The following is a 250,386-nucleotide window of genomic DNA, read 5'->3' on the forward strand; positions in this document are numbered from 1 at the left end:
CTACTTTAAGAAATACAGAAATTAGTATTTCAAAGCCCATGGCTAAAGGTTAAACTGTTTATATTTAATTTAAATCTGGTCTACAAATAGCTTTTTTATACTGCACAACACAGAAACAATTCCAAGCTTACAGTGCAGACTAGTCAAATTCCTTCCAGATAAAATCCCTTTAAAGGTCTTGTTTTTAATTAAATTTTGTGCCTTTTCAAACTTAGGCTCCTCAGTTCCCTAGGGATAATTAAAGAACCAAACAAACATTTCCTGTATTACCCTTCTATGTAGCAGATGAGTAAGTAGTGAAACAAACTGTATTTACGGCTCTAAGGCAAATTGTTCTGATAGGTACTTAATGATTATCATTCACTTTTAAAAGAAATACCTTTCCAACAAGAAACTGAAACTGTGATCTTAATAATGCCTATAGCTTTGTTAAGAAAAGTGTTATTTCATAGGTAATAAGTAGTAAGATTTCAAAACTTTGAAAACAGCATGTAACAGACGTATCACAAATGACACTTTCCCAACTCATTACAGATCAATGCAGTTTTCATGTTGCAAAATTGCATTTAAACTTACAAAATGGCAATACAAATGGTATGGAAACTGTCTATCCTGAAAGCAAGCAAGCTATAGTTCCTTAGTCTGTTGAGATATAGCTCTGCAAACCATATTGCGAACTTAGATCCTCTTTTATTTGAAAGATGCATGCATGGACAATAATGAAAAAAAGACTCTGAACAGATCACTAACTTTTTTTTTTTAATAATTCCTCACCCAGAAGATGGATTTTTTTTTTTTAAAAGATTTATTTATCCACACAAGCACTGGGTACAGTCAGAAGCGCGGGAGGGTGAGAGAATTCACCAGGGCCAGAGCAGGGAGCAGAGCAGGCAGAAGGACCGAAGGACACTGCTGAGGGGAGCAGCGGGCGGCAGGAGAGGTCTGTGCACCATGTAGGACCCTCCTCCGGTGGCCGGGGAGCAGGTGGGGATCGAGGTCTGTGCACCATGTAGGACCCTCCTCCGGTGGCCGGGGAGCAGGTGGGGATCGAACCGGTGCTAAAGAGGCTGCGGGCAGCTTCGCAACCCAGTGCTCAACCGCTGCGCCACTGGGGAGGCCCTGAACAGATCACTAACTCTTAAGCTACTCTTCACTTTTGTAAAACCTAAAGCATCTGGGATTTTATGTCCCCTGAGGGCAGTCTTTAACCAATGACTGCTGATGGTGGCTTTGCTGGCTGTCGGGTGAGGACACCCCAAGGAGTAAGACTACACTGGTTCAGAGTTCTGTGGGATTGAGCCACCTCAAGGGGAAGAGGGTTGAGACTACAGTTTGCACAACCTCCTGATATTATGCACTGAGAAGAATACAACAAAGTGGGGAGCGAGGCTTTGAACTCAGGTGTGTCTCATTCTAGAATTTGAGCTCTTAACTGCCATACACTCTACTGCCTTAATCCCTACCTTACAGTGATGTATTGATCTCTTGCAAAATACATAGCATATATACATATAGTACACAATATAACTTTGTCCACTGATATCATAGTCAAACTATATACCATTTGTGTATTAACATAAAATATACCCTCATCATCATATATTAATGCAGTATTTCTTAACAGTGTCATACAGTTATTCCTCACTCAAAATATAAGGTAAATGAGAATAATGGATAATTTGACTATAAAAAAACTCCCAGTCCTCTGGAAGATAAATTTGCTGTTGTTAATTAAATTAATTCCAACAAGAAGAAATGCCTGCAGTAGTCTTGCTGGTGGAAACAGCAGAATTGAAAGAGGCTTTTAAGTTGTCTTCCTAAACTCCTTACTTACTAGTTTGAGTAGCTTTAGGCATATCCCTTTGGGCTTCATTAGAACAAAGATTAAACAACGCTCATGCTCTGGGAGTATTCTGAAAACACAGTAAACAGGCGGTATGGCCCTGTTATTGTCTTCTGGGGTTGCCAGAAGAAAAAAACAAACAGGAGACCCCGTTAAATTTCAGGCAAGTAACAATGAATAATTTCATTTTATACTGGAAACACGGTAAAAAAAATTTTTTTTATCTGAAATTTAAATTTAACTAGAGTCCTGTATTTTATTGCTAAATTCGTCAACCCTATTCTTGCTTCCCGTGGCGGGAGGAGCCTGGGAGATAGTAGGCCTAGCTACATTCCTCCTACCTCCTAAACGAAGAAATCAAGGCAAATGGTGGGCTCAAGGCCATACACAGGGGTGTGGAGAGAGGAAAGCACCGGGTGTAGGAGGGCTCCCTACACCAGACGGGCCTGAAAGCAGAATCCCCTGACCAGCAGATTCTTTGCTCTGATCCTCTTCCTCTCCCTTCAAACCTGTCCCCCTGTACCCCTCAGGGCTCGGACCCGCCAAACAGCTCAACACCCCATACGTCTCCGGCCCTGGGCAGGAACGCAACTGCCCCTCCGGCCCCCTCCCCGTTACCTGGGCGGGTTTGGGAGATGCGGCCACCGGTTCCTCGCAGTCATCACCAGCATCACCAACCCCGCAGAGGCCGCGGCCATGTCCCTGAAGCACCTCGGCGTGCAGACGTGCGGTAGCGCCTCAGAGGTCACCCGAATCATCCTTCCATTCCGAGGAGAAATCTCTTGTCCTCCCCTGGCCACCGTCCAGGTCTGAACCAATAAATAAGCCAATCCGAGCGAGGCATTCGGGAGGAGGCATCACGGCTAACACCAGTCAAAGAGCAGAGCAGGGCGTCAGCAGCGGCGATTAGCCAATCGGGCCCCGTCCCCCGAAGGTGTGGTCCCTGATTTCACCCCCCTCTATCCTCAGCCTCCTTAGGCTCCCCCCGGGAGCCGATCATTGTTGCGTCCTGTGATCCGTGGATTTCTTTGTCCAAAGGGCGCCAGGGAGAGGAACCCTCTGACTTTTGATCTTTAGAGCCTCCCGTGGGAAGAAAAGAGGGTGTGAGCAGAAAAAATGCACAATTTTATCATGTTTTCGAGAATTCTATTTAAAATACCACGTATTAAAAAATTCCTTCTCTAAATTACCTTAAAACCGAAATCATTGAATTTTATTTTTATTTATTTATTTATTTTTTGAAATCATTGAATTTTAAGACTAAATATTTTCTATAATACTGGTAGGGGGAAAAGGATGTCCTAAAGCTAACCCGTTCAATATCGGGGCTGCCCTATAACAATACTATTAAAAAACACACTTGATATATAACATTGTGTATGTTTAAGGAGTAGAACAGTGTTGAGTCGATAAATTTATGTATTGCAATATGATAACCACCAATAATTATCACTTATTTTTTGTGGTGATCTAGTCTCTTAGCAACTTCGAGGTATTTGTGTGGACAAACGTTTTTTAGACTCTTTTGGATAAATACCAAGCAGCGTAATTGCTGGAGTGTACAGTAAGAGTATGATTAATTTTGTAAAAATCCACCAAACTACCCAAGGTAATTGTACCATTTTGCACTGAAAGAGTTCCTGTTGTTCCAGAGCCTTGCTAGAACTTGGTGTTGTCAGTATTTGGGGGTTTTGATCATCTGTATAGGTGTGTAGTGGTATGTCATTGTCCTTTTAGTTTGCATTCCCCTGATGACATAGGATGTGGAGCATTTTTTTCACATGTGTGTTTGCCATCTATAGTTCTTCTTTGGTGAGGCATCTGTTAAGATCTTTGGCCCATTTTTAAAATAAGTTCATTTATTTTCTTACTGTTGAGTTTTTAATGTTCTTTCTATACCTTAGATAATAATTTTCTAGCTCATGTCTTTTGTAAATATTTTCTCCCCATCTATAGCTTCTCTTTTTATTCTCTTGATTGTCTTTCACCTAGCAGAAAATATAAATTTAATATCACCTTATCACTTTTTTTTTGAGGGATGGTGTCTTTAGTGTTGTACCTAAAAAGTTTTCACCAAACCCTAGGTCATTGGGATTTTCTCCTATGTTATGTTTTAGGAATTTTGACTTCTTTTTTGTGAAGGACATAAAATCTATGTCTAGCTTGCTTGGGGTGTGGGTGTCCAGTTGTTCCAGCGCCTGTTGAGAAAACTAACTTTCCCCTGTTGTTTTGCCTTTGTTCTTTCTCAAAGATTAGTTGCCTATATTTATGTGGGCCTAATTCTGGTCCTTCTATTCTGTTCAGTTTCTCTGTTTGTCTGTCTCGTTGCTGTTTTGATTACTGTGGCTTTATAGTAAGTCATGACATGAAGTAGTGTCAGTCTACTTACTTTCTTCTCCTTCAGTTTCTTGTGTATTGGCTATTCTAGCTTTTGTCTCTCCATATAAACTTCAGAATCAGTTTTACAGGATCCACAAAATAAGTTGCTAGGATTTTTATTGGGATTGCATTGAATCTATTGAACAAAGGTAGGAAGATCTGGTAGAGCTTTTAGAGGTAAAACTCAGAGTCTGACCATTCCCATGACAGGGTCTTCCTGGTCAGAGATTTTTACAAACTGAGCCTCCAGCAGCCCATCAGTTACAGTTCAGGTTTCCTTTCCAGGTATTGGTTCCTACAGAGGTTGCAGCTTATGGTTTCTGTAAGTTGTGAGTATCAGTATTTGCCTCCAATATTGGAGCAGTGGTTTGCTCTGTGACTTCATGTCTCTTGTGGACCTAGGAATTGTCGATATTTTAGTTTGTTCAGTTTTCTACTTGTTGTTTGGATGGAGTTGTAACTTTTTTAAAAAATGATTTATTTATTTATTTATGCATAAAAGAACTGGGGTACAGGCCAGAGGCGTGGGATGGGGATGAGAGGATTCATCAGAGACAGTGGGGAGCAGAACAGGAGGACTGACTCAAATACACTGCTGAGGGAGCAATGGGTGAGACAGGAGAGATCTGCTGCACCATGTGGGTTGCTCCCTGGGCAGGGCTCGAACTCGTGCTGCAGTGGCTGTGGATAGCTTCATAGGTTGTATCTTAACCCCTTGCACCACCAGGGAGACCCCTGGAGTTGTAACTTCTGTCATGCTGAATTGAAACTAGAAGTCCCAAAATATTTTAAAATAAAAATAGGCCAAACGGGGGGGGGGGGGCTAAAAAAAATAGACAAAACACTGCATGTTAGTCCCTATGAGATACGCAAAATCAGTGTTCAAAAGAAGATACAAAGTAAAAGCAGCAAGAATGGATTAAAAAGGATAAAAGAAGAAAATCATAAAATAGAAAGTAGAAATAAGAATACAAATAAACACAAGATTTGAAAAAAGCAACAATAAATAGTTGGCTAACCTATTTAAGAAACAAAGATACACAATGAAAATTTGAGATATGCATGTCATTATGCCTTAGTGAAAACTCAAAGTACTGTACAACACAAAGAGTGAAACTTAAAGTAAATCATAGACTTTAGTTAATAATGATGTATCTGCATTGTTTTGTCAATTATAACACATGTACTACACTAATGAAAGATGTTAATAATACGAGAAACTGCAGGGAGAGTGGGTGCTGGGTTTCTCTGTACTTTGCTGCTCAATTCTTCTGCAAACCTAAAACTGCTCTAAAGATAATCTATTAATGAAAATAACACATCAAGTGAGCTTTTTGAATCCCAATGGTTTTGTCTTGGGTGATGGACTTATGATCGATTTTCCATCCCTTCTTTTCTTAACTCTCTCTTTTTTTAGTTCTATAAAGAAAATGAACTTTTGTGACAAGGGTAAAACTGAGAAAGGAAATATACGGAGGAGAGGAGTGGAAGTATAAGAGGGAAACACAGCTGCTCTCCCCCTCGTCACGTATGCCCTGCGCACTCACATACACCCATGTACCATGGAATAGGCTGATTCCACAACAGAAGATAACAGTGGAATATCAGAATGGTGTGAGCTGCTCAGTGACTTTTTCACTTCTTGCGAGTATGCAGTAGGTAGCACGTGGTGTGACCTCCTTAGTCTGATTTTGCCTGTTAGAACAGCTGGGCGTCCCCTGTGGCTGGGTTGCGAGGCTGCCCGCAGCCTCTGCAGCACCGGTTCGATCCCCGGCTGCTCCCCGGCCACCAGAGGAGGGTCCCATATGGAGCGCAGACCTCTCCTGCCGCCCGCTGCTCCCCTCAGCAGTGTACTTCGGTCCTTCTGCCTGCTCTGCTCCCTGCTCTGGCTCTGGTGAATTCTCTCACCCTCCCACGCTTCTGACTGTACCCAGTGCTTGTATGAATGAGTGAATGAATGAATGAATAAATTAATAAATGAATCTTTAAAAAAAAAAAAAAAGAACAGCTGGGCTCCCGACTCAGAGACTGGTCCTACAGAGTGGCACTGGGGGTTGAGGGAGGCAAGTCCAAGAGCTTCCTAAAGTTAGAGGCTTTGACTCAGGCGGCCTCTCTTTCTGGGCTTTGCCCAGGGGCTATAAGATCTACAGAGGTGAATAAGGTATCTTCCCTTTCTTCTGTGGGGAGAAAGGCAGAATGTGCTGTGTAGAAGAGGTCCTTTAGAGAGGCATTCTCTTCTTGCGGTGACCAGTACATCTCTGCCTGCTCTCTGCTCTATCTCTCTTCTTGTTCATGCCTTCCTTTATGCTCCACCATCTCTCTTAACTTACTCTCTTTTCTTTCTTTGCTCTGCTCTGCCTTAGCACTGTGTTTTTCAAACTGCTCTGAGAAAGCCCTTAGTGGGTTGTAAAATCAATTCAATGGATTCAATCATTCTTAAAAATATTTTTAGGAAAAAATTTAACATACAGAAAAACAGCAAAGAGAATAGTAAAATAGCCCATACTGCCTCAATTTAACAATTACTAACATCTCCAGGCACTTATCTCATTTATTATCTTTGCCAGGATAGTTTACATTACAGTAAATGATGTTTCTTCCCTAAAAACTTATTGATAGTATACATCTCAAAAAGAATGAGGACATTTTCTTATTTTACTATAGTGCTAAACTTTCTGAATGCAAACATACCCATTTTGACCCTCATTTTAAAAGTAAAATAGAAAGTGTTTCAAGACTTTATATTGTACTAAGGGAAAAATTGTTCTGTATTTTTGTTTTAATTATATGTATCTGCATCATGATGTAAAATTTATATCACACTGGGGTTTCCAGATTAAGGAGTTTGAAGAGTCCTGCCCTTGGCCAATGGTGGTCAAAGTATGGTCCCAGGACCAGCAGTATTGGTATTCCTGGGGGACTTGTTAGAAATGCGAGTTCTTGGGTCCTATCTCACAATAGGCAGGGACCAGGAATCTGTAATTTAAAAAGAGCACCTGTATTTTCAGGTGATTCTGCAAGTTTGAGAACCAGTGATCTAGACTAAACTGGATGGCCCCCTGGTAAGCCCAGACATCCCTTACCCTTACCTGTGGCTAAGGTTTGATAAAATGTCATTGTCTATAATTTAAACTACCTTAGCAAAGAGATCTCATTGAGATCTATGCTGGAAATGTCAATACTTGTTAAATCAAGGTGCAATATGAATTATTTTACCATTCTGCTTTTCTGTATCTTCAAAATCTTTTCACAATAAAGAACCCCAGTGTGGGGTTCTTTTGTCTTTCTCCTTACTGTCAGAGGCAGTGCTGATAGTCCACCAACAGAGAGGTGAAAACCTCCTTGGCAGTGCTTGGAGGATGTACCTCTTTCCAGTTCATGCAAGTCCATACAGAAAGGCTGCTACATTCATAAACTAGTGGCTTCAGTAAAATGAGACTAATGCCCTTAAAGGGCTGTTGTGAGGCTTAAGTAGTGTTTGTGAATTGCCTGCCATCACACCAGGCTCAGAGCAGTCACTTACTGTATAGAGATGTTACTGCCTATCACAACCCTGGGCATATAATCAATCCCATTGACATGACTGTTCACTGATTCATTGGAGACGGAGGCTGGCTCTTTCAGCTTATTCCTTGATTTTGTCAAGCTTTAGAGCAATGTGATTTTTTCAGAGACAGGAAATAGATCATAACTAGGAAGGAGAAAAAGATGCTTGGAAAGAAGTAAGGAGGAGAGAAAGAAAACAGAATAAATGACCATATTCATAAGAGCAATGGAGACGATCACCATATTTTTGGCAGAACAAGGAAGGAAAGCTCTTGAACACTATGTGGTCATTTCTTCTTAATAACAGTTCAGAATGGGAAATTTGGAGCTCACAGACCCACCCCTCATGGTCCAGGCAAGGTACTCGAAGCCATGGGTGCATTTGTTACAGATTGGGGGAGACAGAATTGGCTTTTGAGGACAGGTACTGCCTATTACATTTTGCCAGAAATTCAGCCAACTCATCACCATGGAAACCTTTGAAGATTGTAAAGATACAGATGTGGGAAAGGAGAGCAGGGCTCTGAGCATTATATATTTCCTTCCTTTTCTCTCATTCCTAGTCATTAGCTTCTCTTGCCTCCTGTTCCTCTCCACTCCCTCCTTTTCATGTTTCTCAAACATAAGGATCTGGCGGCCTAATCCAGGAGGGAATTACGGTCACTGGATCCACAAAACTCTGAGTCTGTATACTTCAGCAATTTGCTGATTTCTAGTGACCGAAAGTCATAATTGGCATGTACTGGGCACCAGGGTTCTGATTACTGTCAATAGAAAACATCTCATTTGGTTCCTCAAAAAGATTTGTCACCCTTGAATAACCAGAATTGAATTGAAATCACTAAGTTTCAATTCAAAGCCCTCTGGCTCCCTTGGGTCTTTAACCCTTTTCTGAATTTCTTGCAGTAAGATATGAAATTGGTTTCTCTGCCTGTATAGGCCAAGTGCCCAAACCTCACAGGAGGGGGAAAGTTCTGCAGAAATCTCACTTCACAGCTGGACTAACAATCTCTCTTAACCACAGCCCACAATTGTTACAGAAAGTATTGAAATATATCCTGAGCCACTTGGAATGGGTGGATACCAACAGAAATTGGATCCAGGGTGTTTAGTGCTTGACTTTTTAGAGGAAAGCTGAGATTTCTGGCATTGATTCAGAACATGTGGACAGTCCTGATATTCTCCAAACTGAATATTCAGTAATTGTAACAGGGTGGTCCCCAGGAAAAGGGGAAGTTTCAGTTTCCCTACCCCACCCAAAGAAGGGTGGAGCTGAGGAGGGAGGAGAAGATGGAAAGAGGAGACTGAAGAAGGAAGGCAGCAGGAAGGAGAGCAAGAAGGAGACCTGAAGGAGGCCCATGGAGCAGAGACATGTGAAGAAACTGTGCTGGCTTCTTGGTCCTGGACTAGCTGAAACAGATGTGGGTGAGAGACTCTTGGGGAGGTTAACAATGGCAGTTTTATCTTGGTTTTGATTTTGCTTTTTTCCTCCCAGACTTGTCTGGCTGTTTCTGACCCCTTTTCTACTGGGCCTTCCTGGAAGTTGCTTTAGACTTGAGTCAGGCTTATGGGACTTGCTTTGGGCCCATCCTGTTTGGCTGGACTTTTACCCACTAGGGGATGGGTAACTTCGGCTGCTAGATTTGGAAACTGTACTCTTTGTCTTGTCTGTATTGCACACTAATTGTGTTACAGTTCCTTTCCATTAAGGTCTTATATGTTTTGTCTTGATGCTGCGGATGGTAGAACCTATTTAGAGCAGGCAGGTTTGGGGGTTTTGGTGTACCCCTCTCCCTGTCCTGTAACATAATCACCTCTTTCACATCCCGCCCCCTTTTCTCAGGTTTCCCCCTTTGCGCTTGGTTGAATGGGGTTAGTCTTTTGCTCTCTGTTAGGTAATATCTGGATTAATTTAAGGAACCTGGGGTACAGTACCTACTGCGAGGTAAGTGCGGGTGTGTGCTATAGACGCTGAGAGTTGCGCGAAGCAACCCCCAAAGGGGATGGAGATACATTCAAAATGCCCGATCTTTCCACAACGGCTCCTCCCCCGCCCTGTCCGGAGTCAGGTGGTGAGGGCTTGCAGTCGGGCATCATCTTACCCTCCCGAACCCTGGCAGGATGGCTACACCCCCACCAGTCTGCTTCCTTCTAGCCTAGGCTTCTCCGCAGACACCTGGCTGGCAGGGAGCGGGCGGAGTCAGGATAACGCACTTAGGGTGATCTGGATCCGGGTGCTGGGTCGGGGAGTGCCTAAGTCGCTGTCTCCTCCTCTTTGCCCCCAAGGCTCCTAGAACAGCTCGGAAGTTGCCCCGCGGGCCGGAGCCCGGGTATCCCGGCTGGGGAAGGGGCGCGGCTTCACTCCAGAAAACCAGCGGCGCTCGGGCGCGTGCGCGCCTCTCCCGGCGCCCCCTGTTCCGCCCCGAGCCGGGGGAGGTGGGCGCGGAGGCTGGAGGCGCGCGGCCGGCGGCGGGCGTGGGCTGGGCGGCGCGCAGGATCCCCGGCCGCCGGCCGCGCTGCTCCTCGCCCCCAGCAGACGCCCCGTCAGCTCCCCCGCGCGTGGGCAGGACATGGCTTCATCCTGACGCTCCCAGGACTCGGCGCTGGTGACCCCACGGTCCAAGACCGCAAATGCAGAAACCCGCGCGCCCCTCGGCGAGGGAAGCCAGATGCGTGGTTCCCTGATATTGGTTCACACCTCCAGGACTGTCCTTTCCCGGTCAAAGCCAGATGTTCCTCGGGGAAACTCCTTATTTAATCTTTAAAATAATCCTCTTCAGGGCGTGGCCGGCGTCCTCGAGTCCAGGAGTCCCGGAGAATTGGCCGTGAATGGGCGGGACTATCTCTGGTCCCCGACGAGCGTGAGGAAGTGTCAGAGCAGAGCATCATCGGAAGGAGATGTCTGTTAAACATCATCCGTAGCTGCAGTAGAAACAGTTTGGTTGACACTGAGTGTTTGGGTTTTCGGAGAAATGCTATTTTGGTTAAAAGAAGAAATGGCCTCCCATGAGCTCACCCGGCGACTGGCCACAGTGATCACTCATGTCGGTAAATGAAACCTATTTTTCCCCCTTGCGCCTTATTGATGGAGGGTCGGGGCGTAGCCTCTGTGCGAATAGGTCTCCCCCTGGCCTCCACTCGCTGTGTAGGGGCAGAGCCCTCCTCGGGAATACGTGGGGGTGCGGTGGGGGGGCTAGTGTCTCGGTGTTGCTTGGGGCGATTTTGTGGTCTTCCCACACCGGGCCTGGGCAGGCAGTGGAGCAGGTGCTGTCACCAGGAGGTTGCCAGGTCTGTTGGGCCCTAAATCCGTGGTTTGCAAGTGCTACAATCTGTTACCTCCTCTGACCGCGGGAGAGGGCCCGGGGCAGCGGGCAGAGTTGTGTGGTGGTTTACGTGATAACGAGAAAGGAGAGGAACCAGAAGAAGGACTGCTGGGGGCTTTCCAGCAGAAACTACTGCCAGAGCGCTTTGGCTTGTTCAGGAGCTTGCCTGAAACGCGGGATGCGTAGAGGACCTCTTGGCAGACTGGCCCCTGGCCTGTTAGAAGCACTGCTTGGGAGCTATCGCCACCCCCCTGGTGAACCTAGTGAGAAACCTTTGCAAGCCCCAGCAGACTAAGCAATTTTAATCCTCTTGCGTTAGTTTAAAAAGGGGAGCAGAATAGACATGCCTTCCATGGGGTGGAAAAGACAGGCCCTATGTAATAAAGAGGACATTGAGACAGCTATCGGTTAATTTGCTCTTGGCATTTTCTCTCCTCATCTCTTCCTTGGACCTCCCCAAATAAAAGCCACTTTCAGATGGAGAGACTTTGGGTGTAGATGACTAGAATGATCAGCCTCCTTTTCTCTGTTGCTCACTCTGCTTTGAGACCTTTCCATGGATGCAAATCTGTTTCATACATACGGCCAGGAAGTTTTCACCTCAGTTTTGTTGGAACTGTCTTCTTGGTGGTTACGTGTTAAATATTTACTGCTCTTTGATCATCATAGTCAAATGTGCTCTGTGCAAAGGTGAGGGATATCTTCGGTGACAAACATGTAGGGATGTACTTTGTGAAGATGGTTTTTATGGGAAGGCCCAGTTTTGAGGATTTAGTTTCTTTTTTTTTTTTTTTCCTAGCACCATCTTTTTTTTTTTTTAAGATTTATTTATTTATTTATACATGCACTGGGTACAGTCAGAAGTGCGGGAGGGTGAGAGAATTCACCAGAGCCAGAGCGGGGAGCAGAACAGGCAGAAGGACCGAAGTACACTGCTGAGGGGAGCAGTGGACGGCTGAGAGGTCTGCGCACATGTGGGACCCTCCTCTGCTATGTGGGACCCTCCTCTGGTGGCCGGGGATCGAACAGGCGCTGCAGAGGCTGCGGGCAGCTTCGCAGCCCAGCGCTCAACCGCTGTGCCATGGGGGAGGCCCTGAGGATTTAGTTTTAAAAAATGTGTTGCTAAATGTGACCACTGAACTATATATATATAGATATATATGTATGTATTTTTTTTTTCTTTAAAACAAATGTCAGTAGAATCCTACCAGGGAAGACTGAATGTGAAATACTGCTGAAGGCAAGATGAAATAAAAACAAAAATATTTTCCAATAAAGTAGAATTTGGAGTTTGAAATATATTGAGTGCCAAAGTGTTTATGTTAAATACCAGCCCATGCATGAACTTGTGGTGTAGGAAAAGAGCAGTGCACTGGGGGGTCTGACCATCTGGATTTGAATCCTTTCCTGCACAAGCCTTTTAACCCTGGGCTGAAAATGAGAATTTTATGATCCTTGCCTACCCCACTCAAAGGCTACTTGTAATATAATGTGGGTGAAAACATCACTGAAAATGCACATACATTTTTGTTCAGATCCCTGGGCCCTCAGGATCTTGGGCAGATCACTGGGCCTCTCTCTGGTTGAAACTTACCATCTCTTAAATGAGGGGTCAATTTGGAGGATTTTATTCTCTTTCTTTACATGTGTGATCTTCTTGACAATGTGGTGGGCAGCGTGTGGTGGGCAGTATTCCTGGCTAATACTGGCAACCTGTGGGGCCCACCTTGTTCCCTCCCTCCTTCCATACTCAGCTCCATGCAGGATACAAACATGAATTTGTTGTAGTTTTTGCCCTCAAAGTATTTCTAATGACTCCTGGCAGGATGTTTGTGTGCTTTGCTGCTTGCAGTCTCCTCCTGTGTGATCTCACAAACCTGTGAAATTAGGTGGGGGATACATTATTACCTCCAACTTACAAATGAAGGAGTTGAGGCTTACGAGGTCATCTTTATTTATTTATTTATTTATTTTTAAAAAGATGTATTTATTTATGCATACAAGAGCTGGGCACAGAGACAGAGTGGGGAACAGAACAGGCAGATCGACTGAAATACACTGCTGAGGGGAGCAGCAGGTGAGTCAGGAGAGGTCTACTGTGCCATGTGGGTTGCTCCCTGGCGGGGGATTGAACTCGTGCTGCAGTGGCTGTGGACAGCTTCATAGGTTGCGTCTTAACCCCTTGCGCCACCAGGGAGGCCAAGAGGTCATCTTTAAAGGTTTCAGGGATAACTAGTGGCAGGCTCCAGACCAGAAAGTAGCTCTTCAGATGCTCTGCTTGAGGATCTCACTGAGGGGTCTCTAACCATACAACATCCTTTGCCTTCATGGAGTGCTGTTTTGAGCAGAGTGGAGAGTCTTTTAGGGTGGCTTGGCTCTGCCCTTCTTTTCAGGTGTTTCCTTGATGAGCAGCCTCAGTGGGGTGTGATCATGATCTGGGAAAGGGTTGAGCAGGACTTGGAGAAAGGCAGTGGGTTAGAACCTTCTCCCTCCAGCGATTCTAGCCATCCACCTGCATTACAGCACTGTGCTTCTGTGTTCACTCTGCCTTCTTTGTTTCTCAGCCAGTTCCTCTTTCAACTGGGGTTCTACTCTTTCCATGGCCCTTTGGATTTGACAGTTTAGGTCTGGGGTCACTGCTACCTGCCTGTGACCTGTGTCAGAACTTCACCTCTGCCTGACTAAGCATTGTATAAAAGCCTCCTGCCTCTGCTATGGCTGCATATAACCTGTACCAGGAACAGACACCACCACCACCACCAGCAACAACAACAGTAACACAGTCCCAGTGTATCCACCTTTGTCTCAGCAGCCTGGAGATAAAGTCTTCACTGTTTGGCACCCTTTAGTCTTATCCCCCATATTCAATATTTCCGCACCTGTGGTCGGACAACTTGGACTATTTTTTTTTTTCTTCTAAAGATTTATTTATTTATTTATACAAGAACCAGGGTATAGGCCAGATATGTGGCGTGTGAGAGGATTCACTAGAGACAGAGTGGGAAACAGAACAGGCAGACTGATGAAATACACTGCTGAGGGGAACAGAGGGTGTGACAGGAGAGGTCTGCTGCACCATGTGGGAACCTTGCTGGCCAGCCGGGTTCGAACCAGCGCTGCAGGGGCTGAGGACAGCTTCAAAGCGTGGCACTCAACTGCCTGCGCCACCAGGGGAGGCCCCAACTTGGACTATTTCATTTTCAGCTTTGTCCCACTATATTGCCCAACTTTTCCCCCACTGTTGAACTTTTGCTTCTGCTTTGCCTCCACTGGAAATACCCTCAGTATACTTATTGTCACAGAAATAGTACGCGCCTTACAAGCCCAATTCGGTGCCTCCTCCTCCAGCTGCTTGTTCTGATCCTGCCGGTTGGACATCATGACTTCCAAAGTAGATTTTGTTTTGTTCATGTGGTGACACCTCTCGCATGCTCCTTTGTATTATGGTTATTTGATTATTCATGTCCTTATCTCTACTTCTAGACTCTTCATTACTCATATGTGTGTCTTAGAGGATGACCAAATACAGGGCCTCCTTCTAAGGAGAAGCTGAATAAATGAATGAGTTGTTATTCCTTGGAGTGGAGCTTGCATGCCAGGCAGCTTTCACATTACTAGGACAGCTCTAAAGGATTTATGGATAACTCCTAAATCTAATTTTCCAAACCCCATTTTCTAAATAATCATTAAATTCTGTGGTTTCCCTTCTTTGGATTGTGCTAGTTTGTCAGGGATACACATAAAATATATTGTTTATATTAAACAGTGTCCAATGTATTTTTATTCATACAGGACATGTAGGACCATTCCTTCCTATTATTCTGGACTATCTAGTCACATTGGTTCAATAAGAGGATTTCAGCATCAGACAAGAGTTGTTTGATTGCCCCCACACATTCCTTTCAATTCTGAATCCTCTCTGCAAGTTTTGCTGTACTGCTATTTATACACAGAGGTGCTGCCTAAGTGAACATGGATTTTCTACTAATGCATCTCAGATTGCTCTAAGATTTTGATAGACAGGGCACATTTGGTGCTTCCAGTCAGTGGAAACCCTTAGTCATCCAGCTGGATGTCAATAGTCCCCCAAACAGGTTTCACATTTCTAGTCCAGCTCACTTTTCACATTGGGATCTCATATTAAAAGTAATTCTTTTGTTTTTTATTATTGTTCTAAAAGAGTTTCATATATTTGGGCTATGCCCAATTTAGCTATGATGCCGAAAGGAATATTCTTGGAAACGTTCCTTACATAACTGGAGATTGAATAAGTGGTGGTTCTGGTGATAAAACCTATAGGATTTTGGCTTGTAACACAGGTTACTATTTTTCAGACACTGCTAGCATTGGCAAAATGCAACCAGAAGAATACTAAATGGAGAAATTCAGCCTGTGACTTATTATTCTAGAGTGGAGCAGTGGCTGAAATGCCTAGGATCCTTGCCACAGCTGTTGATACTGACGGAGGATCTAATTAGAGTATGTGCTTCTCAGATGGGAATGTGCCCATTGGGGACAACTAGCTACTGGATTAGTGACTTTATCTACCCCAGAAATGAATTACTGCATCTGAATGATCTTTCTGTTAGGCTCTTTAGACACTGTACTTGGGGCCCATGAGCTACTAAAAATATTTGAACCCTACCATGGTGATGGTTCATGGGTGCTGTGGTGGAAAATTATGGGGACTACACTTGAGGGGAGAAATCAAATGGTCAACAATGTAAGGAAATAAAAGTAAATAAAAAAAATTTGAACTGTAGAAAAAAAAAGGCAACTAAGTTGAAAGGACAAAATGAAATTTAAGAAATGTTTAGATATCTATAAAAACTCTCTGACCCACACAAAATAATATTCATTACATAAAAAAAGCGTAAGTGGAGTTTCACTTCAGGAATGCCATTGTGAGGAGACTTATGGATCATTTATTTCACAGTGAAACAACCAGAACTGGTGAAAATTATAAAGAATGACATTTAAAGTCTCTGGAAATTGTACCAAGGATATACACAAATGAAGAAATATTCAAGAAAATTTCTACTTATTTTGGTAAGAACAGAGTCTGTGGTTGAGTCATGGCCTGTTCCCTCTCAACTCTGTGTGAAGGAAGACCCATGTGGCCAAGAAGACAGGAGTTCTTTTCTCCTGATGAGACTCAGGACACAACACTTTGTCTCTGAGCCTTGGTTCCCTCATGAGAATAAGAAAATAATACACATTCTACAGGACTGATAGAAGGTGACGGTCTACAGAGTGTCTTGTGGGTGCCCAGTATCCATTACTGGGGAGAAACTTGAGAAGCAGAGATGGTGAGACTGGCTTTCACTGCAAGGACTGCATCATTTCTCAAGTTGAATCATAAGTACTGTCAGTGCTGTTACTATTCTTCTTGCTTCTCCCCCGCTTTGTCCCATGAGGTTCTGCTCTGACGAAGATGCAGGCCAATCCTGACATAAATTGCTGCTTTGGAGAATAGTCCGAGTCCTCATTACCTGGATCCACACCTTTGCTTTCTCCTTTGCAGTGCCAAAATCAAAAATTCAGAAGTGAAATCCAACTGCTTGAGGGTTACTTTACTCTTAGCACTTGCAGCCACTCTCACACCCTTCCACGAGTGGTGACTGGTTCAAGAAGTAGAGGCTGTCACACTCTAGATCCACTCATATTGTTGCATATGGCAGGATTTCATCTTTTTGCATGTCAGATGGAGAAAGACAAACACCAGATTGTTTCACTCATATGTGGTACATAAAGAAACAAAACAAATAAATGTACTAAATAAAGCAAAAACAAACTTTTAGACTAAAGGCCAGAATAGGGGTAGGCAAATTGGGTAAAGGTGTCACCTGTGTAGTGGTAAGTGGGAACTAGATACCTGTGGGTAAATCTAGTCTTTTTCCAAGGGGGGGAATAAAAAACACAACAATAAAAAACACAACAAAGCCAAATAACAATAAAAAGACAACTATAAATCAGAGACATTCTGCAGAGGACGGGGAGGGAAAGAGACCAGGGTGAGGGCAGGAAGAGCACAAGGGACTGTGGTGATGGGGCACGGTGATGGTGGTGGAAATCCTGTGGGGACTACACCTGAGAAAAGAAAGCAAACGTAAAAAATTAATTAATTAATTTTTAAAAATCTAGTCTTTTCATCCCCATTGATGACCCAGGAGCCTGATAAAGAAGATTTAATGTTTGATACCCAGCCTTGGCTTCTCAACAGTACATTGTTTAGAAGAGATTAAATCCTGGGCCAACCTGGTGGTGCACGGGGTTAAGCATTGCACCATGAAGCAATCCACAGCCTCGGCAGCAGGAGTTCAATACCAGCCTCTGCAGCAGGAGTTCAATCCCCAGCTGGCCAGGGAGCTACCCACATGGCGCAGCAGACCTCTCCTGTCTCACCTACTGCTCCCCTCAGCGGTGTATTTCAGTCAATCTGCCTGTTGTGCTCCCCCCTCTGTCTCTGGTGGCTCCTTTCACCCCCTGCATCTCTGGCCTGTACCCCAGCTCTTGTATGCATAAATAAATAAATCTTAAAAAAAATTAAAAAAACAGCGGAGATTAAATCCTGTATTACCTTCCTCTATACATAGATACTGTCAACGTATCTTTAGCAGGGATGACTTAGAACTAGAAATCTCCTGTCAGGAATAATTGCATTTTTAATGTCAAAGACACACAGCTCCTACTTAATAAACTAAACTCAAACTTGGTTTGTTGGAACAGTTCTCACAGACTAAACTTTGTAGGTTTGCTTCCAAGATTCAGATCCTCACTTTGATTATCTAATAAATTCTTTACTAGTTATCACTGAGACTTTATTTCCAGTTAGCACATATGCACTAATACACTTGCACATTCTTAAAGTTAAAATAAAATTAGACCTTAGACTGAGAATGGGAAGAGGAGGGTGGAGGAAGATGTAATAAGAGTAACTTCTCTGTTCTGTTTTGATTGGTCAGGGTGCTTTTGATTTACATTTGCCTTACTTAATGATGTTGAGCATTTTTTCATATGCCTGAGGATCATCTTTATATCTTCTTTGGAGAAGTATCAATTTAGGTCTTTTGTCCATTTTTTTTTTTTTTTAGTTTGTTTGTGTTGTTGTTGTTGAGTTGTATGAGTTCTTTATATATTTTGGTCATTAACCCCTTGTGAAATGTACGATGTATGATGAATTAAAGACTTTGATATCATAACTGAAAGCATGAATACAAAGAAGAAAACAGAGGCAATAGTCTCTTGCACATCAACCTCAGAGACCTATTTGAGTCCCCTATTTGGGGACTCAACTCCAGCAGCAAAGGGAACAAAAACAAAAGTAAAGAATTGTGACTCCATTACACCTAAAACCTTTTGTACAGTAAAAGAAATCACCACAAAAACAAAAAGACAACTTACTGACAGGGACAAGATGTTTCTTCTGTTTGGATGGGTTAGAAAGGGCCCTGGGCTGAGTCTACCTCTGCTCACCCGGGTCACTTTCCTGTCTCATTCCCGCTGTGGTTCCTCTAAGCAGCAACAGCAGCAACAGTGTCTGTCTGTCTGAATCTTTCAGGCTCCTCGCCAGCCTTCCCCTCCCCCACTCCCAGCATTTGTAAAATGGACAGAGCCAGCTCCAGACCCACTTCCTGTTTTGAGTACCTGGAGCAGTTGTTTTCACCTTAAGGATGGCTTGATTTTTCTTCTGTCTTCATTCCAAATATTGATACACATTTTGGTTGCTGAACATGTTCTAAGTCTTTTCTAATAAAATGACCATCTCTTATTAAAGAGTAGACATCCCCCCAATATTGTCTTGTGGGTAAATTAGCCACATAGTGGGAGATTAAGAATGATATATTTAATTGAATGGAAAGAATTTCTTTGTTTCCTGAATTTCCTCACCTAAAAAGGAGGGTGATAATTATGCAGGTCCCTCTGCTTATTTCACAAGTTGGAATGATACTATATAGTTGGAAGTGGCTAAAAATAAATTCTTTGAGGACGAATGAACTCTGTGAATATGAATTGGCTTTCATTGTTTGCTTTATGGACTAGGTGGAGAGACATGAAAGGGACGTTTTATTGTCCCTTCTGTCTAGTTAAGTGGAATCTTTACCAGTGTCCCCCGTGAATGGCCTGGCATGTGTAGCATGAGCTTGCTTTGGTGAGCACAGATTGAAAACAGGATGGCTGAATTGCCTCCAGGAGGAAGCAGTGGGATCAAGTGGGCAGAGGAAGGGAGGCAGGGATGGCAGAGATTCTGAGTCTTCTGGACTCCATAGCAGTGGGAATTGTGAGCCGCTGCCTTGAAGGAGTGTGAGATAATGTCTTCTGCTGAGAATCAGCCCAGCTCACTCCCACTCTTTCTTTGGAATTAGCTGGGGCTGACCAGGGGTTACAGGAGAGAGTAATTTGAATCCCTCTAAGAATACGTCTCCTGCACAGTGTGGCTTGGAGGTGATGACACCATCATGTGGTAGGGGCACGGGCCCACATCTTACCATTACTGTAGAGACAGGAAGCACTGGATCTGGGCTGTGTTTGCAAGTACTTTAAATCAGAATCTTTGGCAGATCTTCTTTGAGTTTTCTACACCTCCCCTAACAGTAGGGATTTATTTTATTTTGTTTTGCTTTATTTTTCTCTCAGCTACAGTGAGTTTTCACGTGTGCCCTGGGGTCTTGTTGCTCTCTCCCCAGCTGCTGAAGGCTTGCTCCTCAGGGAGAAATATGCTTTTCCTGGGCACCTGCCTCTTGGAAGTCTGACCCCTGCCCTGCCAGAGGCTATCTGCAATCTCCCCACCCTGTTTCAGATAGTGGGGGAAGAGCATGCAGATAGATTTGAACTCCCTTTGCATCCTGGCTTGTGGTATATTCTCAGCCCTTCATAATTTCTTTAAAACTTGTCAGTGATTTCTTCTGATTTGCTTGTATGGGGCCAAGATAGGTTGTAACTTTGTAGTTTATCTAGCTTTTTCTTCTTGTTAGGGTGAGAGTGAGCCTTTTCCCAGCATTTTGGGTTGGGGGTGGGGATGGTGATGAAGCAGAACATCACCTTGACTATTTACTTTGTGTGTATTTCACAGAAAAAATATGTGTCATCCACACAGCCTTCATCCAGCACAGTGTTGGTTCAGGCAACTAGGCTGCTACTAGGACTTTGCAACCTTACTGGTAAATTGGGTTTCAAATATTTCTCTGTGTTTTCAGGTGTTGGGGATCTTGAATGTTAAAGTATAGTTCATTTTCAAGGATGCTAAACTAGATGAAAATGCTTCTTCCTGTTACCTAGCAACCAAGTAAGTAAAGGGGTCTCATGTCAGGGAATCTGGGTGAAGTTAGTCACCAGATGCCTGGCCCCTTTCAGGGCCTCCCTTGCTATATGGCCAAGGGCCTCCACTTGTGCGCCAAAGGCTCATCTGTGTTCTCTATTTTATAAAAAGAATGCTTCAAGTAGCCTGACATTTCTGTTAAAGTATGCTTAATCAACATAACAAATAAAAAATCTTTGCCAGAATAGTTGAAATCATTGAGGATCAAAATTCCTGAAGGATGAGGCTGTTGACACATCTGCTTCCCTTTAGGTGTTAGTGAGAATTGCCTGGCACCAGGTACAAGTTCTTCCCAAATGGGCGTAGATTCTTTTCCTGCTTATTGCAAGAGATGGAAATTGACTGATTTTAATGAGTCTGAAAAGGAAGAATCTCTTATTATCATGAATTATTTATTTCCTACTAACAGGCAATAATGTCCATAATAAACTTAAGAAGTTTTGGAATTTAACGCATTCATATTACTAAAGGTATGTATTTTTAGTTTAAGTTAGCAAAGAGCGGTATTGTTTTATAGCATTCTGTTAGTAAGTGGCAGGACCAGGATTTGAACCAAGGCTGCCTTGGCACTAGAGTCTGAGTTCCTGACCACTGCTGCTCATTCTCCCATATCTCCAAGCTGTGGACCTCAGAGTAGGCGGTGCCACTGGATCTCATCAGCCACGTGTAGAGTCAGGAATGGAGTCGGCCCTTCTCACTGTTGTCACCTCGTCTCTGGTCTCTGCTTCTCTCTGTTGTGTGTACCATTCTTTTGCTTTGCTCTGCAGATCAGCTCTCTATTCATTTATCAGTGGGTGTGGACACCAGGTGGCCCCTCCTATCACTGTCCCCTTTAAAGACACAATCACCAATCAACTCTCAGTATCTAAGTCTTTCAGTACAAATTCTCTCTCCAGAGAATCCGATTAGTCCAGTTCAAATGAAGCATGATATTTCTGATCATATTAACTGTGGGTTTAGAAACTGGCTTGGTATTGGGGTGGGGGGTGAGCGTCCTCAGAGAAGAGTGCTTTAGACTGTGCAGCCACCTCAAAACAGGTGTAATAACTTGGAAAGCTCTGGTCTTGAGAGCCCAAGCTTTTTTGATTTAGAATCAATAAGACTTTATTGAACCAAAGTCAGCCCTTCAGAATCTAGAGGTGTGTGAAAGACTTGGGCAGCTTTATAGGCAAGTCCTGGGCAAAATAGAAATTCTGCTTTGTAGTCAGTTTGCTTCTTTTTTGGGGGGGAGGGGCTATATTCTAAGACCCACAGCCCTTATGTGGCCACCTAGTTGCTTAGAAATCAAGATAGTAACTGGTCAATGAATAGATTTTTAGAGAGCACCCATCAGGAGCAGGTACTGCTCTAGCTGTTGTAAGAAGAGTGTTAGATGGGAAACCCAAGGACTCTTAAAACCACTGAGTAACTTTCTGGCTCCTGCTGTACCAGTTTACAAAGGATCTGAGAGGCCTGGGGAGGTATATGAGCCCCTGGAATGGAGGAGAGTTGGAGGCCCAATCTGATAGCTGTATCAAGAAACAGTGTAAAAAAACTCAGAGGTTGAGTTTACTTGATTGCCAGTCCAGACAGTGCTATGAGCGTTTGGAAACTGAAGCTGTCATGAGTTTCAGTGGTTCAAGAAAGATTCGTGTTAGATGTGTGGTTGTGACTTGTGGAAAGGAGAGAGCTTTTTAACTGGAGTAGGGGAGAGGATGGCTACTTTTGGTAACTGCACTGGCCATCAGTACTGCATGTCGCAATTACTCTATTATATGTTCACACCTTCCTGGTCAGTGACCCTCCCTGGACAACTGAGAAGCTTTGAGCTTTACCTTAAAATAAGGAATGATCTCCTGTTGGATGGCAGCTTTATGGTGTGTCACTTTTCCCCGTGTTCATATATTCTTTTTCTAGAGGAGAGAGGACACAAAAATGCTATTAAAATAGTGCTATTACAGCTGGCACTTATATCTTGCTTCTTTAGTGTCAAATATTGTCTTTTATCAATATTAATCTAATTAAATTTAAGCTGGAGTACAGTCCATGTTTATGGAGGAGTAATTTGAGGCTAAACAGGTGAGGAAACTTGCCACGGTTATACCAAGGGAAGGGTCAGAATTAAAGATCCTTTGGCTTTAAAGTCTGTAAATGGTCATACTTTGTTTAATTTCTCATTACAGAATGAAAAAAAAACAATAAATGATAGATACATTATTAGTTTAAAAAAACTTTTGAAAACACCCAGTAGACATCTAGTCCCCATAATGTGGTATTTTATGAGCCACTTGAAATGTTCATTTACTAACAGTCACTTTCTTTTAGTGATCTATTGTCACTTTCTTTTTTTTCCCCTAAAGATTTATTTATTTATGCATACAAGAACTAGGGCGCCAGAATTTTGGGGAGTGAGAGGATTCACCAGAGACTGAGTGGGGATCAGAACAGGCTGATTGACTGAAACACACTGCTGAGGGGAGCAGTGGGTGAGTAAGGAGAGGTCTGCTGCACCATGTGGGTCACCTGCCTGGCCAGGGATTGAATTCATACTGCAGTGGCTGGAGATAGCTTCATAGGTTGTGTCTTAACTCCTCGCGCCACCAGGGATGTCCAGTTGTCACTTTCTTCCAAAGAAAAAGCTGTCATTTAGAACTTGAGGATTTGCCTTATAGTCTTTAAATATGCAAAGGTAGTAATTATATAGCACTTGAGAATAAGCTTTATTTTGGAAGAAATTTTAAGAATGCTTGATACTTGTACTTCCTGTGCTAAGTAAGCCTTGGAGTCTTCAGGAAAAAAAAATCAAAGTAATGACCCCAGTTATAATAGCGAGGTAACAGTGCTACTGTGTAATTTTATTTAGTATAGAAGAGTCTCTATGTTTGGATTACTTTGCCGCCCAGAAGATTCAAGCACAAAGTATGCCCAGGTAGATGCACCACAGGCCCAGACTGTCTGAGCATGATGGTCTCACTGACTTAGAAGAGATTTTTCTGGATTTCTTTGTCCAGTTTTCTGATCCCAGATCCTGGCCAGCCTGGGTATGGTGTTGGGGCTTTCTTTTGTTTTCCTCCTATGTATTACCAAATCAGTATAAATGCATTTTAGCTCTTCTCTCTTTCTGTAGCCAAGAAGCTAGAATTAATTCAATCACCTAGGGGACAGATGTCCTTTTGTCTGTTTCTTCTTAAGCTCCAAATTAGTAGCATCACATGGACTGATGGACTCCAGGGCTGGGCAGAGTGCTGGCAATGGGTGTGAAGAAGCAGCTGTGACCCCTGCAGTTGGCCACTGGCCCCCAGGATCCTGGCTGCAGTTCCTGCCCCTGTTGCCCCAGGGCTCTGTGCTGCTTCTCCAGTGTGCTGGGCCTTGTTCTCCTATACCTTACAGTTGCCGGTTCCTCCCCTATTTCACTGGGCTTCTCCTCTTGAGGTCTCTCACCCTCTCTGCCTCTCTGGCTTTCCCTCTGGCTGTCTGTTTTTTGTGCCTGGTTGACTCAGTTGTGAAACTTAACTTTTCCCCCCAACATCTCAGAACCCAGGTACACTTAAGATTGGAAGGTTCTGGGGAATTTTCTGAAGAGAAAAATGGAGACATTCATGGTCTAGACACACTGATAATTTGAAATATAGCTGGAAGCATCACTGCTTTTAAAAATGTCCTCTGGTCATCCCAGCTCCTGGAGATTTTGCAGGCCCTTCCCTTCATTTCATTGGTTTTCTTTACACTGTGTCTCCTTTCCCTCCCCCACTGATAGGAGGGACTGGCATAGGACGTAGGCTGGAAAGATGGGCCTTGTGAACTACCCCACTTACTCCCTTTTGTTTCCATTGCAGTATTTATCCTTCCAGTAACCCAAAGAAACTTTGCCTGCAAAAGAGGAAAAATTCCTCAGCCTGTGAAATGGGGTTTTAAACCTTGACATATGGTGCAGAGACGTGAAGGAAAATTCCACTACACAAACCTTGTTTGCCCTTCAGGTGTGGTGTGAACATTTTCTCCCTCGGTGCTTTGGGAAAACTAACCTAGATCTTAAAGAGAAAGATCATGTTCATCATTTCTATGGCTTTGTGGTATAATCTAAAATAGAAGAAGAAATGAGAAGGAAATGAGTGTTATGTGGTATTTTATGAGGACTTTAACAACTATAAAATGATACATGGTCTGTGTTTAATGTTTGAGAGAACCAATATTAAGAGATCAAATCTCCCCAAACTGATTTATAAATAAAAGGCAACTGCAGTCATAAATCTATCAACTCTTTTTTTTAGGTAGAAATTAACCAGCTGTCTACAGAATTTAAAACCAATTACTAAACCAATCTTATTTATTTTTTATAATATTTTTATTGAAGTAACATTAGGGTCCTCACCCCAGTCCACGACCATAGTCCATTGTGTTTCCTTCTCTCTTTGCTCTTATCCTTTTAAACCAATTTTCGAATCAGCTATAAAAAACTATACTAGGGGCCTCCCTGGTAGCGCAAGGGGTTAAGACACAACCTATGAAGCTATCTGCAGCCACTGCAGCACGAGTTCGATCCCCGACCAGGGTGTTACCCAAATGGTGCAACAGACCTCTTCTGACTTGCCCGCTGCTCCCCTCAGTAGTGTATTTCACTTAGTCTGCCTGTTCTGCTCCCCACTCTGTCTCTGGTGAATCCTCTTACCCCCCACACTTCCGGGCTATACCCAGTTCTTATATGCATAGATAAATAAATCTTTAAAAAAATACTATAATAGGCAAAAATGATTATAATAGCCAAAATCTTTTGAAAAGGAACAAAGTTGGAGGACTCACACTACCTAATTTCAAGACCTACTGTAAAGTAATCAAGAGAGTGTGCTATTGGTGAAATGATAGGCACATGGATCAATGGAACAGAACAGAGAATCCAGAAATAGTTCCACACAAAAATGGCCAATTGATTTTTGACAAAGTATAAAAGGCAATTTCAGCAAAAGGTGCTGAAACAATTGAACATCTGCACAAAAAAGGGAAAAATGAACCGTGACCTATACCATTCCCCATATATGACAAGTAACTCAAAGTGAATCATGGGCTTAAATGGAAAACTTATTCAAAAATCTATTAGAAAACATAGGAGAAAATTTGGGGCCCCCTGGTTGTGCAGGGGTTAAATTTCAAGGCTTACAAGCTATCCCCAGCCACTGTGGCAAGAGTTTCATCCCTGGCCAGGGGCCTAACTCACAGGACACAGCAGACCTCTCCTGTCTCGCCCGCTGCTCCCCTCAGCAGTGTATTTCAGTAGATCTGCCTGTTCTGCTCCCCACTCTGTCTCTGGAGAATCCTCTCACCTCCCCCAACCCTCCCCTCTCTTCCAGTTCTTGTATGCATAAGTAAGTAAAAATAAATATTTTTCAAAAATAGCAGAAAATCTTTGTGACCTTGGTTGGACAAAGTTTTTAGGTTGACACCAAAAGTATCTTTCATAAAAGAAAAATTTGATAAGCTAGACTTCATTGAAATTAAAAATGTTTGTTCTGCAAAAGCACTGTCAAGAGAATGAAAAGCCAAATTGAGGGGGGGTACTCAGAAATTCCATATTGGACAAAGGACTTGTATACAGAATATATAAGGAAATTTCAAAGTCAACAACAACTCAACAACTCAGTTTAAAAATGGGTAAAAAATATTGAATGAATACCAAAGAAGATAAAAAGATGGGAAATTAACCCATGAAAATATGCTGAACATCAGTAGTCATCAGGAAAATTGCAGACCTATTAGAGTGATTTCTAAAAATGGCAATAAAAAGTATTGGCAAGGATGAGGGGGATCTGGATTTCACATGCTGTTGGTGGGAGTGAAAAATGGTACAGCCACTTTGGAAAATATTTGCCAGTTTCTTATAAAGTTAAATATGCACTTACTGTGCAACACAATAATTCTACCCCACAAGAAATGAAAACTTCTGGTCACACAAAAATCTTTATGTTTACCCAAATGGTTATAGCAGCTTTATTCTTAATTGCTAAAAACTGGAAACCACCCAAATATCCTTCCCCTGGGAATGGTTAAACAACCTATGTTATTACATCGGTACAATTGAATATTCAATGGGAAAAAGACATGAATTATTGATACACATGACACCATAAATAAATCTGAAATGCATATGCCAAGGGGAAGTTGCCAGAATCAAAAGGCACAAAACTGAAGGAGTCCATTCATATGACATTCAGAAAAGGTAAAATTGTATTAGGGATGGAGTGGCTGCCGGGTGTTAAGGATTAGAAGGGCTAGTTTGACAGCAAAGGGATATTGGAATTTTTTTGAATCCTGATTGTGATGGTGGTTAAATGACTCATGCATTTGTCAAAACTTAAGGGTTTTGACACCCCAGTAAGGGTGACTTAGGCTGTGTGTGTTTAAAAATAGATTTAGGAAAACATTATCAAACAACAGTACATGCTCAACTTCCAATGTTTGTAAAAGAGGAAAGTACAAAGAAGAAAATCTGCAATTCCACCTCTTCATAATAATCAGTTATCCTTTGAGCATATGTTCTTCCAGCTTTTTTCCCTTGGCATTTTTACATAGTTAAAATGTTACGGTCTATCTTTCTTTATGTATACCACACATACTACATTTAACATTATATAAGTTATATTCTTCTTTTTAAAGCCATACTATAAATTAGGCTAAAATGTATTGTAAATAAATCCAAATATTATAAAATATCTCCACAAACAGTATTGTAATGGTTTTACTTTTTTTCACTACATGGTTATGCCATAGGTATTTCTAGTTTCCCAGTGTTATATTTTTAAAAAGGCAAGAGGGGAAAAATGCAAGGAACATCTTTGTTTTGAAATCTTTGCATACATTTCACATATTTCAGATTGTTTTATAAAGATAGAGTTCTGAAAAATATTACTGGATCAAGTATAATTATTGAGTATTAAGTTTTAAAATACGTTTTGGTCAAATTGTCTTCTGGGAAACTTATCACGCGTTTGTGACCCATCAACAGGATGTAGGAATTCTTGATTTCATCTGATCTCCTAGGCAGCATTTGTGATCATATGTTTTCTCATATGTCAAGTGGGAGAAATGACGGAACTGATCTTAGAGGTTTTGAAGCAATGCATGTTAAGTATGTGGTACAATACCTATTACATTGTTAACCCTCATTGGTGCTGTTATCTGACTCTATGTTTGTCTTGTAGAGAAAACAAAGTGTAGTATGCATAGTCAACTGTGTATACGCCACACAAGTACAATATGATACAGTATTCATTTTAACTGAACTTTAAAGATTGATAGTAAACTATAGTAACTTTTGAAAACTAGAATGATTTTTAATTAAGTTCATTTGCTATCTGAATTTTTGCTCAGTAACTTCTGTTCGTATGTGCTTTGGGTAAAAGTTATTTTTGTGTGGTTTGTCTAAATATGTTAAGCCATTGTTAAGTTCATAGCAGGTATTTTTCAGCGCTTTGTATTTTAGCATTTTGCTTTTGATGACTTAAATATTGAGGTTTTAAAATATTATGTAGTCAAATCTCTAGATCTTTCATTCTGTGATTTACTCTATTGTTCTTATATCCTTTCTCAAATTAAAACCAAATAATCATATTTTAGTCTAATTTTTTTTTTAATTTTTACATTTGACTTGACATCTCTATGTGTTTTTGGCCGTAATATGAGGCTAGATTCTAGATTTTCTCAGTAGCATTTATTAAATGTCCTTTGTCAACTAATGATACTCCTTCAGTAGCATTTATTAGATGCTCTTTGTCAACTAGTGATGCTCCTTTTTCACATATTTTTATTTTAGAATATATACCCTATTTATGGATCTTCCTGTTTATTCTTCTGTTTTTTTTTGTTTTAGCCCCATTTAGTTTATTAGTGCTTCATTATAACTTTATAAGTATTTTCTAGAAGAAATTCCCTTTCTATCAATCATTTAAAAAAATTCTTAATTCTTATAAACTTTTTCAGTTCTTTCAGATAAACTTTATAATTATTCTGTTAATCCCCCTCATCTCCACAAATTTACTGTAGACCTGAAACTAATACAATGTTATATGTCAACTATATCTCAATAAAACGTACAACCCTATCCCCCCTGCAAAGTAATAAGCTAAAGATGGTTTTCACATTCACAAAAGTAATACAATAAGAAAGCAAACCAATACTGCAAAAGAGTAAAAATGTCCCAGTATATTCCAGTATTCCTTTTTTATTTTTTTTTTTTTAGTGATGATCATTTTATTTATTTATTTTTTAAATAAATTTTATTGTTATATTCCCCATACAATTGCAGCCCCCACATTCTGACCCCAATCCCTCCCCTCCCACCCCCGCCCCCCTAAAAGTGTCTCTGGTTCATAGTTTTTTGTTGATTTTGATTTTCACTTTCTTATAGTTATTCATTTTCCTGGTCCCTTATTTAAGTTTTCTAGTATTCCTTTTTTAAACGAGGAGGAAAAATCCTGAAGTCCTTCATATGTCATTGAGCATATCTCATCACATCTTCAGTCCTGAATTAATCATAAGCAAAGTGGAATGCAGTTGCCTCAAATATTTAGAATAATCATAATTTTATCCACCACTCTTAGGATTTGGGTGGAATTTAGCTCCCCAATTTAGCTGTACCTGAGAAGGAAACAGAGCAAAACAAAGTGAATAGGAAGATGAACACTGGAGTAGGCAAGCAGTAGTGATTTGAATGTATGTAGACAGAGTTCATTAAATCAACTTAGAAATTACAAACAAACAAAAATTATAAACAGAAGATTTACAGACAAGGAATTACAAATCTCAAATAGTTATATGAGAAAATGCTCAGTTTTACTAAGTGGTCATGGAACAAAATGACAACCATTCCATATTAGATCAGGAGTTAGAAATTAAATATTTTAGGCTTTATGGGTTAAGGGGAAAAAATGGGGGATTTTTTTTTTTTAGGTATGTATAGAACAATTTAAAATATAGCCATTACAAAATTTTAGACCATTCTTAGCTTACAGGTTCATTAAAAAAAGGCAGAGGTGGGCCTCCCTGGTGGCGCAGCAGTTGAGTGCTGGCTTGTGAAGCTGCCTGCAGCCTTTGCAGTGCTGGTTTGATCCCTGGCCGCTGGCGAGGGTCCCACATGGCGCACAGACCTCTCCTGCCACCCGCTGCTCCCCTCAGCAGTGTATTTCGTCAGTCTGCCTGTTCTGTTCCCTGCTCTAACTCTGGTGAATTCTCTCACCCTCCCACGTTTCTGACTGTACCCAGTGCTTGTATAAATAAATAAATGTTAAAAAAAAGAAAGAAAACAAAAGTTTAAAAAAAAAAAAGGTAGAGGTTCAGATTTGGGCTGTGGGCCATAGTTGGTTAACTCCTCCATTAAATGGACAAAACTTTAAAAGCTTAATAATATTAAATAATAGTGAAATGTAAGTAAAAAAGTGCCCTGCAAGTAAGAAGGTTTATTGGTACAACCACTATGGAGAATGAGATGAGAATGAGATGATATTTTCTAGCAAAAATTTTAATATTCATATTCTGTGACCTAGTAATTTCATTTTTTGGTATTGTCCCCTAAAGAAACACTGCATATGTATATAAAAAAGCATGAATAAGATAAGTTTAATGTCTGTTCAGTTTATAGAAAAACCTAAATGCCCATCATCAGGAAAATGGCTGAATAGCCTAGTAATATATTTGTGTTTTTTTTTTAAATAAAGAAGTTCTATTTATACAAATATGGGTGGTGGTTCAAGACATATTGACAACTGTTGAAAGAAAATTGTAGAACAGTATACAAAGTGTAATATTTGCTAGAAACACAGACTAATATTACATATTTCTATAAGATAAATATAGTTTTAGGTATAAGGAATATGTTTAGAATCATAAACTAAATTCATAACTCTCTTACTTTCAAAGAGAAAGAAGGGAACCCAGCTTTGAAAATATCTTCAGATTTGCCGAAACCTCGTGTATTTCTGGAGTTTTTTAATGTCTTACACTGAAGAGGTATTCATACAGCACTTGTGTTAATTAAAAGTTGAAAAGCACATAGAAAACATTTTGCGAATTAACACAGAAGAGAGAATTAAGAAGAAAAAAGACTGGCATATAGCTATTAACTGTTAAAATAACATACCTAACTAATGACTTTGATTTGAGATTAAAATACATATGAATTCTGAGATATGATTTAAGGATAAAATTCACTACGCCTTTGGGAACCGAACTTGCTAACCCCTAATTTTATTTATTTATTTAAAAAATTTGTTTGTTTGTTTTGTTTATATATGTACTGGGTACAGTCAGAAGTGTGGGAGGGTGAGAGAATTCACCAGAGCCAGAGCGGGGAGCAGAGCAGGCAGAAGGACCGAAGTACACTGCTGAGGGGAGCAGCGGGCGGCAGGAGAGGTCTGCGCGCCATGTGGGACCCTCCTCTGGTGGCCGGGGAGCAGCCGGGGATCGAACCGGCGTTGCAGAGGCTGCGGGCAGCTTCGCAGCCCAGTGCTCAACCGCTGCGCCACTAGGGGAGGCCCCGAAATTTTTTATTCTTTTTATATAGCTGTCATGCATTCCTTTTCAATGTTACCCGTGGGCAATTTGTGGTATTTGTTACTGTGAAGCATGTGACTTTTTCTTTTTTTTTTTTTTTTTTACTCTATTTTCACTAGTTATTGTTGGCCTATAAGACACTCATTTTGAGAATACTGATTTGTAACAGGTGATTTTTATGGCAACAGTAAGTTTAGTAGTTTTACACCTTTATTTTTAAACACAGAGATATCTATAAATATTTGTTAAGTAACAGCTGATAATAATGTCCTCTCTGAATAGTGATAATCCCCTCTGGTCCCATTTTCCCTGTAATTACACCTTTTATTTTCACTTCTTACTTTCACTTGTGTTAATCAGAAGCTCCAAAACAATGCTGAATATGTAAGTATAATTAAAAATAATTATTTGCTTAGTTTTGGGATCTATATTACTTGGATGCCTTTATATTGTTTGTGCTCAGGTCCTCTGTTTTAGAGACCACACTTTAATATCATTTTAAATATTATCTTAACGAATAATTTAAAAAAATTGCAGTTTAGGAATTCTATCACACACATGTGACTTATGTACAGTAAAGGCACTAGGGACATTGTGTTAATGCACTTGGGTAGCTCACTCAGTTAATATTAACCTCTGGGAGTAGATTTAATTTAATTTAATTTAATTAAGGCTACTTAAGAATAGCCTTAGAAGCCTTACTCATCACTCAGCTTTAACAACCATCAACGTTTGCCATAGTGGTCAATAGAGTTTATAAACATTCTCAAAATATCTGTGAGAATCACATTAGAGCTGTGTATATGGAGTAAGTAACCCAGATAAAATAGTAAAAAAAAGAATCTTTAGCAGTGCATTCTTGGTTTACTAATACAAGTAATCTATACTGTTTGTATAAATTGCAAATAGCACAGAACGGTGTGCAGTTAAAAGAGTCTCCTGTCCCCCAGAACTCCAGCCCCACTCTCCAATGTAGGTTTCCCCCAAGTGCATATAATTGGATGTGTCCATCTCCAACTCTCTGAACTAAAGTGGGTGAGGTGCCCAGGCTCCTGAGAAGGGACTAGCGGGAGATGAGCGGGTGGAATGCTGTGGCCCACAGATGAACGGGTGGGAGTGTGGTGGCTCCCAGCTCCATGCCAGCAGAGCTCTGTTATTCCCTCTGTCCTGGCCTTAACTTTGGATCCGTTTAGCTGCCCCAGCAAAAATACCTGGTCATTCTGTTACGGCAATTTCCCAGAGGGATCAGACAGCACTCAGAGGTGGGAGAGGGATTTAATTGTCACACCAGCGGGCTCAGTTGTATAGCTCCCAAAAGACTGAGCACCCAAGAGCAGAAATGGCAAGGTTTATACAGGTTGTATGAGGAACCTTGTCACCCCGTCCATCATAGCATAAGCATTCTTTATTGTTTGGGAAGGGGGTCAAGGTAGCCATGGCTACTACTGTGGACAAGCAGCACATCTAGCAACTTCTCTGCTCCAGCAAGCAGCAGAATCCAAGCAGCAGACTCCCCCAAGCAGCAGACTTGGCAACTTCCTGCTTCAATTCAAGTGTTTTTTTTTTTTTTTTCTTTCTTTAAGAGAAAACAAAGTCTAGTCTATGTAAGGAAAAGTTATACCTCCCTTTAATGTGACTTTAATCCTGCTTCTGGTAAAATAATAAATCTGATGTGCTTGTGCTACAGATAATTCAAATTCTTCCTGAGCTTGCGAATTACTTCTTATGCTCTATTTTGCCCCTAGGTAGAAGGAGCAGGTGAATGGCATCAGTTCATTCTGCTACAAAATTACAAAACACACACCTTTAAAAAAAAATAGGGACAAATCTAGATGTGCTAAGAAAGCTTTTTTTCTTTTATGCCTGTACTGGTAGTTTCCTAGGGGAAAGTCGGGGGAAACATTCATCTCCCGTTACTGCTGAAATAACCAGCTTCTTTCTTTTCTTTTCTTCCTTTCTTGCTTCTCTCTCTCTCTCTCTCTCTCTCTCTCTCTTTCTTTTCCTTTCCTTTCTAGAACTGGGGTATAGGCCAGAACTCTGTGTGTGTGTGTGTGTGTGTGTGTGTGTGTGAGAGAGGATATACCAGAGACAGAGTGGGGAACAGAACAGGCAGACTGACTGAAATACACTGCTGAGGGGAGCAGTGGGCGAGGCAGGAGAGGTCTGCTGTGCCATGTGGGTAGCTCCCTGGCCGGGGATCGAACTCTTGCCACTTTGGCTGCGGATAGCTTCATAGGTTGAGTCTTAACCCCTTGCGCCACCAGGGAGGCCCAGCTCTTTTCTAAGGAGAGCTGCTTAGTGTGCAGTTATTTCAGAATCTTTTGTTAAACATAAAGAAAATGTAATCCTTTATTGGATATTTGATCTTGGTCAAATGAGAAAGGTTAGTGCATGGAATATAGGATTTATAAGAGCTGTACTGTTTGTTCATATAATGGAGAGATTCAAGTGTAATAAGGAAATTTTCCAAGATTTTTGGAAAATCTTGTGTGTGTCTTTCCCTAGAGTTCTGTAAACTGTAAAAAGATATAATTATGGTTGTCTCTGGGTGTGCAGTTGTATGTACGATGCAAATGTGGGTTCATGTGGTTAGCAAAGCAAGCTCTTCTGTTTGAGAGTGCTGTGATGCCAGCCAAGTATTTGTGGCTGTTCACATCTACATGAAAGTGCAAAAAAGAAAAAGAGCCCCACTTGGGGAATCAGGCATACATTCTGAAATCAGGTATTTTTATATTGCTGGTAGAAACTCAAATTGGCAAGATCATTTTGGAGGGAAGTGTGGCAATATCTAACAAGCTATTGTTTGAAAACTGCTTTATGTGTATTAGAAGACTTTCACACTTCACATTTGGTTGAACAGCATATTTGTAATACCTAATGATAGAGAAAAAAAGAGCTTTCATATGTTTTAGAGTGTCAAATTATATTAAATTTAGATATTACAGCAAACAAACCTCTATTAATTCACGTATTTTCTTAAAGTATTTCGCATGCAGTTAACACTAACAGAGAACTAGCTCTGAGGATTTCTAAACAGAGCAACTTATAACATTAAAGCCACCTTCTGGTATAACCAATTTGGGAAAAGGTTTGGCAGCTTCTTACAAGTTAAATATAAGCTCTCCGTTGACTCAGCAACACCATTCCCAGGTATTTATCCAAGAGAAATGAAAACACATGTCTCCACAAAGGCCTTTCAACAAATGTTCATAGCAAATTTATTCATAACAGCCCAAATTGAAAAAAAAAAAATACAAAAAAAAAAACAAACCATGAAATGTCTGTCAGCAGGAGAATGAACAAACCGATCACCCATACAATGGAATACAACTCAGCAGTAAAAGTAAGGTAATTAACTTACACCTTGGTGCAGACAAAGGAGGCAGGATGAGGATTTCCTATCATTTCCTAGGAAGTGGCATCAGGCTGGAATATGTGGCAAATACTCAATATGATGACTCTCAAAAACATTATCCTGAGAGGAAGATGCTAGGCACAAAAGAGTACATACTGCAGGAGTATTTGTATGTAGTTTTGGAACAGGCAAACTAGTTTCTACTGGAAAAAAATTGCAGCAGTGGTTCTTGGGAGTCAGGAGCAAAGGTCGATTGGACATGATGGTACTTTCAAGAGATGGACATGACGTGCATCTTGAAAGGGCTAGGGGTTACATGGATGTATCCATTTGTCCAAACTTATTCAGGTTTGACTATTTCAATATATGTAAATTTTACTCCCTCTTTAAAAATAAATTAGCTAATTTTTATTAAAAAAAAACTAGCAACAACAAATGCTGGCGAGGGTGTGGAGAAAAAGGAACTCTTCTGCACTGTTGGTGGGAGTGCAAACTGGTCCAACCACTATGGAGAGCTGTGTGGAGATTTCTGGACCTACTAAACATAGAGCTTCCATATGATCCAGCAATTCCACTCCTAAGTATTTACCCAAAGGACACAGAAACATCAATTCCAAAGAGCACCTGCACCCCTATGTTTATAGCAGCACTGTTTACAATAGCTAAGCTTTGGAAACAGCCCAGATGCCCAAAAATAGATGACTGGATCAAGAAGATGTGGTACATATATACCATGGAATATTACTCAGCATTTAAAAAAGATAAACACATGCAATTTGCAGCAACATGGATGGCGCTGGAAGGGATCATGCTCAGCGAAATAAGCCAGAAAGAAAAAGAAAAATACCGGATGGTCTCACTCATAGCAGGAATCTAGAAAACTTAAATAAGGGACCAGGAAAATGAATAACTATAAGAAAGTGAAAATCAAAATCAACAAAAAACTATGAACCAGAGACACTTTTTGGGGGGTGGGGGGCAGGAGGGGAGGGACTGGGGTCAGAATGGGGGGGTTGAAATTGTATGGGGAATATAAAAATAAAATTTATTATTAATTAAAAAAATTACCAACATTCTGAATATAAATCTTTCTATAAAATAATTATTTTCATGTGTCTAATCATAACCTAGTTTGTCTTATAAGTCTCTATTATCACACATTGAATTTGTTAAAGCAGAATTTGAAAATTTATTAGAAAACACTAAGATATGACCTTGTTAAAACTTGAGGTTCATAAGTGAGAATAACATTTCCAACATCACCTAGCAAAGGAGGCAAGAGTAGGAGCCAATCTTAGAAATAAAAAACACTAGACATCTGTTATATTCCCTTCAGGGACACAAGCATACCTTCCAAGCACACATACAAAAAAAAAAAAATTAGCTAAGACAAAATTGTCTTCCAGTTTCTCCTGACCAAGTGCAAGTTTTATTCTGATGCTTTAGCTCAGATCATGCAAACAAAAATTAGAAGTTTATGTATCAAAACTGTTTCTTTCTTATCTGACATTTTACATTCTTTAACATTCATAACAATTCAACATTCATAAACTATGCCATTAAGCATAAAGGACTAAAATAAACCACATTATGAAAAAGCAGCCTCTCTCTGAGGACACAACACTTTTACACAGCAGTTCTGTGAACTGACTCTTCACCCCTCTTCCCGCACTGGTGGGAGTGAATGGGTTGTTGGTCAGATGATGACGGGCAAAGAATACCCTTCACTTTAGAATCATTATATTGTACCTGCCCCTGATAATTTCTTCTTTTTAATTTATTTTCAACTGTGGCTAAAAATCCATAATCTAAAACTTAACCATTGTAACCATTTTCAAGGACACTGGTCAGTGACCTTAAGCACATTCATGTGGTAGAGTCTCCATCCCCACCTTCATCTCCAGAACTTGTCCATCTTCCCAAATGAACACTGCCCCAACAAACACTCACCCACCCCTCCCCAGCCCCCACCTCAGTGCCATTCTCCTGTCTTTATGAAGGGGACTCCAGGGACCTGACATGAGTGGAATCATACAGGATTTGCCCTTTGTGTGTCTGGCTTATTCTGCTGAGCACCATGTCCTCAGGGTTTATCCATGATGTCACTGGTTTCAGAATCTCCTTCCTTTTTAAGGCTGAGTAATATTCCACTGTATGGATGGACATGTTGTGTTTCTCATTTCTCTATGGACACTTGGGTTGCTTCAACCTCTTGGCTGTTGGACATGATGCTGCTTTTGAGAACTGCTTCCAGTTCTTCCGTGTGTACTCAGAGTGGGATATCTGGTTTACGTGGTCATGACTCTCAATCTTTTGAGGAATGTGGTTGCTGTTGGCTATAGTGGCTGCCCCACTTAACATTGCCCCCTACCCCTGAGGGCTCTTGGCACTCGCTGTTTTTTTTTTTTTTAAAGATTTATTTATTTATACAAGCACTGGGGTACAACCCAGAAGCACAGGAGGGTGAGAGAAGTCACCAGAGACAGAGCAGGGAGAGAACAGGCAGAAGGACCGAAATACACTGCTGAGGGGGAGCAGTGGGCGAGACAGGAGAGGTCTGCCGCACTATGTAGGAATCTCCCTGGCTGGCCAGGAATCGAACCAGCACTGCAGAGGCTGTGGACAGCTTCGCAGTGCTGCACTGAACCTGCTGAGCCACCAGGGAGGCCCTGTTCTCTGGTTTTGACATTAACCTTCCTGCTGTGTGTGTGGTGGCTTCTTGCTGCAATTTTGAGCTGCATTTCCCTGACGATGAGTGATGTGGAAAATCTTCTATGCTTCTGTGCCCGGGAAGGTATGCCCACCTACTTCCACCAGGAGCCACGTGCTTGTCTCTGATCTTTAGAAGTAGTTCAGGAGATGCTCTGCATCCCCTCTTAGGATTGCTTGACCACTTGTTGTCCCCCCCCCCCCGTCCCGCCCCCCCCCTCCCCCCCCGTGTGTTTCTGCTTAGTGAGTAACTTCACTGGGCTTCAGGGTTAATGTCTGGATCTTATTCCTGGCAGAGAGGGAGGGGAGCATTGTAGCCTGGGGAAATTTTAAGAGCATCATTTAAAAAATGTATCCCTGTCTATTATTTTAAATATCCAATAACTTGATGTATGTCCCTCTAAAAAAGGGGAAACATTCTGATTTTTGTCTACTGTAGGATTTCCCTTTCCACCAGGACATCCTTACCTATTTATTTTCCCTTTTGTTTAAAAATGAGGAAGCCTGGTAATCTAGTGGGCCTGTAATCCTGTGAGCACTCACCAACCCAAAGGATTAGCTCTCAGCAATGAAATGACCTTGGGTGGATTTGGGAGAGATTAGCCAGGAGAAAGGCTCAGACATTTTATGTGAGTGCAGTGCTGAGAGGAGAGACCAGGAATGGAGGGGGAGCAAAGTGGCACGGTTTCCTGGCCTCCCGTGGCCTCTGGGTGTACGTGTGGACAGCAGGACCCTAAATGTTTACCTGACTCCTCCGTGCGGATAACAGAGGCAGAGATGAGGGCCTACCACCATTTCCTAGCAAGTTGCACCAGGCTAGACTATATGGCCAAAAAAGGTACTGTGACAGCAGTGATGTCTTTCTTTTACATGTATTTTGCAATTCATCTTCATTCTTCATGGAATAATGGTTCAGCTAAAAAATTTTGCAGTAAAAATTTTTTTTACATTAAAATTTTACATTAAAATTATTTACTTGGGGCTTCCCTGGTGGCGCAGCGGTTGAGCAGTGGGTTGCGAAGCTGCCCGCAGCCTCTGCAGCACCGGTTCGATCCCCGGCTGCTCCCCGGCCACCAGAGGAGGGTCCCACATGGCGCGCAGACCTCTCCTGCCGCCCGCTGCTCCCCTCAGCAGTGTGCTTCAGTCCTTCTGCCTGCTCTGCTCCCCGCCCTGGCTCTGGTGAATTCTCTCACCCTCCCGTGCTTCTGACTGTACCCAGTGCTTGTATAAATAAACAAATAAATCAATCAATCAATCAATCAATCAATCAATCAATCTAAAAAAAAAGATTCATGAACTGGGCAGTATTTCTTAAAAAAAAAATTATTTTCTTGGCAATACTGCCTCAAGTTTGCTAAGGAACTTAGAAGATTTTTTTCCTTTAAGAACATTCATCCACTATTAACAATTCTATAGATGGTCATTTCATAATAGATGACCAAATATTCTGAAAAAAAAATCAGGTGGTTAGATGATATGTGTGAATATAGACCCATTTAAAAGCATCTCTATCTAAATATTCATGCATGCGTATTGACCATATCACCTCCAGGAGTCTTACTTTCTAGTTTTGATGAAAGAATGATAGTTTTACTTTTCTTATTTTTGTTGATTTGATTTGCATTTTTAATTTTTAAAATAAAAACACGTATTGCTTTTGTGAGACAAAAATAAGAATCCAGATTATGAAATTCATATTCCTAAAGCAAAATGTTGCTTGAAGAAAAGTGTTAAATCTGAACTGCTAAGACTTTGTATTAGACACATGAGCTGAGAACAGACTGGTGATTCTCCTATTAGAAAGGAGAATAACACATCCCTTTAATGGACTGGATGAGAAGGGAAACCATTTCTAAGCACACCTTACATCTGGAAGCTGGTAAGAAGAATGCTCGAAGAGCTGGAGCAGCTCCATATTTCTAAGGCTGCTTCTTTTTATGCCTGGGCTTATTGATATACTCCCCTCTCAGTCTTTGGCCTTGAAAATGTTTACATTTATTCCCCTTGGATCATAAACTAGGAAAGGTGATTAGAGTACATGTTTTTATCTATCATTAGTATTCATATTTGGAAACTATTTCTTCAGAAGAAGGCTATTACTTTATAGAGAAGTGTACCTTTAAAATAAATTCATCACTGTTGCTGTCTACTTTCTGGTTAAGGCATGTTTCATGCTTATACTATATTCCATTCCATATAATTATATAATATATAATATACTATATTCTCCAAGGCAATGACCACTATATATTTGCTACTTAAGAAATAACTTGTTACCCAAATTTTGCTTTTTATATTTAAAAAACATGTATATAATCCTTACATGGGCTTGAATTCAGGTGTAAATTATTGCCCTAGTTTTACTAAAGTTCAATCCTAAGAACATTATAGTCTTATTAATAGTTAGCAGAGGAAGTAATTCAAAATAAAAATATGAAAAATTTCTGAATCCTGAACTCACAATATTACATATACTATGCTGCTTTTCACTTTTTCCACAACTGTAACAGCTTACGAAAAGTTTACCTACATGCTTTGTCACTCAGCGTCTTATTCTACCTGTGACTTAAGACAACAACAAAAGTTCGACTATCTCAATGCAAGTTTTATGAATCTGACATTTTTGCAATCTTACATTCATGGGGTTCTGTCCATCAGCTTCTTGGTATAATACTGATTCCTTGGGATGAAGGGAGCGAAACTCAAGAGATGACTGAAATGTGTGTTCATCAAGACTTTTATTTAGTTGTTGGTATCAGGGAGAGTCAGCAGTTGGAGTTTTGCTTTTCCATCGACTAGCTCCTGCTTTTTTAAAAAAAGAAAAAAATGTATTTAAAATATTATATAAAATGAAAGCATGCCTACAAATCATACAACATCAACTGTTATCACAACCCCTGCATTTCTTCTTTTTTTACAGTTTGACTGCTAGTTTTGTCTTTTTCTTTTTTCCCTTGGTCCCTTGTATGGTTTCTCTATGTTCCTCCTTTAAGTGAAACCATCTGATATTTTTCTTTTTCCTTCTGACTTATTTCACTGAGCATAATCCCTTCCAGCTCCACCCATACAGCCCCCACATTCCAATGGATGGATACATGCCAGCACACTGTCCCTGGTCAGAGGGCCTTTTCTTTTCCCTCAGAGTGTTTCAGGGACCCTGTCTGCTTCTATCCTGTGTATCTGCTTTCCCCGGCATGGTGATGACCATGCAGGCTGCAGTTGGGAAAAGAGACAGTAACGTAGACACCCTTTTCTTTTTTTTTTTTTTTTTTTTTAGATTTGTTTTTTTTTATTATTTATTTATTTATTTATACAAGCACTGGGTACAGTCAGAAGCGCGGGAGGGTGAGAGAATTCACCAGAGCCAGAGCGGGGAGCAGAGCAGGCAGAAGGACCGAAGTACACTGCTGAGGGGAGCAGCGGGCGGCAGGAGAGGTCTGTGCGCCATGTGGGACCCTCCTCTGGTGGCGGGGGAGCAGCTGGGGATCGAACCGGCACAGCACAGGCTGCGGGCAGCTTCGCAAACCAGCGCTCAACCGCTGCGCCACCGGGGAGGCCAACACCCTTTTCTTAAATACCCTAGCTCAGAAGTAACACATCATTTTTGCTCATGTCTTGTTGGCATTTGCTAATTACTTAACCGTAAGGGGAATAAGTGGGTGAGTAGGAGATTGAATCCCTGGCCAAGCAGCTACTTTCTACAATAATGCTACTGTGTAGAAGAAAAAATGTGAATCTTTGGTGGGCAGTTAGCCATCTCTGCCTCGATTGCTCATTCATTGCAAAAACATTCAATAAATAGTCTCTCTTATTTTTACATTTATGTAAATGAAACATAAATGATAACATTCTGTTCTATATTTTGATTCTTTTTAAATAAAAGCTGTATTTTGAACTTCCTTTACTGTCAGTACATATAGCTTTATCTGATTTTATTTATTTATTCTACTCTGTGGCTATAAGATCATGTATTTGACCAATCCCCTATTAATGAACATTTGTACAGAAGAACAGTACAATAATAATCATTGCTACCCATTTGTATTACTGTTTTCTTGCTTTAAATTCCAAGATATGGAATTTCTTGACCAAAAACTGCATATTCAATACTGTGACAGATATTTTCAAATGAATCAACATTTAAAAAAATACCTATTTGTACTTTTACTTAAAGAGAATTTCCTACACTCTTGCCAACATTATCTATGTATTATTAGCTTTTAAAATAATTGTCAACCCATTAGGCAGTAATTGGCAAAGAATTAGGTAGAAAAGATCTTATTTTGCTTTAACTTACATTTATTTATTAGTTAAGCTAGATGTCTTTTATATATGTGTTCATTGGCTATATTTCTTCTGTGAATTCTCTCCTTAGTCTTAGTCTTTTGCCTAAGATCAGATGTAAAATATGTATCAATTTTGTCTAATGTGGAAAAAAGGAGAAAATAGCTTTTGGATAAGTAGTCCAAGACAGAATTGCTTATGCCTGGTGATGTCTTAGCAATTCTCAAAGCACTTTTTTTTTAAGACTTAAAAAATTATTTATTTATTTATGCATACAAAACTGGGGGGTATGCCAGAGGTGCAGGTGGTAAGAGGATTCACCAAAGACATAATGGGGAGCAGAGCAACAGGTAGGTCCACTGGAATACACTGCTGAGAGGGCCAGAGCAGTGGGCAGTCAAGACAGGAGAGGTCCGTTTTGCCATGTGGCTGTTGATATGATAGCCCTGAGACTTTAACCCCTGTACCACCAGGGAGGCCCTCAAAGCATTTTTAAATGGATATATTTGCAGAGTCTGGGGTAAGTACAAATAGAAGCCCATGTGCCACAGTTAAATAAAACACATTCTATCTACTATCTTAACAAATATACCTTCATAAAAACACATCAAAGATGACTAGATTAAATTACCACAATTCGGCTGATGGGACAGTATTTATTTAAAATAAAGATATATTATCTCTAATTTGTTATTTAATCTGTAATTTTTTTTTTTTGGCTTCCTGTCAGCAAAAGCACTATTGTCATAATGGAGATTTTCACATAATTTGAGATCTTTTAAGAGCAGTGATATGAAGTCAATCTGATCTAAGTAAAATGTTAATTATGGCAGTGAGCTCAAAACTTAAATACAATTTGCATTGTGAATTGAAGGAAAAAAAGAAATAAGAATGCTGATGCTTGGTAGTACTAGACAGGATGTTTCATTACATAAGATTCTACAGCACTTATACCATGTGAGAGGAAGGATTTGACAAGGTAATTAATTTGTCTTTTCTCTCACCAAGCACTTCCACGGCTCAAATCCTCCCAGCAATCTGAAGCTGCATTGGCCCCTGATGTCATCAGTGGCACAGCCCACAAAACATCGTAGCATTTGGATGTGGTCGTCTTTTCTTTTGAGGACATGGACCAGAGATTTCCTTGGGGCCTACATGGTATTAAGAGAATAGCTATTTAGGGCAACAGTGCCCCTGCCAGCATTGAGCTCTGATCAAAAGCCACATTTCTTTTAAAGATTTATTTATTTATGCATACAAGAGTTGGGGTATAGGCCAGAGATGTGGGGAGGGGGTGAGAAGATTCACCAGAGACAGAGCGGGGAGCAGAACAGGCAGATTGACTGAAATACACTGCTGAGGGAAGGAACAGGTAGACAGGAGAGGTCTGCTGGCCATGTGGGCTACCTTCCTGGCTGGGGATTGAACTCATGTACTGGCTGCTGATAGCTTCATAGTGCTGAGACTTAACCCCTTGCACTCCCAGGGAGGTCCTCCATATAGTTTTTAATATATGTATTTGTGGGAAGGGGATTGTGAAAAGTGTGAGGCCTGGGACAGGGGTCATAAGGAAACTTTCTGGAGTGATGGAAATGTTCCAATCTTGATGTGTTTCATGTTTATATCAATATATGTTTGTCAAAATTCATCAAACTGTATAATTAACATTTGTGCATAGTACATGTAAATTATACTTCAATAAAGTAATGTTGGTACTAAAAACAAAAGGTTACCAGAGCATACTTTTCTCTGTGTAAACTGAGGGATAACCACATATGACCCTATCACTCTAGCATAACCATCTCATATATTTGCACACATGTGCAAAAACACACCAGATGCTTTCTTTTTTTTTTAAAAAAAACTAGCTACAATCCCACCATACATATGATTTTGATGCCCTTAATGTTATATCTAAATCTTTCTCTATGGACATAATTTTTACAGTTTCATAATGATTACCTCCAATTTTTTCAGCCTTATAAATAATATTGCAGTCTTTATTTTTATGTATGAATCTTTTATGTTATTATTTTATTGGGATAAATTTCCAGATATAGGATGAGTAGGTGAAAGATTATGAGGATTTTAATGACTACATATTGAAGCTCTGTGTTAAGCTCTATTAATATGTTGGGCTTTGGAGATCTAGATGAGCTGGATTCAAATGCTGGCTCTGCAAAAACAGACATTATGAACCAGAGACATATTGTAGGGTTGGAGGAGGGAGAGGGATCGAAGGGAGGGAGGAGCATAGGGGACTGTGATGATGGTGCATGGGTGCCTTGGGGAAGGAAATTCTATGGGGAATACACCTGGGGGTGGGTGGGGAGAAGCAAATATTTAAAAATGAACAATGATGTAAAAAATTAAAAACAAAAACAATAACAAACGCTGTCTCTGTTTGACCTTGGACAAGCTACTGTATCTCTAGTTCAATATTACTCTTGAAGATTGAATGAAATAATATGTGAAGAGTGTTGTTATGTAATCCACCAACAATTTCACTGGGTAAAATATTGTGGAATTACTGTTTAAGAGGAGCCTAGTAGCTTCACTCCTTGAAGTTATGCAGAAGTACTAGTTTTCTGCCGGGGGGGGGTGCAGCATTTTCTAACATAACCCAACATTGTGTGTGAGAATTTCAATTATTTTGTGAATGAAATGGGAAATTCTATTTCTGTTTTAATTGCATTACTAGATTATAGGGAAGTTAACATTTTTCAATGTTCTTGATTTTAAAAAATCATCTGCTTTTCAAATGTCTTTTATACCTTGTCAGTTTGTGGGCAAGCCTTCAGTAAGAAGTCTTAAGCTTCAGGTTAAGCACAGACCCAATAAAAGAAGGAAATGTGGGTTTATTTAATTTCTGACCTGGTTAATAAGGAAGAGAAACAACACAGAGCATGACCCCACTGGGTGGCTTTCTGTACCAGCCCAACAAACTGATCACTTACAGCTTTTGAAGCATGGTGTTGTCCTAACTGTTGAGTTGGTCTAGTTGTGAGGGAGGGTGGGATGGGCTGGAAGTGGTTCACTTTAGTGCTCAGACTCATTCCTTCTCTGTCATGTCTAACTAAAGACATGAGTTAGTCTATAAAGTGCCACGTTGGGACAGGCTCTTGTTGTGCTCTCATTAGTGTTATTAACACTATTAACAGTGTAGAGATCCTGGTCCTATTCCAAGTTCCATTCTTTTTGTCCTTCAGATTTTCTGGCCAAGTAGACATGTGGCAGGCTTATAAAATGTGGGGTTGCCTTCCCTCTTTGGTCCAGAACATACTTTCCCTTACCTTTAGCATGGCATCTTGGGGTTCTTTGAATTGGGATAAAGGAGTTCTTACTATTAGTTTTGACGAGATTACCCCTTTTCCTCCATTAAAAAAAGAAAAAAGGAGAATTCATTGACAAGGGTCTTGGGGCTTAAGATGGCCCTGCTTTCTACATGACTTTCAGAAAGCAAGTATGGGAAAGGCTGGTCCAGAGCAATGCATATAAATAGATTGTCCAGACTATTCTATCCCTAAGTAGATAAAATGTAAATCTTAAGGCTTATATAAATCACTTGTTAGGGTTAGAGGACATTTATAGGTTTGTGCTTGAAAGCTGTGAATTTTTTTTTTTTTTAAAGATTTATTTTGTTTTATTTATTTATTTATTTATTTATTTATTTATTTATTTATTTATTTATTTATTTATACAAGCACTGGGTACAGTCAGAAGCGCGGGAGGGTGAGAGAATTCACCAGAGCCAGAGCGGGGAGCAGAGCAGGCAGAAGGACCGAAGCACACTGCCGAGGGGAGCAGCGGGCGGCAGGAGAGGTCTGCGCGCCATGCGGGACCCTCCTCCGGTGGCCGGGGAGCAGCCGGGGATCGAACCGGTGCTGCAGAGGCTGCGGGCAGCTTCGCAACCCAGCGCTCAACTGCTGCGCCACCGGGGAGGCCCGAAAGCTGTGAATTTTTGCCTTGGAAACCTGTAACCATTTCTTCAGTGTGGAGCATCTTTGTTTTTATTTATTTATTTTTATTATTTATTTTATACAAGAACCGGGGTACAGACCAGATGAGAAGGAGGGCGAGAGGATTCACAAGAGACAGAGCAGGGAACAGAACAGGCAGACTGACAAAATACACTGCTGAGGGGAGCAGCAGGCAGGACAGGAGAGGTCTGTCATGACATGTGGGACCCTCACCAGCCAGCCAGAATCGAACCAGCGCTGCAGAGGCTGTGGACAGCTTCACAGCGCAGCACTTAACTGCCTGAGCCACCAGGGGAGGCCCTCAGTATGGAGCATCTTTAAATTGCAAAATGGCGAAATGCCTCCTTAAATATGCTTGGCAGGGGGAAGAGGCTCCTTGCAGTAATCTGGAAGGAATGAAAAAGAGTGGAGGTGACTTAAGGAGGGAGGCAAAAGGAAAGAAGTGAGGGAGAGCAACAAAAATCAGAGAACTTTCATAAACCCTTGATTAATTAAAGCCAAGCTTGAGATGAACCCTGGTAGCTTATGTCCTCTGCCCACCCAAAAGAGTAGGCAGACGCCTAAGTGCCTGCTTTGGTAATAAGAGCAACCCAACAGGTTTACTTCAAAGCTACTGAAGCTTAAACATCAGGGCCCCTTCTTTGCATTGATCCCTCTCAGACCTTGAGAGAAGCTCAGGAATTGTGCCCCGCGCTCATGTGTATGGGCTTCACACTACACAAAACCTGCATCCATTCATGCATCTCAGGAATCAGGCTCTAAGGAGAGCAGTGTGTATCCATGACCGTTTTGACAGGACTCAGATTTCCCTAGTATGGAATTTTCTTTTCTGCCTTTTAATTCCTTTTTGTAATTTGCAAGGATTTAACCTAACTTATATTTTCTTTTGTGCAGATGAAATTATGCAGCAGGAAGTCAGACCCTTGGGGGCAGTGGATATAATTGAACAACTTCATAGACAATTTGCCATTCTTTCAGGTAAGGTGCAAATATTTTTACCTTTCCAGATTTTGTTGTGAGGTCCTGCTGAGACAGCCTAACTGCTTTTACCTTGATGAACATTATACTAAAGCTTGGTCACCCTGTAAGCCCCAACCAGGATAGAATGAACTGAGGAATGTTCCTCTGGAGGAGGGTGGGATCCTATAGGTGTCACTTGCTGTTGGGTGCAATTTAGTATTTTCTAAGTACATTTGAAGTGATAAAGAACGGAGCTGAAAAGATTTTGAGGAGTAAAAAGAAATAACTACTGACATCAACCACAGCCATGATGTTCTTTCAATGTTCTTGTTCAATGGTCTTCCAAGAGCCAACCTTTAGAAAGCCTTGTTTTTAAGTGTTCATGAACATTACTGTGGTTATTTGTTATCTCCAGATGAAGTTTCAGGAAAGAAGGCTTCTTTCTATTGTGACTCTCATTATTACCAAAACGCGGCCTTTTTATTACCTATGTTCAAGTAGCAGACAGGAAAAGAGATCATCTACTTCCTGAAAATCTCAGCTCATTGACAGCACATGCCACTTTCCTTTGACTTGAACCAGGATCAGTTAGATATTAAGATGCACTTAACAGAATGGAAATTGGGAAGTGTGGTTAGCTTGTGCCCACCCCCTAGTTATGCAGTAGGCTTAAAAAAATAAATGTGAAGAATGGAGTGGAAACCCCCACCTTCTATTTTGTTTATTTCCCTGACAACCAGACCCCAACCTCAGGCATTTCCCCAAATTTGCCTTCATTAACATAACAGAAGTTACCTTCCTCATTCCCTGTACTTAGAAAATTCCCCAGGGACTTTGAGAAAGGAATTTTGAATGAAGAGCAAAGATGGATGACAAATTTATTTTGGTCATCTTAAAAATTTTTTTCCTATTAATCACAAAGTCACAAATATGTATTTCTAGATATACTGGAAGGAATAATTATGTAGTTCGATGTTGGTCTCTATACCTGGGGTTGCCATGAACATGATGTGTGCAAAGGTTGAGGTGCCCCATGGGTAATCAGATTCCCCAAAGCCTAACTGTTGTGATTTTTTTAAAAATAGTAAACAATTGTTGGTTAAGTTCTGAACAAAGTGTTATCTTTCCTCAATAAATAGGGTTGTTGCATTCTTGAAAAATTTAGTCTATATTGAAATCATCTAAAAATACTTGGTGAATTTTGACAGTTTTGATGGACCTTGAGGTTGTTATGTTAAATGAAATAAGTCAGAGAAAGACAAATACTGTAGACTCAGATCAGATTAGTGGTTTCAAGAGGTGGGGGGGTGAGCAGTGGGAGGGTGGGGGAAATGGGTGAAGGTGTTCAAAACATACAAACTGCCAAGAAGAAGATAGATAATCTCTGGGTATATCATGTGACGTGTGGTAAGCAATTCACAATACTGTATTGTATATTTGAAGGTTGCTAAGAGAGTAAGTTGCAGAAGTTCTCACTACAAAAAAAAAGAAAACCAACTATGTGAACTGGTAGATGTTTACATTTATTGTGGTAATCATTTCTCAATAAATACATGTATCACATTGCTACTGTCACACACCTTAAAACAATACAATGTTATGGCAACTGTAGCTCAATAAAACTGATAAAGTACTTTATAGGTGAAAGTTAGTTAGAGTATGGGATTAAATCACCATAAATGGATTTTTTCATTTCTAGTAAGCCTCTGCTAAGATACTTGGAATCACACAGATAAGTAACAACGCAGGTCCCTGAGGTTTCCAAAATGCCCCCCACCCCAGGGAGTGTCATTCTCCTAGATAAAATCATCTTATGGGAAAGAAAAAGGGGTACTGGGAAGCAAATAGTAGTAGTTGCTTCACTATCTCTCCCACTGCTGGTCTTCACCATCTCCCTGTAAGATTTCCCAGGACCCCAGAAGTCTTCACCCAGACTCTTGCCGGAGTTTTAGGAACCCCAACATTTAATTGTGTTTTCTGTGACACAGTAACTAGTAAATCTAGTTCTCTTCCATTTAATGAAAAGGTAAAATTATACTAGCAGGAGTGATGTTTACTTTATTTAAGTCACCATGTTGCTTAGTTCCAATAATTTGGTTTTCTTTATCTTCCTTGAATGGGACGTTGGCATAATTTTTCTTTCTTTGATTTGCATTTCCACCTTTCTTCACAAGGTGGCACTGACTGCTGTGTTCTGGGTTGTCCATGGTTGTATGTGGATCCAGCTTTGTTTCATGGGTACTTCTGCCTCTTCAGACTGATTCAGCATCAGATAGTGTCCCCATTAATATCGGGGGTCTCTCTGTTGGTCAGTATTGGTATTAACCAAGGTACAAGAAAATATCACTTAGCTTTCTCCATTTAAATGTGAATAATTTTGGACCTCCCCGGTGGCGCAGCGGTTGAACGCTGGGTTGCGAAGCTGCCCGCGGCCTCTGCGGCGCCGGTTCGGTCCCCGGCTGCTCCCCGGCCACCGGAGGAGGATCCCACATGGCGCGCAGGCCTCTCCTGCCGCAGTGTACTTTGGTCCTTCTGCCTGCTCTGCTCCCCGCTCTGGCTCTGGTGAGTTCTCTCACCCTCCCGCGCTTCTGACTGTACCCAGTGCATGTATAAACAAAACAAACAAACAAATATAATAAATAAATAAATAAATAAATAAAACATGCCTCTATTAAAAAAAAATAAATGTGAATAATTTTAGTTTACAATTAATGATAACTGGCATGATCAGTTAATGATATAACATATACTAGTGAATTTTTTAAAAAAAGATTTATTTATGCATAAAATAACTGGGGTACAGGCCAGAGGTGTGGCAGGTGAGAGGATTCACCAGAGACAGAGTGGGGAACAGAGCAGGCAGATGGACTGAAATACACTGCTGAGGGGAGCAGTGGGCGAGACAGGAGAGGTCTGCTGCGCCATGAGGGTCACCTCCCTGGCCAGGGATTGAACTCATGCTGCAGTGGCTCTGGATAGCTTCATAGTGCTGCGTTTTAACCCCTTGTGCCATCAGGGAGGCCCTCCTAGTGAATGTTTTTGGGTGCTTTGATTATTTGAAATAACCATCTCTTGACAAATATTGGTTATACAATTAACACAGCATTATAATGCTTCTAAATTTAACTTTACCAGAGATGTAAGTTCTCTTAATTCACATGTCTCTGAAACTTCCTATATAGTTGTGAAACTGTAGAGAAGAAAAATATATATGAAAATTAATAGTATCCCGATTTTAATTGTTTTCAGTGAACATAATGAGGTGGATCAGTGTCCTGGTAAAGTTTGACAAGCACCTAATCCATAGTTTTTTTTTTTTTTTAATTGAAGATTATCACACAGGACTAATAAAGGGCACTTCCTGGAAAAACACTGGTCAGCCGTCAGGATAAATCTCACAGTTTTGTTCTATAGTAACTGGTCTCTGAGAGCCAACAACTCCCACGAACAATCCCTTACTCTTTTGTGATACAGATTCTCCTGCTTGCTCTGTGAGACGGTCTCTCCTTTGAAATAAATTTACATGGAAAGTCAGTGTGTGTGAGCAGAAGTTCATCAGGTGGGAAAGTAGAGGAGAGAGGCCTGGATGATCTCAGTGCTGGTGTCAGCAGGTAGCCTGGGGGCATTCTCTGGAGGGCCAGCACCCTCTCCTTAGCGCTGCCACCTTTGTTGCTCTGAGTATCTCTTTTTTGTAATTTCTTCACTGATCCCACACCCTCATTAATCTCACAGTCCTCGTTATACTATACCCCAAACTAGTGCCTCTCTATTTAAGAGAAATACATGTAATCATTTGTAGGTGGCCTGTGCCACAGATGGAATCTGGAAGGAAGCCCTTTGCAGCTCATATGCATCAGCTGGGGCACTGGTTCTGTTATAGGGCAGGGAGAGGGGCAGCCCAAACCCTGCAAACCTGCCTATTCTAAATGGGTTCTGCCATCCGCCGCATCAACACAAAACACATGAGACTTTAATGGGAAGGAACTTTAATTAGGAAACAATACAGGAAAGGCAAAGAGTCTAGTTTCTAAATGAAGCACCCAAAGTTACCCGTCGCCTCGTGAGTAAAAGTCCATCCATATGGGATCGGCCCAGAACAAGGCCCCAAAGCCTGCCCCAAGTCTAAAGCATCTTCCAGTGGGGACCCACAGAAAAGGGTCAGAAACAACCGGACAAGCCCAGAAGGAAAAGAGCAAAATCAACATCAAGATAAAAGCTGCCATTGTCACCTCCCCACGGGTCTCACCCACATCTGTGTCACTCAGTCCACGACCAAAAGACAAGCGCAGTTTCTTCACGTGTCTCTAGGCTCCATCCTGCTTCCTTCCTCAGTCTCTTCTGCCGCTTCTCTTCCTGCTCAGCTCCACCCTTCCTTGGGTGGGGCAGGGAACCTGGAACCTCCCCCTTTCCTGGGGACCACCCTGTTACAGTTCCATAGTTGTTTCAATTCCTGTATTTTTCCATGACCATTTTTGGTCAAAAGTTAAAACAATGAGGGGCCACCCTGGTGGCACAAGGGGTTAGGACGCAGCACTATGAAGCTGTCTGCAGCCACTGAAGCAAAAGTTCAACCCCCGGCCAGGGAGGTGACCCACATGGTGCAGCAGACCTCTCCTGGCTCGCCCGCTGCTCCCCTCAGCAGTATATTTCAGTCAATCCGCCTGTTCTGCTCCCCACTCTGTCTCTGGTGAATCCTCTCACTCCCCCACACCTCTGGCCTACACCCCAGTTCTTATAGCATAAATAAATAAATCTTTAAAAAAAAAGTTAAAACAATGAGTCTGTCCGTGCTAATGACTTAATAGCTGTTTGGAAAAGTAAATATTCAATAATTGAAAGACAAATTAATACTTTCATTTTATTCTAACTATAATTATTTTAGGCCTTGGAACCAAACTAGATATCACTTCCTGTTCCACTTGATTTGCATACTGTATTGCTTTTTACTCCAGCAGCCATCAAAAGCCCAGTTGCACAAAGATGCAAAGTCATTCAAAGGGTGTAATTTAACCTTGACTTCATGAACTCCCTCAAGCTAGCAGCATGCATAGCATCTGAGAGATGCCCATTATTGTTTCCATCAAAATTAAAAATATTCATTGTGCACACATTTGGGAATTGTGGTATAGAACTTAGTCATGTGTTGGGCCTCCCAGGTTGCACAGCGGGGTGAGTGCAACACTGTGAAGCTGTCTGCAGCCTCTTCAGCGTGGGTTCGATTCCCGGCCTGCCAGGGAGATTCCCACATGGTGTGGCAGGCCTCTCCTGTCTCGCCCGCTGCTCCCCTCAGCAGTGCTTTCAGTCCATCTGCCTTTTCTGCTCCCCATTCTGTCTCTGGTGAATCCTCTCACCCTCCCGCGCCTCTGGCCTGTACCCCTGCTATTGTATAAATAAAAAATCTTAAAAAAAAAGAACTTAGTCCTGTGGCTACAACTAACAAGGAGGCTTGGAAATAGAATGCATTTAATTTAATCTGGGTGACTTCTGCTCCAATGAATTAAAAAATACTAATTTTTATAGTTTTATTCTTATGGGGATATGTTATATTCCTATCTATAAATTCCCAAGGACAGCTGATTATTGCCTCCTTGTAATAATTATACTATTGTCATTTATGGAGCATGTATATTTACTAAGCACTCTGTTAAGGTGTTTTTCATATATGTTCTCACTTAATTCTTACAATACCTTTTGAGGTAGGTACAAGTGATATTCTTAATATCCTATTTCTGTAAATATCATGCCAAAAATCACATAGCAATTAACTGACAAAGCAGGATTTGAACCAACTTGTCTGATTTTAGGGTTAACTCTCTTAACCCCCCTGTTGTTGTTGTTTTTTTAAAAAGATTTATTTTATTTATTTATGCATATAAGAGCTGGGGTGTAGGCTAGAGGGGCAGGGGTTGGGATGAGAGGAATCACCAGAGTGGGGAGCAGGACAGGCAGATTGACTGAAATACACTGCTGAGGGGAGCAGCGGGTGAGACAGGAGAAGTCTGCTGTGCCATGTGGGTAGCTCCCTGGCCGGGGATACAACTCGTGCTGCAGTGACTGCTGATAGCTTCATAGTGTGAGATTTAACCCCTTGCGCCACCAGGGAGGCCCAAACCCCATGCTGTTTTACATTTGATACTTACTGGTTACAAAAGTGAAGTGCAACATTATTTATTTGTGTTGGCATTATTTACTATTCTCCTTATGCTAAAATAACTTAGTGACTATTATCTTTTATATAGTAACTATCTTCAAAGTTTTCAGAAATTGAATTCTCATAATACCACTGAACAGGCATGAAGAAAAGGAGAGGCTTGTTCAAAATAATTCACTGTCAACCTTCCAAAATTCTAGTCTAAAGTAATATAAAATAATACAGAAAAGGGGGAGGCCAATATACATCTTACAGCTTGATACCAAAGTCCCTTATATGCAGAGGTACGACATGAAAACATTTTGCTAACATCTTGACCACCATTTTGTTGTAGGAGGTCGGGGGAAGGATGGTGCTCCCATCATCACTTTTCCAGAGTTTGTGGGGTTCAAACATATCCAAGAAGAGGACTTCCTGAACGTCATGACCTACCTGACTAGCATCCCCAGGTGAGTTGAACACAGAATTCTGCTTCTTTCCTGGTCATTGGCTTTATTCCACATTTCCCACTGGCAGAGCTGGGTTAAGACACAGTCATGAATGAGCACAGTTCACACTGCTGTGTTAACTTGGCCAGTTTCTCTTATCTATTAGTTACACAGAAGGAATGTGGAAAGACTAGAATACAATGATAAACAATGAGTATTAGATTTGACTATTCTGTGCACATAAGAGCAATTAGTTAATGTTTGGCCAATGAAAAGTTGATTGAACAGCCAATGCTATCTTTGTCTCTTCAGGTTCACTGCTCTAGGCAAAGGTTGTCTGGTTTCTCTGAACCTGTGATCTAGAAATTGTGGCTGTACTCAAGGAGCTGCATGAGGAGTTATTTATTTCCTCTAAGTAGGAATTTTGGGACAGATTTTATAGTTGTCATTGTCAGATGGATAAACTAAGGCACAGAACAAGGAAACTTAAAGGCCAGGAGTACAAACTCTTCTTATAGTGGAGCCCACGACAAGCATGCCTGCAGGCACCTGTAAATTCAGCACTCTCTAGCCCAGCCCTTACATCTTTATGCCACTTAAGTTAATACCCAGCTCTCCAATACATTGGTTCCTCTCCAAATACCCAGACTCCTGAAACAAAATGAGTGGTCAAGATTTTAGCAAGGGGTTTCCACAGCTCACCTCTGCAGGTAAAGAACTTTGACTAATATAAGTTGTATGTGTAGTAGATGGTCTAGGCCAGAGTTCACATTGTTAGCAACCATTTCACAGACAGTGATAGAAATGAGAGCGGGGCCCAAACCCAATTCTCTGTCTACCTGACCTGGAAAGGGTCCACCCTCTATGGATTTGTATCACTTATGATTTCATCTCTTAATGAGTGTATGGTTAGAAATTTACACAACATAGTCATGGATGTGCTATTTTGCTTGTTTTCCACCTGTTTCAGGTGGTTTAGAGGTAAACACCAGCTTTGTGACTGAGAGGCCACCTGGGGCGTGATCCCATCTGTGGAGATTAGGATGTAAACACTTTGCTTTACCCAACACCATTCTAAAGAATTTTTTTTTGTTTCTGTTTTTATTTTTTACTGTTTACTTCTTCAGAGAAGAGGTCTTTGCATGTAGCAGTGCTCTGCAGGCCAGCGTGGCTTTGGAGCTTTGTTGGTTTGAGTGAGGGATGGTGCCGTCTCCTGGGCTTAGTTCCGGTGGTTGTCTGCACGAACACCTTCTTCAGCTTCTAGGCCTGGTTAACTCCTATATATTCATCAGCCCTTGGTTTGATCTTACTTCTTAAAAAAAACTTTCCTTTACCCCAATTCTGCTCTCACAGGCTCTTTTATTTCCAGACTCTTGAACTCATGCTTTATGTGACACTATAGGATGTGTAACACTGTAGAAAGTTATTTTTGCCTCTCCCATTAGACTAAATTACTCAAGAGTAGGAGCTAATGTCTTCTTCCCCGTTTTGCCCTTTTTTGGAATCCGAGCTCTAGCACAGCACCCAGCACTGTGTCTGGTCATTTCACTGCAGGCATCTTCACTGTCTTGCTGCAAATATTTTTACCACATAACTAATTGGTCAAAAGGCAATTTTACCATCAAGGGACATTCAAAAGGACATCTTGAAACATGAAAATTAATAACAAAATACTGAAATGTATTTAAAAGTTGTATAGATTCATGGCAATATTGTACAAAGAACTGACTTTCTTTTGTGGATTGTACCTAAGAACTTGTCTTCCAAGTCTTTTATTTGTTCATTCATTGTACTTTTCTCTTTTTCTTTTATTTTTTCAGTGATCAAATTTACTACAAATGTGATGTCAGAGAGTGGAAAGCCAGATTGCATACTTCTTACTACACCAAAAAAAATTGATCAATTTGCAAAGAGTTAGTGTCTTGTTTTGTTATTAGAGAAATGAAACCAAACTGTCAACCAGTGTCAATTCTCTTCTCTTTTATGGCAAAGTTTCTGTATAACCAACTAGTTATGGGATGAGACTGCTTGCTGCGGAATGACATATGGCGAAACTATTTACAAAAAAATTACCTAGAACCATTGTATATGTAGTAGGCTCTCAAAAAGTCATGTTGGTAGAATTTATGGTTCTTTTATGATTCATTACAGCAATAAGGTGGTTGTTGTAGAGTGTGAATAGGGTGTTGGCTAGGAGAGGGGAGCCCCTTCTTCCCTGCTTCCTCTACTTCCTGGGTTACAGGGAGTTGAACTTGGCCATTGTTGGTTCATTTGTATTCCAAGACAATGACCCATCATTTTAGTAACTTCTACGGGGAGCAGCAAGGAAGAGGGTGAGCAGGGAAGTGGGCAATAGGGGAAGTCTTCACCCCCCCAACCCCCTACCCCCGCTCCATTATGTTTACTTTATTTATTTTTTAAAGATTTATTTATTTGTGCATACAAGAACTGGGGTACAGGCCAGAGGTGTGGGGGTGAGAGGATTCACCAGAGACAGAGTGGGGCACAGAACAGACAGACTGAATGAAATACACTGCTGAGGCGAGCAGCGGGCAAGGCAGGAGAGGTCTGCTGTGCTATGTGGGTGGCTCCCTGGCTGGCCAGGGATAGAACTCGTGCTGCAGAGGCTGTGGTTAGCTTCATAGGTTGCGTCTTAAACCCTTGCACCTCCAGGGAGGACCCATTATATTTACTTTAAACTCACTTCTAATTTTACTTTGTCCCAGGACACAGATATATGCTCAATGAAATGGGTGATTTTCATCTTTGTACTTCAGCCTTTCCAAATCACACTGAGGACTGCACACTGAGTGCCACCTGAACCAGTGTGGAAAGAAGCAGCGAGGGGTGGGAGTCCTGTCACAGAGACACAAGAGAAGACAAAATAGGGGCTGCTGCTATTTTGGCCTGATTTCTCTTTTCTGCTTCATGTTCCTTTTGTGATTTTTTGTAAGCTAGAATGTATTTTTATTTCCTAGAATGCTGTCTGACCAGTTGTTTGCCTTTCTTCTTCCTGATATTTGCTAATACTTACTCGCTTTGTTCCTCATAGCCAACCCTTGTTCCTTTCAGCATAAAAGAGAGACAATGCATGGAGACCTGAAAGGGGAATTTGACCTGAACCTTGCATTTCAATTTCCAAAGAACACTTCCCTTATTCTTCCTTTTGTAATTTCTATTTATCACAGTTTGTTTATTCTTAAATCTTGTAATGGTTACCAAGCACTAGAGCCCTTCCCCGGTTACAAAATGTTTTGTAGGTGGTTGGTAGCATGACATAGAACAGGGAAGAATTGATGCAACAGAAGGGTATGGCAAGATACTCAGAGTAGAGTAAGGGTGTCTCCGTGTCCAAAATTAATAAGGATCTCTCATTGGACTAGGTTGTGTGAATGCAGAAAAATCCTCCCACTGCAGCTCATTCTTCACCAGGTCTTTGCTGAGTGTGGTCAGGGTGCAGTGTTGTTTGTCTTGAGCCTCAGGAAACTCATCACCTGAGTCTTGTCATACTGTTTTATAAAAAGTGCCGTAGGAGTTGGGGGTGGGGGGGGAGAGAGAGAGAGAGGCTGACTTTGCAGATGAGGGAGCAAGTGGTGTTGAGAACTTTGGACACACCCCAAACCTAATTGCAATCCACCTTCTCTTCTTCACTAACTGTGAGTTGTGATTTGGATTCTATTTCCATCCCCAAGGAGTCTGAGGTCCAGAATAAAGTATGTTTGGGGAATTATAGACCATTCAGTTTGATCAGAAGAAAGTGAGGCTCCTTTTTGAATAGTGGTGAGAAATAAGAGCTGGAAAGACAGTTGGGAGCAGACTGGGCAGAGCCTTGTCCACTAAGTTAAGCAGTGTGGGCTCAGTGAGCAGGGAGAGGCCAGAGAGATTAATTCAGTGGTGGTGGGCGGGTGGATCAGAGGGAGTAGGATAAAGGGGGCAGGGAGACCCAGTAGGCAGGGAAACTAGTAGGGGCACTCCACTGTGAAGCAGGAGGGTGTGACCTGGGATGGTGCTGGGAGGACTGGGTAGAAAGGGGTGGAGAGAAAGGTGGGCCCTGGGAACTCATTGAACTGAGGTTTCATTTTGGTTTTGATTGTCTCGTTTTTGTTGTATTTTGGTACATTTCCTGGTTCTCCCTTCCCCAAATCGTGCTAGGTCAAGGTTCTCAGTTCTAGCTGCACATTAGGATCACCTGGGAGTTTGAAAAAAAATCCTGATGATGCCCAGATTATAACTCAGACCAATGAAATCAAAATTTCTGGGGCTGGACCATGTTCTCAATAGTGCTGAAAGCTCCGGGTGACTGTGGTGTGAAGCCACATCTGGGAATGACTGCTAGGACCCTATAGGGAGAAGCTGTGGTGAAAGATTTGAGATGTGCGAGGGTGAGAATGTGGTGTCAGACTTAGTGTTTGGCTAAAAATGAGGTGCTGGGGAATGCGGGGAAGTTGAAACGCTGAGGGAGAGCTCTACCCAAATCTTTATTTTTGCCTTCACAGTTCAAGATTTCTTTTCTTTAAAAGTAACCTAAGCAAAAAAGTGAAATTCCTGAGTTCCCTTGAGTCTGGGAGATCTTTATGAATTATATGTAGTACACAAGGAGTGACTGAATTATAAATGTTCCACATGAATCTCACAGTATTAAAACACATGACGGTCATTACCATATTACCATTCTGTTTCCAGTAACAACTGAGGGCCCACTTTAGCCTGTTAGGTGCCATCTGCTGTGCAAATTACACGACAAAGAATTTTCAGAATTCATTTTCGAGCAACAGAATAATCCTAAGGGTCAGTTTCTCAGAGGTATTACTTATGCAAGGTATTTCATTTAAAGCACGTCTCCCGTGGCTACAGATTGCAGCCACATGGTTTAAAAAGGCACTAGGAAAACAATTTCAACCACAGAGCTGGCAAACTATTTTTAAATCACAGTTGTTTCCCCCAGATCATTATTTGTGTAACTAAGCGTGGATTTTTATTACTCTATTCCTGTAGTTTCTTTGTTTTTCTTCCAGTTCTGAGTTCCTTGTTAGAAAGGGGTTGGAAGAAAGAACTTTTATTAGGTGATAGGGCCTTCTCTGTAAGGAATCTGTTGAGAGATATATTTAAGTTAGAAGAATTTTCTTCCCATAAAGGATATGCTGTCTTACATTTCTCCTTTAGGAGGGGAGGGAAGAAGAACAGTGTTCCTCTTTGGCCTGTGAATTATAATGCGAACTTCTCCTTTGTATTGAAAGGCTGATGGGATTCGCACTACTCATCAGCTATAGAAGCCAGTCCCTTCAGAGAGGTGGGTTCAATATGGGCCTCTTACTAGAATGAAGGGGAAAGTCCCTGTGTCTGAGTGGCTTTGAACACCTTTAATGGGCAAAAGTGCTGCTTTAATGAATAGTTAGAGTGATATGTGTTATTGACTGGCCATGGAGTTGCCCCCCAGAGTGAGGAAAATGGAATCTTCATTGGACTTCTATGGGCAGAAATCCAGAACAGGCCATGGTGTTGGCGGAGGCTTTGTCCACTGTGAACAGATCTGATTATGAGCCCTCAGGAAGAGGCCTTCAGCGCTAGTCCTTAGACACCAACTGAGGCGCAAGTTAGAGAGCGCCCCAGGCTAGCATGACACTAACATGTCAGTCTGCTCAAAGAAGTTGAGTGAACTGTAGTAGAGGGCAGAAAAAAATTAATATGCCAGATTCCTGTCCTTCTCTATGTGAGACCAAGGGGTCAGGCATTATTTCTTCCCAATAGAACTACCTAGTGTATCTGTAAGGCCTTTTCTTTGTTAATTGCTTAGACAATGATTTTAGATCACCTCTACTACACCTTGCTGTGGGGCAGCTATACTGTTGAGCTGGGATTCCCTGCCCCTTTTCTGAAATGTTCAGTTTAGTTTTCCATAGACATTCAAATAAAACCTCTTGCTTGAATTTATGGGTGCGAATGGCCGTAAATATCTAGGATTTGGTCCAAAATAAAGAATTACAAAGATACCGCACCCACAAAAGCAGCCTCCTCTTCTATTTATTATATGAATATATTACATTATATACATTCTATCATTTTATATTGGGATTGTTTTAGTGATGAGATGGTTCAAAGAATTGAGATGAAATTAATGAAGATATGTGGTGGATACTAACTTTGAAACACGAAATTTAGTTTTTAAAAGTCAAGCTTTGGGTGGAGAGCCAGTCTCTACCAATCGTTAGGTGATCACTAAATTTTCCTCAGACTGAGTCAGAGGAAGGAATGACTTTTTATTCATTGTTTTTTTTATGTTATGGTCTGTATTTATTTACTAATTGTGACATGACTTTTAATATTTATTGTTTACTATTTTGAGGGATATTGAGATGAAAAAGAAGGAGGTGTCAGAGTTCACAGTATCTTATCTAAAGGACTTGAGGCACTAGCACAAATGCCTTTCTGACTGGTAATCTTTACAGCTTCACTGGATGATAAACATAGCATTAAATTCAGTAATCATGTGCATTCAGTAATATCAGCCTAAATATTCTAGGCTAAAAGCAATCAAACTTTTTTTTATTTTCAAAACATCAAAAAGTGAGTGTATTTAACTATACTCAGCTCATAACAGAGCAAACAGGGAGTAGAATAACAATTCGTGCTATAGCATGTTCAACGAACTGATGACAGAAAAAGTTGGTTAAAGGAAGCAGAGGACTTGTTCATGTAAGAATTAGAACCCAGGGGCTCCATAATCATCTGGCATCTGCTCAATGTTGTATCTGTGATTAGAAATGTACATGATAGGAACTCCAGGAATCTTCTGGATTCTTTGCTTAAGGTCCCGGTCAACGGTGGCCACAATGTAGCACTTATTCTGAGTCACTCTCTGTACTAAGCAGTCATCTGCGTAGGTTCCTTTGTGTGTACGTGGTAATCGTTCAAATCTTGGATCTTTGGCGATCCTGAGAGCCACTCGATACTTCTGTCCCAATTTCTCAATTTCAGCCATTACAGTCAGTTATACACTGGATACACTTGGCATGTAAACAGTCCATCATAGACTGCACTAAGTCCAATTTGGCTTTAATGGAAAAGTTGATAAAGTTGGTATAAACCAGGATGTGGTATGGTGGGCCCAGTTGTGTGTTATATTGGAAGAATAAGCAGGAAGGGTGTTGGGTGACTTCTCTTTCCTTGAGTGCACTGGGGTCTTTTCTTTCTTTTTTGGCTTCAATCTATCCTTTTCTTTAAACCTCTGATCTCTCAGACTAAGCATTCGCTTCATGGTCGCATACTTCCTTGTTTTCTTTTGCTTCCCCATGTTCACGCCGCACTCCTGTTTCTTCCAATCAAACTTTTTTCTGTAAATACCAGAGTAAATCTTTTAGACTTTGCAGGGCCTGTGGTCTCATCTCAGCTACTGAACTTTTCAACTAGCTGAAAAGCAACCACAGACAATATGTACACAAATGAGTGTGGCTGTATTCCAATACAGCTTTATTTATGGAATGCAAGTAGAGTGGGTTTGGCACATGAGCTGTATGTAATTTGCGGGCCCTGGTTGACAGCAGTGATCCTCAGACACTAGCATGTACCAGAATCGTTTGGGGGATTTGTTAAACCACAGATTGCTGGGTCCTCACCAGAGTTTCTGATTCAGTAGGTTTGAGATTGGGCTGGATACATTCCCAGGAGATGCTGATGCTGTTGGTCTGACGACCATACTTTGAGAACTGCTCACAAAAACAGAGATGGATATTAAGCCTAAGTAGAAGAAAGAATTAGTATAAATTCACAATTGGTGAAAGGCAGTGTATCTACTGAAATACACTGCTGAGGGGAGCAGAAGGCAAGACAGGAGAGGTCTGCTGCGCCATGTGGGTAGCTCCCTGGCTGGGGATGGAACTCCTGCTGCAGAGGCTGCGGATAGCTTCATAGGTTGTGTCTTAAGCCCTTGCGCCACCAGGGAGGCCCTAGTGCATAAGGCTTTCAGTGGAAAGGAACTTTACTACAACCAATGTGCAATATAGAAAAGGGGAAGACTATAGTTTCCCAAATCAAACATCTGACGTTACCCATCTCCTCGTGGATAAATGTCCAGCCAAACAGGATTGGCCCAAAGGAAGGCCACTGAGGCCCAAAATCTTGCCACAAGTGTAGGGTATATTCTCACAGGGCCCCATGGGAAAGGGTCAGACAGAAACAGCCAGATGTCTGGGAGGAAAAGAACAAAATCAAAATTAAGATAAAACTGCCATTGTCAGTCTCCCCACGGGTCTCTCACCCGCATCTGTTTCAACCAGTCCAGGACCAATAAGAAAGTGCAGTCTCTCTACATGTCTCTCTGCTCCATGTGCCTCCTCCAGATCCCCTGGCTCCCATTCTTCTTCTCCAGTCTCCTCTCTGGCTTCTTCTCTTCCCTGCTCAGCTCCACCCTCCTTGGGTGGGGTAGGGAACCTGGCACCTCCCCTTTCCCTGGGGACCACCCTGTTAGAGTTTCTTTGCCTTTATGCATATGAATGACTCAATGCCTTTAGATCATGCAATGGGGGTCCCTGGGTACTCCACAGTTGCACACTAACAGATTTGGTTCCCTGAGAAGGAGAAAGCCACCTGTGGTTAATCAGCCCTTATGGGGAAGCTTCTCCCTAGCACTGAGTGCCATAGCATGAACGTGCTTTGCTTTTGTGCACGCAGATGTCCAGTTCCCTTTAGAGATTGCATCCCTTAATAGTTTGGGGTCCCTAGCAACCCCTGTTTGTATGCTAACAGTTAAAGAAAAAAGCTATTTGTGTCAACAGGCTTAAGCTGTTCTTGGCTATACATAATTGGTTACTGATTCTCTAGAAAGGATGAAAAGGGAACTGATGGATGAAAAGGGATCTGTCCTCCTGCTAACAGTTCATAATCATCAGTTCTCATACACTTGTTTGCTCATTGCTAAAATGATTGCTTTTGACCCATTCCTAAGGTCTTTGGACCAATTCAAACCAGACAGGTAAAGCAATTTCTCTGTAATGGCTCCCCAGCTCCATTTCTAAATAGCCTCACAGATGTCCCTTTTCACAGTCGCTTGTTCTGTTTTTTTTTCACCTCAATTTTTATTTCAGTGTTTTGGTTTTTTTTTCATTTCAGAAGATTTGTGGTTGCCTTTCCATATTTATGAATGAAGAGTTGTATTTATTGTTAATATAATTTTCTGACTTGTGTTTCCTGTGCAGTTGCTTAAATCTGTTTAACCAAAGTCTGTGTACTTAAATGGAAGGAGAGTTCAGTCAGCAGAGACTTGAAACAATGGGTGGGTCCTATAAACAAATTTCCCTTTATGTTGCTTGACTAGGGAATTATTTATCATAATAAAAAAGGACTTGCCTTGGCGGCAGAGTTCTGTTCTGTTTTGGTCAATTTTACTTCTAGAAAGACCTCCTCTATCTGGAAGCTTATTTTTTTTAAACATTTATATATGCATACAAGAACTGGGGTACAGGCCAGAGGTATGGGGGATGAGAGCATTCACCAGAGACAGAGCGGGGAACAGAACAGGCAGATTGATAGAAATACACTGCCGAGGGGAGCAGTGGGCGAATCAGGAGAGGTCTGCTGAGCAATGTGGGTTACTCCCTGGTGGGGGATTGAACTCGTGCTACAGTGGCTGCGGATAGCTTCATAGGTTGTGTCTTAACCCCTTTTGCCACCAGGGAGGCCACCTGTAAGCTTATTAACTTGCACAACCTAGGGGACTCACTCCAGACTTCTGAGTCAGAATTGGTAGATTAACAAGATCTGCGGGTGATTGATGTCCACATTAAATTTAAATGACTTTGTAATTAATTTCTTCCCTTCCTGATCACTGTTCCCTTTTACTTCAAGACCCAGACTGTTGGAGTGCCAGCAAGAAACCCTCAAGCATTTTTTTCTTTTATGTTCTTTTTTCAGCATTATTTAAAAGTTGAATTAATTCATATCCACAAAAAAAAAAAAAAAAGATCTGATTCTTGTTTGTAGTGGAGAAAATATTGGAGTAAGGCTGGAGGTGTGGGAAAGAATTCATGCTGGGCCAGGAGTGAGGACTTAGTTTTTAATCTTATTAATTGTGCCTTAACATTGTGTGGTGACATTACCTTTCTTTGCTCCCCCCCTCCCCAGAATCCTCTAGATTTTTTCATATTGAAATATTTAATGTATATTCTAGAAATGAGCATCATTTAAAGAAAGTTATGATGGAGTATTTTTTGTGGAGAGGTAGACTTCATAAGATGACCTACAGGCATTTTATGCAAAACTTTTTAAACAACTGTATTTTATTTTATCCCACTATTCATGGTAGAAAAACCTGGCTGTGTACTTCATATATTTATTTACTCATGTTAGATTTTTTTCAGGCTTACAGAGCCTTTAACACTGATCAGTAACATACTTGCTTCCCTACTCATTAATAAAAGAGAGGTGGTGGGATTGTTATAGGGCAGCCCCGATGTTGAACGGGTTGCCTGGCTGTGGGTCCTTACCCGCGCGCTTAAAAGGGACTTATTAATACTCCACTACAGGCATACACAAAAGGTTAATAAAAGGTTTATTTACAAGGGAAAAGGAAATAAGGAAATATACAACTCAGGGAGAAAATAGGGAAATAAAGTCTTTAATGCTTCCTACCCGATCCGACGACCTGGAAACCCAAAGTCACTCTCCGAGCTGGCCGGACGCTGCGAGCTGGCGGAGAGCCAAAATGGGGGACCCCTCCAAAGCCCATGTGTCTGGCTTTATACCAACCTGGCTGCTTAACCCCACCCTCAGGTCCCAGCCACCTTCCCTTTGGTGGTGATGGGATTTGGAGTTCCCAGTGTCTTTGGCTTTGGCCTGGGGTGGGGGTGGAGTCCACAAAGCCTGTATGGAATTAGCTTTAGGACATCCTTTTCCCCCTAACAGGATGGAATTTGAAAGGTGGAAGGTAGATAGAAAGGAGTGTTTAAATTTAGGGACAGGGCCAGTCATTCTGTGCTCAGCCTGGCAGGGGATTGGCTAAACTTGTTAAACTTCAAGATTATCAGCAACTGTAGTAGGCAAGCTGAAATGCATTTATTTGAGAAGAACAGAGAATTACAAGTCAGGCTACACAAATCTGGGTAGAAACCTATAGGGAGGGACAAAAGTGTTTTGTTTTGTTTTTTCAAAGGGATAGAGGGGGATGAGGCAATGGAGGATGATGCCATGGATAAGATAATGGTCAGATGAAGGAATCACAAAGTAAAATGGTCAGGTGAAGGGGTCATGAAGTAAAAGTTCTTTCAAACAGGATATTCTTGTTGTCTTCCTGGAATGCGGGTGGCTCAGCTCAGTCCCGGGGGTCTGTTGTGTTATAAAGAGGACAATAAAGCAGTTTGTCTGCTTTGACCATCCTTGCCCCTTTTTAAAACTGTTGTAGAGCAACCCCGATACAAAACGGGGTGCCTGACTGTGGGTCCTCACCTGCGCGCTTAAAAGGACTTATCAATGCTCTACTGCAGGCACACGTGAAAGGTTAATAAAAGGTTTATTTACAAGGGAAGGGGAAATGAGGAAATGTACAGCTCTGGGAGAAAAGTGGGAGACAAAGTTTTAAATGAGTCCTACCCGATCCGCCGATTAGGAATCCCAAAATGGCGCTCTCAGAGTTGGCCGCCAGCCAGGAGCCGTGAAGCCAGGAGGCGAGCGATCACGAGCCAGAGAGCGAGCAAGGCCCACGTGTTTGGTTTTTATATCCAACCTGGCTGCCCAACTCCACCCTCAGGTCCCAGCCACCCTCCCCTTGGTGGTGATGGGATTTGTCTTTCCCAATGTCCTGATGGCTTTAGTCTGGAGTGGGGGTGGAGTCCACAAAGCCTGTATGAGATTATCTCAGGACATCCTTTCCCCCTAACAAGATGACTTCACTTATGTCATCTTTTCACATATATATTGTCTAGTAATTTTTTTTCAATAGTGTTGCACTGAAATAAAAAAAAATAGTTGATAATATTTATCCACATATTTACTGTTTACAGTGCTCTTCAGCTCTTCTTACAGATTCAGATTATCATGTGAGATTATTTTGTTTGGGAGTGTTCATTTGCCTGTTACCAGAATAGGCAACCACACTTCATAGGGACGTTTGCTTTGGTATTTTCTCATTACAGAAGATCTTAACTGGAATTTGTTTATCTAGAGTTCTGTCTTCAGAGTTCTTTAATGTCTTTAAGAACAATTATGAATTTTTCATTTAACCAGTTTCTTTCTTTTTTCTTTTGCATGGGAATAAAAGTTTTCCTAATCAACTGAACCTCATTATCCCTTTATTTATCCTTTTCAGTCTATTTTTCTCATACTTTCCTGCTTCCAATTTTATTCAGGCTGGAGAACAACCTTTAACATTTCTTAAAGTGTATGTCTACAGACAGTAAATTCTCTGAGTTCTGGTTATCTGGAGATGTCCTTATTTTATACTCATTTGCAATGGATATGGAATTCTAATTTCTTTTTTTGTCAGTGCTCCAAAGATGTCTTTCCATTGGATTATTGCTCTGTTGTTTCTGTTGAAAAATCAGTGATGGGCCTCCCTGGTGGTGCAAGGGGTTAAGTCACAACCTATGAAGCTATCCGCAGCCAGGGAGCAACCCACATGGCACAGCAGACCTCTCCTGTCTCACCCACTGCTCCCCTCAGCAGTGTATATCAGTAGATCTGCCTGTTCTGTTTCCCATTCTGTCTCTGGTGAATCCTCTCACCCCCCCACACCTCTGGCCTGTACCCCAGCTCTTGTATGCATAAATAAATAAATAAATAAATAAATAAATAAATAAATCTTTAACCAGTGATGACTTTGAATGCTTTTTCTGCAAGAAATGTGTCTCTTTTTCATTGGTTGCTATTCATATTTTCTCCTTATCTTTAATTTTCAGCCACTTGGCTCTGATACACCTAAGTGAAGTTTTCTTTGTATTTACCCTTCTTCATACTGGAATTGCTGCTTAAATCTGTGAGTTGATGTCTTTGATCAAATACGGAAATTTTTTTCACTATTTTAAAATGTTTCTGTAACATTCTTTTTCATGAGGTTTCTCTGGGACTTCTGTTCATGTCAACTATCTCTGTCACATTGTGTTCATTTCATTTCCCCCTTTTTTGTGTTTTAGTTTGAATATTTTCAACTGATCTTTTTTCAGTTCCATAGCCTGTCTTCAATCTGCTATTAATTTTTGATATTGCTGTTCTGTAATTCTTGAAGCTCCATTTGATTCTTTATTATAGATTCTAATTCTCTTGAAATAAATAATATTTTAATCCATTTTTTGACTTTCCCCCCATTTTTCTTTAACATATCAATAATAGTCATTTTGTGCTTTTTGTCTACCAAAAATAGGAACACTTTTGAGTTTATATCTATTGACTGTTTCTCTCTTGATTATGGTCACTTTATCCTGCTTCCTTGCATTTCTATTTATTTTATTTTTTATGCTGGATATTGTGGATTATATTTAAAAAGAGCATTGGGTTTTGATCTGGTAGGCAGTTAAATTACTGGTATTAACTTTGATCTTTTTGAGACTAGTTTTAGATTTTCTATGGCAAGTTCACTTATGTTTTGTCCTTACATGTGTGTTATGCTCCGACAACTCTTATGGTGTTTTATTTATCCTAGAGTATGACCTTTGTAGTTTTACCCGAGTGCCGATGGTTCTCATCGAATTCTGTCTATTCTGGCTCAGCCTAAAGACAGATTGTCTGTTCCCAGAATTATGTAAGTTTCATAATTTCTCATCATCCCTCACTCACACAGTTTCTGTTCTCTGCCAGGCTCCTGAAATCTCTTCTAAACTTGTGGGGCCTAGAAATTGGTCAAGCATTAGAGGAGAATTTCTTTGAAAATTTCTGGAGTTTACTTCCTGAGGCTTCCTTGACAGTCACTCCTACTAAATACTGGTCACTTTTGAACCCATAATCTCCCATCTTTGCCTTTTCCACCCAGTGAAACCACCTGTCCTTGCACCATAGTCTGGAAAATGTCCCAGTGAGAGAACCTGTGTCAATATGGGGTTGTGATAATGGGTTGTCCCAGTGACGCTTATTTCAGATCAGCTACTTATGTTTTCTTGTAGGTTTTGCTTAGATCTTGTGCTTTGTACACATGTCGATACTTTTTTAGACTAAAATTTACCTTTTTTAGAGTTATTAGATATTAGAGAGTTATTGAATGTTTACTGTTTGTCAGCTACTTTTCATGTACTTCATTTTTCTTAATCTCAATGACAAGCACATAGAATATAAAAATGGTACTAAGTTCCTAAGTGCTAGGCATTGTCTTGAACACTTTTACACTTTTTAAAATTTATTTTTATTTATTAATATTTTATTTTATATAATTCTTTCATCATTTTTCATTGTTGCGCAATGTATGCATTTTCATTTTGGTTATATTCCCCATACAATTGCACCCATCCCTTATTTTGACCCTAGTCCTTCCTCTACCCTTCTCTCCCCGCCCCGCCGTAGTGTGTCTCTGGTTTATAGTTGCTTGTTGATTTTGATTTTTACTTTGTATTACTTAGTCTTTTTCCTGGTCCATTATTTAGGTTTTCTAAATTCCTGCTATGAGTGAGACCATCCAGTATTTTCCTTTTTCTTTCTGACTTATTTTGCTGAGCATGATCCCTTCTAGCTCCATCCATGTTGCTGCAAACTGCATGTGTTTATCTTTTTTGATTGCTGAGTAATATTCCATTGTGTATATGTACCACATCTTCTTGATCGAGTCATCTATTTTTGGGCATTTGGGTTGTTTCCATAGCTTAGCTATTGTAAATAGTGCTGGTATAAACACAGGGATGCAGGTGCCCTTTGTCTTGAACACTTTATTCGTCTATACTATACTTACTCTTTTAATTCTCACGTCAACTTTGTAGATAGGTACTATTCTTGTTCCTACTTTACAGATGAGGAGTCTGAAAAACAGAGTACTTGATAGGGTTAGAGACCCAAATTTTCTGATTTATTAAGGCTGCTAGACTGAGATGAAAAGAGGGTGTTGGTTCCTTTGACGGGGAAGTAAGACCCAGTAAAACCTTGTGCAGGGTATTTACACAGCGAGCCTGGAGTGCCACAGGGACAGTGGGAATGTTCTGCAGAGTGAACTGCAGAGAACCCATGTGTCTCAGCTGGTCTCTGATACTCACTATCCTTTTTTGCAGTGTGGAGGCTGCCAGCATCGGATTCATCATTGTTATCGACAGACGAAGGGACAAGTGGAGCTCCATAAAAGCATCCTTGACACGGATAGCTGTAAATATTTACTTTTGTGCTATTATTACAAAAGTAATTTAAACTGGTTATTAAATTTGATGATCTCAAATCATGGGCTTAAAGCAATTATGTCAGTTTTGGGGAAGGTCTTTATAGCAGAGGCAATGCCATGTCTCTATTCCTTCTGCTTTCTGTCCATATTCCTTCTGATCACTTGCAGAGAATTCCTGAGCATATCAAAGATTTCCTAAGTCTCTCTACTACTTGGAATTCTCTCCTCTTGGGAGAGAGGCAGGTGCTGGAAGTTAATGCTCTCAAAGTGACCTGTAACAATTGAGTTATGGGAGTTGGTATATGAATACCACAATTTCTACACCCCTCAGTGGGACTATTCCAAGGTATGTCCCACACAGTATCTCAGAGGATCTTGGCCTTTCTTGTCCATAGCAGTCCCCTCTCATTGGGACATTGGCCATCACCCTCTCAGAACCCAACCCCCCTCCCTCAAGGTGTTTTCTGGGTTCACTTTCTCAATAAATTCTTTACACCCAATCCTTATCTTAGGTGTGCCTGGGGGGAGTGGAGTCACCCAATTTAAAATAGTCTTCATTCAACACTCAATTTATTATTTTATATACTGGCAAGACACTGGCAAAACCAGATAAAATGATGTTAGTGGCTTGAATTCAGGTGTGTTGCATTTGGCATTAAGCTATGTAGCCTTTTATGATTTTCCTTTTCCATCTTATTAGTTTGATCTCAATCTCCGTTTGTTGCCTTTCAATAGTTAGATGTGTCCTTTCTGTGCAGAGGCCTCAGACCAGAGAACTCAGCCATGTGGGCAGGCAGAGACCCCTCAGGGTCACTTGCACTGGCCTTTTCACCAGTATCGTCTCCCTGGGACAGTTGGGACTGATTGTAAAAGGACGGGCTGTGGGAGGTGGTAATGTGTGTGTACAGGCTAGGAACAGAAAAGGAGACTTGCAGCCTGACTTCTGCCTAATTAGAAGCAGTCACACATACAGACCTGTACATATGCAGAGGCTCCCTCCGATCATTTTACAGCTTCATTCAGATACACAAATGGCGTCTCCACTCATTTATCCTGTCATGACATAACAAATGCAAGGCTCTTTTGTTCAAGAGCTTGCGTTTCAAAAATGAGGGAAGGGAAACTCCTTTCTTTTGTGCATGAATTTGTTTCATCCCTTTGGTTTGGTTTGGTTTGGTTTGGTTATAGAATTTATTTTGGGGGTTACTATAATGATGTTGGGGTTTAGACACTTGACAATGCCCGTGACTATTCTAGAGGATGGCTTCTAAGTAAGAGTCTTGGTTTCCTATGGCCCATACGCAATCATCTAATACTTGAACCTAATTTATCCAAGAATTACATCAGTTACTATGTACATAAAAAACTATACTGTACATCACTTTGTGCAGGGATTCCAAAACCTCACCATCAGTCAGAATGTCTTCAGGTGCTTGTTGAAGAAAATATACCAGAAATTCATTCCCATCTTAATGAATCAGAATATTCTAGGATAAAGACCAGATTTTTTCTGGGGCGGGGGCCCTCTCTGGTGGTGCAAGGGGTTAAGATGCAACCTATAAAGCTATCCGCAGCCACTGCAGCACGAGTTCAATCCCTGGCCAGGGAGCTGGCCCACATGGCACAGCAGACCTCTCCTGTCTCACCCGCTGCTCCCCTCAGCAGTGCACTTCCATCTTCCTGTTCTGTTCCCCTCTCTGTCTCTGGTGAATCCTCTCACCCCCAATCGACACCTCTAGCCTGTACCTCAGTTCTTTTATGCATAAATAAATCTTTAAAAAAAAAAGACCAGATTTTTTTTTCCTTTTTAATATAACAAGCACCTTAGGAGGTTACTTTGGCGAACAATTGGAAAAATACAAAGTCATGAGCAATGGGATGACTTAGCCACTAAGTTGTTACATGAATCTGAGTTAGCTCATTTCGCAGGACCTCATCTCAAGATGAGAGCAATGTTCCTCAGAGCAATTTTATGAATCCTTAAAATATTAAGCCTTTGGCTAAGTAACTTTTCTAGGAAACTATTAAGAAATGTTCCAAAACATGCATTGAACCTACAGGTTTCATTGTAGTGAACAATGACTTACAGCAGTAAAAATATGGGAAAGCTTAAATCACTACCAATAAGAGTTAAATTGGTTAAATAAATGGTGCACCCCTGAACAAGAACATTTCCAAAGAATGTTTAATAATGGGAATAAAACTCATGGCATAATATTAAATTATATATTGGCGCCAATATATTCTTACAATATGTGTTTAATCATGATAAGGATTTTTAAGCAGAGAAAATAGAGAACAAGTAATTAGATTGAAATAATGAAAAATAGCTAATACATCATGGATTTTTTTTCTTATGCATACTTTCATTGATTTCCCAATGTTTCTATAAAGAGTATGGAATATTTTAATAGCCAGAAGTTTTGCTTGTTTGTTTAGTGTGGTTATTAAGAAGTTTGGATTAGCTGATCTCTAAAATCTCTTTCAGTTCTGAAATCCTGTGAGGTATATTCTAATTCTTTGGCGTCCATGGTGTCTTCTTCAACTTGTCATCTGTGATCTTGGGCAAGAGGAGGCCAATGCATGTGACATTTTCCCTGACACTTTTCATGATCTTTCCAGGTAGCATTTCCAGGAAATTTGCAACTCATATTTATCCTTCGACCATCTCGCTTTCTCCAGAGGACATTTACTGACATTGGCATTAAATACTATCGAGATGAATTTAAAATGAAAGTTCCGGTAAGCATGACCTTTCATTTTGTCTCCGTTTGGTTAGGGCATGTGGAGAAGATGACATTGGAGCTGGGTTTCTAAAGCAGGTGGCTCACAGGTAAAGGAGGAGAGGAAGCATTCTGGGTAAAGGGAACAGCATGTGGAAGGACATGGACAGAGAAAGTACACACTTTATGTGAAGTCTATCAGGAAACCTCATTCTTGTTGGAGTACATATAGGATAATCTCTTGGAAGAAAAGGTAGTGTCTGAGACCATAGAAAGAGATTTAAGGGGGAAGAGAAGTTATAATAGTATGTGTGAAAGAAAATAAGAATCTAACATATGGGAGGATGAAAATATAGGCAACTGTAGGGTGAAAGTAAAAACCAGTTTTGTGATACAAAAGGAAAACTAATTAAAATGACAAGGTTAAAATTTTTACTATTAACTTTGGCAGCTATGTAGGGGAAACAGGTACTATCATGCTTTTCTTATAGGAATGAATTTAGTAATGGCCAATAGGAAGGACTAATTCACTATCAAAAATTAGAATCTATACATTTTTGACCTCCCTATAAAAGTAATTCTACAGATATGGTCACACTTGTGCCCAAAGTATTCATCACCGAAGTACTTTACAATCAGTGAAAGTGGTAATGTATGGTACAACCTTAGTGAAAAGAGTTGAGTTTCTTGGAAAGTTAAACATACACCTAACCTATGACCCACCTATGAGAAATGAAAGCATGTGTTCACACACAAAAAAATTTATAGGAATGTACATCAGCAGGTGAAGAGATAAAGCTATTGTGGCAGAGTCATATAACGGAGTAATACTAAGCAATGAAAAGGAGTGAGGCACCAATACATGCAACAACATAGACACATCTCAAGAGTATTTCTCTTGAGAAACAGTAGCTAGACACTAAGGAGTATATACTCTGTGACTCTTTTTAGAATCAAGAAGAGGCAAAACTAAACTATGGGGCCAGAAGGTTAAAACAGTGACTGCTATTAGTGGGGAAGAATAGTGGAGATTGATTGAAAGAGAAACAAGGAACTTCCTGGGGAAATGTTCTGTATCTTGTTTGGATGGTGTTTCATGTGTATACATTTGTCAAAACTAATTGAACTAGCCTGTTAAAATCCATGCATTGTATTGATGTGAATTGTATTTTAATTAAACATGAAAAAATGGATAAGATAAATCTGTGGTGATACAGAAAAGTTTCTAACATAATTTTGGTTTTTTTTTTTTTGTTTGTTTAGTTGGAAAGAATTTCAAGAATAAGAATAGGTCAAAGAACATTCCATACCCTTTATCCAGATTCATTTACCTATTGTTAATACTTTATTCCCATTTACTTTGTTACTTTTTATTTGCTTCTATATATACCTTACTATATATCTTTATAGATGTATACAACTCTTTATTGTATACTATATGTTACATGTAATTATATTCTATATTACACATAATAAATATATAATTAATGTATAAATATGTATATTTATCTCTAGTATATATACTAATATATAGGGAGATAAATATACTAGTAAAGATATAGGTACACTTAGAAATACATATTATATATACATTATAACTGAATATATATGTACAGAATACCGTCTAGGATCGGGTAGTGCATTTAGCTGTCATGTCTTTTTAATCTCCTTTAACCCAAAACATTTCCACAGCCTTTCTTTGTCTTTTATGATATTAGTGTCTTTTCAGAACACAGTCCCTTAAAAAATAAAACTTATCTTATTTGCATCTCTTGTGATAGTTTTCAAGATTGGATTTCAGTTACGTGTTTCCAACTGGGATATTACTTAAGTGATATCATGTCCTTCTCTAATAATTTTGAGGCCCTAGTCAAGACATTGTCCCATCTCTCAAATGTATTATGTTTCCCCTTGCAGTTTTTGAGGAATCTTTGGAGAGACCATACAGATATCTTGCTTCTCAAAAAAATCCCTCTCTATTTAATATCCATTAAGGATGCTTGTCTGAAAACACCTTAATTATATTGGTTGCATGATATTTCAGTTAACACTCTCAACATTTACTAATCAGAAATTGGTATCCTATTGTAAGCTAGAACTTACTTGTTTATCACCACTATGGATTCTTTTTTTTCCAATGATTGAAAATTAATACCTTTTCATAATTATTTTGGTGTTTAAAATCATCCCCAACTTCAAGAGCAGGAGCTCTTTCAAGCTGGCCGCAATGTCCTTGTGACATGCCCCCATCATTTTTTCGTTTTGTATTGTTTTTAGTATTTCCTTACTTTTTGGCATAATATGAATTTCCAGACTCAAACATAGTCTAACAGCCAATATCCATTCTTGTAGTTTGCCATTTCTCTGAGGAGCCTTGTTTCCTTTGGTAAGATCTGGATGCTTGCTGTGCTATTTTGACTCAGGTGTCTACTTCTAGGTCCTTTTAGCAGAGTCAGTACAAATATGCACATAGACTTGCAAATATTTGTAACTGCATGTATACACTTTAAACAACCTGTGGGTTTTTTTTTTTTTTTTCATTCATCTAACAGTGTCTTCTGTACAAATGTTCTTAATTTGGATGAAGTCCTATTTGCCATTATTTCTTTTATGGGTTGTACTTTTGTTGCTGTATCTCAGAACTCTTAGCTTAAAGCAAAGACTTTTTCCTAAGGTTTTTCTCTAATGTTTTGTTTTCCAATTTTTATGTTTTACATATAAATCTATGGTTCATTTTGAAGATGACATGTCTCCCAGAGGACATTTCAGTGTCTTTATACCCACACATTATAACAAATCAAATCCCTGGTTTTGATATTAATTATGTAAGATGTAGCTTAGGGGAGTAAAAGATATATGTGATATGTGACCCCTTACTGTCTCTGCAACTTCCTGTGAAGCTATATTTACTTCAAAATAAGTTAAATCCATCAGCATATTTGTGACAGTCTATTTTGGAACACTCTATTTGGTTCCATTTATCTGTTTGTCCTTTACCATGACCACACTCTTGATTGCTGTAATATATAATAAGCCTTAAAATCAGGTAGTGTGAGTCGTACAACTTCATTTTTTTTCAAAATTATGTGTTTCGCATTTCTGTATAAATTTTAGGACCAGGTTGTGAGTTTCTACAATAAGTCTGTTGGAAGTGCTTTGAATCTATAGAGCAACACTTAACAGTAGTGAGTCTTCTATTATCTTACTTTTAGCTTTAATATTCACCTTCAGTTTTCAATTAAAAATACCTCCTGGTCCTCTAAAACCAAAAAGGAGAAGATACAGTGCTGGGAAGTGAGGGAAAGCACACCTCCCTCCCTGTTCAGTGAAGTGAAAATGAAGACCTGTGTCCTGGCAGGGGAGGGGATCCAACTGAACTTAAATTAAGCATTTTTAAAAGTCCAAGTGGTACTGTGCCACTAATTTTCAAGAAGCAAAACATATTTTTGACTAAATAATTTCTTGTTATGTGTATAGTTTCTGGATATATATCTATATAATTTCTAATTTTCGAAAGACTAACAATCTTTTGAAACTCTGAAAGTGGTTTAACAACTTTCGGAGAAAAAGGCATAGGTGAATTTGGGCGTTTTCTCTTTCACTTATGTTATAAAAATAATTAAAAAAAAAACCCCACCAAACTCTTTCTCAGAAGTGAAATGGTGTCTAGTAATCGAATCCCACTAAGGCTAAGTTCTTTGAAGGCAGGTCTGTCATGCATACCATTTTATCCTTTCGAGTCTTCTAGCAAGTTAAATACCTACTTGCTGAATGAGTACATCAATTTTGCTTTCACCTATAGACTTTGTTTTTTTTTTTTTTATAAAGAGGCATGTGTTTTTATTTATTTATTCGTTTGTTTTTTTGTTTATATATGCACTGGGTACAGTCAGAAGCGCGGGAGGGTGAGAGAATTCACCAGAGCCAGAGCAGGGAGCAGAGCAGGTAGAAGGACCGAAGGACACTGCTGAGGGGAGCAGCGGGCTGCAGGAGAGGTCTGCGCGCCATGTGGGACCCTCCTCCAGTGGCCGGGGAGCAGCCGGGGATCGAACCGGCGCCTCAGAGGCTGCGGGCAGCTTCGCAACCCAGCGCTCAACCGCTGCGCCACCGGGGAGGCCCTCACCTATAGACTTTGGGTCCTAATTTACAATCATAACATTCTTGAACATCCAGTTCCCTATTATCTCCAAATCTCTTCCATACAAAATAAATTGGGGGCATAGCAACAATCTTTACAGAATCTGCATTAGGATAGTGAATACATTTAATATACACTTCTCAGTAGGTGTCTGTATTCTAATTTAATTTTATATTCATCAGCCTACCTTTTATTGTACATGTTATTGCAGGATTTTAGATCTCAGCACAACACTTGAATTTAGTAATGAAAAGTATACCTTTCCCAGGGAAATTTTGCCAAACATGCTCTAGAGCAAGACCTGATGTCTAGGTAGCTTAGAGCTGAAGTCCCTGATCCCCGTCTCCATTTTGTGGCAGACTATTCCACACTTTGGTATTCCTTGCTCAGAGGGGGGCTACAGAAAGGAACTTGAAAATGTTTCTCTTCTAGATATTGTAACCCTGGTGATATAAGTGTCTGATCAGGCAAAGTTGATGCTGTTGAAACATCAGTAGACTCTAGATGAGTAATTAATCATCTGTGAGGAATATATTAGATTTTTTCTCTTACAGATTGTTATGTTAAACTCTGTCTCTGACCTTCATGGCTACATTGACAAAAGCCAACTGACAGAAGACTTAGGGGGAACTTTGGACTATCGCCACAGTCAGTGGATAAATCATAGAACTGTGAGTATCAGCAGATGGACCCTTTCCAATGTCTCTTCTTCTTTTTACAAGACAAGGAAGTTACAGATCAGTGGTTCGGTGACCAATACCCATGACTTTCTAACCCCTGGAAGGTTGTTTTTTTTAAAGCCACAGGCTGGGGTAGAAGGGTAAAGATTTCAGTTCCTTCACCTCACCTAATCCTCTGGCCTGGGGATTTGGGGAGATTTAAGTGTACCTGCTTTTTTTGTTTGTTTGTTTGTTTTTGTTCTTAAATACCAATACACTGCTGTACCTCAGAGAAAGTAATTTACTTGATCTGGGATGGATCTCAGGCATCAGTGTGTCACAAAGCTCCCCAGAGGATTCTAATGTACAGGCAAATTGAAACCCAGCAAGCCAGAGGAACCTGCATGTATATATTGTCACCATACTTACTATCTGACCTTGACCCAGTCTTGAACCTCTCAGAGCCTGTTAAAATGTTAAAATGGGACTAACACAGTGGTTCTTTGCTGGGACAAGTTTTGTCTCCTAGAGGAGACAAATATTTGTCCTTAGACAAATATTTTTTTGTAGTCATGACTTGTGGGCGGAATGGATGAGTGTTACTGGCATCTAGTGGGTAGGGACAGGGTTGCTACTAAACATCTTATAATGCACAGGGCAGTCTCTTCACAACAATTATCTGACCCTAAATGTCAGAGGTGATGATGGTGAGTAATCCTGGACTAACTAGGCTACCTGAAAGTTCCATGTGGGGAATAAGTGATAGAAAGTTTGTGAAAGCAACTGACATATAATATTTCACTTTTTCCTACTTATTCCTATTGGTGGTTATTATGCTAAAATATTAGAATCAGTAATTTGAGGAAAAAGTAAGATTGAAGCTCATCAAATAGTTTTTCTTTTTATGCAATTGTCATCTCCCTTCCTGGCTTTCCCGGCTCCTATGCCCTTGAAAAGATTTGGTTTCCTGGGGCCTTCCTGGTGGCGCAGGGGTTAAAGACAGTGCTATCAAGCCATCACCAGCCAATGCAGCATGAGTTTGATCCCGGCCAGCCAGAGAGCAACCCACATGGTGCAGCAGACCTCTCCTGTCTCACTCGCTGCTCCCCTCAGCAGTGTATTTCGGTAGATCTACCTGTTCTGCTTCCCACTGCCTCTGGTGAATCCTCTCACCTCCTCCCCTGCACCTCTGGCTTACATCCAAGTTCTTGTATACACAAATAAATAAATCTTTAGAAAAGATTAGCTTTCCTAAGTGGAAGCAGGAGGTCCCTTTACCCTGCTACAGCTTGTGATGTCAACACACCTCTCAGTAGCTGCTCACTTTGGCAACATGTTACCCAACATTTACTAATGAACACCTGAACTGTATTTAATTGGGTAAGAAAATTCATGCTATGTTAGAGTGTAATGATGTTTTGTGATTTTTTTAGAAGTAAATTTAAGAGTTAACCAAAAATAGATTTCTAGTAACAGTACATTTACTTTAAAGCTACAGCTTCTAAAATTAATAACCCAAGGATGACAACAACAAGAAAGCTACTCCAATCTTCCCTCACTTCTTTGTATACCATGTCATTCCAAGGAAGACACATTCCTTCCCAAACCAAGAGGGAAACCTATGAGCTGGGTGAGAAACTTTAAATTTCCTTTTAAAGAACCTTTTGAAGACAAAAGGAATTAAGTTTTCATAAGCATTTAATTCTCTTTTTTTAAACATTTATTTTATTTATGTATGCATACAAGAGCTGGGGTGTGGGCCAGAAGTGTGGGGACTGTGTGTGTGTGTGTGTGTGTGTGTGTGTGTGTGAGAGAGAGAGAGAGAGAGGATTCACCAGAGAATGGGGAGCAGAATAGGCAGACTGACTAAAATACACTGCTGAGGGGAGTAGCAGGTGAGAAAAGAGAGGTCTGCTGCACCATGTGGGTCAGCTCCTTGGCTGAGGATTGAACTCATGCTGCAGTGGCTGCTAATAGCTTGACAGTGCTGAGACTTAACCCCTTGTGCCACCAGGGAGGTCCCACGAGCATGTAATTCTTTTTTTTTTAAAGATTTATTTATTTATGCATGCAAGAGCTGGGGTACAGGCCAGAGATGTGGGGGGTGAGAGGATTCACCAGAGACAGTGGGGAACAGAACAGGCAGACTGACCAAAGTACACTGCTGAGGGGAGCAGCGGGTGAGGCAGGAGAGGTCTGGTTCGCCATGTGTGTTTCTCTCTGGCCGGTGGGGGGGGGGGTGTCAAACTCGTGCTGCAGAGGCTGCAGATTGCTTTATAGTTCGGTGATTAACCCCTTGAGCCACCAGGGAGGCCCCGTGAGCATTTAATTTTTTTTTTTAAATAAATTTTATTGTTATATTCCCCATACAATTGCAGCCCCCCCAATCTGACCCCAATCCCTCCCCTCCCGCCCCCCTAAAAGTGTCTCTGGTTCATAGTTTTTTGTTGATTTTGATTTTCACTATCTTATAGTTATTCATTTTCCTGGTCCCTTATTTAAGTTTTCTAGATTCCTGCTATGAGTGAGACCATCCGGTATTTTTCTTTTTCTTTTTGGCTTATTTCGCTGAGCATGATCCCTTCCAGCGCCATCCATGTTGCTGCAAATTGCATGTGTTTATCTTTTTTGAATGCTGAGTAATATTCCATGGTATATATGTACCACATCTTCTTGATCCAGTCATCTATTTTTGGGCATTTGGGTTGTTTCCAAAGCTTAGCTATTGTAAACAGTGCTGCTATAAACATAGGGGTGCAGGTGTTCTTTGGAATTGATGTTTCTGTGTCCTTTGGGTAAATACCTAGGAGTGGAATTGCTGGATCATATGGAAGCTCTATGTTTAGTAGGTCCAGAAATCTCCACACAGCTTTCCACAGTGGTTGGACCAGTTTGCACTCCCACCAACAGTGCAGAAGAGTTCCTTTTTCTCCACACCCTCGCCAACATTTGTTGTTGCTAGTTTTTTTAATATGTGCCATTCTCACTGGTGTAAGATGGTATCTCATGGTAGTTTTGATTTGCATTTCCCTGATGACAAGTGATGTTGAACATTTTTTCATATGCCTGTTGGCCATTTGCATTTCCTCTTCAGAGAAGTTTCTTTTAAGCTCTTCTGCCCATTTTTTGACTGGATTATTTTCTTTGTTGTTGTTGAGTCTCATCAGCTCTTTGCAGATTTTTGTGATCAGTCCTTTATCATTAGTGTTGGGTGCAAAAATGTTCTCCCAGTTGGTGGGGTTTCTCTTTGTTTTTGTTATTGTCTCTTTTGCTGTGCAAAAGCTCTTTAATTTGATGTAGTCCCAGCTGTTTATCTTTGCCTTCACTATCACTGCTTTGGGTGATGTGTCTGTAAAGATGTCTTTGATGTGCAAATCACGTAGTGTTTCGCCTATATTTCCTTCTATATATTTTATGTTTTCAGGTCTTATGTCTAGTTCTTTAATCCATTTTGAGTTGATTTTTGTGTATGGTGTGAGGTGGTGGTCAAGCTTCATTCTTTTGCATGTAGCGACCCAGTTTTCCCAGCACCATTTATTGAACAAACTTTCTTTGCCCGTGAGCATTTAATTTTAAGTCTAAATGTGAAAGATATGGAGGGAAACTGATGCAGAATATCATACATGGGGGTGATGAGCATTGTCACAAAATATATTTTCATGAAATCATATAAAACCTGGTTCCTGGAGTGCTTCTAGGCTCTCTTCATTGCTAGAATTTTATACATCACTTAAATAATTAAAAGCATTAACTGTTCCACCAACCTTATTGGACTAGCCACCTCTCCTTTTGGCTCTGATTTCTCTACCAGTCCTTTACTTTATTATATTGTGCATCTTCTTGCCAAGATTCCTCAGATCTATTTTGAAATAATACAAATTCATAACAAATAATGAAAAAAAAAGAATGCATCTTGACATCAAAGACAAAAATGGTTCTGCAAGTAGTCAGAGAGGCAAAGAAGACTGAGGTCATGAAGACATTATTTAATGATGGGGCATGAATGGACATGTGCACACCTCTCTTCTCTCCCCAGGCCTGCTCTGTGTTTGTGCCTGTGTTAAATATAGTGAACTTTGAAGAGTACAACTAGTATTGAGACATCAGAGATATATTTTACCTACCTTTTGGATGTTTAATGTATATATTTTTATGTATACACATACATATAATTAACAACATAATTATATATATACATACATGTCTGTATTTATAGCTTATGAATGTAGATCTTTTTTTGATAGTGGTATGCTTTCTGGATCTCAAATATTTGAGTCTCATAAAAAGCTAAAATGGAAAAGAGCCTTAAAGATCATTTATTTCAATCATGTTATTTTATAGAAAATGAAACTTACCTTGAGTGTAAAGATAGGACTTTGTCCAGGTCAAATGGTCAAGTAATGGCAGTGCCAAGTTGAAGGCCACACTCCTTTTCATCACCCTAAAAGAATCATATCCACTGTATCTTTTCCAAGGTAATTCTTCACCAACTAGACATGTTGAATTAAGTTAATTTATTAACAGGACCCTCCACAGGAAACCTCTGCTGTTTTGTTTTTTTTTTCCCCCTATTTCCTGGATGGCATTGCAGCCCTCACACCTGACTCTCTGGAATTGTGACTATCGATTATTATACCTCTAAGGTACTCTACTGGGCCCAGGACCCTTTCACATTGTTGTTCACTTTGGTCCTCAAAAAAATCTCTGTAAGAACAGAGCAAGCAGGCCTCCTTGGTGGTGCAAGAGGTTAAGCTCAGCACTATGAAGCAATCCGCAGCCTCTGCAGCACGAGTTAGATCCCTAGCCAGCCAGGGAGCAACCCACATCTGGCAGCAGGCCTCTCCTGCCTCGCCTGCTACTCCCCTCAGCAGTGTATTTCAGTCAGTCTGCCTGTTCTGCTCCCCACTCTGTCTCTGGTGAATCCTCTCACCCTTGTACCTCTGGCTTGTACCCCAGTTCATGTAGGCACAAGTAAATAATTTTTTTTTTTAAAGGAATAGAGCAAGCATTATCCTTATTTTTCAGATAAGGACACTGGGCTCTTATCTGAAAGACAAGACATAGCTTTCCGTGGATCATCTAAGATTACACAGTTAGAGGACCAGAATCTGAATGTTAATTCAAGTCTTTAGCTCCTGGGATAAAAATATTTTATTGATTTTGGTTTTAAATCGAGTTTTGTTAAGTCTAGTTTTGATTAATTTTGGTGGATACACAGTGATGGTATAGCATAGTGTTTATGAGTGTCAGACCAGATTATCTAGTTTCATTCCAGTTTTGCCACTTAATTTTAATATCACTTTTGGGAAATTAGTTAACCTCAATATGCTCTGGTTTCCTCATTGAGGGGTGGTGATAACAATAACACCTACTGGCATGCTTTATAAGAGATCGCACAAACAAAATTCTTAAAAATACTTTATTGTCTTATAATTCTCCTGATACGTTAGATTTTTTTTTTTAGATTTTTTTTATTTGTTTGTTTGTTTATTTATTTATTTATACAAGCACTGGGTACAGTCAGAAGCGCGGGAGGGTGAGAGGATTCACCAGAGACAGAGCGGGGAGCAGAGCAGGCAGAAGGACCGAAGTACACTGCTGAGGGGAGCAGCGGGCGGCAGGAGAGGTCTGCACGCCATGTGGGACCCTCCTCCGGTGGCCGGGGAGCAGCCGGGGATCGAACCGGCGCTGCAGAGGCTGCGGGGAGCCTCGCAACCCAGCGCTCAACCGCTGCACCACCGGGGAGGCCCATGATACGTTAGATTTTTAAAACATGTTGTTCCTCATAAGCTATTAGTGAATATATCTTAACAGATGTTAGATTATGTGAAAGTAATAACAGTTTCATATACTTGAAAGATTTTTATAAAAGTTAGTGTTTGTCTCAGTTTCCAGGCCAAAGCTACTATAAAGTTCAAGATTGGGGCTGTATTAATACTTGTGCTAGTCAGGGAGAGTCCGCCTATAGCAATAATTCAAGTATGAAAATGGTTGATGCAGACAAGACTTTGATGTCCAGGCAGAGGGGGAGATGTGCTGTGCTCTGGAAGCCTGGCCTGTGGCATAGAGAAGGGCCACATTAGCTCTCTCCCCTTCTTTCTGATGTGGGTTTGGTTTTCAAAAATGTTCTCTGATGAAGAAGCAGCAGAGGTAAGTTTTTTCCCACGTGAAAATTAGGTTGGGCCTCTTTTCTCCTGCCATTCGTCCAAATCAACAGTCGTGTGTGGGTTCCCGACTGTGTGACAGGCTCAGGACTATGCACTGGGTCAACAGAGGTGAATGTGACATTGTTCTTGCCCTTCACACACAGAATGGGCTCAAGAGAAGAGGGACATAGACATGGCAGCACTAGTCTGGCTGAGTAGGATGACTTGTGGGGCTCAGGGCTGCTCCCCTTCAACTAACTCTTCTGAATGCTCAGTGTCAATTTTTCTAGATGAGGCCATGTGTTTTCTAGAGCGCTCTGCTAAAATGAGACGTCTCTCTTGGGATATTCACTTTGAAGAGCTTTGCCAAATCACAAGTTTCAGTTGATGGCAGCATCCCTTCCTTAGTGGAAGAGACACAAGAACAGATACATTTTATAAAGGAGAATAAGAAATTCATAACACCTCCCTTCCAGTGACAAAAATGACTCTCCGAAATGTCACTAGTGATGTAATCACCACGTTTATCTACCCCCGGTGTCTTATCATCTATGGGCATCTGACAGGCTTCTTGGAGGTGTCAAGCAGACAGGCTGTGTGAGTGAGGCAAGAGGGAGGACAGAGGATGATGTAGGGGCTGGGCAGGAAGGAAGGGATTATTGGGGTGGGGTAGGTGGGTGGCCCTGCCCTTTTCAGCACTTCACCTTGTATAAATCCCCAGTCAGATATAATGGCATGTGTTCATGGGTAATGAGCTGAGCCCTAAACTTGAAACACCTGAGCTTGGTTAAGTCCTTTCCTTTCCTTTTTATTGCCCACCTAATATGATCTTGGGCAATTCCCTTGACCTGTTGGAGCCTCAATTCCCTCTTTATAAAATGCGGGAAAATACCTTCCTCTCTGGATAGGCGAGATGATAGATAAATGTATAAGATTGGGTGCAATGCATGGTCCATTGCAACTATTCAGGAAATGGCAGCTAGTTCTCCCATTGAGGTAGCAGATCTGTATGTGTTATCGTTCATGTTGTTATTATTGCCTGACTTGCTAGGCCCTTGAAAATTTTGCCTTGACATTGAAGACCACTGCCCAAATGCTCCAGATGTTTGGGGCCTGTCTGGCCAAGACAGAGCTGCCCAGAGGTGTACCATCCACTGAAGACCTTCTCACATCCCACATGAGGCAGTGGGACAAGCTGCAGGTGAGTGGTCAGTGGCCTCTCGCAGACCAGCTGCTGTACTGGCAGATGGTCCAGCCTCCTGGAGAAAACCAGGAGCAGAACTGAAAGTTAAACCCTCAGCTGTGGCATAGATACACAATGGAATACTACTCAGAGATGAAAAAAGACAAACCCATGTCACTTGTGGCAACATGGAGTTGAAAGGGATTGCACTAAGCAAAATAAGTCAAAAGAAAAAGATAAAAATTGCATGGTGTCACTTATATGTGGAGTACAGACACACTGAACAAAAGTCAAGAAAAAAAGCAAAACTTACAAGCTAACCATAGATCTGAGTCATACAGCAGGGGAGGAGAAGGTAGAAGTTTTGAAACCAGGAAGGGAAGAGCATAAGCAACTGTGGTAATGGTTTATGGGTGATGTGGTGGTGGGAGAACTTTGAGGACTGTATCTGAGGAGAGAAACCAATTACTGTATAAAATTGAACAGCGATAAAAGAAAAAATAGTTAAACCCTCGTCTTCCCTCTTCTCCAGTGACTTGGCAGCCATGCATAATGTGAAGAGAAGGTATCTTAAGACTGGATAGTGCGTGTAAAACACATCCCAGCTTTGTGCTGGCAAGCAGAGGTGTGTGAGTCTCTATTCAAGGGCAACGCTTCTATGATCTACTCAGGACAGAGCAAGACATAATAGGCTGAAAGTACAGTGAGGGAGGGAGAGGAGTCGGCTTTTGAAGCACAAGCTTTCCTGTGGCTGTTGTGAAGTTTTAGGGCAGACTAATAGCTGACTTACTGCTTCATGTTCTCATGGATGTGTCTTTTCTTTGTGGACTAATTTGAGAAAGAGGACTATGAAAGGTGCTCTGAGCTGGGTCTAAGGAGAGGCACCCATTAAATGATTCATAAAAGCCAGTCAGAACCTGCTGAGAAGGGAGCTGGTTGGGTACTTTCAGGTCTTGCAGTAAAGGGAAGTCTCCCTGGAATTTATCAATGGGTGTCTGTCCCTTTCTGCTTCCGGAATTACAAACAGACCGGTTCCATTATTTTACAGAAGACCAGAACTCAACAGAGTAGAAAATAGAGGATTGGAAGGACACATCTCACATCTCAGCATTACATGTATTCTTGCTGCATAAAGCTTGAGAAGAAGAGTTGGGCTCTTTTATCTATGACCCAAAATTTTCAAAAATGCTTTGCTAAGTGGTTTATTTGTTCCCTTATTCAACATTTATTGATTACCCTCCATTACATGCTAGGAAAGCAAACAAACAGAATGTGAACTCAAGGAACACAGGGTGTAGTGAGGGCAACCTCAGAGTCTAGTATTTGGGGTAAGTTCATCCTTCCATAACAGGGAGCACTGTTCAATTCTCTTTATGGGGCTTGGTATCCAGATTTCACAGTATATTCTCAAGGTTACTCTGAGCAATGAAAAGATTTAGTATGAAACTGAAACCCTGAACCAGTTCCAACATGGGTATGTCTGAGGTTTATGCACATCATCAAGCAATACTGAAGCCCCAGTGGGGTATCTGAGAATTCAAGTCAATGCTGGCATTATCTACACAAGAGAGCGTCAGGTCCTACAAATTAAGGGCTAAGTTTCCCGAGGCTTCACTTCTCTTGGACTCCAACCTAGAAGCTTGCCAGAGCCCCTTCGTTGGGGGTTTTTATGAAGGCTTCCTAACATAGGCATGCTAAGGTAAATCATTGGCAGTGGCAATAGAATTCAATCTCCTGCTGCTCTCTCTTCCCTTCCCTGGAGGTCCAGAGGCATCCTTAGGTGCTTTCAAAACACGTTCACATAATATATGACACCTTTATCACTCTCCACACTTAAACATTCCAAGGGTTTGGGGAGCCGAGAGCCAGACACTGAAGACCAAATATATATGAGAACATATTTTCTTATAAATTACAATATCACACCTGAAAATACCTTTGAGAAGCTTGACCTTTTTCTTTGCCAATCATAATGGCCAAATTCATCTCCCATGATTCTTGGAAGAGACAGCACAGGGTGTAGAGTGCTGGGTCTAGGATACCCTGCCAGCCTGGCAGTTGACCATCTCAGGCCCACAGGCCCACAGTCATAGGCCAGGAGCTTGCAGAGCTGTCAGCACCAGGGGGTGAGGCTGACAGTGCTGAGAGTGGCAGGCAGGTACTATGCCTGGAATCCAGCTCATGAGTGATTGTATGGAGAGGCTACAGAACAGAAGCAACATGATGACAACAGGTAAATCAGAGAAATCTCTGGGGAATAGGGAAAAATTTTGGAATTTAGAGAACACATCTGAAGGGTGAATCTAGTATGTCAGGTCCAGCTGTCTATGTAGTGAGGGTTCCTGTGAAAGGCAGGTGAGTGGACCGTCTACCATTTCTGCACAGGCAGAGGCCACAGAGGTGAAGTAAAGGGAAAGAAACCGTTTCTTTCTTGTGTGTGATTACCAGCTATTGTCAGAATTGAACTGTGCAACTGTGCGCAAAAGAGGCTAAAACATCACTCAGGTGATATGGACTAACTCTGTAGCTCCATATAATTTGCAGTATTGTCTGACATAAGAAATAACTCTGTGTTCTCAGGCTTAGCTTTGATGACACAAGAAAGGACATGTTGGACATCACTGGCCTGTCTTCAAACCGTGTTGACCAGTCTTCCAGTCGCGATCTTGACATTCTCATTGTCTCAGCATCTCATGCCGTAGGGGTCCCCAACAGATTAGATTTACCCTGGAAGAATTAATCTTTCCATATGAAACTGAAATTGCTGCCCATTTCTGCAAAACTTCAAAAATTGAAAAAGTTCCATTTTTGTGGCACATGGAAAGAGATGCAGATGGCTATTGATGAGACCAGATGATCAACCAGCATTTTTTTTCATGATCAGCCAGCACTTTTGACATTATCATCGCATTGCAGTTTCTAGCACTGAACATTCAATATCTGTCATTTTGTTAACTAATTTACCACATTTTGTTAATTAATTTCACTTTCAATTTGTAACAGCCACCTGAGATGCACACACACACACACACACACAGTTGTAACTTTTAGAAAGGGAATGTGGATGGGCTGGCGCAAAAGACAGACTTTTTCCAGATACATCTTCCTGTGTATTTGGAATTTTGTATCATGTATATATATTACTTGTTAAAAACTAGTTAATTTTTTTAAGCTGCAGCTTGTCTTCATTAGTATTTAATTTTTAGGTGAAAAAAAATACCCATCTATTCTCCTCACCTCAGATCTACCAAGAAATTGTTTTTGTTAATGCCTTATAGAAGAGCCTCTATTTCTCTTTCTCTAGGATGAGCTTCAATTACTTGAAAAGCAGGGAGCCACATTGCTGTCTTGCATTCAAGAACCAGTGACCAGATATCCCATCAACAAACTCAATCCCAATGAACTTGAGAATGCAATCACCATGGAGAGGTGAGTGGGAAGGGGAATCTGCTTTTTCAGGAAAAAAGTGTAGAACTAAATGTTCTGAAATAACCAGAATGGATTGGGACAGCTATTGTTGGCCCATGGTAGGGTCAAGAAGGAAAATTACTTGAGACAACAAAGGAAAAAAGATAATATCCATCTGGCATGCATCTACCTAGATCTTTCTATGAGAATGTCATTTTCTCCTCTTAGGACTTACTGTCATTTTAGGTTTCAAGGGGGGTAATAGTACTAAGTGAGCTTCATTTCCAAGTAACGGTTTGGTTAGGTGCTGTGCTTTACACACCTGCCACTGGAGGTAGAAAAAGAAGGTGCAAAGGGAAGGTTACCTGGGGCTGGTTTTAAAGCCTAGCAGCTAAGTATTGGAAGGGAAGTTTCTATCTCGCATTGAGGGTGTCCTGATTGAACGACGGCAAATGTGGAAAACATCTGAAAACATGAGAAAATCCTAGGCAACAGCCTTCCATAAGATCACTGCAATAACACCATTGAAAACAGGTGCCATTTTCTGTGGTAATCAGTGCTAACCATAGTGTGCCTCTTCTCCTTTCTTGACAGGTTATTGGTTCAATTGAAAGAAACTGAGAAAGCTTTTAGTCAGTTTTGGTCTGAGCATCACCTGAAGCTTAACCAGTGCCTACAGCTACAGCATTTTGAGCACAACTTTTGTGAGGTGTTATTTTCCTGTTTAATAGAACTTTCTTTTATAACTTAGTGTCTTCTGATTTTCTCTTTCCCTTTGAATTCTGGATATTGACTTCCTCCCTCTCCCACCCACCCCAGTGCCGCTCTCCCCATGTATCCTTGCTTCCCCACAGATGCCCACCTCTCACATTTTAGGGAAGTAATAATCTTCTTGAATCCCATTTTCCTGACATATATTGGCATATATGGCATTTCAGTGGTTTATCTTCCTTTTTGATTGATAATCTATTCTTGTAGTTTTAATATTCCATCTGCATTCCATTTCAGCACCTGCCACCCCCTCTCAGCTTAATCAAAAATCTAATGAACTTTAAAAAAAATTATGGATAGATATATACAAGTCCTGAGTCCTTTTTTGGATATTTTAGTTTAGGTTGTTTTTTTTAATTTTTTTTATTTTTAAGAGTATAGCAAACTTATAACTCCAGATAGGTGCTCATTGGCTTACTCTGGACTGTTCTAATGTGTCTTGTAGGTTAAGCGTGCCCTGGAAAATTTGTTGGCAGAGCAAGCAGAGTTTACAGACATTGGAGACTGTGCAATGCATGTGGAGCAACTTCTTCAGGAGCACAAAACTCTGGAAGAGAAAGGCCAGGTTAGTTTTTTGCCATTTTTATGGACTAGGAAGGAAGTTGCTGTGGACAGTAACAGATTATGCCCATGCATTATTGTTGGAAGGTTCCTAAAGGACACAGGAATGCCCAATTCCTGACCTTTAGCCACCCCCTCTCACTGCAGGTCCCCAAAGAGATAGGCACTTTAAAAACTATGGTGAGTAACGCCAGCAGTGCAAGTTCTGTTAAGGCTTCTGGAAGCACTTGTTCGAGGCTGCGGCTTAGGTAGGGTGAGAGCTCAGGTTGGCCTTGCTAGCTCATGGGGTCAGCAGTGTTGAGTGGAGCAACAACCTGGGGGGAGGGAGAGTCACAAAGAGCTGATCACATCAGGAATCTCACCCTGGTGGCTGGATGTGTGAGTGGGGTGGGTATAAAGAGACAAAATTTTGAAAGCGGAAACCAAAAAAAAAAAAGACAGTGTAAAGGGAGAAATTGTCCCACATTAGTTGTGTTTCTACACAGTTATAATGTTTTTTCTTCTTTCTTTGAGAATTGTGAATATCAAACCTAAAAAGGCATATGCATTTCACAATTTTCATACCAGAAGTAAACAATTTCCCAGATCTACATACAAGTCAGTGCTTAGGAATCATACTGTTAGGGGGAAATGATGTCCTGAGCTAATTCCATGCAGGCTTTGTGGACTCCACCCCCACTCCAAACCAAAGCCATCAAGACATTGGGAAAGACAAATCCCGTCACCACCAAAGGGAAGGTGGCTGGGACCTGAGGGTGGAGTTAAGCAGCCAGCGGTGGTATAAAACCAGACATGTGGGCCTTGGGGGCTCTCTTCTAGGCTTCACGGCTCTTGGCTTACCGCCAGCTCTCAGAGTGCCATTTGGGATTTCATGTCAGTGGAACGGGTAGGACGCATTTAAGACTTTATCTCCCACTTTTCTCCCTGAGTTGTACATTTTCTCATTTCCCCTTCCCTTGTAAATAAATCTTTTATTAACCTTTTGTGTGTACCTGCAGTGGAGTATTAAGTCCCTTTTAAGTGCGCAGGTGAGGACCCACAGTCAGGCAACCCGTTTTATATCAGGCTGCCCTGTAACAATACTATTTTAAGTCTTTATAAATTTGGATGATTACAAATTAAGAGAATCAAGCCTTTTTCTAGAGAAGTTCCTTTCTGTCCTTCTTTAATAAGCTTCTCTATATTTTTGTCTCTTGGGAATCAAGTCTTTTAGTGCTTCCTTTCTGAACTGATCTAGAAGCATGTTTCCCAGATGATGATCTATAGTACTAGATATTTGCCTTTCAAAGTGTAATCCAGCAGCATGGATGTCACCAGAGTGAGTACTTCTTAAAATTGCACACTATCAGGCCCCTCCTCAGAATCAAAATCTGCATTTCAGTAAGATCTCTTGATGATTGACAAGCTTGTTATCATTAGACACAGCTGCTGCCCCCCAAATGGTAGTAAGAAATATAATCCAAGTTACACTGATGGAGCTAGAACACACAGATCAATAAGCATTAGCCAAACACTTTCATGCTGAAGAAATGAGTCATCAGAAATATTTATCAAGCAGTGATAAAACTGAATTTCATGTATATGTCTCAGATTCTTCAAGACAAATCCACTTTTGTCATTTTAGCTTTTCTCAAGAGAACTTATTAAATGTAGATGCTGTATCTTTACTTACACACTTTCATATATTACTAAAGAATGGGTCATCACATCTAGCCTTATCTCATTTGAAAAATATGGTTGTGGCATATATCTGTGTGCATACTAACCAATCGGAAATGTGTTCATTCGTCACCAGGTATTCCTTGCTCTTGATTCCATGGATATAGTAGGGAGCCAAACAGTCAAACCCTGCTTTAATGGGACTTACATTCTTCTGGGGGAGATATAGCTAAGTGAAAATAAGTAATAAATAAGTGTATCAGATAATGACAAGCAACCAGTTATCTTATCATAATTGGGACCTTTTAAAAAGGCCTTTGTGCAGATTTCTAAGAAGTGTTGTTTCTTTAGATGATAAGGGTTGGTTAACCTTTCCATTCATCCTCTGAAGGGTTATAGGAACAATGCGATGTTCTAGGAACAAGGACCCTGTTTGTGGTTTATCCTTTACTCAACACTCAGGTATCAGTGTCTCCCTCAGTATAGCCACACACTGATTTCTGGGATGTGCTGACTTTCTTATTCTGCCATATCCTCATGGGTAACCTTGAACCAACTCACTAACCAAACTCTGGTTGCATGCTAATCAAATCTGTTCTTTTATCTTGTTGTGGTTTAAGAGTTTAGAATCTTTTGAATGCTTATTTCTGCATCTGAAAAACAATGGTTTCAGGCATTCTTTTCTTTAGAAGCAGAATTTGTTCTAGGTTTTGACTGTGAGGCTTGCTGGGGCCATCTGGTGATGGGCCAGCCGAGATCAGTCAAGAGAGGGAAGGAAAGACCAATGAGATTCCAGCCCTGACCTCTCCCCACAAGGTCTGGGGCCAGCACTTGTGCTACTGTGTACAAGAAGGCAGGGACCCATGAACTCCTAGTGATGTAAAGGCTTGGGCTTTTATTTTTTTACTTTTACTGTCAAAACTCAAGTTATTATAAGGGGCATGCAATTGTATGGGGAATCTAACCAAGATGAAAATGCATACATTGTGCAAAAAATGAAAAATGATGTAAGAAATATATTTAAAAAATAAAGGTAAAACAACTTTTGGAAACAAAAAAAAAAGCTCAAGTTATTTTATTTTAATTTTAATTCTTTTTTTTTTTTTTTTTTTTTTTTTTTACTGTGGTCATAGTGGTTATATACTATATATGATTTAGGGGAATAAGTTCACAACTCTTCAGATGTATGTCAACACATCACACCCACCATGACAGCACCCAATAAGTTTCTTTTCTTTTTTTTAACATTTATCATTTTTTACATTTTTTAGACAATATTTGCTTCCCCCACCCCCTCAGATTGAGTCCCCATAGAGTTTCCTTCCCCAAGGCACCCGTGCACCATCACCTCAGTCCCCTGTGCTCCTCCCTCCCTCCCTCCCTCTCACCCCTCTGCCTCCTCCTCCCCTACAGTATGTCTCTGGTTTACAATTGTCTGTTTTTGCTTTGTTGTGTTTTGTACTGTTATTATTATTATTTTTACACCAATGTCTTATTTGGTTCTCCTATATACAACCCAAATGCCCAAAAATAGATGACTGGATCAAGAAGATGTGGTACATATACATCATGGAATATTATTCAGCAATCAAAAAAGATAAACTCATGCCATTCACAGCAATGTGGATGGAGCTAGAAGGAATTATACTCAGTGAAATAAGCCAGAAGGAAAATGAAAAATATCGGATGATTTCACTTAAAACAAGTTTGTTTTCTTTTTTTTTTAATAGAGGCATGCTTTATTTATTATTTATTTTATTTTATTTGTTTTTTTGTTTGTTTGGTTGGTTGTTTATACATGCACTGGGTACAGTCAGAAGCGCGGGAGGGTGAGAGAATTCACCAGAGCCAGAGCGGGGAGCAGAGCAGGCAGAAGGACCGAAGTACACTGCTGAGGGGAGCAGCGGGCGGCAGGAGAGGTCTGCGCGCCATGTGGGACCCTCCTCCGGTGGCCAGGGAGCAGCCAGGGATCAAACTGGCGCCGCAGAGGCTGCGGGCAGCTTCGCAACCCAGCGCTCAACCGCTGCGCCACCGGGGAGGCCCAGTTTGTTTTCTTTTTGATGGAAATCTTCAGTTACACAGATATATGCCACAACCATATTTTTCAAATGAGATAAGGCTAGATGTGATGACCCATTCTTTAGTAATATATGAAAGGATGTAAGTAAAGATACAGTATCTACATTTAATAAGTTCTCTTGAGAAAAGTTAAAATGACAAGAGATAGATGAACTCATGTATCTATCGATCAGTTTCAGCACCTGCTGCTTTTCTTGTTTCATCTGACTCACCTCCCCATTCTTTTTTTGTTTGTTTGTTTAGAGAAAGAAAAAGTTTACTGAAGAGAAAAGGAACAGAAATAAAGTGGGACTCCCAGGCCAGTGGAACCAGGCCAGGGAGGGGCAAAGAAGCCCTCACTTCCCCATTCTTACGCTGTCCGTGGTTTCACTTAGGGTTCACTGATAGAGCAACATTGTTACAGAACAACCCTGATATGAAATGGGTTGGCCTGATGGTGGGTCCTCACCCATGTGCTTAAAAGGGAAAGGGACTTATAATAATACTCAACAGCAGGGCACACACAAAAAGTTTAATGAAGAGTTTATTTACAAAAGAAGGGGAAATGAAGAAATGAATAACTCAGGGGGAAAGAGAGGGAGATAAATTCGTGAATGTGTCCCACAGTTCCGCTGAGCTGGAATCCCAACAGCACGCTGAGAGCTGGCGAAAAACTGAGACCCCCCACGGCCCACATGGTTTATCCCAAAACCGGCTGCTTACCTCCACCCTCAGGCTCCAGCAGCTCTCCCTTCAGTGATGATGACAGTATGGGATTTGTAGTTCTTGGTGTCTTGGATATCTTTGGTCTGGAGTGGGGGTGGAGTCTATACCACCTACTTGTGGAGTTTGTTCAGGACATCCTTTCCCTCTAACAGTATCACTCTTTCTCACCGTTTTCTTCCACAGCAGATACTCTCAGCTTTCATCTTTCATAACATAGAGTCCTTAGGGGTGGGGAGGGGGGGATAGGCTATCCTTACAACAAAGATTTCTGAATTACATGTTGTAACTTTACCATCCAGCCTTCTGGAATTTATAGCATCTGAAAGATGTTAGACAGGCTTGTGATCAGAACACCAGATTTCAGCTGTTTCTTTCTCACTTTGCAAGTTTGTTGTCTATTTACCTTGAGTTTAAGTTGTATAGATTACAAAATAAACTGTGATTTGGAGACCTTACTGTGAAGTTCTGCTGGATTTAATCATCATGGGTCATGGTTGTATAGCCGTCATTCACAGCATTCACAGTGAGGAGACCATCTGGGCTAGAAGGTGACAAGACACAAGCTTTGGGGTCAGACAGAACTGGATTTAAATCTTGGCTCTAATAACTACCCACTGTGTGGCCCTAGTTAAGTGCCTTAGCTTTTCTGCACACATCCCCTCATCTGTAAGACAGATAGGATAGCTCCTACCTCAGAGTCCCTTAAAGCTGTAATGAGTGAGAAGTGTAGTAGGGACTTAGTGAGTGCCTGAAAACATGGTAGGTGATCAGAACTCGGAAGCTATTATTATTATCCATTCATTTCACTAGGGTGGTCTTCCAGCCAACCAGTGGTGGCTCTTGTTATGGATCTTTTTCCAAGATGCATTTGAATATGTTACTCACATCTTTCCCCAGAAATCTCAAGTGTTTGAAGAAGAGTTCTGAAGGAAGAGATACCACATGCTTGTGAGGGCACTTGGAAATCTTCTGTGAAGTTCCCTATACCTAGAAAACTCACGTTGTACTTAATAAATTAGACATCTGGGTTAAAAAATATAACAACACAGATATCCTTGCCAGATTTCATGCTTCTCTATTTGACTAAAATCAGATCAGTTTTGTTACAGAGCAGCCCTGATATAAAACGGGTTGCCTGGCTGTGGGTCCTCACCCTCATGCTTAAAAGGGACTTATTAATACTCCACTGCCGGCACACACAAAAGGTTAATAAAAGTTTTATTTACAAGGGAAGGGGAAATGAGGAAATATACAACTCAGGGAGAAAATAGGGAAATAAAATCTTAAATGCGTCCTACCTGATCCACCGATCTGGAAACCCAGTGGCACTCTGAGAGCTGGCCAAGTGCTGCGAGCTGGTGGAGAGCCAAAAGGAAATCCCCCAAAGCCCACGTGTCTGGTTTTATACCAAACCTGGCTGCTTAACTCCACCCTCAGGTCCCAGCAACCTTCCCTTTAGTGGTGATGGGATTTGTGTTTCCCAATGTTCTGATGGCTTTGGTCTGGAGTGGGGGTGGAGTCCACAATGCCTGCATGGAATTAGCTCAGAACATCCTTTCCCCCTAACAATTTGACCAGCCAAAGGATGTCACCAACCAAGAGAGATATAGGCCATTTTTCTTCATGAAAAAAGGGGATTCTAGAGCCAGATCATCTGAATTGGAAGCCCAGCTCTTCTCTTTCTTATTTGGACCACCTTGGGGCATTGTGGCTCTCACTCTTTTTAAAAAATATTTGTATCTTTTATAAAAAATATATTCAAGGGTTTATGATTAGGAGTAAAAAAAATGATCACTATAAGCACCAGAACAGCGCCTGGCATGTAGAAAGCTCACAGTGAATGTTTGCTGCTATTGTGAACATCTTAGAGGGAGTGGGGTACATTCTATGCTACAGAATGTTTCCTAGCTTGAATCTGCAGTAGCTGAGTCCCTCTGGGAAGAGTATCTCATTTATTCTTCATTCATTGTGCAAGTATTTATTGTTCTCCTACCATGCCTAGCACTTGTCTAAGTTTTGAGGACACAGCACTAAAATAGTAAAAAATCTGAGCTCAAGAAATAGCATTCTAATCTCCTTTCAGGAATGGTGACCAGTGTGCCTGGGGCGTTGCTGTTCAGAACCAGAGCACTAGGTGTTTGTCCCTGAGTTCTTTTAAATAGTGCTATTTGCGCCCCTAGAATTACTCCTTTTGTGCAACAATTATTTATTCTTAAGTAATATGTGCCCTTTATCATCTTATGAGTTAGTGCATGCAATAGGGTATATGGCATAGCTTAGGTGATAGAAAAGTGTTTCCCACACAATGAAGTATTAGGAAAGTCACAGATTGTTGCGGGAGCCTGCAGGAGAGGCATTAAAAAATGGTTGATCCAGAGAAATTTTCCTAGAGAAGATTGACTCGGAGGGGTAACTTAGAGTTAGTTCCAGAGCAGTGGGGCTGCATGGGGGATGGGAGGTGGAAGGTGGAGGGTGAGAGAGGATGGGGCTTTCTAGGCAGGAAAGAGCAAGTAGAGAAAGCAGGAGACCTGAAGTTCCCTAAAAATTTCAGAAATAACAAAAGGGTCATTAGTTCGATTACAGCAAGTGGAGAAGGAGAGCCACAGGTATCAGGGAGATAAAGAAAGACCTTTTGTGCTTTGCTCAGGAGTTTGAACTTTCTCCTGAAGACCACAGGGGGCCGTGAAAAGATTTGAGACTTGGGAATGAGGGAATATTGATAAGACATTGCAATGGAATTGCTGCTTTATCAGCAGAGTAGCACATGCTTTGAAGGAGAGCCTGAGGAAAGCAAAGAGACTTGCTGTTCTAGTCAGAGAGCAGGAAGGCCTGAAAAGAGAGTGACAAGGAGGTGGCAGAGAAGGGCTCAGAATCAAAAAGGTAATAAGAAACATGTGAGCTCTGCAGGGCTTGAAGAGGGGACAGGGGTCTTGAGATTATTGAAACCATAAACCATTGTAAGTGAAGCGAGGGGAAGCTATCATTACTTGGAATCATCATGACTCCTTACTGTAGAAAGTTAAATCAGGGCAAATGTGGGGCACTGGATGCCCCACATGGTCAGCAAGGGTGCGTGTGGGCTCCCTGCTCCTGGAGACCTGTGGGAACAGGGTGGTCATGTGTTGACTCACACATCAGTATTGTTTCACATAGATCCAGCCAGGAGAATCACTGCATCATCCAGTTCATTGGCTCATTCATTCATTCATTTTACTGGTCAAATATTTATGCGATACCTACTAAGCACTGTCATAGAGCTTTTGTATTGGTGGAAGTGGGTGGAGGAGGGAGGAGTCACACATTAAAGTAAATACAGAAGGTACTTTTAGACAGACACAGTGCTGGTAAATCAATGAAAACAAAGTGAGAGAGCAACTCAGTGTGGGCGTGTTTCAGGGTGTGACTAGATGTACCGGCAGGCAAGGGCTATGAGCTGGGGCCTGAGAAGAGTTTCACAGGGAGTGCCCTGAGGCAGGGTGAGTTTGCCTGCTTTGTTAAAGGCATATCTCTTCACTGGGTAACTGCTGTAGCCCGGCAAATGGTCTCCCTGCTTGGCCTCTTCTCAGCCATTCTTCCTACCGCAGCTGGAGCATTTCTTCTAAAAATATAATTGAGATCCTCACCTCAAAACCCTGCAAAGGGCCTCCCTGGTGGCGCAAGGGGTTGAGACTCAACCTATGAATCAATCTGTGGCCTCTGCAGCAAGAGTTCGATCCCTGGCCAGGAAGCTACCAACATGGCGCAGCAGACCTCTCCTGACTCACCCACTGTTCCCCTCAGCTGCTGCTGTCGTGAGCAACTAGCATTTACTCATTGTGACATGTGAATCTGCAGGGTTTTGTTTTTTGTTTTTTTTGTTTTTTTTTAAACTAGCCTGCATTTTATTTTATTTTTTAAAGATTTATTTATTCATGCATATAAGAACTGAGGTACAGGCCAGAGGCATGGGGGTGAGAGGGTTCACCAGAGACAGAGTGGGGAGCAGAACAGGAAGATCTACTGAAATACACTGCTGGTAGGGAGCAGTGGGTGAGACAGGAGAAGTCTGCTGTGCCATGTGGTCAGCTCCCTGGCTGGGGATCGAACTCGTGCTGCAGTGGCTGGAGATAGCTTGGTAGCACTGTGCCTTTAACGTCTGCACCACCAGGGAGGCCCACAAATTAGAGGTTTTATATTCTCTGGATAAATACCCAGAAGTGGAATAGTTGGATCATAGGACATTCCTGTTTTTACTTTTTGAGGAATCTCTATACTGTTTTCCACAGTGGTTGTGTTATAGAGCAACCCCGATATTAAACGGGTTCCTGGCTGTGGGTCCTCACCCGCGCGCTTTAAAGGGACTTATGAATACTCTACTACAGACACACACAAAAAGGTTAATAAAAAGTTTATTTACAAGAGGAAAGGAAATAAGGAAAATGTACAACTCAGGGAGAAAATAGGGAAATAAAGTCTTTAATGCGTCCTACCCGATCCGACGACCTGGAAACCCAAAGTTACTCTCAGAGCTGGCCGGACGCTGCGAGCTGGTGGAGAGCCAAAATGGGGTCCCCCAAAGCCCACGTGTCTGCCTTTTATATCCACCTGGCTGCTTAACCCCACCCTCAGGTCCCAGCCACCTTCCCTTTGGTGGTGATGGGATTTGGAGTTCCCAGTGTCTTTGGCTTTGACCTGGGGTGGGGGTGGAGTCCACAAAGCCTATATGGAATTTGCTTTGGGACATCCTTTTCCCCCTAACAGTTGTACCACTTTGCATTCCCACCAACACTGTATAAAATGTATCAGGCTTCTCTTTTCTACAATTCCTTGCCAACACTTGTTGTTTCCTGACTTTTTGGTATAAGCTGTCTCACAAGTGTGAGGTGATGGCTCATTATTGTTTTGATTTGCATCTCCCTGATAGTAAGAGATACTGAACATCTTTTCTTGTGCCTATTGACCATCTGTGTGTCTTGGAGAAGTGTCAACTTAGATTCCCCAAATTCTTTCTAAGGACTGCAGTCTCAGACCTGGTCTATTATCTCTTCTGCACAGGTCGATCAGGACCTTCTTCTCGAGATCTTCCCTCATCATCATATTTAAGATAGCAGCTCCTGCACCCATACTTCCTGTACTTCTCTCGGTTTTATTTTTCTCCATATCATTCATCACTATCTAAGACAATACATAATCTACATATTTAATTGCTTATTGCCTGTGTCTCCTATTGAAATGTAAGTTTCATGTGGGCAGGGATCTTTGTCTGCCTTGTTTGCCATCAACCCCTAGCACCTAAGACAGTATTTGGCACATGTTAGGACCTCAATAATATGTAATGAATGAGTTAAAAACAGAAAAACATGGCATTTATGGTTAGGACAAAGCAAGTTACACAGAGAGAGGTAGGAGATGCAGTGGCTGGATAGACAAGATGAGAGCAGTTAGAGATCTTGTCGGTTGCAGGAAGCAGTTTAGGTAAACATATTTCTTAAGTCTCATGACCACTGACCCCCCCAACCCCTGCCCATAGAGTTGTCCAAACCAGATCTTTACCAGATTCTCAACTTCAGTTCACTACTGACTCTCTTTACTGTCATGTGTCTGTCCCTTTCCCTTTTCTGTTTAGTTGAAAGGGATTTAGAGTCTCCTGTTCTGTGCAGTGTAACACTTCTGCTTACCTAGCTTAGAATTTATCAGTGTTGTAATCATCTAATTATTTGTACAATTTATTTCCTATCTGAGTTCTTCATTAGGCTGAAAACTCCTAGCTTGTTAACACTGTATCTTCAGTGCTTACCCTAAAATTCAACAGGTATTCGAATGAATGACTTGATATCCTTCTGAGTGCAGATGACCTTGAACTAGATTAGATTTCCAGGAGACCTTGAATGGCCACAGGGCTCTCCCAGATTCCCCAGTTTCAGACTTTCAGTCAAGACCTGAATCAACAGCTCCGCAACCTCCCTCCACGCTTGAAACACAGTGTCAGGCAAATATCAGCCTTCCTATGACCTGGCTTCTGATGCTTGGCTCTGCATGTTTGTTTTGGAGGAGCCCTTGGAAAAGGCCCAGCTCCTGGCACTCATTGGAGACCAGCTCATCCAAAGCCATCACTATGCAGCAGACTCCATCAGACCCAGGTGTGTGGAACTCAGGCACCTCTGTGATGACTTCATCAATGAAAACAAGAAAAAAGATGACATTCTAGCAAAGTCCTTGGAGTTGCATAGACAACTGGACAAGGTGAGCAAAACCAAGCAGTGACCATGATATCTGCAAGATTTTCTATTAAACAGTTTTCCTGGGGGGCCTTCCTGGTGGCGCAGGGGTTAAAGTCTCAGTGCTGTCAAGCTATCACCAGCCATGGCGGCATGAGTTTGATCCTTGGCCAGGGAGCTAACCCACATGGCTCAGCAGACCTCGCCTGTCTTGCTTGCTTCTCTCCTCAGTAGTGTATTTCAGTAGATCTGCCTGTTTTGCTTCCCACTCTGTCTGGTGAATTCCCCCCTCCCCCCACACCTCTGGCCCTTACCCCAGTTCTTGTATGCATAAATAAATAAATCTTTAAAAAACAAAACAAAACAGTTTTCCTGCCCCACAGTTGTCAAGAGGATAAGTGCCTCATGTGAACAGATTTCATAAGGATTTAACTGCAGCTCGTAGAGGTATTGAAGTTAAAAATGCTCCAACAATCTCACCACATCCCACTAGACTGAACTAAAGTCCATTTTACTCTCGGGGGACCCAGATTTAAAGAATGTGTGTTGCCTGACCATATAGCACATTTCTTGTTTTCCCTTCAGGTGTACAAAGAACAAAACTATATTTGCAAAGTGTTCCCTCATATAAGACATCAGACTGTGATTCCTTTGGGTTTTTATTGCAGGCTGCTCATGGAAAACAGGGACACATAATGACCACTTCCTGGACATCTACTGTGTTCCTGCCAGGAGCATAATATGTCATCTATTTAATCCTCAAGACAACCTGTGGGGAAAGTATTAATGGCCTCATTTTATGGAGGCAGAGACTGATATTCCACTAAGTCAATGGGTCTCAACATTGACTTCATGAGGCTCCCCTGATAGGCTTGCTGTGGCTGCAGATGCCCTGAGGTGCCCTGCCCCAGAGTCAAGATTCAGGAGGCCTGGGGTGATGCCCACGAATCAGGATTTTAGTCAAGTGTACAGATCACGCTGATGCAGGTGGCACAAAGACAACACTGAGAAACTCTGGGGTGAGTGATTGCTTAGCACCCCACTCAGGGTGAACAGAGGATGCTGGACTTGAAGTCAGTCCTGCTAAAGTCCTAGGCCCAGTCCCATTTGGCTAGACAGCAATGCCACAGCCTCCTATGCCCTTCAGTGAGGACCGCTGGGGCAAGTGCCCAGTCAGCAATAATAGTGACTTCTGGAGCCTTCCCTGTCAGCCGTTCCCAGACAGCACACAGCTCAGGGCTGTGAATCAGCATCCCTCTTCCCACAGGTATTTCTCTCTCCATTGACCCAGGGCACCCATCCAGGCTATTTTACATCATCCCACTGCCAAAGGGATTTTAATGTCAATGAAACACAGCTGTTTCAGAAGCAAGTGATTCAGAATGGCCTCTTGCACAGCTTGCTCTGTGCACTGGGCTCTCTGCAGGATCAGCTGCTGTTTTCCTCATTCTATTTCTGCTCCAGAAATTAAAACCTATGCTGGTGTGTATGTGTGTGAGTTTGTGTGTGTGCGCACGCACGCGTGCATGTGTGCAAGCATGCCTAAGTAACTGCTGTGACTCTGTAGAAGACCCCGGTTTAATGCTTTCTGCAGATGCAGGCATTATGATTAAAGAGAATATTTTCATCTTTGAAAATATGATTTCATATTACTTTGAAAGTCTAAAAATGTAAAAAGGAGAAGGAAAAAGTCACTCATGGACACCTATATAGCTCACTCCCCTTCTCATCCACACACCAGTGATAGTCATCAATTATTAAATATCTTTATTGCTTTTTATAATTCTAAAAGTAGTATTATTCTATCTACATCATTTAAGGAAAAAAATGAAGACCACAATGTAAGTGCCTATTAATTTTCCTAAATATCACCACTTTGGAGTGCTCCCTTCTGATCTTGTTTCTACTCTGTAGTTACTTCTGATCTGTATTTTACATAGCTCTTCAGGTCACATGGTAAAGGAAAATGCAAGTGTACCTGCACTGGAAGCTTCTTTTCATGTAGATTTTCGGCAGTAAAAGGGCTCCTGTCTTTCTGTTCTAGTCTTTAAAAACATTGATTTGTTAGAATCATCACCTATCTGATTTCATTCCAGCATTCCGCAAAGTTAGAATATTGCTGTTCTGAGTTACAAAATTTTGCATTCTTGGAAGTTTCCTTAGGAAAGAAAAATGCCAATAAATGCAAATGTGGGCAGAGGAAAGTGGTGTTTTTGTTAAAAAGGAACATTCCCTCCTCCAGGAAGGCATATAGGAGGCCAGACCTCATGCCTCATCGGCCACTTTGTGCTCATGTAATCAATTAGGGTGCAAGACAAGTAGCTACCAAATAAACCTCAAAGCCACTAGTTACATTTTTTTATGGTTAAGCCAAATATAGCAGTACTTAACTCTCTTCTCCTGGAGATGTAACACTTATTGTAGGTGGAGAAGGGAGGAATATTTATGTGACTGGGTGACATCCCTGAGAAGTGGACAGACATGAAATTTTTGAACTCATCCTCCTTCTAGTGTATTTACAGTGGTCACACCTCTAAACTTTATGCTGTCCCCCAACAATCTCCCATGGTTTCAGATTCCTTGTTGATCCCATAGAAGCTCAGACCTCCTGAGGACTGTGATCAAGCTAGCCCCCAACGGCACTTTATTTCTTTCCCAAAGGTCAGCCAGTGGTGTGAAGAAGGAATCTACCTCTTGGCTTCCCAAGCTGTAGACAAGTGCCAGTCACGAGAAGGGGTTGACACTGCCTTGAATGACATCGAGACTTTCCTGAGCGCAGCGAAGGATTACCAGTTACCCAACCCCAGGGACTTCTACAACCAGTTTGAGCTGATGCTCACCGTTGAAGTAAAGGTAATATTTCTGGGATATGTTAATCCTGTGGTTGGGAGCAAGACGTGGGAAGACTTTGCTTATTGCCTAAAAAAATCCAGGTAGAATGTAGTGAGTAGGTTAACCAGTTCCTGAGCCCTCAAGTGACCTCTTAGACTTCTGGTCTGTGCTTCTGGCAAACCAACCCTTCATAGTTTGACTAAGTCATCACCTTCTGCCACTCATTTCTCTACAAATGCTATGAGCATCTCTGATGTATCATGCACTGTGCTGTGCGCTGAGGACACTACCATGAGCAGAAATAGACGTGCTTCCATCCCTCATGGAATTTATATGTAAAATAGATCCAGGGCCTCCCTGGTGGCACAGGCGATTGAGCGCAGGGCTGTGAAGCTGTCTGCAGCCTCTGCAGCGTGGATTTGATCCCGGCCGCCCAGGGAGATGCCCACATGAGCGGCAGACCTCTACTGTCTCGCCCACTGCTCCCCTCAGCAGTGTGTTTCAGTCAGTCTGCCTGTTCTGCTCCCTGCTCTGTCTCTGGTGAGTCCTCTCACCTCCTGCTCATCTGGCCTGTACCCTGGTTCTTGTATGCATAAATAAATAAATCTTTAAAAAAATAAAAAATAAAATAAAATAGATCTAAAAATCCCCAAAGCCCATCTCTTCTTTAGGTTTGAAATAAAATTCTAAGTTATAGATTTAATTAACCTGTTGTTTGGAGAGTTTTGTACAATGAGAACTTACAACATTATCCGAACTGATACTCTACCCCTATAGACGCCTTCTTAGATATATGTATATGCAGAGTTTAATATAGACACCTCTATCTTCAGACTTTGAAAGGACCTAGAAGCAGTGAAATGCCCAATATGATAAGCACACCTAACACCAAGATTTTGGTTTCTAATACCATTTTTCAGTAAAAGAGACCTGGGCTTCTTGGAGAAGTGGCTGATTCTAGAACTGGGGTGGGAAATTCGTGTACGATACTAGTGCATCTTATAGTGCCAGAAAGCCTAAAATCAAAACAACAAACCATAATGCTGGGACACAGGAAACAACTGAAAGAGCACCCCATGACCAATACTGGAACAATTTGAACTACAAAATTAATAAAGTATATTGGATTACAAACCAAAGTATAAAATAGATATCCATGAATCCATTCTCACAAAATTAATGGTGGACTAAATATATTAATGGGGGAGAGGAAACTAATCTCCCATGGAGAATAATTCTAAATTGTTCATGTAGAGATTTTGGCCTCGAGGAGGTGGGGGATTTTCCTTAGTTACGACTTTGCGATATGACATCTTTCCAAAGAGTGCAGTATGTGACTTTATAGTAGAGAAACCTAGCAAATACTACCTCAACAGGTGATCAAGGTCAACAGTCATTTATAGAGAATGTACCCTTGAAAGGATGAGATGAAAATGGTACTTTACTTCTGTGGTCTTCCCCCTAAAAACCCGTAACTCCAGGCTAATCATAAGAAAAACATCAGATAAATCCCATTTGGGGGCACTCTATAAAATACTTGATCTATAGTCCTTTAAAAAGTCAAGGTCGTCAAAATCCGGGAAAAGCTAAGAAACCATCATAGCCAAGAGGAACCTAGGAAGTCATGGTAACTAAATGTAATGTGGTGCCCTAGATAGAACCTTAGGGAAAAAAGATAAATTAAGCAAAATTAGGAAAATGTAAATAAAGTAGGGAACTTATTTATTATTTATTATAATAATAAAAAGAATGAATCAATGTTATTGAGTTGTTAGAAAAGTCATGATGTGTTTTTTTCTGTTTTCTATGCAAAAATGTGTCATGACTTTTCTGACCACCCAATAATTCATTAACTATAACAAATGTACCATACTAATATGTTAATAGTGGGGGAAACTGGATATGGTGTATATGGCAACCCTGTACTATTTTGTAATTTTTCTGTAAATCTAAAACTATTATAAAAAGTAACATATTTCTAAAAAGCTGATATGTCTCAATAACATTTAAGACACAGTGATTATCAAAACTATACCAGCAATAGACTCTTGTTCTTAAGAACTGTCTGTTTGAGGCTCTTCAAATACCTTTTCCTAATATACTGTCATCGTGTTACCCTCTTAGTGCTACTGTTTAGATTTTTCTCCCTTGTTCACTTTCCTTACCCAGACTAGAAAATGAACAATCTCAGTAGCAAATAACAAATTTTTTTAATAAATTTTATTTTTATATTCCCCATACAATTGCAACCCCCTTATTTTGACCCCAATCCCTCCCCTCCCCGCCCCCAACCCCCATAGAGTGTCTCTGGTTCATAGTTTAGCAAATAACAAAATTTAATTTTGCAAACATTCATTGGGTTCCCAGTCTGGGCTTTATTTTAGGAAGACAATATGAAAAACAGCCCCGTAGTCACAGGGCTGCCAGGTTAGTGGAAGACAAACATGTGCCCACTAAGTGCTCCTTGGCTAAGAGATATAGAATGCAAGAGACACGATGTGAGGGCGATCTGGCTGCGACATCTCTCACCATGTTGATCACCAAGGTTGATCAGGCTGATCTGGCTGACTAGGAACATGTCCCCTTCCTCCCTCACTGTTCCATGTGCATCCCTCCCAAATCTTCATGCTAGGTGGAAGAAGACGGCCTTCCCAGGGCAGAATGACCCGTTCTTTGGTCATGGGTATACAAGTAGCCACGCTCCCTGCTAGATTGTCCAAATAAGATCTCAAGAGACAGTCGGGCACACAGGGGAGGCAGTCTTCAGCTCAGCCTGGGCACCTAGGGTGTCCATACGAGACACCTAAATCCAGTTGGGAAAATTGGGTAGCATTTTTCAAAGGAGACAAAATGGAGGGAGGGAACATAGAAGAAATAGAAGGCCCAAAGGCAAAAGAGCATTTAGGGGAACTGTGACAACTAGAGGTTGAGGTGTTAGGGGGTGGGTTCTGGCAGGAGTTAAGTCTCTAGGGAAATTAGGCTCAACTGCTTAGTACTCCAGAATGAGCTGTCTGGCCTTTATTCTCACACTGTGGGAAAAAATAGAGTAGTTATAGGAACAGATTGATATTTTAGAAAGATAATTCAGAGTGTGATATAGCTTAGGAGTTTAGGGTCTCTTATGACTGCTTCGTTTTCCAGGACTCATGCTAGGATTATAAGGGAGAAAGGCAAAGAGGCCAAGGTGATGTGAGCTGGTTCTAGTCCTGGTGGTAAGGGACCAGCCTGTGGCCTGTGAGATGGAGCTGACCCAGGGCCATACACCTCCCGTTCAATAGTCATTTGTTCAATCAGCTGTCTTGATCTATGTGCAGCCAATAACATCTATGTCTCCATTTCCTGAAGCTCATCACTGGGCCAGAAAGGCATGTCATGGTGGCTGATCACCAAATCTCATCACCATCTCATCACTATCTCCCCATAAATGCAAATGACATTGCCATCACCCTCAATGCAGTTGCTTTTGGTACGTGGCCTCATAGCTATGTTACCAGAACCTCCAGTCCATTGTACTGCTGAGCTTCCTGAGGCCAGAGACACATTCTCTAAGACATTTTAAACAAAAGCAAAAGTGTAGAGCTCAGTCGAGACTGGGGGTGGACCCACTACAGTGGGTGGACCCAAACTACGTATCACCTATTGGGCAAGCCACACTCCTGTCTTATCTATTACCTGACACTGCTTTTGTGCAGCAAATGCAACAGATGGTCTGAAATGGCTAAAATATTTATCATTTGTCCTTTGCAGAAAAGTTTGCTGAACCCTGATCTAGACCAACACTGCCCAATAGGACTACAATGCCAATCATTTGTGCCATGTAAGATTTCCTAGTAGCCATATTTTAAAAAGTGAAAAGAAACAAATGAAGTCAATTCTAATGTTTTATTTAGCTTGTGTTCAAAATGTTAGTTTTAAGGGCCTCCCTGGTGGCACAAGGGGTTAAGTGTCAGCACTATGAAGCTATCCGCAGCCACTGCAGGGAGCTGACCCACATGGCACAGCAGACCTCTCCTGACTCGCCTGCTGCTCCCCTCAGCAGTGTATTTCAGTCGATCTGCCTGCTCTGTTCCCCTCTCTGTCTCTGGTGAATCCTCTCATCCCCCGACACCTCTGGCCTATACCCCAGCTCGTGTATGCATAAATAAATCTTTAAAAAAAATAACATTAGTTTTACATAAAATCAATAGCAAAAATTATTAACAAAATATTTTATATTCTTTTTTAATATGACATCTTCAAAACTCAGTGTGTTTTCTACACTCATAGCACAGCCCAATTTGGACTAACCACGTGCCAGGTACTCAGTAGCCACATGTGACTAGAGGACATTTCTGCACTCAGAAATCCAGAGGGAGACCAGCCCCAGATCCTCTGTGATCTCCACAGAGGTCAGCCTTGACAGGGCCCTCCAGCTGTAAGGCAACATTTGTTCCATAGCTGACATTCCAGCCCTGCCTCAGGGTCCTGGCTCTTTCCCTCAGAAGATGCCCAAGCATAAAAAAGACAAATTTGCTTTCCCAGTTGCAGAATGTGGGAACCTTCCGGGTGTGTGCTGAGCCTGCACTTTGGGAATTGGGCAGCCTTACAATACTCTGCATGGCTTATGGTAGTTCAGCTCTTCTCATTTTGGGTTTCTTCTTTGGTCCATCCAAATCATCTAGGACATGGATGTCAGTGTCGGCATGGCAAAGAAAAGTCTACCCCTCCCGTTGTCTGACCAGAGCTAGAGGATGTCATGCTGGTAGCAAGGCCGCAGGCACTCATCCTAGCTCAGACGTTGGTGTTAATCAAAGGCTTCCAGGTCTCCTTTCCCTGGCCCTCTGCCACAGGGCTTACATCAGATAAGGGAAATATGTGCGCTTCATCTTTCCCCTGGTGATTCTTCAGTTTATTTCTTCCTTATTTATGTACAAAGAGGAGGTCTCACAGGATAAAATTTAAGTGTACATTTTTTTACAGGTGGTCCCCTTGATTCAGTTAATTCTTTTCCTTTGAACATTTAAATTCTTTTGTCCATCAGGGCCTTTATTCAGGGTACTTTTTTTTATTGTGAAGTCCTCCTGTTTTGTAAGTTGGCAAAATGCCCTTCATTCATGGTCTGTGGCATCATTTTCTATCATCAGTGGACATGACCTAGAGAGCCTTTACCTACTAACAAGTGTTTTCAGAGCACTGCTCGGCTGCGCAGTGTTCCAGCAGAGGCAGAAGTGAAAGGATAAAATCATTGATCTCAAAGTTCTCTAAGATGCTTAGAGATCCTTAGAAGCACAATCCCGGTGCAAGGGAGATATGCAGTAACTTGCATATGGATGTCCAGAGGCAGTTGGACTGGGGAAAAGAGAGGATGATGTGAGAAAGAGAAGCTTTATCTCCTCATGCTCAGTGTAGAGTGGTCTGCTTGTGATTTGCTTTTGTTCCTGCAGGCCAAGGCTCAGAAAGTCCTGCAGAAGCTGGATAATGTGCAAGATATATTTCACAAGAGGCAAATGAGTTTGATGAAACTCGCAGCCAGACAGACGCGCCCCGTGCAACCTGTGGCTCCCCATCCTGAGTCCTCCCCAAAATGGGTGCCAGCGAAAGCCAGCCAGCCCTCCACTTTGGGTAGGTAATTTGGGGAAGGAAACTTTGTCGCTTTATGTCTTGTTAGTTCCCACATCAACTTGATAATATTGTGGCTATTTGGGGCACATAATAGGGCTATTTAGGGCACATGACATCCTCTAGCTCTGGTCATTGTTTTGACAGATGTGCTTTAAAACAAATTACAGATATGGAATAGTGTAGGTTTGGATGTTAAAAAGTTATGTAAAATTGAAAGTTATATATGAGCTTTATATATTCAGTGCCTGAATGCAAGGAGAAACTGAGTCTAGTAGAGGAATAACATAATTGCACAAATAACATTAGCATGAAATATACTCCATTAAGGACTTTTAAAAAGCCCATAAGATTCTACTAGTAATGAAGCAGTAAAGTGGGCTCTTTGAAAAGATATGTATGTAAGTTCTTGCATCAATCAGGTCTTGATTATTACAGCTCATTAGGTAAATCTTCCAACATTGCTTTTTTCAAGATTGTTTTAGCTATTTTAAGTTCTTTTTGTTTTCATATACATTTTTAATTTCATTGGGACTATGATTGAGATTACACTGGGTATATAAATTAATTTGAGGAGAACTATTATCCTACCAATGTTGAGTGATCCAATTCATAAACATTATGACTCTCCATTTATTTAGGTCTTCTTTAACTTCACTTGGCAAGATAGTAGTTTTGAATGTAAAGGTGTTAGGTGCTTTGTGGTATTTCACCCTTTAGAAAATATATAATGATTTATGACTGTCAGTGAGAATGTATTTCTCTGTAGAAATATACACACATCATCAGTGCATGGAGACACTTAGACTTCTGTTTTTATTTTAATGGTTTTTCTGGTTGTTGTTCCCTGCCTTATTATAGTGACTGGAACCTCCAGTACAATGCTGAATAGAAGTGGTGAAAGCAGACATTTTTATCTTTCCCCAGTATTAAGGGAAAGAGTTCATTCCTCATTTTGAAGAATGATGTTAGTAGAAAGTTTTTCACAGATAACTGCTAATCAAATTAAGGAAGTTTCTTTCTATTAATAGTTTGATGAGAATTTTCATCATTGACAATTGTTGAATTTCTAGATGCTGTTTTTGGTACATAAATTAATACTACACTTGATCTTAGCCAAAAGGCCGAGAAGCGATTGGTACATAAATTGAGATAATCAAATGATTTTCCCCCTTATTTGTTAATATGGTAGATTGCAATGATTTATTTTCAAGTGTTAAAACAATTTATGTTCTAGGGATAAACTTGTCTTGAACTTGATGTATGCTATTTGTTGCCTTTATGTATCTTGAAGCAGTTATTAAGCAATAATGTTCCTTATTGTTATGTCTTCCAGATTATATTGGCTCTTGTATAATTATGAAATATATCTCCCTTGCTCCTTACATTTAGTAACCCCTTGTTTTGAAGTCTGTCTGATATTAATATAGCTATTCCAGCTTTCATATGCTTGTTGTTTTTGATGTATTTTTTACATTCCTCTGTTTCTACCTTTATTTTTAAAGTATATTTCTATAGGCAGCATATAGTTGGAGCTTGCCTTTTTAATACATGTTAACCTCTGCCTTCTAATTGGAGTATTTAGTCCATTTATATACAATGTAATTTGTTGACATAATTGGATTTAGAATTACTATTTTGGTTTTTACTATCAATTTGTCTCATATTTATTTCTCTACTCAGTTTTAATTACACTCCTTTTTAGCATACTCTTTACATTGTTTTTCCCAGATGTTTCTCCTAGGGATTATTATATGCCTTCTTAATTTATCACACTGTGCACTGAGTTAATATTGTAGTACTTTATGTGAAATATAGAAAATTTATAACAGTATAGTTGCAAGATAGGAGGTTGTATATCTGTGTCTCCCATCCATCCTCTGCGCTATTATTATAAATAGTACATCTACATATGTTAAATCCTCCTAAATTTTTTGTAACTATTGCTTTAAGCAATCATATATCTTTTAAAGAACTTAAGAGAAAAGAAGAAATAGATACATGTATATATATATATATATATATATATATATACTCTTATATTCAACCTTGTATTCAACCATTTCTGCTGTTCTTTACTCTTTTTTATAGATCTGAATTACCATCTTGTGTCATTTCTTTTCAGTCTGGAAAACTTTCTTTAACATTTACTGTTGTGCAGGTCTATTGGCAACAAGTTTTTTCCCAATTTTTATCTGAAAATTATGGGATCTTTTGGTAATTCTCCTTTTAGTACGATCAATAACCCCCCGACTCCCATGACATGTATGTTCCACTTTTTAGAATTAATCTTTGATAACAGTTTAGTACATTTTTTTCTGGAATTGTCTATTCTTTTGCTTCTCACACATGCACACACACAAATGAGTGTGCACACACAGATGCACTTATACATACATACCGCAGACACACACACGGAGACACCTTCTCCAATGGCTGGAAATGGAACTTGGTTCTCCTGACCTCTTACCCAGGGCTCTTTTCCAAAATTAAATGTGTTCCTTCTATGATTTTGCTCCTCTCACTGTTTTAAAGGGCAGGTGTTTGTTACAAGTAACTAAAGCCTGTTGTTTCTCAGATTTTCAAACACAAGGTTTCCTAACAGTTAATGGCCCTCCTAGGGTAAGCAGTCATGTCTGAACAGGTATTGTTGACCTTGATCAGGTAGCCTGGTCATTTGGCAGAACGATCCTGTGCTTTTGTTTTGGAGTATAACCACTGTGGACTTAAGCAGGTCCATTAATAGGATTTTCAAACACATTTTCTAATTCCTTTGTAAATGAATCTGTGCCAAAATAAACTGCCAAGCAATATGGGCAGGTTGCTTAGATATGGGAGTTGGGATCTCAGCTTTACCTCTGTTAGCTGCATACCTTGGGTAAACTGTCACCTCTCTGTAGCCCATAAGGAATATGAAAAAATTCCTTTATGACTAATAAGAACTAAAATGTACTGACTGCTTACCATGATCTAAACAATGTGTGCATATTAACTCAATAAGACCTCATAACAGCCCTGTATTCTAGGCTTTCTCATTATTTTCCACTTTACAGATGAAGAAGCTAAGGCACAAAGATGACTGATAATGTGTACCTCATATGTGGAAGAGCAGAAGTTGAACCCTCACAGTAAGGCTCCCACATCTCAGCCTTTAACGTCATTGCTGTACTTAACAATTTTACGGGCAGGTGCTTCTCAGTCATGGGTATCTCCAATTACAGTGTATGCACTTCTTGCATACAGTTATTAAGCCTGAAATCGCCTAGTTCACAGAGATCCTGCAGGCAGTGAGGAACCCAAAAGATTGTCCATCGTTAGTGAACAGGATTGCTCTGGTGGTCATATAAGCTTGCGCAGTAGCGTACTTCAGTACAGATTCAACATAACATCTATGAATCACCCAAGGAAAGCCTAGCTCTATCCAGTTGGCTCACAGAATCTGTGGGTTGGGAGGAGCCTCTGGAAGTCTGATGGTCAACCTCTATCAAGTGCAGCAAAGATGAGGATCGAAGTGATATACTGGTGATAAGGGCTGAGTGGCATTTTGGCCATGGGACCTAAAAATGCTCAAATTTTATTTTGGGTTAATCACATGTAGTCTGTGAGTTTTGGGATGAACTGTAAACATGAAAATGGCAATGGTGACATAAGAATTCAAAGTACCACTTATTTATTAGCTGTGTTGCCATCACCCCAATATAGTGCTCTGGCAAAGCTGGCTTATAAAGCCTCAAGACATAATAAGGACTTTTACTCCTCAAGTTCCAATCTCACTTCCAAATCCCATGGAACCTGAAGAAAGGCTATCACCCAGCTATCCGAGAATCCTGTGAGAGGCAGAAGTGGGAGATACAGAGACTGAAAGAGGAGATAAGAGTAGGACAGCCCAGATCCACACTGACTCAGCGAATTGATCTTCACATAGTCATCCACCTCGCCCACTAATAAATGCGATTTTATCACACAAGAGGATATGAGATATCCCCTTACATAATCATACTCTGCTTGTGTGTGTGTATAAAGAAAGCTTTTTGAAGACTATGGAAATATATCAAATGATTGTGTTTAAGGGGTAAAACTTGAGTCCTGGACCTCCCTGGTGGCACAGGGATTAAAGAGCCTATTAAGCTTTCACCAGCCATTGCAGCACGAGTTCGATCCCACCTGACCAGAGAACTAACCCACATGGCGCAGCAGACCTCTCCTGTTTTGCCCCTTAGCAGTGTATTTCAGTAAATTGGCCTGTTCTGCTCCCCACTCTCTGGTGAATCCTCTTACCTCCCCACCACCCTGCACCTCTGGCTTACACCCCAGCTCTTCTATGCATAAATAAACAAATCTTTAAAAAAAACTTTAGTCCCTTTCAATTTCTTTATAATAAGCACAAATTACCTCTATAGTATAAATAGGCATTCAGTAGAATGTGGTATCTGAAAGTGAATCAGGTCCTCAGTCCAAGAACAATATCAAGTGCAGTACTATAAGTACAAATGAGAGATACTAAAGAGTAGTGTGTAAAAGAATCCCTGGCTTGAAATTGTCAAGAAAGTCTTCATGAAACTGAGTCTTAAAAATGGTAATGATGGAAACTATCATTTTTGCTGCATTCTGTTTACTGATGTGTTGTGGTTTGATGTTTCAGGTGGTGTTGGGTATGAATCTTTTCTCTTTGGATTAAAGGTCAAGGGGTCTGGGGTCAAGGACTCATTTCTTTTCAGCCTCTCTCCTTCACCTCCAATTTCTTCTGCCAGCTTGGCCATCACTGCTATGGCTCAGTTCAGCTTTATTAATCAACTGTATCGACATGGTCCACTTGCTTGTCCAAGCCTGGCTAAGCGCTCTGAGTTATTGGTAATGTCAGGATTTCTTTGTCCCTCTAGCTCTTCTTCAGAAAACATCTGAGGAACCTTTTGTGGAGACAGATTTGAACTCCCTGGAGAAGGAATGTGATGAGACAAAAGGTGAACTCAAGGTAAGATCACTTTTCTTCACTGATGAGACGTTCTGCTCTGAGAGAAGATTGCTGCCATAATTAACAATAAATCAATAAAATTTCTCCCCCTATATCCTACCTCTTATCACCTACAGAACACATGCCCATAAAGACACATGGCACAAACTAGGGTACCCAGGACCTGAGGTTTGTGAGATTTCTACTAGAAGTAACAAACTGTTTGATCATGTATGTAGTTGTTGGCTGATATTGTTTAGTTCAGGGAAACACAATTTCATTCATTCCAGTCATCTTACTTCATATTTAAAATTAGTAGAACAATGTACAATTCATGTTTAAAAAAAGCAGGACAAAATCATATAGAACTGTACACACGCACACACACACACATACACACACACAAACATCATTACATGTTGCTAAAAAATATGCAATGCAGGAGTAAGGGTGGAAATAGAATTAGAGACCTAGAGTCTGGAGGAGGTTGACCACCAAGAAGTTCTGACCACCAAACTTTTGGTTTCTTTCTTCTTCTGCTGTGCTGTTTACTTAATTCAGACTTCAAACCTGGCCTAAGATGCTAGCTCCCTCTGTGTTTAGGCAGGTCACCACAGTACAGATACTGTTTAGTAGGGGGCAAGTATATGTTACAGTCATCTTTCTGTGCTTTTATTGTTTTATCCCCTTATTATTGCTTTGTTTGTGTATGTAGTGAAGGACTTTCCCATATGCTTGTACATTAATAGTGATGGCTGGGAGGGAACAGACAGAAACAGACATTGTCACACTTCCTGAGTTTGGCAGAGGCTGGGCAGATTTCTGCTTCTGGAAACCCAGGTTGCGAGAACTGTGGACAGAATCCACATAGTTGTGAACAACACAAATAGGAAGAAAGGGGATTTGCGTGCTAAATTCCCAAATCCTAGATAGAAACATCAATTTAGGACCAAGTAGGTGTTTCACAAGCTAAGTAGTATAACCAGGGAAATGTGAGAAAACTTATAAGAAAGAGGTAGATTAGAAAAAAAAAAAGGTTTAGATTCATGTCCTTGCAGCCCATGGATTAATAAAAGGACAACAGGGAGATCAGCTAACATCAAGAACACTGTTGGGTGTGCTTTGTGGCCACTGTCCAAGACAGGTAGCCAAGATGGACAGAACATGCATGTGGCCCTGAGTGATGATTGTGATACTTTTTGGCATTAATCCTAGAACTCAAAGATGAAACAAAACCATAGCTGGTGTAGGAGAGTGAATCATAGCATTGTGATAAATGCCCTTCCTGGCCCTCAAGAGCAAGTTCCGCATAGAGAAAAATGCTATAAACCTTAGGCACTCATAGTTGCCACTAGCGTCACTGCAACTTGAATCATAACATGATGTTCCCTCCTCTCCAGCCAGGTGATCCTTGCTGAGCTGGTTCTCAGGAGCTTGACAGGCTAAGCAAGGAGGCTCTGGAGCCATCTGGCCACTGAACGGCCGAGTCATTGGCTCACTGATGTCATCTGGGAAGCCCAGCAATGGAGCAACAGCTGTGCTGCTGTGCCTACTTCCCGTACTTCTTCTCACTAGCTGTAAGCCACAAGCATGATTCACAGGGGCCACTCCTAGCCACTCCTTCCCTCCCTGGAAGCTGGAAAGAAGCCAAAGGCTGATGACAAATGCTTCTTCCTGATTGTAAACCCACAGGGCAAAGGAAGAGCTAGTGACCGTGAGCATCAAGGAACTGTGTTCTCGAACATCTGTCAAAGTGCTTTAGTATAGCAGAGACATTTTCAGGCTTCTGAGCAAACAGTCTCCTCCATACAAATATTCTTAAAATAAAGAGCAAAAAAGAAAAAACAAAAACAAAGAGAAAAAAACCCCTGAAGCTAGAAAGGAACAGGAAGGGGGTGGGGTGGGGGGCGTTGCTACCACCCTGAACTGTGCTGGGAGCCGGTATCAAGGAGAACACGTAACACTGGGTAGGGACCTCTCAGTCTAATGTAGAGTCCAAAGTGTAGGGGACATTGAGGGAGATTTTATTAATCCCTGAGGATGTGTCTTGCTAAGAAGCACCAGAAGAAAGAAGAGAGAATAACAGTAAGTTGTCTTTGTTCTGTGGTCAATGCAAAATTGACAGGCCTAAAATAGTTGTTGGACCCAATTTGGGCAGCATATTCAGCCCAAGGTGATTTATATTAAACAATTGTTATGGATCATGTGGAAACTATTCCAACAGAGGGCCTAAACTCAGGCTATGTCTAAGTTTCATGGAGAGAACATCTTTCCAGTGATTTATACAGACATACCTTGCTTTATTGAACTCTGCAGATGATTGTATTTTTTATAATTTGAAGGTTTGTAGCAACTCTACATGGAGCAAACCCATCGCCAACATTTTTCTAAAACATGCTCACTTTGTATTTCTGTATCACATTTGGTAAGTCTCACAAAAGGTCAAGCTTTTTCCATATTATTACGCCTGTGATGGTGATGTGTGCTCAGTCTTTGGTGTTAATGAGTTACTGTTTGGAGCACCAGGAACCACACTCACATAACACAGTAAATTTTTTTAGGTTATTATGTTTATATTCTTTTAAAAAAATGTTTATTTATTTTCTTATATCTGTGTTAATTTTTGGACAGTATTTGATTTCTTCCCTCAGGTGTAGTTCCTGTATTTCTCCCACTACCATAGCAGCATGTGCTCCATCTCCACAGTCTCTTGTGCTCATCCCTCTCCTGTCTTCACCCCTTCCTCTCTCCTCCCCCTCCCCCTGCTATATGCCTCTGATCTATGATCAGCTTGCAAGTCTAAGACAGAGAATTTAATTGATAAATGTGTGTGGGTTCTGACTGCTCTACTGATTAGCTGTTGCCCATCTCTCTCCCTGACTCAGGCCTCCCTATTCCTTGAGATATAGCAATATTGAAATTAGGCCAATTAATATCCCTCTAAGTGTGCATGTGAAAAGAAGCATTGCAGATTTCTTATTGTAAATCAAAAGCTAGAAATGATTAAGCTTAGGGAAGGATGAATCTTGAAAGCTGAGATAGGCTGAAAGCTAGGCCTCTTGTGCCAAAGAGTTAGCCAAGTTGTGAGTGCAAAGGAAAAGTTCTTGAAGGAAATTAAAAGTGCTACTCCAGTGAACACATGAAGTATAAAAAGTAGAACAACCTTGTTGCCGACATAGAGAACGTTTAAGTGATCTGGACAGAAGATCAAACAGCCATAAGCCCAAGTGAAATCCAGAGCAAGATCCTAACCCTCTTTGATTCTATGAAGCTGACAGAGGCGAGGGAACTGAATAAGTTGGAAGCTAGCAGAGGTTGGTTGATGAGGTTAAAAAAAAAGCAGCCCTCTCATAAAAATGTAAGGTAAGGCAGTAAGTAGATGCTGCAGGAACTTATCCAGAAGATCTAGGTAAGATAGTTAATGGAATTGGCTATACTAAACAGCAGATTCCAATGTAGACAAAACAGCCTTTTATTGGAAGAAGATGCTACCTAGGGCTTTTGTAGCTAATGAGAAGTTAAGGCTTGATTTCAAAACTTCACATGGCAGACTGACTCTCTTGTTAAGTGTTAGTGCAGCTGGTGACTTTAAGTTGAAGCCAGTGTTCATTTACCATTCCACAATTCCTAGAGCCCTTAAGAATTATGCTAAATCTACTCTGCCTATGCTCTGTAAATGAAACAGCAAAGCCTGGATGACAGCACATCTGTTTGCAACATGACTTACCAGATATTTTAAATCCACTATTGAGATCTACTGCCCAGAAAAAAAAGATGCCTTTCAAAATATAACTGCTCATTAACAACACTCTTCTGTTGGAGATGTACAAGGAGACCAATATTGTTTTCATACTTGCTAACACATCTCTTCTGTAGCCCTTGGATCAAGGCATCATTCTGATTTTCAAGAAATGCATTTCATAAGGCTGTCACTGTCTCTGATGGTGATTCCTCTGATGGATCTGGGTGAAGACAATGAAAACCTTCTGGAAGGAATTTACCACTCTAGCTGCCATTAGGAACATTTGCGATTCATGGAAAGAGGTCAAAATACCAGCATTATCAGCAGTTTAGAAGAAGTTAATACCAAATCTAAGGGATGTTTTCAAGTCTTCGGTAGAGGAAGTAACTGCAGATGTGATGGAAATAGCAAGAGAACTAGAATTGAAAGTGTAGCTTGAAGGTGTGACTGAATTTCTGCAACCTTGTGATCAAACTTGAAGGGATGAGGAGTTGTCCTTATGGATGAGCAAAGAAAGTGGCTTCTTGAGATGGAATCTACTCCTGGTGAAGATGCTGGGAATATTGTTGAAACCACAACAAAGGACTTATATTATGTAAACTCACTTAATAAAGCGTCATCAGAGTTTAAGAGGATTAACTAAAATATTGAAAGGATTCTATTGTGGGTAAAGTTCTATCAGACTATACCACATACTATAGAGAAATCTTTTATTAGTCAATCAATGTGGCAAACATCATTGCTGTCTTATTTTAAGAATTACCTTTCACCTCAGCCTTCAGCAAGCACCACACTCATCAGTCAATATCCATCAAAATTGAGGCAAGACCCTCTACCAGGATAAAGATTATAACTTGAAGAATCAGATGATGGCTAGCATTTTTTAGTAATAAGGCATTTTTTCATTAAGGTATTTATATTTTTTAGACATAATGCTATTTCACACTTGATAGACTACAGAGTAGCGTAAACATAACTTCATATGCACTGGGAAACAAAAAAAAGTCATGTGACTTGCTTTATTGCAATATTCACTTTATTGTGGTTTGCAACTAAACCCAACATATCTCCAAGTTGTGGCTTTAATATAAATTCCTGTGGTAAAAGGAATATAAAGTGTTAGAGGACAGAACAGGGAGTAGTTCCTAACCAGGATATTGGAGATGCTTTTCAAAGGCAGTGACATTCAAATTCAACTTTTAAAGAGTAAATCCAACTTTGAAAAGTAGATATGACAGAGAGGGACATTCTATGATGGGAAAGGATATAAGTTCTCAGAAGTCTGAAGGGACATAGGCTATTCTGGGAATGATTCTAGAAAGCTAGGAAGGCAGACTAAAGACAAGTTGCTGAAGGCTTTGGTTGACTGTTGCTGATTAGAAGGGAATATATCCTTGGTATACCAATGGCTCAACAAAGTACAGATTAGATGAAGGCAGGCAAACTGATTAGCTGCTAGTAGTTGTCACAGTCTAGGTGATACTTCATTTTAGAGCCTAGTGGTAATAGAAAAAAGAGGTGGGCAGAGCTCCTATCCATTAATCCATTTATTCTCCCAGTAGCTGGAACACACTAGACTGTCAGAGAAAGTTTGATGAATAAAGATTAAGGCAGAGAAGATAAGGAGAGAAAATTAATCGTGAAGGAGAGGAAGATATTGAAGATACCACTGAGATTACCATTTGGATTCCTCACTGGATGTATTTGTTGATACAGTGCATGCATGAGGAACAGTAAAAAGGGAGACTTATGAAGACTGAGTCTATCATTTGTGGAGTCTCACAGCAACAACCACACCTTCTCTTTTGTTAACTGGGCTAACTTTCTGCAGAGACTGTAGCTCTTCCCACACCAAGGAGAGTCAACCGAGTAGCCTTGAGGTTCTGTGGAAATTAGTGAATTAGCTTAGGGGACAAAGATTGGTTTAATAAAGCACCTTGAAAAGTTAATAAAGCACTTTGCAAAGGAGTTAAGAGTCATAGACATACAAAAATTAACTTGCATTGCCATTTATGCATTGAGGTTAAAATCACATGAAATCAAGCAGCCTAAGAAAACTCAAAATGGATTCTTTTCCATGTCCTTGGTGCTCTTACTTTCTTCACAATGTCTTGGTTTGGGAATGGGAGAAAGAGATCAACTGATATGTTCCCTATTTTCTGATACTTTTAAATAAAACTTCAGACTCACAAATTAACATTGCTATATTTTCAGTTTTTGAAGACATTTTCCCCAGGAATGAAATATTATGTTTATCATATTAGTCCAACCTATAAAAGTCAACTTATGCAGTAGAACATTGAACAAATCACTCTCAATACTAACTAGGAAATTCAAGATCTGGGATAAAAGAACCCCTGGGAAACTTTTGAAATAGGCCATGTTTGCATTTGGGACCATGCCCCTATCTTTCTCTAGTCATTTTTCATTTCCACAAAACCTTAGGACCACTCACGCTGGTCTCCTTGAGCCTACCTACCCCCTTCCAGAGGCTTCAGTCCATAAAATATTCTAAAACCTCCCTCTTCTGGTCTTGCCCCTCCTTTGCAGGATCCTCCTCTCAATGCAGCTGATTTGGAGTACAGAGGTAGGAGAAAATCTGAATGAGTTAGTTTGTGATAAGTCACACAGCCCCTTCACCCTCCTGGAAACACTTTCTGTTTTAAAAAGAGACTTTTATGCTATTCAGAGGAATCTTTAGGGAGTGGCTTCTTTAAGCCACATCAGTGAAAAGTAGGAAAAGATGTGCAGGAGAGGGCCAGAGAGATGGAGCAAAGAAGGGGTTGACCAGCTAGCTAGGAATCAATTCCTAGGACAGGTCACTAAGTGGTTCCTGTTTTTGTAAGAGGTTCCTGTTTTTCAAAAGTTCTTCCTATTCTCCATGTCAAAACCAGCTGAATCTTTAAAAAAAAAAAAAAAGATTTCCCATTATCCCAGCAATGAAGAGGGGGTAGGTCTAGCTAGCCCCTTCCTAGAGGCTGTTTCTTTTCCTCTCTGGGTCTGTGTTTGTATTACGATTATTCTGGACAGAGGCTGGAGACATTTCTTAAAATGAATTTTCTGTTCTTTGCCACTATCCACTCCTACACCCCAGTATTCTATAATTTTCCAGTGATTCTTACTTGTCATACCTTTTTATTTATGAAATAATTCACAATACCAGAAAATGCAAAACCTTACACCCTTCTTATAATAATCCTTCTTATAAAAACCCTTCCTAATGATTACTCTTCATGCTTTAAATGAAACGGGTGTTTCAGCTCCTTATCTGCCTCACCTTTTTTCTTAGATTTAAGTCTAATGGCTTTTTTTTTAAAGAAACAAAATTATAACAAATAATGCTTTACCTTAAGTTAGCAGATGCCATCATTTTAAAAAAGTTGGAATTGAAATTGCTTTCACAGCATTCCTTAAATCCTAAGGTCAAATCATTTAACTTCTGGGAAAGACTAATTTGATTCAGATCCAAATGTTGCTATTTCTCCTTCGGTGAAGAAAAAGTCAAATTTAATAATCAATTGAAAATTAATTATTGATGCTTTTTAAAGATATGTTTAAGAAAGATAATATTCTTCAGGGAAATTGAAATATAATTTAAAAAAAATAAAATTTCTTCTGGCCATGAACTACTCTTTGTTTTTAATTTTGAAAGTGTGTCTTCAGAATATAGGGCAGACCAAACAATTAGATTAGGTCTGTGAAAAAGACATAGGAAGTTTTCATTAAATGGTGCTACTAATGTTATAGGACAGGGTGAGCGGCACCCCAGAGCCCCCAAACCTGCCCGTTCTAAATAGGTTCTGCCATCCGCCGCATCAACATGAAACATGTAAGTCTTTAATGAAAAGGATCTTTAATACAATTAGTAAACAATACAGAAAAGACAAAGAATATAGTTTCTAAATCAAGCACCCAAAGTTACCCATCCCCTCGTGGGTAAAAGTCCACCCAAGCGGGATTGGCCCAGAGCAAGGCCCGAAAGCCTGCCACAAGTCCAAAGCACCTTCCAGTGGGGACCCACAGAAAAGGATCAGAAACAACCAGACAAATCTGGGAGGAAAAGAGCAAAATCAGAATCAAGATAAAAGCTGCCATTGTTAACCTCCCGACGGGGCTCTCACTCACATCCGTTTCAACCAGTCCATGACCAAAGCCAAGCACAGTTTCTTCACGTCTCTCTGCTCCATGTACCCCCTCCAGGTCTCTTTTTTGCTCTCCATCCTGCTTCCTTCCTTCTTCAGTCTTCTCTCCAGCTTCTTCTCCCCCCTGCTCAGCTCCACCCTCCTTTGGGTGGGGCAGGGAACCTGGAACTTCCCCTTTTCCTGGAGACCACCCTGTTACACTAAGAGCGTGAATTAGTGCTGCTTTGAAATGAGAGCAACTAAGGCAGAAATGAGGTTAAGAATAGAGATGAGGGGCCCAGAGCAGATGCCTGTTGACCTGGCTGCCTTCATTGCCACACTGTTTCTTCAGAATAAAAGGATCAGAAGGAAGGCCAGACTTTCCCACCTGACTGGCTTCCCACAAGGTACCTTCTGGTTTGGTCCCATTTTTAAGCACTAATTGGTTGATGTTAAAAAAGCAAAATTGCAAGCTGGTAAATTTGAAGAGCTAATTGACGTTTTTATACCTCATCAATCAGGAAGCATCTCATCTAACAAGGAGTTCCAAAGAGCTATACAAAATGGGGCCTTTTATAGACAGGAGGGTGTGAGTTAAGAAAGAGTAGATTACTTCAGGCAAGGCCAACCTCCCTTGCTAGATGGGAGGGGTTCCTCAGGCAAATTTATGTATCTAATGTGAACCTGGAAATTTGAGGCTGACTGGGGAAGATAATATTCCAGGGAGGGGGTGCAAAGTCTAGGTTTGATGACATGGATCTTAATACAAGTGACTCCATTTGGGGCCTATTGTCTCTATCTTGTTTTTAAAAAGATTTATTTATTTCATGCATACAAGAACTGGGGTGTAGGCCAGAGGTGCGGGGGGTGAGAGGATTTGCCAGAGACAGAGTGGGAAGCAGAACAGGCAGATCTCCTGAAATACACAGCTGAGGGGAGCAGCAGGCAAGACAGGAGAGGTCTGCTGCGCCATGTGGGTCACCTCCCTGGCCAGGGATTGAATTCATGCTGCAGTAGCTGCAGATGCTTCCTAGTGCTGATGCTTAACAACCCCTTGCACCACCTGGGAGGCCCTGCTTTTAAGAATGAGTTTTTGATGTTCGTAGAGGAAGTCTAAAGGGCAAATGACAACAGATCTAGAATAGTTGGGGGAGCCCAAGAAAGAGAGCGATGAGAAACTGGCTATATTGTTTATCTGGAATGCCACAAACAGAACAAAACAAGAAAATGGGAGAAAGGAATAGTCAAGTGAACTATCTTAGCAAAATTTCTTTCACTTCAGAATGAAGAAATACTTGATCCTAGTGATGATGGGGAGAACCCTGCACAGGAGCAGATTGAGAGTCCTGGAAGTCTTTCTCCCAGCAGGTAAGACTGCAGAGCCCTTTGTGAGTTCATTTAAACCTGAAGTGTGGGAGGAGAAATGGAGGGCGTCCTCCACTCTAAATCTCATCACTTATCCTTCCGGAAAAAATCATGTATTTACTAAGGGTAAATAAAGATCATATACAGTTGGTTCTTGAACAACTGTTGTCTAAAGCCATCCACTCTCATGCAGTGGGAAATTGCTACAGGGCAACCCCAATATGAAATGGATTGGCCTGACTGTGGGTCTTTGTCCGCATGCTCGAAAGGGGATTTTAATAATATTCAGCTGCAGGCACACACAAAAAGTTTAATAAGGGTGTATTTACAAAAGAAGGGGAAATGAAGAAATGAATAACTCAGGGGGAAAGAGAGGGAGATAAATTCGTGAATGCATCCCACCAGTTCCGCTGAGCTGGAATCCCAACAGCATGCTGACAGCTGGCGAAAAACTGAGACCCCTACAGCCCACATGTCTGATTTATACCAAACCCAGCTGCTTACCTCCACCCTCAGGTCCCAGCAACTCTCCCTTCGATGATGGCAACAGTATGGAATTTGTAGTTCTTGGTGTCTTGGATATCTTTGGTCTGGAGTGGGGGTGGAGTCTATAACACCTACTGGTGGAGTTTGTTCAGGACATGCTAACAAAATCACAGTATAATTTAGGCCTCACTCTACACCTGCAGGTTTTGCATCCTCAGATTCAACCAACCAACTTCAGGTTAATTGAATCCATGAATGTGGAACCCTAGGAAAGAAAAAAATCCCGGTGTATGCAGACCCCTGGTATTCAAGCCCGTGTTGTTCAAGGGTCAGTTGTATTTACCCTATTTATTCACTTATGTGCCAGAGAACAAAACTCATGAATCTCATAAAAGCAACAAGCAAGAGCTGAAAAATGACACAGACCAGACTCCTAAGGATGCTAGTGATTAAAAAAGTAGATTTGCAAGAAAATAGTAAACTAATATTGACATTGAATTACTGGTTTAAAGGCCTTTAAAGACTATAGGTCCCCCCAAAACACAATTTATACAAATGTAATACTATCTGGCCTACAGAAAGGTGTTGACAGGCATGTGAACGCATGCAGATAAGAATGCCTAAATTAGAGTGGTCAAGACCAAAAACACAAGGGGAAATTAATTTTTAAAAAGAACTTCTATAGATTCAGAATCCCTATCATTACCTCTATTCTAGCTCTCTGCACAGAGCCACACCATTTGAATTATCGAATCATGAGCTGTACTTATCTTCATGAATCTCGTGTTAGTGCTTAGCCTCTAGTGAATGAACAACTGTCTTTAGGAATTTACCCCTTGATTAGAGCCAGTATTAGCATAATAAGGATACTTTATGCTTTTATACTTTCAGGTGTATTCAAGGAAACATAGGCTCTTACTGACTGAAATCTATCTTTGAGTGACTGTAAATGGCCCCATTTAGCTTCTCTGAGTGTTTAATAAGCTCTCTGAAAAGCACCACTTGGCAATATGTTCTATTGTTTGCTAAGTAACAGTATATTGTGGTACTTTTCTGATTACTACAACCCATACACTACTCTTATTATTATAACTTTACTTCTATAATTCTAAGATCCTTAAATATATCCTGTAAGTTAGTTGATGAATTATGTTAATTCACAGTAGGCCATTAAATTATACTTCTAATGACAAATACAAAGGGAAAACTCACAGCATCTAGTGATACAACCATCGTTAGGATTTTTGTAAAATAATTTGAGGTAAGGTAAAATCAGTTAGTGGATCAAACAGGAAATGGAAGCTATAAGATAGATGTGTTTGTTCTACCACCAATTTTGAAAACGTATCTTAAAATCACCAATCTCTAGTCCATGCAACAGTCTGACCTACATTGCTTTAATCTGTTTGATTTTATAGATTTGAGTTTATTGAGGCTAGCATTGATAGGTACATTATGCCTGGCATATAGTAAGCATTCAGATTTTGTTTAATAAAGTTTTAAGTAGTATAGTTAAAACATTATACCAGATAGTGTTCATTAAGGGTTCTAAATAATATATTTGGATGACTTACCAGAATAACATTATTTAAAAAAAAATGTATTTTAAGCACTATTCAATAAACCATGCACAGTGCCTACCTTCCAAACCTATTATGTTAGTTAGAAACAAACACATGTAACATCTAGTAAGTAGCACGGTAAGTGCTTATGTATGTATTTTTCAGGAAGGGCAAGAGATAGTGGAAGAACAAAGTTAGGGTTGGATTTCCAAGATTTCAGAGGTTCAGAAGAATGGGGACTTCTAGTACGGGAAGCCATCTTGCACAAGGTATGGATGGTCAAGAATGCTGATTGTGACAGATAATAGTGACAATGGATAAAAGAACGCAATAGCAAATAGAGGAGGAAAAGAAGAAAACCTAGGCCTTGAAAACCAGTAAAGAGATTTGACTGATCCTGGAGTCAGTAAACCACCTTTAAGTTCTAGAGGATAAGAATATAGTAGAGAATGCTGTGACTGGGGCTTGACCCACTGTAAAATGCAGTGGTTGCAAGGAAGACAGCATCAGGGAGAATCCTCACATTCCTCTCATATATTAGCAGAATGAACAACCCTGTATCAAGAGTTCTCTGGTCAGATTCTCATTGAAGCTCTGGTATATCCCAAATACAGATTCAATTAACCAACCCTCCCAAGTGATCATCACTTTAGTCCCAACTACAAACACCCAACCATGCCTTGTGCCAGTAAAAAAATTCTATTCCAGTCAAGTAATTCAGATGCTTCCAAATTTTTGAAAATATGTTGATTGAATCATACCATATACTATGTTAACAATTGAGCAGGAATAGCATGGGAAGCAGATAAGAGCAAACTATATACAAATATACTAAAGCACCAAGTGCTCCAAAGCAGACCTAAGAATATTCCTGACTGTAAGAAACTAGGGCTAAATTTTAATCTACTTTCAAATAACTAATGATACCAAATAAAAGGAAAAATTTCAAAAGGTAACTTAAGACACTATGGCTACAGGTTCTTATTTCAGCCCTTTGTGAAAAATCTATTAGCAGAGAAGAATTCTCCCATTTAAACATTCCAGTTTAAGTCATTTAACAAACGAAAGAGGCATTTGTGGTGGTCGCATAATGTAGAGACAAAAATCCTCTACCTTAGACACAGCAGCAAGTCTGTGGAACAGGAATAGATTAGGACCATGTACTGTGGATCTCTCTGACAATAAACAGAACAAGTTGATTGTAGAAACAAGTGGTGTTCACACAGGAGTTAAAAACCTTTGTGAAAATATACATCTGCTTACAATTTTCAAGTGGTTTATTGAAAATCATAAATTTATTTTAAAAAACTCACTAATTATTTTGCCATACAAGAGCAAAATTCAAGTAATATAAATATTTAACATTTTTGTATAAAATTAATAATATGGAAAAATTTGCAAAACAATCCAGAGGTAAAAAGCTTTTTAGCAATAACACTGTATAACCATCTTCCTCTCAAGTTAGTGTATTTTCTTCTTTTGTTTTTAAAAGATATCCTGGCACTGAAGCACCAAAAATTTTTCCCTTCCTTTTTAAAAGGCTGGAATCCTTATATTTACAAATACTCTTCCGAGTACCTTAGCTGTGATGGAGACATCTAGCAACTCCCTTTTTATTAAAAAAGGAAGCGCCTTTGGGGCCTCCCTGGTGGCACAGGCGGTTGAGCACAGCTTTGTAGGCTGTCCGCAGACTCTGCAGTGCGGGTTCAATCCCGGCCAGCCGGGGAGATACCCACATGGTGCAGCAGACCTCTCCTGTCTCCTCTCGCTGCTCCCCTCAGCAGTGTTTCAGTCGGTCTGCCTGCTCTGTTCCCCGCTCTGTCTCTGGTGAGTCCTGTACATCTGGCCTGTACCCCGGTTCTTGTATAAATAAATAAATCTTTAAAAAAAAAGAGAGAGGAAAACATTTATATTTCCTTTAAATTTAAATCTGTTCCATTCTACTCTAAACAAAAACTAAAAAAAGGAACAGCTGAGGAAAGCGCTTTCCCAAATAAATAATCTTTTCACAAAAGTATTGCTGTAAACAATACAGAGATTCTCTGAGGTTTTCAAACAATGGCTAGTTGAAACAATTATGAGTATAGAATCATGGGTATGAGTGGCCAAAAGGCAAACAGTTATTAAAGAATCAGCAAATAATATTAATTATACACCTGCTTTGTCAAAACATGCTTTTGTTCTCTACAGTTTTTAAAATTGGTCAGAATATATAATTGGTCAGTGTAATGATCTAAAAATCCTGAACTAACCCAGGAATTACAAACCAGAATGTTGGACACCACAGTGTTGACATTAGTTAAAAAGACTAAATTAACTAGTGATGCATGTAAACAAATTCAATTGTCAAAATAGAAAACAAATTCACAAAAAAAATTCTGTAAACATGAAAAAGCTACCTGAAAAATATTATAGGTATATATAATCATTACCCACTTGTGTTTACTGAGAATTCTTTTTTTAGTTGTCTTGCATGTTTCAGACAGCATCTGGTGAAATGATATATCTTAGTTTCCCCTAACAGGCACCTCTGCAGACAAAGGTTTTATATTCAGTTCCAATGTTTTTGCTGAAGTCACTGTTTGGACTTTCAATATGGTTCCTCTGACAACAGACAGCACCTAGAAATTTCTGGAGCAAGGTTGTTTGCTTTGTGACCACATTTTTATATTCCTTTGTAAGACAAAATTTACTCTGTTAGATCTCAATCAGATCTCTCTTGAGTATAAAGAATTCATTCAAATGACTTGCCTATCTATTTCATTGCGCTTTCAAATTTGAAATATTTACTCTTCAGCTAGCTTTACCTCTGATAATCATTTTAATGAAATAATATTTTTTTAATACTAGTCTTGATTGATCTTTAATACTCAGTTTTAAAATCTGAACATGGAGCACAGTACTGAGATTTATGAGACCTTCTTGAGGAGGGGGAGAATAATTTTAGTAATCATTACAATAATTTAGGCATTACGAATTTTATTTTATAAATGATGGAGAAAAAGGCCTTTAATGTTCTATCCTTGCTTTTGAAGTCTCCATTGTTATATTCTTCCATGTAAACTACATTCAAAGAACTACCTTCAAGGTAGACTGGTATTGAATATTTAAAAACTAGTTGAAACTCATTAAACTAAAGTCAACTTACTTCAGTTAACAATGATCTCTCCTTAGAAAGGACTCTATGTTTAGCAAATTTCCCATATTTAGGGTATTTTCCTAAATAACCTAATTTAAATATTAGAATATTTAATATTTCTAATATTTCACATTAAACTTTGGAAAAAAATATTTTAAATGATACCAACACTGTGTAAAATGGCTACATATATGTGACAATAAGTGATCTGGCCGTTTACAAAGTAGTTATATACCTTTTCCTCAATCTCTTCTGAAGAACTAGAAACTTAGTTTTACCAGCTTCATGTAATTTCCTAGGCCAATCCTCCTCCATCAAGTACTCTTTAATAAAAATAAACCTCTGTACCTGCTCTAACAATATATTCTTGTCTTGAAAGTGTCGTACTCTTTTTACTTGGCATTTTACCAAAGCAGTTACTCTAACGCCAAGGTACCTTAATAACTTTTCCGCCTCAAATGTGGCATTAAGGTAGAAACTGAATTTCTTTTAGTTTAACGTTATAAACTTCTTCTAAATATAAATTCTTGCATGAAATGAATTAGGCAATGAAGTAGATAAGTTACATCGAAGAGCTTCTAGTAAAGATCTGATAGACTTTTCATCGATAGCCATTTCATAGTGGATGTAGGCTTTCAACAAATTCTTAGGAGATAGGCTTTTAACAAATTCTTTTGCATTTTTCTTCTCATTTGTTTAAGGAATAGACAAACATTGAAAAGGTTTGGCTAAGTTACAGGGAAAACATACATTTAAGTCCTACTAGACAAAGGCAGCGCTACAAGGGTATGTGTCTTCATGGTGGACTCTGCAAAGGAGAGTTACTTTAGTAAACCAGCAGTATAGCTGACCAAAGAAACCTTTTGAAATCGTTTTAACTTTAGGGTCTGTGGCATTTTTCCACAGTTCCTGAAGGTCCTGTACATGTCCATGAGATGTCATCATCTTCTCGTAGATGCACGGATGATAAGGAGTTTTACCTTCCCCAGAGAAAAACACGTGGTCTTGTGGCACTACCCTCATTATATTGGCACAGAGGCCCATAAACACATCGTCTATGTAAAAACTAGAGTTAAGTCTCAGCGAGGCTTTGTAGACTTTGGAGGCTACGTCGCTGGAGATCACGTAGGCGGCTCCAGCAGTGTAGTCGGGGTAAGCTGGCAACTGATACATTTCATAGGGGACGTAGTATTTGCTGCTTTTGTCTCGGACAGGAGGGGCACCGCGATGCACACGACCAATCCAAAAGTCTTGAACACCAATTTGTTCTAAACTTTGAAGGTATTCGATCAGATTTGGCATGTGGATAAATATGTCGTCATCAGCAGTCATAAAGAATTTGGTGTGTGGACAGAAGTTATTTGTCCAACTGAACTGCAGAAGTAATTTAAGAGTAAGATTGTAGAAAGAATCAATAAAGTCTTGCTGAATTATATCCTCATATTTTTGATCTTCCCAGAGCAGTTTTCTTTGCAGTTCTTCTCTCTTCTGTAGATGAGAAGGTATTCCTAATACAAACAGAGTTTTGATGGTGGCATTAAATTGAGAGTGGATGTACTTCTCATTGCCCCAGGTTTTTCTAATCGCTGCACGGCGGTTGTGGTTTTCAGGAGCAGTCTTTATAAACAGCAAAAGGAGGACATCTTGGTTCTGACATTTCTCCTCATGGTTAATCAAGTATTGGTAGTGAGGAGTCTTCGCTGAGCTGTGCTTAAGAGAGAGTGACTCATTCACAAAGTCATAGCTATTTATGAGGTATCTGTACGAGTAAGACTTCATATGGCTTAAGACATTATTGATAGGTACCCAATAAAACATGAAGCACAATATAAAACTAGTGACAATTACTTGAAAAAACTGCCTCCTGACTCTTCTGCAACTAACAAACATCCTGAAATCCATTCAGGTCTTTACTTAGGACCAGTTACTTAGGACCAGTTTTAAAAAGGCGCTTGCTTCTTCGATACCATAGAACTTTGAGTTTTATACAATAGCTGTGCATCTTAATCCACGTTGGCCAAATGCAAAAGGAACTTATATTTCACAAGATATTCTCTTGTAATACCATTTTTTCTGAGCTTGCCAAAGGTGACACTGGCACATTGAGACTTTCCACAAAGGCTTCCTTAGGTTTCCTGATTGGTCTCACATAGCTGTTTCGTGGTGTTCTTTTGGTGCGGGTTAAGTGCAACCTGTTTGAGTCAAGAAGAGAAAAGGTAACAGGTGAATGAGTTACTGAATTACCAGAAAGAAAAACAGTGCTTTTAAGTGCTCAAAAACTACAGGTAACCTGACTGATTTGGACAAAAGGTGACAAGTCCCACATGTAGCAGAGGCAGGCAGCTATTTTGTTTTTTAGGGCAATACAGGAAAAGGGAAAGAACCACTCTGTACTCTGTCCCCCATCACCGTACAGAGACCCTCCTTTTCTCAACCTTTTTTAAAAAAAGAAAAAACCCTCCCCAATGAATATGATCTTAGATCTTAAAGGGCAAATTTCTCCAATGGGTAAGTCTATGAGTACTCTGACTTGAAACACAGGACGAAAGTAGCTAAATAGTTCAAGGTAAAAACACTGAATGGATAGAAAGTTCATAACAGGAAAAATCTTACACTTTTCCAAGACAAGGCAGGACTAAGATTAAGGTTTTTTTTCTTTTTAAGCAAGGCTCATAATGAAGGAGTTGCAATATGCTTCTCAAAAGTGTATTCTAAACTCTCTCTACTCAAAATGACCTTTGTGAGTCCCAAATCTATACACTCATCCTCTCTCTGTATTTTTTCATTTGGAAACTAAACCGATACCGCAAAGTTAGCATGTTTAAAACTGGGAAGCAATAGGACAGAGCCAACAAGTGCTCTGTGTGGTCAATTTCACCTCCAGTGTTGGCTCAGCCACGCACTATTTATTGCACTGATTTAATACCTCTAACTTAGAAATCTGAAACAAATCAGGACACCACTACTTTTTATACAGATTGAATGGGAATATACATGGGTATATACAGATAGACAGAAGTAGGTAATCATCAGGCACAAGGGGGTACTCAATTGCCATTTATAATCCATTCTACTCTTTTCCACTTTCTCTTTGGGTCGGACTACACTTCATGCATCTATGACAAATCAGAAAAACCCCCTTTTCCTCCATTTTCATATCCGATTAGTTAATCCTGTGAATTGCTTATTCTAACTCTTTCTTCATCCCTTCCTGTCATCATCACTCTCTCCAAGAACATGCAGCAGACTAAATGATCTGACCCATCCTTTACTCTCCAATCAGTGACTTTCTAAAACTCAGATCTAGCCAGGTAACTGATTGAGCCCTTTGCACCCCTTCCAGTCTCTCCACTAGTTTACAACACCAAATTATTAAACTGAAAGTTCAAATACACTTGCTATTTCATACACACCAGCCTTTGCACCAGCAGTCCTGTGGCCTGGCAAGCCCTCCTAATCCTCAGTTCTATAAGCATCTTTCTCTAGGGCAGCCTGTTTTGGGCCAACTCCCCACCAAAGATGCTTTTTATCTGCATTGCCACAGTATCTTTCTCTACACATCTTCTGGTACTGAGACTTTCTATTTACCTGCCTCCCTCAATTACAATGTACTCCTTGATGCAAGGCACTCTGTTGTAGATCTCCTGCCCTCTACATCCAGGTTAGTGCCTGACCCCTTGTAGGCAGCCTCTGAATGTTGGTGCAAAGAACCAAGCTTGGAGTGGGACCACCTTTCACTCAAACAGCCGATCATTTGGGAAGAACTATGAGTCAGGATGGCCAGTCAGATGCCACCTCAGATGAGGCCCATGCCACTAGTGCTTGGCCCGTGTCCACCCTTTTCTTTGAGAAGAGAGCACCTCTCTTCCTCAAGGATTCTGTCCCCAGTGCTTGCCACAAGTAAGACACATTCTTTTGCCTGGATAAGTGGGGTCTCTGAGAGTGGACATGTGGTCTCCTGAGCTTTCAATAAATTGGCTAGGAAAGGACAAGGCAGGCTCCAGCATGCCAGGCTGGGTACATAGCAGAGTCCTCATCATGAGCCCCAGGGCAGAGTCCCTGCTTTGGTGTCCAAGATTTTACCCTCAAATTCCCTGTCCTTTGCCCCATATGAAGTCAGTTACACACATGCTGCCAGCCCTGCAGTGTAGACAAAGCCCTGGCTCTGGGACCTCTTTCTCAACTTCAGACCTTTTGTATCCAACTGCATTTTCCATCCTCTAGGACTGTTTCAGGTTAGGGTGATAACCATTTGGAAAGCCCAAGGATTGTAGGAGATTAGAGCCAAGCCCCACCAAGGCTTTATCCAGAGATAATCAGCACAGGTAAAATGTTATACCCTAGTGCATCCATGTTAAAACTGCACCACTTCGGAAGCCACAACCAGAATTTTTTTTTTTAAGATTTATTTATTTATTTATACAAGCACTGGGTACAGTCAGAAGCATGGGAGGGTGAGAGAATTCACCAGAGACAGAGCGGGGAACAGAACAGGCAGACCAACGAAATACACTGCTGAGGGGAGCAGCAGGTGCAGCAGGAGAGGTCTGTGCGCCATGTGGGACCCACTCCGGCGGTCAGGGATCAAAACAGTGCTGCAGAGGCTGCGGGCAGCTTCGCAGCCCAGCGCTCAACCACCGCGCCACAGGGGAGGCCCCACAACCAGAATTTTGAGAAAGACCAGACAGAGAAGGCCAGAGTACACTGAAAATAGTGAGTGTAAGTATTGTTTTGTGAAATTTTGAGGTTTGTATCTTTGAGCCTTTAAGGTTGTGATTTAAAAAATGCATTTAATGTGCTTTATTAAAAAATGCATTTTTAGTGTGCTTTAATCCATTAAAAAGGCAAGAAAGACTACCCAGGAATAGATCAATATCAGTAGTATCCCCCTGGGCTTGGCTGGTCATGGCAGACAAATGCTCATGTTCTAGAGTGGTGAGAAAGATAGTAGGTAATGACGGTTTCTGATGGTGGCATCTTCCTAAATGTTGCAAAATCACTGTCATGGAGGGGGCATTTCCTGTCAGTCTTAGCTGGCTCACTTCCATCATAGCCCACCTGTGAAGGCCTGAATCCCCTTCTGCTTCCTCTACATTATACACACGGTGTAGGGTGGCAGACATTTCTTATTGGCAGATTTAAAGACAGTACAATCACTTAAGGATTCTAGGAAAATTCTAATTAAAATGAATCTACAGTTTCTACTCTATAGACACTGGGAAAAAAATAAAGAAGAATAACCTTTGAAACCTCAGGCAAAACTAGCTTCCCACTTCTGAGCAGCTGTGTTTAGCATGTTCCAGTGCCACCTCGCTTAGCAAGCAGCTGTTCACACTTGTTTGTAAGTCTGAGCTTCTTGCTACACAATCAGCCCACAAGTCTAATTCCTTCACTAAAATTGCATGTGCCCTTGATGACAGAGGCCTAGTCACTCTCCAAAGATGGGTCTGTTACCAATCAGGTAATAGACCTGCTACTACAGCCTAACAGTCAGCCCAAAACATTTGTTTCAACCCCTCTCCCCCGACAACGTATGTATTTACCTTGTTTTCCTGTATCAACTTTTTGAAAAATAGTAAAGAACCTGTTAAGAAGCCAACACCCATAGTACTAATTTGGGTTGAGTACAGCATGTGAAGTTCTGAAACAAGATTTCTCTAGTCTCCACAGCTTGACTGATTTATATAAACCATTACCAGATCTCACTGATCTGATGAGAGAAGATTTAGGAAGGGAAAACTGCTCTTTAATAGTACCCCATTTCTCCTTTACAACCCAAGTACAGCTAAATTCCTCTGAAATGAATAGCAGTCATTGTTATTCCCAACCAGAAACAAAAGCACCTCCATGATATAGATTCATTAATCACAACTAATCAGTGCTGTCTCCAACTCTGGCTTTGCTGATAGAAGCTATGTACATGCAATCAGTGTTGACTTTTCTGGTTCACACAACATCTTAAGGCTTCTCTAAAGCACATCTCCCAGATTTCAAAGTCAAAGCACACAGGCAGGGGCTGAGGAGAAGCCCACAGGCCTGCTGACCTGCAGAAGGAAAATGCTGGGCCTTACAGGAAACAAAGTGATTCCAATAATGAATGCGAGCTCAGCAACCTTCCCAACAGAATGCTGTGGATGCAGCTCCCTTTGTGTGGCTGCAGCGTGGTTCAGTGACCAGTGACCAATTGACAGTGTGAAACTCCATGGCTACCCCCTTTTGGGACCAGATTTATTGTATAGCCTTGGGCAATCCTCATTGCACTCTGATTTGGTGATTTAATCTGCAAATTGAGGGTGAATATAATTGTACTGTAACTGAGGGGAAATAAAAATTACAGATGACTTGAGAGGCTACTGGAAAAAGGAGATAGGAAAGACCATAGAGGAGAATAGGACAAAGAACAGCTCAGAGGAAAATATGCAAATATTTGGATACAACTTGGGTTTCCTTCTATTTGGATTACAAAGAGGGGACAGATATCCTTAAGATATTCTCTTTACTAATAGAAGTGGTGAGAAAAGTAGGAACATCAGAAAATACTTTCAGTCTGAGAGCTGTGACCCTCAGGGACTCAAAATAATATTTCTTCAGAAGAAAGATCTTTGAACTTTGGAAAAAAAACTAGTTAGTGCATCTAGAAGATTTAAGTTACTGCATAATGACCACTGATTTTTTTTTCTACTTCACCCCTACTGTCAACTCATTTCTTTGCCGAGTCTACTTTTGTGATCCTAAACATTATACAAAATCTCCAGTAAATTTTGAAGCCTTAATCAAGATGGTGAGGGCTGCATTTTATTTTTTTTCCTTTTTTTTATATTTCATTTTATATAATTCTTACATTATTTTTCATTTTTGCACAATGTATGCATTTTCATTTTGGTTATATTCCCCATACAATTGAACCCACCCTTATTTTGACCTTCATTCTTCCTCTCCCTGCCCCAGCCCCCGTAGTGTGTCTCTGGCTTATAGTTGCTTGTTGATTTTGATTTTTACTTTATTATAGTCTTTTTCCTGGTCCCTTATTTAGGTGTTCTAAATTCCTGCTATGAGTGAGACCATCCGGTATTTTTCTTTTTCTTTCTGGCTTATTTCACTGAGCATGATCCCTTCTAGCTCTATCCATGTTGCTGCAAATTGCATGAGTTTATCTTTTTTGATTGCTAAGTAATATTCCATTGTGTATATATACCACATCTTCTTTTTTTTTTTATAGAGGCATGTTTTATTTATTTATTTGTTTGTTTGTTTGTTTGTTTTGTTTATACATGCACTGGGTACAGTCAGAAGCGTGGGAGGGTGAGAGAATTCACCAGAGCCAGAGCGGGGAGCAGAGCAGGCAGAAGGACCGAAGTACACTGCTTAGGGGAGCAGTGGGCGGCAGGAGAGGTCTGCGCACCATGTGGGACCCTCCTCCGGTGGCCGGGGAGCAGCCGGGGATTGAACAGGTGCTGCTATACCACATCTTCTTGATCCACACATCGAGGGCTGCATTTTAAATCCAAGTTAAACAACCTCAGTGCCTTGTGTTTCAATGCATCTGACAAGTATGTTAAGTACTGGCTATGTAAATATTTATGCCAGCATGGGGGACTCATCAAGTAGTATTATAGTCTTCAGTCTGAAAGTATCTACGATTTAGTAGCCACAGACTCATGAAAGCAGTTCCCGTGGATATCAATCAGCTCATCACAGTGAGGACACTGTGTTTTGGTGCTTATATGGGCAACCCAAACTTCAGGCACAACAGGAATGCCTCTAGAAGCACATCTCAGTGACAGGAGGACAAGGAGGGCCTTCACGGGAATAGGACTTAGGTGGTTGCAGGAGGAAAGTGATCTGGTTCAGGGAAGACAAGAAAAATTTGCAATATGGCAAGTATTTGAGAAACAGGCATATATTTGAAAGCAAGAAGTTGAGATTGCTTATGGAAAAGCTTGAAAATAAGGCAGAGGATTCAGGGAGTGCCAAGGGCAGCAGGAAGTTGCCAAAGTTTATGGGTTTGTTTTGAACAATGACTTCCTTGTCAACATGTATTCTGCCTGTACAAAGGATTGATCTCACAGCAGTGTGCAGTGTGGATACGGGATACTCTGTATTGATGCAGGAAGAGGTGAGGAAGGTGGTCAGGATGGTGAGAGTGGGAAAAGGAAGAGGTAAAGTGATCCTTTCAAGGAAAACAAAATCCCAGCAGGCCCTGCTGAGTGTTCTAGGATAGGGAGAGAAGGAGTTATATCTAGGTTCAATATTACTGACAATGGAGGGGAAACTGGTCTCCTGTTAGGAGTAAGGGTTTGGTTTTAGAGGTTCAGAGATGTGAAAGGGTCCAGGAGGTCATCTCAGATTGGAGTCAGATGGACTGATGAAGATGGCTGCTGAGAGCATAGTGGGCACCAGGGGAGGGATGAACAGAGAGGCCTAGAGGGAAACTTGACTCAGGGAACAAAAGAGGAAGCAGCCAAAGACAAAAAAAGAACTGTGTGAAAGTGCTAGCTCATCAGAAAAATAAGATGGGGGGCCTCCCCTGGTGGCACACAGTTGAGCGCCATGTTGTGAAGCTGTCCGCAACAGCCTCTGCAGCGCTAGTTCAATGCCGGCCGGCCGGGGAGGGTCCTACATGGCTCGGCAGACCTCTCCTGTGGCGCCTGCTGCTCCCCTCAGCAGTGTATTGCGTCAGTCTGCCTGTTCTGTTCCCTGCTCTGTCTCTGGTGAATCCTCTTACCCTCCCACACATCTGGCCTGTACCCCATTCTTGTATAAAATAAATAATTAAATCTTAAAAAAAAAATAAGATGGGGTATCAAGGGGCAGAGAGCTGCCTGATTAGCAGGACAGACCAGGCCCAGTCACTGAGCTCTAAGTGGTAAGACAGACAGGAGCAGAGAGTAAGTGATGTGGAGACCACAGGAGAGTCTACAGATGGGGTGAGTGGAGGCTGGGGAGGGCTTTTTCCACAAGCAGCAATGCTGACCCTGAGCCCTGCAGACCCAGCATGTAACTAAGAAAGCAGTGCACTCCGACTGGAAAATGCATATATTGTTGTGTAGTCCACATGTGTGACCACTATGGAAATATATTAAAAACATCCCACTTCAGGGGAATTACATTTCTAACTCTTATTTAATAGACATACAATACTAAGGAAACCTTGTCTTACTGTGAATGTCACTTTGTTCACATTATCTCCCAAATACTCAAGATAACTTATTACCTAGAAAGTCATTTATGCGGGTTTCCCTTAGAACTGTCATTTTCACTAGTTTCAAATTCTAGTACATTCAGTCTTCAACCACAGCCTCTAAATATTCACCTAGAATCCTCTACCCACTCCCTGCCTGCTCCTTAACCCCCACCACCCCTCCCAGCAGCCTCCCGATCTTTCTTCTTACCCACCTCCCCATCTCAGATGTAGAATCATCTGGCATCTTTGCCCTCTGTCCCCTGGACCTGGTCTTCCACCCCCACAGTCCCAGATCTGGGTAATTCCAGCCTTCTCTTCCCCTCCATTCCCTTGTGGGGCTGCTGGGGAAGAGAGACACACCAGGCAGGCAGCATCTCTACAAATAGCCTTTTCTAGTATGAACTTGATGCAGTGACCTCTGCTTACTTATCCTTCTCCCTCTCCTGGCTTTTTCACCAGACGTGCTAAGTGTCTGGTGTGTCCCAAGGTCTGTCCTCCTCACTCTTTGCTGATGATTTCACCTCCGCCTCACAGAGAAATAAAACATCAGACACACGGTCACTTCTCGCCCCCACGTGTGCCTCCTCCTTGCAGATGCCCCAGGTCGGCAGCCCTCATTTCCTTTCTGAAGTGCGCTGACCCTCAGGCCAGCACTAGGGAGGCAAATGGGGAGCTCACTGGGGGGACGAACTTTAAAAGTAATAAAAGTAAGACTGTTAACAAATGATGCTCCTCTAGTAAGTCAGTTTTTTTAAAGCCTGAGTACTTTGCATCTTTTACTTTTAAACTTTCGTTACATAAAATCCCATCATCCCATCAGTGACAATTTTTGGTTCTTGTCCAGGTACAACTCAAAGGAAAGAAAGATAAAATTTTCTGTCCCATCATTATGTTGCATTTTATTCTACAGGCCAACCATTTTTTTCCTGGCTTGTTCTGATCATCTATTCACTGTTAAGATAGATAGCTAGAACCAATCCTCAGGAGCCAAACTGCATGTTAAAAGAAATCAGGAATTTTCTTTAAAGCCCTGAGTTTACTGAAATGGCTATAATCTGACTTTATAGATTTTTCTTAGTAAAATTAGGTGTAGTAACTGGTGCTGAAAAAACACAATTGGAGTCTTTGCTTATTCCGTTTGCTCAAAAAGAAGGAAGGGACCTGAATATAAATTTTCAAATCACATTATTTTCCTCTTTTTTTCTTCTTTTCTTTTTCTTTTTTTTTCCAAATCACATCTTAACTGTGAAAAATTAAATAATCTCTTAGTTGGTATTTTATCCTTTAATGAAATGTGAGCATTTGTTTGTAATGCAAGACCTGTAAAAAATGAAAAATTTTACTTAACAGTTGTGTTTAGTTGATATTCGGGCCTGTGACTAGCTAGGAAACTTTAGCTCAAGTCATGGGCAAAGAGTAGATTTGGAGATGCTACTCCTCCACAAAGAATATATTTATAGAGTTAATTCTTGAGTCAGTGTTAGTGCAAAGACTTTAAGTGCCCATGTAACATGAATATGGGCAGAGGTGTTAGAAAAGTTGGGAAAATTTCAATCGTACAGTGTGAATACAGTAACAAGGTCCACACCTATATAAACTAAGTTATATCTTTCTCTATAAGCTAAGCATGGTTTGCCATTTGCTGGTTATGAGAAAAATAAAGACAAGAAAATACCAAATAGGCCTCCCCGGTGGAGCAGCGGTTGAGCGCTGGGTTGCGAAGCTGCCTGCGGCCTCTGCAGCGCCGGTTCGATCCCCGGCTGCTCCCCGGCCACCAGAGGAGGGTCCCACATGGCGCGCAGACCTCTCCTGCCGCCCGCTGCTCCCCTCAGCAGTGTACTTCGGTCCTTCTACCTGCTCTGCTCCCCGCTCTGGCTCTGGTGAATTCTGTCACCCTCCCGCGCTTCTGACTGTACCCAGTGCTTGTATAAATAAATAAATAAATCTTAAAAAAAAAAAAAGAAAATACCAAATAAACAAGCAAATGACTGACATATGAGAAGGCAGCTGTTGACCTGGAACTGCAAGTATTGCTATATTTTAGAGAAGTCATATTAAATGTCACTAGAAATTCCCAGTAGCCATTTAATTATGCAAAAAATGAAAAAGCTGAAATATAAAATAGGTCTCAGGGACGTCAGACACTTGCTTTTCTAGGCTTGGTCCTCTGTATTCACTCCTGAGGCACCATTGTTTGGACTGACGGCTGCTTGCACTTTTAAGTCCAACTTCTGTTTCGTTCTTGCCCATGTAAGAAATTTTTCCTTTTGTTGACTCTAGCAACACAGTATATTATAGCGCACCAGAATCAGTTCTGAATGCCTCACATAGACAGTAACTCTTTAAGTCTCATAACAACCTAAAAGGGAGAAAATTTGTTTCACTTTGTATTAGACACTGGGAAAGTGGGCCTCCCTGGTGGCTCAAGGGGTTTAGCACCGCACTATGAAGCAATCTGCAGCCTCTGAAGCACAAGTTTGATCCCCAGCTGGCCAGGGAGCAACCCACATGGTGCAGCAGACCTCTCCTGTCTCACCTGCTGCTCCCTTCAGCAGTGTATTTCAGTCAGTCTGCCTGTTCTGTTCCCCACTCTGTCTCTGGTGAATCCTCTTACCCCCTGCTTCTCTGGCCTGTACCCCAGCTCTTGTATGCATAAATAAATAAATCTTTAAAAAAAAAAGAAAAGAAACTGGGGAACCAAGACATGAGTTATCCACTTAACCACATGTCCACCATGAATTTTGGAGCCCATGAAAATGAGAAACAGCTGATCAGTGTCAGACCTCCGACCCTGAGTTGCTCACTTGCCCTTCCTTCCTGGCAAGGCCTGCTCTCCAGGATCCCATCAGAATAGGAGGGGCAGGGAAGAAGGAGGGCAGGGCTGAGAGAAGCAAGCCCTGAGGGCCAAAGATTTGCTCCACTGTCTGAGGTTGGAGTCATTTATGTTTGCTACCACCTACATTTTGTCAGAGCTTATTCCCACTTTTTTTTTGTAACATACCTTTTCCCTTCCACCTCAATTTTCCTTCCTTTTTCTGATCGTAATAGTACTAGACAATGGACAAAAGTGACCTCATGTGTCGCTGTCCTTTGAGTACTTGGCGTCTTTCTTTCACAAAGGAGATAGGGGGATTTAAACCAAGATTCAGAGGGGTAGAAGGGAGTTAAAAAAAAAAAAAAAGAGGTAAGGTGAGGCTGAGAGGAGAGGAAACAGAAAAGCTTTTAGGTGAGTATTAAATGAATAAGCGTTGGGTAAAATGCAAGGAGAGGAGTCGTACACAGTTAAGATCAAATTATGATAGCTATAAAAAAAAGTGTTTTGGAAACAGGGTGACAAGATAAGTCAGTATAAACCTGTTCTGTAAGCTCTACATAGAAGCCTGTTGTCCAATGGTACTTCATATACCCTTTTCTGGATATTATATTTGGAAACAATACTTGATTGAAAGCTTTTTCAGAGTACAAAAAAATAAATAATGATATAAAACATAACTATATATAGCATGCTTCTGTGTCTCAGCTGATCAACATATAAGTTAAATATTTATTATGCAGCAACCCTGTTCTAAGGTTGCTGGGCAATCTGAAAGTTAGTAATATTGCATTTAATTAATTCCATGATTGATTTATCACATACTGTGTAACGGATGACAGGCAGGATGCTGGGAAAACTTCAGCAGGATGCTGAGATGTTTCTGGTGTAGATCTCTTACCAGAGTAAGTAAATGTTCTGTTGTAACCTTGAATCTGGACCTGACAGGGGCAGAAGAGTGGAAAAACCAGTTATAAATTGCAAACAAAAGTAGACATATATTCCTGTGCTTCTGTCTATTGGTCACATGAGCTTGACTTGTCTCTATATCATGTACCACACAATGTTTTCTGAGGATCATTTGAGGTGATTGAGTGACAGGTGTAGTCCAGATTTGCTGTTCAGTAGGCATTTATTCCCTTTCTCTAGAAATTGTCCACACATCATTGCCAGGATGGTTTAATCAGTAGATGGCTGATCCTCATTAGGGTTTATTTTCCTTTCAAAATGATCTATTCAATTAATATTGTTCGTCTCAACAAATACCAGATACGAATTTTTTAAAACACTGAGCTCATTGCTAAGATCTACTAACACAGCCCAAATACTGTTGAGTACTGAGAACAGAAGTGGCTGAACATGGTCCTCCATTATCCTGGACAGGAGAGAACAGTGTTACAGTTCCCTTAAGCATGTGAACGTCCATTTCAGTGAAGATGACAAAAAGATGATAAGGCCCTGTCAGTTATGGAGAAGCAAACCTGGGTTAAGTCAACCTTTTAACTTACTTGCTTAGAACACTATCAAAGTTTCATATAGAGTTATAGGAAAGGAATAAGAGATAAGATATGAAATTTTAGGAGGATCTAAGACTGTAACTTGGGCTTCTGAGAATTTGTTGCCTACAGAAGTCATAGGCTATTCCTTTCTGAAGAAAACTGGTTCTAGTGTTAAAGTCTTCACTATAGAAGACTATGGAAATCTTTTTTTTTTTTTAAGATTTATTTATTTATACAAGAACCAGAGTACAGGCCAGATGCACAGGAGGATGAGAGGATTCACCAGAGACAGAGCGGGGAACAGAACAGGCAGACTGACCGAAATACACTGCTGAGGGGAGCAGTGGGCAAGACAGGAGAGGTCCGCTGCGCTATGTGGGACTCTGCTGGTGGGCGGGGAGCAAACCGGTGCTGCAGAGGCTGCAGACAGTCCCACAGCGCAGCGCCCAACCCGCTGCGCCACCAGGGAGGCCCAAAAGTATGGAAATCTTAAAAATGAGTTATAGACCAAAGTTGGCCGCTGAATTCCCAGGATTTAAATCTAAAAACTTAGTTCTGTCAGGTCTCCCTGGTGGCGCAAGGGGTTAAGACGCAACCTATGAAGCTATTGTCAGCTACTGCAGCTTGAGTTCAATCCCCGGCCAGGGAGCTACCCACATGGTGCAGCAGACCTCTCCTGACTTGCCCGCTGCTCCCCTCAGCAGAGTATTTCAGTCAATCTGCCTGTTCTATTCCCCACGCTGTCTCTGGTGAATCCTCTCACCCCCCCTACCCCACACCTCTGGCCTGTACCCCAGTTCTTGTATTCATAAATAAATCTTTTAAAAAAATTAGTTTTGTCTATTCAAAGTTTACATCTCACCTGATTAGGTTTCTTTTTTTTTTTTTTTTAAAGATTTATTTATTTATTTATTTATTTATTTATACATACAAGCACTGGGTACAGTCAGAAGCACGGGAGGGTGAGAGAATTCACCAGAGCGGGGAGCAGAGCAGGCAGAAGGACCGAAGTACACTGCTGAGGGGAGCAGTGGGCAGCAGGAGAGGTCTGCGCGCCATGTGGGACCCTCCTCCGGTGGCCGGGGAGCAGCCGGGGATTGAACCCGCGCCGCAGAAGCCGCAGGCAGCTTCGCAACCCAGCGCTCAACCGCTGCGCCACAGGGGAGGCCCTCACCTGATTAGGTTTCTTATCTTTATATGTGAAGATTCTTTTACCACCTATATAATATATATGCAGACTGTAATAAAAATATTTCAGTTTTACGTTGTCCTGGATACATCTTTGCTGAGATTCCATGTTAAGTGGCAGAATTTTTGTAATAATTTGCTTTCCCTCAATTTCTGGAACAAGGATACAAAAATGTATCTCTTCACAAGATTATTCTAACAATGAAATAAAATAATGGCTAGGGAATATTCCTCAAAAGGTAAAATGTGACATAAAATGCAAAACTTATACCTGTTCAATTGAGCAATAATGAAATTCAAAAAAAAAGGATATATTTTATTTTAAAAAAAGCCAGTTTCCTTCTGAAATTTTGCAAGTTTTGCTCCGCATCCTTATGTTGTTATGTAGATTTTAGTGCAGCTAGTTTCCTCATACAGAACTCTACAATTTGAAAGTCACCAAGTTGCAGTGATTCTAACCAAAGTGACCCATTTTAAAAGATGACCCATTTCAAATCTATGAGTTATTCAAACTGTGCTATATTTGAGCATTAGAAAGTTATTTCCTTTTCCTACAATTTTATCATTTGAATCAGCTTTGTATAAAAGGAAAATTGTATCTCTATGACACTTTGACTTACTAGAGTCTGCAATTTTTTTTAAGATTTATTTATTTTTTATACAAGCACTGGGTACAGTCAGAAGCGCAGGAGGGTGAGAGAATTCACCAGAGTCAAGGTGGGGAACAGAACAGGCAGACTGACGAAATACACTGCTGAGGGGAGCAGCGTGCTGCAGGAGAGGTCTGCGAGCCAAGTGGGACCCTCGCTTGGTGGCAGGGGATCTAACCAGCGCTTCAGAGGCTGCGGGCAGCTTCGCAACCCAGCACTCAACCCCTGCGTCACCGGGGAGGCCCCTAGAGTCTGCAATTTATTTCTTTTTATTTATTTATTTTTTTTAAGATTGAGAATTCACCAGAGCCAGAGTGGGGAGCAGAACAGGCAGTCTGCAATTTATTTAGAAAATTCTTCTTTACTTTCTGAGGTGTTTGGTCTTTAAAAAAAAAATTTTGTGGGCAAATCATTTATGTGCAATATTCATCCCTCATTTTTCTCTTCCTCAAAGTTGCCTGAGCTTCCTCACTTAATGCTCATCCCCATGTGAAGTGTTATAGTGAGTGCACAGAGGGGTCAGATGGGTCAGACTGGATCAGACTAATCCTCAGTGGGTGCTCAATAAATGTGGGTGGAGAGTGCCTGTGGTAAAGAGAAAAAGAAACAGCAGGAAAAAGAAGGGTCCTTTGGAGTATACAATGGTAACATTTCAGGCATTGAACTAATCTAACTTCAAAATAAAAAGTTGACCATAAAGCAGTCTCTCTCCCCCATTTCAAGATATAAAATCTACCCTCAGTTTCTTTTGAGAAAGTTGAAACCTCAGCTGTTAATCATTTCAGAAAGTTTAGGATGGGATCTTTTCAATGCAAGCACCTTCAAACTTCTTTTTCTGGGTCAATTTCAGTTTTTTACATTCCTCTCTCTTCCCCCGTTGGGACCAGGTGAAGTTTCCCAAAATAAAGGCACAGAGGAACAAATCCAATTCAAATGGATGTACTTTCATCAGAGAATTACCCTAAATACGAGCCACCACTGGCCACTGTGCGGTTACAATACTGAGCTGTGGAAATCAACTCGGAAAGGAAAAATATGGGGCGTGTAATCGCCAGATTAAAGGTTGCTACTTTGACCAAAGTCAGATGAAATGCACATCGGGAAAATAAAATGCAAAATTAAAACGGGCAGTCACAGGAAAGCGTGGCCCAGCCCTCCCAGCTGGAAAGTGGTCTCCTTGCAGTGTCCCTGCTGCCCACTTCCTCGCCTCCATGTCTCCAGCCCGTAACTCGCGGAAATAGTTCTCCAATCTGCCGCTTTACCCCAACCATCCCGACGCAGACTTTTTACCCGAATCGACGCCTGCACCCTAGGGGTGTCAGCAAGATTGGGAGCTCCTGGCCGGAAACAGAGGCTCTAGGGTGCCGCGTTCGCTTCCCAACTGCGCGCTCAGGCGGGTCTCCCCAAAGGGGCGCGGCGGCCGCCTCTCCGAAGCTCCCGAGGGAGGAGAACCCGCCCGGCCCCGGGAAACTCAACCCCCAGCCAGAGCTCCGAGCCGTCCAGCCTACCTGCCGTACCTGGGCCGCTGCTCAGCCGGGGGTCGCATGGGCGACCGTAGGCCGGAGCAAACAAAGGCGCTCGGAGGAGGGAGCGCGCCCTTCTTACCCGCCGCGCTTTCGGGCGCCGGGCAGCCGTGCCCGGTGGCGGTGGGGCAGACCCAGGTCCCGGACTCTGGGCCGCTCGCGCTCCGGGCCCGGGCAGGGGGCCGGGGCCGGGGCCGGGGAGTCTGCTCCTGCCGCGCGCGCATTCCAACCTGAAGTCCTGGAGCCCCCAGAGAGCGCGCGCGCCCCTGCACCTCCTCGAGCTCTCTTCCCTCTCGAGCCTACGGAGATCTCGCCGGGGCGACGGGAGCAAAAGAGATTTTTCCGGCTGGATAAAGTGGCGGGGCAGCCGGTTTAGGTAAGGGGCGGGGCGAGGTTGGGCCTGAAATACTCCTCCGGACCAAAGGGAACCCTCTGCGGCCCCCAGCACAAAGAGCAAACCATCCTGGGAGCAGAGACTTAGCCCCGCCGAGACTGCTCTTCAGCCGCACAGAAGCAAAGAACAGAGCCACCCACGAGGGGCTGCAGCCCCGGTGAGGATGCAGAAGCTGCATTTTAAGTCGTATGATTGATCGCATAGATAATTCATTTGGAACAACTGGTCTCCAAACAGTTTCCATTAGGAGGCAGAACGTGTTAGATTAGTGATCCATTGGGTCAAAACTAGCAACCGGTACTCACCTTTCGAAGGTATGTTTTAAATGAGTTGCATGCTCCGAACTTTTTAGAGCAAGAGTTCTAAGGGCGGGCTAGTTGAAAGATCTGTTACACCACTTATGCCTTAAGCTTCTGCGGGCCCCAATGACAAAGAAAGGGAATTCTTATTTACAGCTATGTCAAGCTTCACCACACGGCGGTTCGTTTTAAAAATGCATTTGGGGCGGGGGCGTCACCCCGCCCTCTAGTGACTAAACTTCAAACCCAGCTAAGTTTCAAAGAGAGCTTAAAATAAAACTCACCAACTTTAAGGAGCCAGCTTCTTGAACTCCCAAGTAATTTTGTCTGTTCTTTTCTGTTCGGGCGAAACTCGGTCTTAAACAAAACTTGCCCGCTTTAAATATTGAGCTGTCGGCGATCGGCGATCGGCTTGACTCGTTTTGTTGTTGGCTGGCGGCTGGGACCGACCCAATCAGGGGCTCTGGATTTCCAGAGCCTCCCCTGTGCCGCTGCCAGCGTGCTCCTCCTTCACCTCCTGGCGTCAGAGCTCAGCCTGCCCTACACCTCGGCTGCCAACCCGGCGTGTGCCTAAGGTGATGGGTCCCGAAATCTGTTCTTGACCCTGCTGGACAACTCCTGGAAGAGCCTCCCCGTGCTTCTTCAGTTAATTGAGTTCATTTACGCAGATGATGAACCTTGAGCCAAAATCCTCATGAATGTCCTCTTTGAGCTGTTTTTCCCATTCAAAATACCCAGTGCTCACACCTAGTCAAATTCTGGAGAATATAAATTTCGAATGAAGGAAAGGGATCATAAGTAAATCTTTTATGTGTTTGGTTTCTTATTCCCCAAGTGGTGTTCTAGGCCTTCCCTTATAGAACAAACATTATCATTTCACAAAGGTGATAATTTGACGGATTTTGTGATTGTACATTATTTCAGACCCTGACAGAAAGCAAAAGATTAAAGCTAATACTTCAGTGCAATAAGAGCTTTAGGTTTGTAATTATAAAAGGAGTAAGATAGGTAATGAGTAAAAAGTAGATTACCGAATAAGAGTTTGAAACTGTAAATGCAATATTGTTCTTGTAATTTCAAACTAGATTTTTAGGATATTTTGTAATTACTTTCTTTAAGCCCCTTGGCATATTTCCAGCAGAGGATTCTTTTCATATATTACCTACAGGGAGTATGGCTTAGCACTGCTGACAGCCACTCTGGCTATTGTGCAGCAGGTCTGACCACAGAGAGAAATATTTATGCAGTGTGATTTGTATGGGGGTTATTGATAGTGCAAATAAATAAATTGGTCCATTGTTAACATAAATCACCTCCCTTCTTTATCTGACTGAAATCCCACATACATTCCCTCCAGCCATCATATCATATAATGTATTATACGTAAAATCTCAATGACCACTATGTAACTTTCAGGTCATTTGGCACTAGGCCCGCATTGATTATACACAGGTGTGAAGCCATAGAGCTGTATCTCCAACAAATACAAGCTGATTGAAAACTGACTAAAACACATAAAAATCACATTTCTCTGTATCCCACATACACGTATTCCACAGACAGACCCATGTTTTTTAAAGTAAATCGGGAAATTGGTGAGAGGATGCATGGCTTTTAGCAGAGAGAATGCAAGAAAAGGTGAAGGGGGGGGGAATGGCAGAGTCACCCAGAATACCTGTCTGGTGCCCACCCACTCACAGGCCTCACAGGGAACGAGGAGGTGACCTTGGAGACACCTTTGCCCACCTGGGAGGATTTCCTTGAGCAGGCTGGCTCCCAACCCACCCCAAGGCGAGAAGAAAAGAATAAAGTACTCAAATTTCTTTCACTGAGAGGAAGTACATGGAAATTTTTTTTAATATATTTTTTTATAAAGATTTATTTTTTTTATTTATTTATACAAGCACTGGGTACAGTCAGAAGCGCAGGAGGGTGAGAGAATTCACCAGAGCCAGAGCGGGGAGCAGAGCAGGCAGAAGGACCGAAGTACACTGCTGAGGGGAGCAGCGGGCGGCAGGAGAGGTCTGCAAGCCATGCGGGACCCTCCTCTGGTGGCCGGGGAGCAGCCGGGGATTGAACCAGCACCGCAGAGGCTGCGGGCAGCTTCGCAACCCAGCGCTCAACCTCTGTGCCACCAGGGGAGGCCCAGTACATGGAAATTTTTTAATTAGCTGGAAATACAATTAGATGATAGCAGCGACGCTGATTTGACCATCACAGAAAAGGGGAGTATGTCCAAAGTATCATGAATAAACACCATGATGATGAAATGTATACCTTACTTTGAATCTCATCATCAGGATCAGTTCAACAGAGGACGAGAGAACTTTGGAAGATACTGGGGAAAGAAAAGGAACTTCAAGATGGGAGACTTGAAAAACAAGAGGAGCTAAAATTTGCATGTTAGATTTAGGAGAGAAGAGAGAAGGCTGAGAGGAACCAGAGGGAGAAGCAGATAGAGGAGAGAGGACCAGACAGCAGGGCAGTTGGGCTTGTAATGTAAATTGTGTTTTAGAAGCCTAAAATGGTGGGAGCAAATGGTGGAAAATGGGGGGAGCAAAAGAGACCCAAAGGAAAGGCAGTGTTACTGAAATCAAAAAAGAAACAAATTTGTTAACTGAATGGCTTGAGACCCAACACACTGAAGCATATCAAGTGCCAGGCTTGACTTGTTCAGCTCATTGGCTCACCCTGGGTTCTGGTAGGTAGATTCCCTCACAGACCCTGTACAGATCCTGTTCTCTGATTCAGACACACCACAGGCTGTGATTCTGACACTGTGAGCCTTCTTGTAGTTCTTGCAAAGCTGGGCTGCTGGAGGGATAGGGTGGGGTCCTGACCTGGCGTCCTGTTGCAATGGAATCTGGGCAAGTTACCCGACTTCTCTCTGTGTCTGTCCACCGTAATTCCTGTGGAAGGGTGCAGTGAGGACATAATAGGTGGCAATCAGTGTGAAGTGCTGAGTTGCCACTGGGCCATCCTTATGAGTTGGTGGACAGCCACTGTCCTCATGCCCACTGTGGCTACAGAAAGCTCCTATCCCTTGGGGAACAGACAAAGGAGGTCTCACTATATCAAACATCCTCATGATAAAAAGGCCTCTGTGCCTCACGTCTCTGGAAATACATTTTCTGACAATATAGCATCACCCAACTTCTTGGCCACTGCCTCCTCTACTACCTGCCATTTCTCACCCACACCCTTCTGGGTGTTATTTCTCACCACCCTTGCCCCTTGGTGATCTCTCCTATTGATGTTAATCCCTGATTTATATTTCTAGTCTAGATTCTGAGCTCTAGACTGGGGTGTCTTCACTTAAAGACACCCCAATCTTAAGCTTAGCATACCTAAAGCTGAATATCTAAATACAATAAATGGAATATGCCTGTGGACGACATGAATACCCTAAAAAACCAGAATCCTCCTTCCCAGTGCACCAGCCCAGGGTATTACATGCCAGTAACAACACTGGCATTTTGTCACCGTATAAAGTGTGGATTTGTTTTGCTTACACTTACAAGGGTCCTCAGACCTGTTAAGAGTGGAGACCACATCCCATTCTCTCCAGTTTCCTTGAAGAAGCACCTACAATGCCTCACACAGAATGAGTGTGGCTGAGTGTGCTGGTTGAATTGAGTTTTGTTGAATGCTTTGCACAGTCATCAGATGTTCAAACTTTCCTTCCAAGAAGCCTCCTCCTCTGTACAATGGCCCCAGTGTACTACTCCCTTGATGCCATCAAGACCCAAAAGCTGACACCGGAGACACACTAGCTCCTTTCCTGAGACTCTTGCTTCTGCTCCTGTGGTTTGGCACCCTCCGCATCCTCCCTCAGTTCCAGGACCTTGGCAGTTCGATGAAGCCATCCTAGGTACACCCAGAAATGGAAGATGAAGGGAACTGACGGTACAGAGAGGCACTCACCTGCAGGCCATTCTAAGAACCCAGTGTTGCCCCATCCTCCCCTCCTCTGCACAGGGCAGGGGCATCTCCTCCCACATCAGCCCATAAGGGTGTCTCTTGTGTGCTTAGCTAACCCTCATCAGGGGTCCCACAGGGACAGCAACAATCTTGGAGTGGCAGGCCCTGCTTTCAGACACCCTCCTTGGTCCTGAGGAGTTATGCAATGGAAGGGGTGGGCTGGGCTTCACCTGTGGGAGGAGGTGGGAGTGAGGCTAGCACAGGTTTTCCCTTCAGGTGGCAAGTGCTTTGACAGCCCCAGAACAATGACCTGCTACTCCTCTCTGACAATGGCCCTCTCAGCATTTCTTCTCCCCTCCCCACCAGCAGACACACATTGCACACCCCCAGGGTTTTGCGGGGTTCTGTACAGGTTCCTAGGTTGCTGCTTCTAACCCCACCTCTTTTCTTTTCCTCAGAAGGGAAGCGCCAAACTGAGTGAATGAGTAACATTTTTGTAGGGACAATGTATTGCTATCTGATGAACACTTTTATTTTATTTTATTTTTTTAAAGATTTATTTATTTATGCATATATGAGCTGGGGTACAGGCCAGAGATGCGGGGGGTGAAAGGATTCACTGGAGACAGAGTGGGGAACAGAACAGGCAGACTGACTGAAACACACTGCTGAGGGGAGCAGTGGGCGAGACAGGAGAGGTCTGCTGAGCCATGTGGGTTGCTCCCTGGCCGGCTGGGTATCGAACTTGTGCTGCAGAGGCTGCGGACTGCCTCATAGTGTGGTGCTCAACCCCTTGCACCACCAGGGAGGCCCAAGGCTTTTATTTTCAAAGACAATTGGCACCAGACCTACCACAGTAATATAAAGTAAACAAAAACAATTTGGACCCTTGGTGGGTGGTACAGAGGAAAAGAAGAAAATGAGACAGTGTGGAGATGTTCAGAAAATAGTATTGTCTATGATACAGGGACTCTTTGCCTGGCCCAAATGCAAATCATTTGAGTTTGAAATTTTACAGTTAAATTTTGTTGTCATGAAATTTAAGGAACAGCTCCAATGTTACTCTCTATTTTCCTTTTTAAAATACTTGCTAACTACTAAGTGCTCATTGCCTGCTTTATGGAAGACGTGTGGTTCAAATCCCACTCAAAACAATTCTAAAAGGCTGGATTTACCTTGGGACTTACAGTGAATATTATTTAAAATAAACAGCCCATTGGTTAAGAGTTAGACTTCATTTTGCTATACTGAGATTTTTCTTATAACAGAGCTTCTGAGAAGTCCATTGTAAAGTTCTTGATAAATCATGTGCTCTGAAACAATACAGTTTAATGGCTCGGTCTTGGTTAGTCCAAGATCTTAAAGTCCAATATTAACACCTCTTTAACCTGCAGACACAGGACAATAAACAAATAAACCCTCTTGGGAGTAAAAGGATTAATTGAGTAATAGCCTATTTGCTGGGTAGGTAAAGATACTAATGGGTCTACAAAAACAAAGCAGAGAAAGCAATGTGTCCTTCCCAATTTTCTTATCTTTTGACTATTTTGTACATTTTTAATCTTTGGAAATTTCCATTTGACAATAGATTTCTTTTTGTTTGTATGAGGTGGAAGCTGATTAACTTTTCACAATTTCTTTTTGTTAATGAAGATTATTGAGTTCCTTGGATACTCTTGTTGGTATTAGTACCATGGGATAGTCCCTTATCCCATGAATCAAAGAAATAATGGCTTTCCTATCAGCAGTATTCCAGGATGTCCTCTGTGAACCAGAAAGTTCATACATGATGTCTTTTTACATGTGGGGTGCAGATGAGTCTATGTACCATGGCTCTCAGATTTGAGCCAAATTCCTTAAATACAAGGCAGAAACAGCGTTTTTACTGTTACTTACTTACAGCAGGCCCTGTTACTTACAGAACTATTTTGAAGAGTCAGAATATTGGGTACTATTTTGTTGGACTGACATTCACTTTTGGCACATGACTTTGCTTGTCACCGGTTTTAGGGCTGGAAGGACCAGACTGTACTCTTGCTGGTAGCACCTAGCCATCACTTTGACTTCAATCAAGTCATTCACTGCTATGAGCCCCAATTTCCTCTTCTGTGAAATGAGAATAACAATTAGTACCTATTATTGCTCAAGGAATTGGTATCAATTCCTGAAATCTATCATTTGTATATTCAATAAACATTTATTGAGAATTTACCAACTTCAAAGGCATGGAGAGAAGGCTGAACAAGAAGCCTTCAAAGGCATGGAGAGAAGGCTGAACAAGGAGAGAAGGCTGAACATCTGTCAGGTGTCAAATGGAGTAAGGAAGATAAAAACACATTTAAAAAACTTTTATGGGGCCTCCCAGGTGGCGCAGCGGTTGAGCTCTGGGTTGTGAAGCTGCCTGCAGCCTCTGCAGCACTGGTTCGATCCCTGGCTTCTCCCCAGCCACCAGAGGAGGGTCCCACATGGAGCGCAGACCTCTCCTGCTGCCCGCTGCTCCCCTCTGCAGTGTAATTCGGTCCTTCTGCCTGCTCTGCTCCCTGCTCTGGCTCTGGTGAATTCTCTCACCGTCCTGCGCTTCTGACTGTACCCAGTGCTTGTATAAATAAATAAATAAATATTTAAAAAAAAAAAAATAAATAAAAAACTTTTATGCACATGCATTGGGTTGACAGTTATATAAAAAAGGAAATGGAAGATAGTAAGTGTTGATGTAGATGTGGAAAATTAGAACCCTGATGCATTGCTGGTGGAAATATAAAATGGTACAGTAAGACAGTTTGGTGGTTCCTTCAAAAGTTAAAAATAGAATTACTTTGTGTTCCAGTAATTCTACTTTTGGGTACATCCCCCAAAGAATTGAATATTGGGTTATTCACAATAGCTGAAAGGTGGAATCAACCCCAGTATACACCAACAGATGACTGAAAAAGCAAAAGGTGGTGTAGGCTAACAGTGAGATGAGATGTCCCAACACATGCTAAGTGTGGGTGAATCTTACATGAGGTGACTTAAGTCAGTTACAAAAGGACAAATGTATGATCCCACTTATGTGAGGCACCAAGTAGAGGAAATGCACAGACAGAAAGTGAATAGAGGTTACTGAGGACTGGGGCAAGGGAGAAATGTGGAGTTGGTATTTAAAGGGTATAGAGTTACAGTTTGGGGTCATAGAAAAGTTGTGGTGATGGTTACACCAGATATACTTAATGTTACTGAACTGTACACTAAAAATGGTTTAAACAGTCAACTTTATGTTATGGGCATTTTACCACAATTCAACAAATTTATAATCCCTAAAATATCACACAAATACAGGTTTGTTAGCTTGATTTAGTTTGAATGGGATATGTTTATAATCAATCGTTATTTTTTAAAAAGTGTAGTAGACATGAAATTTCTTTTTTTTGGGGGGGGGGAGAAAAACATTTTTATGGGTTTTTTTTTTAAATAATAAATTCTATTTTTATATTCCCCCATACAATTGCAAACACCCCATTCTGACCCCAATCCTTCCCCTCCCTCCCGCCCCCCACCCCCTAAAAAGTGTCTCTGGTTCATAGTTTTTTGTTGATTTTGATTTTCACTTTCTTACAGTTATTCATTTTCCTGGTCCCTTATTTAAGTTTTCTAGATTCCTGCTATGAGTGAGACCATCCGGTATTTTTCTTTTTCTTTTTGGCTTATTTTGCTGAGCATGATCCCTTCCAGCAACATCCATGTTGCTGCAAATTGCATGTGTTTATCTTTTTTGAATGCTGAGTAATATTCCATGGTATATATGTACCACATCTTCTTGATCCAGTCATCTATTTTTGGGCATTTGGGTTGTTTCCAAAGCTTAGCTATTGTAAACAGTGCTGCTATAAACATAGGGGTGCAGGTGCTCTTTGGAATTGATGTTTCTGTGTCCTTTGGGTAAATACCTAGGAGTGGAATTGCTGGATCATATGGAAGCTCTATGTTTAGTAGGTCCAGAAATCTCCACACAGCTCTCCATAGTGGTTGGACCAGTTTGCACTCCCACCAACAGTGCAGAAGAGTTCCTTTTTCTCCATACCCTCGCCAACATTTGTTGTTGCTAGATTTTTAATATGTGCCATTCTCACTGGTGTGAGATGGTATCTCATGGTAGTTTTGATTTGCATTTCCCTGATTACAAGTGATGTTGAACAATTTTTCATATGTCTGTTGGCCATTTGCATTTCCTCTTCAGAGAAGTTTCTTTTTAGCTCTTCTGCCCATTTTTTGACTGGATTATTTTCTTTGTTGTTGCTGAGTCTCATCAGCTCTTTGCAGATTTTTGTGATCAGTCCTTTATCATTAGTGTTGGGTGCAAAAATGTTCTCCCAGTCGGTGGGGTTTCTCTTTGTTTTTGTTATTGTCTCTTTTGCTGTGCAGAAGCTCTTTAATTTGATGTAGTCCCAGCTGTTTATCTTTGCCTTCACTATCACTGCTTTGGGTGATGTGTCTGTAAAGATGTCTTTGATGTGCAAATCCCGTAGTGTTTCACCTATATTTCCTTCTATGTATTTTATGGTTTCAGGTCTTATGTCTAGTTCTTTAATCCATTTTGAGTTGATTTTTGTGTATGGTGTGAGGTAGTGGTCAAGCTTCATTCTTTTGCATGTAGCGACCCAGTTTTCCCAGCACCATTTATTGAACAAACTTTCTTTGCTCCAATGCATAGTCTTTGCTCCTTTGTCAAAGATTAGTTGGCCATAAATCTGTGGGTTTATTTCTGGATTTTCTATTCGATTCCATTGGTCTGTATGTCTGTTCTTGTTCCAATACCATGCAGTTTTGATGATTATGGTTTTGTAGTATAGTTTGAAGTCTGGGAGTGTGATGCCTCCATTTCCTTCCTTTTTTTTTCAGTAGAGCTTTGGCTATTCGGGATTTTTTGTGATTCCATATGAATTTCATCAATAATTGTTTTATTTCTTTGAAGAATGACATTGAAATTTTGATTGGAATAGCATTGAATCTGTATATTGCTTTTGGTAGGATGGCCATTTTAATAATGTTTATTCTTCCAATCCATGAGCAGGGGATGTCTTTCCATTTCTTTGTGTCTTCTTCTATTTCTTTTAACAGTGTTTTATAGTTTTCTTTGTATAGGTCCTTTACCTCTTTTGTTAGATTTATTCCCAAATATTTGATTTTTTTTTGTTTCGATAATAAAAGGGATGGTTTTTTTGATTTCTTCTTCTTCAGATTTGTTGTTTGTGTATAGGAAGGCTACTGACTTTTGCGTGTTGATTTTGTATCCTGCCACTTTACTGAATTGATTGATGAGTTGAATTAGTTTTTCTGTGGAGATTTTGGGGTTCTCTATGTATATTATCATATCATCTGCAAATAGTGATAGTTTGACTTCTTCTTTTCCTATTTGGATTCCTTGGATGTCTTTCTCTTGTCTTATTGCTCTGGCTAGGACTTTCAGTATTATATTGAAAAGCAGTGGTGAGAGTGGACATCCTTGTCTTGTTCCAGATCTTAATGGAATTGCTTTCAGCTTTTCACCATTGAGAATGATACTGGCTGTTGGCTTGTCATGGATGGCCTTTATGATGTTGAGGTACGTTCCTTGTATCCCAAGAATTTCAAGGGCTTTTATCATGAATGGGTGTTGCACTTTGTCGAAAGCTTTCTCAGCATCTATTGATATTATCATATGGTTTTTATATTTCTTTTTGTTGATGTGTTGGATAACGTTGATTGATTTTCGGATGTTAAACCATCCTTGTGTCCCTGGAATGAATCCAACTTGGTTGTGGTGAATTATCTTATGGATACATTGTTGGATTCTGATAGCTAAAATTTTATTGAGGATTTTTGCATCAGTGTTCATTAGGGAGATTGGCCTATAGTTTTCCTTTTTTGTGTTGTCCTTATTCGGTTTTGGTATTAGTGTAATATTGGCTTCATAGAATGTGTTTGGTATTTTCCCTTCCTTTTCAATTTTTTGGAAGAGTTTGTGAAGGATAGGCACTAATTCGTCTCTGAATGTTTGGTAGAATTCATTTGTAAATCCATCAGGTCCTGGGCTTTTGTTTTTGGGGAGGTTTTTGATTACCATTTCAATTTAGCTAATTGTAATTGGTCTGTTTAGGTGTTCTATTTCTTCTTTATCTAGCTTTGGGTGATTGTAGAGTTGTAGGAATTTGTCCATCTCCTCTAGATTGTTGAACTTGTTTCCATATAACTGTTCATAGTAGTTACTGATTATTCTTTTGATTGACATGAAATTTCTTTGTAATTATTTATTATGTGATATTGTAGAATGAACATCCAGATGAATCTTGGAATAATTTATGTATGCCCCATCCTCTTTCAAAATGAGTTGGAGGTATGCTAAACACATCAGAATAGTAAGACCGAATCCAGCTGACACTGGAGAAAAATACAGAAACTGAAGTGAAAAATGAACCAATGATACATTGGCCAGGGAGCAGAAGCTTTCAACTTCAAGTTTTCTGGGAGCCGGGATAGTTATATTAATGATTTTGCTAATGATTAAAAGGTCAGTGATTTCAACAGAATTATTGTCTGTGCCTTTAATGTTACATCTGATTACTACTTATAGTTCTAAATTATGTAACACCAATAGAAATAGAAGAAAATGGAAAACTGAGAAAACATTTTCTTAAGTCTGAACCCTCAGGACTTGTTCTGTGCTTAATGAAATGGGTTGCTGAAGAGTTATCTGCCCTGGTGGTCAAATCAGTCTCCTATACCATACCCTGGGCTCTTGTGTAGCATCTACGCTGTAGGCTGGTAGGACAACCTTCTCCTTAATCTGAGCTGCCCCTTTCCTCTGCTTCCTTCCAGGCCCTGCTCCAGCAGTGTGATTCCCAAAAGATCTTAATGTCAACAGGAGTCCACGCCCTGATCGTATTTTTTAAAAAAAAAGATTTACCTATTTATGCATACAAGAACTGGGGTACAGGCCAGAGGTGCAAGGAGTGAGAGAATTCACCAGAGACAGAGTGGGGAGCAGAACAGGCAGACTGACTGAAATACACTGCTGAGGGGAACAGTGGGTGATACAGGAGAGGTCTGCTGCACCATGTAGGTAGCTCCCTGGCTGGCCGGGAATCAAACTTATGCTGCAGTGGCTGCGGATAGCTTCATAGGTTGCATTTTAACCCCTTGCGCCACCGGGAAGGCCCCATATTTATTTTCCCCCCCAAAACATTCTCCTATCTTCCTGGCCAGGTTCTTGCCTCTTACATAAGACAGTTTTAATTCCACATCTTCTAAAACCTCCTTCTATCCTTCTCCTTGCTGTGTATTGCACATTTCAGTTACATATTTACTATTCAGTTAATTAAGGCTATCATTGAATAGAAAATCTTATGACCTATGCTGTTTGTCTTGTGGAAAATGAAAGACAAGTTAACATTATACAAAGGCTTCATTAAACATTGTATTAGAAATGATAATATATTTAGAGAATGACCATGAGAGCTAGGAGGGATAGTTAAGATTATCTAATTCATTAAAGTGAAGTTGTAAAAGTAAAAAAAAAAAAAAGATTATCTAATTCAGCCTTCAACACATAAAGAAATGAAGATGCTGAGAGAGAAAGTGCTTTGCTCAAGGTTACCCTGCATATTAATAGTAAAAATAGAATTCAGAATCCATTTTCCTGAAACCTGGTATTTTTATAACACCATGCTCATTCTATTTTAATTTGTCTTTTATTATTTAATATCAGCAAGCAGGGTTTTAGATGCACCCCCAAACATAGTCCACAGGAGATAATGTAATGTAGTGGGAAAAACACTCATTTTGCCAAAATCATTGGACAAGCCATTGGACTTACCTTGGGCAAATCCCTTTAGGCTCTGCATCTCCCTTTTTTTAAAAAACCTGTAAAATTATGATGAACTAGATGGTTTTTAAGGTTATATCTGCTTTTAGCATTTTGTGAACCCTCCAAATTCTGAATCCTATCCCACCTAAGAATTTATAAGTGCCAATAGTGTTTATGCAACAGGGTGGTCCCCAGGAAAGGGGGAGGTTCCCTGCCCCACCCAAGGGAGGGTGGAGCTGAGCAGGAAGAGGAGAAGCTGCAGAAGAGACTGAGGAAGGAAGCAGGATGGAGCCAGGAGACCTGGAAGAGGCGCATGGAGCCTAGATACACGTGAAGAAACTGCGCTTGTCTTTTGGTCGTGGACTGGGTGACACAGATGTGGGTGAGACCCGTGGGGAGGTGACAATGGCAGCTTTTATCTTGATGTTGATTTTGCTCTTTTCCTTAAGGGCTTGTCCAGTTGTTTGTGACCCTTTTCTGTGGGTCCCCACTGGAAGATGCTTTAGACTTGTGGCAGGCTTTGGGGCCTTGCTCTGGGCCAATCCCATTTGGATGGACTTTTACCCACGAGGGGACGGGTAACTTTGGGTGCTTCATTTAGAAACTAGACTCTTTGCCTTACCTGTATTGTTTCCTAGTTTTATTAAAGTTCCTTCCCATTAAAGTCTCATATGTTTTGTGTTGATGCGGCGGAGGGCAGAACCCATTTAGAATAGGCAGGTTTGCGGGGTTTGGGCTGCCCCTCTCCCTGTCCTATAACATTTACATCTCTCTTTTCTGTTCCCTCTTCCAAGCTTCCTTTTTTAAAATTCCTTCCTTTTTTTTTTAAATTCCCTTGCTTCCTTTTTTAAAAATTCTTCTTAAACTTTGTTCCACTCAACTCATAACTGGCCCCACCCCTGGCTTAGTTATAGAGCCCTTTCTCTGTACCTGACCCCTCTATCACCCTACAATGGCGGTGTTGCTTTTCTTATCTCTACCAATTCAGTGACTAAGACCTGGGATCATAGTATACATCTAGATCCCTAGCACCCTCACAAAATAAGGAAAGAAAAAACATTTTATAAATGAATCTAATGGATTTTCACTGAGAAGCAAGGACAAAACTGTGGTTTTGTTGAGTCTTCATGGAAGAGAGATTAGAATCAAGTTTTTGAGAAAATTAGAATTTAAGATAAGTGTATAGTAATGATAACACTGTCCTAACTAAGGGGGGAGGGGACAGGGGAGGGAAACGGCACAGGAGTGCACCCATGTTGCAAGATGAGTGGAACTAGAGAGCTTGCTCTACATTGGTTGCACCAGAAATGGAGAAGAAGCAGTGTCTCAAAGATGCATGTTGAGAGATGATACGGCGAGGCTTGCTGACAGATTGAATGTAAAAGATAATGGCAGGGAGAAGTTTGAAATGACTACTGTGTTTTAGGGACTCTAGAAAAATGGCCACCCTACTGATATGCATGAATGAGGTCTCTGGGAGGCAGCGTCCAGGTGAAAATGTCTAGACTCTTGGAAACGTGGGAGAGTCAACAGCATGAGAGAAGAGGAAAAAAGGAAACCTCGAAACCTAGGCTAAGGCCTTTGGGGACAGTGAGAGTAGACAAGAGGAGGCAGATGAAGCAAAGAAGGAATAGAGATGAAAGAGATGAGGTGGACAGTGGATGAAGACCCAAACCAAAGGAAGAGATAGATTTAAGAGGGTAAATATCTGTTACGTCAGATGTTCTAGAACGAGAAGAATGAAAAGAGATTTCAATTTGACAAAAAGGGAATTTGATGAAGACAATTTTTAAAATTAAGGAGTTAATTTTTAGTTTTCACACATTGAAAGTCAGGTACCTGGTTTTCAAAAGTTTATATTTGTATTTTTATTGATGTAACATTGCACTATAACATTATATAAGCTTTAGGTGTGCATGAAAACTAATTATTAAAAAGCAAAAATCTTTCATACTTTCATACTCTCTGACATGTATTTAACGTGATAGAATACCAGGAGTAAATGAGAATTGATGGTCAATTGTGTTCATTTTAACAAGCAAAAATATTCTTCCAACAGGCTAGCTCCCAAAAGGCTACACTTCTGTTGGAGAACTGGGAAATAGAGGATGCTAGGGGGTAAGGGATAAGGATTAAAAGAGAGAATAGGTTAGTATGCAGGGACAAAGGAGAAACTTATCAAGAAATCCTAACATGGATCTATATTTTAATGATCTTGCATACCAAATAGGGATGCATTCACTTTAAAAAAAAAAAAAGGAATTTTTTTTCCCCACTCCCCTTGGTTATGATATGATCTGAAACAAACATAAGATATCATATAGAAAGGAACCAGGTACGGGGCCTCCCTGGTGGTGCAAGGGGTAAAGCACCGCGCTATGAAGCAATCCACAGTCTCTGCTGGCCAGGGAGAAACCCACATGGCTCAGCAGACCTCTCCTGTCTCGCCCGCTGCTCCCCTCAGCAGTGTATTTCGGTCAGTCTGCCTGTTCTGCTCCCCACCCTGTCTCTGGTGAATCCTCTCACCCCCCACAACTCTGGCCTGTACCCCAGCTCTTACATGCACAAATAGGTAAATCTTTAAAAAAAGAAAAGAAAAGAAAGGAACCAGGTATCCAGAGCAGTTTTTTTCTACCTTGAAATATAGTTTCAGAGAAGAGACATCCTTTAATAACATAATGTTTCCATTTCCTCCTCAATGCCCTGGGGGGTCTGAGGGGAAGAGCCTCTTTTACATGTTAAACAAAGGACCCAATAGGGTAGAAATGAGTAATGCAGGTTGATTTGCATTGAAAACTCCATTGAGCATCCGAATCATAGTGCCCCACCTCTGGATAAATATCCACCAGGGTATAAACTGCTTTAGGTGTTTAAAATTTTTTATTTATTTTTTTACAATTTTACTTTTTTAAATTTATTTTTGTTTTGTTTTCCTTCCTCCACCACCACCCAAAGGAAAGGCCCTTTGTCTCTTTCCTTTCCCCGCTCTTAATCTCAGAGTCCTCAGGATGTTTGTTGACGTCCAGTAGTTTCTAAAAGTGTTTTACATTGTCACATTGTCTGTTATATGAATGTCTAATATTTGTTTTAGCCATTCTGACTTGTTTTGCTGCATAGGTTTTCACTTCCCTCCATTTTGTAACAAATGGCTGTATTTCAGCCTTTCTTGTGGTTTTGTAATACTCCATGGGATGTATCTACCACATCTTTTTGATCCACACATCCATTGAAGTAGATTTAGGCTGCTTCCGTGTCCCAACTATTATAAATAATGCTGCTGTAAATATTGGAGAACTAGTTTTTATTTATTTATTTAAAGATTTATTTATTTGTTTGTTTGTTTATTTATACAAGCACTGTGTACAGTCAGAAGCACGGGGAGGGAGGATGCGAGGGGGTGTGAGAGAATTCACCAGACCAGAGCGGGGAGCAGAGCGGGCAGAAGGACCGAAGTACACTGCTGAGGGGAGCAATGGGCGGCAGGAGAGGTCTGCGCGCCATGTGGGACACTCCTCAGTGGCCGGGGAGCAGCCGGGGATCGAACCAGCATTGCAGAGGCTGCAGGCAGCTTTGCAACCCAGCGCTCAACCACTGCGCCACCAGGGAGGCCCTATTTATTTATTTTTTAATGATTTCGTGTTCTGTGGATATATGCCCAAGAGCAGGATGCTGGGTCATATGGTATTTCTATTTTTTATTTGTGTATATATATATATACACATATACATGTATATACACAAATTATTTATTTGCTATTTATTTGAGGGTTCTATTGAAGTTAGTATGTTATGGGTTATATAACATATATATATGTGTGTGTGTGTGTGTGTATCTGTAAGTATAATTTTTTCTTGTATTAGGCCCTTAATCATAATATAGTATCCTTCTTTATCTCTTTTTACCTTTTTTAAACAAAAGTCTATTTTATCAGATATAAATATAGCTGTTGCTGATTCCCCCCCCCCCCCCCCCCGTGCCATTTGTTTGTATAACTATCCTCCAAACTTCAATGCTTGTTTTTGTTAATAAGATGAGTTTCTTGTAAATAGCAGAAGGTCAGGGTGTTTTGAAATCCATTCTGCCTCTCTGCATCTTTTGACTGGTGAATTCAAGTCATTTGTATTTAAGGTGATTAATGAGATATAATTATTGCCATTTGGTTTGTTTTTGGTTTTGATTTTGATGTGTCTTTTTAAATTTTTTTTGAGGACTCCCTGTTGCTTTATTTAGGTTCCATTTCTGTGGTTCTTTTGTGTTATTATGTTATTTATTTGAGGACTCTACTGAAGTTAGTACGTGATGGATTATTCGTGTGACCTATTGGATGGTTTGATCTCTGACTTGTTCTAATGGGCCATATTTTACTTTCCTATTTCTCCTCCATGTTAATTTAGGTGGCTTTTGCTTACTACTCATCATTCTGTTGCTTTAGGATTTCTTTCACATGTGGCTTGGTGTTGGTAAATTCTTTTAGTTTTTGTTTTCCCGTAAAGGTCTTCCTTCTACGTGCTGGGTAGAGTCTTTCTGAGCTGGAAATCTTTTTTAAGTACTTTTAAAATCTCTTTCCAATCCCTTCATGCTTGTAATGCTTTTGTGAGAAATCTATCTGATTGATGCTCCCTTATAGGTTACCCGGTTTTTCTTGATGTTGTTAGTATTCTGCCCTATTGCTGGTTCTCATCAGCTTTATTATTGTGTCTTGGTGCATGTCAATTGGTGCTATTTTGTTTGGAACTCTTTGGGCTTCTTGGATAACAACTTCTGATTCATTTCCGAGAGTGAGACTTCTTCAGTGATTATTTCTTTAAGTAGATTTTCTTTTTTTTTTTTTTTTTATAGAGGCATGCTTTATTTATTTGTTTGCTGGTTTGTTTGTTTGTTTTGTTTATACATGCACTGGGTACAGTCAGAAGCGCGGGAGGGTGAGAGAATTCACCAGAGCCAGAGCGGGGAGCAGAGCAGGCAGAAGGACCGAAGTACACTGCTGAGGGGAGCAGCGGGCGTCAGGAGAGGTCTGCGCGCAATGTGGGACCCTCCTCCGATGGCCGGGGAGCAGCCGGGGATCGAACCGGCGCCGCAGAGGCCGCGGGCAGCTTCGCAACCCAGCGCTCAACCGCTGCGCCACCGGGGAGGCCCTAAGTAGATTTTCTATGCCTTTTTCCTTTTCTTCTCCTTCTGGAATCCCCATAATAGAGATGTTATTTCTATTTAAGCTGTCCCAAAGAGCTCTTATAATGTTTTCAATTTTTTAATTTTTTTTCTTTATCTTGGTCTATTCTTGTGTTCCCCAATATTTACTGATTCTTTCCACTGCTTCTCTTTGTCTATTAAGCCCTCAGTTGTATTTATTAAACCAGCTATAATGCTTCTTAAGTCCATTATTTCTGAATGTAGCTGCCTTATATTTTCATTATCTTTATTCTATGGTTTTATATCCTCTGTTTTTTTTTTTTTCTTTTTAATTTCATCAGCATGGCCAGCACGATTACCCTGAATTCCCCTTCCGTCATTCTCTGAAGCTGTCTTTTGGCTGAGGAGCCAATCACACTAAAACGTTTAATGCCAAAGAGAGGGGGCATCCATCTAACCCCCTACACAACAAATATATCCACATGGGACAAAGATCTTAATGTGAGCAATGAAAGAGCAGCAAGCTGGAGAGGAAATCTAGGAAATCACATAAATAACGTAGGCATCAGGCAGTATTCCTGACCAAGGATCTAGACCTGGTATTTCTGAACCCTCCCCACACATACACATTGTACCCCTTCCAGTGGTCAGATTATTTGCTGATTGCACAAAATGGATTTTGAGTCCTCTCACCTTGCCAGTGTGATCAGAGTATGCTTTTGTGATATCTTGGCTGGGGGTGTTCAATAGAGCAGAATGAACTGATTATAATCGAAGTAGGTGAGCTTTGAAGGGAAACTGTGTTGATGAACATTATTCTAAATGAATTCTTAAAACCTTCCTTCCTCTATGTTTCTCTTTTTCATTTTCCCACTTGCTGCTGTGATACAGGTGCATTATACGTGACTTACTTGAAACTGAAGAGATTTATATAAAAGAGATTAAGAGCATAATTGATGTAAGTATGTTTGAAGGGGGATTTGTTAAATTTGTATTCAAACTTGAGAAGTTTTATTGCATGAAGAGATTCAAAATAGTTGTCATGTGTCTCTAGCATTCTCAGCAAGATTTCAGGTCTTGTAAATATCACAAATGTCTTTCCAGAAAGGGTAAGAATATTCTATGACTACTGACCCATGTATCCAAGTGTCTTCCAAAAATTTGTGCCAATTCATAAGATTAGAGCACTTTCCGACCAGGTTCATCATATGCTTGCCAATGATGGATATTATAATTTAAAAGTTTTTGATAATTTAATAAGGGGGAGTTCTTAATGGTTTAAGAAGCATTTTTTTTTTTTTGCAAAAGAGTGAAAATGTCTATTTTCCCTATTTTCCAAAGGGAATAATCAAGGAAAAAACTGTATGCACAAGGTTATACTAGAATTTTCTACAATAAAGTAATAGAAGCAAACCACTGTTTAATAAAAAGGGAATATTAATAAAGTATAATATACAAAGTGAATGAACATTATTCAACTATTCCAAAATACCTATTTTAAATAATATTTAAAATAATTAACATTGAAAAATGCTCATAAGATGTAATTTAAAATAATATATGTAGAAATTTGTTAGCAGAGTCTAAAAGGTACATGTAAAGCAGACTACAGAATTATATATGCACATGGTTATAACCTTATAAAATAAGGTTTTTAAAAGTCAAAAAGGAAATATAATAAACATAGTAGTTGCATCAACTCATAAAATGATGGATAAGTTCTTTCCCTTTTTTCACACTTGACGTTTATAACATAGCCACTTAGAAATATATTTGTTCTTCTGAAAAGTACTATTCTGTTATTGTTATTACACTATCTTCTGAAGATGGACACGTGAAAAAATTGATATCAAAAGAAAGTCTTTGGTGGAATAATTTCCAGGAAATATGTGTGCTGTATTTCCCAATTATGTCATTAAAGCTTTGGTCCCTGGAATAACTAATTCAGATCATGTCTTATATGTTCCTACCTGTAAAACCTACCTTGCTTCCATCTCTGCAGGGATATATCACGCCAATGGATTTTATTTGGCTAAAGCATCTGATTCCAGATGTTCTTCAGAATAACAAGGACTTGCTCTTTGGGAATATTAGAGAACTTTATGAATTTCACAACAGGTAGATAATAATTCAGATTTACTAAGGAAATGGAAATTAGGAGAGGGACAGAAATCAGACTGGTGGGATTTGGGGATGCAAGGGCTTAAGCATTTTCAGGTTTAAGCAAGTGGCCCAGAATCAGTGGGTTGGGTTGAGTTGGGATGGGGATGAGAAGGAGGGGAGAAGCACCACTGGATCCCTGAAAAAGAAATGAAAAGACATTAATTGAGGATGTAGTAGGTGTCAGGCATTAATATAATTATTTGTATATTCCTTTGCTTAATATCTCTGAATGCATCAATATTTATTGAGCAATATTTATTAATATCCATGGGGATTGCGGTCACCACTGGGAACAGGAAGATAATCAAAACACGTATCCACTGACTTACGATCAGTGGGTGGGTAGTACCGGGAAGGAGGGTGTTAGAAGTGCTAACTGGTCAAACAAGCTGTGCTTTATAGCCCAGAGCTAGTTGAGTCTTGAGTCCTGGAGACCTCGAGGAAGAAGAGACTTTGGAAATTATCTTCTAGCCCTTTATTTTTACAGAAGAGGAGACGGTAGTCTATTTATTCACTTTACTACACTATAATGACCCCAACATCACACACCTGATTGATGAAAGGGAAAAGATTACTTGGTGAAATGTTTCCTGACCACATCTCTTGTCCATTGGTCAGACACAGACTGAAATGGAAATCCTATTTTCTGCTACTTTCCCTGTAGATGTTATTCAACCTCTTTGAGCCTCAGGTTTCATATTTATGAAACCCTATCTTGCAAGTTTGATGGGGGATTAAATGAGATATTGTTTAGCTAGCTTATGATATTAGTTCTAACAGCAGCCAGAGCAGCGATTCTTACTAACAGGAGTATCTTGTAGCAGGCAGCATCAAGTACATACGGACGGACTCTGGCTAGTGCTCAGAATGATCAGAACAGCTGGGGGTGGTTTCAGGGAATCCTAGTAATGTCACAGAACACAACTTTTTCATCTAAATCAGTGTGTTAGAAATGAGTCAAAAGCAGAAAAGCCTGCAGAACAGCATTTTTTGGGTTCCTCCCAAATCTTTATGTGATTTGACTTAAAAAAAGTGAACCCTGTACATGTTTAAAAACAAAAAACCTGAAGCATTATTATCTTTTCTTTCCCTAGGACTTTTCTAAAAGAATTAGAAAAGTGCACTGAAAACCCTGAACTTCTGGCACGTTGCTTTCTCAAGAGAGTAAGTCTGTGCTCCTAATAAATTGAAATAACCATGTAATTAAAGTCAGCTCATAATTTTCTGTGTAAGTGGCAAGGGCACATAGAAACACCCATAATCTGAACATTTATATCTACCTCTTGAGTGCAACACAGCAGTCCTTTGTAGTAATTCACCTGGTGTGAGATGAATCAAGTGAACCCATAGGTGGGAGCGACTTACAAGCTACTTGCAAAGCCTGAAAAAATGGAACACTGGCTTCCTGTGTCCCTCAAAGTAGTTGATGCACCTTTGAATGAGGAAGCTAAATGTTTTGGAAGAAGAATCACACAACAGGTGGAAATTCTTCACTAAACTTGTATTACCACTCTCCAGAGGAGAAGTTTTGATGTTAAATTAAAAATCTCAAAAAAATGTATTTTCTTTCATTTTGTTTTTTACAGCATGGGGTGAGGGGGTAGTATATTCTAAATCTCTACCTTCTCTACTGTTTAGTATTGTAAGGGCAGGACAGGACACAGTGCAGGTTTTCTGATCCCATGCAGACCGGGTAAAGGAGGAGTCAGAGTCCTCAGTAGTTTTGCAGGTTTTTTATTGGGGTTCACCAGGCATATGGCAGGCAGGGGTGCTGGCTGGGGGCAGGCCTCCCAGCCCCCAGCAAGTCTTTACTTTATCTGGGCTCTCTGGCGTTCGTTCTGCTTCTGCTTCGGCGGCTGCTGCTGCTGCTGCTGCTGGCGTCCCCCCGTGACGCCGCCCTTAAAAAGCACAGTCTTAGCTCAGCTGAATCCCATCTACCTGAATCCCATCTATGCCCACACCCTATTCCAGGTGCCCGCCATCAGGCATGCATTCAGGACAAGGATCCATCATCTATCCTGATGGCGGGAGGGCAGAAAAGCCTGATATTTTCTTTACCCTACAAGTATGCAAGCTGTAAAGTTGCCTCAACACCAAGCCTCTGACTAACCCCTCTTCCTACCATACAGATATTCCTTCCTTCTTTCAGGCTCTCCTTTTGTACTTTGGGCAATAAATGAGTGTTTGGGCCAGTGGTGTTTCCCAGTTGCTGGCACAGAGAAGTACTTTATCTGATATCACGCCCCACCATGCTTTCTTCCCTTTAGGAGGACTAGGCAGATGATCCTGGTGCCCTCTCCTTTCAAAGTGTTTTGCATTTCTTCTATCCCACTAGCCCTTCTTTTCATTCTCTTCCTTGTTTTGCCTTTTGTGAGTCTGAGACATCAGATCAAACAACTTAAAAAAAAATCTAAGCAACCCAAATATGACTGATAAGTCTAAGTGCAAAACTTGTGATAAACTGAAAACAAGCAAAAATTGCCAGGATTCAAGGTACTTGACACAGCAGAGAAGCAGCCTGCAGCCCTCATCGTTCTGACCTGGTTTAGAAGGTCCCTTCCATGACTCCCTATGGGCTTTCCATCAGCCTCATCATAGGTTCTTCATCAAGTGCTGAAATTCAAAATATACCACAAACTATGTTATATTTAATCTGATTAATTTCCTTCTTGTGTGACCATTATTGCATTATTAATTATAATATGCTGTGTGAGTAACGATCTAAGTACAATATACTAATGTAATATAGGTTGTTATGATATATAACCACCAGAGCCCATAATATTATAATATAGTGTTTTATACTACTTGGCATTTTAATACTTATCAAACCACCAATGTGAAATCTAATTTCAGAGTATAGAAATATTTTATTATCACTTGTGTCATTATTGCAGGCATTTTAAAATTGTTGAATGAGAAGAAGACCTAATTCCCATGGGGAAAGATGAATATTATCAATTAAAAATTGTCCAAATATGATGAAATGGTCAGAGAATTCCTGACAAAGCATTCTTTCTCAGAAGAGTTCTTCTAAGGTTTTATGAAGGTTTTGATGGTATCCCACATTGTGAAGAACCTTAGAGATCATTGACAAACCCTGCATATAATTCTATATGATTTATGATGTTGGAGGCAAAATACAAGTAATAACTTATCGAGCACAAAGCTTTTACTTTGAGCCAAATAAAGTAATAAAAATGACAGTTGTTTAAGAATCCTTGAAGAAACTGGCTGCCACTATACAAAGACTTGAACTTGTTCATTAATAAAGCAGGCCCAGCACCCTTTGTTTATACAGCAGTTTACCTTTTCTTAATATTTGCAGAATTCCACTAATCATGAAATTAAATTTTGAAAAATTGCTCTGGCCAAGTGTTTTCATTTAGAATCTATAGCTTGCTGCATCTGGGGAAAGGCTGCCCCAGAGATCAAGCTTGGATCAAGTGTAACATTTGTCAGTAGTTTACTCTGAGTTCAATTTGCTCTGAGATTTCACATGGAGCAATGGGAAGAACCATTGGATCAACTCAGGGCACGTAACTTCTTATCTAAGTCAATCTACTTGTTAGCTGTATGACCTCAAGTAAGTCACTTAAATTCTTGGAGTCTCATTTTCCTCCTCCAAATATTAAGCTTAAAACCAATAAGTAAAGGTGTTGTGGAAATCAAAATAATGCATGCAGAAGGATTTGACAAGTTAAAAATTGCTTAACAATAGCTGCGATTTGTTGGGTACTCTGCATGTAGTGGGCATTTGATGAAAAGTATCTCTACATCATCTCATTTAATCTCTCGATTATCATGGGAATTGACTATTGCTCTAAACCCACTTAAAAGATGAGGGAACTGAAGTATAGGAAGGTTAAGTAATTGACCTCAGGCCATACTGTTTGAAATTAACAAACCAAGAGCTGAACTTGGACCATCTACCACTGGCACTCACAGTCCTAATCTAATAGCAATCCTGTCTTCCTGTGTGAATTTAAGTTTTGGGCAGCAACTTTTTAGCCTCCTAATTATCCTATAAGGAAATAGGGGGCATCTAGCACTTTCATATGCTGCTAGTTAGTGAGCATCCTTATTCTAAGGAATTTTGGACTAAAGAACAATTTAGTATTTGAAGGCTGAAATGTTCTGTGCTGCTCAGAGTGTAGACACAGGAGCAAGGGGTGAAGCTTTCAAGAATGCAGGTTTCAGCTCAGCATCCACCAAAGGAGCCAGGTCCCTCTCTGTTACTGGGAGAATTGGGGGAAAGATGACTCACTGTTGAGGATATTCTACTGGGTGGTGGGCTTTTCCAGCTACTGAGATTCCTTGGGTGGGTGAGTATGAAAACAGTGAAAACTTGAATTCTTTTAGCAGCTAAAGACTGATTGCTTCATGCACAAACAGATCAAATGTGGGTGAGATGCCTTAATCAATTTGTTTTTCAAGCCTGGCCTCCAGTATCCAGCAGTGTCCCCATATGTAAGCTGCTATCCTATGGAGTCACTGAGTTTAATAAATGGACTAGCACAGTGCCTAAAGCATCAAAGGTGCTCAAAAGTTTGTTCTTCAGTGAATGAATGAATAATAGATTTATTATTGTTAAGCTCTGAGTTATTATCCGAGTCCTTAACCAGTCTGACAACATTTCTCAAGGCCCATCTTTCTTCCTAAGTGTGTTTGTGTGTGTGGTGTGCATGTGTGTGTGTACGTGTGTGTGTAATTTTTCCTGGAGACAGTAGCAAAGTACAGAATTGCTGTAGTTCTTGTAGTGAAATGACCACTTATCATCCATCAGAAGAAGGCAAGCACTACAGGACTGGACATCTTTCACTATAGCAGTGACATAGTTGATGTCATCCAAGTCCACGTAAGCAACATTAAGAATTGAGCTGAGCAGGAGGATTGAATTCCACAAAGAAGGTGCCCAAAGCCTCCCCACCAGAGCAGCCTGGGCTCTGTGCTGAGTCCAGCAGCAGTGGATCAGGCTTTCCTCAGGAAGCTGCCAAGCTGACTCCACTACCTTGGGGTACCCTTTCTAATTGGGATGTCAGTAGATGTGTGTCCACCTCTTAAGGTCTGTGGTGCTATGAGACTATGCATCACACTGCACTAGTTTTGAGACAGTGATAGAATGTTTTTGTCTGAGCCTTGTGTGGCAGGTTGAAGATGAGGACTGAGCAGAGCTTGCTGCTTTGCCCGAAAGACTTAACTCTGTATTATTTTGTCCAGACTACCACATTTTTCCTCTGGGGTGTGATTATCTTTTGGTTGTTTCTTAAAAAATTTTTCCCCCTAGAATTGTCACCATGACAATTGTAATAAGGAGAGGGCAGAACAATTTTGGGATGATATTGTTGCCTGGATAAAGAGTAGGAAGAGTAAAAATAGAAACCTACTGCTGTCCATGAATTCACTTATGTACTTACCGGAGTCCTAGAACAGCTCCCACCACATTCCATTCATGTCTGTGTTTAGTACTGATCACTCATAATCATTTATAACCTGCTCTCTACTTCCCCATCACACACTCACCCCACCCATCATGCATCCCCAGTTCCTTACACATTGGAAATATTCCGAATTGTTGAATGAATGAATAAACTATAATCCTGTCCACTACTGAAAAATACCACCTGATTAATTTGTTCTAATTTTTTCTCACTCAGAAAGAAGATCTTCAAATATATTTTAAATACCATAAGAATCTGCCCCGAGCCAGGGCAATCTGGCAAGAATGTCAAGACTGCGCCTATTTTGGGGTAACATTGAGTTCACAGAATCTCCCACAAATTGTTTTCCCTGGACAATGTTTATGCACACCACATTTTTAAAGAAATCAAAAATATGAACGAGGCAGAGGAATGTGACATTGGGGTTTATTAACATTATCCCCCATCTTGAAAGCACACATTGGAAGTTTCAAAACTATGTGTCTATGGGACAGGCCTGTGAGGAACAGCTAAAGGCTGGTGTGAAAACCAGAATCCTCGCTAGGATGGTGTTGCAAAAGTAGAACAAAGTCAAAAAGGCCCTTCACTGGGTTTCCCTGGAATGTTATCAATAAGCTAGCATCTACCTCCAGACTCAAAATGACCTGAATAGACCCCAGCCTCCAACTCAAAGTCAGGGCTGCCTCCTTTTCAGAAGTTTTTGAAATGCCCCTTGTCCTCTAGTGGACTTGCTTTCTAAAATAAATGAATGGTCCTGATTCCCCGACCACTGTTAAATACCAGCCAAGCCACCCTGCCCCTTTTCTCTAATTTTGCACACTGTTCCTGAAGAATAAAAAGCAGTCAACCCCACGTCCATGGAGAGCCCGTTTCATCTCTTGTATTTAAATTCCCCGACTTTTGTTCTCTGTGTGTGTTGTTAGTTTTGCTTTATGTTGTTTCTGTTTGGCCTTTAAAGGTGTGCCAGCGCCAATTGGATCACAATTCTCCCCTTTTTAAGTATCTTAGAGGACCAAGCCAGAGGCTTATAAAATACCAGTCGCTGTTGAAGGTAAGGTCAACGAGAGGGTATTTTGTTTGGAAACAGACACTGTGCTAAGTTGCTTTTTTCTTTCGACTTGTAGAATTAAGACTTCATCTTCCAAATGTAAAAATATGTCCATCCTTCAGGAATTTTCTGTCCTGCCAGTCTAAATCAGCACTCTTCAGTGAGAAAGAGAGCAGAGAATGATAGAATTGAAAGGGACCTTCAAGTCTGGCTAGTTGAACGTGCAACCCAGGATATGAATCTCTCAGGAGCTTGGCTTAGGGGAGGAGAGAGGGGCCCTTGGGAGCAAAGTGGGAAAGAAGGAGGCAGCCACATTGCTGGCAGCTGAGCTGGTGGGAAGGCAGCCAGAGCCTCTGCTCTCGTGTAAGACAGATACGATCTCATCTGCTCCACTTTATAGATGAGGCAAGAACTTCAGAAAAGATTTATCCCGAAGTCGTTATTTTATGGGCACTGAAAAAATGGAAGGGAGAAGGCAAAACTGGAGTCTTTTATTCTTTTGCAACAACTACCTCCATGATTAGATCTAAGGCCTTTTTCCAGAGCAGCATAACAGAATGAACGTTTTTCTGTGGAACCCTTAAGTGGTTTTCTCTGTTTGACAGCATAGCCACAACAGAATTTGATGTTTCCTACATGTGAGCTGAGAGAAAGGTTTGGTCTACTCTGAGTTGTATTTTGAATTAGCCTTTATGAGTAGCTCTAGCTACTAAAAGCAGAATAAATGGAAAACAAGTCCCTGCTGTTGACTGGGTACCTTCCCATATGTGTTTCTTTGATCTCCTCAGTCTGATATACCAGGAAGGCTTTGGAGTGTGAGGAAACTGAGTGAACTCAGGAGGCTAAGCTCATGCCCTCAGGAAGTTACCCCTTTCAGTTTCACTCTAGCAGTAATAGTCTCCGCTGGGCCAGCTGCCGCACCAGTTGTGTGATTGCTGGACCTCCTAGACCTTGGCTTTCTCAAACATAAAAGGAAGACTCTTGAGCCTGCTCTGTCACAGTGCTGTGAGGGGTGAGTGAGTAGTGCACATGCGTAACAATCTCCCTCGGTGTTGACCTGAGGGAAGCTTCCCGAAACGTACAGCTGTGTTCTCTACACAGAGATATCACACCAATGTTTGAATGAGGATAATGACATACTGCTCTTTCTGAGTGGTTTCTGTGAGCATCTTCTGATACCAAGCTTGCCTAGGGCCTCATATTCCTCTGACCATCACTTCTGTACTGTCATCTGAGCTTTGGAAGTCCAACCCCTCCACGCAGTGAGGAGCAAGCAGGACCCAAGTGGTGGTCTTGGCTCCCCCAGGCTGCCCCATGTACTGAAGGGTTTAAGTTTTCCCAGAGAACAAAGGTGGACAACTAAGTTCTGTACCACATTCTGAACATAAAGCAAGCACTTTAAGACATGGTCATTAGAAACCAGACTTGTGAGTTCGATGTCCCTGGAGTGGACCTGTGGATCCAGATGCCAATGCTTCCAGGCTGTGTGAAATTAGGCCAAGTCACTTACCCTCTCTCTGCTTCAGGTTCCTCATCTGTGAAGTAGTAGTACTTTCTTGGAATGCTTTCGGGGAGCATTCAATGAGGTAATACATATTTTAAAAAGCCTTAGAAGATTTTTGTTAGCTTCATTTCTCTGAGAAAACAATCACTGTAAAATATTCCTTGGGAGTCTGTGCAAAACCATGGAGGCTACTCAAGGCGACCAGTTTTCCCATAGGTGTGCTTACTTTGTGCCCAGAACAAGTTTAAACCATTGGCACACCTGGAAAGAAAGGAAGACGTCTGTAGGGTTCTCCTGCCTGATGACCAGAGCTCACTCCACAGTTCCTGTCATCAACTTCTTCGAAAGAGCATGGATGTTGGATTAATGGGAACCAAGACCCCTGAGGATGTTACCCCATACTTTAGACAGGATCTTGGGTTCCTGTTGTGGGAAAGCGTTTCTAAGTAAAAAAGAAAAGAATAATAGATTATACCATTAAAAATAAAGGTGCATGAAAAACTGGGGAAAATATATTAACAAGATACGTGGCAAATAGTCAGCAAGCTTAATAATGAATTCATGGAAATTAATCACAGAAAGAGATGGTATCTAGGAAATGTTTAATATCTTATTTGAGATATTATGAAATTAACAGATATTATGAAATTAAATTAACATTATGTACTCACAAAGAGTTTTTTGAGTACATAATGCCTAATGAGTCAAAGCAAGTTGATTACACAATATTAATATATTATTAATTCAGCATATATTAGAGATGGATGCATTTGAGGACAATAGGAGTTCACTTTCAGTGAGGTCGAGATTTCTGGCAAATACCATCAGTGATTTATGGAAACAAAAGATAAACTCATGCCATTCGCAGCAATGTGGATGGAACTAGAAGGAATTATGCTCAGTGAAATAAGCCAGAAGGAAAAAGAAAAATATCGGATGGTTTCACTTATAGCAGGAATATAGGGGAACCAAATAAGACATCAGTGTAAAATAATAATAACAGTACAAAACACAACAAAGCAAAAACAGACAATTATAAATCAGAGACATACTGCAGAGGATGAGGAGGGAGAGGGATCGGAGGGAGGGAGAGGGGAGCACAGGGGACTGAGGTGATGGTGCACGGGTGCATTGGGGAAGGAAACCCTAGGGGGGCTACACCTGAGGGGGTGGGGGGAAGCAAATATTTTTTAAAAATGAACAATGATATAAAAAATAAAAAGAAAAAGCAAATTTAATGCAAGGATTTTTATTGTCTACAGTTTGATTAAGATTGGCTTGTGCATTATTTTTAAAATGGTATATTATTTGTTTACTGTAAATGTTGCTTGCAAGAAGAATGTTCTAGAATATGTGGTCATGCTGCTTTCCACGTGTAATCCAGCTCATGTCATAGAAAAGTATATTTATCTTTCTTCTTAAAAGATTAAATAAACTACTGCTTTTTTTAAAGAATGAATAAGAAAAGATTGGTCAAGTGTACAAACTTTCAGCTGTAAGATGAATAAGCTTTGAGGATCTAGAGCAAAACACAGAGACTATAGCAGATCACGGTGCGTCAGAGCATTAAAATCTACTAAGAGGATAGAACTCAGGCATTCTTAAAAAACCAGATATATAGATATATATATATATGTATATGTATACACATATATGTGTGTATACATATACATATATATATATGTATGAGGTGATGAGGTGGTGAATGTGTTAACTAGAGGGGGTAATCCTCTCACAGTGTGTGTGTGTGTGTGTATATATATCAGATATGTATAATAAATATATCAAATTACAACGATGTATACTTTAAATAGGTAACAATTTTATGGCAGTTACACCTCAAGAAAGCTGAAATTAATAATGAAATGATTGATGAAGCATTAGATCATTTACAAAAGAATAAATGTTTATAGAAAATATTTTTTGGAGTTCTCTTTCAATACTTAATTGAAAACTTCAAATTAAAACAACAGTGAGGTAGGATTGCTCTGTTGATGCAATTGGCAATTTTTGGTTAAAAGATAATGCCTGTGCAGGCTAGGGGCTAGTGAAATGAATTTTCATGCATGACTGGTGGGAATACATACCTTCACTAAAGAGCTTGGGAATCTGCATGAAAACTCCAAACACTGGCAATTCCCCTTCTAGGAGTTTATCCTTAGGAAAATCACAAAGATGATGATTATTATATAAAATTGTTGACCCTAAATGTTTAACAGGAGAGAGTATTACTCAATTATGATTTACCCATAGTATGTAACACTGCCACAATTAAAAACCTTATTTTAAAATAATGTCATGTCATGGGACAATGTTCATGATATGTTTGCTGTTGGGTGAGGAAAAACAGCCTATAGTAGTGTGTCTAATATGATTTTGTTAGTGGAAAGAACTCTCTGCTGAATATATCATTCATTCTTTCCCTCTGTGACAGGCAACTTACATACACATCATGTTAGTTTAGCACTGGCTGGAGATAGTTTACATGGTAGATTTGTTGCCATTCTACTTTTTTATCTTCAACAATGCTTTTGGGTTAATGCAGGGTCTCCTGGATTTTGAGTCTCCGGAGGATTTAGAGATAGTTCCAGGCAACCTTGAAGGAGGTTCAATTAAGGTACTGAATATGAAATGCTTTATGTAACTATTAATGGTGTTTGTCTATGGGTGAGAGAATTCATCATGATTTTGTTCTCCTTCTTTATGATCTTTATTGTCTAAATTTTGCAAAATAGTAAGTATCCTATAATTCTTAGTCAGATAAAAGGACTAAAGAATTAAAAGACAATTTTGAAGATGGTATTTGTAGCAGGACTATTGGTGATGTATTTTCTTCCACATAAAAATGTTTTAACAAGACTACAAAGATAAGTGACTGTGTATAATTCAAACATTTAAAAGACTGAAGTAAATATGATAAAATCTCTACTGTGGTTTTCCTGCATGGTAGAATTACAAATGTTTATGTTTACTTCTTTGTACTTCTTATTATTGCTAATGTGTATGCATTATGCCCAGTTCCCATCCGTGTGTGTGTGTGTGTGTATGAGAGAGAGAGAGAGAGAGAGAGAGAGAGAGAGAGAGAGAGCTTGTGAAAGAATTTCCTTGGAGGATATCATGACTACATCAGATTAGGAAGAAATTTGTTGCTTAGCAGTGGGATTTCTTTTAAGTTTCCTATGGAACTTTATTTTTTACTAGAGAAACTTGAGACATGAGTCTCAAGAAGTAATCATTTGCATGCCCTCCTGCCCATTGAAATTAGAAGCAGCTCAAGGCACAGGTAATAATTTTATAGCAAGGGGAGCTAGCCTGTTAGAGGGATTTGAAGGTGCATATGAGGATTTTTCTGAGCCCACTCACATCATTCAATGTGAAACTAGACATCTGATGTATTTGGGGGACGAAGGCTGATAGGAAGAAGAGGAAGTAGGAGAAGTTGAGTCTCCTAACAGAAAGCTGAGTTTTTATATGTTAAGTGTAAAGTATAAGATGCCTGAATTTACAAAGATATAAATTCAGGAGAGAGTTATTGTTTTTCATCAGGAACTGAAGATATTTATTATGAGTAAGAAGGTAAAAATGCATGATTAACTGTTCACTGGAGGCAGCCTGAGCTGCTCCATTCATCAACACTGTCACTCATATCTCTGATCCAAAGGTGCTAATCTTCACTGCTTTGGTGTAGATATTTAAATATATATATATATATATATATATATATATATATCCCTTTGCTTACATCATGTTATGGAAGACAAAAATAGATGGAGTTATCATGGGAGTTAGTAAAGACCTATCTGTCCTTTGTTGTAGAGATTGCTGTGTTAAAATAAAATTAGAAGGAATCAAAAAACTTTTGTTTGCATTTACCAGATAACACATAAATATGTTATATAGATAGCAGGGGAATAAGATACCAACACCCTAGCAAAAACCTTTCAAGCAGAAACAATCATCCCCACACAGTGGTGATAATTAAAATGTTGGTCTCTTGAATTAGCCAGTTTCTGCTTTTCCACTTAATGCTGAGTCTTTGTGTTTGGGAGGTACAGGCCACATTGACTTACCTCCTTCATAGTGATAGAATGTGGGGGTGGGAGGGCGGGGAAGGGCAGAAGGGCAGAGTTGGGGAAGAGTTAGAGGCAAATGAAACATGTAAATCATTAGTAATCCTCTGTGGACAGCCCATTCCTTGCTCCGTTAATATTTTTTACAAATATCCTCCTCTTGGAATGGTGTTAGAATTTTACCCACAAGAATAAGACTTTCACATTGAATATAGAGACACGATGCTTATATTCGACTTTTAAAAACCTTTTTTTTATGGACGTGTCGTTGGTTTATATTGTTAGTATAGGAAGTATAGTTCCTCCCCCTTCAGGAAGTGCACCCACCACCAAAGCACCCGTAGTCCCAGACTGTGCTTTTCAATAGATCCTGGTGGTAAAGATGTAACACAGAGAGCAGCCTAGGTGAAGGGGCCAGTTTTTCATGCTGTAGAAAAGCTCAGTATGCTCAGTATTCCTGTACAGCAGGAATATCATTGCCATGATTTTATGAACCTCATTTTTCTTTAATACACTGTACAGAAGGTGTGGTGGATGATTTTGCTTTTGTATATATAACATATATTTAAACCAGCAAATATCTTTAGCCACCACTCTTTGGGGACAGGGAAACAGATCAATGTACCCACTTTTTCAGACACTTCCTGCTGGCTCCTGATCCCTGGCTCCTTATCTCTGACCTTTTTGCTTTCTTCACTTAGTAGATGGTTTACCTTTTAATATTCAACAAGACATTTGGTTTCTACAGAATGGGCCAAAGAGGACCAAGGATTTGGCATTCTCAGCTGAACTCCAGCAAGCTCTGGCTATGGTGGAGGATTTGATCAAGTCCTGTGAGTTGGCTATGGACCTGGCAGCAGTCAGTGGATGTCCGGTATGTCCCACAGCAAATCTTAGAACATTCACACAAAAGGCAAAGTTGAAGAATTGATCTAGGCTAAAGGAATTTGACTCTGGGGAAAGTAACTTAAGTCAGTGAGCAAACAAACCAATGCTACGAGATTCCAAGGAACCCCTACACATTTTCAGGAATCTTGGGTTGTATTCCTCGGGATCCTGAAATTGAGACTGATTCACTCTGGAAAAACCAGGAACTCAGGGGCCAAAGTGTACTTGAGTGGATGAATTAATAACTAAAACACCTAGAAAAAAATTCCTTTCTGGCATCTACATTTTTTCCTCTGTTGCATGCACCCAATTAGTTCTTAGTTTAATTTAATCATGGAAGCTTGAACAATACATCTATCTATTTTTATTGCACTAACAGTGGTTTCCAAAACTGTATGATTTAGAGATACAGAATCCCACTTCTTCAGATGTATGTTATCACATCACACCCACCACCACCATTCTCTGCCATAATTCATAAAAATTTTTTTCAACAAAGTTTGTTTTGTGGGACACTGATATATAATTTACTGCCTTCCATTTTGCACACACACACAGAGTTTCCCCTCTATTCAATCCAATGCATAAAATAGTGGTATGTTTAGTGTCCTTTTAAATCCTGACTTGCCAGGAACAAGTTCCAAAGTTGAATAGTGAAAGTGGAATGAAACATTTTTATTTTCTGTAACAAATTTATGTAGTTCAATAGAGGTATTATTTTATTGCAAATTTATTATGGGCTAGTGCCAGACATTTATTTCTTGTTTAAGTTCTCATTTTTCTTATCATAGTATAAGCTACAGATAAAAGGCTGAGAAGGGAATTTCCCTGTGCATTTCCCCACCCTCAGGACATCTATATCAAAGGATGGTTGTGGAATAATGAAGGAATTAAATAAGGAAAAAATGGAGATTAAATCATAATTATGGCACTAGCAATATGCCTGGTATATTGTACATGATGCACAAAAGTTCTACCTTTGACTTATTTGGTATTTAGTCTGGTTGGAAAAGAAGGAAGAACTTTACTTGTGGTAGTTGTAATTATCGGTACCTCTATCCTACATCTTCTGCTTTTTATTTCTGGACCAGGCTTTGTGCTGATTCATTTACATGGGTGTTTCTTACTTCTCTGTGCAAAAAGTATACAACTGTCAATGCCAGGAATGAAAACCTGAGCATCCTAAAGAAGTCTCTTTCTGGAGACTAGCTTCTCTCTTTTCTATCAGCCAGATTCTCCATTTGCCAATGTAGTCACATTTGAAATTCTTATATCAGAGCTCTTACCTACAAAATGTGCACACCTAAAAAAGGTAGCATTTACTAGCATATTTCCCATCATTCCCTACATAGATAAGACTGTCTGACTTTTCACCTGCTTATTTGTTTGGGGGTAGCCCCTTTGTTGTATCTCTGGACTCATATTCACCAGATTCTTCAACATAGCAAAGTAATGCCCACACTATTATATCACTGGTGGAAAAAACTGATTGAGGATATATTCATTTTCTAGAGCTCCATAACAAAACACCACAAATTATATGGCTTTTCTTCTTTCAAGGTCCAGGGGCTAAGAACCAAAATCAAGGTGTTGGTGGGCCAATGCTCCATCTGGAAGTTCTAGGAAAGAATTCTTTCTTGCTTTTCTTTTGTGGTTGTTGGCAATGGCTGTCATTCATTGACTTAAAGTTATGTCACTCCAGTTTCACTTGTCCTCACATGACTGTTTTCTCTCTGTGTGTGTTTCAGTTTTCTTATAAAGACACCAGTTTCTGGGTTAGGCTCACCTTAATCCAATTTGATCTCATTAACTCTATTTGCAAAGACTGTATTTCCAAATAAGGCCACATTCTGAGGTTCTAGATGGACATGAGTTTTTTGGAAGACACTCTTCAACCCAGTACATGGGGCATCACTGAATTAGATCACACACACACACACACACACACACACACACATACTTACACACTACTCATTAAATGCCAATAAATGAATAAATACTTTCCAAGGAACAAGTATCTACAAGAGGTTGTGCATGTGGTCTCTGACTTAAGACAGACTACAGACTGATTGGAAAGAATGGACATATATGAGCAACACACCCTTGGTTCTGCTCAGAGGAAGCCCACTTCTAGCTTCCCTTTGGAGGTGAGGTAGCCTCCATGCAAGCGTGCCTCCTGGCTAAGGATCATGTGTATGCACCTGCCCTGCATTAACATCATACAGCACTGGCCCCTTCAACCCCTGGGCATTGAGCATCTAGATATCCAATCCCATCACCAGCATGGGCCTGAGAAAGTTTATGTAAGACAAGCTAAAACACATGCAGCCCATGTGTTTTTGTGGGTCTGAACACCCAGTGATTCCCTTTCATGACCCCTGATAATGACAGGATTACTGGAAAAAACTGACCAGAAATCCTTGGGATGAATCCAAACCATGGCAGAGGCAGGTCATGGACTATTCCAGAATTCACAGTAGGTCTAGTGTCTTATGCCAGGAGAAACTGGGGTCTTACCTGTGTCCTGGGTATATCTAAATATTTACTATCCTCTCCCCTCTGCCCCCGTGTATTCTGTCCCATCAGTGTCTTTTCCTCTTTCACATACTTTTTAGTGACTCACCTTCTTCATTGCTTCACTTCCTTGTCTTTCATTGCACCATGTGAATGACAAGCATCTCACACTGACGACTTCTGCTGCTTACTTCCTACCCCTCAGTTCTCCAGTTCAGACAGGGATTGGGGCTTGCTCTCTGTAATCTTTATTACATGGGGCTATTGGGGTCAGGGGCTCACCCCTCTCCACTAGTCTTTGGAGAGTGTCCAGAGAAAGTGGAGTCACCTCATTTGGACTTCAACCTGATGTATGAGAAAGGTGGGCTTGTTGGTTGATGGGGAAGGCATCAAAGTATGTGCCCTTAGAGCCAAATAACTTTACCCAAAAACCTGTCTCTTGGCCTTGTTTTTGCACTGTCCACACACTCTGGAAAAAAAAAAAAACAGAGTTGAATATAATCACCTTTTCCATTACAACGTTTACCCTAAGCCTTCTCCCTTTAGAACAGATCTCGGTTCTCAGGTTCAAACAGATTTGAAGCAGGTGTTAGAATGCACATGGGGCACCTGGACCATCATGGGCTCATAATGCTGCAAAAATTTGTCCTCTCCTGAACATAGTAAAAAACTTAACTTCTTTTCCCTTTTAAGAAGATTTCCATGTATCTAACAAAAAGAAGAGGAAATGGAATTCTGTTAGCTAAAAGGAACTACAAAACAAAAATATTCATGTACCAGTATCTTTAGCCCCAGTATTTCTAGCATGTGTTTATTACCTTATACATCAAACTATTTGCTTACATGACTGAATGGTGCCTTGTTCAGTGAAGGTCCCAAAATTATGGCTTTGATTTAGTGTCAGATTAACTTGAGTGGCACTTTTAAGATTGTAAACCTCAAATAAATCTGCTTTATAATTTGAGAATAGGCCCCTAAGTGTTCTTTCCCTGCCAAGAAATTCAACGACATCTCTTTGTGTGCATCTGTGTTTCCAAAAGGATGACATCAGCGGGCTGGGCAAGCTGTTGCTGTGTGACTCTTTCAACATCTGGACAGTTAACAAGGATCGTTATAAGATGAAGGATTTTATTCGATTTAAGCCCAGTCAGAGGCAGATCTACCTATTTGAGAGAGAAATAGTGTTCTGTAAGATACGAACGGAGACCAGTGACCAGGGCTTTATTCCTCATCACAGTTTTAAGAAGTCCTTGAAGGTAAAGGGGTCCTGTCGTCCCTGGGGATCAGCACAGCCCTATGGCCAGAGATCTTGCTCTCTTTACAGATGAGGAAATTGAAGCTTAGAGAGGTGATTAACTTGCCAAATGCCACACAACAGAGCTAGAATCTATACCCAAGCTTGTCTGATGCCAGGGTCAGGGATTACAACACCTCATGAGACAGTCGGGGCTGGTTGGGAGGTGCCTTCATGGTAGGTAAAGAGTAGGACCTTATAGCAGACTCTGGGCAAACTAATTAGGAAAAGTACCCTCTTTCCTCCAGGCGGAGGAATGAAAGACTTGGTGATTAGAGTGTGGATTGGATTTCATGTTCTACCAGCCAAGCATCTCTGCATATAAATGGAGGCAGCTTCCCCAGGGGGAAGTAGAGTGTCAGGAGCCTGTGCCCATCCTAAGCATTGTCTCTGACCTTACAGGAAACTTTTGCACCTAGGGATGTCTGTCACACACACATGTGCTCATGTGACTTCAAGTTGTTAATTTATTCATAGTGGCATTTGTTATGTATGTTTCTTAATGGACACTGGTTCAGTTATTGTTATGCAGAGATTTATGAAGTACTTAAGTGTTAAATGATAGATGATCTCTTTGCTTAAAACCTGAAGCTACAGATCTAAATTTGGAAAGATATAGTCTGTGTTGTCCTCTGAAACAATCAACACAGATGAAGTTGTCTTCCTTGGGACCATTACCAGAGAACAGCAAACACGGAATCGGGATGGGAGAAGACAGCTATCAAGGGGCAAAGGAATAGAGGGTCTGGTGGGTAATTCTCAAAATGAAATAAGAGTATTGAAAATTTTCTTCTTTTTATTTTTTTAACAATAGTTGATGACACTTTCAATTCACCAACTTGGAAGGGGGAGCAGCAAAAAGTTTGAAATTGCCAACCATAATGGACTTGAGAAATACATCCTTCAGGTAAAGTTCAAGCCTCCTCCACAGGTATCCTCCACTCTTTCTCTGCTGTGTTCCCCTGGCTTAACAAGTGTTTTCTATCTCATTTTCTGAAAGGTCACCCAGAGTATTAAAGTCTTATGCAATTTATTCTCCAAGGGATCTGAAAATCATAGTGCTTTCTTATTTGTAATTCCAGGCAGCTTCGAAAGAAATCAGAGATTGTTGGTTTTCAACAATAAGTAAATTATTGCTGGAACAACAAAACAATATTAAAGGTAGGATATCCCCTGCCGCCTTTATTCTGGAGTTATACTGATTTCAACTTTGTGGTATGTGTGCAGATTAAGGATATTGTTGAAGAAAATGGTTTGCCAGGAAAATAACTGTGGACACAATTTTGTAGCGCCTGGAAAGACCTTCCTGCTTCAGACTGTGTGGGGTTTTGTGGCTGGGGATGAGCATGTCGTTTTGAGTTGTGTGCCCCACACCCCTTATTCCTAGTTGCCAAGGTCATTCTTCTCAGTCCTTAATCCTAAAGTGACCCAAGAAAATGTTAAAGGTGATGTTAATGGCCAGTACTACTTTCAGAGGCTTTACAATTTTTTTAAGTTGAGATATAATTAATATACCATAAAATGTATTATCTGAAGTGTAGAATTCGGTCAGCTTTATTCACAAGGTTGTGCCACCAGCACGACTACATCACTACTAATTTAAGAACATTTTCATCACCCTCCCCCAACTAAACACCCTTTACCCATGAGCAATCAATCCCCATCGCCCACTCCCAGCCCTTAGCAACCACTAATCTACTTTTTGTCTCTATGGAAATTTTTATTCTGGACATTGAATATAAATGGAATCATATAAAATGTGGCACCTTCTATTTAATTTCTCTCATTCAACTTAATTTGCTCAGTGTTCATGCGTGCAGTAGCATGTATTTGTGCTCCATTCCTTTTCATGGCTGCATGACAGCACCCTGAATGGAAACACCATGTTTCCAATCCATTCACCAGTTGATGGATATTTGGGTTGCGTGCACTTTGGGATATTGTGAATAACACTACCCTAGAAACGTGTAGACACTTTTTTGTGTGAACCCATGTTTCTAGAGTGAAAAGCATTCACTGATCATGTTGCTGACAATCACTTACTGCACATGTGTGGCAAACTCTAGACTCTGTTGTCTCGTTTCATCCACACCTTACCCAGTCATGATTTTTGTGACTTTAGAAATGCAAAAACTAAAACTAAGATAGATTTAAGTCTCTGGCCAAAGGTTTATCAGGCCAGGTTATCTTTGACTGCAGGCCATGAAGCCAACTCTGGCCAATCAGCTGAAAACAGAAGCTATAGAAATGATGTTGGTTGTTTCTTGTAAAAACAAAAAACCCACAAAATGTGCATGTTGACATTCAGTAGGGGAAGAAGGGGGTCACCACAGAGGAGGGAAGAAGACAAGATTAATTGGGTGCTATGTGGTGGGAGAAGTACGGGGCCTATACCTCTGGGGAGAAATCAAATACTGTCCAAAAATGAACAACAAGGTAAGAAAATAAATTTAATTTAAAAAAGAAGAAAACCAGAAAACAAGGCAAGAACAGGACAACTCCAAACTACTCAAATAGCTGGCGTGATGTTTCTAATGGGATAAATGGGCTCTACCTTTTAATCTGGCTTTACTCAAGACTCAAATCCTAGGAGAATCATTTTAAGTTGGCAGGAATACCTAGGAGAGACATAAGGGCAGGAGAACTGGATTTATATTTCTATCAAGAGAGAAAGCAACACTTTGTCCAGCAGGTGACAATTTCACTTTAGCTCTCACATCCTGTTAGTATAGCATCTCGAGATCAACCTCAAGTAAGAAAGACCTTCTCATATCTTCCCTGAGCCTGCACAAGCCCTGCACGTGAGCAGTAGCAGTAGATTCTCAGGCATATTTTGGAACTTTTCAAGGTCAGTATGGGCATTTCATTCCCAAGATTTTCCTTTTAAACTTTCTGATTAACCTATTTTTGCCCCAGCCGTTATCCAGTGCCCAGCCAACCAAGAAACGAAACAATCACCTCTAGTCATTTTCTACAAATGTTCCCAGGGAAAAATGTTTTAAAACTGGGCCACCTCAAAATTAGGTCTACTATAAACAGCTTTGCAAGTAGAGTATTCCAAAGAATCCCAAACAGGTCAAATAATGACAGTTCATGAGGAATGAAACTTTGAAGGTGCACTAACCCCATTCTGCCCCCTCACACAGCTGCCAGAATGCAAATTTTCACTGTGATCACAGGCTGTTGGGGGTCTGAGGCTATCATAGGGAAGGTAAGGAGAGATGGATCAGGGCAACTAAAACACCACAAAGCTCACTGTTCATACTGAAATTCAACTGTTGGGGAAATCCTCGCAAATTTCATCAATTGAGTGAGCTCTAATATTCCTGTCAGATAATATTGCCAGGGTTAAGAAATATTAGTCTCGTATGGAAAAATCTATGTCTTATCACTTTTACTGGCAATTGTTTGCATTTTTGGTAAGGAAAATAGCATAAAAATGAAAATTAACATTGTCTTCAGAAACTTAGCAAGAATGAAACAACTTCATACTCTTCTTACCTCATCTCTGGTCATCAGCTGGTTAGGGGACGAGAGTGGGTGCATTGTTAGGTGTGAAAAGAGACAGAAAAGGGCGACAGAAAACCATCACAAAGTTTTGTGTCACAACAACCAAGTTGATGTACACTGAGACCTCTGCCGGGGAATAGTCACAGGGTTATATAGTTTATTTAAATGTGTATAACAGTAAGATGAGGGGAATGATGATTTACTTTTGCTTTGAAACTATTGATAGTGCCCTAAATATATGTTATGATAATTGAATATGACTGTCCTGGATGCATAAAACAGAAAGTTGTAACAACTCTGGTTTAAAAAAGAAGTTACTTTGTTTTTTTCTGAAAACGACATGGTTAATCAAAAGGTTGTTTTAGAAATCCTTATTCCCTAGATCAGTGCTTCTCAAAGGGGATTTTGAGACAACTTGCCACTTTAACTTTTGTTCAGTTACTGACTGGGCAGAGGTTTCCTTAACCATCTAAAATCAATAACTTCCAGTCTTTGCCAAATGACTCTGTGTGGGTATCCAGGCACGCTTTCAACACTCAGCCAGGCAGAGACAATTCCACCTTAGCTTTCACTTCCTATTTATTAGAATTAGAATTGTTTGAAAGACTTGCTCCAAATGCATATTTCTGGATCATGCCCCCCCAGAACTGTGGAATTAGGATAGCTACAGTTAATGCCTAGGAATATGCATTTTCACTTATTAAAGTTTCTCTACAGAGCCTATTCTATTTTATTCTAAAATAGCTTCATTAATACACTGGAATACTACTCAGCAATTAAAAAAGATAAACTCGTGCCATTTGCAGCAACATGGATGGAGCTGGAAGGGACTATGCTAAGCAAAATATTGTGAGCCAGAAGGAGAAAGATAAATATCAGATGGTTTCACTTATAGATGGAATACAGGGACACCAAACAAAGGAGCAGGAAAAAGACAAAACTTGCAAGGAAGACATCAAACACTGTACAAAATAACCAATGAGCTAAGAAAATAAATAAATAAATAAAAATAGCTTTATTGAGGTATAATTGATAGAATAAACTTCAAATATTTAAAATATACATTTAATAAGACTTGATATACATACACACCTGTGAAAACTCCACCACAATCAAGATAATGAAGACATTTATCTCCCTCAAAACCTTCCCGATGCTCCTTTCTATCACCTTTTTTTCTGCCCTTGTTCATCTCCCTTTACTCCTTAGGTGATCATTGTCGCTTTAGAGTAGTTGATTTTTCTAGAATTCTATAAAAAGAATCAGACAATATGTACTATTTTTTGCATATGGGTTCTCTCAGCATAATTATTTTGAGATTCCTTCATGTTGTTTGTGTAACAATAGTATATCCCTTTCAATAGTATATCCCTGTGCAGTCCATTGTTTAGATATACCCCTCAATTCCTTTGTTAATTTACCTGTTAATGAACATTTTATTTGTTTCCACTTTGGAGGGGCTATTTTGGATAAAACTTACTATGAACATTCAAGAACAAATCTTCTTGTAGACCTGTATTTTCATTACTCTTGGGTAAATAAATATCTAAGCATGTCATGGTTAGGCCATATGGCAGGTGCAGGTTTAACTTTTTGAAATTGCTACATTCTTTTCCAAAGTGTTATATCATCTTACATTGCCATAGCAGTCTATGAGAGTTCCACTTGCTTGACATCCTCATCAACAATTGGTATTTTTTTTTTTAGTTTTATATCTTCTAAGGTATACACTGGTATATCTTGTGGCTTTAATTTGATTTTCTTAACCTCTTTTCATGTGCTTCTCTGTCATCCATGTAAATTCATTGGTGAAATGTCTGTTCAAATTTTTTGCTCCTTGTTTTCTCATTACTGAGTTTTGAGAGTTTAAAAATACCCCGGTTACAAGTCCTTTATTGGGTGTGTGCTTTGTAAATATTTTCTTTGAGTGTGAAATTTGTTTTTTTCATTCTCTTAAGAGTAACTTCTGAAGAACAGAAGATTTAAATTTTGATGAAATCCAATTAAGCAATTATGGCTCATACTATTAGTGTTGTGCCCTAAGAAATGTTTTTTTTAAGGTCACTAAAGTTTTCTCCTAGAAATTTTATTGTTCAGATTTTACACTTAGGTCTCTGATCCATTTTAAGGCTTTTCGAAGTATGATGTGAAATGTGGATTGAAGTTCAATCTTCTGCATGTTGATATCTAGTTGTTCCATTAACATTTTTCAGAAAGACTATTCTTTCCCCAATTGACTGTTTATATAAGAGCATCTATTTGTATAATAGCTCTATTCTGTTCCACTGATCTATCTTGGCTTTAGCACACTATCTTGATTACTGTAGCATTAAATAAGCCTTAAAATCACATCATTTGACTCCTCCAACTTAATTCTTCCTTTTTAAAATTCTTTCAGCTATTCTAAATCCTTTGGATCTCTGTATTTATTTTAGAATCAGTTTGTCAATTTTTACCAAAAAGCTTAATGAAATTTTGATTAGGGTTTTGTAAAATCTATAGATCAGTTTTGTGAGAATGATATCTTAACAGTATCAAGCTTAATTTAGAGTTTAAAATTTTAGCTGTTTCACCTTGCCCTACCTGCAGAAAAACACACATATTTGTTATGAGGACATGGTATCTATTCAGTTATTAACAATTCAGAACCACATTTTACATGTCCTCTTCAGGTGCTGGCGCCATGCTCCCTGGTTTGTGGCAGGAATGTAAAATCTAGATAAGAAGCAGAACCAGACTCTAGCGTGTAATTTAGAAAAAAAGAAACTAAACTACAAGGCAGGCCAGAGGTATGATCCTGGATCCTTCCTACTGCAGGCAGGCAAACAGAGGGTCAATTTCGCACTTTTTTTGGCAGCAGAACTCCACAGTAGGGCTTGCCAAGCAGGCTCTGATGAAATGTCACCAAGAGCGGTTCCAACAGCCAGGGCTCTAGGAACTCAGAGGGAGCATGGCACACTGAGTAAGCAGGAGCAGAGCCTCTGGCTGCTCCCTCAGAACCTCGGGCTGCTCCCTTAGAAGAGATGAGACTCCAGGAGCAGATTGCAGGGCCATCAGGCAATGGGGCAGGGAGCTATGGAAGATTCCAAGAGCAGGAATGTCAGGACCGTATGTCCTCTAGTCCTTTACACAACTCTGATACATATGACATCACCCTGTTCACTCCTACAGGGCCCTACACAACCCTCAACCTTGGGGAGTGCTGGGCATAATCACTGTTCACTCTGGCAAGGCATACGGGGACCCCAGCGACCTGGGCCCTCAGGTGTTAAGATGGACACTGGGAGCCCCTGAGGGATGTGGAGTCTGCCAGGCAGAGGGGCCTTGTGCCCAGGAGTTACAGAGTCACAGAGGGTTCTTGCAAAGAGAGGAGAGTGAAACCCCTGGATGGAGTCTAGCAGACTCCTGGGAAACTCTCCAGAGGCCTAGGGAGACTGAAGGAAAGATTAGCCCCCAAAGGAAGGGCTCTGGGGTAGGCAGCTCCACAAGGTGGAATGCAAGACAAAGCCCCAGTCCGGGCAGAGAGCCAGAGCACAGGGCCTGGAAGGCCAGACTGCAATCCCATCCCCCAACTGGGCAAATAGAACAGTCACAGGCGATACAGGGTGGGCCCTGGAGCCCTTCACAGTCACTGAGCTGCCTTGAAGTGAGCGTGTTCAGTGAGGATTTGGAGCCTCAGCCAGTCTCGTGGGTAGAATTGGGGGAGATGAGGCTGAGGGGGAGGGAGGCCCAAGTGTCAGGCTGGGGAGAGAGTTTTTATGCTGGTGTAGGTAATGGGGAGCCTCTGGGGGTTGAGACCTCGTGCTGTGCTCAGAGCTGGGACATCTGAACAAAGAACATGTTATCACTGTCCCCAGAACATATGATCTTTCTCTCACTGAGTCATATAATTTGGGTTCAGGTGGTAGAAATAGATGTTTGTTCCTAATTCAGGGCCAGTAAAGCTAACCTTGGAAAGAGAGATGGACCCAGAATCAGTATTCTGGGCACCCAGCACAGAAGGCAGAGAAGTGGGCGAGCATGCCAGAAACCAGTAAGCAGGGACTGCAGCAATGTTTTCTGAATTACTATGGCCAACATCTATATAATTATATATAAGTATATATTTTCTCTTTGTGTTTATGGATGCATAAAATTTGTAAAAATCAATTCAAACTGGCTTAAATTTGAGAGTACTGATTTAAAAAAAATCAGTTCAGGGAAATCTACAGTTTGAAGGAGGCACTGCTGTGTACTGATTTTTTTTTTATGTCAAATGTTACAGTGTTCCCATTGATTATACAGGATGGCTCTTATTGATTTTTTCAACATTCTCTGCCTTTTCAACCCACTTCTCTGCCTTTTCAATATTTAGCTTATTACAAGAAACTTCCAATTAAAAACAATATATGTTTCCTAACCCCAGGCCTTGGGTATCTTTCCTATTATTTTTGTTGTGTCACCAGTTGCGGTCACCTCTGCCATTCTAAAACCTTGATCGCCCTTGCTTCTGACTGTTAGATGACTCCTACGAGCACCTCCAGTTCTATTCCTGCTTTCACTAGACTGCCCTGCCTCGCCAACATACCCTCTGATGTTAACATGTTCAGAGTCCCTTGCTCCACTCAGAACTCTCGATCATTAGTCCTCTCTCTACTCGTCCTTGTCTGGAGGAAGATCCACTCACACTTCTTCAGGGTTACATTCTCACCAATGCTCCTTCTCCTATCTATTCTTGCCCACTTAGAAACTTTCTCCATCTGAAATTCCTCTTCTTGTCCAAGGCACTCAGGAGGTACCCAATAAATTCTTATTGGATAAACCTTTGACTGTGATCCAATTCAGATATAGGAGCCTGCTTCATTTTTGTAGACTCATTGGCCTCATCCGAATGGAGGTACCCCAGGCCCTAAAATAAAGAGATGACAGAAGTGGAAAGGGGTAAGGGAGCTGGTAGATAGCTGAGCCTCTCTTTTTCTTCTCTGCACCCCTGATTTTTTTTTTTCAGATTTTTTTTTATTTTAATTAATAAATTTTATTTTTATATTCCCCATACAATTGCAATCCCCCCATTCTGACCCCAATCCCTCCCCTCCCGCCCCCCACCCCCCAAAAAGTGTCTCTGGTTCATAGTTTTTGTTGATTTTGATTTTGATTTTTTTTTTTAAAGATTTATTTTATTTATACAAGAACCAGGGTACAGGCCAGATGCACAGGGAGGGTGAGAGGATTCACCAGAGACAGAGCAGGAACAGAACAGGCAGAATGACGAAATGCACTGCTGAGGGGAGCAGTGGGAGAGACAGGAGAGGTCTGCTCGCCATGTGGGTTGCTCCGAGGCGTGTCTCAAACCGGCACTGCAGAGGCTGCGGACAGCCTCACAGTGCTGCACTCAACCGCTCAACCACCTGTGCCACCAGGGAGGCCCTGCACCCCTGATTTTGTGGAATACTCCATTGCAGCACTTAGCATGCTATGTTATACATTTATGATGTGTTTACATTTTTCTTCCTACTCAACCATGAATTCTTCTAGGGCAGAGAGGTGGTCTTATTAGTTTTAGCTTCCCTCGGGCCTCATACCATACAAGAGCCTGACACTCATATATGTGCTCAGTAAATGTTTAGTGAACAAACAAATAAAAGTGCTCATTGAGTAATCGCAGCCTAGCAAACTACTCTGCAAAGCCTAAGGGCAGAGGGCTTTAGCTCAGGGTGCATCTTACTCATCTTGGAACTTCAGTATTTAGCAAATGTTTATTTGCTAAACTAATCTAACCCAAATGACCTACTATAGTAGTTGGCATTTCAGGACAGGGAAGAGGAGAAAAGGGAGCTATAGTGAAACAGCTTTGGGGAAGATGAAAGGGGATTTCTCCTCCTCACTTCTCCAACTTGAAGAAAATTTGCAGTCAGTTAGTTGCTGATTGTTCTTCAAACATCCCCTAGCTTGCTGTCATCCACAGAGCAGGAACCGGTTTTAAGCTAAAGGTTAGTGAGGAGGATAAAGCAGCTCCTCTATGCTTTAGACCAGAGAGGATCTGGTGTGAGTCAGCCCTACTCCAGCTGGTACAGGGACGAACACATGCACCATCGAAGATATGGAATGAGGTACCAGTAGCAAGGAAAATCTGGATTAACGGTAGGATGGAGCACAGAAGCTGTGGGAAGACACCAGTTGCTTAGAAGCTGAGCAAGATATCACTTGAGTCTCAGCCCTTCCTTAATTATGTGAGTGAGAAAAAAGGTATAAAATCAATTTCCTGCTATTCATTTGTGAAACTCTAATTAGTACAGAATTAAAATGCAGGACAGATGTTTTGCACAGAGAAGTGATTTCTTCTTGGAAGAGCTTTCCTCTTAAGCCACTTAGGCATAAAGGCACTGCCAGGATGCCCTGCTTTGGAATAGAGACACTGCAAGTTGGCACTTTGTTTCTTATCCTATCCGGGCATTATGGAATTACCTCCTCCTGTAGCTTTCCACAGCCAGGTAAGGAGCGCTTGATTCAGGTGCTTCCCCACAAGACTTCAGGTCCAGTGTCATGTCATTCTTCTGGTAGGCAGAATGGGGTATGAGACCAAAATAGTAAAGCAGGTGCGGAGGCGGGCCTCCCCGGTGGCACAGTGGTTGAGCGCTGGGTTGCGAAGCTGCCTGTAGCCTCTGCAGCACCGGTTCGATCCCTGGCTGCTCCCCGGCCACAGGAGGAGAGTCCCACATGGCCCGCAGACCTCTCCTGCCGCCCGCTGCTCCCCTCAGCAGTGTGTTTGGTCCTTCTGCCTGCTCTGCTCCCCGCTTTGGCTCTGGTGAATTCTCTCACCCTCCCCTGCTTCTGACTGTACCCAGTGCGTGTATAAACAAACAAACAAACAAACAAACAAACAAACAAACAAACAAATAAATAAATAAAACATGCCTCTATTAAAAAAAATTAAAAAAAAGCAGGTGTGGAGGCACTTTTTATATTTTGTATTTTAATAACATAATCTATTATATGTTTATAGGGTTTTTAATGTGCTATTTTGTTGTCATCTTTTCTTTTCTTGACTATTTAAAGGCAATCTTTTCCAAAAGACTTTTTACTCTATGTTTTTACAAAGGCCCATACTAAGAGTTTTGGGGATTTAGTCATTGAGATTGTAGTTTGGGATTAGTCAAACACACAGTAGTATTGTAGAGCTATTGAACCTCACCCAGATCCTGATCAGGTGGCTACTCATTGTCCAACTGCTATGAAGTTAGCTGCTAACAGCTTATAGTTGTGCCCTTCTGGGAAATGGCCTCAGCTGCCCAGGGGCAGCTAACCAGGAAATTGAGGTTATGCCCCCAAGAGTGGCTTACAGCCTGCTGACCGATTCTGCATACAAAAGCTACCTCTTCTGCCTCAAGATGGGACCTCAGGAGCCATCCCTGCTGCAGAGTTTCCCCTGAGATCAGCCTCAGGCTGGGGTTTGGCTGGTTTCTTCCTTTTCCTGTCTTCTGCCCTCAGTGCCTTACAGTTTTCATCTGAAAGCCCTTTCTCCATAACTTGCTTGCACAATCAGCTTCTGGGGAATTTGAACTAAGACAGTACTAGAGGTCCTAGAAACAATGGACTTCTGGTGTTGGATCACCTGCTGGTCAAATGGCAAGGAGGATCATATTGTTGGTGAGGGGTAAAGTGTTGCATGGGTGGGTTATTGAGGCTGTTGTCGTTTTTGGAGTTAGTGGGTTTGGAGTGTGGGGTCCTTGGGTTTACTCTTGGAAAGGTTTCACCAGAGCTCCCCTTTCAGCGACACACAGCGAGTTTCCCAGGCAAGTTTCTCCACAAGACAGAGACGTTAGTTATATTTAAAGGGCAGGTTTATTAGGGAAAGGGACAGAAGAATAAGGGACCCTTGCATAGACACAAGCAAACAAGCAGAGCTTCCCCAAAGGGACAGGTTTGCTAAGAGAGGCCTGCATGGTTGCAGGCGGTCAGCCTTGAGGAGAGCTGCCTCCACTGAGGAAGGTCAGTGAAGAGACCGCTGAGGGAGGTCGGGGAAGAGAAGTCCCAGCATGGTACAGGTCACGGGCAGGCAGAAAGCTGCTGCAGAGGAGAGAGTTGGTGAAAAGAAGAATCTGCATAGTCACAGGTGGGCAGACAGAGTGCTGCCCCAAGCCTGTGCAGAGCCTGCACTGAGAGTCTATTGTTTGGGAGGGGCTCACTCCTTGTGAACCTTCAGGTTAGTAGCTGATTTTGGATAACTAAGTAGAATCAGAAAGGGACCGGAGATTCCACAATGGGCTCAATCTCTATATTTTTACCTTTGGATGCTCTCTGATACCTTCTTGGATGTTATGCTTTGTAATCTAGGTGTCAGCGCCTAAGGATCTTGGTTTCCATAGCTGGGTCAATGGCTATGCTAATCTCTTCTATCCCCACCTCCATGTATGAGCCAGGTTTCTGGTCTTAAGGCACCTCCTTTTCAGTTTTTTCTATTCCTGTCCTCCATCAAGACCTTTGGTCCCTGGCCTGTGGGAGTGGTTTCATTAATGAGATCTACACCCATGGTGACCGGGGAGCAGTTACAGGTAGAGAGGGATCTACCAGCTGGTGCAATGTCCCTAGCATTTAAGAGGTTTGAGGTAAATGTGAACTATCAGGACCAATGGGAGGCTATTGCTAACCACCTCTGATGACGAAAGTGACAGATTCGTTAATCACCAATTTTAAAGCACAGTATGAGACTCAGAGGTCCTCCTTGCCAAAGTTCAGCCTTCATCACCTACAGCAGAGCACAGTGCTTAAGAGAAGGAGGAATTCTTAGGCTCAGCAAGTCTGTGACCAATCATTTTGGGCTCCTAGTGCCAGTAGATAATCAGGAAAGTCACAGCCAGACAGGGAAGATGTAGGATCCTATAAGCTGGGTGAGGATATCTGGATATATGCCCTTGATCTTCCTGGGCTGGCAGACACGGTCCCCTTGTTGAAAGAGAATCTTCTCTTCCTTCCAAAATTACATAGAAACTCAGATGAAACAAACAAGATAGTGCTTGCCTTTCTCAGGATGGGTCCTTACCTCTCCTTCTTGACCCTTCTCTGAGAATTACCAACATTAAATTACAAAACAATAAACAGCATCAAATTGCAAGATTATCTAATTAGGGAAGAGGCACATAGACCTATTAATGTTCTGCAGAGAATATCTATTGCAGAAAAGTTTCCAGACAACCAAGCTGAATGGATGACTTGGCCAACAGGTGTCATCCAGCTCCTTACTCAGCATCCTGAGGCCTTCACAATGGGCTCATAAATGGAGAAACCTTGGTAGCAGAAACAGAGCTCTCCATGGACCCATCAGTCCATTTCACTTGCCTATGTACAATTACATCTGGGCATGGGAATATTGGGAGATGTCCAGGGGATCATCTGAGCCCTAAACACATTCCCCTCTACCTGTTAGTATTTCTGACCTCCTGCTGTTGATCTATTACCTCCTCCACTGTGGTCTACTGGCATGAGGACAAAGATAGAATTCCTCAGGCCAGAAGCAATAGAGCCTGGTGGGAGAATTCTTCTAAAAGCTCAAGCAATGTAATGACAGAACAGTCTCAGAATAGGTGAGAATGCTATTTCTAGTGCATTTGGCTAACATAAAGAAGTTAAGCTAGGGGCCTCCCTGGTGGTGTGAAGGGTTAAGATGCAACCTATGAAGCTATCCGCAGCCACTGCAGCACAAGTTCAATCCCTGGCCAGCCAGGGAGCAACCCACATGGCACAGCAGACATCTCCTTACTCACCCGCTGCTCCCCTCAGCAGTGTATTTCATTCAACCTGCCTGTTCTGCTCCCCACTCTGTCTCTGGTAAATCCTCTCATCTCCCACACCTCCAGCCTATACCCCAGTTCTTGTATGCATAAATAAATAAATCTTTAAAAAAAAAAAGAAGTTAAGCTAATAGTATTTTACTAGCTCAGAGTGTTAGGGGGAAAAGGATGTCCTAAAGCTAATTCCATACAGACTTTGTGGACTCCACTCCCACCCCAGGCCAAAGCCAAAGACATTGGGAAAGACAAATCCCATCACCACCAAAGGGAAGGTGGCTGGGACCTGACGGTGGGGTTAAGCAGCCAGGTTGGTATAAAGCCAGACACGTGGGCTTTGGAGGGGGTCCCCCATTTTGGCTCTCCGCCAGCTAGCAGCGTCCTCCGGTCAGCTCTGAGAGTGCCTTTGGGTTTCCAGGTCGGCGGATCGGGTAGGACGCATTAAAGACTTTATTTCCCTATTTTCTCCCTGAGTTGTACATTTTCCTTATTTCCTTTTCCCTTGTAAATAAACCTTTTATTAACCTTTTGTGTGTGCCTGTAGTGGAGTATTAATAAGTCCCTTGTAAGTGCGCAGGTGAGGACCCACAGCCAGGCAACCCGTTCAGTATTGGGGCTGCCCTATAACAAGAGTATGCTGAAATTTTTGAATTCTGAATTGTTTTGCCCATGATTTGCAAAGCCCTGGCCATGAAAAATGCATATATTTAACAATGATGTACACCTGGAACTTACATAATGTTATAATGCAACTTTACTCCCCCTTTTAAAAATGAGGGAGGGGAATAAAAAAGCTACATCGAATGTGAGTAACCATTTTGCCATAAAGAAAACTGGAAAAATCTGTTTTCAAATCCTTGAGCATTCCCCACCTTCCATGTCTAACTGTGCGTCCCTTGTCTGGGCCCTCAGGGTCTTGGAGGGAGGGAGGTACTACTAGAATACCTATGGACCATCCAGTATAGGACATTTCCTGATTTTTGTGGGATTTCCTTTTAGGTCTAAATAATTCAGTTACTTTCATTATTTTTATTATTTATTGTTATTCAAACTTATTTCATGTATTATCAGATTATAATAAAAAATAAGTTCTAACAGCCTACTCTAGTGAGATTGTGCATTATTTTAGATATCCAATTGGTTTTAATGATTTTAGGTTTCCTTTTCTGAAACAACATAAAAAGAACATATATGTACAGTCTCAAAAATTTAGAAAAGTATATAGAAATGCAAATCAAACAGAGTCAGAAATAACTGCTCCACACTTTTAACTCAGACTCTTTTGTCTATAGAAATGCATATTTTAAAAATTGGAGCTATGATATGTAGTTTGGAAGGTTTTTTGTTTTAATCTTACTGATTAAAAATTCCCATTAAATCTCTGATGAAATGGGCAAGGCTTTGACTGAAAACTACTAAACAGGTGGCTTGTTCTTGACACCTGCCACTCACCTTTGGGCTGTTGAGGGCAGCTAATTAGAAGGTAGTTTCTCCGTTGTAAAGTTCTTTTGCCCAAAGTCCTAACAGCTCTGAGAATCTGAGATAGCAAGCTTAGACTGCCCTAAAAGCTAGTAGGGACTTTAGCAACAGAAAATGCACTAAAAATATGTGCTATTAGAATATTTGGAATCTGAAAGCAATTAACTGAATTGTTTGGGAGCTATTTGCTTCCTGTTGACCAAAGGCAGGTGTGCAAATTGATGGATACTTCAGATACAAACCACCCTAGGTGTCCAAGTTTATTGGCTGGGCCACTACCCATGGAAACATACTGGAGTTCTTGCCATGTATGAGCTCCCGAGTGTTACTAGAATGGATTAGGCAGAAAGTGAGCAGTGTTGCTTGACAGTTGAAGGCTCAAGCTCTGAGCTCATAGACCCTAGTTGAAATCCAGCTCCATTTTATTTTTGGATGAATTATTTCACCTCTTTGTGTTTAACTTCTTTTTATTATAGAGCAGCCCCGATATAAAACGGGTTGCCTGATTGTGGGTCCTCACCCATGTGCTTAAAAGGAACTTATTAATAGTCCACTACAGGCACACACAAAAGGTTAATAAAAGGTTTATTTACAAGGGAAGGGGAAATGAGGAAATGTACAACTCAGGGAGAAAATAGGGAAATAAAGTCTTTAATGCGTCCTAGCCAATCCAATGACCTGGAAACCCAATGGCACTCTGAGAGCGGGCTGAGTGCTGCGCGCTGGCGGAGAGCCAAAAGGGAACCCCCCAAGGCCCCACGTGTCTGGTTTTATACCAAACCTGGCTGCTTAACTCCACCTTCAGGTCCCAGCCACCTTCCCTTTGGTGGTGATGGGATTTGTGTTTCCCAATGTCCTTATGGCTTTGGTCTGGAGTGGGGGTGGAGTCCACAAAGCCTGCATGGAATTAGCTCAGGACATCATTTTCCCCCTAACATTTTTATCACTTATTTTACAAAATGGAAGTACTGTTGTATAGTCTTGCTGCAAGAATTAAATGAGATGACTCTTTGCACTGATTGATGTTAGCATTTTATCATCAGCAACTAGTTACTTGTGCTTGTCCTTTAGCGGGAGGAAGAAAAGCTTAAGACCTAGGCATTGCTTTAAAGAAGTTCTGGGCCGCCAACCCCACTCACTAAGTGAAAATGAAATACTTGTTTGTGTGATGGTGGTGATTCTTTAAGAGTTTTGCATAATTGTAAGGCATAGAGAAAAATCTAATTTGAAATAAAACAACGTGCCCATTTGAAATCTATGGGGTAAGAGCTGATGCTGAACTACCAGGGTCTACGTAGTCCTGTTGTGCCATCTAGTGGACAGTAAGAAAAAGGCATGACTTTATTCAAAGTGTAATTTTCTGAATACCAAAAACCTGTAGTCTAATGAGACAGTTTAAGTTGATGAATGGGTTCAGTTGTTAACAAATTTTATTTACTTTTATAAGCAAAAATAAAACTTAGAAATCTAAACATTAAGTGCTAAAAGTAAGTTCCTTAAACCCTTTAAGCTTATGTGATGTGGGTTATAAAGATCACCCATGGAGGGAAAGAGAAACCAGTCCTTACAGCATTTCTCATATTTCCAGTTCTTCTCACAGACACTTTTTATGCTTATTCTGGTACATGGACTGGGGGTGCCCCAGAGACTTGGAGTCTCTCTTCCCTACACACCACAGAACTTTGACTAATCTGACATTTTTCAAGAAAACAACTTCCAGTTCAAATTTTGCTATAATCAAATTGAATATAGGCCAAGCGCCTGTGTGTTTGCTTTGGTTTTTCTGGTGTGTGTGTGTGTGTGTGTGTGTATTTGCTCTTGTGTTTCCTTTTAAAGTTATTTATTACCTTCATAATCTGTTTCTTTCCCCAGATGTTTGTGAAGATGAAGACAACAGCAAACAAATCTCCCCCAAACGTAAGTATAATAAAAGCATAGCTGGTGCTAGTGCTGTTCTGAGACCTTTTCTTGAGGATTATTGTAATGATTATTAAAATTAATCACAGTAGATGTTATTTATTAAATTTCTATGATATACCAGACAATTTATTATATAAATATTTTACTAACCTTAATATCAACACTGCAAATAGATATTGTTATCCCCGTTTTAGAGACAGAGAAACTGATGCTCAGAGAGGTTCAGTGGCTTACCCAAGACCACACAGCCAGGGAGTGAGTGGCACAGCCAGAACTGCACTCAGGTCTGACTGGCTCCAAAGTCCCTGCTCCTGCCATGGGCAACAGACCTTTCCCTTATTACTCGTGCCCATCACCTGCCAAACCCTGGCCTGAGATTCTGGTGTCTCCCCAGTGCTGCCACATCCACAGTACTTAAGTCTCTTAGCACACATGGTGCCTAAGCCTCTAAGCACCACACAACCCACGGCCAGTGAGTCCAAGAGGAAGGGCTTAAATATGGAGACAAGAAGGATAGAGCAAAAGGCAGTCATGAGCTGCACCTTCATATCCTATAAAACCAGGGGCATAGACGAAGGACGTTCTTAGACTAAGGTCTAAGAGTTCTGGGTTTCTTCCAGGAGCCATGGGGGCGCTGGGTGGATAGAGTATTGTCTCTGCTGCCAAACACCCAGGGCTCCCCAGAGCAGCTGTGTCTATTTCAGAAGACTCTCTCCCTCAAAGGGTCTGTTGTGAGGTAATTGTGGGTGACTCCATCACCTTCCACAGCCCTTTTCCTCCTCTGTCTCCCAGAATGGCCAAGCCAGCCTAGGAGCAGAGAATGGACCAGAAGCACACAGCATAAGGGTCATATTTTCCATGAACCTGTTTTTTTGTTGTTGTTGTTTGTTTTTTTAATGATTTATTTTTATAAGCACTGGGTACAGTCAGAAGCACGGGAGGGTGAGAGAATTCACCAGAGGCAGAGCGGGGAGCAGAGCAGGCAGAAGGATCGAAGTACACTGCTGAGGGGAGCAGCAGGTGGCAGGAGAGGTCTGCGCACCATGTGGGACCCTCCTCCCATGGCGGGGAGCAGCCGGGGATCGAACTGGTGCTGCAGAGGCTGCGGGCAGCTTCATAACCCAGCACTCAACCGCTGCGCCACTGGGGAGGCCCTCCATGAGCTTGTTTTAACTTGATAACTGTATTTGTGTGCACTGTGTTGGGATGTAAAATTTGCATCTCCCTGCAGTTGCACTCTGAGTATAGAAAACCCTGCTATAAACTGAATGAGGTTCTGGGCCTCCCTGGTGGCGCAGAAGTTGAGCGCTGGGTTGCGAGGCTGCCCGCAGCCTCTGCGGTGCCGGTTCGATCCCTGGCTGCTCCCCGGCCTCCGGAGGAGGGTCCCACATGACGTGCAGACCTCTCCTGCCGCCCCGCTGCTCCCCTCAGCAGTGTATTTCAGTCCTTCTGCCTGCTCTGCTCCCTCCTCTGGCTCTGGTGAATTCTCTCACCCTCCCGCGCTTCTGACTGTACCCAGCGCATGTGTAAACAAAACAAACAAACAAATAAATAAATAAAACATGCCTCTATTAAAAAAGAAAATGTGGATAGAGCCTCTTAAAAAAAAATAAAAAAAATAAACTGAATGAGGTTCCTGTGGGAACCCACACATCCCACATCTTCACCTGTGGTACCAGATGCCCAGGAAGCCGTCTGTGCTGACAGCGCATGGCTGGAAGTGGCCTGTGGGTGCCAGCAGTACTCGCAGGATAAGCCTGTTTCCAGGCACAGGCAGCTCCTTGCCTGGAGGAGGGGATGGCCGAAATGACCCCTGAGATAATGCACTAGCCCATGAGCACCCCTCTGTGACAGCCCTGGGCCCGCTGAAGGCCCTCCCTCCCCTACAGGGTCAGCAGAGAGTCAGGAAGGAACCGCCAGCCTCAGGGCTCCTTCCACTCAGGCTCACATTTACCAATGGAGTGGCTGGGACTTGTCAGGCCTGTGAGTCCTGCCTTGCCTCCTGCCCTGCCCAGCCAGGCTGCAGACCCAGGAGATGCAACCCTTCTGCCTTGCAGGGGATGGGCAAAGGCATGGCTTCTTCCTCCCTTACAGCCTTTCAGCCAGACCCTCCTCCCTTCTTACTGTGCTCCTAATGGAAGGGGACCAGTCTTTGGGGCTTACTGGGGGTACCCCCATGTCACACCTGGAGGAGGGCAGAGGGAGGCACCTCCCTGACCCAGTTTCTCCTCTGCCCTCCACCCTTCACTCTCCATTCTCACCATGGCCTGGGACCAGGAATGGAACCAGGCTTTGCATCAGTCCAAGAGGACTATGACAGCTGCCAGGGACACCTCCGGCATCAGAGGGGTTTTCTGGAGCCTTCCAGGAAGGGCTGACCCCACTACTCCCTTTGACCTGCTTTGGTCCCAGAATACAGCTTGGAGGGCCTCCAGGGAGAAGTTGGGGAGCTCAACTTTATTCCCTGAGATAACTGTGTGCTACCTACTCCCAGCTGCTGGCTCCTGCCACTCCCTCTCTTCCTGCCTCACTCTGCTCAGAAGGCCTCCCTGCCAACATCCTGCCCACCCTCACGGCCTGGCCATCCTCCCCCTGAATTCTCTCTGATGGAAACTTGCCTGCACCCAGATCCTGTGGATCCTTTTCTCACTGACCCTCAGCCTGGGGCGGCCTCCCCTGGCATTTATGTGGATGTTCCTGCCCTAACCTGCCTTGTGGGCAGTGTCGGGGCAGAGATCACGACTTATTTAGAGTGGGGTAAAGCGGGAATGTCTAGGATGCAGCTGCAGTTTACAGGCCAAGGGAACTGAGCCCCGTGATTATTCCTCTCTCATCTCAAGTTTCCACGGGACATGTCTTCTGGGTCACAGCTCAGAATGTCAGAGCTGGATGGGGAAGCTGGAGGTCACACACCTGCTCCCTCAAGGCCAGGTGAGGCAGTGCTGGTCCTGGGACAGGAGTTCCAGATGCAGAGAGTGGGTTCCTGATCCCTGGCACTGCCTGCTCCCTCCTGCCAAGGACCACATTCTTCCTTTTTTCTCTCCCCAAGGCTCCTCCTTGGACACCTTTGACGATTGTGATGGTGCAGAAGATATGGAAAAGGAGATCAGTGCCCTGAGTGTAATTTATTTCCTTCTTCTTTCCTGTTCTCTCTCATTCCTGCTTCTCCTGCCTCCTCTTCCTGTCCCTAACCTCTCCTTCCTTTACTTGATTCTGGGCCTCATCCAGGACGCTGAGGTCACTAGGTCTGCAACGTGGCTCAGACCCTCCCAGGCCAGCTTGCTCCCCATCACCCTCTCCTTAGCTGTGAAGGTGCTGGTCAAATTAGGGGGCTCCTGAGTGTACCAGGTGGGAGAGTTGGGGTGAGCCCCGTGGGCCCCACCCTGCAGCGGATCACCATGTGGGCCTGGTGCAGGCTGGGCACCCCTGCACTAACCCCGTGCCCCGCTGTCCCCTCCCTTCCAGCTCTCGGGACTTTTCCAGATGGATGACAATTATGAAACCTGTTCTTCCAAATCTGCTCTGGAAACGGGAGAAAGCCTCCAGGGAGAAAAAGACGGCAATGAGCAAGACTCGTGAGTGTGAGACAGCGAAGAAAAGTAAGCAAACTTGTTAGCCATTGCTTCTCTAACTTTCTTCTTGGAATTTCAGGACAACAAACAAAACTGAAGAGAGTGTTGGGGAGCCCACTGGGTTGCTCCCCCTTGCCGGGGAGACGACTAGTTTCCAGGCAAAGGCCGTGGGAGCGAAGGAAGCCTGCCTGCAGACCCCCGCGGCAGAGAACTGACACCCGTTCCAGACAGCCACGCTCCGGCTCAGCTGAGCAGCCCAGGCCGCCTTGGTACGGGAGAGGCTGCTGTGGTCGCTGATGGCGGTGCCGCCTCTAAGCAGAAAGCAGCCAAGTGGCCTCAGAGCCTCTGGATCTGCGGGGTTGACAGGGCGCGCCCAGGGCTGCCTTCCAGGAACTTGAAGAGCTGCTCTCCACCTTCCTTGCACCCTGGGCACCAGCAGGACCATGCGATGCCTGGGCCCGCGAGGATTAGCCCACCCAAGACTGGAGGGCTCATTCCAGGGGTTCTCAAGGCAAAGGGCCGGTGGGGGAAGAATTCTTTGGCAAGCTGTCTTGTGCATTGCAGGATGTTTAGCTGCATCCCCCGCCTCTACCCACTAAATGTCTGTCCAACCCTACTCACTCACCCAAATGGGGACATCAAAACTGCCGTCAGAGAATGCCCAAATTCCCATCGGGTGCCAGTGGAGAAATGGGTTGAGAACCTGTTTTCTGAACTTTGGAGGTGCCTGAGCACCTCAAACGCTGCTGGCACAACCCTGCGCTCTCCTGCAATCTCGGCAAGAATGTTCATGTGGTGCTTGTGTAACTTTGTGCCAGGATTGTTCATCTCAGAGAGGGGTGGTTATTCGTCAACATCTGAGATATTTATGTTTCGGTTTATTAGCTTTTAAATTCGTTCTCTTCAGTTTAATTTTAGTTTTGTGACTTTTTAGTTAATTTTCGCTTATTTTAATTTTCTAGGTATTTAATGTTAAAGTGTTTAAGTAACGTGTTTATAAATTCTTTTATCTTCAAGGTTGTTTAGTTTTTGAGATACTAGTTTTTCAGTTACTTACTTATGGTTATTTTGTTTTATAAGTTATATATTTCCAAGCTAGCTTGGAACTGTTGCTTTTTAATTACTTTTACAAGTAACGTCTGCGTTGCTTATTTTCATACTCTATTTTTAATTAATGGAGTTTTGGGCCACTTATTTATACAGTTACTTATTTGAATACTAAAAAGTCACTGGATTTTTTTTTATTATTCTAGCTATTAATTTTCAGAAAAAATAGTTTGTTACTTTATGTTTTTTCCTGGTTATGTAATTTTAGAGTTACTTGTGGTCATAGTTATTGATTTTCAGTGATTTTAGGTTCTGGGTTATTTATTTGTATATTCATTTGTTATTTAGCTATTTGTTAATAAGTTATTTCATTTTCAGTGACTGCATTTGGAACATTCTGTTTTCTGAATTTTTTATTTTCAGAATTTTTGAGATGTTTTTGAGTTATTTTAAGGCTTGCTTATTATTGTCTTTCATTTCTTTTCAGTTATGCCTTTGCCTTTTAATTTTGTCTGTCCTGTGTTTTTACTCATTTCATTTTCAGATTTATTTATTTTAAGAATTTTTAGTGTTAAAATTATTTAGTCTACCACAGGATCCAATCAAGAGATGCTCACTATTCCAGTTATTTTAACAGAGAATTTAATATAAAAAAATTTTAACTGCCTATTGAAAAGTTTAAAAGGATGAAACAAGTCAAAATGAAATATGGAAATTTTAACTACCAAAAGCAGCCCAATGGTTGAGGGAACTGAGGGAAGATATTAGAATTCTCCTAACTCAGAAACTTGAGGTGGCCCACATGCTAGGGGTTAGCCCTCTTAAGGAGGTTGTGCTGTCCAGTGGATGGGTCCCCCAGGAGCTGGAAAGAACTGGATGCAGAGCTCTAAAGAATGGTTCCTGCTAACTGGTGCTGGTGTCTCTGAATTGTTGTGATGAGGTTGGTCATGGAAGTGTCACGAAAATAGCAAGTTGCAACTTATCAGAGCCCACTATTGCTCCCAGGGTAGAGATCAGTTGGTTGCAGACATTAATTGTAACCACCAGCCTCTCATTAGTCAGCCCTGTTGGCCAAGCCTGGCAGGAACAGCTGGCCCCAGACCACAAAGTGGAGAGCAGAAGGGCAGGCTGGGCCTGAGAATACATAGCTGATGACCAGCATATTGATCTCTGTCTGCAGTTGTTTAGCTTTCAAATTAGCTTTGAATTCAGTTTTGAAATTTTTAGGGGTGATTTATTTTTAATTTTTTCACTAGCTGTGGAATCTGAGTTTCCAGTCCCTCAATTTGTTTCTGGATTGAAATAGGAATACAAAGATCTGTGTGTAATCTCGGCCATGAAACTACAAAAATCACTGTAGAATCCAAGGGAAAAAAAAGTGTTTCCCTTTTTTCGTAAGGAAGCCTATTGACTGTATGACCCAAAAGAGCAGAGACTAAGGGACAGCCCACCGGTGTAGAGAGCTGCTCGGCACAACTGTCCAACCGATTGCTCTTCTTTGAAATTTGTCTTGTAGTCAAACTGTGTTGTAGAGCCACCCTCTCTTGCCACCATTTCTAACAACAAAGTATCTTTCTTGATAGAGTGTGCTTCAAAATGTGGACTACAATCATTATTTTCACAAAAAAATAAAGTTCTTTCCAAATCTACAGAGACCTTAGAACTTTGCCTGCATTATGTCCTAACCCACATTGTTCCAAGTTGACCATAAGAACATTTCTATTTGTATGTGTCTATTTGTATGTGTCTGTAAGTCATTCAATTCAACACCTACTTCTAGGCACCCCTCCTAAGGAAGGTGCTGGCCCCAGGAGGGACCAGGGGGCATGAAGATGAATGAGCAGCTTGAAGTTCAGTTGAGGGAGATGGTTGTGGATCAGATCATCATAACATGGTTTGACAAACACCATGGGGCTCAGTAGCCCGCCCTTGACTCCTCCTGGTGCAGCCAGGCAGGGGCGCCTTCCAGGTGGAGAAGGAAAAGGCATCCGTACATGGGCACAGAGGCAGAAGAGCCATCCTCAGCTGGGAGGATGGTTGATGGAGGCACTGACATTAGGGGCTGGCCCAGTGCTTGACAGGCTGTCATTTGCTCCTCATGGCAGGCTTCAGGGAGTAGGAAGCCACCCCCGGAGTCCATGTTCTTCTTAATCTTACTGTTCTAACCACAGCTTCACAAGACCCTCTGATCTGCTGTTTCTGGAATTCTGTTTCTGGAATAATTCACCTTATTCCTGACTTTATCCTTGTTCACCCATTCTTTTCCACATACCCTTGGAGGTGACTCTTTCCCTTTGCCACATTTGAGTTGGGCTTCATAAATATTGTAGAAAGGAGGAGGCTTGAGACCAGCCAGCTTTGAGGTGCAGGTGACGACAACTGCAGGGTAGACAGAGAGGAGAAGGGCAGAGGGGGCTGCTATGGGGTCTCAGAGTAGAGCTGCAGACCAAGGCAGTGGGGAGTGGGCTCTTAGCACAACCAATCTTTACCTTCAACTGCAGTCAACAACCTTTATTTCATAGGTTATGGATGCCTTTCCTCCCAAACGGGGAAACCTGCATTAGATCCAACCCAGGCCTGTGAATTCAAGAGATTGGCAAATTTAAAAGCACACAGGGCCTTTGGCTACATTAACTGCACTAGCCATGTCTATGAAGTAAAAAGCAAGTATAGCCCTGCCCATTTTTTCACTTTCTATAAAACATATTCATACATTCAGTCTTGAACATGTGTTTCTCAGCAGACTTTTCAACTTTGTTCTCTTCGATTATCTTATCAATCACACTTCATTTCTCAATAAAAATATGTAACAACTATGGTTAGACAGGAGAATCTTCTAGATTCTTACTAATAGCCTCAGGAAGCATCACTTGGATCCTTCAAAACACTTTTGACCAATGACTAGTCAACTGCTCACTACAGAAGCAAAGCCCAAAACTTTCTCAATTCATGTGTTTTCTGAATCTACAAAAACGGCCACATCCCAAATCTCACAACACCAATCATACCACTAAAATGGCAACCAGAGGTGCAATTTTAATATCAAACACCATTACTGATTTCACCAGGTCCTGACCCCAAGTGCTCTGGGACAGGTCAAAAACTCCATCCATTTTGATCACTTTGCCCAAGCCTCACACTGCTGATCTACTTACAGATATCCTCTGGGAGAAAGGTCCTCTGCTGGGCTCAGGGAATCAGACTCCCACTGAATTCATGGTGGACTGTGGGGTAGAACAGCATCAGTGGGATTGTTCTCCTAAGGCCACGCAAGACACATGGGATGCTCCCAGCAGACACTATATCTCTATATCTCCTCCTAGAGGGCACTTGCACACAGTTCACTCAGGAAATAATTGTGAATTTTTTAGACGTCTTAAAAATTGGAGGGGGAGGGCCATCCTGGTGGCGCAGGTGGTTGAACACAGCACTATGAAGCTTTCCGCAGCCTCTGCAGCGTGAATTCAATCCCTGCTGGCTGGGGAGATACTCACATGGTGCGCAGACCTCTCCTGTCTCACCTGCTGCTCCCCTCAGCAGTGTATTTCAGTCAGTCTGCTTGTTCTGTTCCTCACTCTGTCTCTGGTGAGTCCTCTCACCCTCCCACGCATCTGGCCTGTACCCAGGTACCCAGGTTCTTGTATAGATAGATAGATAGATAGATAGATAGATAGATAGATAGATAGATAGATAGATAGATAGATCTTTTTTAAAAATTGGAGGGGGAGAGATAAAGAGTGGCTCTTCTGTGAGTGAAATTCGTGTTATCTTTCCACTTGAGTAAATGAAAAGAATAAGAGTCACGAGATAAACATTCCCCAGCCCACTTTCACAAGTTGTTCAAACCATACACATCTTTATCTTGCTGCCTGTTGCCCACTAGAGGGACTCAGATTTCAACCTGTTGCTGAGGAGTGGGAAGCCTGGAGCCCCAGAGGTAGGTGCCCTGGCTGAAGCAGATGCACTAAAAACAACACTGTATCTGTAAAATCTAGTGGTAGTCTGAGTCCATGGTCAACAGCAAACATGTATATTATGAAACAATCAGAAAAGTTAGAGATCCTTTAAACAAGCATTTACCAAGGTATATTTTGCAGAATGGGCAGATGAATGTAAAATTTTAATGAGTTAATCCCACGACAACAAAAAATTATTTACCTAATACAATTACTTCAACAATTCATATTCTAGTCCTCCTTGGGTTGATCCAAATTAGAAGACAGGGCCTCCCCTGTGGCGCAGCGGTTGAGCACTGGGTTGCGAAGCTGCCCGCGGCCTCTGCAGCGCCTGTTCGATCCCCGGCTGCTCCCCGGCCACCGGAGGAGGGTCCCACATGGCGCGCAGACCTCTCCTGCCGCCCGCTGCTCCCCTCAGCAGTGTACTTCGGTCCTTCTGCCTGCTCTGCTCCCTGCTCTGACTCTGGTGAATTCTCTCACCCTCCCGTGCTTCTGACTGTACCCAGTGCATGTATAAATAAATAAATAAATCTTTTTTAAAAATATATATATATTAAAAAAACAAACAAACAAAAACAAATTAGAAGACAAAAGGATCTGAGAACTCTTTTTTTTTTTTTTTAATTATTTATTTATACAAGCACTGGGTACAGTCACACGCTCGGGAGGGTGAGAGAATTCACCAGAGCCAGAGAGGGAAACAGAACAGGTAGACTGACGAAATACACTGCTGAGGGGAGCAGTGGGTGCTGCAGGAGAGGTCTATGGGCCATGTGGGACACTCACCAGCCGGGGATCGAACCAGTGCTGTGGAGGCTGAGGGCAGCTTGGCAGCCCAGGGCTCAACCGCTGAGCCACAGGGGAGGCCCTGGGATCTGAGAACTCTTGCAGGAAGGAAGTCTGTATACATCTATTAAACTCATGAATTCCTACACTTATTTGACCACAGAAACCTTTTCTTTGTGAGTGAGAACATTCCATATGCGTAGGGAGAAAGACTAAGCTGCTATAACAAAGAGATTCAACAATAGAGGGACTTATAAGATTTCTCTCTCATGAGACAATGGGGTTGGAATGCATACTGTTCTGCTCCATTGGGGATGCCTGGTTTTTTCCTTTCAGTTCTTCCATCATCCCCGTAACATTGTCCTGGTTTCCATAGTCCAAGGGGTACCAGGAATGTCTGATTTTTAGCTCAAAGAAAGGAAACAGCACTTTGGAGATTGTAAGCACAGTTTAAGATTAAGCCCAGCTTGCAAATGGCACACAGCACCTTGTCTTAGATTCTTTCAGTGAAAGCTTTGCTGCCTGGCCCGCACCAAGCTATAAGAAGGGTAGCCTGTAACTTGGGTACCTAACTAGACAGCCCTTGCCCTACCCCAACTTTATTCCGATGTGTCTGTGTAACCCAGCCAGCTTGTAGCAGAGCATGGACTAGAATCCAAGTTTCTCACACTAACACTTGCTTACTCATCAACAAGTATCAAGGGGGGGATAAAAAAAAAGCAAACCCAGGTATCAATGCTTTGGTCTATGGTCAGTGTGGAGGGCCAGATTATTTAAACAATCCATGTCCAATCCAGCCCATGAACAGTTCACTTGTGCAAACAGGACTTGGGGCAACTCTTACCCCACTGGCTCCCAATATCTTTTCCCTAGGCTGTGTCACCAATCAAGTCTCCAGATATGGTTTTAGCTCTCGCTGATGTACCGGCTAAAACTTCATGAGAGAATCCAGGCTAGAAGAACTTGGATTCATTAACAGACGACCAGGAAATAACAAATCTTTGTTGCTTTAAGCTGCTAAATTTTGGGGTCATTTGCCAAGCAACAATCGATAACAAACATATTAAATAATAAAAAAACTGGTGGATGGATCTGGACATTATGCTAAGTGAGTAAGTAGAAGGAAAAAGACAAATACTGGATGGTGTCACTTACATGTGGAATATAGAGAAACAAACAAAAGGTCAGATAAAGCCAAAACAATAACAAACCCTAGAAATCTGACTGTAGAATTGAGGCTACCAGGAGGGGAAGGGAAGGAGGAGGAGAGAGGTCAAAGTGTGGAGGGAGCACAATGGACTGTAGTGAAGATTATGAGTGTTTTGGGGCTGCATGTGGTGTGGTAAAAACCTCACTGGATCAAGAAGATGTGGTATATATACACAATGGAATATTATTTAGCAATCAAAAAAGAAACTCATGCAATTTGCAGCAACATGGATGGAACTGAAAGGGATCATGCTCAGTGAAATAAGCTAGAAAGAAAAAGAAAAATACCAGATGGGCCTCCCCTGATGGCACAGCGGTTGAGCGCTGGGCTGCGAAGCTGCCCGCAGCCTCTGCAGCGCCGGTTTGATTCCCGGCCTCCGGGGAGGGTCCCACATGGCGCGCAGACCTCTCCTGCCACCCGCTGCTCCCCTCAGCAATGTATTTCATTGGTCTGCCTGTTCTGCTCCCCACTCTGGCTCTGGTGAATCCTCTCACCCTCCTGTGCTTCTGACTGTACCCAGTGCTTGTATAAATAAAAAAATTAAATCTTTAAAAAAAAAAAAAAAGAAAAATACCAGATGGTCTCACTCATAGCAGGAATTTAGAAAACCTAAATAAGGGGCCAGGAAAAAGACTAACTATACTAAAGTAAAACTCAAAATCAACAAGCAACTATAAACCAGAAACACATGGGGCCGGGGAGGGGAGGCAAGGGAGGAGGGATTAGGGTCAAAATAAGGGGGGGTGTGTGAATTGTATGGGGAATATAACCAAGATGAAAATGCATGTATTGTGCAAAAACAAAAAATGATGTAAAAAATATATATAAAATAAGATTTTTTTAAAAAAGCCTTATAGCACTAAGGAAAAAAAAAAAAACAAACAAACAACACCTGAAGGGGGAGACCCTACACTTCTAATCACAATATTGCAATTTATTTACCTCAATAAAATAAATGAATAAAGGTAATAAAATAAGTCTCTTGGAAAAGGAAAGGTGGAGCGAGGGGTAACCTGGTTAGTAAAGTATTGTACTGACAGACGATAGAACTCTACGTAGCTGTTAAAAGTCTCTTCCACTTGAGATGTAGAGTGCTAGAAAGGGCACCATTCCCAAGCTTGCAAGATATGAAAGTCTGGAAAATATACAAATTCACAAATTTTTTTGAATCTTTAAGAAATCTGAGTCTACAGGGCAACCATCTAACCTGAAATCTGGGGATTTCATATCCCAAGAAAAAATGACTCCAGTGCTTGTTTGCCTGGGGCAGGCACTGCTATACACTAGTAAATTCAGTAAAATTATTGCTAATGTCCCAGTGTGTGTTTGCAAGGGAAAACAGAAAACCTGGGGACCACAAGTATAATATGAATTTGCATCCATTTCCAGATGTTTCTCTAGTGATCTCACTGGGCACTCACAAAAATGATTAGCAAAATTCCTGAAAAAGTGCGTTTCCTGGCACAGTCTTGGGGGGAGGGAGATATCAATTACTCCAGGAAAGATGGGATCTGAGATGAAGCTCAGATTCCATTGCCCCACTTCTCTTGCAGAACCAACTATGAGTAAAGGCCAATAAACCCACTCTTTGGGGACTGGTAAGTCCAGTACAACTGGGAAAAGGTAACAGTAAGAAGTCCAATGTCAGATCCCAGGAGGGGTGAGACTATATTCTGGGTCCAGAGCTACTGCTGGTGGAGAGACAGAAACACTTTGAAGGTCACATTCACCAAGCCCCAGGGACACGCATGATTGGGGTTAATCAGAACAGAACTCCTCACCCCTCAACATCACCACCAGGTTAACTAAAGAGCACTGACTAACAAGGAACAGTAGAATATGACTGGTAGAACTACAGGTACACAGAAAGAGACTCTAACACACAGCAGGGAAGACTCAAAGCCAAGGGTGAAACAGACATTGAGGAAAACATTTGGGCAAACAAGCCCATGCCCTCAGACGTATTTAGGGTGACTATGGAAACATAAACCCAAGGAGCTACACAAAAGAACAGAGACCACAAGAAATGGTGATCACATGAGTGATCCGGCCTTCCCGGTGGCACAGTGTGTTGAGCACTGCACTGTGAAGTTATCCGCAGCCTCTGCAGCATGAGTTCGATCCCTGGCAGACCTCTCCGGCCTCGCCCGCTGTTCCCCTCAGCAGCGTCTTCGGTCCATCTGCCTGTTGTTCTTTTTTTTTTTTTAAATATGCGATGAGATTATTCTATATTTTATTTATTTATTTATTCATTTATACAAGCACTGGGTACAGTCAGAAGCGCGGGCGAGAGAATTCACCAGAGCCAGAGCGGGGAGCAGAGCAGGCAGAAGGACCGAAGGACAGGACACTGCTGAGGGGAGCAGCGGGCGGCAGGAGAGGTCTGCGCGCCATGTGGGACCCTCCTCCGGTGGCCGGGGAGCAGCTGGGGATAGAACCGGCGCTGCAGAGGCTGCGGGGCGGCTTCGCAACCCAGTGCTCAACCGCTGCGCCACCGGGGAGGCCCCCATCTGCCTGTTGTTCTAATCCCTGCTCTCTCTAGTGAATTCTCTCACCCTCCCACACCTCTGAACTGTAACCCAGTTCTTGTATGCACAAATAAATAAATCATTAAAAATAAATTTAAAGAAAAGATGATAGACTGTTTAAATGAAAAATAATATGCGGTGGGATTTATTACATATGCAGAATTAAAATATATGGCAACAAAAGAAAGAGATCAGGGAGGAAGAAATTGAAGTCTATTGTTGCAAGGCTCTTATATGTGAAATGGAATAATATTTGAATGTATACTGTGGTATCTTAAAGATATATATTATCAATATGAACTCTAAATCAATAACAAATGAGATAACATGGAATTTTAAAAACATAGCTAATCTGAGCAGCTTTACAGACCCCCACCTTGGGTCTGTGAGGTCCACCCGGGAGCAATAAACTTTCCCTCCCCTGAAAAAAATAAAAAATAAAAAATACAATATAAAAAAAGTAAAAACATAGCTAATCTAAAAGTTGATAGAGAAAGAGGAGAAAAAAATTGCTAAAACGGTAACTATATACAGATCAATAATCAAATGGCCTAAGCACACTAATTAAAAGAGTGATTATAAAATTGTATATTAAAAAAAAAAGACCATCCTTGTGGAGAAATCCACTTGAAGTATTATTCAGTTAAGTAAACAAGGAGGTCATTAGACAAGGTCATTAAAATCTTAATGCCTTATTGGAGCAAAGAAAGTTTGTTCAATAAATGGTGCTGGGAAAATTGGGTCGCTACATGCAAAAGAATGAAGCTTGACCACCACCTCACACCATACACAAAAATCAACTCAAAATGGATTAAAGAACTAGACATAAGACCTGAAACCATAAAATATATAGAAGGAAATATAGTCGAAACACTACGTGATTTGCACATCAAAGACATCTTTACAGACACATCACCCAAAGCAGTGATAGTGAAGGCAAAGATAAACAGCTGGGACTACATCAAATTAAAGAGCTTCTGCACAGCAAAAGAGACAATAACAAAAACAAAGAGAAACCCCACCGACTGGGAGAACATTTTTGCACCCAACACTAATGATAAAGGACTAATCACAAAAATCTGCAAAGAGCTGATGAGACTCAACAACAACAAAGAAAATAATCCAGTCAAAAAATGGGCAGAAGAGCTTAAAAGAAACTTCTCTGAAGAGGAAATGCAAATGGCCAACAGGCATATGAAAAAATGTTCAACATCACTTGTCATCAGGGAAATGCAAATCAAAACTACCATGAGATACCATCTTACACCAGTGAGAATGGCACATATTAAAAAAACTAGCAACAACAAATGTTGGCGAGGGTGTGGAGAAAAAGGAACTCTTCTGCACTGTTGGTGGGAGTGCAAACTGGTCCAACCACTGTGGAAAGCTGTGTGGAGATTTCTGGACCTACTAAACATAGAGCTTCCATATGACCCAGCAATTCCACTCCTAGGTATTGACCCAAAGGACACAGAAACATCAATTCCAAAGAACACCTGCACCCCTATGTTTATAGCAGCACTGTTTACAATAGCTAAGCTTTGGAAACAACCCAAATGCCCAAAAATAGATGACTGGATCAAGAAGATGTGGTACATATATACCATGGAATATTACTCAGCATTCAAAAAAGATAAACACATGCAATTTGCTGCAACATGGATGGCGCTGGAAGGGATCATGCTCAGCGAAATAAGCCAAAAAGAAAAAGAAAAATACCGGATGGTCTCACTCATAGCAGGAATCTAGAAAACTTAAGTAAGGGACCAGGAAAATGAATAACTATAAGAAAGTGAAAATCAAAATCAACAAAAAACTATGAACCAGAGACACTTTTAGGGGGGCGGGGGCGGGAGGGGAGGGATTGGGGTCAGAATGGGGGGCTGCAATTGTACGGGGAATATAACAATAAAATTTATAAAAAAAAAAAAAATCTTAATGCCTTAGTAGCCAACATAAGCAAACCAAAACCTATACCTGTAATGCCTCAAGATTAAGAATTTGAAATCTAAGAACAACCAATCACAAAGAGTCAATTAAGCTTTTTCAAATAATACAACCACTTATGCTATAGTCAGTCCAAATAAGGCCCTTGCTTTGTTTGCACCTTTTGGCCTGTAAAAGTCCTTCCCCTGGCTCCTAACAGCAGAGTGCTCTTAATCACTTTCAGTCTGGTGCTATCCTCTTTGATTATTGTTCAAATGAAATTTAAATTTTAACTATGCCTCAGTGTATCTTTTAATAGTATAAAGACAGAAATAGACTAAAAGTAAAAGAATGGAAAAAGATATACCAGGTTAACACTAGTGGAAAGAAAGCCAGAATGACTCTGTAAAATAAAGAAGACCTCAGAACAAAAAATGCAACCAGAAATGAAGATCACCTTAAAATGATAAAGTAATTGATCCATTAAGATGACATACCAATCTTAAATGTTTACACATCACTCACAAAGCTTCAGAATACACAAAGCCAAATAAGTGCAAATATACTTAGATATTTCATCTTTCTTCTCTTGCAAGAATTGATAAAACAGTAGAGAGAAAATCAGTTAGAATATAGAATACTTGACCAACCTATCAACCAATTTAAACTAATTAACATGTATTGAACACTGAGAGCAACAACTGAAAAATACACGTTTGCTTTAAGTGCATAGAGAACATTTAACAGACATCCTTTGTTATGGACTGAATTGTATGCCACCCCCTATGTTGGGTTGGTCTCGGTAGATTGATAGTGAAGCTGTTGGTTGGGAAGGCCTCAGGCACTTGTCCAGGCTGTATTACTCCTAACACTTCAACCACCAATCATAAGGGACCTTTAAGGAACAAGATTTATTACACTCCAGGAGGATACATGGATGTCTGTGGGCCACCCAGCAAGGGTATTAGGATGAGAGGAAAAACAGAGTGCTTGGGGCTTTGCCTGTATTAGGATCCCGGAGTGGAGTCTATAGAGTGTTCATTCTTTAATGGCTAATTTAAAGCACAAGAAAAGGGGCCTCCCCGGTGGCGCAGCGGTTGAGCGCTGGGTTGCGAAGCTGCCCGCGGCCTCTGCGGCGCCGGTTCAATCCCCGACTGCTCCCCGGCTACCGAAGGGGGGGGTCCCACATGGCGCGCAGACCTCCCCTGCCGCCCGCTGCTCCCCTCAGCAGTGTCCTGTCCTTCGGTCCTTCTGCCTGCTCTGCTCCCCGCTCTGGCTCTGGTGAATTCTCTCACCCTCCCGCGCTTCTGACTGTACCCAGTGCATGTATAAACAAATAAAGAAAGAAAGAAAACATGCCTCTATATAAATAAATAAATAAATAAATAAATAAAGCACAAGAGAGGGAATTATGGTAAGGGAAGGGAGATGCCCAAAATGTTGAAGAACAAAACTGGAAGACTAACAATACCTGATTTCAAGTTTATTATAAGCGACAGCAATCAATCAAGTTAATTAGATCTTGACACAAAGATAGAATATTCTATCAGTGGAACAGAATAGACCCATATATATCTGGATAACTGATATTCAATAAAAGTGGAATAGCAATACAGTGAAGTACAGACAATCTTTTCAAAATTGGTGCTGGACAAAAGCATTGATTCAAAAGAACACCTGTACTCCTATGTTTATTGCAGCATTATTTATAATAGATAAAATCTGAAAACAACCAAAATGCCCAAAAATAGATGACTGGATCAAGAAGATGTGGTATATATGCACAATGGAATATTACTCAGCAATCAAAAAAAGATAAACTCATGCTATTTGCAGCAACGTGGCTGGATCTAGACAGAATTATGCTCAGTGAAATAAGTCAGAAGGAAAAAGAAAAATATCGGATGGTTTCACTTATAGAAGGAATATAGGGGAACCAAATAAGACATCAGTGTAAAAAAATTATAACAATACGAAACACAACAAAACAAAAACAGACAATTATAAATCAGAGACATCCTGCAGGGGAGGAGGGAGAGGGATCAGAGGGAGGGAGGGAGGAGCACAGGGGACTGAGGTGATGGTGCACGGGTGCATTGGGGAAGGAAATTCTATGGGGACGACACCTGAGTAGGGGGGGAAGCAAATATTGTTTAAAAATGAACAATGATGTAAAAAATTAAATAAATAAATAAACAAACAAAAATATCAAAATTGGCGCTGGAACAATCAATTATCTATATGTAAAGCAATGTGATTTGATCCACATCTCAAACTATATGCAATAAAATTAACAGATAATTGCTAATTCTCAATAAAATTAATGGATTTCTCATCAGAAACCATCAGCAAGCCCTAAGATCATATATTTAAAGGGCTGAAAAGAAAGACTGTCAACCAAGAATTTTGTATCCACAAAACTACCAAAACTAAAGAAGAAATTAGGATATTCTAGATAAATAAAAACTGAGATAATTTATCACTAACAAACCTGCCCTAAGAAATACTAAATTTCTCCTACAGGCAGAAATGAAAGGGTATTAGATAGTAACTCAAATTTACTTAAAGAAATAAAGAGGACCAATAACTATAACTACACAGGTAAATATAAAAGACATAATATGTATATTTTTGTTTGTCTTAGCTCCAGCTGTTATAAAAAATTACCGCCGAGTGGATGGCTTAAACAGCAGATATTTATTTCTCACAGTTCTGGCTGCTGGGAAGTCTGAGAGTGCCTGCATGGCTGGGTACTGATTAAGGCCACTTCCTGGCTTGTAAACAGCTGCCTTTTCACTGCATCTGCATATAGCAGAGAGCAGAGAGGGCCAGCTTGCTTCCTCTTCTAAGGACACAAATGCCATCGGGAGGTTCTACCCTCATGACCTAAGTATCTTCTGGACACCTGACCTCCCAATATCACCATATTAGTACCTCAGTATATGAATTTCAGGGGAACACAAACATCTAGTATATAGCATGGTCTATAACTCTTTTTTTTTCTTCTTCTTTTATCTCATGTAGAAGACAACCAGGGACAGGCTTTCTTCTGACTTACAAGAGTTTCTGGGTTTAAAAAAAATTATATAATGTTATATACCAGTGTTACTGCAATGAAAAACTTTTTTAATGTACTCAAGATCTTGGAGAATGGAGGCCTGACTTAGGAGAAAAGAAAGTTGGTGTTGCTTCTTATGCACATCCTCTTGAAATGATTTCAGATGCCCTTCACCTTGACCCCCACCTCCACCTTGACCCCCTATCCCCCACCACCACACCCCTCACAAACACTGGAGGCGGAGATGAAAGTGCCAGCTCTTGTGCAAGGGCCACTTGTGGTTTCCCTCCCCACTGGGGGCAGCATGTGGGAGGGTCTTTCAGTTACTCTTCAAAATGAAAATAACTTTGGCTTTGCTGCCACAGCATATGAGGAAAGAAGAGAGGTGTCATTCTTGTTCCCCAATCTGCCTTGGGATTATTCTGGTGCAATTCAGAAATCCGGGCCAGCTGGGCTGAGCAGGGGAGCAGCACAGCAGCAGAGCCAGCCCGGGGCGAAGCAGCAGTCTCCCTGGCTCCCCAGTCATGCCCCGGCAGATCTCTGCAGTGGTGATGGTCTTCATGTCCCTGGCTGGTGAGTGACACATGTGAATTTGCATCGGGACCCTGCCATGTCTAGTCTCAACAAATTTAAATGCAGCTTGGTGCCACTGAGCAAGATGAGACAGGACAGACTGCAGACAGCTGTCGTCTCTCCAGCCTCTCTCTGTGTGTGGTGTGAGAACAGCTCCACGTTACACAGCAGGCACTCCTTCAATTTCTCTAAGGGCTTTCACAGTCTGGGCTCATTTTCTATGAGTTGGGCAGTGTGGGTGTTAACCCCAGAAGACAGTGACCCCATCCCTGCTTCCCTTATCAGGGAGGGTTTGGTAGACATCACTGTGATTTCACAGCTGGTGAAGGGAGGCAGCACCCAGACAAGGGACTCTGGCCACATCATGTGGGAAAAGCACATCATGTTTTACTTTTCTCAAGTGAAAGTGTTGTGTTTCTAGAAAGAGTAAATCATGACAATGCCTGAGATGTAGCCTGACAAACTGTGCCATTTCAGAAAGGGTTAAGCCTGGCCATGAAAGATTTTTCTAATTACCATCATACTTAAAATAAAAGAGACTGGCTGGGATACTGTGATTTTAGTGATTATTTTATATCCTACCTCCTGCTTTTTCCCTAAGACATTGAATCTTTTTATGTGCTGTTATCAATATTTTTGGTTAATTCACAATTCCTTCTAGAACCGCTAAATCAAGCATGTGAGGGAATGGGTGCTGTCTTCCTTGTACCACTAACCTGCTAAGACACAGATGAGGGGGGTCAGGGGGGTGAGGGAACAGCAGCGCTGGAGTGGAACATGATTATCCTGAAAGCTGGGCTAACGGGCCAGTGAGTTGCCCTAGTCCAGGTGGCTGTACCCCATGCCACACTTTCAGAATCTGAGTTTCATGTTCTTCTGTAGGAAAAGGGGAAGTCGTCGCTATGTTTAGCAGGGCAAGTTACTCAACAAGCAAAATCTCCTGGCCTTGCAGTGATCTCTAGTGAGTGTGCTAGAGCTCTAATTCAATGGCCAGCAGATGACTGGCGATTCAGGACCACAGCTAGGACTCAATCACTACCAGGGCAGGTTGGGAGAAAATGCGTACCTTGCCCTTTCCTGTCTGAATTGCAACTTCTCAGAGGTTAACTGAATGAATAAAGCCCCATTTTCAAAATAAGGGAAATGAGGCTGATTAAGGTATCATGCATGGCCACTCAGCCAGCAAGGGCTGCCCTGAGATTTGTATGCCCCAAGTCTTGCTTTGCACTCCCTGCTATGCTCTACTGCCCTTCACAGCCCTGCATGTGTAGGTTCAAGAAAGACATATTGAATTAAAGATTAGCAAAAACCAGTAGATGCTTTTCTAGGAGAGACAGAACTTCTAGATAAACTAGTTAGGTAATCTTTATTCAATCACTTTGCTTTCCTTGTCTCAAATCCCATCCCCATACAATGAGGAGGGGATTTAATTTTCTATCAGTTAAGTTTCCATTCGGCTGCACATAAAAGACAATCCCCAAATGGTAACGAATTAAACAAAATAAATGATTGCTTCTGTCATGTGCAAACATGCAGATGACACCTGGCTTGGGGACTCATTATCAGGGACCCACCAGCCAAGGTGTGCCTTCTACACTCAAGGTCACCTCATGGTTCAAAAGTCTGCAGGGTCTCCTGCTGTCACAAACCAGTGGGAGAAAGAAAACCAAAGGGCAATAGAGAGGCACCCCCAGGTGACTGAGCTCATTGCAAGCAGCCTTCCCAGAAGGCCGCGAACACAGTGCTTGTATTACTTTGACTCAAACTCAGTCACCTGTCCCCTCTCAGCTGGAAAAGAAGCTTGGACATAGGATTCTTTATTCTGGGTAGCAAAAACTAAGCTTAAACTCATGGTGCTGTGATTAAGAAAAGAAAAAAGGACTGACTTTTGGGATAGTTAGCTGCAGTCTCTGTCACCAGGCTAGAGCCCCTGAGTTAGAAGGTTTGCTTGGACTCAAATCCCCCAGGGAGCTATCAAACGGAGGTAAGGTTCACATCTTTCTGCTGTAAGGTCTAAGATCAACACATAAAACTGCGACCTGAACCCTACTAGGTGTCCGCCCAGGGCTCCCCACATGTCCAGAAACCACGCTGCTGGGACTGCGTCTGTTGCCCAGGGAGGTATAGCAGAGAAGTACCCTGGGAAGGGAGAGGACAAACTAGTTCCTCTGCCCCTGGATGTACCATGGAGCCCCATTGACACTTTAATATGTTCCCGAGTTCTGCAGACAAAGCATAGCATCCATGTCTGCTAGGCCTGCTCCCTGCTGGCCCCCTCATCACCCTCACTTCCCTATAATCTCCTGCTGTGCCCATCAGGATGACCCCCTTGCTGTCTCCAAACATTCCAGTACCTGCAGCCTCCGTGTCTCTGTGTGTATGTAGGTATGTATGTACGTATATATGTAACCTGCAGAGCAAGACTCATTCACTTTCTCATATACCTGAAGCATATCTCTTTGTGTTGGATTCCCCACCCCACGGTCCTCAGAGTCTACTTGGATAATAATACTTGTCTCACTGTGTGCTCCATTCCTGTGTCTGTCTCACGATCTAAGTCCTACCCCCAGTGGCTGGTGTGGAACTCAGCTCAGAGGAGCCCCTACTATCTGTTGGACTAGGTGTGACAGGGAAACCAAACAGAGGCTGGCTGGTAGGGGCCGCTGTCCTGGAGAAAGCCTGTGTGTGGTCACTGGCCACACACTTCTCACACTACTGCTAGTCATATTCAGCCCCCCGCACCCCCGCAACAGGCTGCAGGAGAAGCAAAGCCTTCTCATGCCTCTTGCTGTAGTTCACCATCTCGAGGAGGCTGAGCAATGGGTCCAGGTCCCAGAATCCTGTTTGCTGAGTCTCCTGGGGTGTGAGGGTCTTGGGGAGTCAGCATGTGGACTCCAGGGGTGTGTTTTGGAAAAGAGGGTGGGTAGAGAAAGATTCTGAGCTATACCCTGCCCCTTATTCTGCCCACTGCCTTCTTTGTGGGTCTCAGAGAGACCTGAGAATTGACTAAACTATTTAGCCAAAAGTCCCTTTTGACAAAGATTTGTCATATGTGTTTGGTTATATACAGATTTTGTAAAACAGTATTTCGCAGAGTATTATTTTCATTGAATAAATAACATAAACTCTCTAGAACACAAGATATTCCTGGAAACCAGAGCTAGGTGATAGTAAATATCCAGTAATTAGAGTTCTTATTGTTATGACTATGAGAAAAATAACTATTTAGAAATGCATGGGAGGAAAAAAATGTAAAGGCGCTTATAGATAACTGACTGGATATGTACTTCAGGACTCTAAATACCAGCAGAGAGCAATCTCCTTTTCTTTCTCCCCAAGTTTCCCCAAGTTGTTCTCTAGCACCCAGGAGCTACAGCTCAACTAGTGTCTGTGGAAAAATAGAGCGAAACCACAGCTTTGAAGGGACAGGGTTGCCCTCAGTGTGCCTGGTTCCAAAGAACATCATTTGTTATTTGTCCACTTTCCAGATTGTTATGCCTGGAAGGAGGAGGCAAGGATTTATAAACATATAATCAGAGTTGATAGTTTGCTGATACACACTGGCCAGATTACTGTTGGATATTTGATGACATCCCCATATATAATTACCAGTTGTGATTAGCACAGTGGCAATGGATATAACACTGTGACAGCGAACTGGGGGTGGGGAGCTATTTTATATAAAATGGAACAGGAAGACTGTCTGAGAAGCTGACATAAAGATAAAAATGGAAGAGAAATGGGTCTCCCATCACTAGGAGTAATTAGGCATAGATGGAATGAACAGATGGCAAATAATCATGGGTTCAAATCACATATTAGATTAGAGTTCAGACTGGATGATCTCTTTCAAATCAGGGATTATATAATTCCATGAGAAGTAAAAACTCTTAATCTTCATCACCATGATTTATGCTGCCCCAGATCCAGCAGGCCACCCCAGCAGTGCTCCACTCAGAAACACTACTAAGCATTGTCTGCTTTCACATTTGAAAATGAGGAGTGAAGGGGTACGGGCAATTGGACAGCAAGCTCAGCATGATCACTTCATTGTGTTAGTACCACACCCCACAAAGACAAAGGGGCTGGATTATCTACAGTGTGATCACAAGCGTGTAAAAACATGGGTGCTACAAAAGCATCACGATGGTGGGTTAGTGGTAGAAACTTGGGTGAGCCTCACTTCATTGCTCTATCCTTGTAAAGTCCCCCAAATCTAAGAATAGGCATTTTAATTTTTAATGAAGAAAGTCACAGTGGTGTGGAGGAGGGAGTCTGAACTGTTAATGTGTTAACGCTGTGTTTCTAATTTGCAGTGATTTTGCAGTGTGGCAGTCCAATAAGAGCAACAGTTTTGACAGATGTCACAGACCACACTCCACCTACAACAGCAGCACAGGCCCCAGCAAAAGCTTCTGTCCTTCAAACAACTAACCAAGTGCCTCACAAAACTTTAGCAGCAAGATCAATGGATAATCACATCACCTCTCAGAGAACTGCCATAGCCTCCAATTCTAAGAACACAAGAAAAGCTCAGGCAACAACGTTCCTGGTAACTGCAAAGAGTACCCCATCCACCAGTTCAATAATGCACACCCTAGTCACAACCCAGGCTACACCCAACACCTCTCACACGGCTGCTCCAGTCAATGAAACTACAGTTGGCCCCAACACCTCAGACATGACTGCTCCAGTTGCTGAAAGTACAAGCAGCCCCAAAACCTCACATACGACTGTTCTAGTCACTGAAGCTACAATCAGCCCCAATACCTCACGCACCACCTCACACACAGCTGCTCCAATCACTGAAGCCACAATTGGCCACATTATCTCTCACACTACTGCTTCAGTCACTGATGCTACTACAGTCAACTTCAGCACAGCTCCTAGTTCATGGTCACCCACCATCACCACACCAGACCATACAACCCAAACCAATCCATCAAATATCAGCCACACAACGGGGGAAACCACCCAGCCCAGTAACCGGACCATCCATCCAGCAACTTTGACTACATCATCACATAACAGCACAACCAGTAAGGAGCCTACCCAGCCCATCCACACCCTACAACCAGCCACAGCTGTACACAATGCCACCCAAACAGCCTCACCTACCACCAAGGCCCCTAGGCCCACCCTTTCACCTCAGCCATCATCAGCCAAGACTGGGATTTATCAAGTTTTCAATGGAAGCAGGCTCTGCATCAAAGCGGAGATTGGAATAGAGATGATAGTTCAAGATACGGCATCGGTAAGTGGGGCTCACAAGGTTTTAACACTTTCTTCAAAAATTTTGAGTGAGTTTATGTTGCTAAGAATGGACATTCCCCTGCATCCTGTGTCTTTTAATGTAATAAAGAGCTGTGAGCTCCAAGCTCCATTAATAGGTAAATCTGTTTTTAAATAGATATAAAAATGGAGACTAATAGAGGCTGCTTAGAGAAACTGCACACCCCAAATTTAAATATGCATGCCCTTCACCTTCAGCCAAGACAGGCAGAGGGTTATGGGGATTTTCAACCTGGCCCTAACTTTCTGGACAACTTCCAAGCCTCTGAACTTTCCTGTGAAGTGAGTGACTTCTAAGGTCCTAGTAAACTGTGACATTAATTAAAAAGTCTAGATTAACTAAAAGAAAGGAAAGGGTGAGATAGAGTTAAGATGATTTGATTTAATAAAGAAATCACAGAGAAATAATACTTTCTTTTCTGTGGTTTTTATGAGCTCAAACAAAATTTCTACATTCAGATTTTCATTTGAAACAGAGGTTTATATTTAACAAAATAAATTTCACACAGCTTGGAAATCAGAGGTGTTGTCCGGAACCTTTGAGATTTCCAATGAACACCCACTTGCCTTGAGTTTCAAGCTCACTGACTCCCCGGGCTTCCAGTTCCCAAGCTAGGGTTTTCCTCTACATCTCATTGAACTGATCTGTTCATTTGGTTTAGGTTTTTTCACCTAAGAGATACTTCAACATCGACCCTAATGCAACCCATGCCTCGGGGAACTGTGGCTCCCGAAAATCTGATCTTCTCTTGAATTTCCAGGGTGGATTTGTGAATTTCACATTTACCAAGGTGAGGTTTGAACTCCCTCATATTAACTAGTATTGACATTGCTTTCCTTTTCCCTTCCCTGGGGGCCCGATGGTGCAATCCCCCACTTCAGTTTAAGTTCTAGGGGAAATAGATCTTAGAGCCTTTTGAGATATTTTCTGATAAGAAAGAGGGCTTGGAAATGGAGAGGAGGGAAGTGTCAACATTTCATGTTTGCCTTCTTCCCCCTTCTGCCTTTTCTGTGTAGCCCAACAAGGGCTTTGATGCCTCTCAGGGAAGCCTTGGCCTTGGGGAAACTAGTCATAGATGCCCTCTGCAAACCATGCAAAGGAGGAAGTTGTACAGAGGAACAGACCCATAGAAATTCCCCGGGGGCACCGGAGAAACTGGGTCACACTAAACCAAAATCAAATGTCAAAATGGGTTCTTTCCAGTAACAAGGGGTAAAATTCAGGGACTAACCAGGATCTGGGTTTTTCAAGCCTTATTTCTAGAAGGAGGAAAGCAATAGAGTGGAAAACACATGGGCATGAGGTCAGAACCCCTTGGCTGCAAATTTGACTTTGTTACTTGTTCTCCCTATGACACCTGGCAGACAACTTAATTGGTCTGAGATTTATCATTTGAAAAATGAACAAAAGGAATTAGAGATCATTTCTATAAAGAGTGTTGTCCAATACATGGAAGGTAGATGCTCCTTAGCTGTCAGTTAGCATAGCAGTGACTGAAATCGTCAGTTGTCATGCCATCCTCAAAGGAGAGACTTGTTCCTGCCTGTCCAAAAGTGTCTTTCAAGTAGGCTGAGTAAGAGCTGGGAAGGAGATATTCAAGGAACCCTTGCAGCTAAGACGTGGTATGTCTCCAAACCTGTCAATGTTACCTGCCTGGACCCTGAGATTAGAGAGGTCTTGATGAGCAGATCTTGGAAAGGAATTTGGGGTCAGACAAATCAGGACTGACTCCCGGTCATAATATTTACTAGTTGTGTGATCTGTTTGTTGGGGCTTATCTCCTCGCCTATAAAATGGAAATTACTATTGCCCCTACCTAAGAGGGCCTTTGGGAGAATTAGAATTGGTATCCACAAACCCTCTAGCATAATGCTTGGTACATAACAGTATTTTATTTTTATTTAGTTATTTTTAGGCACAGAAGCAAGGAGTTTATTGTCAGATAAGGAGAAGGACAGGAAAACTCTCTGAGTAGAGAGGGGTCTAAGCAGGTAGCCCATAACAATATTTAATAAAGGGAGGTTGTTATTGTTGCTGCTGTTGTCATTAACTTGGTCTCAAAAATTTGATTCTCCTGGGGTGTATTTTTCTCCATAAGGAGATATACTTGAGAAGTCAGTAGCTGACATTCAATATTGAATGGGAAATCCTCACACAAGAAGAATATTCAGGACAGAATTAAGTACTCTCTCCCTAGGCAATTGAAATAACACTATAGAGCTGTCAACATCCCTTTGTCAGAGGGGCAGAGGGTGTAGGCATAGCATTTATGCTTTAGGTCAGAGCCCAGTTCTATCCACACGGTTACCATGTGAACAACTGCCTAAAAGAAGGCATCAGAAACCCACATGTTTGCCTGCAGCACAAGATGGCCACTGTTGCAGGAGAACCACAAGCAGGAGTTTCTTGGGGACCCTCAACTTCTCTTCTTGCCAGCTTTCTCTGTCTCCTGTTTCTCACGTCCCTGCCTGTCCAGTGCCTTCAGAGTGGACTCTGTTGACCAGCCCCATACAAGTGTTGAATCCCTGCCTTTTCAGAAGTTCTCTATTCTCTCATGTTGCCTCTACCTCCAGAGGCCAGGCAGGAAATGAGACCCAGGTAGAAAGACCAGCAGGGCCTCCCCAACTCCACCACTTTCAGGAAAGAGCAGGTAAGCCTCTCAATCCTGGGCCCAGAGTGTTACAGTAGATGCTTTATTTATTCATTGTTGCATTCCCTAGCACCAGCTTCTCAGTAGTTGACTTTAGCTTTGCAAAGAAGGTCACTGAATGTCCCCTCCAGCCTAGTCTTTCTGGGAAATTTCTGCATTTTAAAAGAGTACTTGGTTAAGCCACAATAACAACTACAAATTCAAAGAGTACAGGGCTAGGTATAGAACTTGAGTGGAGGCCTCCCTGGTGGCACAAGGGGGTAAGCACAGCACTGTGAAGCTATCTGCAGCCTCCCCAGGTGGCCAGGGAGCTAACCACATGGTGCAGTAGACCTCTCCTGTCTTGCCTGCTGCTTCCCCTCAGCAGTGTATTTCAGTCACTCTGCCTGTTCTGCTCCCCACTATGTCTCCGGTGAATCCTCTCACCCCCAACCCCACACCTCTGACCTACACCCCACTTCTTGTATGCATAAATAGGTAAAATAAATCTTTAAAAAAAAAAAGAATTGACTGAGCGTCTACTGTTTTCCCAATGCTAAGCTAGACATTACAGGAGAACATAAAAGACACAGACTATACTTCCATGTTTTAAATCATGTGTAATAATTTCAGTTAAAATTGAAATTATTTGAAATGCAGCCAGTGACAAAAAATGTAAAGAAAAATCTTTCTAAACCTTCACTTGGCCTTGTGCTCAATAGAGATGTAAATTATCTATATTTCAAGTTTGCTATTTCAGGCTGTTTCCCTCTTGCTTCTCTTGTGCCGGGAATGCCTCCCGGCCATCTCTCAGCCCTCTTTGCATAAGTGTATTTTTACCTCTGGCTCAATTATCATTACCTCTGAAGTCCCCTCACCACCCCCTCCCATCCTAGGTAAAAATGGGAGACTTTCTTATTTTGGTTCCTTGAGTCTGTATTTGCTGTTCCCCAAACTTCATAAATGTACTTAATTGCACATTTTACCATCTTGAAGGTAAAATCTCTGACTTACTCACATTTCTGTCTCTAGTGGCCAGCCCTCACTTTATACATATGATATCTTTAGCAAACACTTGATGAACAAATATAGCAATAAAAGGGTGAGTCTAAATTTTAGAGAACTCAGAGTTCAGTTGCCCAAAAGGTAAGTGTGCAGCTCTAAAGAAGCCTCTCTGGCTTCTTCTTGTTATTTGTTGATTTAGTCACACAACACTGAATAAAAGAGGCCTGACTGATTTTAAGGATAAAACCACATCCTGAACATCTGGGACTCTGAAACACCCGTTATGTACTTTGCAGAAGAGAGGGCGACTTCAAGGACCATTGGCACACTACCTTCCTGAGTGAGCTTGACTGGCTTGCTCGGGACCTGTCCTCTGCTAGGGAGGATGTTAAGTTTCCTTGAGGAATTAAGATCTCTTTGAGGAGACATCCCAGGTCTCTCTTTAGATACCGTGTCCGCATATCATTGGTTAAACAGTGAGACGGGACTTTCATGAGTAGTTCTTTCACAGGGACATGCTGTAAATGCTAAGTGTCATACTGGGCTACTGAGTCCTCAGGTTGTTTTTGTCAGTGGTCACACACGCAGAATTTTCACTTCATCTTTGAGAAACCAGCATTGCAGATATTTGTCGTTCTCGGATGAATGAAAAACATCTGGTAGAGATAACACCACGGTTGTCAAAAGAGAAAGCAGATGCTAAGCTGGGTAATGTGTGACATGTAATTTCTTCTGGGCTTTGGTTAAATCTGACACCTGCCAGAGGCTCCCAACTGCCAGAACTTCCACTCCCTATCTGTCAGAACCCCGTCCTACAAAGCTGAGGTTTCAGGTTTGATCAGTAAATCTATCTAAGCTCACTCATGTACTTGTTTTCTCTTTGTATTTGTGGTGGATCTAAACTTTAGGATGTAGATCAAATTATTTTTTGAGCTCAATAGGGCAATTAACCATCGTTGACCAATGACCATTGTTAGTAACATCAGTTAAAACTTGAATGAAAATGCTGTTACAAGTTTTTCACAGGGATTCTTTCATTTAATCCTTACATCAACATAAAGGATATGTCATATTACTTTTCTCCCCATGCTTGCACTAAAGAAGTGAAAACTCAAATTTTTTAAATATGCACAAAAATTTGAACATTAAGTAGACTAACTTAGGAGTAAAGAGATGTTTTTTAAAGATAATATTAAAAAATCCTTAGTAGCACTTCATTATCTCAAATAGGAAGTTAACCACTCTCTAATATCTTTTCATGATTGACTGGTTAGTTCACCAACTGAGCTTCTCAATGATGATGGTATAGCACAGGAGTTAACAAATTTGGCTTCCTGAGCAGCTCACCACCAAACTTGCAGCGCAAGCTAAAATGGCTTTTACATTTTTAAGTGGCTGGGGGGAAAATGAAGAATATTCTGTAAAACATGAAAATTGCATGAAATTTCAATTTTGACATCCATAGTAGTTGTTTGGGAACATGGCCACACTCATTTGTTACGTTAGCTGTAGCTACTTTTGCCAGGGTTGAATGGTTGCCACTGAGAACCACAAAACCTACATTATTTACCATTGGTTCATTACAGGAAAAAGTCGCCCATCCCTCAGAATAAACTTCAGCCCTATTCCTATTCAAATTATGCCAGATTCTGAATTGCCACATCTTAAACAAATACTTTGCTCTAGTTTACATAAAAGGCAACTTTATTTCCTTTAAGAGCATTCTATAACACCACAACTGTCAGAAAAGGTGGGTATAAGTCAGAATCATTGGATATCAGCAGCATCAATTATGTAGCACTTGGAATTTTAAGGAAACCAAACATCTTCTTGCCCTTTGGTTTGCTTTTCCTTTACCAGAAAGATAGACTTCAGCGTCAGCCCAGTCAACATTTGGATAATTTTGACTCAGTCAAAACAGAAGGAAACTTGGAACTGGCTCTGGACCATGTCCTCTCGGGACACTGAGACAAGCTCTCTGCCACGGTCCTGTGGAAGCTTCGTCCTGGGCATTAGCCCTAGAAAGTGTGGTTTGTGTAGAGCGCGATTGGCCCTTCCAAATGCGCCCGCTCTTGGGTGTGTGACCTGCTCAGTTGGAAGGGCCCAGGCATGGTTTAATAGTTTGTCACATCTTGAAATTCTTGAGCAATTTTGAACAAGTGATCCTGCATTTTCATTTTGTACCATAAATTTTGTTGCTAGTCCTGCTTCTAAATGATGGCTAGACATAGGCTACTGAATTTAAGGAAATGTTCAAGACAGTTCTTACACAATGAGCTTTTATTTGTTCTCAGCGAGCCTCTCTGTTCTCAGCTGTAAAATGGGTTGATGATGTTTATTCTGTCTGGAGGATGCTGTGAGGAACAAAGGAGGCAGTGTAGGTGACAGCATGCACTTGTGAACTGTGACAGCCTTAGAGAAATTCAGAGCACCCTCTGTTCACTGTAAGGATAGAATAGGAGATACCACAGCAAAGGGAACATTGCCAGGAAGCCTCCCAGGAGTTCAGAGCCTGCCTCATCACTGCTAGCCAAGCAATTTCCAAAAACAAAGCATGCCCCATGTAAAATACTTCATTGAATCATCTCTGCTTAAGGCTAAGGGAGGGCCTTGTAACACTGACTGTGGACCCTGAAGTACAGTCTCTCTTGTGCTAAAAAGGACACCAAATAAAGTAAAACTTGAATAAATGTTTTGTGAAAGCAACCAGCAAAGACCTGGACCACAGATGTTTCTATCTAAAATGAATGCAAGTCCAAATGCCTTGTTCAACATGCTGTGACACCTGAGATTCAGCACCTGGAAGGAGGCAGCCAGGTCTTACTCTTCTTCCAAGATCTGGAGTGGTCTGGAGTGGATAAAAATAGATGGGTTAAAGGTTAGGCTTGGATATGGGCAACCTGGGGTCATATCTTCCCTTGACCCCTTATTAGAGCTATGACTTCGGGCCTTCACAAGTACTTGCTATGGTGTCCGGCACATGGTAGGATGCCAGCATGAGAAAGGTGTTAGTCAATAATTGGCAGTCAATGAATTACAGCATTTCAAGATTGGAGTGTGAATAGCAGTGACTTTTAAAACAGTTTGCTATATTGTATAAGGATTGCTATATTGTGTAAGGATTGCTATATTGTGTAAGGATTGCTGTATTGTGGAATGCTATATTGTGTAAGGATTCATCATCTGACCCCCATACAATGTACCAGTGAACAATAATGGGTCGAGGTTACTATTGTTAAATTTCTTCAATTACTAGATTAGAAACTACTAAAAGAAATTCAATTTCAGATTCTGATTTCAGTGATCTCTCATTTTTTTGCCCCTCTTACTGATGGATAGTTTTCTAATGAATGTTTAAAGTGATAACACTGCGAACCACGTACTCTAAGAAATAAAAACTCCCTTTTCAACTTATCCTATTGGATCTCAGTTCAATTCCCTTCAGTATGTGTATCGTCTGCTTTTCAAGAGGTTGCAGTTATTTTGTAATTTGTTTTGTTTCTCAAAAGGCCAATTTCTGAATAAAAGGTGGAGAATTGTTTTTTATTTCTGAATACAATCACCTAAGGTCCTCTTCGAGTGAACACCCAGTGATTTCAGAGTAAACAATTTCTTCCCAGAACCGCTCCTGGAGGCCCTGTTTAACCATTTTGGAGACATAAACACATTAATCTGTTTAAAGTAATCAATACCTTATGCAGGAAAATGCAAGCACAATTTTACATACACTACTTTTCCCAGAGGTTTATGGATCCTACGTAGCCCATAAACCCATGTGTATGACCTCAGTTTGAATCTTTACCCTAAGACATTCATTACAGTAAAAACTAAATGTTTACCCTCCAACCTCTGCACCTTCCAGATATATTTGCATTTTAATAGGAATAAATATGGTCCAACTGAAGGGAATTAACTTGTTGGTGAAATCTGAATTTCAGGCTCTAGCTGCAAGTGTGCAATATAGGAAATTTGAGCTGGGGAAGCTATTAGTTATTATTTATTGTATGGTGTATTTAATCTTTTTGAAATTTTTAAACATAATTATGTTTGCTACTTAAACACCCCATACCAAGGATTTAAAGGTTGAAATCTTGACTAAGCTGTTTGGAAGCCAAGATCATAAACATAAAAACAGAGATTACCCGGGGCCTCCTTGGTGGCTCAGGCAGTTGAGTGCAGCACTGTGAGGCTGTCTGCAGCCTCTGCGGTGCTGGTTCGATCCCCGCCAGCCTCAGAACAACCCACATGGTGAGCAGACCTCTCCTGTCTCACCCGCTGCTCCGCTCAGCAGTGTGTTTCGTCAGTCTGCCTGTTCCGTTCCCCGCTCTGTCTCTTGTGAATCCTTTCACCCTCCTGCACATCTGGCCTGTACCCTGGTTCTTGTATAAATAAAACAAATCTTTAGAAAAAAAAAAAAAACACAGAGATTACCCAATGGTTAACCCACTGTTGTTTTGCAGGATGAAAACTCCTATTATATCAGTGAAGTGGAAGCCTATTTGATGGTCTCAAATCCAGGTGAGCACTTAGAAAAAGCTGTTCCACCTGTGACAACACTTTCTGATTAGCTTATTTTTCATCCCATTGAATCTGCTAATTTTTGATGTTGCCTTTAAGAAACAGACTGTGAGAGTAACTGACAGGATAACTTTGGGAGAACACATGACACTTTTTGTGTTGCTCATTTTGCTCATCTGCTCATGAAAGTGGTGGAACTAGAGGTGTCAGAGACCATTATCAACAATAGGTGTTTATTGTCTTTTTGGCAGATTTGCTGTTGAAATCACACCTCCATTCTAAAATGTAGCCAGTGCTTGGTAAGCACCAAGCTACTTTGTTAGGCACCAGGGATCTATAATTGTAGAATTATAGAGTACCTGTCTCATGGAGCTTATATTCTAGAAGTGGGGAGGGGACCATAAACAGACACATTAAATTGTAATGCAGAGTTAAATAGTGATAGATTCTATGTGCAAACATTAGCGGGTAGGAGTTGGAGGCTACTTCAGATAGAGCCTTAGGGAAGAAGTTAGGGGAGGAAAGCTGCTCTGAGGTGGTGAGATTTGAGCAGAGAGATATTCCCATTTGGGAAATTCTGAGGCTGGAGAAGTTCTTTCAGGGCAGCAAGAAAATAGATGCACAAGCCCTGAGGAGTGAGCTCACTAGAGTATTCAGGGAGCAGTAGGGTCTAGTGTTTGCAAGAGAGCGAGCAAGGCCGCAGATGAAGTCTGAGGATAGCCAGGCCAGAGCATGTAGGGCCTGTGGGGAGGGCAAGGCCAGGACTTGGGATTTCACTCCAAAGTATAAAAGAATACCACTGGAATTTCAGTGTAAGGAAAGGAACATATCAGATTCGCATTCTAGAGTTTCACTTTGCTATAGAGAGACTTGCTAGTAGTAGGACAAGTTGAGAGAATTACTACAGCATTCACTTTTAGAGAGTAATGCTCCCGTTCAAGGGGCTGCTTCTCAAGGTCTCAGATGTTTCTCAAGGTCTCAGATGTTTCTCACAAAGTCAAGACTCGGATAACAAACTTTTCCTGGGTATCTCCTCTGTGTCAGATACTTAACTAAGGGATTTTTCGTCTGTTTTCTCCTTTTCAAAAGTCTGTCTTTCTGGCTTATTTTGCTGAGCATGATCCCTTCCAACTCCATCCATGTTGCTGCAAATTGCATGAGTTTATCTTTTTTGATTGCTGAGTAATATTCCATTGTGTATATGTCCACATCTTCTTGATCCAGTCAAAGAAAAAGAATAATACCAGGTAGTCTCACTCATAGCAGGAGTTTAGAAAACCTAAATAAGGGACTTTACTTTAAAAATCAAAATCAACAAGCAACTATAGACCAGAGACAAACTACAGTGGGGGGCGGGGGGAGGAGAAGAGGGATTAGGGTCAGAAAAAGTGGGTGGGAATTGTATGGGGAATATAACCAAAATGAAAATGCATACATTATGCAAAAATGAAAAATTATGTAAGAATTATATAAAATAAAATAATTTAAAAAAAAAGTCTATCTTTGGGCCTCCCTTAGTGGTGCAGCAGTTGAGCGCTGGGCTGCGAGGCTGCCCACAGCCTCTGCAGCACTGGTTTGTTCCCCAGCCAAGGGTCCCACAAAAAAAAAAGTCTATCTTTGACTTCAACTTGTTGTTTTATTGATTAAAGCACTTATACAAAAGAAACTTCTGGAAAAACATTAAAAAGTATTTTGATAGTCAAGAGGAAGTTGTTAATAATTGTTAGTTAAATGTAAGATGTCACAGATGACAACTCACTTTCACATATATTAAGTTATCTTGAAGAGTCTCTTCATATCGACTGGGGAGTAAATATTGTGGATGCTACCAGAAGTTACCTAATGTTATCACTAGGTATGGACCACATTTTAGCTAACAAGAGGGCACTAATCTCTTCAAGGGCAGGGAAAGGTCCCCATGATGACTCAGCGGTAGCTGTGGGAGCTATAGAAGTCACTGATGATTTTCATGTTGCTGACCTCTCCATTTCCCCCCCTGTAAAAGGAGTCTTAGTATCTTAGTACCTCAAAGGATTGTAATGAAGTTACAACCTTTCAGATGTGGCTCTCTGGAGCATGTAACATACTTGTACAATGGGCCATCCTGGTGGCAGAGGGGTTAAGTCTCAGCACTGTGAAAGCATCCACAGCCTCTGCAGCAAGAGTTCCATCCCCCGCCAGGGAGCTGAACCACATGGCACAGCAGACCTCTCCTGTCTCGACTGCTGCTCCCCTCAGCAGTGTGTTTCAGTCAGTCTGCCTGTTCTGCTTCTCACTCTGTCTCTGGTGAATCCTCTCATTCCACCCACACCTCTGGCCTACACCCCAGTTCTTGTATGCATAAATAAATAAATCTCAAAAAAAAATTTTGTACAACGCCCAGCAGACCCAGGTTGACATGCCCACAAGGGCAGGAAAGGAAGGAGACTTCCAGGTTTCTTCACTGACAACTTGTGGACATTCCTCAGGGGCAGAACTTTGGTGAATTCCCTGAGATCCATATCTGGTCCTCAATCCATAAAATCAGAATGCCAGTTTTTTCATTTATCATGCAACTATTTCTTACTGCCAATGGGACCAGACAGTTGGATCCTCTGGCTAGTGAATTTTCTCCTACTGAAGGAAAAAAAGTAGATTTAGAAGTGTACTTAGAAGGGTACTAAGAAGTGTACTTAAAAGGGTGAACATAGAATTAGAACAAATGGCATTACCTATAAGACTAAATGTTTAACAGCACCTGCCTCGAAGCACCTGCTTCCTTGGTAAGCGTCTTCCTGTCAGAGCATAGGACCAGTCTTAGTGGTTCTCTCCATCCAGCACTCAGGCAAAGTTGGGCCCCCCACAACAGCAGGAGCACATATAGATTTGCCAGGATTCTTTTATGTCTGTGTTTCACCTTTGGTTTGTAGAGAAAACTTATAAAGGAATGAAAAGTGCTGTGATGATGTTTGAGACTGTGGTCGGACATTCCTTCAAGTGTGTGAGTGAACAGAGCATCCAGCTGTCCGACCAGCTTCAATTGAAAACAGTGAATGTCCAACTTCAAGCCTTTGACTTTGAAGGAGTCACCTTCGGAAACGGTGAGTTGAGGGTTCATCCTGTTACAAAGATAAACTTCAGAGACCCTGATATAGTTTTCAAGTTCTTCTTTGTCTGAAGCTGTCACAGGGACAAGAACATATGACTGCACAGAGATCTTAGGGCCAAGTGCTCTGGGTTTTCTCTCCCCAACCCACCTTCCTCTCAGTCAATATCAACCTCAAAATCAGACAGCTCTGCCTGCTCAAGTCCACTGCCCTCCACAACTAATACAAAATCCTTGTCTTATCAAAACATATATTCTGACTCCTTTACACACACACACACACACACACACACATTATCTTAGGTACATTTGGAGAATACTTTAAAGATCCAGAGTATTAGTGATGTCTAAAATTCAAGATTTCAAACTCAGTCTTTCCTACTTGGAGATGAAAAATAGAAAGTTGTAATAATTTGAGATAGAAATACACACTGTTGAATCCCTTCTCATATACAAGCTGTTCCACTCAAGTAATGCATCCTCATAATTAGTGTTGGTTCCCATCCAATTTTTGCTTTGGGTTTTTACCACCACAGAAGGAAGCAGGTCCTAGGAAGAGGGCCAGGTTGCCTTTCCAAGAAATCCCTAGAAACCCCTTGTTTTTCCTATCATAAAAACAGTATTATAAGGATTTCTATATATGACCAGAAATTGCACTTCAGTTTCTAAAACATTCCTCTCAAAGCAACAACAAAATCCTTCTCATAATTTCTCAATGACATAAATAACTCTCAGTGATCAAAAATTGATTTAGCTAATTTAGCCATTAGTTAAATGAAATCTTATTGCTCTTTAAGTTCCTTTATAAAATTAAAGAGGTGTCCAGTAGAAAAATTTTGATATGCTTGGTAGAAAGCACTTAGCATTAACAACTAAAGTGTTCCTGGCCTTGACTCCCCTGATTTCTGTAGGTTTTGTCTGAATCTTATGTTCTCAACCTTTAGTTGGCTCCTTATCACATTGCTAAAATTAAATATTAAAATTTTCTCATTGGGGAGGCCCCTAATTTGTCACTTGCTGCAAAACTTCCAATTTGAGGAAACTTGAAAAAATTCATTATGAAGGTTTGTAATTAGTTGTGTGATCTTAAAAATGAGACACTTGGTGTTTTTTTTTTAAGATTTATTTATTTATACAAACAAGAACTGGGGTACGCCTGATGTGTAGGAGAGTGAGAGGATTCACTAGAGACAGAGTGGGGACAGAACAGGCAGATTGACCGAAATACACTGCTAAGGGGAGCAGCGGGCGAGTCAGGAGAGGTCTGCTGTGTCATGTGGGTTACTCCCTGGCCGGGGATCAAACTCGCGCTGCAGAGGCTGCCAACAGCTTCATGGGTTGTGTCTTAACCTCTTGTGACACCAGGGAGGCCCCCACTTGGTTATTTTTAAAGGAGCTAACAAATAAGACACTTGCTGTTCTTCCTACTTGGAACATCTATGAAACAGAAAATGAGCCTTTTAGTGACAGGGGTGAGAAATAAGGGATTGCAGGAGCACACAGCTGACCTATTAGCAGGGCCCAGAGAGAGATGTAGAAAAGTCAGCCTTCACTTTTCCTTCTCCTTCCCTCACCCTCTCAGACAAATAATAACGAAGTCCCAGCAACTTTACCTCCAGTTATTTCTCTTGTTCATTCCACTGCCATTGCTTCAACTTAACTCCAAATACCCCGTGTCTGTGCTTCCAATTTCACTAGAGACACTACAACGTGGTATATGTATTCTGTAAATAACATTTCCTACCAGAATAAGGGAAGAGGGGAAAAGGAGCAAGTTTAAAAAGCCACCATATAATATGGTATTCTAAAAGACATTTGGACAGATGCTTCATGGCAGCACAGAGGAAGGTGTGACTAACACAGCGTGGGGCTGAGGTAGAGGGTGTCAGAGAAGCCCTCACCCATGGGTGACATTCTGACAGGGACCAAAAGAACTAGAAAAGGACCCAGCAAGTGTAAACTCTCAATCTGGTCAAAGAGAATGGTTGTCTCAAAGAGTAGGCTCTAGCTTCCCACATTCTCAACCCCTCCTCCCTAAAATCCCAGGATTCACCAAAGGTTGTCTCCAGTACCAGGTGTCCCAGTCATCAAAGAGCCTCTGTAAGAAGCACAGAGTTTGAATAGAGAAGTTTGACCATGTGATTTGGTGCAGGTTCCTGTTTCTGTGGTTCCTGGGCTTTCCCAGGAGAGTCAAGATACAATTCTGATCTTGACCTTCTAGACCAAAAACCAATATTTCTCAAAGTTGGATCTGCCTTCTAGATGCAACAGACTCCCCTGTGCTCCCCCTGCAGCCCACTGAATCATAATCTACTGGCTCTAACACAGCCCCACGCTGTGTTAGTCACACCTTCCTCACACCTGGAGATCTGCAATTTAATATATTTTGTTAGTGATCACTAACACTGCAAGTTTCAGATCACAGCAGTGACCCTTGTCCTCCTTGTGTTCACCTCTCTGTATATCTGAGGCAGCAGGCGGGAGGCCCAGCAGCTGCATCTCTCCCTTGGTTTCCTTCTCCGTGAAGCCAAGGCAGGCAGGAGTAGTGTCACGTCCCAGCATGTGGCCAGCCTATAACCTGTTGCTCTGACTTCAATTACAGCTGATGAATGCTTCAGTGACAGAAACAGGAGAGAAATCCCTGTGGCCGTGGGCCTGAGTATCGCAGGACTGCTTGTCGTTTTGCTAACAGCTTGCCTGGTGGCCAGAAAGAGGCCCAATAGAGGATATGAACGCATGTAAAGGCCCACCTTCTTCAAAATGTGCAAGGTTAAGGCTTTGGAAATTCTGACTTCACATTCAGCCTCAAGAGAAAGGATGGACTTTTCTAGTTGCCTGTCCTGTCTCCCCAAGCTAGGAAACCTACCTCTCCGCCTGAGGGCCATCCAAAAGCCAGCTAAAGGGTAGCCCCTACCGCACATCCTCCCATAGCTTAGGTACCCTGTGCCTGTGGGCTTGGATCCCATCTTCCTCATCTGATAATATGGCTGCAAGAATTAGGGGACAAGAAGGGAGACCTGAGCAGGGTACTTGTGAGGCGAAAGCAAATACTCAGAGAGAGAATTGTGGGGAAGATATTTTCAAATTGCATTGATCTTTATTGCACATTTAAAAATAGATTCTTATAAACACAGAGCCTGATTCTAATGGGGTTTTAGTCCTAGATTTTGCCCAAATCCTGATTTACTTAAAGATGGTCTTAATATACTATCATTTAAAAAAGATTTATTCTGTATTATTGTAATGTAGTATTAGTTTGTAAAAATCTAGAAAATATTTCACTTTTCAAATGTAAAACACAAACCAAAGATCTTTGCAACAAGAGACAACCAAAATGTCAGTTCTTCTATTCCTTTACCTTCTTTTATTTTGCCACCTTAGCCCGGTTTTTCTTCTTTGTCTCTAGTTTTCATTGATTCTAATCTATTCTGTAAATTTGTTAATGTGGATCATTCTGTGGAGGGGAGGAAGGCAAAACATCAAAACAATCAGAAATGGCATGGAGAAGAGGCAAAGGTACACAGATCACGATCCACTTCCCCTTTTTAGCAGACATTTACAAAAATAGATAAATCTGGAAATTCCTGATTGGCAATGTTTAAGATCTGGAAGTAAAAAAATTGTATAAAAATATGTCTTGGGATGTTATTCATGGTCTTCTATGACATTAATTATTTAAATATGGGAGAGTTTTTATTTCAGAGAAAGTGGAGAGTAATGGACTTAAGGGTGTTTTTAACTGCTTTTCCTCAGAGGAAGTTTTCTTGTTTTTCTACAATTTCCAGAGGTGCCATTCATGATTTTAACAGGAACTTTTTGAAAGTTGGCCACACTCTCCAACTACGGCTTATCAAGGACACTTACTGGCTTTCCTTGAAGTGTTTATTGATAGCTCTTGACACTTCTCAGAAGTGAAGGGGTGGGGTGGGCACACAGAAGCTTGAGGCAAGCTTCAAGAGCCCCTGAAGATGTGGAGAGTGTCAGGAAATTACTGGGTCCTCCCCACAGTGGGAGCTGTGCTGGAAATCTGGGATTTGAGGACCCAGTGTTCTACTAAGTGACTCAGGTTACCAGCCTGGGCTTGGCTTTGGAGAGAAGTGACCTCTCTCCATGTCCTTCCACCTATATGCATCAAGTACTCAGTTTCCAGTTCTGCTTGAAGTGGGTTTGAAAATGTCTACACTGACAGAACACAGGTTTTTTAATTCACTGTGCCATGAATCTTCTTGTTAAAGGACTAAAGCAAGGTTAACCCTCCAGTATGTGGAAATATCTCCCACAGCAGATGGGGAAAGGGGTGAATTTAAAATCAAGAGGAGGACCTCCCAGTTGGGGTATGGGTTAAATCTCACCGTGCTATCAACACGAAGGCCTCAGTTCCATCCCCAGCCAGGGAGCTAACCCACATGGCGCAGCAGACCTCTCCTGTCTTACCTGCTGCTCCCCTCAACAGTGTATTTCAGTCAGTCTGCCTGTTCTGTTCCTCACTCTGTCTCTGGTGAATTCTCTCATCCCGCCCTCCCCCCAGCTCTGGCCTAAACCACATTTCTTGTACACATAAATAAATAAAAAAAACTTTGAAAAAAAATAAAATAAAATCAAGAGGCAAGGAACAGGCAGGTCCTTTCCACCATCTTCAGTTCTTCAATGAGTTCTTTTTTTTTTTTTTTTTAAGATTTATTTATTTACACAAGCACTGGGTACAGTCAGAAGCACGGGAGGGTGAGAGAATCCACCAGAGCCAGAGCGGGGAACAGAACAGGCAGACTGATGAAATACACTGCTGAGGGGAGCAGTGGGCGGCAGGAGAGGTCTGTTGCACCATGTGGGACCCTCGCCGGTGGCGGGAATCGAACCGGTGCTACAGAGGCAGCTTCGCAGCCCAGCTCTCAACCACTGCGCCACTAGGGGAGGCCCTTCAATGAGTTCTTTAGGAGTGATGGCTGCTGTTTACACTCCTGTTATCTGCAACTTACTGCCCACCCTTCCATCAATGCCATTTGGAATTAATTTGAATTAACATTCTACTCCAATTTTTAAAAAGCACAGGTTTCATTAGAGTGACTATTAAATAAATGCCTAGATGCATTATTAGGTCACAGTTCTATCCAATTTCTGGAGTGATGGCCTGGGAGGGTCTGCAATGGTAATGAGTTAGGATTGAGATGCATAATCCCCTCCACCTCTGGGGTTCTTGCTTTTGCTGGCTCTGCCCCTGTCTCCTCTGGCTGCAGCTGGGAGGCTTGTTACAGGAGCCCCTCTTGTGCTGGGGATAGAGACACGAGGCTGCTGTGCATAACTCTGGACGTCTGCAAGAGCCTTGTCTGATTCTCTGGCATCTCTTACCCCCTTGCTGTCTGCCCATCCATCTGGACTCGACTCAGGTTTTTCCTTTCTGCCAGAGTAGAAAGTTCTGAATTTATCCCTCTCTCTGTCAACTCCCTTAGAGATTATAGAAATCCCAGTGGAGATAATAGAAGCCCTCCCTAACACACACTTGGAGACACTGGTCATTGTTAAATTTGATGTATTTCCCTCTGATGAATATTATTTTACATGCTAGAAACACAAAATTTTGAACACAAATGATTAATCAAGGAGAGATTAAAAAACTATCATACCTCCCACAATGGAATACAGTCCCACAATTATTAAAAAAATTAGAATATCTGTTCTTATGTATGTATAAGGAAAGATAGCCATATAAAGAAACATATCGTTAGATGAAAAGAACATAATGCATAATAAGATAAAAAGGAGGAAATAAAAATATGTAATCATTTTTGTTGTACCTACATCAAAAAATATTGGAAATTATCTAAGAAACTAAGCATTATCTAATGGGACCAAGGGGAATTAAGAAGATGGAGCAAGGATAGAAGTGGAACTTCTCAATATATCATGTTCTATATTATCTTGATTTTCTAAATCATAAAAATGTCATATATTTAAAAATCTTTAAACTGTAAGAATGGCACCTATCAAATAGAATTGAAAATGAGCAGTGTTAACAAATACCTATTCAAAATCTGGAGTTGGGGAGACAGAAGACAATCTATTAATGTTAATCTCTCAAAACAAAATCAAAATCTCATCTGGAAACACAGGTTTCAAAAACACAAAGTGAAACTAATTTATTTAGTAATTTCAAGGCATTGCAAAATCTTTAATGCATCTTTCTGAACTTTAAATAGATTTTTATGAAATACCATTTCCTGTGACAAAAATAGGAAATACAATCATTCCACCAATTTTATTTTAGTTTTTCCTTCTATTATATTCAAAATTAGAATGAACAATTTTGTTAATTTCATGATCTTATTTTAATAAAAATTCTTCTATTTATTTTTCTACACATTTATCATTATAGTTTCAAAGAAAAGCCTGAAATAATATTTGCCCATGGTAACAATGATAATTTCTGGATATGTGGTTACTTTTCATATTTTTATTTGTGCTTCTCTGAATCATTTCAATTATTTATAACGAGCAAATATCAATAGGTATGTAATTAACATTTTGTTTTAACATTTAAAAAAATTTTTTTCCAAATGATTTTAACTTTTTAACTGGCCAGTGTTCCTTTTTATTGAAGAAATATGCATATGTATATATTAAATGATCTGTATAAATAACACAACTATCATATATTCAAAAAGGGTTTCTCATGAATAGCCACATTCTCCTGTCCTGCCTCCAAGAGACAAAGCACTTTCACCTACTTTTAACAATTTTTAAAGTAATTATCTTTGTAATTCTTTTAACAAGTAATTAAAAACATCCTACCATTCTTCATTGATTAGCTTTAAACTTCCTGCCATGGCAGATAAGGATTTAATACTCTTACACCATTCTTTTTATGGCTAGATTCCTATTTTTTTGTTGAGTCAGTAAGTTACACATTATTGCAATTGTATAAATATTGTACACTATAAACACAGTTCCTATCTTGTACAAAGTTTTTTACCAGGAGTCTTTTTTTTTTTTTTTTGATGCTGCAGCAAGGCTATTTATTTTTAACACTTTTTGTATAGCTTCTGAAATTTTCTTTTTTTTTTTCCAAGGAATTTATATTTACATTTCAGAGTTGGGTAATTATGTGTATACACAGAGAGATATTCCATTGACTATAAATTCAAATGTGTACACTTTTCTACCATACTGGTTTTTTTTAATTAATAAATTTTATTTTTATATTCCCCATACAATTGCAATCCCCCCATTCTGACACCAATCCCTCCCCTCCCGCCCCCCACCCCCCTAAAAGTGTCTCTGGTTCATAGTTTTTTGTTGATTTTGATTTTCACTTTCTTATAGTTATTCATTTTCTTGGTCCCTTATTGAAGTTTTCTAGATTCCTGCTATGAGTGAGACCATCCGGTATTTTTCTTTTTCTTTTTGGCTTATTTCACTGAGCATGATCCCTTCCAGCGCCATCCATGTTGCTGCAAATTGCATGTGTTTATCTTTTTTGAATGCTGAGTAATATTCCATGGTATATATGTACCACATCTTCTTGATCCAGTCATCTATTTTTGGGCATTTGGGCTGTTTCCAAAGCTTAGCTATTGTAAACAGTGCTGCTATAAACATAGGGGTACAGGTGTTCTTTGGAATTGATGTTTCTGTGTCCTTTGGGTAAATACCTAGGAGTGGAATTGCTGGATCCTGTGGAATCTCTGTTTAGTAGGCCTAGAAATCTCCACACAGCTCTCCATAGTGGTTGGACCAGTTTACACTCCCACCAACAGTGCAGGAGAGTTCCTTTTTCTCCACAGCCTCACCAACATTTGTTGTTGCTAGTTTTTTTAATATGTGCCATTCTCACTGGTGTAAGATGGTATCTCATGGTAGTTTTGATTTGCATTTCCCTGATTGCAAGTGATGTTGAACATTTTTTCATATGCCTGTTGGCCATTCGCATTTCCTCTTCAGAGAAGTTTCTTTTTAGCTCTTCTGCCCATTTTTTGACTGGATTATTTTCTTTGTTGTTGTTGAGTCTCATCAGCTCTTTGCAGATTTTTGTGATTAGTCCTTTATCTTTAGTGTTGTGTGCAAAAATGTTCTCCCAGTTGGTGGGGTTTCTCTTTGTTTTTGTTATTGTCTCTTTTGCTGTGCAGAAGCTCTTTAATTTGATGTAGTCCCAGCTGTTTATCTTTGCCTTCACTATCACTGCTTTGGGTGATGTGTCTGTAAAGATGTCTTTGATGTGCAAATCACGTAGTGTTTCGCCTATATTTCCTTCTATGTATTTTATGGTTTCAGGTCTTATGTCTAGTTCTTTAATCCATTTTGAGTTGATTTTTGTGTATGGTGTGAGGTAGTGGTCAAGCTTCATTCTTTTGCATGTAGCGACCCAGTTTTCCCAGCACCATTTATTGAACAAACTTTCTTTGCTCCAATGCATAGTCTTTGCTCCTTTGTCAAAGATTAGTTGACCATAGATCTGTGGGTTTATTTCTGGATTTTCTATTCGATTCCATTGCTCTGTATGTCTGTTCTTGTTCCAATACCATGCAGTTTTGATGATTATGGCTTTGTAGTAGAGTTTGAAGTCTGGGAGTGTGATGCCTCCATTCCCTTCTTTTTTTTTCAGGAGAGCTTTGGCTATTCGGGGTTTTTTGTGATTCCATATGAATTTTATCAATAATTGTTCTATTTCTTTGAAGAATGACATTGAAATTTTGATTGGAATAGCATTGAATCTGTATATTGCTTTTGGTAGGATGGCCATTTTAATAATGTTTATTCTCCCAATCCATGAGCAGGGGATGTCTTTCCATTTCTTTGTGTCTTCTTCTATTTCTTTTAACAGTGTTTTATAGTTTTCTTTGTATAGGTCCTTTACCTCTTTTGTTAGATTTATTCCCAAATATTTGATTTTTTTTTGTTTCAATAATAAAAGGGATGGTTTTTTTGATTTCTTCTTCTTCAGATTTATTGTTTGTGTATAGGAAGGCTACTGACTTTTGTGTGTTGATTTTGTATCCTGCCACTTTACTGAACTGATTGATGTGTTGAATTAGTTTTTCTGTGGAGTTTTTGGGGTTCTCTATGTATATTATCATATCATCTGCAAATAGTGATAGTTTGACTTCTTCTTTTCCTGTTTGGATTCCTTGGATGTCTTTCTCTTGTCTTATTGCTCTGGCTAGGACTTTCAGTATTATATTGAAAAGCAGTGGTGAAAGTGGACATCCTTGTCTTGTTCCAGATCTTAATGGAATTGCTTTCAGCTTTTCACCATTGAGAATGATACTGGCTGTTGACTTGTCATAGATGGCCTTTATGATGTTGAGGTACGTTCCTTGTATCCCAAGAATTTCAAGGGCTTTTATCATGAATGGGTGTTGCACTTTGTCGAAAGCTTTCTCAGCATCTATTGATATTATCATATGGTTTTTTTTTTTCAAGATTTTTTTTTTTTTAATTTATTTGTTTATTTATTTCTACAAGCACTGGGTACAGTCAGAAGCGCGGGAGGGTGAGAGAATTCACCAGAGCCAGAGCGGGGAGCAGAGCAGGCAGAAGGACCGAAGGACACTGCTGAGGGGAGCAGCGGGCGGCAGGAGAGGTCTGCGCGCCATGTGGGACCCTCGTCCGGTGGCCGGGGAGCAGCCGGGGAGCAGCCGGGGATCGAACTGGTGCCGCGGAGGCCTCGGGCAGCCTCACAACCCAGCTCTCAATTGCTGCGCCACCGGGGAGGCCCATCATATGGTTTTTATATTTCTTTTTGTTGATGTGTTGGATAACGTTGATTGATTTTCGGATGTTAAACCCTCCTTGTGTCCCTTACCAGGAGTCTTTAATTACCATTCCCTCTCCCCTGGCTCTCCTAGATTCTTTTCTTGACCCTGCATGCTTAGAAATGGGATAATGGTGATCCCTGGTTCAGGACATGGTTTCAGTACTGGTTCATGCCAGGACCTCATGAATATATCCTCTTATATCCTTGAGTAAGGTGTGTGTGTGTGTGTATATGTTGATATGTATCTATATATATTTCTTCATTTATTTGTATTCAATTGAGTTCCCTTTTTATCCCCAGTCCCCTCTGGATTATTTTCCAATCAGGTGTGATTACATTTTAAATGAACTCAATAAGTACTTTCTAATGGAATAAAAAAAGAGCTTGACATATAAACTTTAATCTTTAAGCTTTAAGCTCTCATAAATAATTAGATCTATTTTCTAATATTTTTAGATCACTAAAAGCAATAAAGAAAAGTTTTATTGTGATAATGTTTTACAAAGTAGATCAACATTACATGTTTTCAAGAGATCATTTGTAATCCCATGATAATCTCTTTCATATGAGCACATTCCTCTTTGCAGAGAACATGCCTGGGAGAAACAATTAGAGTTAATTCAATTAGAGTTAACAATTATTAAATATCTCTTAGTTTCTAAGATGATCGACTTATTCCATCCTTGACAATCTTATGATTTGCTTACTTTATAAGTGTGCAAATTGCAAGGTCAAATAACCCACACAAGGTCACACAGTTAGTTAGTGGTAAAAATCAAAATCAAGTCCAGATTTGACTCCAAAACTCACATTCATCACACTCTCGTCGACTTTCTGGTCTGTCATCACCAAACCTTACCTGCTATATTGTATTGTTTTTTCTCTTAGTGGACGAGTGTTCGTCTGACTACACAATTGTGCTTCCGGTGATTGGGGCCATCGTACTCGGTCTCTGCGCTGTAGGTTTGATTGTCTATGGAATCCGCCTAAGGCGTGAATCATCTGGATACCAGAGAATCTAATTGGTTCCCAAGGGAAAAGAAAATACTGGAGTTTAGAGGATTGTTTTATTGTTTTGGGGTTGTTGGGAATTTCTCTTAAGCGTGTGGGTCTTTCCAACACTGTAAACTGCTGGCAACAACCGAGTCATTTCTGATTTAAGTTGAAGCAGTATATTAATTTCTTAATGTTTTGTGTTCATTTTATAAAAGGCTTAGTGAGATGTTTAAGAGTATTTTCTATAGTTTCCTTCAAAATATTTTCGCTAGCATAAACATGTGAGATATATTAAATTAGCATAATGGATATTAAATGGACTATGCCTCCAAATTATAAACCAGAGCATCTATTGTAATTATCGCTCCTTGTGTTCACAAATGGAATTTTATTTTACCCTTGGGTAGTTTCCATTTTTTAAAAAAGGCTCTGCTTTGTCTACAGGATGGATTTCAGGTTTTTCCTATCCATGTTTTATATGGTGACCCACTTACCTCTTTTTTTCAACTTCAAATATTTTAAAAATATCATTGAAAAGAACAGGTTATCTAGGCTTTGATGTCACACCAACAAGAAAAATGAATCAGCTTATAGTTTTTATCTTGCTTACACCTGCTCCAAAATCACTAAGAAGTAGTTGCCTAGAGACCACAAACCCAAAAATAAACAAGAAATAATGCTAATAGTCCTTATTGAATGCATATGTGCCAAACAGGAGGCTAGGCAGTTTATATACATCTCATTTCATCCTCACACCCTATAGATGAGTAAATTCAGACTTAAGGAAATTCGCCCCTTAAATGTTACCTACCTAACCAGTATCAGAGCCACAAGACCTCCTCTCAGTCTGAGGTGTCCTGTCTTTTCACTACACCAATTACCTACAAAACGCCATTAAGTATTGTCTGAAGCCTCCAATAGTGTATGCCTCATTTTTACAGAGGAAATGAATTTATTCAGAATCATGAGAGATTAGGACAGAGGAGGGGAGCAATTATTGACAATGAAATAACCTATTTTAATAAAATTCTCTACTCCCTTTAAGAAGACTGAGGGACTCTGTAGAAAATTAGTTTCTCATTTGTATGGGATTGTTTAGCTGTGGCTCTAAAGACAAAGGAAAGAAGAAAACTTCTAAAGTTGTTTTGATTTGCTTTGGTTTGGTCTTTTACTTTGGAAACAATTTCTAACCACCAACCAACTTTCCGTTATTGAATACAGAGCTCCCTCTTGTGGTATCTTGCTGCTTCTGCAATTTTTAGCCGCACCCATTCTACTTCACTGTCTTCTTTAGAGTAGCCTGCCAAGATTTTTCTTCTTCCTTGTTTTTACTACTACAGAAAGGAATTAAGTTAGGACATCGAAGGTAAGATCACATACTCCTAGCTTTCTTTAATAGAAGAATAATTCAAGTCACCCCAGAGTACATACTGACTTCCCGACTTGTTCTCTCTTGAATCAATAAAGTTGGCAAAATTTTGATTTTAGTCTTAAGAATACATTGAATTGCATTAAAAGTTTTTATAATAAAAGCTTATCTTTGTGATTCATTAATGTCATTCATTTCTTATACTTCAGTTTTCCTGCTATTGTTGTAGAGCAACCCCGATACAAAACGGGGTGCCTGACTGTGGGTCCTCACCCGCGCGCTTAAAAGGACTTATCAATGCTCTACTGCAGCCACACGTGAAAGGTTAATAAAAGGTTTATTTACAAGGGAAGGGGAAATGAGGAAATGGACAGCTCTGGGAGAAAAGTGGGAGACAAAGTTTTAAATGAGTCCTACCCGATCCGCTGATCAGGAATCCCAAAATGGCGCTTTGAGAGCTGGCTGCCAGCCAGGAGCCGTGAAGCCAGGAGGCGAGCAATCGCGAGCCAGAGAGAGCCCAAGGCCCACGTGTTTGGTTTTTATATCCAACCTGGCTACCCAACTCCACCCTCAGGTCCCAGCCACCCTCCCTTGGTGGTGATGGGATTTGTCTTTCCCAAGGTCTTAATGGCTTTAGTCTGGAGTGGGGGTGGAGTCCACAAAGCCTGTATGGGATTAACTCAGGACATCATTTCCCCCTAACACTATAAAATTTTTTCTGATTTTAGCAGTAGCCCTTTAATATTAAGGTTGTCATTTGAATCAATAAGTTAAATAATCTTGTGAATAATTTATTTTATCCTATTCTCCATTGTCAGAATATTACTAGGTAAGAAGACCCTATGTGAGAGAAACAAATTATAAGATGATTAATCACATTAAATTTACAAACTAAATCTTTCAACTCTACCTCAGAAAGACTCATTCAGATTACTTGTTTATGTGCTGCCACAATTCACTCATTCATTCATTCACTCACTCACCCATGCATTCAACTAATATTGACTAAGGACTTACTAAATGCCAAATACTCTGATAGGGATTAAAATAAATAACAAGAGGTCTTATATTAATTATCTTTAGCTGTATAACAAATTACCCCAAAACCTAGCAACTTTAAACAACAAACATTTATTATCTACACTTTATTATCTACATTTATTTCTGAGGTCCAAAAATCTGGGCACAGTTTAGGTGGGTGATTCTGGCTCAGGATTTCTCATCAGGTAGCACTTAAGCTTTGGCCAGGGCTGCAGTCATCTGAAAGTCCAATGGGGGCTAAAGTTCACAGCAAGTGGCATATCCATATGGATGCTTACAATATGACAGCTGGCTTTCTCCAGGGTGAGTAATTCAAGAGAGAGAGACAGACCACTTAATCACAGAAGTAGTTAGGTGACACACCATCACGACTATATATCTTATTGATTCATGGACTGCAGAAGGGTATGATTACTAGTAGAAACTGAAGTCAATGGGCACCATCTTGGATAATGGCTACCCCAGGTCCATTGTCAAGGTGAACATTATTGAATCACTGGTTTACTTTTGGGGGAACTCAGGTAAATAAATTCCAGTTTGCACACCAAGAAAAGTGCCTTCATAAGAACTTATACAAAGGGTAATGGGAGCAGGGTCCTGTCCAACCTGCTTCCAACTTTGCCTCATTGTAACACATACTCAGGAGAGCAGCATCTCAAACCCTTGTGTTGATAGTCAGTTGACCAGTTGCTGCTTAGGCTGACTTGCCTTTCCATGCAGGCTGGTGGTTGTGCCATTGCTCTAGAGTAGTAAGGTCAGGACCCACCTTCCCAAAGGCAAGTAACCAGGATAACACCCACCACCTGCCCACCCTGCCCCCACTTTGTTTTTTCCTCTCAGACAAAACAACTCATCTGTGGGCTCTAATCCATCACACTCCAAAGTCTCTACTTCCTGCCACTCATCTGTTCTCTTTTGTCTTCTTTCTTGGTTTTTCTGCTTTCCTCTAATTCTCTAAATATAGCTAGGGTTCTCCAAATAAGAAGAACCATCAAGAGATATAAATTTTTATACTACAGGTGTATGTACTTTATATGTATAATTATAAAATTAAATAACATACAGAATATGTTAAATTATATGTTGACATGTAACATAAAATGATAAGTGTATATTACATTAAATGTTATATTTTATTTTGTATCATATATGTGCATGTATATACATATATATAAAATTTTAAACCTGGAAACTAAGGAAGAAGTTAACAGCAGTCTTTAAACAGAATTGTTTTTTCTCTGGAAAGCTTCAGTGTTTCCTCCAAAGCTTTCAACCGATTGAATGAGGCTAACTCACATTATTGAGAGTTGAGGCTACTCTAAATTCAACTAATTGTAGATATTAAAATATTAACCACATGTGCAAAATATCTCCATAGCAATATCTAGACAGCTATTTGATAAAATGACAGGCAACTATAGCCCAAACAAGTTGACATATAAACTAAACATCACATAACTTTCCTCACAAAGTTCTCACCGCAGCCATCTTTTCACTATGCGCTCCTTCCATGATTCACAAGACAGGGCAACAGGTATATCTCAAACCCAACCTACTGAAAGAAAACAAAAGTCTTGATCCCCACCTTTCACTCAATTCATCACCCATTTTCTCTTACTGGTCACCCAATTTTGATTCTAAAAACTTTGGAGGCTTCCTGCTCCCTTATCTTCTCTGTTCAGCCCACCAGCAAGACCTGGCAGCTATGGTAGTTACAAAGACATTACTTGGCAGAACACAGGTGAAAGCATCCCTACCTATATTAGTCACTGGGCATAGAAAGGGGACCTGGTTATGATTAACTTGTGCTGACCCTCAGCAGGACAATGAGAGACCAGGGACTGTTAACAAGCATTTATTTGCTAAGTTGGAGAGTTGGGGAGCCTCTGTGAGCTTGCCAAATACGCATTACCGCTCACTGAGGCAAGGTAAACACATTTCTGAGCAGCAGGTAAAACAAAAACCCATTTGGGTGTGTGTAGCACTCCAGTCCCAGTGAATGCCCCAGACTAGACAGTCTGATGTGCTAAGGGCAGGGTCCTGGTGGGAAAATCTTGGATACAGAGATGGACACTGACTGATGATACTAACTCTGCAAAACTTTGGAATCTCTGAGATTTCTGGTGTCCCCTTTCCTTCCTGGAAGATGCTTCTGAAACCCCCTTATTCACAAGGCAAGATGAAATTACTGCAGGAGTTGCCCCATCTCCTTTCCAGCTGCCAGGCTGAGAACTAGGGTAAAATCTCAGCTGAGGGCCTCCCTGGTGGCACAAGGGGTTGAGCACAACACTGTGAAGCTGTTTGTAGCCTCTGTAGTGCGAGTTTGATCCCCAGCAGGCCAAGGAGCTACACACATGGCACAGCTGACCTCTCCTGACTCACCCACTGCTCCCCTCATCAGTGTATTTCAGTCACTCTGCCTGTTCTGTTCCCTGCTCTGTCTCTGGTGAATCCTCTCACCCCCTGCATCTCTGGCCTGTGCCCCAGTTCTTGTATGCATAAATAAATAAATATTTTTTAAAAATCTCAGCTGAAGACATGCTGGACCTAATAAGGGGGCAGATGCTATAGGTTAAGAGAATCTCAGGATGTAGCTGACATGTACAGGCAGGAGCCAATATTTTGGGATTGGATTAAAAAAAAAAAGATTTATTTATGCATACAGGAGCTGAGGTACAGGCCAGAGATGCGGGGGTGGGGTGGGTGAGGTGGGTGGGGTGGGTGGGGTGGGTGGGCTGTGAGAGGATTCACCAGAGGCAGTGGGGAACAGAACAGGCAGATTGACAGAAGTACACTGCTGAGGGGAGCAGTGGGGCGAGTCAGGAGAGGTCTGCTGCGTCATGTGGGTTGCTCCCTGTAGGACTGGGGATCAAACTTTTGCTGCAGAGGCTGCAGATTGCTTCATAGTGCGGTGCTTAACCCCCTGCACCACCAGGGAGGCCCCCCCTGGGATTGGATTTTTTTTTTTTTTTTGTAGGACCTTCGCTGCGGCCAGACCCAGCGCTCAACCGCTGCCCCACCAGCGGAGGTCCTGGGATTGGATTTTTAAGCGCTTAACCAAATGGACTAGAGCGTGAATCTGGATAAGCATGAATTCTTTGACTTGAATATAGATTCTTAAAATCTTGTCCTTAACACCACAGGAAGGTGTTCTTCCCTGACTTGTAACTGTGGTGCATGTAACCATTTGAAAAAGGAGGAAAAGTCAAAGTAGCTTATAGATCAGTTAGCCTGGGATATGGATACAAACTAAAACTGGAGAGTGGCTATATTGTAGCCACATTCAGAAGTGAACCTGACAGTAGGGAAAGAAAATTTTCCCAATGGTATGGCAGTAAGTTGATCATATGTGTGTGGGTTTATTCTGGGCTCTCCAGTGTGCTCCATTAGGTTCTTCATATTCATTGATTTTTCTCTTGAATTATAGAGCTTTTCTCTTGTTGATTTATTGGCATTATTTATATATTAAGGAATGTAGCCTTTCATCTGTGGTAAGAATTCTGAAATTATTCCCCGTTTACTGGGTTTTTTCCTACATGTATATTTTGTTGTTTTTTTTTTTTTTTTCAGTATATGGTTGAATTTGTGTGTGTGTGATCTAGACTTAATAGCATGGGAGTGAACTACTCTTTCACATTTTAGTGGAATTTTCTTGTGAGAGAAAGTGGGCCACAAGATTTGGGGGTGCAGTAAAGGTGAAAAGTGAGGATATTAGGAAAACTAGTTCTTTGATAATCACATTCTCTAGATTTGTTTTATTAGTTTTTTTGTCTGTTTCATGAACTGTTTTGGTAAATTGCATTTTGTTCTAACATTATCCATTTCATCCAGGCTTACAAATATATTTGCTTAAAGTGAAGTAAAATTAGTCTCTTGCAAGTCTATAATTTGTTTTCTATGTCTGTAACTTTTCTTCTCTTATGCTTTTTTTTTTTTAGTTACCTTTTTTTTTAAATGCGGGTTTGTTTTTTTTTTAAGATTTATTTATACAAGCACTGGGTACAGTCAGAAGCGCAGGAGGGTGAGAGAATTCACCAGAGTCAGAGTGAGGAACAGAACATACAGACTAAGAAATGCGCTGCTGAGGGGAGCAGCGGGCAGCAGGGGAGGTCTGCACCCATGTGGGACCCTCGCCGGTGGCCGGAGATGGAACTGGCGCTGCAGAAGCTGCGGGCAGCTTTGCAGGCCAGTGCTCAACCGCTGCACCACCAGGGGAGGCCCCTTTTATGCTTTTTTATTGTGACAAGTTTGTATTTCTCCCTTCTTATTTGATTAACTGTTTTTACTATTTCTTCCTGAGCCTCTGAATTTGTGAGGACTTTAATTTTCTTAATTCATTAATTTCTTATTTTACCTTTACTAATTCTTCCCTGATGCTTATTTTTTTCTAATCTTTCAACTGAATGATTAATTTGCTTTTATTGAATTTTCCTGTGAACCCCATTTTAGCTATACCAAATAAACATTTGTATGTAGTATTTTCCATGTCTTTATTTTCTAGATGTTCTGCAGTTTTAGTTTTTGACTTTCTCTTCTATCCAATGGTCAATTAAGACTATTTTGAAAGCTCAGGCAATTTTGGCTTTTGAATTTTTGTTTAGTTTTTATTTTTTTGAGAGAGCACCAATTTTATTTTAGGTTGCATATTCTAGAAAAAAGACTAGAAAGAGGGGCCTCCCCGGTGGCGCAGCGGTTGAGCGCTGGGTTGCTAAGCTTCCTGCAGCCTCTGCAGCACCGGTTCCATCCCCGGCTGCTCCCCGGCCACCGGAGGAGGGTCCCACATGGCTTGCAGACCTCTCCTGCCGCCCGCTGCTCCCCTCAGCAGTGTACTTCGGTCCTTCTGCCTGCTCTGCTCCCCGCTCTGGCTCTGGTGAATTCTCTCACCCTCCCACGCTTCTCACTGTACCCAGTGCTTTTATGAACAAACAAATAAATAAATAAAACATGCCTCTAAAAAAAATAAATAAAAATAAAATAAAAAGACTAGAAATGTTATAGGACAGGGAGAGGGGCAGCCCAAACCCCGCAAACCTGCCTATTCTAAATGGGTTTTGCCATCCGCCGCATCAACACAAAACATGTGAGACTTTAATGGGAAGGAACTTTAATAAAACTAGGAAACAATACAGGTAAGGCAAAGAGTCTAGTTTCTAAATGAAGCACCCAAAGTTACCCATCCCCTCGTGGGTAAAAGTCCCTCCATATGGGAATGGCCCAGAGCAAGGCCCCAAAGCCTGCCACAAGTCTAAAGCATCTTCCAGTGGGGACCCACAGAAAAGGGTCAGAAACAACCAGACAAGCTCTGAAGGAAAAGAGCAAAATCAACATCAAGATAAAAGCTGCCATGGTCACCTCCCCACGGGTCTCACCCACATCTGTGTCACCCAGTCCACGACCAAAAGACAAGCGCAGTTTCTTCACGTGTCTCTAGGCTCCATGCGCCTCCTCCAGGTCTCCTTCTGGCTCCATCCTGCTCCTTCCTTCCTCAGTCTCTTCTGCAGCTTCTCCTCTTCCTGCTCAGCTCCACCCTCCCTTGGGTGGGGCAGGGAACCTCCCCCTTTCCTGGGGACCACCGTGTTACAGAAAGAGGATGTAGAATGTAGTGCAGGAATAAGTTGGAAGAAAAAAAATGAGATAGTAGCAAAGATGTTAGTGTGGATCCAGCAAGTACCATTAATTTAAAAATTATAAATATCTGTCATTATGCTAAGACTTGCCATTTTTAGATGGAGTATTTTTATTTTTGAGGACACTGGAGAAATCTGCCTCTTATTCTCCAGCCTATTTGACCTTTTCCCCATGACTCCACCGCCTTCACGTCCTAGCCGCTTTGATGATGAATAAGGATCACGAAGAGGGTTCCTCCCCAAGAACCTGGACGACTAGGAAGCATCTCGCGTACCAAGAAATAAAGAGGGATCCGGAGCCACTCTTG

The 250,386-nt window shown here is 41.2% G+C and overlaps 3 protein-coding genes and 1 pseudogene across 4 annotated transcripts; 2 read left to right on the forward strand and 2 right to left on the reverse strand.

The window, feature by feature from the left end:
* Window positions 1-10,740: 10,740 nt before the first annotated feature.
* MCF2L2 (MCF.2 cell line derived transforming sequence-like 2) lies at window positions 10,741-199,898 on the forward strand (the record flags this gene model as incomplete). Its single annotated transcript, XM_084232714.1, has 29 exons — window positions 10,741-10,816; window positions 46,151-46,234; window positions 52,702-52,816; window positions 67,966-68,056; window positions 70,692-70,811; window positions 75,485-75,601; window positions 82,787-82,936; window positions 86,223-86,347; window positions 86,921-87,035; window positions 87,543-87,662; window positions 98,132-98,323; window positions 100,960-101,151; window positions 106,554-106,731; window positions 111,609-111,700; window positions 120,825-120,910; window positions 161,408-161,474; window positions 162,519-162,634; window positions 163,774-163,843; window positions 168,337-168,429; window positions 169,079-169,171; window positions 173,218-173,289; window positions 175,491-175,616; window positions 179,185-179,400; window positions 180,253-180,345; window positions 180,521-180,599; window positions 196,064-196,108; window positions 199,161-199,231; window positions 199,577-199,686; window positions 199,763-199,898. The coding sequence occupies 29 exons, from the start codon at window positions 10,741-10,743 to the stop codon at window positions 199,896-199,898; spliced, it is 3,240 nt and encodes a 1,079-aa protein (XP_084088840.1).
* On the reverse strand, window positions 59,419-60,086 carry LOC311169942 (rRNA-processing protein FCF1 homolog; annotated as a pseudogene). The gene has a single exon. The product of its transcript is annotated as an rRNA-processing protein FCF1 homolog (transcript).
* B3GNT5 (UDP-GlcNAc:betaGal beta-1,3-N-acetylglucosaminyltransferase 5) lies at window positions 126,857-127,996 on the reverse strand (the record flags this gene model as incomplete). The annotated part of the gene is made up of 1 exon (XM_084231073.1): window positions 126,857-127,996. One exon carries the CDS (start codon window positions 127,994-127,996, stop codon window positions 126,857-126,859), a length of 1,140 nt encoding a protein of 379 aa, XP_084087199.1.
* Window positions 199,899-214,718: 14,820 nt separating the features above from the next.
* Window positions 214,719-242,067, forward strand: LAMP3 (lysosomal associated membrane protein 3; the record flags this gene model as incomplete). Its single annotated transcript, XM_084232715.1, has 6 exons — window positions 214,719-214,767; window positions 219,084-220,021; window positions 220,722-220,850; window positions 228,155-228,212; window positions 231,122-231,292; window positions 241,934-242,067. The coding sequence occupies 6 exons, from the start codon at window positions 214,719-214,721 to the stop codon at window positions 242,065-242,067; spliced, it is 1,479 nt and encodes a 492-aa protein (XP_084088841.1).
* Between the last annotated feature and the right edge of the window lie 8,319 nt (window positions 242,068-250,386).

This window comes from Talpa europaea, assembly GCF_964194135.1.
Source record: "Talpa europaea genome assembly, chromosome: 4".
NCBI classification, from domain to species: Eukaryota; Metazoa; Chordata; class Mammalia; order Eulipotyphla; family Talpidae; genus Talpa; species Talpa europaea.